This window comes from Leopardus geoffroyi, chromosome E3, assembly GCF_018350155.1.
Source record: "Leopardus geoffroyi isolate Oge1 chromosome E3, O.geoffroyi_Oge1_pat1.0, whole genome shotgun sequence".
Taxonomy (NCBI): domain Eukaryota; kingdom Metazoa; phylum Chordata; class Mammalia; order Carnivora; family Felidae; genus Leopardus; species Leopardus geoffroyi.
In genome coordinates this window covers 25,787,517-26,075,874 of record NC_059340.1, presented here as the reverse complement: position 1 = coordinate 26,075,874, position 288,358 = coordinate 25,787,517, and the positions used below count along the sequence as shown (strand labels likewise).

Genomic DNA, 288,358 nt, shown 5'->3' with positions numbered 1-288,358 from the left:
GCTTTTGTCTTTCTCTCTCTCTCTCTGTCTCTCCTCTGTTTCTTCATCTACTGCCATCGGTGGTAACCACAGCTATCCATTACTGGGGACCTAATATATGTCAGACCCTATGTCACATAATGGACATTGGTTATGTTATTAATCCTCATAACAGCCATATGAACAAGGGATTTATCCCCATTTCATATAAGCAAACTGAAGCACAGAAAATGTACCCAGCATTTTCAACCAAAGTCATGTAGCTGGTATATGGCAGGAAGGTACTGGTAGGATTCAACAGGCAGCTTTGGCCATTGTTCATTCTTGTAGCTCCGGCCAAACTGCCCCTGCTTCTCCTCCCCTCAGCCTGGGGAGAGGAGCAGATAAAACTCTTCTAGGAGAGAGGATCTGGATAGATCTGGCTGGTTCCACCAAATGTAGAGAATCCTGCAGATGGAGGCCTTATCAGACCCTTATATGGATTTACATTGCTGCCAGGAGCTGGGAATCTAATCTCTGATCAAGTCCCTATTGACCAGAGGCAGTTTACTTGACCCAAGGCACAGTGACTTGGGTAGAAGGAACTGCTTATGGCCTTTTTCTCAGGGTGGCAACAGGAGAGAAGTGTCTGGGGAGGCAGATGGTCCTTCAGCCCTGTCCTGACAGGCTCAAAAGTTGCTCAGTTTGGCCAAATCCAAGGATTTGACAACTTGATGTTCCCAGACAATAGAGTGTTAAAGCTGGTCCGGTGTCCCCATTTTGCAGATGGAGAAACTAAAACCCTAAGAGGGGATTCGATTAGCTAAGGAAGTTTGTTATAGGAGATGTCCGGACACAGACTCTACGACTCTTTCTGCCATAAAGGATTGGCCTCTAGCCCCAGACCAGGAGAGAATAGAGAATTAGAAATGCCATCTCACACACTTGGCAACAGAAAGTTTCTCAACTTTTTCTTTTCCACCTGGGCTCATTCTGCCCACCTTCTCAGAGATTTTAAGAAAGGCTGTTCAAAAAAAGAAATCCAGTTTCATTCTGATGTTTTATTAACGGAGACTGCTGGTGTTTCAACAATTTTAATTAGGGCTGAATTTTACTATATTCAAACCGCAGGGAGCCCCACGGAAAGTGAGCCACTGAGGAAACACAAGGATCAAACGAACAGATTAATTAAATATCACCACGTGGGCAGCTTGAGGCAGGCCACTCAGCAGCCCCTCCTTCCCTGGCATGGATGGGGAGCATGGAGGAGGAACACAGGAACTGTGGGTACACACGTGGCTCAGTGACTTGAGGCAGAAGAGTAAGTTTCAGTTTGACACCAGTCACCAGTTCTTTTTCAGCCAAGAATTGGGTTTCCTTTGTTAAAGGTAAAATGTACAAGGAGATCTCCTGGTCTAGTCATTGCTTTCCCAGTGCCCCCACCCCACATCCATACCCCCAAGATACATGACATTGTGGCTGTTTTCTCTAAAGCATTGTTTACTTAGTGTTCACATTCTGCTTACTGTATGCCAGGTGGTGTTCTCAATGCTTTACAGAAGTCAAGCCATGTGATAATCACGGCAACTCTACGAGGTAGGAACTATTTTATCCCCATTTTCGATGAGGAAACTGAGGCAGAAAGGCATGAAGTTATTGCCCAAAATTTCAGGGCTGCTAAGTGTCAGAGCTGGAATCCAACACCAGCCTTCGAGGTCGGAGTCCATGTTTCTAACCACTGCCCTTGTCTATTTCTGCGTATTGGTAGACAGAAGACTTATCCCTTTATGAGCCCAGGGCCATGAGGTCTGGGTGTGAACTATATCCTTAACCTCCAATGGGCCTCTCATCTCATCAGGCCAGCAATTAGCCCTCAGCAGGACCAGAATCTTAACTCCAGATTAACTCCTTAACTCCTGTGTTTGAGAGTCAGTCTCTGGCTCCAGACCACTTGGCTTGGGATCCAAATTCTGCCACTTGCCAACTGTATGACCTGGGGCAAGTCTCCTAACTTCTCTGTGTCTTTGTTTCTTTATATGTAAAATGGGGGCACTAATAATGGTAATAAAGAATAAATGAGGTGATACATGAACATCCTAGAAACAATATCTGGCATGTGGAAAGCACTATCTAAGGGTTCAATTCACTGTGATTGTTATTTTATATGATTACTGTATTCTGCTTCCCACAAAGGCTTCAGATTCTTTGAATTCCTGATGCTGAGGTGGTTTTCTGTTTTCAGCCCTGGGTTTGCCCCTCAGACCTCAAGTTTGAGTTGTTCCTCCAGCTCTGAATTCTGCCTTCTCAACTCCATCTAAATGCCATCTTCCTCCTTTGTGTCACACTTCTGGGGAAGCACCTTGCCTGGTCTTCCAGCCCCTGGTGCTGAACTCCTGGCTCCTCACCCTCAGAACCAGCACTGTCAGGTCCAGTTGTTCATAGATGGGTGGGAACCTTATGCACTCCTAAAAGGGCTCTGTTTTTAATAACCACAAGAGTGGTGATGATAAAAAAAACCCCAAAAAACAAAAGCAAAGCAAACCCTATTTCTAAGACCACTTGCCAATCCATCAACTGATAAAGAAATGTATGATGAGAACTTCTCAATTCCAGGCATTGTAGAGCTATGAAGGACGTAAGACAGCCCCACACTTCAGGATTAGAACAGTATTTTTGAGGGGCGGGTGTGTGTGTGTGTGTAAAATTTCCAGAACATAAAATCTACCATTTTAACTGTTTTGAAGTGCCTAACTCAATGATGCTAAGTTGCAATGTTGTGAAACCACCGTCAATATCCAGTTCCAGAACTTTCATGTCTTCCCAAATGGGAACTCCATACCCATTAGTGGTCACACCTCACTCCTCCTCTCCCTGGCCTCTGGCAACCACTAATCTGCTTCCTCTATCTATGGAGTTTAAAGATATTCTAATCTATTTGTACAAACAAATGAAAAAAATTTGCTAACATAAAAAAGCAATGTGTACCAAATGACACAGCATTGCTTGGTGGTTGATTGTGTGGACTCTGAAGCCAAAGTGCCTGTGTTTAAATCCCAACTTTGCTGCTCATTGCTGTGTGGCTTTGGGCAGACTAATCTACTTCTCTGGGCCTCAGTCTGTATATACATAAAATATAAAATGAGAGTTATAGTAGTGCCTTCCTCACAGACCAGTTATAAGGATTAAGTGTGTTGATGCAGTAAGAATCTGAGAACAGTGTCTGACTGTAGTACGTGCTATAAAGATCTGCCACTGTCATTGTCAGGAATAAGTGCTATGGCTTAACCTTTTTGAAGGCAAGAACCTTGGAATTCATTAGGTACCTAGTAAATATTTGTCAGATGACTGAATTGAAGTTTAGGGAAGAAGGGAGACTCCTGTGGCACACACGGCCTATTTTGGGAATTGTGTTGTCAATGTCAAAAACAGTCCATAGCTTCTTGGCAAACCTTATTAGGAACCACCTGAGTGCTGGGTATTGTGTGACCCATTACAGGAAGAACAGAAAACCAGATCTGTCCCCAACATAAATATGGTGATAATGATTATGACAATAGTCAATCAATTCTTTGTCGAACACTTAACGTGTGCCTGACACTGTGCTAAAAGTCTTATGTGCATCACTTTGATTTTATTTCGGACTCAGTCTGTGGGACAAAACCTACCAGCACAATATAATAATAGCAATGAAAAGCCCACTTTTTTTTTTTTTTAACAGAGCATAATGTCAACAAGTGCAAATGAATCCTGTGATAATTGAGTCCATATGGGAGGTGGGGTTGCTGAAAAGAGTCAGGTGAGGACAACTATGGAATTCAGATGGAACATCTGTATCCCTGATCCAGCAGCCTGTTCATCATCTGGATATTTGCTGCCTGAGCTGTCAGTTGCTTTTGGCTTGCATTTTTCTTTTCTTATCCTTCAAAAGTCACCTTTGACTTTCTTATGTACAGATCTTATCGCACTTGCTACCTCTTCCAGGCACGCATGGAGGGATGGCAAGGAGAATGTTTGCAGATGCCTCAGCAAACCCATTCCCAGAGAGCGAGGGACTCTTGTCTCAGTCTCCGAGGCAGTGCTCAAAGCCAGCTAATTGGATCCAGGAAAGGGTTATAGAGGTAGAAGTCAAGGCGCAATGGCCTGAATCAAACCCCATATTAATTAAAAAGTGTCCAAGTGAATTGAATATTTCATGACCTGAGGGCTGAAGTCAAGGTCTCTTTGGAATAGGAATCAGATGTGAATATGTGGTGGGGGTTGGAAAGAGAGGGGGAGTTGTGGGTGGGGGAGGGGAGAAGGAGGTTGAAGAGGAGGAGAAAGAGAGAAGGGGGGATGAGAATCAATCAAAATAGGAGTTACCCCAAATCAAACCAAGTTCTCACCTTTGTCACTGGATGTTCTTATAGGGCGATGGACTACATGGAGGGTTTTAATGGTGTTATTTGAGCTGATCTTTTTTAAAACTCTGGGAGGGAGTGTGCTCCTGGTCACAGGTAACCCCCTGAGGAGCCCGGAGCCCAGAAGGGTCAGCCCCCACCCAGGCTTTCTGGGGCTAGGATGCAAATCCAGGTCTCCAGCTCCACAGGAAAGGTGGCAGGAAGCCTGCAGATGAAGGATATTTCCCACCGCCTGAGTAATGGGCTCCCAGAATTTCGGGACACATTTCTTCCAGAAAGACATTTTTTCTTAGGTCATTTCTCTATCAGGTACTTAGTTCAGTAGAAAGAACACCAAACTGAGAAGAATGTGGATTCCCATGGGAGACTGGGAGAGTCTTTTGCCCTTCCAAACCCTCCCTCCCCCAGTTTCTTCTCAAGCCTTGGCACTAGTCTTTCTGTCTCTGGCACACTGTTGCACTGTGTGGGGGTCTGTGTCCATCTCTCTTTCAGTGCATCTGCACTGTGTGTCTTTCTTTGCATGCCTTGCTGCCAGCCCTGTGTCCCCCACCGGCCTCTCCTCTCTGTCTGTGTCTCTGCCCCATCTGCTCTGGCCCATCTCTTCAGTTCAGATTCCACTCACCTCTGCCTCCCCTCTGTCCTCTGGTCTCTGCCCACTTCTTGTCTCTTCCCTTCTCTGTCTCTGCTCCTCCTCCATCTATTTGCTCAGTGCACATTTAGGCATCTTTGGCACTTTCTCTGCCCTCCTCCTTCCCCTCACTCTTTCACCTTTCCTCTGTCCTTCCTCTCTCTCGACTCCGTTAGGAATATTTTGTTGGTGGCTTTACTCAATTCCAAGCAATAAGCATCTCTAGACCCCCTACTTCACACCAGCCATTTATCTGGGGCCGCCTGGAGATACAGACCCAACCAGTCCCTGTAGGCAAGTGGCTCTTAGTCAGGTTTTAGCAACTTAATAAAACTTTGATTTAGTACTTAGCCTCAACCTGCAGATGGTTTTGAGTGTGGTCATCTGCAGAGGAATGTCTGGATGACTGAGCCACAAAGTGAGAGGCAGGCAGGAGGCTGGTCCCTCAGTGGGCAGAATGGGTAGGGGCGTGTGACTATGCTAGGGAGGGCAGTGCCAGCAAGGGGCAGCACCTGGTCTTACCCATCTGGGAAGGTGGCCTTTAGCTGTTCAGTGGGTCAGGCCTGGTTCTGCCTTCACCTTCACGGCGTACTCCCATCACCTCTCCATCATCTCCAGGCTCTTTTCAAGGACCGATGTGTTACATAATCAGTGTGATCCAGACCCCGTGATTCTACTTGGTGACTTCTCAAATAAACAGCAAGACTGAGGGAGCCTCACGGCTCTAATTATTTTGCCAGCTCCTTGTTCTGCATATCAATTCCCCTCCTGCACAATTCATTTTCTATACATCTGGCTGGCAGGGAGGACGCCTGGGGAAATTACATGGTTTTGCACACGAGATTTGTTAGAAGTTGGAGGAGAGACTATCTTAATTCACTTGATAATCTCTTATTTATGGGTTTGTTCTTTTCTTAATATTAATGAGACTTACTATCTCCATCTTGCTGTGACAGCTTTATCAACACTTTTGTGGCTGCATTTCCACCCAGGTAATAAAACTGCAATCAGATTGAATTGGCATAAATAACAGGAAAATCCACTGGTTGGGGATGTCTGCAAGCCCAAAAGACTGGGTGTTACAGAAGCTTCATCCTCCGGTCGGTGGTGTGTATATTCGTTGATACTTTGAGATCCAGAGCGCCCTATGTCCAATGCTGATATGGTGGGAATTTATAAAAGTCTTTTAAGCTGTCTGGGTTCAGATTCTCCATGCAGTAGATCCTTCCTTTGGAGCTCGTAGGTGTTGTAGGAGAGACACAAGTTTTGGGATCAGACTCACTTGGTTTCTGTCCTGCCTCTAAGAATTAATAACTATGAATTTTCTGATTAGTAAAAGAAGAAGTTGTAAAATAGCTATACCGTTCATCAAGCACTTGTAAATGCTTTCTATGTAGCATTTCATCTATTTTCCCAATCACTATAACATAGATTTTTCTTTAGGAAGAAACTGAGTCACATACACATACTTATGTGTTCATTTTCAGTCAAGAACCATACTTTTTAAATTTAACTTTATTTTTTATTTTTTAAAATTTACATCCAAATTAGTATATAGTGAAGCAATGATTTCAGTAGATTCCTTAATGCCCCTTACCCATTTAGCCTATCCCCCCTCCCATAACCCCTCCAGTAACCCTCTGTTTGTTCTCCATATTTATGAGTCTCTTCAGTTTCGTTCCCCTCCCTGTTTTTATATTATTTTTGTTTCCCTTCTTTTATGTTCATCTGTTTTGTCTCTTAAAGTCCTCATATGAGTGAAGTCATATGATTTTTGTCTTTCTCTGACTAATTTCACTTAGTATAATACCCTCCAGTTACATCCATGTAGTTGCAAATGGCAAGATTTCATTCTTTTTGATTGCCAAGTAATACCCCACTGTATATATATACACCACATTTTCTTTATCCATTCATCCATCGATGGACATTTGAGCTCTTTCCATACTTTGGCTATTGTTGATAGTGCTGCTATAAACATGGGGGTGCATATATCCCTTCGAAACAGAATACCTGTATCCCGTGGATAAATGTCTAGTAGTGCAATTGCTGGGTCGTAGGGTAGTTCTATGTTTAGTTTTTTGAGGAACCTCCATACCATTTTCCAGAGTGGCTGCACCAGCTTGCATTGCCAGCAACAGTGCAAAAGAGATCCTCTTTCTCTGCATCCTCGCCACCATCTGTGTTGCCTGAGTTGTTAATGTTAGCCATTCTGACACGTGTAAGGTGGTATCTCATTGTGGTTTTGATTTGAATTTCCCTGATGATGAGTGATGTTGAGCATTTTCTCATGTGTTGCTTGGCCATCTGGGTGTCTTCTTTGGAGAAGTGTCTATTCATGTCTTTTGCCCATTTCTTCACTGGATTATTTGTTTTTTTGGGTGTTGAGTTTGATAAGTTCTTTGTAGATTTTGGTTACTAACTGTTTATCTGATATGTCGTTTGCAAATATCTTCTCCTATTCTGTCAGTTGCCTTTGAGTTTTGCTGATTGTTTCCTTCATTGTGCAGAAGCTTTTTATTTTGATGAGGTCCCAGTAGTTCATTTTTGCTTTTGTTTCCCTTGCCTCCGGAGACGTGTTGAGTAAGAAGTTGCTGTGGCCAAGATCAAAGAGGTTTTTGCCTGCTTTCTCCTCAAGGATTTTGATGGCTTCCTGTCTTACATTGAGGTCTTTCACCCACTTTATTTTTGTGTATGGTGTAAGAAAGTGGTCCAGGTTCATTCTTCTGCATGTTGCCATCCAGTTTTCCCAGCACCACTTACTGAAGAGACTCTATTCCATTGGATATTCTTTCCTGGTTTGTCAAAGATTAGTTGCCCATACGTTTGTGGGTCCATTTCTGTGTGTTGATTTTATATCCTGCAACTTTGCTGAATTCATGAATCAATTCTAGCAGTTTTTTGGTGGAACCTTTTGGGTTTTCCATATAGAGTATCATGTCGTCTGCAAAGAGTGAAAGTTTGATTTCCTCCTGGCCAATTTGGATGCCTTTTATTTCTTTGTGTTGTCTGATTCAGAGGCTAAGACTTCCAATACTGTGTTGAATAACAGTGGTGAGAGTGGACATCCCTGTCTTGTTCCTGACCTTAGGGGGAAAGCTCTCAGTTTTTCCTCATTGAGGATGATATTAGCATTGGGTCTCTCGTATATGGCTTTTATCATCTCGAGGTATGCTCCTTATATCCCTACTTTCTTGAGGGTTTTTATCAAGAAAGGATGCTGTATTTTGTCAAATGCTTTCTCTGCATCTATTGAGAGGATCATATGATTCTTGTCCTTTCTTTTATTGATGCGATGAATCAGGTTAATTGTTTTGCGGATATTGAACCAGCCCTGCATCCCAGGTATAAATCCCACTTGGTCATGGTGAATAATTTTTTTAATGTATTGTTGCATCTGGTTGGCTAATATCTTGTTGAGGATTTTTGCATCCATGTTCATCAGGGAAATTGGTCTATAGTTCTCCTTTTTATTGGGGTCTCTGTCTGGTTATGGAATCAGGGTAACGCTGCCTTCATAGAAAGAGTTTAGAAGTTTTCCTTCCATTTCTATTTTTTGGAACAGCTTCAAGAGAATAGGTGTTAACTCTTTCTTAAATGTTTGGTAGAATTCCCCTGGAAAGCCATCTGGCCCTGGACTCCTGTTTTTTGGCAGATTTTTGATTACTAGTTCGATTTCCTTACTGGTTATGGGTCTGTTCAAATTTTCTATTTCTTCCTGTTTCAGTTTTGGTAGTGTATATGTTTCTAGGAATTTGTCCATTTCTTCCAGATTGCCCATTTTATTGGCATATAATTGCTCATAATATTCTCTTATTATTGTTTTTATTTCTTTTTTTTTTTTATTTTTATTTTTTTTTTTTTTTAAATTTTTTTTTTCAACGTTTATTTATTTTTGGGACAGAGAGAGACAGAGCATGAACGGGGGAGGGTCAGAGAGAGGGAGACACAGAATCGGAAGCAGGCTCCAGGCTCTGAGCTGCCAGCACAGAGCCCGACGCGGGGCTCGAACTCACGGACCGCGAGATCGTGACCTGGCCGAAGTCAGACGCCTAACCGACTGCGCCACCCAGGCGCCCCTGTTTTTATTTCTGTTGTGTTGGTTGCCATCTCTCCTCTTTCATTCTTGATTTTACTTATTTGGGTCCTTTCCTTTTTCTTCTTGATCAAACTGGCTAGTGGGTTATCAATTTTGTTAATTCTTTCAAAGAACCAGCTTCTGGTTTCACTGATCTGTTACTGTTTTTTTTGGTTTCGATAGCATTAATTTCTGCTCTAGTCTTTATTATTTCCTGTCTTCTGCTGGTTTTGGGTTTTACTTGCTGTTCTTTTTCCAGCTCCTTAAGGCGTAAGGTTAGGTTGTGTATCTGAGATCCTCTTCCTTCTTTAGGAAGGCCTGGATTGCTATATACTTTCCTCTTATGACCTCTTTTGCTGCGTCCCAGATGTTTTGGGTTGTGGTGCTATCATTTTCATTGGCTTCCATATACTTTTTAACTTCTTCTTTAACTGCTTGGTTAGCCCATTTATTCTTTAGTAGGATGTTCTTTAGTCTCCAAGTATTTGGTAGCTTTCCACATTTTTTTTTTGTGGTTGATTTCGAGTTTCATAGCATTGTGGTCTGAAAATATGCACGGTATGATCTTGATCTTTTTGTACTTACTTAGGGCTGATTTGTGTCCCAGTATATGGTCTATTCTGGAGACTGTTCCACGTGCACTGGAGAAGAATGTATATTCTGCTGCTTTAGGATGAAATGTTCTGAATATATCTGTTAAGTCCATCTGGTCCAAGTGTCATTCAAAGCCACTGTTTCCTTGTTGATTTTTTGGTTAGATGATCCTTCCATTGCTGTGAGAGGGGTGTTGAAGTCTCCTACTCTTATGGTATTACTTTTGATGAGTTTCTTTATGTTTGTGATTAATTGATTTATATATTTGGGTGCCTCCCCATTTGGCACATAAATTTTTACAATTGTTAGGTCTTCTTGGTCTATAAACCCCTTGATATGATATAATGCCCTTATGCATCTCTTTATACTATCTTTATTTTAAAGTCTAGATTGTCGGATATACATGTGGCTACTCCGGCTTTCTTTTGTTGACCATTAGCATGATAGATAGTTCTCCATCCCCTTATTTTCAATCTGTAGGTGTCTTTAGGTCTAAAGTGGGTCTCTTGTAAACAGCATATAGATGGGTCTTGTTTTCTTATCTATTCTGTTGCCCTATGTCTTTTGATTGCAGCATTGAGTCCATTGACATTTAGAGTGAGTACTGAAAGATATGAATTTATTGCCATTATGATGCTTGTAGAGTTGGAGTTTCTGGTGGTGTTCTCTGGTCTTTCTAATCTTTGTTGCTTTTGATATATATATATATATATATATATATATATATATATATATATATATACACACACACACATACACATACATTTTTTTTTCATCTTTTCTCCCCTCAGAGAGTCCCCCTTAAAATTTCTTGCAGGGCTGGTTTAGTGGTCACAAACTCCTTTAGTTTTTGTTTGTCTGGGATACTTTTTATCTCTCCTTCTATTTTGAATGACAGCCTTGCTGGATAAAGAATTCTTGGCTGCATATTTTTCTGATTCAGCACACTGAATATATCCCACCACTCCTTTCTGGTGTGCCAAGTTTCTATGGATAGGTCTGCTGCAAACCTGGTCTGTCTTCCCTTGTAGGTTAGGGACTTTTTTTCCCTTGCTGCTTTCATGATTCTCTCCTTGCCTGAGTATTTTGTGAATTTGACTATGATATGCCTTGTTGATGGTCGGTTTTTGTTGAATCTTATGGGAGTCCTCTGTGCTTCCTGGGTTTTGATGTCTGTGTCTTTCCCCAGGTTAGGAAAGTTTTTTGCTATGATTTGCTCACATAACCCTTCTACCCGTATTTTTCTCTCTTTCTCCTCTGGGACCCCTATGATTCTGATGTTGTTCCTTTTTAATGAGTCACTGATTTCTCTAATTCTTATATCATGCTCTTTTGCCTTAATCTCCCTCTTTTTTTCTGCTTCATTATTCTCTGTAAGTTTGTCCTCTGTGTTGCTGATTCTCTGTTCTGCCTCATCCATCCTTGCCACCGCTGCCTCCATCTGTAATTGCAGCTCAGTTATAGCAGTTTTAATTTCATTCTATTTTTTACTTGTTTTATCTCTGTAGAAAGGGATTCTAATCTATTTTTGACTCCAGCTTGTATTTCTTATTATCGTGATTCTAAATTCTGGTTCAGACTTCTTGCTTGTGTCTGTGTTGGTTAAATCCCTGGCTTTCGTTTCTTCGTGCTCTTTCTTTTGGGGTGAATTCCTTCGTTTTGTCATTTTGAAGGGAGAAAAGGAATTAATGAGGTAGAAAAATTAAAATTAAAAAAAATTAAAATTAAAAAATATTAAAATTAAAAATTAGAAAAACACACACACAAATTGAATAGATGATGCTAGATCCTAGGTGTGTTTTGGTCTGAGTATAGAAAGTGGTTTGACAGATTAGAGAAACAAACAAAAAAAAAAGTGGGGGAAGAGAAAAAAAAGGAAATCATTTGAGAATTTGAAAAAATGAATACACTGAAGTAGACTAAAATACACAAAAGTAGAGAATATAGCAGAAAAATTATAGAAAAATATTTTTAATTAAAATTAAAAAGAAATATGAATTTTTTCATTTTCTGTATTTAAGAAAAAAGAAAAATCAAACAGAAAAAAGATAAAAAAAGAAAAGACCAAAAAAAGAAATCGCTTGAAAATTTGAAAAAGTGAATACACTGTAGTAGACTGAAATAAAATGATGGGAGTAAGAAAGAATTTGAAAAAACTTACATAAAAGCAAAAAAATATACTAATAGAAATTAAATAAAAATATTTTTAAAAGAAATTGAAAGTCAAATGAATTTTTTCTTTTTCTGCATTCAAGAAAAAAGAAATGAAAAAGAAAAAAGAAAAAGAAAGAAAAAAAGGAAATCGAAAATTTGAAAAGGTGAGTACACTGAAGTAGACTAAAATAAAATGATGTAAGTAAAGTAGAATTTGAAAAAAATTACACAAAAGTAAAAAAATATAGTGATAAACATTAAAGACATATTTTTAATAAAAATTGAAAATAAAAATGAGTTTTTTCTGTTTCTGTATTCAAGAAAAAGAAAAGAATTGTAAAAGAGAAAAAGGAAAGGTAGAAAAAAAATTGAATAGATGAACCTGCTAACAGACTGAAGTAGAACTGAAATTGCTTCATTTTCCCCTAGAGGTCAGTCCATGTAGTTCTTTATAGTCCATGAATTAAGCCAGTGGTGAGGTTTGTGTTCTTGAAGAGCGAAGTTGGCGTAGTTGGGCAGGGCTCAGTGTAACAGCTTCACTCTCCCCTAGATGGCGCTGCTAGCCTACTGGGGTGGATTGTTGCGGTGCTCATAGGTGTATATGCAAATGTGCAGGAGTGGTGAAAATGGCGCCACCCAGCTACTCAATCTGTTCTCCCAGATCATCAATCACCTACCGGTCCTTAGTCTTCAGCTCTCGTCCACTCCCCGCTTTTCCACTCTCCGTGACCAGGCCCCAGGCAGTACCGCTCTCCCAAGTTTTGTCTCATATGCGGCTGTTTTCCCCAGCCCCTTACTTCGGAAGGACTGCGGCTTTGACCCGCTCCGCCCTTCTGAGGGAGGGTCTCACCGAGCAATGGCCGAATGTCGGCTGCACCCAGGAACGCCCGCTGGACCCTGCTGTTGCTGGTGTCCCGAGACTGCGGCCAGATGCCAGCCCACCCCAGAGAAAGTTCGCGAGATAGTGTAGCAGCAGCATTTCAGGGACTATGGAAGATCACAACACACATCTGGTACCAGGCTTCACCCTTAAGGACTTTGTTCTAGCACCAGCAAATGTGGCCGTTCCCTGGGGTCTGCTGGGGTCAGGTGGCTTCAACAGTCTCTACCAAATTTCCTTCCAGCAGTGGAACCGCTTTTCCCCGTGTGGCCCAAGAACCTCCCGGACCCCACTCTATTCCTGGGGATTTGCCCTTCCCACCAGAGCACTGCCAGGTATCGAGCTGCAGAGTTACAGCCTTTGCACTCCCCTTATTTACATGGTGTTAATGGAATTTAATCCCTCTCCTTTCTCCCTTTTTAGTTTAGTCCCTGAGCCTGTTTCCAATTTTCCACTTTCTCTCCAGCTGCTTTTGGGGAGGGGTGCTTTTCCCGTATTCTGCCCCCCTCCCCAGTCTCCACCCTCTCTCTGCCCACAAAAGTGGTTCCCCACCTTTTGGGGCTTCTTGCTCCCCAAGTTCAGCTCTTCATCTCACGTACCTGCTAAATTCTGTGGTTCAAGTTGTGCAGATTGTTGTGTTAATCTTCCAATCGGTTTTCTAGGTTTGGAGGATCATTTAGTGTTGGTCTGGCTGTATTTCATGGATGCGAGACACACAAAAAGCTTCCATGCTGTTCTGCCATCTTGGCTCCTCCCCCAAGAACCACACTTTGTTAAAAAAATTTTTGAGAGAGAGAGAGTGCACATGCACATATGTGTAAGACGGAGGGGGCAAAGGGAAGAGGAGAGAGAGAATCTTAAGCAGTCTCCATGCCCAGCATGGAGCCTGACCTGGGGCTTGATCTCATGACTATGAGATCATGACCTGAGCTGAAATCAAGTCAGATGCTCAACCACCTGAGTTATCCAGACACTCCAAGAACATATACGTTTAAAAAAATATTTTGTTTGACAGAGAACAAGTGGAGGAGGGGCACAGGGAGAGAGAGAGAGAGGGAGCAGAGGATTCGAAGTGGGCTCTGCACTGACAGCAGCTGGCCTGATGACGGGCTTGAACTAATGAACCATGAGATCATGACCTGAGCCAAATTTAGATGGTCAACTGACTGAGCCACCCAGGCACCCCAAGAACACATACTTTTTAAATATTTAATGATTATATTTCACAGTTAAAGGTTAAAAACTCAAGCTTGGAAAGGTTATATAACATTTATCCTGAGTCAGATCCCTTGAGGGGAAGCAATCAGGCAGGGCTGCTATGAGGGGCCACACAGTTGGGTACTGCACAGCTCCAGAAAGGACTATTCACTTAGACCAGGGATCAGCAAACTGCAGCCCTTTGGACTAATCTAGCCTGATATCTGTTTTTGTAAATAAACCTTTATTAGAACACAGAATGACATGTTCATTTATTACATATTATCTACAGCTGCTTTCATGCTACATGGGCAAGGTTGAGTAGCTGCAACACAGTATAGCCCACAAAGTCTAAAATATTGGCTCTTTGGCTCTTTACAGAAAAAAAGTTTACTGACCCCTGTTCAAGATGATCGTTTGAACACCCTTGAGTTGTTCAACATGGCAGCCCTGGAGCCAAGATTTGAATATGAGTCTAGTTGAGTTCTGAACAAATAAGTTTTTCCTACTATGCAGTGTAACTATGAGAACTTACGAGATAGGAATCTCTCTTTCACAAATGTTTATACTAGGGAACAAAGACTAGGGACAAGAATGGTCATTGAAGCACTGTTTCCCATCAGGAAGATATAGAAATAATATGCAAATCCATCTATAAGGGATATGGCTAAATACAGGCAGTACATTTATACAATGATAGATCATGCAGACCAGTGTATATTGAAGGCTGTCCATAGCAATTCACACAAGCATACATCTATATAATTGTGTAAGTGCTATACCTACTGTATTTTGTTACTCTAAAATGTCACTTACTTCGGGGCGCCTGGGTGGCTGAATTGGTTAAGCATCTGACTTTGGCTCAGGTCATGATCTCATGGCTCATGAATTTGAGTCCTGTGTCAGGCTCTGTGAGGATAGCTCAGATCCTGGAGCCTACTTCAGATTCTGTGTCTCCCTCTCTGCCCATCCCCCACTTGCACTCAGTCTCTCTCTCTCAAAAATGAATAAACATTAAAAAAATTTTTTAAATAAATAAAATGTCACTTATTTCAAGATGCACCATTATTTTAGTGTGCCACTAAGAAGGAAAGAAATTGACCACTATACAATACCTTTAATTGTAAGATGTGTCCTTATTTCAGAGATTTTTAATTTAGAAAAAAAAAAAAAACAACAACCCTGCATCCTAGAATAGGTGAAATATGATTTCTTTATATATTCATGTAAGTGTATGTGTTTTTATGAAAATGTACAGAAAAAAAGTCTGGTTGGATACACACTAAAGGATATAGAGATTATCTCAAGGGATGTGAGTGAAATAGAGAGGTAAAGGGGATGAAAAGGAACTTTCAGTTTTTAATTTTTATGCCTCTAAATTCTTGAAAAATCTTACAGTGAGTGTGTGTTACTTATGTAATTTTAAAAGTATTTTTTCAACGTTTTTATTTATTTATTTTTTTGGGACAGAGAGAGACAGAACATGAACGGGGGAGGGGCAGAGAGAGAAGGAGACACAGAATCGGAAACAGGCTCCAGGCTCTGAGCCATCAGCCCAGAGCCTGACGCGGGGCTCGAACTCACGGACCGCGAGATCGTGACCTGGCTGAAGTCGGACGCTTAACCGACTGCGCCACCCAGGCGCCCCTAAAAGTATTTTTAATGAAAAAAATTCATTAGAGAATACCTATATGTATACCTATAAACTTGCACAAAATTGGAGGAGAACTGATTTCATTCTCTTCTCTCTGGTCAACCAGCAAGAACTCATTCACTGAAGAGAAATAAAATATCGGGAACATTTTCTGAATGAAAGGTGTATTATAAATTTAAAGTGTCATTGCTACTTATAAAAGGTTTCTGTTTGCAGATAGATATTTGGTCAATTTTTTAATCTTCCATTTTCTATTCTTCTACAGAGACAATTCCTCTTAATTATAGAGTATAATCAACTCTACAAATACTACAATGTGAAGAGGTTTTGGGTTTTCAGCCTCCATGAAGAGCATATTGATTAGAATTTTTCCATGTGCCTTTACTGTGCACAGAAAATTTAGGAAACAAGTGACTTATTAGCCATAACCACAGGAACTACTTTATTAATATCATTTCAAAATGAAAGGAATGTTTATACACAGTCATTTTTTTTTTATATATCTATTCTCCATACTGCTTAAGGAAAATGGGGACAGGCCTGTTTAGAATAACAAATAACCCCCAAATCATCTGCAAAGTGCAAATTTAACTTGGAAATTCCCCACATTACAAACACAATAGGAACATTTATACAAGTTGCAATGTTGTAGTTTTTCCATTTTGAAACACAAACTGGCAATTTGTTATGACATAATGTAAATAAAAAGACTTTTATATACAGAAAAGGCACGTTTATATTAAAGGAAATGGGGTCATAGATTTCAAAGTTGTAAGAGACTTTGGGGGTCACTTAGAGCCCAGCCCACTGCCCTTTACAGGAATCCTATATCACAATCTCCATGGCTGTGGCTCAGCTTTTGTTTGCACACCTTAGGTACTTCAAGGATTTTCTGTTCAGTTGAACAATGAAAGCCTAGTTGCAAAAATAACCATGATAGCAGTAAGGTTTGGGTGTCAGGGGAAGGGGATAGCTAATATAATCTGTAGGGTCCAGGAATACTTCCTAGAAATGGCTGACACTGTTGGTTGCTTTATCAGTTAGAATGGTTTGTAGCTGCATGCAATATAATATTTAAATAATAATGGCTAAGTAAGAAAAATAATAAACTGATATAACTAAAAAAATTCAGAGAGTAGCAATCACAGAACTATTTCAGTGGCTCACGGATGTAGTTAAGGAGCCAGGTTCTTTCCACCATTCTCCTCCATCCTTATCAACTTATTACTTTTTCATACTTAGGCTTATTGCCCCGTGGTTGCAAGATGGCTGCTAAAGCTCTGAGAATCACATCTTCACATCATCAAGTCTAAAGACACGAATCAGAGAGGTAACCATGGAGAGAGGGAGGGAGAGAAAGGGAGAGAGGTATCTTTTCATATCATTATACTTTTATCAAGGAGGACTTGGAAGAAGCCCCTTAGACTTCCCTTTATATACAAATGTCTGGAAGTAGATCACATGGCCCCTAGCTGTAAGGGCTACAACTTTCCACTTTCACTGGAAAGTGAGTATCTTGCTTGTTTAGCCTTTATAGTGGGAGGTGGGCAAGGATGGAGTGCTGAAAATGACTCCTGTGTTTGCTAATTAAGTGACATAGTTACCAGCTGTGCCAACAGCTATTAATTACTCTTTTGATTTATTCACAAATGCAATTTAGGGGAGGATGGGTCGTCTCCAATCCCAGGGGATGATTGGATTAATAAATTCAGTTCCTCATGGTGTTAGATATAGGAATGGGATGGAATTCTGGCCAGTAGGATGGAGTTCTGGCCATGAGATGTGAGAAGTTCTCTCCCAGAAGTCTGAGACAAAACCCAATACATCAAAAATGGAAGATTGGAAAGATAAAAATATCTATCTGAACTCTAGAACTTCCTACCTCTGTACTTTTTGCTATATGTGATATCTTTGGTTTGCTTATAAAAGCAGATCCTAGGGCAAAGGGCTAATATGCCCCTTGTTGGAGGGTGCAGTATCAGAGAACACATGTGAGGGACAGAGAGAGGGAAGGAGGGAAAGAACAAGAGCCTATATGAGAAAGCATTATCAAGTTGGCTGCCACTAAATTTGACTGTCCTCTAAGAACCATGTAAACTGCAGTCCAGGACAGTGCATCTAGGGAGCTGAGGTGGGGGGATACTTTATCCACCAACCCTCATCTTCCATTGATCAAAGGTTTGCCTATGATGTGTTGATTTCCTCAAATTTATGAGTTTTGCATGCCAGGGTACCAGCTTATGTCCCACAGTATCCAAGAGCTTGGCATTAACTGGAAAACCTTGGGAAGATGAGAAATGTGTGGCCCAGGTTCAGGGATGAGTTAAGGTACAGATTGCACCTAATTCTCACAGAATCTCAGTGGTGGATAAGAGTCCTGTGAAATGGTGTCTAATACAGTCCACCCCTTTCATCAGTAAGATTCCCCCTCTTGCCTCCAGTTTTGAAAACACAATGACCTTACTTCTTCCTGGAGAGAAAGTGTACATGTCTGATTAGTCACAGAATCCCCTTCAAGGTGGTAGCCAGCTAAATTCTCTGACAAGACTCAAGGCAAGAGAATTTCTAAAACTATAAAACTATGATTTCTGCTATTGCAGCTGGTTGTGACCTCATAATTCATATACATCATCTTTATCCTCTACTACCATGCTAGATTTCTCTGAACCCTTGCCCTTATTGTGCCATTGTTCCTGAAACTGCCAATTTTCTATTAACATGGGGCATGAAAGCACCAAAAGATGCTCCAGTGAATTCTCCCTGCCCCCATTCTGTAGTTGCACCTCTAGTTCTTCACGTACTCAGAATCAATTAATTTCAATAGCACAGTCACTCATTTCTTTGGCTCTTGGCCCACTGGCATGAGGAATGCAATGCATTGAGAGGATCAGAGTGGCACTTACAAGGTATCAAATTCAATAATAAATATCCTTTTGTTCAAGCCATTTTGAGTTGAATTTTGTTTTCTCCTGGCAGTCTAAAGCATCCTTACTAAACATCAGAGGAAGTGACAGCTAAGGTTAGATCTGAAAGAATAGAAGAAATTAAAATAGGCAAAGATGTTGGGCATGTTTGTTTCAGGCAGATGGAAAAATGTATAAAAATCTGTAGGGGAATCAAAATGTGAAGTGTTTGCAGTGCTTAAAATGGTTCATTATGGCCAGAATCAGGATTATTAAAAAAGTTGCTTGTTCAAGTTTCTTGTATAATGTTGGCAACTTGTAAAGGAGAGATTAGTGCTTTTTCAAACCCATTATTAAAAGAAACCTTGTGTCACTAAAATAATAGCTGAGGTTGCCTTGTCTTTTGAGAATTAAATAACATTGGCTCATATCCTTAACTGCATATCATGCTACTGGATTAGTCTTCCCCAAGGTTTTCCTAAATTTTATGGCTTCTGTTCATATCTCCAGTTCTAATTTCCATTACTTTTGGGTACATTTGTCTTTTTCTTTCTGTGGCTATGCTCTTCTCTTTTTCTGTATAAGCCCAAATATGCAACAAAACTACTTTCCCTTGCCTTTCCAAAATGCCAGTCAACCAAGAGAACTGCATAGAGTCAACATTCACTTGACATTGTTTTGTGGGGGAGGGGAAAGAAAGAGAGGTAATAAAAGGGGTTCAATTATAGCATAGCCAGTGTGGCTTAAGAGTACATCCTACTGTAAGATCCCTCTCCCAGATCTGCCAGAATATGAGGGGACTTATCTTTTGCTAACATCATTCTTCAGGTTTCCTTTCCAGGAGCCACACTGTTATCCATTACCTCCAAAAATCTCCCATCCTTGCTACTGATTTTTCCCAGCAGCTTCCAAATTCCCCCCACATTGTTATAAAGAGACCTTCAGTTTTTCATGGATGTTTTAATACTTCCAGACTCTGAGGATCATCTTTTCACAACCAAAATTGTTCTTCAGGGTGGTTTTACTAAACGATTGCAGCCCTTGCCCCAGTCTCAACTTTTTTTTAAAAAAGTTTATTTATTTATTTTGAGAGACAGAGCATGCATGAGAGCATGTGTGAGGGGCTCATGGAGAGAACCCCAAGCAGGCTCTGCACTTTTAGTTCAGAGCCTGATTCAGGGCTTGAACTCACTAACTGCAAGATTATGACCTGAGCTGAAATCAAGTCAGAGGCTTAACAGACTGAGCCACCCAAGTGTCCCCTGCTCTGAGTCTCAACTCTCTCTCTTTTAAAATGTATTATTTATTTTTGAGAAGGAGACAGAGTGCAAGCAGGGGCGGGGGCAGAGAGAGAGGGAGACACAGAATCTGAAGCAGACTCCAGGCTTCAAGCTGTCAGCACAGAGCCTGATGAGGGGCTTGAACCCACGAACAGTGAGATCATGACCTGAGCTGAAGTCAGGATGCTTAACCGACTGAGCCACCCAGGCACTCTGACTCTCTGTTAATATGAAAATTGTTTGCTCTACACTTCATTGGAGAAAGAAGGAAAACCTGGGAGTGAGAAGTGTTTGAAGGAGGGCACATTTCTTAGAGGGGATGCTAATCCTGAGCTGAGTCACACAGGTGAAATTGCAGTTAATAGAGAAAGAGATGAAGAGAAAACATCTTTTTTTGAGCAGAGATATTGAGGCATGAGAGTGGTGAATATCCATTCCCTTTATCTCACCCTCCTCCCCTTGAAGTATCTTTAGCCTTGTCAAATCATTTGAGCCAGTGGATGAAAGAGGGAACCCTGTGGACCTAATCTGAAAGGCCACCAGTCCAGAGGCCACTAGCACTGTCTTTAATGAGAACACAGGGGAGATTTCCTTCACGGTGTGTGAATGTGGTCACTCTGGGTGGCAATATAGTCAGATGCATTGAATATTCCTTTTAACTTCCAGGCTTGCTACAACATAGAGGTTAAGTGTACAGACTTATGAGATTCAAATCCTGGCTCAACCACTTCTTAGCCATGGGATCTTGGGCCAGTCATTGAACCTCTGTCTCGGTTTCCTTGTCTATAATATTGGGATAATGATAACATAGGGTTGTCTGAAGATTAAATAAATCATGTCTATGTCGACTGCTTAGAACAGGGTCTGGAAGAAACTTAAGCCCTTATTTAATATTAGCTTTTAATGAAAATCCCTAACTTGACTCATTGACAATGCTGGTGGCTTGTGGTATCTCATGTGTGAGCCATGAAAATTAGCTCTCCTTCCACACAGGTTTTCATACTGAGAAATGGATCTGGTGCCATCAGTTAAGTTAATGGACATGGCTTGCCTAACTCAGACCTCTATTGTATATAGTGGGAACAAAATTGGGAAACAGATCATGGATATCAAAAGAAAAATCATCTCATACGTTGCAAAGGAGCGCCCATCTGCTTCATAGAGCAGTTGTCTGCTTGCTGGGGACATATTCTTTAAATTCCCTTTGGTTACTACCATGATGCTTATGGGAGCTTCAACATATACTGATGCCTGTGTCCCACCTCCATGAATTCTGATGAAATTGGTCTAGGTTGTAGCCAGATTCTAATTGTGATTAGATTGTGATTCTAATTGTGGCCAAAGTTGAGAACCACTGTTTTAATTAAAATACCCGCAAGCTGACCACACCCCAAATCAGATTAAATCAGAATCACTGTGGGTGAGGCTTGGGCATATGCATTTTTAAGACCTCTTCTGGTAATTTAATGTGCAGCCAAAGTTGAGAGCCACCACTCTCGAGGCTCATTGATTTGGGTCTGATCTCAAGTACTGCTGAGGATTTGCTCAGCAGTGTCTTGTCAGTTTTATAGCTTGCAGTGACAAATAAATATATCTACCTTACAAAAGAAAACCTTGTTAGTGAAATTTCTGCCAAATCCCTCCCCCCTCTACCCCCCCCCACATACAACTCTGGCTTTGCAAGTCTGACCTTGTATTTATAATATGATTTTTGATAATGTGAAAAATTTTAAGATCACAAACCTGCTGGTAATAGAGGACTGCTATGCTTTGATTTCCAGAATCTACCATTCTTCTGGTAAAATTATCCCAAGAGTTTTCTTTTCTTTTTGTAAATTCAGTTTATTTAATCTAGAAAAAAAACAGCTACGGGTCATCTATTTCTCCCACCCCCTGCCTCTGGCAACCACAAATCTGTTCTCTGTATCTATCTGTGAGCTTGGTTTTCTGTTTGTGAAAAAAAAATTTTTTTTTTTTAGATTTCACATGAAATTTAGATCATATGGTATTTGTCTTTCTCTGTCTGACTTATTTCACTTAGTATAATGACCTTGAGGCCCATCCATGTTGTTTCAAATGGCAAGATTTCATTCCTTTTTATGGCTAAATAATATTCCATTGTATAATATTTCACAATTTCTTTATCCATTCATCCATTAATGGATACTTAGGTTATTTCTATATCTTGGCTATTATGAATAATGCAGCAGTGAACATGAGGGTGCTGATATCTTTTCAAGTTAGTATTGTTGTTTTGTGTGGATAAATACCCAGAAGTAGAATTACTGGATCATATGGTAGTTCTATTTTACATTTTTTTAGGAACCTCTGTACTGTTTTTCACACTGGCTTCACCAATTTACATTCTTATCATTTGTGCCCAAGCATTCTTTTTTATCCACATCCTCACCAACACTTTTTATTTCTAGTCTTTTTGATAATAGTTATTCTGATTGGTATGAGGTGATACCTCATTGTGGTTTTGATTTGCATTTCTCCGATGATTAATGATGTAGAGCATCTTTTCAGGTACCAGTTGGCCATCTGTAGGTCTTATGTCTTCTTTGGAAAAGTGTCTGTTCAGATTTTCTGCCCATTTTTAAATTGGGTTATTTGTATGTGTTTCTTTTTATTGATTTGTATGAATTCTTTATATTTTAGGATATTATCTCCTTACCAGATATATGATTTACAAATATTTTTTTTCTCATTCAGTAGGTTGCCTTTTCATTTTGTTGATGGTTTCTTTCGCTGTGTAGAAGATTTTTAGTTTGGTATAGTCCCACCTGTTTATGATGTCAGGTTGAAAAAATCATCTTCAAGACCTATGTTGAAGAGTTTACCACTCACATTTTCTTCTAGGAGTTTTATGGTTTCAGGTCTTACATTTAAGTCTGTAATCTATTTTGAGTTAATTTTTGTGTATGATTTGAGATAGTTTCATTGTTTTGCATGTGGCTGTCTGACAGAATTTTCTTTTAAGAGCCCTTCTTCCTTAACTCTTAGGTTATGTTTTTGTTCGTTTGTTTTGCTTGGTTCAGCAAAAAGGAGGTTCCGGCTAGCTAAGAAAATTAGCATATCCCATCCCTGTGGGTATAGTGATTGGTTCTGAGGTGAGTATGTGGTCACTTTCTGGCCGATGAGAGTTGAACTTGGATTCAGCTGTTGAGAAAGAGGAGCTTCATATCAGTAGGATGTGAAGGTGAGAAGGTGAGAAGGTAAGGTCCGGACAGGGAAGCTGAGCAGAGTGCTGTTCAGCTTTGTTCTGCTCACTTGGTTAAGTCCCTGGGACAAGAGCCAGATTACTCTCTATTTTTTCTTTTACCTGAGTTAATGAATTCTGTTTCTGTGAAAGCCAGTTTGAACTAGAGTTTTCACTTAATGACCATGAACCATCTATCTGACATAGCAGAACAAAGGAGAGAATTTAAATAACACAGTTTAGCTTTTCAAAGTAATTTCTTCCTACTTCTTCATTTGGTCCTGGCCACAATGCTATGGACTCAGTGTAGCAGGTTGCTAGAGCATCAGCTCCATGGGGACAGGAAGCCAGTGTGCTTTGCTCCCTCTCCCTATCAGCTGGCACAATGCCTTACATGTCAAGCACTCAATAAATAATTGTTGAGAGGATGAGTTGATTCAAAGTTTTCACAATATAGTTTCAACCTTGCTCAGGACTCCCCTTTATCTCAAATGATCCACCCACTAGTCCTTCAACTGACCTGATATTTCTTCACTTTTGATTGAGTTGTCCCTTCCACCTTGAATACTTTGTCTGCTTCCTTTGCCTTTCAGGCTCTCTTAAACTCTTCAGGACCCAGGGTAAATGTGCCTCCTGTGAAGCTTGCTTTGGTTCCCATCAGTTTGATAAAATGGCTTTCTCACTCTAAATTTCTGTGGAAAAGTGAAAAAGACTCAAACAGACTTCAAACAGGTTAGAATCTCCCTTGTGTTACTCCCCAGCTGTATGATCTTAGGCAAGTCATTTAACCTTTATAAGTCTTGGTTTCCTCAGTGCAATGTTGGGATATAAAATCCTGAGGACTTACTTCATAGACCTTTTCTGGAGAACACATGAAATACACAGTGTAGAAATTTTCCTTGGGTTTTGGTGCAGAGAAGACAACCATTCTGAGAGGTACTATTATTGTCCCTGTTTCACAGGTGAGGTATTGTGTTATTAAGTAACTTCTGCCTAAAGTCAAAAGACTGTTCATTCACTGGTTCATTTAGAAGACATCATTTATTGAGCCCCTACTATGTGTCAGGCACTCTGGGTGCTAGGGATATCATGGTAAAAAAAGTCAGATAAAATCCCTATTCTCATATCCATGAGGGAAAGTGGATTTGACATAAGCAGATAATCATATGTGTAATGAATGTTACCAAGGGGAAGTATGGGGTACCATAGAGAGGGAATATCAAGAGTATGGAACTTGGTCAGATGACTTCCTTGACTCATGATGCTTAAATTGAGATGGAAGAAGCATGGGGACTCTTCCCCTGTTACATAAAAGCTAGGGTCAGCCTTTCTGTTCCTGGTCTTGTGGGATCTGACTTGGACAGCCTGGCACCCCTTCTCTGTAGATCCAGACATCTTAGCCGGCCCCATGGGCATGTGGCACCCCCTTGCATCCAAAGTGGGGGCCATCGGAGAAGGACAGTTTTCTTCATGACTCTGGCTTGTCTGTCTCTGGCTCTCCTTATCAGTGCTGCCAGTAATTATATCCATCCCCTTCACCCGCCTGTCCTCTCTGACTAGACTTCTGATGATATTTCATTGTTCTCTGAAATTACTTCCATGAGATTTAAATAAAAATGAGAAATGGCCTCTCACAGCCTTCACATTGGCTCCACATTAGTTGCAGTGTTTCCTTTCCTTCCCCCCACACCACAGTCAACAACGTCTACACAGCCCCTGTTCAAAGAACAGTCTTTTCCAGAAGCTTCTGACAGAGGATGCCTGAGATTAAAGGGTGATAAACAGGCGGCGCACAGACTGTTGGCACACACAGTAGTTTAAAAAATCTGGGAATTTCATATGCAAACCCATATTTCTGGCTTCTCCTGAAAAGTCAGAAGAATTGGCAGCACCATTCCCACATCTCCAAATGGCGATTCTCAGCTGTAGGTGAGTGGTATTGTCTTCTTTGGACCAGGCATGCAAGCTACAGTTCACCTCAGACCGCACTGCTCTCTATTGTCTCTCCAGCCCAGCCTACTTCAGTCATTACCATACTTTCTTTTTTTTTTTTTTTTTTAACGTTTATTTATTTTTGAGACAGAGAGAAACAGAGCATGAATGGGGGAGGGGCAGAGAGAGAGGGAGACACAGAATCGGAAACAGGCTCCAGGCTCTGAGCCATCAGCCCAGAGCCTGACGCGGGGCTCGAACTCACGGACCGCGAGATCGTGACCTGGCTGAAGTCGGACGCTTAACCGACTGCGCCACCCAGGCGCCCCAGTCATTACCATACTTTCTTGGTCTCTGAAGGCACTTGAGTTTGCACTGAATTTTAATTTGGATTTTAAGTGGATCTGGCACACTGTAAATGCTGAATTAAGAGTGGCTATTATTAATAGTAATCATGGTCATAATATTTAAAGAGTAGAGCCCTAGGACTAGATAAAAAAGAAAGATACAGGACGTTTCCTGCATAGCAGTTGGGTAGGAATAGTGATAACTCAACCAAATATTTAAAATGACACCTTTCATCCTTCCTAATCAGAACTGCTATCTTAGAATATGTTGTAGTAAATTGCACAAAATCCTTACCCATAATAGAAACAGAGCATGTTGCAGCTAGGTGATTATTATTATTATTATTTACCATCATCATGTAATTAGACACAATTTCAATAATTGCCCAAATAGAAACTACATGAATAAATATTTCCTAGGAAAACACAAATTAATGAAAAGACAACCCAAGTTTGTGGTGATATATTCAGGGTCCAGAGGGCACTTTTCTCTTTCGCATCAGTTCAGGGTGATATACACAGAGGAGAATCATCAGGGTTATGGAACAGCCAGGCATTTGGGTCACTTTGAGAATGGATTCAGGGCAGTGAATTTTCTCTGGCTTGTCCTCTAGCAAGGTGGCTCAGTCTGTCAGTGAGTGGGAATAATAATTTAGCTGACTTGAATCTGCTTTCTGCTAAATTGGTGAATGCCTTTCTGCCCCAGCTGATTGCTTCCTTCCTTCCTTCCTTCCTTCCTTCCTTCCTTCCTTCCTTCCTTCCTTCATACCTCCCTCCCTCCTTTCTTTCTTTTTTCTTTTCTTTCTTTCTCTCTTCCTTGTTTCCTTCCTTCTTCCCTCCCTCCCTCCTTCCATTTCTCTCCCCCCACCCCGCCTTTTACTTTCTTCAAACTTTCTACAGTCAAGAAGTAGCTGCCACCTGCTGTGGGCACTGTCCTAGGTGCTGGTAACACTGTGGGGCAAACGACAGTCAGGGAGATTGTCTTGGGTAGGAGTTTATAATGTAACATCCTCCTTCCCTTGGCTCTTGGGAAATGAGATTCAGTCTGTCGTTCCATATGTACTTGTTGACCCCCTGTTGTGTGCCAGTCAGAGAACTAGTGCTGAGTAGTCTGTAGTAATCAAGCCAGATATGGCCTTCTGCTCTTGGAGTTCACATCCTAGAGGGAAGGGGAGATTGATGAAACAAATAAACAATCAAAGCAAAAAATAGCAGGTACTGACAAGTGCTATGATGAAAATAAAGCACTATTAGAAGTATCTCAGGAGACACATCACAGAAGTGGCTTGTGGACACTGTAAATAAAGGTTCTGTTCCAGTTTTGTTCCATATCTAAAGAAACTGTACAATCTCTCCTTTCTCAATGGGTTCCATTCTTCTCTCCTTTTTTAAAAAACACATCCTTTTATTTACTTATTTTTCATTTTTGTTAAATTTTTAATTTTAATTGCACTTTGGTTAACAGTGTTATATTAGTTTCAGGTGTACAAAATAGTGATTCAACAATTCTATTCATTACTCAGTGCTCATCATGATAATGTATTCTTTAATCACATCTCTGTTTCACCCATTCCTCCCTAAATCTACCCTCTGGTAACCATCAGTTTATTCTCTATAGTTAAGAGTCTGTTTCTTGGTTTGTCTCTTTTTTTCTCCTTTGTTCATTTGTTTTGTTTCTTAAATTCCACATATGAGTGAATTCCATGTATGGTATTTGCCTTTCTCTGACTTACTTTGCTTAGCATTATACTCTCTAGCTCCACCCATGTTGTTGCAAATGGCAAGATTTCAAGATTTCATTCTTTTTTATGGTTAGATAATATTCTGCCATATATATATGTATATATATAAGGTATACATACATAATATAGCTATATACTGTATTAACTATATATATATATTAGCTATATCTATACCTATATCTATTAGTTATACACTATATATATATATATATATATATATATATCACATCTTCTTTATCCATTCATCTATTAATGGACACTTGGCCTGCTTTCATAATGTGGCTATTGTTAATGCTGCAATAAACAGGGGTGCATATATCTATTTGAATTGGTATTTTTTAAAAAAAAATTTTTTTAACGTTTATTTATTTTTGAGACAGAGAGAGACAGAGCATGAATGGGGGGAGGGTCAGAGAGAGAGGGAGACACAGAATCGGAAGCAGGCTCCAGGCTCCAAGCTGTCAGCACAGAGCCCGACGCGGGGCTCGAACTCGCGAGCCACAAGATCGTGACCTGAGCCGAAGTCGGACACTTAACCGACTGAGCCACCCAGGCGCCCCTTGAATTGGTATTTTTGGGTAGTATTGTTCATGTATCCATTTGAATTGGTGTCTTTGGGTATTATTATTATTACTGGGTCATAGGGTCTTCTATTTCTTTTTGTCTTTGGGTCTGGAATCAGAAAATCTTGTGTGTAGGGGCACCTGTGGTGGCTCAGTCAGTTAAGTGTCTGACTTCACTTCAGGTCATGATCTCACGGTTCATGAGTTCAAGCCCCGCATTGGGCTCTGTGCTTACAGCCTGGAGCCTGGAGCCTGGAGCCTTCAGATTCATTCTCTCTCTCTCTCTCTGCCTCTCCCCTACTTGTGCTCTCTTTCTCTCTCTCTCTCAAAAATAAATAAACATGAAAAAAAAAGAAAAACTTGTGCATAAATCCCAGCTCTACCACTATTATGTGTCCTTGAGCAGTTTGCTAAATGTCTCTGAGCCTTAGTTTCACTATGTGTGAAGTGGGTGCAAGGATAGCACCTGCTCCTCAGGACTGAAGTAACAAATAATGAAATATCATATGTAAAGTACTTAGTGTCCATTACATATTAGGTGCTCAGGAAATATTTAAATAAATGAATGATCTGAAACTTATTTGTGCTTCCAAGATCAACTCAAGACTCACCTCTTCTATAGAGCATTTTGGTTGTCTTCCCCCAACCCCCATCACCAGTACTGCACAGTGCCTTTGCTATTCAGGACCAAGTTGCATATTATTGATTTATCTTACCTGCTAATTGTCTGTCTCACCAAACCTAGCTCCTTAGTCTCTTTTGCAGCCCCCACTCCCATGCACTGAACACCCTACTGAGCCCTTGGTAGGCACTTGATACACGTCTATTGATCGACAACATGCACATGAGTTGATTTTCTTTGTCCTGATACCTAATCATTTTATATCGACCAGGTGGAGGGGAGAATTGTGTGTCACAGTTTTACGATCACATTGGGAACCCCCTCACTTCTTATAATGATGCTGACACTCGTGTGTAAGGCTATTAGGACCATAGTCCTCAGATTTACAAAGACTGAATGCAGCGGATAACAACCACCTTTCTTGTATGAAGGAGAAATAAAGGATAATCGCATGTCTTTCTTCAGCTCCATTTGTGTGTGTGAGGAGCGTTACACTGGCAGTAATTACAGAAAGGAAAGGAAATGGAATAAGTAGCAAAGGAAGAATTAGCTGTACTCAACCTAATTAAAATCCCTTGGAAAGAATTCTTCTCTTTTTTGGAAAGGTGATCTAATATGACCTTGAAGCCATTGTATTAACCACTGTACTTTTCATTTTAGGGGAATAGATGGCAGAAAGATCATTTGGGAAAGGCAACCCTTCACTTGCCTTTCAGAAATTAAATGACCTTGATTTCTGAACCACTTCCTCCCAATGAAATTAAATTGCATTGAACCCTGTCAGTTAACAAGTGGAAGCTAATCAAACCAGAGGAGGAACTCACCCAACTAATTCTGTAGTAGGTGGCAGGGGGGCCTTTGGGGAGGAGACAAAGGAGCAGTGGGAGTGAGGGCCTTGGGCCTTGGGCCTTTGGTCAAAGTTGACTGAAATTTTTCTTTGTTAAAAAAAAAAAAAAGCACACATTGAACAAATGTAGCCTTTCTTTCCAGATGGTTTTATACTATATCATTTACAATATACTATATCATCTTAATGATAGAGAGGTATTTTCCTACAATTTACCATAGTTCATAAAATTTCCAGGCAGATAATCCTCCCAGAGAGAGGCTGATACAGGCATGATATAACCAGCACAATAGCTATCATTTTTGTACTTCTGGTTGTACCAAGCCCTTTGTACATATTTTCTCATTTAATTCTTATAACTATACATACTAGCTGCTATTTTCTCCCCCGTTTTGCAGGTAAGAAAACTGAGGTTCAGGGATGTTAACTAATTTGCTCAAGGTTGCACAGTTTAACTGAATGTCAGGGCTGGGGCTAGAATCTAAGTTTGCCAGATTCTGAAACCACCATGGATCTTACCACCACCCCCGCCCCTATCCCAACTATGCCATGTTTCCTATAGGAGTGTTTTTTCTTAGGCAAGATGTCAGAGGTCCTTTAATCCCATGTGGGAGGTATCTTTGGCACACATTGCTCTTGTTTGGTAATGGTGATATATTCTATAACCTGCATTCAGCAGCTGTTCATGACTATTAATTAGTATAAATTGGCAGGTGTGTGAGAAATGCCTCAGGTAAGGTCAGAACAGACAATGTGACTCCATCCCTCACAGACTGGCAACAACTTATCCATCCAAATACAGAAAATGCAGCTAGCAGCTGAGGTAGCTAAGAAACACAGCAGCATAGTGCAGTCATTATGCATGCAGGTCCTGGGGTCTGATTGCTTGAGTTTAATCCTGGATCCATCCACCAGTTTGTAGTTGTGCAACTTTGGGCAAATTACTTAAATTCTCTGTGATTCTGTTTCTTCATCTTCAGAATGTAGAAAATAACAGTACCTACTTTATAAGGGTATCATTTAAATTAAATGAGACAGTTCTATAATAGCATACAGTAAATGCCTAGTGTATATTAGCTATTAAGACATAACATTTGGTGTCTGGTCATGAGAACACCTGAGCTTCTGGAAGAAGACAGAATTGGCCAGTTCACTGAAGCTGATCACCGAGGGGAACTTGTGTAGGGATGATTTGGGATTGAGCTGACAGGAGGAAAAGGGAACTAGGAGCTAGGAGCCAGGAAGTGGAAGTGTCCGTAGGGCTTGCTACATTCTCAGCAGATGGACACCAGGTAGGTGTCCATGAGAGAATCCCTTGCTAGGAAAGGCCAGGCCAGAGGGAAGGAGAGAATATAACTTTAGAGAATCCGGCATCTTTCCATCATTCCATCCATTCATCCTTCTGTCTTTCTATGCTGCTATCTTTCTATCCTCCCATCCATCCATCCATCCATCTGTCCATCCATCCATCCTTTCATTCTAGAGTCTGCCATCCTTTCTAGACGTCCATCCATCCTTCTGCCTTTCTGTCTTTCTGTTGTTCCATTTGTTCATTCATCCATCCCATCTACCTCCCTTTCTTTTCACCTGCAGTGTAGTATGTGGTCAAAGGGGCAGAATGTGGAGATGAAGAACCTGGGTTCCAATACTGTCATTTATTACTTGCATGACCTTGGACAAATTTCTTAGCCTCTTCAAGTTTCAAATTCCCTATTTGTAAATTGGGACTGTCTTCAAAGGCAAAGGGCAGTGACACAATTATATTTGTGGTTTTGCAAGTTTGGTCTCTGTGTTGTGGGGAAGGATGGACTGAAAGGGGGCAAGACTAACAAGAGGGAGGTCAGTTGGAAGGTCTTGCCAACGACCAAGATGATGTAAACACAGACCAAATAATGATAGCTGTCAATTATTGTGGGCTTAGAGGGTGTCAGAAATGGTGCTCTGGGCTTTGCTTTAATTGTCCATTGAATCCTTCTAATAACTCTAAGATTTAGGAACTATTATTATTTCCATTTGATGGATGTGGAAAATGAGGCTGAGAAAGTTTAAGGAACTCACTAGCATCATACAACTGCTAAGCAGCAGAACTGGGATTTGAACAGAGACCACTTTTCTGTAGCTCTAGGCCACTTCTGTGCGAGGACAGTGGAGGCAAAGATGAAGAAGAGGGGCTACTTCCAAGAGACTCTGCTAATGTCAAAACAGCAAGATGATCTGACCAAGTGATAGTAGGAGGCACTAGTATGCTGATAGCTCTCTGGAAGGAAAAATGCCTTGCTTTATAGTGTTTGCTGGTTTATATGATATAAATACTACCATCATGCCTCATTTGAAGTTACTAATGTGATGCCACTGAGTGTGGAGTTGGAAAGAGACATTGGGGGTTAGAGACAAGAGCCAATAATGCCTCAGGATTTGTCACCTTGTGGCTGAGTACAGGTAGGTGTGGTTAATTCTTACAGGGTGTTTCTCATTTTTCTTGGGTCAGATACAGTTTGCAGGATCCCTGGAAAGCTGGGAAACCATTCCCCAGAAAACTGCTTATTGTCACAAAATTCTCAAAGTATTTAAAGGTTTTAATTGTTATATTAAAGCCCTTATGCTGCATTAAAAAAAAACCCACCAGCAACATCACCCCGTGTCATTTAATAAATCAACAAGAAGCATATACTATTTAGCCGCCATATTTGTGGCTTGGATGAGATCCAGCTGATACAGGCTGGGCTTGACTCCATGGCTCTGTTCCATGTTTTTCTCTCCTTCTCCACTCGGCAACAGCAGGCTAGCCCAGCCATGGTCACATGGCAATAACAGAAACACTAGATGGTAAATGGAAGCATTTAAGGTCTCTTAAGCCCTAGGTTTCAACTGGCACCCTGTCACTTCCACCTCATCCTATTAGCCAAAGTAAGTCACATTTGGACTCAGAGTCAAGGGGTGGGGAAATATACTCTGTCCTTTTAGTGGAGGGAAGTGAAAGTCACATGGCAAAGGGAGGTGTTGGAGACCAATGATTCAGTCTACTACAGGGGCATGTCTCCAGGTGAGCAGAGCAGACTTATGCCCGAAGGCAATGGTGAGACCTCACCATCTCCTCCCCAGGAATGCTTCTAGCCTTTACTCCACCTCTGTATTTCCTTTACCTTGGTGAGGAGAGGATGGGAGAGCTTGGGCCTCCTTCCTTTCCTCCTCTGCTGTTGGGAAGCCTGGTTTTTTCCCACAGTTCAGAGACCTAAGCATTACATCATTCCTCCTTTGCCATTTTGACAAGCAAAGCGACTTTATCCTCACTCAGGGTTTCGAGTGAGCCCTTCAGAAAGGTGCTGTAGATGCAACTTTCCCTAATGCATCTTAAAATTAGTGCTTTTTTTTTTTTAACAAATAGACCTTATTTATACCACACACACAACAACAAAAAAGGAAGATAATTAGGCATACACACTGCAATCAAGCATATTGGGTTCGTTGGAATCATTAAACTTAATTACTTTCACTTGTTATTCCTGGGGGCTGTAATATCAGTATTAGATGCCAATGGAATCTGTACTATGTTTGATATAGCTGAAACAAGGATTCAGTAATTTACTGCCTCTCTCAGAGGTTTTTACCAAAGTGGGAAATATGCTGAGTGCCTCCTCTTGGTTTTCATGGGGCCTGCTGAAAAACACCTTTGCCGAAAGACTGAGATATTGGCTGGCAACCTGTCTTGATGCCCTGGGAGATTCTCTCCTTTAAGATTGCTTCCCATTTCCAGGTGGAATTAACCACAAGTGCTAGCCACATGTATTAAGCCCTTACATTGGGTATTAATCCTCATAATTACTTAATTTTGCAGTAGAGGAAACTGAGGTTCCAAGAGGTTAGTTTTCCAGAGGTCCCACACCTTATAAGAAGCAGGTCCAGGATCTTTGCTAAGGGGGGGAAGTTTTGTGAACCCAGGATCAGTGTTGTCACTTTGTTTGTGGTTCCCCAAATCTTGGTGTTGATTTCCTTCCAAATTCTTGATAAGTCTTATATCAAAGACTTCTTGATAAGTCTTACACATTTTCTCAACCTCAAGTTGTAATAAAGGCCAAGATTCATGAATATTTGCCATGTGCCTGTCACTGTACTAAAGAGTTTTAACTGTACTAAGAGTTTGTCTTGTGCAGACATCCCAATAATCCAATTCTATCGCATGGGATCATAGTATATTGTTATTGTTACTATAACTTTGTATATTGACACATCTATGTGTCAGGCTGATGTCAGTATCAGTCTCAGGAGTGTGTATTCAAATGAGGGTAAGAGCTGCCTACAGTGGTTTCACCAAATAAGGCTTTATTTTTTCACATAATAGCAAATCCGTAGAGGCAGTCCAGGCTGTCATGACTGTCCACAGGGCCATTAGAGTCCCAGACTCCTTCCATTTTTAAGCTCAGTCATCCTTCGAGGTTGGCTTTTCTCTTCATGGTTGTAAAATGGTTACTGCACCCCCCAGGCATTGCATCTACCTTGAGGAGATGAAGGAGGAGAAGGTGAAGAGCTGTAAGCAAAAGCACCCCCCTATATTATTTGTGCAGGGTCATCCTGTCTGAGGTTTACTACTACATTTCCCCAAAAAGCAGTGGGTTATGGGGCCACCCCTCTCTGAAGGGAGCCTGGGAAAAACATTTTATTTTGGTTGTATGTGTGGATGCCACGAACAAAATCGGGTAAAGAAGAGGAGAATGGATGTGGGCAAGAGAGAGCAAACTAACCATGTCTGGCACTACATCCTCAGAGGAAAAGATCAACAGGCTTTGCATATCTAATGCAGGTTGAGGTTTTTCCCCTTGAAAAGCTCCCTTTCATTCTCTATTATTTCCTTTAATCCTTATGCATCCTTTTGAGGAAGTTGGTTCACTTTCATTCCCAGGTGTTGTCAAAAAACATATTCCTGGTCAGTTTTTTCAGTCTCAGAACTGAGGAGCAGCAGGAGGAGGAGGGACCATCTCTGTCTTGGACAGACCTGAGCAGAGCTCACATCTTCCTCTGACTGCCTGTCAATGAACAGGAATGGCAGGCTAGGGAGAGCCTTTAGGATTGGGAAATGGGATGGAGGATGGGTGGAGATTTAATGATGCGATTAGCTAGGCTTGGAGTCGGACCTCTCAGCATGCTCCTAATTAATTGTCAGATGCACCACCTGCCAACCTTCTCTCCTCCGAAGGCTCCCAGAATGCACTGTGAGTACAGGAGGGAGCATAGAGTCTGCTCACGCTTGGGGAATTGGGGAGTTCCCCATTAACTGGGTGTGCAGTCAATTAACATATGAGTCTAGGGACCCTCTGAGCATGCCTCGTAATGATCAATTAGAGTGAGTGATGAGGGCTACTAGGAAGAGGGAGCTGTCTTAGTTTATTGATTATGTGGTGGTGGTGGGGGCTCTTGGTATACAGTGCTAATTTCCAACAGCCATTTCCAGCCCAGATAAATTCTGTGTTCCAAGGAGGTATGGGGTAAGGAAAAAACAGTAGCAACAGAGTAAAGGCTTTTATTTATTTCTTTTGGTTAAGAATTTTTAATTATAAAAATTACGTATACTATTTTTTATGTATAAAAGCATTTCTTGATTGATTACTGTGAATGAGACACTGTGCTTTGCTTCTCTTTCTTACTTACTGCTTATAAGAGCTTATGAGAAAGTTAATACCCCACACTTCAGATGAAGAAAGAGAGGCTCAGAAAGGTAGAGGGGCTTGCTCCAACCATCCATAGGAAGTGGAAGAGCAAGAACGTGAACTCAGTTTTGTCGGACTCCAAAGCTTGTATCTTTAAGCACCAGTCATTCTATTTGCAACTCATGTCATTTTAGGAAAATTGGATCATGCTAACAATTATAAAGAAAGTAACCATCCATAATCCCAACACTGAGGGACAGTCTGTACAAGATATACTAATCTTTTCCTCCTGCTGTCTTCTTAGCCTCCAGCTCGTTTTCATTTCCCTTTCATCTGCCCTAACTCCTTTTCACTATGACAAGTCTGTTTAAACCAGGGGCAAATAGCTGGCTCATGCTGGGCCAGTTATATCTGTCTCTCCCAAATTTAGGATAGAGTCACAGAGACTATTAGCTGGGGGAAAGGTCATGGTGGCTGAAGTGCAAAGGTATGTGGACCCATCATGAAGGATCCTAGTGTGGAGCTGCCTCAGGGGTCTCCGTGATGGATCCTGAGGAAGTCAATGAATGAGCAAGGAGTTGGTCTGCAGGAGGTGAAGGAGGAAGATAGGATGAGAGGCCAATTGGAGAGAGCATGTGGTTCCAATGGAGCGAGGTGAGAAAGTGCCCAAGAGTACAGCTCTTTGAGGCCAGCCTGAACTATCTACAGTTGTGTTTGTAAGACCAACCCTCTTTGTTTATTTTTTTTATTTTAATTTGTTTATTTATATATTCTTTCATTCACTTATCTAAGAGAGAGAGAGAGTGCAAGCAGGGGAGGGCAGAGAGAAAGGAGAGAGAATCCCAAGCAGGCTCCATAATGCCAGTGAGGAGCCTGATGTAGGGCTCAAACTCACAAACTGCAAGATCATGACCTGAGCCAAAGTCAGACACTTAACCAACTGAGCCACCCAGATGCCCAGTCACCCCTCTTTTAATCTAAGGTTCCTTGAGTGAGTTTCTCTTCCTGGTAACCAAATGCTCCCTGACTAAAGTACAACTGTCATTAACATCTTGGAGTATTTCCTTCTATTTCCTTCCTTCCATTCTTGTCTGTAACCTCAGATACAGAGAACAGAGTTACTTATACTTCCCAGTTCATAGCACATAGTCATCATCAGTTTAGGCAATGTCCCTCTTGTTTTACTTATCGTTCCCTACTCTGTTCATCCCCAGTCCCTATTTCCAACCCCCTCCTTCATAGGCACCGACTCTAATGTTTTTGATATATGACCCTAATGCTAGTTTACTTATAAAATATGCAAGGTTGTTTTCTATGTGCATGTGATTTTATTATACTTAAGTGGTGTTATGTGTAAATCTCCATCAGTTTTCTTCTTTTTTTGGTACTTAACACTACATTTTAAAGTTCCAACCCAGTTTACTCCACTATGTATCTTCTCATGGTTTAAATTTCAAATCATCCTTTGTTTATAATTTTATGTCTACTTTTTGTTTTTGTTTTTTGTTTTTTTACTTAGTACTTTTTGTGAGAGAGAGTTTTTTGTTTTTTTGCAAGGCCAGGTACCTAGCTTACTACTACACACATTTCTCCTAAGAGCTCATATTGGAGTATGTCTTCAAAAATACCCAACATGATGAGATAGTCTTCTCCCAAAACCATGCAAGGGGACATTTCTCAAATTTCTTCCAAGTGTCACTGAGGAAGATGATGGAGTGAATTGACGGGATTCTGGGTCTGAGATTAACCCAATTCTTTGCTATCTGGGTGGAGAGCTGGCTAGTTGGTGGGGATTTTAGGAGCTAGATGACATGGTAGACTTTACTAAGTCTCAGTTCTAGCCTCTAGGAGTTCTAGGAAATAAGGCTAGTGGATGTATTAATTAGGACTCTTTTGATGGAAATGACAGAAACTGAATTCAAGTTAGCTTAGGCTAAAAAAAAAAGGGGGGGCATTACTGATTCATGTACCTTGATGATCTATGATAATGGAGGTTTCAAGCCTGGCTGTGCATAGTGCTAAAATGAACTGGAAAGGGAATCCAGGATCAGTGTCTCCCCAGCTCTTGGGTCTGCTTCCTCTGTTAACTTCATTATATATCAACTTCTCCCCAAATGGAGGCAGGAGTGGCTATGGACAGCTTTCAGGCTTACACTACCCAACTTAGCATCCTCAGCCAACAGACAGCCCCTCTTTCCCAACAATTTCAGCAAAAACCCCCAGATGCATTCTGAATGGGCTGGGACACATCACTGTGACCACTTGGCTAGGCCTGCGCCGTATTTGTGGGATTGGCTCTGTCTGAGCATGTGAATGGAAAGAGGGAAAGGGATACCAGGGTTCTGTTAAAAGACGAATAAAGAGAGCACCTGGGTGGCTCATTTGGTTAAGCATCCGACTTCGGCTCAGGTCATGATCTCATGGTTCGTGGGTTCAAGCCCCACGTCGGGCTCTGTGCTGACAGCTCAGAGCTTGGAGCCTGCTTTGGAATCTGTGTCCCCCTCTCTCTCTGCCTCTCATCCACTCCTGCTCTGTCTCCCTTTGTCTCTCAAAAATAAATAAATGTTAAAAAAATTTAAAAGAAGAAAAAGGAGTGAATGGTGGGCAGCAAGCAATGGATATGTATCAGCATGGACGAAGGGCAAAGCAAACAAATCCTTCATGTGTGCATTTAGGGAGTCGGGAAATAGGAACAAGAAGTAGTAGTTTAAAGCAGGGAAACAGAGAAACTTGAAGTACATTAGCTATTATCCAGTGCTGAACCCACATGGGGAGCCTGTTCCCCATCTTAAAGGCCAGGGTCAAAAGGAACCAGAGAATAAGTACAGTCTTCAGATTCAGACAGACCTGGGTTCAAATCCCTCACTTTTGGAGGTTCCTCCTTGAGCTTCATTTCCCATAATTATAAAGTGGAGATTCATATGTAAATACAAGACTGTGGTATAAGGGCAGGGCAGTGTCTGGCCAGTCACAGACTCTCAACTGTTTACCTTTCCAGTCACACCACTTATCACAATATATCCAAACGGTGTGTTTATTTCTTTCTTTCTTTCATTCTGTTGTGAATACCTTAAGAGCAAGAGATGTAGATAATTTATTTCTGTCCTGCCAATACTTAGAACATAGTAGGTGTTCAATAAATATTAGTTAGATAAATGAACTTTGTTTATTTGGAGTCTGGCTCAAGATTAATTAGATGGGTGGCTAGTAATGGGAATGACCCAGAGAGCAGGATTCCTTGAGAAATTCCATTTTAATTCTTATTTTTTAACCTTGACCAGAGCTTCATATCTTTACTTTATATCTAAATCTAAATTCTACACTGAACACACCTAAATGCCAAGCCCCTGGTAGACATTAGCCAGTCCTTGGGGTTTACATAGAGAAAGGTCAGCTAATAGTGAAATTGGGGAGGGTTTTATATGTGAGCAATGGTGTAAGTAGTATTTTATGAGAACCCATAGAGAGACAAGTACTCTTTGTAAATTTAGCATGGCAAGATTTTAATAAATGAGGCCATTGAGATGTGTGGGGCTTTATATATCATGCCCCATATTTATATTCCTGTCAACTTTCTTCGCTTAAGCAATATATTTATTATAGTCCATTTCACCATTTCTCACAAGATAGATACTGTATCATGTCAAACAAAAATAAGTGGGGTGGGCGTGGGCTGAAATAATGAAAAGACTAGTAGAAAAATTTGAAGCAGAAGGCATGAGAGTAGCTTATGCTTTGAAAAACCTTTCTCCTTTTTGCTCAAGCAAGTGGGAAAAAGGTGGGCCTGGGTGTCTTGCTGTGTGGTCCTAAGAAAGTCACCATCTCCCCCCATCTTGTTTGGGTCTTAGTCAATAAGAGGTTGGAGTAATCTTCTGATAAGTTGAGAAAAGCTCTCTCATTCCCCTAAAATGCATTCGTCATTTCAGAACATTCCTAAAGCCTGATTGGTTCAACATGAATGAGGTGATCTTCTTCCAACCCAGTCAACTGTCCAGTCAAATTGTAACCTGGTGCCTCTGACTGCCACCATGTTAACATGGTGGAGATTGGAGGGAGTGGAAAAGTTTCTAGGGTAGGAAGAAGGGGCTTTTGCTAGGAGGGCGATCCTCCAGGTATCACATGTGAAGTGTTTTATCACTGACCTCCTTCACCTCTCACTTTCCCTCTTCTCTTAGCCTTGAAAATGCTTCCTTATCATGATTTCCAAAATATGTTGTGATATGACTCCCATCCACCAATACGTGCCTATCTCTACTTCTCAATTTGCTCTCTTAAATTCTGGACTGATTTTGTTCCTCAGGCCTCTAGGCCTTTGTACATGTTGTTCCCCAGCCAGAAATACCTTTCTCTGAATTTTCACACAGTGATCCTCAAAATAGCTAATGGACTACATAGTTTGGAAAGCTTTCCCTGACCCTTCTTTCCCACCTCAACTCTCTCCACCAAGCTGAGAAGCTGTTAGGTTTTTCCAAATATCTTTCTCATATTCTTCCCACCCCCACCCCACCCCCACCCTCTCTTTCATACAAATACACACATGTATCTTTTGCATTGCAATTATGCTTCTATTTCCCTGTCCCACCTATAAGACTATGAGCTTCTTGAGGTCAGGGACTCTCTCTTATCTCTATCTTTAGCACCTAATCCGGTACACAATACATAGGAGCTCAATAATTTTTATTGAATGAAAGAAAGGAGGCCCTCTAGAGCTGAGCCTTTCACAGATCAGAGGGGAAGGTTTGCAGTTAGAATTCAGAGCTATGCACCTAATGATGCAGGAATTATGGCCCTGTAATATTTAGTGGAAAATTTTCAACAAGAGCTTCTTTGGTTTCTAATGAGGGGAATTATGTTAATGAGCTACCTTGCAATATCTCTGGTAATCATGTTCCAAACTTACCCCACTGGGTCTCATTTAGATCTAAAGGATAACAGAAACACTCTGGTAATGAAGACGATTTCTGGCCTCAATTAGCACGTGCTGCCCTTATTGCACCCCGAGGACCTCCCATCAGCTGAACACAAAGAGCAGACTCAGCAAACCACAGCCTTGGGGCTTTTCCAAGTCCACTGTTACATTTTCCATTGCACAGTTGCTAAGTTTTCCCACTCTCAGGTTCACTATATATTTAGTCCATTGATCATCTTTATAGTACTGTCTGACATTAATGTCAAGTATTGATTCTTTGACTGTCTCAACACGTGTTCATTGAATGATCCCAGCATCTGGGGGGATAGGAATGGGGTCACATGGAGACTTTGGCTTTTAAGGTGTTGGCACATGAATGTTAGCCAGAAATACAAGATGACGGGTAAGGATGTGCAAATTCACTCATTCATTCATTCTGTCTTTATGTCATGTAGGAGGCATCTGTGTTTACCCACTTAGTTTTAGTAGAATGTTCTTGTAGGGCCCTGTCTCCCTCACCACGATTGCTTTATTCAAAGTGGGCATTGGACTTCTCCAGGAATTGATAAAGAGATCCAGTCTCTCTCCAGCTGTGTACATTGTAAGATGTATAATTCAGGAGCTGTCACAATGAGAAAGAGATGACAGGCAAAGAGAGCAGAAATGAAGACAGAGGAAGAGTCTGTCCTAGTTCTCCTTGTTCTGAGGCCCAGAGTGTCCCTGCGTTTCATGAGGTTTGATTGTTAACCATGTTTGAGGGATTATGCGAAGCAATAAATGGCCTAACCTTGTTCAAGGTAGTGATAATGTTATCCTGGTATCCATTCTTCCTTTCTTCTTTAAGACCTCTGATTTCTGGCTGTCTATGTGGGCTGCCCAAAATAAAGACCGTATTTCCCACCTGTCCCCTTACATCTGAGTGATGCTGTGACTAAGCTCTGGCCAGTGGGTGCTAAACAGAAAGCTTGTGTGTAATTTTAGGGTTGGATCCTTGAACAAAAAGGGTGGAGTTTCCCCTACCCATTTTATTTTCCCCCCTTTCTGCTGACAGGAGTGTTGATGTGGCCATAAGCTCCCTTGCATCATAATGATGAGGGCAGTGCCCAAGGGATAATGGAGCAACAAGGGAGCCTGGATCCCTAACATCATAGAGCTGTTGCATCAGCCTGGGAATGCTTACACCAAGACTAATACATGTCAGAAAAAGAAAGCCTTATTTCATTGAGCCCTAGTACTCTGGGTCTCTGGCACAGGACCTGGAATTATATTCTAAACAATATCGTGGGTTGCTATTGCTCACCACTCAGAAGTCCTGAAAATGTCCATTATTTATTGAGCACCTACTACATGCCAGGTTAAGAGGGATACAGTAAAAGAGAAAATTAATCTTGTCCCTGCCTTCCTGATGGTTAAATTTTAGCAAGGGGATATGGATGTCAATTAATTACACAAAAAGTTTTGTAATTATAATTGTGATCAGTACAATGAAGGAAAGGATACTCTGAGAACAAGTACCAGAAGAAGCTAACTCTGGACGTAAAATATTTCATTCAGTGAGAGTTTGTCAAGGAAAGACAACAGATTGAGAGAAGAAACAGCCTATGAAAGTCCCCCAGAAGGGAAGGAGTTCCTTCAAGATTCAAATAAGTTGAGAGAGTAAGATTCAAAGCTTAAAGTTATGACAAGTGATGGAGGGAAGCAAGTGACCCAAAGTGATGTTGCGGGGGGGGGGGGGGGCGGGGGGAGGGAGGAGGCAGGGGCCAGATCCTGCAGGGCCATATAAGTCAATGTTAAAAGAGTTTTTATTTTATCTTAAGAGCAAGGGGGAAGCCATGGAGGACTTTTAGGCAAGATCAAATGTACATTTAAAAAATGGTGACTCCAGATATCAGCCAAGAATGGGCCTCAGGAGGAGCCAAGAGAGGATGTGGAGAACATAGAGGAAGCTACTACAGCAGTCATGTCAAAAAATGATGGTGCTTTCAATTAGGGTGGAGGTGGCTGCAGTGGGGCATCTTTGTAAGCCTCCAGGAATTTCTAAAAGATGTCAAATTCAAGGATGTGTCTTTAACTCTTTTGTAACGGGTGCCATTGGCTGCCGCCCGCCCGCTAGCATCCATTTACCTCTTTCAAGCAGACCTCGGCTTTTTTTTAAGTTTATTTATTTACTGAGAGTGAGAGATCGTGCACGCACATGAGCAGGCAAGGGGCAGAGAGAGGGAGAGAAAGAATCCCAAGTTGGCTCCTTGCTGTCAGCACAGAGCCAGATGCAAGGCTTGGTCTCACCAACTGTGAGATCAGGACCTGAGCTAAAATCAGGAGGGTGGGGAGGGGCTTAACCAACTGAGCCATCCAGGCACCCCCAGACCCCTGCTTTTGATTAGCTTCCCCTGCCTGACCCAGGCATGAGCATCAGGGTTCAGCCCCAGCACAAGGAATGAATCTGACTGGCCCAAGTGTAATCCCAATCCCCAATCAGAGAACGGTTCAGAATGAACATATGACCCTCCAAAGCAGCCAATAGGAAATGACAGTAAATTTGCCAGGGACTTCTAGGAAAAGCTCACAGCTCCTAAAGGAGAGAAACAGGAAGATGTGGCCTCACTTCTTGTTTCAGATATGTATCGTCCAAAAAATAAAGCAGCATCAACCCGAGGACACCAGCCCCTAGGATGACTAAGGGAAGAATTGGGAAGAACCTGGGTCCTTGACAACCACTGAGTGGCTGAATCAACCACTCCTGAAGCCCACTGTCTTTGGAACAACATGTAGGTGAGATGAGACATTTTCCAACCATTGAAGCTAGGTGAAGTCCTGAATTCTGTTACTCACAGCTGAGATCATCATAATTGGTGTTTTCCCAAATACACACCAAGAAAAATATTGAGCACCCCAGGGCTTTCCTTGGCCAAAGACCTGGGTTCTTTCACCCAGACAATAATTTTGCCAGCTCAGCTTGTCTAAAGTGGGCATGAAGTCGGAAAAAGAGAGAGAGAAGATATTTATTGTCAAGCAGAAGAGTTTAGGTTTTGTACTGAAGGCAAAGGGTAGACCCTAAAGAGGTTACGAACAGAGTAAAAGCAGGGCAGTGGTATTTCACAGAGATGAGCTACAGCCTTGCATGGGAGATGCTGGTGGGAACAGCTGGGAGAAAGAAACCTGGACAGAGCTGGTGCCATAATGTGAGTATGAGGTGATGAGGACAGGGGCTGAGATGGTGACTGTAGGAACAGTGAGGAAAGAAAGACATGGATTTGAAAAAATACGCTGGTCTTTTACCCCTCCCCAACAAGAAGCTGTGGGGAGGGAGGACACTGAGCTCCGAATCTCTGTTGGAGTTTCCCTGGATCTTGGAATGCTTGGAGACAGAGCTGGTTTAGAGACTTCTGGTAATTTAGGCAATCTCACATAGTCTATCTCATTAGGACCCTCTTTGTGGAAGTCTCATTTGTTGATTAATTTCATAGCTTTTTATTGAACATTCTTATAGGAAGTACAGATACCTAGTATTGTGTTCACACTGGTTTCCTTACCTATGGCAGACATCACTAATCAATTACCCTCTTCTTTCTCAAGGAGACCAGGCACCACGGATTGATCTGAGTTGGTTGTGTGGTGAGATCTAATCATCTCCTTGACTGCCACATGTCAAACCGTGTGCAAAGCCCTTGTATTAGTTTCCTGTGGCTGCTGTGACAAATTGCCACAAACTAGGTGACTTAAAACCACACAAGTTTATTCTCTCATGGTCCTGGATCTTCCTTTCTGTGCCTCAGTGTGCTCACTTGTTAAATGGAGATTATATTATTTTCTTCACTGGGTTATTGTGTTAAATGGTAGGTGGCCAGTGGATGTTGGTTCTTACTTTTGGTGGTGGCTAGAAGCTATTCAGGGAAGCTAGTCTGATAAAGCACTCCCCAGTTGTCTCTCACTCTGGCAGTTCCAGAGATGAGATGGGTGAGTATTGGCCCCTGCAGGCAGATTCCAGGTCTTTTTGTCCTATACAAAGCTTTCATCATTAAAGCATTCTGCAGATGCACACAGCTCCTGGGATTCTGAGAATTCCACCTCCAGGTTCTAAAAGGTCCTTTGTCCAACTTGGACACTGAGAAGGGCCAGAGAGGTGGTGGAGGCCCCGTATTGTCTGGGGAGGTACTGCGCCTAGGTTCCATTCCTGTTCTCTCACTTTTCCTCCTCTTCTTCTCCCTCCTTCCTCCACCTTTCCTCCTCCTCTTCCCTGTTTCCTTCCCCCTCCTGCTGCTCCTTCTTTCCCCCTTCTGCCTGCCCACCAGGGAGGCAGCTGGCTGTGCTGGAGATTGGCAATTCTCTTAGTATCTGCCTGGCTGAAGCAGCATATTGATGATGGTCTGCAAACGTGAAATAGATGGGAAGTGTTTTGCACGTCAGTGGATAACAGGTGTTATTTCTCCATGGATGGTGGAGGATGGAGGTGGCACTTCTCTTCCGTTGGGATGCAGGGGAAGTAGAGGGAGTTTCCACTTCACCTGTGCCATTGCAGACCTCTGATCACTTGTTGCATACCTACTGTTTGCTTGGCACTTTTACATATGGTCTCTCTCACAGTGGTCTCCACACATGGCCTCCCAGGAAAGAAATGGTTATTCTTAAATTCATAGGTGAGGAACTCAAGGTGCTACAGATATATCAGTGTGGGATTTCAGTATTTGATGTGGAAGCCTTGGTGTTTTCCACCACTCCACCTTTGGGCTTGGGAAGACAAGGTGAGGGAGGTGGCATTTGTCTTTCTCAGCTCATGCCACATGCCATTTCCTTCAGGGGCTGGATCAGGGCTTGGTGAGCTTTTTCTGTAAAAAGCCATAGAGTAAATATTTTAAGTTTTGCAGGCCATATGATCTCTGTTCCAACTATTTAACTCTGCAGTTCTAACATGAAAGTAGCAATGGACAGTAGGTGAACAAATGGGCATGTGTTCTAATAAACTTTGTTTACAAAAACAGGCAGTCAGTGAGCATTCCATAATTAGTCAATCTCTGCAGTAAGTCCCTTGGGTTTGACTCACGCCTTTCCCATTATGAGTTTTGTGACATTATTTAGTCCCCATGCCTCAGTTTCCTCATCTGTAAATGGTAATAATAGTACTTCATAAAAACCATCGTAATTGTAATACTTTACAAAGTTGTGGGGATTAAGTGAGTTGAAGCATGAGCTCTGCCTTTAAGTCAGAAGCCACAGCCAAATGGCATTATCATCATCATCGTCATCATCATCTTCAGCATCACTGAAAGGACTTGAAGCTGTAAAATAGGAATAAGACCTACTTCACAGGGACACTTGGGTGGCTCAGTTGGTTAAGTGTCTGACTCTTGATTTTGGTTTGGGTCATGATCTCACAGTCATGAGATCGAGCCCTGCATTGTGCTTTGCACTAGGCATGGAGTCTGCTTAAAATTCTCCTCTCTCTCTCTCTCTCTCTCTCTCTCTCCCCCTCCCTCCCTTCCCCCCACTCTTCCTTTGCCCCTCCTTGACTTGTGCTTGTGAGCACTTGTGCTCTCTTAAAAAAATGACCTACTTCACAGGGGTTTTACAGGGGTTTTGTGAGAATAAAGTGATAAAATGTATGCAGAGTATATTAAGCTTAGTACATAGTGAGTGCTCAGCAACCCTGAAGGTGACTCCCCAACTCTTACCAACTCTCTTCTCCTGTCTATTTCTGTAAGCCTCTTACTGGTATAAAAAGAAGGGGGGAAAGACCCAGTCTTTGCCCATAGGCTGTTTGACTCTTACCTGGAAAAGACAGAAGTGTGGGAAAGATTGAGAGAAGTTTCAATCAGGAGCAGAAATTCAGTGCTGAAGAGAAGAGACACCACACATTTCAAGCCCAGGAGAGGGGATATCTCAGTGAGCTGCGGGGTCCCCATAGCAGTTGGGCTTATGTTGTTGGAAGGGGACTGCAGTGACTATTTCCTATGGAGACAGTCACCGCCAACTGCCTCTTTGATTGCAACAAAAGGAAAGCCTCATCAGACTGCACCACCCAGCATTAGGAGAACCCATTATTGCTGGTTACTGTAAAGCCACCCCTGGCTTTCCAGCAGATGATATGACCCTGACCTTGAGCATTTCAAGGACTTAGTTAATGTCAGTGTAGTTTAGAAATACTCTGTGCACACCCAGGTTTATGGCTTCCCACTAGCTGGCCTCCTCTCTAGCTTAATGGGAGAAGGTGGGTAGAGAGGGAATTTAATGTCCTCTGTAATTCTGAGTTGCTGGTGTCTGCATGTGAGTCTGAGCCTGAGCCATATGGAGGAGGAAGGAGGCACGCAGAGGCTGAGCTGAGGCTCTAGAGTCAGGAGATTGGAGTTCAAGTCCTGGCTCAGCTGCTTGCTCTCTGGGTGACCTTGGGCACTTTGCCCTATTAGCACATGTGTTTCCACACCTGTAAAACAGGGATCCTACTAGGGCTCAGAGAGAGTGTACATGGAAGCCCTGGCAAAATGCCTGCCTCATATTAAGCTGTTATCATGAGAGGAAGACTGCTAGAACTAAAGATATGGGGACAGATGGACCTGGATTTGAATTCCATTTGACTTTGGGCCTGCCATTTAACACGTCTGAACCTCATATTCTTTTTCTATAAGGAGGGTACAATAATTAAGGATTGGGGTGCCTGGGTGGCAGGCTAAGTGTCTGACTCTTTATCTCAGCTCAGGTCATGATCTCACGGTTTGTGAGTTTGAGCCCCGCGTCCAGCCCTGTGCTGACAGCACAGAGCCTACTTGGGATTCTCTCTCTCTCTCTCTCTCTCTCTCTCTCTCTCTCTGCCCCTCCCCCACTGTATGCATGCTCTTTCTCTCTCTCTCTCTCTCTCTATCAAAATAAACATTAAAAAAACCAATAGTTAAGGATGGAAAAATGTCTAAGGCAATTAGTTCAAAGCCTGGAACATTGTAAGTAAAAGAAAAAGTGATAGTAGTTGTTATTTTTATTATTATTATGAGCCTCAGTGCGGCAGGCCACAGATGTAACCAGAACAAATGGCAGGATGTGGGCAATCTAAAGGAGAGAAAAGTCCCAGCCACTGGTCTGCTCACATGGGTGGACCAGTGAGTGACACAAGAGCAGGAGGTTGGAGCTGTGCTCTGTGCCCCAGACCTCCAGCCTGGCTTTGAGGAGACACAGTGTGGTGGTGTTGTGGTTTAGCACCCAGGCATTTATGTCCCATTGGCCTCACTAAGGCTCGGTTTCTCTTTCCATTGACAAATGATGGCACTGATTTTTTAAAAACATTCCACATATAAGAGAGATCATACAGTATTTGTCTTTCTCTGACTTACTTCATTTAGCATAATTCCTTTGAGGTCCATCCACATTGTGGCAAATAGCAAGATTTCATTCTTTTTTATGGATAAATAATATTCCATTATACATAACTATATATAAGTATATATATAAGTGTCAATGGACACTTAGGTTGTTTCCATATTTTAGATATTATAAATAAAGCTTCAATGAATATAGATACAGAGAACAGATTGGTGTTTGCCAGAGGCAAGGGATGGAGAATTGGGTGAAGGGGGTGTGAATTTATTAAACAGAAAATTAAAAAAATTATTATGCTGATACCTACTTGGTAAGTGCTATTTATAGTTTCTACCGAGTGCCAGGCACTATTACAAATGCTGTAGACATACTGAATCATTTAATTCTTACAACACCCTAAGAGATAGCAAATATAATCCCCATGTATTAGTTTCTGAAGCTGCTATAACAAATCACCACACAGTTGGTGGCTTAAAATAATAGAAACGTATTTTCTTGTGGTTCTGGAGGCCAGAGTCTGAAATCAAGGAGTCCTTCCAGAGGCTACAGGTCAGAATCTCTTCCTTTTCTCTTCCAATTTTGCTAGCTTCTGGTATCCTTTGGCTTGTGGCCAATGTCACTCCAATCTCCGTTTTTTTTGGTCACATTGCCTTCTCTTCTGTGTGTCAGATAGCTCTCTGCCTCTCTCCTATATATTAGGACACCTGTGATAACCTTTAGGGCCCATCAGATAATCCAGGATATTTCCTTATCTCAAGATCCTTAATTATATATGCAAAAACTCTGCCATATGGGGTAATAGTCAAAGTCCCAAGGATGAAGACCTGACATCTTTGGGAGTTACCATTCAGCCCACTGCACCTCATTTTATGGATCACACAGGAATTAAGTGGCAGAGTGACCTGGCTCAAAGTCTCTATCCTTAACCACTGGGCTATGTTGGTTCTTCTAGGCTGCCACTCACAGGTGGTTTTAAGGATAGAATGAAATAGTGCACCAAAGACCCTTAGCATGGTGAAGGTAAGAGGTGGGGAACTCATGGATGGGGTCAGGGTCTGGGAAGAGGCACAGTGACTCCTGCTGTGTGCTATTACCTGGTAATAAAGAAATCAGTGCTTTTGAGGCTTTGTCAGAAAATCCCTGTGGTCAAGTCCAAACCACATCTAAAAGAAGGCTACTGGATGCCATACCCACATGTAGACATCCCTTTCTCTCTTGCACTGTCAGAACAAATGGTTTTTTGCTCATCAGAAAGCTCCAAAGCAGAGAAGTCACAAGACCTGACTCACCCCCTCTCCTGACATCTTGCCCTAATCCCTGCTCTGGTTTCCAAGCTCCTCAGCCTTTGAGAGGAAGTAACTTCAGCCATAGGTGGTAATCCATGTAAATGAGACCGATGTCTTGGCACAGGAAATCTCTCTTGCCCTCTTAATCTGCTTCACCATATGCTCTGTAGGCTTTGTGGCCTGGTGTCCTTAGCAGAGACCAATGTCCTTTTGGACGTGATTCTGTGGCAGTGTCTGTGATGAGTAAGGCTCACTCCTCCCTAAGCAGCCTTGGGCTCCCTGAGGTCACACACAAACCAAAGGCTTTGGGGTCCTTGGCTTCTGGGCCAGATGTTGTCCTCACATTAATGCATAACATTTCAGATGAGGGATTTTCTGTTCCTGCTCACTCCAGTGCTGCTCCTGCAACCTCCCAGGGAGGATGATGTTCTCCAGCCATATAGGAGCAGCCAACTCAGAGCCTGGAACTTGGAGCTCCCGGGGCTGACATTTGGAAATACCTGGACCCATAACAGCTCTTCTGATCTCACTGCCTCCTAGAGGCAATGAGTACAAGTGGGCAGATGGGAGCAGCCCTGAGCTAGCTGGTAAGAGTAGCTCTTCTAGTGAAAGGGCCCAGCTTAGTCCCAGTGAACACCTGTTGCCTAAATACCATTGTATGCCAACAGGTTTCTGCACAATTATGTTTTTCCCCCACTGGCCAATATTCAGTGTGTATCCTCTCTGTTATTTTATAGGGGATTTGTGGGTGTGGGAGCATTTCATCTGCAGAACACATTGTGCTGGACAATTTTGGATGTCTCCTTACAAGCAGCATCAATTCCTGTGTATTACGGTAGAGCTGCCCTGAAGCCAGGACATGCTTTGCATGCCCAGTGCATCATGGGACATGCCAACAGCAATCTGGAACAAGCAGGAGAGCAACCAACAATAATAGTTAAAATGTAAAACCCATGCAACATGAAGTTTCTGTAGTACTACTGATCATGCCATCTGCACTGTTACAGATGTTCATTATTGGACCAATACAATCACCAGCAAATAGCCAATCAGAAAAATATCAATATCATGATGTGAATGGGCACTAAGAATACCAAAACAGACACAGTAGAGCAAAATGATGAGAAGCTAGGTAGGCTTGGGTTCAAATTCTGACTTCTACTTCTTAGATTTATGACCTTGAGTTAGACTCTTTATTCTTTCAATCCTAGTTTCCTAATCTGTAAAGTGGAGATAATTGTTTTCTTACAGAGCTGTTTTGTGGTTTACATGAATTTGTGATTATGAATTCTTCAGTGTAGTCTTGGCAGAAAGTAAGCTCCCAGTAGGTGCCAAGTGCATATAAAGAAGGACCTGCATGGTTCGTCCTTTTGTGCACATCTCACAAGAGCTGAGGGGAGGCTGTGGGACCATAGAGCTGCTCATGAATCAGAGTGGGCATTTTAATCCAGGTAGCTCTTTTGCTATTGCTCTTCTATGTATTCAGATGCCATTGTGTTCCATGATGCAGTGGGTATGTAAAGCATGTCTTGGCTTCAGAATAGCCCCACTCAGTCAATAAGAGTCCAACTTACCAGCCTGGGCACCTAGGTGGCTCAGTGAGTTGTGTGTCTGACTTCAGCTCAGATCATGATCTCACGGTTCACGAGTTCAGGTCCCGTGTCTGGCTGTGTGCTGACAGCTTGGAGCATGGAACCTGCTTCAGGTTCTGTGTCTCCCTCTGTCTCTGCCCCTCCCCCACTCTCAAAAATAAATAAACGTAAGACATATTTTTAAAAAAAGTCCAACTTACCAGGACCCTCATTTAATGGGAGTGGTAGCCTTCAGCTTGTGGAAGGAAGCACCTGTCTTTTCTCCTTCTCTTCTGCATCTTAGACTCTGGCTTCTGACCTGGATGATGATATCAGGGACTCAAAGTTGTGGCTCTGGGCCTGCAGGACACTCATAATCACAATGAGATGAAGTATACGTAATTTAGTGGCATGGGCCTGGGTTCAGACTCACGTGGATTTGAATCCCAGTTCAGCCACCCACTGCCTGGGTGAACTTCATTGAGTCATTGTGTTTCCCAGAACCTCCACCCTGCAGAGAGAAATGGAAGATCAGAGGAATGAGGTACTTGTTTGAGGATATGACAGCAATGAGCCAAGCAGTTTAATTCAACCCCATGATAATCTGATTGTAAAGCCCAGCCTCGTGCTCCCATATCAAACTTTCTGACAGTTTATTAAAACTATTGTTTTAAAATTTAGATTTTTTTATTCAACTGTGGTGAGGCCAACGGATCGGGAGACAACTGCCACTGAAAACACAGTTTGTCACTCAGTTCCCAAGAGGAGGAGGTATGCCATACCATGGGGAAGCACCAGGGCCACATGGGGAAGGACCAGGCTTGGTCAGGTGGCAGGGGAGCAGGAGGAAAGCATGGGCATGAGCCCTTATTGTGGTTTCCATGGGAAGAAACAGGCGAGGCATGACAAGCAGGCTTAGGATTGGCTAGTTTGAATAATTTCATTGGGCTCTGTGGTGTTGGGGCTGTCCTGAGTTGTCTCATACCAGACCATGGGGAGAAAAGGACAGGGGAATCACTGGGAGTTTAAGAAGGTGGTTGGGGAGCAAGGATTTTGGATTGGTTGGTTTGCTTATGAAAGCTGTGCTTGCTTGAAGGCTAGTAGTTTGCTATCTCTAGGAATTAGCTAGCCCTGGGAGGGCAGTCTTCCCAGGTTAACAAGGCCTCAAAATTTCAAAGATCATAAAATACAGAAAATAAAGAACACAATCAATACAACTATCCTTGGTGAACTTTCCAAATGACACAGCCACTCTTATATCCGTGAAGTTTCCAAATGAGTTTGCATGATTTATGCCTATTTGTAATACAACTGAAACTGTGAAGTACAATGAGATGACTTTAGCCACCCAATAATCATCTTCAAAAACAATTGCAGGTACAAAATATATGTAAAAATCCCCAATAGCTTTCCTACAGATAAGTAAAAATCAATAATAAAATAAAATTAGAATAAAATACAGATCACAGTAAAAATGTAATCTAGATATAAACTTAATAAATATTATATATATGCTGTGTTGTATGACATTACAAATCTTTATTGAAGGCTATAAGAGGTAAATAAATGAAATCTGTGTTTTCAGTATTGGAATCATACCAATTTATCCCTAATTATATAAATGTTATGCAATATTAAAATATTAGCAGAATTTTTTTATTACTTGAGAGAATACTCAAATTCATCTGGAGGAATAGGTACATGATAATATTCTAGGATTTTTCTGAAAAACTCTTTGAGAGACTTATATCCTTTGGAGCAGCAATTCCACATCGAGAAATTTTTATGAAAGAGGTAGTATAAGAAGAGCACTCATTTGTCTGTAGAAGGACAGTCACAACATCTTTAAATTATGTTTCAAGTAATAATGAACAAGTGGAAACAGCCTGAGTGTCCAGTGATATTATGCAGCTGTTAAAAAACATGTTAGGCAAACATTGGGGCGCCTGGGTGGCTCAGTTGGTTAAGCGTCCGACTTCGCCTCAGGTCGTGATCTCGCGGTCCATGAGTTCGAGCCCTGTGTCGGGCTCTGTGCTGACAGCTCAGAGCCTGGAGCCTGTTTCAGATTCTGTGTCTCCCTCTCTCTCTGACCCTCCCCCGTTCATGCTCTGTCTCTCCCTGTCTCAAAAATAAATAAAAATTAAAAAAAAAAAAACATGTTAGGCAAACATATGAGACTCTCACATCAGAAAGACTTCCATATTATAATTATAATTAGAACAAAAGGAGCTTGCAAAATGGTATCCATAATACAACCCATTTTAGTAAGAAATAATATAATCCTTTTTTTTGGAAGAAAGATCTAAGATTAGACACTAAATTGTTAATAATCATTATTTCTGGGTGGTGGAGTAAAGGTGACTTTGTTTTCTTCCCTATATTTTTATATGTATCCTGAACTTATTATAAGGGATGTGCAACCATAAGAAACTCTTAAAAACTGAGAATAAGCGAGGGTTGATGCGGGGTGGGAGGGTGGGTGATGGGCATTGAGGAGGGCACCTGTTGGGATGAGCACTGGGTGTTGTATGGAAACCAATTTGACAATAAATTTCATATTAATAAAAAAAAAGGATGTGCATTTTCATAATCAGAAAAATACTATAAATCTGTTAAAAAAGTGATTTCTCAGCTGTTTTTTCTTCTTAACAGGGGCAGTCAGGTGATGGATAGTGGAGAGCATGGAGGATGAAACTGGGTAAAAGGATTCTAGATTTCCTGCCCTTGATTCTGGTTGCCATGGGCTGAAAATCAGGAGAGGAATTCTTTTGCAGAGCATTCATTGCTCTGACCTTCACTGTTAAATGAAATTAGAAGGCCTGTTGAAAAGAGAATATTTTCCCTTCAAGTTTGCTATAAATGCTTAAAGTGGAAAATATGGATTATGTCAAATGTGGTTGAGGAAACCAATGCAGAAGGCCCAGGCTCTGTGCAGACACAGCGTGAGAAGGAGGGTAACTAAGAGGGGAGGTGGTCATCTGAAGGCTCAGCTGACTTGGGGTTACTTCCACAGATCAGTGGTGTTGATGTTGTTGCAGAAATGACAGGCCTTGCTACACAGCTTGAGGCTTCTTATGCTCCATCATTGAGATCCAGGCATTGGGTTCATGAGGGTAGCATATGATTTATTATGTTTGAAATGCAAGCAGAGAAGGAGGATATCCCCACTGGTGTAATTATCTTGAGGGACCTCTAAGAGGGTGATTCCTGCTCATTAAGTGACATTTGCTTTCCTAAGCAAGCCAGTCTTGGCAACTGTCTATCACAGACATATTAACACATAATATAATATATAATAACACATAATAACACAGTAAGTTATACGTATAACACATAATAACACATTAAGACATATTAACATATCCATGGAGTCTCTGCTTCTTCCAGGCCAAGCAGGCACAAAGATACTAAAGAGCTCCCCTTTCCTACCAACCCACCCAGGTATGTTTATAAATTAAGCACCTACCCAGACTTCCAGCTCAGCCTGGTTTCTAGGACTCTGGATACCATTTTCCCCTATAGAAAGCTAAGATTCTGGGATGTTGGAAGCTGAATCAGAAAGAATAGGGAGATTGAATCACTCTACTCATCCATTCATTCATCAAATACTTATTGGGCATAGATAAGGAGCCAGTCATTAGAGCTTCAGCAATGACTGAGGCATGATCCCTGCCCTCAAAGAGTTCACAATCCAGTGCTGAAGATAAACATGTGAACTGGCAATTATAGTGCCACATGCTCAGTCAGTAAAAACAAAGACATAACAAAGTGTCCTAAACATACAGAGATAGAGTATGCTAAATGCGCTTTGGAAAAAGTGGTGTCAGACAAGTCTTCCCAGTAGAAAGAATTGTGATGTGGATCTTGCAGCATGAATAAAGTTCACCGTATTGAAAAGAAAGGCTGCAGATTGGTGGCAAGGACACTCAAAGAATGAGAAGTATATGCAATGCTTTGATACACCAAAATCCGTAACATGTTTTAAACATACCAGAAACCCAATAGATATTTGAATGAATAGCTAGATAGTTGTCTAGAGGGTAGATTTATAGAGTTAAGGCTGGAAAGTAGGCATAGGGTCAAAGTTATGAAGTGATTTGAATATTTTCCTATGAATTGGACTGTTGCTTGTTTCATAGCTTTACCAATTCTTGGGTTGAACAAAACTATACAAGAGAAATCCATGATGTTAAAATAACTGCATTTTCTAGGTCCTCTTTCTGTCCAAATCTTCCAGATCATTCAGCCAAAATTCTTTTCCAAAGATTTCCAAATGGCCTTATCTGGGAGGCTCCAAAATTAGAGGCTGTATCACTTCAGATGAGCTTGGTTATGTGCAGCAGCAAACAGCCCCAAATCCTGGTGCTTAAAATGACAAGGATTTGCTTCTTGTTTATAATACATGTCATTCTTGGTCACCGGGTTCATTTGGGGATGCAGGTAGATGGAGCCTCTACCATCTGGAGGTGGGAAAGACATGATGAATTATGTGCCAGCTCTTGTAACTTCCACCTGGAATTGGCATAGTTCACTTCCACTCAACATTTCATTGGCCACAGCAAGTCATATGTCCTTATGGGGCAGAGAAGAGGACTCCTCTCCTCTGTGCTCAGGAGGGAGAGAACCAAAATATTCGTGACCACTAATCACCAATGAACGCATCAGAAGCAGAAGGGGGTTTCCTACTCATTAGCTGTGTTATTTTAGACAGGTCACTGGACGTTTGTCAGCTGCTTTTTCTTTCTTTTGAGTTCAAAAAAATGTATAGGATTTAACTCTCAAATTCTGATTTATTCCTTTTTTCTCTTCTTATTCTTCTCTCCCTCCCTCTCTAAAGATAAAGATGGGGTGGGACATGACTGGGTACAAAAGGGTCAGGTTCTTTCTTGGAGCACAAGCAGACGTCCCAATGAGCTTGAGAGCAAGGGATGAAACTTAACCTCAGAGTCCATAAAAAATTTACAGAATTGCAAAGCACCAAGCAAAAATATAAAAGAGGTCTTTGCACTCCGGGAAATTATTGAAGCCATAAAGATTCCTGCTCTTGCAGATGAGGCAGTTGGTGAGTGGAGCAGAGCAAATCAATAATGTCATACTTCTCACCCGGATCAAAATACTCAAGGAAATAGCTGCAAAGTAAGAGGGGAACAAACTCTGTCTCGGTCAATCACTGCACTGGGTAATGCCATCGCAGAGCATAACCTAATAGTCTGGCCTGGAATTTCAAAAGCCAAGAAAGCATTTAATCAAAATTTGGAGCCATTGTAGATTCTAAAGGATAATTACTCAGCACTCTGGCAAAAGAGTGTCCTGGAAAAAGGATCTGATAGGGGGCTGTGCATATCTAAATGAATGCTGGTTTCATAACTATAAAGATTCCTCAGGTAATTCAGGGGCAAGAATAATTCCCTTCTGGAGGACTGAGAAATCAGGCATCACAAGGTGATGATTATAAAAGATTATATGTGTATTGCTCACTGCTATATCCTTTGCATTAGCCTGGGGCCAGGCATGTCCATTCATTCATTCATTCATCTGACAAAATTTATTAAACATTTACTATGTGACAGGTACAGTTTTATGAGCTGGGGTACAGCAACGAACTAGACAAAATAGGTGTCTGCTCTCCTGGAGCTTACATTGTAGTGGGGAAGACAGATAATAAACAAGAAACTTAATTTTATCATAGCAGATAGTGGTAAATGCTATGAAGATGATAAAATAGGGTCATGAGCAGAAGGTCTCGGATGCCCTAGGATGCTCAGGACTTTACTGAGAGGAGATATTTAAGCTGAGACTGGTAAGATAGAAAGATCCAGCCAGTACATACAGGAGGGAGAACATTCCAGGCAGAAGAAAACAGCAAGAGCAGAATCCCTGAAATGGGAGCAAACTTGACATATTTGGGGAACTTCAAGGTCAGTGTTCGTAGGCCAATGGTAGGAGCAGAAGGCAGAGGGGGCTAGAGAGTATAGAGTCCTATAGGCAATAAATAAAAACATTTAAATTAAAAAAAAAAGAATCCTACAAGCTATGGTAAGACACATAGTTGTTACTCAATAAGGGTTTGTTGAATGACTGACTAACTAAAGTGACTGAATACAATGATTTCCCCTGGGTAGTATAGATATTTGATGGTTGTGTTGAGACTAGAATTTGAGATGTGGCCTAAGGGTCTTTACATAAAATCACAGTAATCACTGGTGGATTGATAGTATTAGGAAATAGTAGGTTTTGGCATGATAAATACTATATACCTTACATTTATTGAACCTTTATATCCATACGTGCTTGACCTTCCCACATCTCTGTAACTGTTATTATCCATTTTTGATTGATGAGGTGACTGAGGCTCAGACTGTTTGAGCCACTGACCACAGTGATCACCAACAGAGAGTGGTCAGTGGATGGTGATCATTTCATAGCCAGCCTTTATTTTGTTCGTTACTATATCCCCAGCTCCTAGCATAGCACCTGATAAATAGCAACCACTAAGGACATTTTGTTAAATAAACAGTCTGTATCTTAACAGAAATGAAATCATATTCTACAATTAATGGTCTCCCTGTGAACATTATTCATCATCAGTAAAAGTCTGCATTATCATTTCTAATGGCTACATTGCATATCATTGCATCTCCATTTATTTTACCGATCACCTATTATTGATATTTGGTTGTTGCCATATTTTTACTATTGCAAATATTTCTGCCAATAAAAAAATGCGTAATCTGACATCTTTGCACATCTGTCTGATTTTTTCTTTAGACAAACACTCTGAAGTGGAAATACTAGATGAAATAGATGTACATTTTAGAAGGTTTGGAGACACAAACCCAAACTGCCCTTTGGAAAAACTGGGTCCATTTCAGCATGTTCCTTTTGGGATGCTAACTTTTGAGGGTCATGGATAAAGTGCTGTATGTTTCAGAGTACAGAACTCAAAAGTACTCTTGTTATGTGAGTAAAGAGAGAGGGAGAGAGAAAAAATCCCACGTAGGCTGATAGGCAGTTCAGGGAAGCCCCAATAACAGCCTTCAAAGATTTGGAAACCTGAGAGTCTGATTGCAGAAACCAAAGGACATAATGGAAACCAAACTTCATGAAAAGTAATCAGTGTTTAATTTTAATGGTGGAGGCTCTTGGAGGGTAGCCTGGAAGTGCTCAGCCAAGGAGACATTCAAACAGAAGAAGAGTCCTCATGGAGAAGCCATGAGCTGGAACAATTTACCATTGGAATTGTTTCTGTGAATTGACTTTTGAGGGTTTTTTCCCATTTCTTCTTCTTTTTTTTTTTTTTTTCCTCTGGGAGGCATGTGGAATGAGGGTAGTCTTTGAAGATGGGCAGACTTAGCCTCCATTTACTCACTATGTGACCTTGAGTGGTTTCCAAACCTTTTTCAAACTCAGTTTTTGTATCTGTTAATTGGAGATAAAAATAAAATCCCCCTCATAGTATGGTTAGAGACTTCGATGACATTATTTCTGTGTGTGTAATCCAAATGACAAAAACATGAGAGCCATCAGGTTAAGCCCCTTATGTCCCAATGTGTCTCCTCAGGTATTTCTGAGAGGCTCTTAGGAGCCTCAGTTATTTTCAATGACTGAACAGCTTCCCTTAACTGCCTGGCTTTGTTCTGTCTTTAGCCTGCTTCTCCATGGATGGGCCTCTGTTGCCTTCACCAGAAATATTCTAGGCATCTCTATACTGTGCAATCGAGGCCAAACTGGCCTTTAATTCTGAGAGAGGAGACAATTTTCCATCAGAATCCTCATTTCTTGCTTTAGGATTGATCACCCACCAAAGAGGTTTGACTGTGGGAACATTGCTTCATTTCAGGGGAAACCCCATCCCCACCCATAGTGGTGTAATATGTCCCTGCCACACAGATAGAACAATCTCACAACCAATATTTTAGGTTATTTCATATTAAGTAAAGTTGGAAATGAGGTATGGACACCCTAGTCTAGATGAGGCTGTTCTTTTGTCAGAGAATTTTATTTTTAGCCTGTTGTTATAATAGGTTAAAAAATCTTGGGGTCTAGTCTCATTTAGGACCATCTTGTGTGGTACATAATGCTAGTATGTGCTAGTATCCATTATCTTCTTCTTCAATAGAAATGAAACCTCTCATGTCTAACCGAGTCCATGAAATCTGGATTAAAGACTGCAATACCTAGCCTCTTTGCATCTGGGCATAGTCCTTGACTAAGTTCTGGCTAATTGGAAATGTGTAGCTATGTCATCTATAAGTTCATGTCTTTAAAGGGGAAAGGGAATTTCTTTTCTCCCTTCCTCTTAGCTGGATGGAAGGTAGCAATGCATTGTCTTGGACAAGTTGAATGATGGCAACAGCCATAGATGGCAGAGAAAAAAGACATAAGAACCTAGGATTTCTGACATCCTGGAGCCCCCACACCAGTCCGAAACAGTTTACTCCTAGTTGAATGAGAGTGAGATAAAGTATCATTTGACCACTGTAATGTGGGGGTCTCTGTTTTAGCAACCAAACTTACAGCCTAAGTAACATAATTTATCATTGTATAAGATACATGGCCCATAGTAGGTGCTTGCTAAATTGTAGCTAGTTTATTTCTAGAGTTCTCCAGCTGACAGTGGGAACAAAATTGTGGTCACTTCAGGAGTCTTCATACAGGAATAGCCTTTAAAGGAGGTGCCTTAATGGAGATGGAACAATATTAGATTAAGATAGATCTTTATGGAAAAAAATGCAAAAGACATTAATACATTTGGTAAGTCTGTGCGGATGCACGGGACATTTCTTATGATGTAATAGGGATTTAAATGTGAATTTCAGTTCCAGCAAAATGACAGCATCGATTCTCTTGAAGGGGATCAGGGCTGGAAGGGAGGAAATGGGGGAGAGACTCTGGAGGCTGTTTAACTGGAAGGTGACCAGGGTCATTTGTGCTGCACCTAATGTCAGAACTCACAGCTTGCCCTACTGTTGCCCTACTGCCTCCCAGTGATTGTAAGTTATACAGCTGTGAAGCTGCGTTTCTCTTTGGCCTGTTTATCTGAATCAGCAAGGGGTGTGGTGAGAGATGAGGTTATTCTTACAGGTTCACTACCCTTCAGAGAAGGAGAGAGGGAGAGAATTAGAGAAGAGTTTCAGATTTTCATTGGTTTTCCCAAGTAGCCAAGCACATCAAGGTGGCCTTGAACCTTCAGAATGGTTGAGCCACAGCCTTCTGTGCTGGAGGCCTTTCTGTGGGGTCAGAACCCCAGACCTCCAACAGAAGCCTTGCACTCCAGGCAAAGTGCCTTAACTACTACCCAGAATCCACTTTCCCTAGAGAGAAGCACAGGGGTTTTGGATTCAGGAAGCTCTGAGTTTGAATTTAGAAGCCACAACTTCCCTACCAGGTGTGTGAATTTGGGCAAGTAAATTCAGCTCTTTTGAGGCTGGGTTTCTTCATTAGTAATATGGGGTTATTATTTTTTTCATATCATTGTTATAAGTGCTTATTATTAACTCCCAAGTTGGTTTGGAAGAATAGAGTCTCGAGATGAATTGACCAGCTCATTGAAAATAAATATGCAAGCTTACCAAGAATATGAAGTTCAACTACACAGCAAAACCATTATTAATCTTCCCCGCGAGAAATCAGGTGGAAATGGGCACTGGACTTAGCAGAGGGAATGGTTACACTATTGGAGCCCTTACACTATTATTAACTTAATGTTTCACATTAATTATGTTCTTCCTGTCCTCTAGACTTCTGTTTCTTCATCTCTAAAATCCCTGCCATAATCTCTGTTGGTCCAACATAAGCTGAGCATCAATGGCATGACTTGGTCATGGTCCTAGAGAGAATAAGTAAAGGCCAAAGCTGTACCAGAATTCTGGTCTGGAGCTTTTTCCAGTGCTTTTAACGTCTCATAAACACCAACTTAGCAGTCACTCTGTGCTGGGCATGGTGGCAGGTGCTATGGGTACAAAGATGGAAAAACAAGGTCTCAGCCCTCAAAGGGTTTAAAATGTAGCTGGAGAGACACAATCACAATCGAGGTCATTTACCAATGTGCCAGAAATCTCTTTCTTGCTCATCATCACTCCATTTGTGAAGAGAAGGCCTGTGAGCCCAGGACAAGCCTCTGGCAGCTGCACGCACATCCTTGCCTCCTCACTGATTCCTGCACCTGTGCTCTCTCTCTACTTCTGGGCCTTTGCACATGTTGTTCCCCCCACACGAGGCCCTCTTGCTCCTAATCTGCTAGTTTGGATCACTCATGTTTATTGGGCACTGTACCATGTAAGGATCTCTTGAAAACCCAACAAACTCCTTATGAAATAGGGACTACTATTTTTATTTTCATTTTACAGTTGAGTCAAACTGTGGCCCAGGGAAATTTCATTCACTCACTCAAAACACCGAGTTAGGAAGTAGCAGATCTGGGATTTGAACCTGGGCAGTGTGGGTGGCTGTGGTTTCAGCTGCTAAACCATTCAGTAGCTGTTTCCTCTGTGTTTCTGCCAGCCTCTTCTTGGGTAACTCAGATATTCCCAGGCTCCCAAAGCTGAGTGTAACGAAGTCATTACTAACAGTGGTCATACCTCCTGAAAAGGCCTTGGGGTCCCCCACATTCCCTCAAAGTCTCACCCAGGTTTTGCTAGGAGTCCCAAGGGGGTTTTGCGCGAGCTTTCAAATGATTCTTTCAAGCTCTGTTTGCTCCAGGCCTCTTTTCAGTAGCTCCTGCTGGAATCATCTTGACATTAATGTATATGCCAGGGTGGTATCACCCAGCGCTCCTCAAACCTGGAAATCCATAACAGCAGCAATAACTCCAACACATTTAGCAAACAATTTCTATATACTGTCTATAGGCCCTCTCTGTGTATTAACTCGCTTATTCCTCATAGCAAACTTAGGAGGTAGTTATTATTAATATATGCGGTTTACAGATGACAAAACTGAGGTGCAGACAGGTGAAGCAACTTGTCCAAAGACAGTAAGAAAGAAGCAGAGTCAGGATTTGAAACCAGGTCATCCAGCCCAATACTGCAGCATGCCTCACTCGGTAGAGTGGGGTTGGGGGTGCTGCATTCTCACCTTCTTTCCTGAGCAGAAGCCACACTCCATGCTGTGCTGAAATGAGTCAAATGCTGCCTCCCCCTGTATGTGCCCCACTTTGTCCCCTGGCCCTCAAAGCTGTGTTTTCAGGGCCTTTGAGTCTCAGGGACACTCCTTCAGCATCTTTTGCCAGGGTTCAGACCCTGGCCTTGAGGCCAACAGTGTCCTCACTTGTTTCTCCCATTTCCACCCATGTCAGTCAGCTCCTGCATGTGGATCACCTGGAGGCTGCTGGCCTCCCAACACAGTGGACCTGAAAGCCTGCAGTCCCTTCTTCTCAGATAGAACCTCTGTTGCATCAAACAAACAATAGCAACAAGAAGAACTCCTACAAAATTTGCCCACCTGACCGATCATTTTCCAGTGTCCTCTCTCTTTGCAGGGAGGCTGGAGCCCATCAGAGAGAATATTTATTTACCCAAAGCTCTGAGAGCTTCTGCATTCAGTCTGCTTTTTTTTTTTTTTTTTTTAATTTTACCTTTGTCAAATGGGCATTTTACCTTGTTCAATTGGGAACATCAGAGACTGACTTTTGAAGCCCAAATTATATCCTAGGACCAGCTCTGATTTTATGCTACAAAAGATCTCTAAGGAAAGCTGTGGTAAGCATTTCATTTTCTCATGGGGTAGGATGGGGACAGAGGCTAAAGGGGTCCAGTCCTTGAGGCATTCACCTGAATGTCAATTCCCTTACTGGGTGAAGTCTTTGAAACTAAAGCAAAGCAGAGCAAAGCAGAGCAAAGCAGGGGGGTGTGGCAAGGCAGGAGATGAAAGCCTGGAAGCTTTCTGTAAATGCCAGCGCAGCCCAGGCAAGCTTGGGCTCCTGATGATTTTCATCATCATAACAATGAGGTTTAAAAACTGAATGGAGGGGAGCGCCTGGGTTAAGCGTCTGACTTCACCTCAGGTCATGATCTCTCCTTTCATGACTTCAAGCCCTGCATAGGGCTCTGTGCTGACCCCTCAGAGCCTGGAGCCTGCTTTGGACTCTGTGTCTTCCTCTCTGTCTGCCCCTCCCCTGCTCTCTCTCTCTCTCTGTCTCTCTCAGAAATGAATAAAACATTTAAAAAGTAATAAAACCTGAATGGAGGATTTGTCAGGATGAACCTGGCAGGATCTGAGATCTGGGATGGTGGAGACTCAAGTTTCAAGGCCTCTGTGGTTGGCAATGATGACAGGGGGTCCAGGATGCTTTGGCAGGGTCCAAAATTTCATGGGAGGGCATGGGTGGGGAGGTGCAGAGACTCTTCTGCCTGATGATGTTCACTTCACCTTTCACTTTAGGTGGTAAACACTGTATCACTTCTTCCCACATCATTTGCCACAATCAATTTCAACTGTTCCTAGCCCAAGCCTCTGCCAAGAAGAAACTTCTTTAGAATCACTGGGTGAAAAATTAGGCTCAGTTGTTAGTCTGAAGGCTGGCAAATTTCACTGTCTCCCCACAGACAATACATCAAATACAACTGCAAATGGGCTTCAAACACAGGCATAATGAATTGGCCACATACTTAGGACTTGGAGCTGGGCTTGCAGCGCAAACTGAGTTTTACGTGCATTTTTCTTTACCACAGTTGGAGCATTTTCTTACAAGCCTCAGTGGAGATTCCAAAAGTCTTAGGGCATCAAAATCTTCGGGACTTATATTGTTATTGTATGGCCCAGCAAGTCCATTCGTAGGTATCTACCCTAGACATTTGGAAACACGTGTGCCTGAAAGTCATGGCAACATTCTTCATAATAGCCTAAAACAGGAAACCCTACAAACGTCCATCAACTGGAAAATGGGTAAACAAAATGTGGCATATCTCTACCATGGAATGCTACTCAGGAATAAGAAGGAGTGAGCTACTATGCATGCATGGCATGGGTGAACCTAAAAATAATTATGAAACGTTGCAGAAAAAGCCAGACAGAAAAGACTACATAATGTATGATTCCATTTATATGAAATTTCTAGAAAAGGCAAAATTAGAGAGTGCAGAAGCTGATTGGTGGTGGTTTGGGACTAGAGCTATGAGCAGGACTGAGAGCAAATGGGCCAGAAGAGTGAGGGACAGTTCTAAAACTGGGTGGTGGTGATGGTTTCCTCAGTGTGGAAATTTACTGAAATGTACTGACCTGTACACTTGCAGTGGGTACATTTCATGATACGTAAATTATATCTCAATAAACACACATGACAACTAAAAAACAAAATCCTCTGGGCTTCCATCTCTTCTTCCTTTCTTCCTTCCTTTCTTGCTTGTTTCTTCTCTCTCCCTGTCTCTCTCCATTCCTCTCCAAACATTTGCTAATCCTCAGAAATGTTGCTGGCCCTGTTCTGGGCACTGCAGTCATTCATTTGTCCATTCACTCAGCAAGTATTTATGGAGCACCTACTATGTGCCAGGCACTGGTTGGGGGGTTGGGGATACAGTGGGGAATAAAATGAAGTCCTTGTCTTTATGAAGCATCCATTCCACTGGGATGTCCAGAAGTCATGGGTGTTTTGAACAGAGAAGGACCACAGAGGAATGGTATGCAGTCATTCTGGATAGAGATCAGGGCCTCAATGGAGTGAGGGAGTGAGCCCTGTGGCTACCTGCGGGAAGAACAGACTGAGGAATGAGTGGACCTCTAAGGTGGGGATTCACTCTGTGTGCTGGAGTAACAACAAGGAGGTGAGTGTGGCTGGAGAAGGGAGAGCATCATGAAGAGGGAAGGAGGCAGGGGCCAGATGGGGTGGGCCTCTTTTGCCATAGTAAGGACTTTGGGTTTTATTTTAAGAATAAGAAAACTTTATTTTAAGAATAAAAATAAGAATAGAAACTTCAGGATGGTTCAGAGCAGGATACGACCGCATCTGACTTCTATCTTAAAGGGGCTGCTGGGAACAGTACACAGAGGCCATTAGGAGGCTGATGCTTGGGTGGAAGAGGACGGTGGCTTGTGCTCAGCTGGCGGTGTGGCCCGGGTGAGATATGCTCAGAAATGAGATCTATTTTGAAGGTAGGCCTGACAGGATTAGAAACTGAAGAGCTTGGAGGCTAAAAAGAGCTAATAATGTAGCAGGGGAAACAGCTGTAAGGGTAATAGCCATAATGCACATTTACTGAGCATTTACTCTGCTAAATACATCTTTTAATCCTCACTATGGGGTCAATGTTATGATTATCACCATTTTACAAATGGGAATATTGAAACTCCCAGGAGATTAAGCAATCTGCCCAAGGTCAAGCCTCTAGTACGGTGGAGTTGGGCTTTGAACCCAGGCAACACAGCTCAGACCATTTCTTTTTTTTTTTTCTCTTTTCTTTTCTTTTTTTAACATTTATTTATTTTTTGAGAGAGGGAGAAGAGAGAATGAGCAGGGGAGGGGCAGAGAGAGAATGGACAGAGGATCCAAAGCAGGCTCTGGGCTGACATCCCAAAATGGGGCTGGAACTCACAAACTGTGAGATCATGACCTTAGCCAAAGTTGGATGTGTAACCAACTGAACCACCCAGGTGCCCCCAGACCCTACTTTCTTAACCACTCTGCCATACTAACTCTGTGTGCTGAGGGTTAAAGTAGAAGCAAGCATGTCCCAGGTGTGTGGATGCAGGTTTGGATGAAAAAGGCAGAGAGGGCTTCCTGGAGGGGGAGAACTTGGACTACAACTTGAGAAGAGAACAGGAGTTCTCCAGGGGACAAGGCATAGATGCTGTTCCAAGCAGGGGAGGAGCATGTGCAAAGTTACTGGGGCATGATCCAGTTTGGCATGCAACTAAAACAGCCTGTGATTCCACAGGAGCACCTGGGTGGCTCAATCGGTTAAGCACCCAACTCTTGATTTCAGCTCAGGTCATGATCTCACGGTTCATGAGTTTAAGCCCTGTTGGGCTCTATGCTGACAGCACGGGTCCTGCTTGGGATTCTCTCTCTGCATCACCCCCCCCCCCAAAAAAAATAAATACACTTAAAAAATAAAATAAAAAAGACCTATGATTCCACAAGGTTTGAGCATAGGACACAGGGGAAATGAGTTTGGAGAGCGAGGCAGAAGACAGATCCTCAAGGGCATCCTGTGTCTGGCCAAGGAGTTTGGAACTTCTGGGCAGCAGGTGTTTCCCAGGATAGTAGATGCATGGCACAGGTGCTAAGCAGAATTGTTATAGGTGATACACAGGCAAGCACTTTGATTTAAATGGTTGTGGATTTCTTGTCTATCTATATTAGTGTGAATTAGAAACATATATCATTAGCTCATCAAATCTATGCTTTCATAGATAGTGCTTAAGATGTGAGAAAAGTTTTTAGAAGCAGTTGATTGAAAGGAAGATGCCAGGTCATTAATAGAATAATTGGAAGGTTATTCATGCTGTATTGTTCGCAATATCGAAAGATTAGGAACCACCTAATTGCTCATCAGTTGGAGACTGGTTGAAGAATGGGGAAAACAAACACAAAGCAGCCTTAAAAAATGAGGAAGTTTTTACATTATGATATAAAATAAGCTCTAAGGTGTATTGTTAAGTCATAAAAGCAGTTGGAAGAGCATTATGCCCCATATGCTTCATTTTTGTTTAAAAAGGGTATATATGTGTGCCTGTGTGTGTGTGTCTGTTTGCTTATGTATTAGTAGACACACAAGAAACAGATACAGGTTGTCTTAGTTTGCTCAGTCGGCTGTAGCAAAATACCATAGACAGGGTGGCTTAAGCACAGAAATTTATTTCTCACAGTTCTGGAGGCTGGGAATTCTAAGATCAAGGTACAAGCATGGTTACGCTCTGGTGAAGGCTCTCTTCCTGGTTCATAGCTTGTGCCTTCTCACCATGTCCTCACAACCCAGAAGGGGTTAAGGAGCTCTCTGGGGTCTCTTTTATCAGGGCACTAATCCCATTCATGGAGACTCCACCCCCATGACCTAACTGCTTCCCAAAGGGCCCTGCCTTTTAACCATCCATTTGAGGTTAAGGTTCCAAATTGTGAATTTTGATGGAGGTTAAGATTCCAAATTGTGAATTTTGTTGGGGGACACAAACATTCAGACCATAGCAGTGGTGGTTGTGTCTGGGAAGCAAACTTGGGTGGAAGGAGAGGGTGGGAGAGTTTTTACCATGTTCCCTTTTATAATTTTTTTAATTTTGCATTGAACCATACAAGCGCATGCAAAATACAGTTCGGTTACTTAATATCAGTGCATGAAGGTCATATATATGGTGAAGATCATCATGGCAAAACATGCAAGTTGGGTGTCTGAGTCCCATAGGGAGGCAGTGGGGAGTCACAGAAGGACTGAGCAGGTGAGGAGAGTTTCATAATGGGTTTTACTGAGTAATTGGTTGTGTGTAATACTTGGCTTCATTTCTTTTCTTCCACCCCTTTTTACATTTATGTTCTCACTTTATTTTCATAAGAATCTTTTGGGCTGGGCCCCTCTGCAAAAGTAAGCACTGTTCATCAGAATACCTGTGACGCAGGCCTGAGCTACCCCAATTGTGTCCAAATGGTCTGAGCCATGGGCTGCAATGACCCTGAGCACTTCAGTGCCACACCTGGTCCAGCTCCCCCTCTGCCTCTTACTTCCTGGATGAACCCAATCAAGTCATTTCCTTCTGTCTCTTGAGCCTGTTTTTTCTCTGTAGAGTTGAGATGACAATATTACCTCTGTACCAGGGATATCGTGGGAAAGAAAGAAGGTCACACATGCAAAGGGTTTAGCACAGTTCAAGGAAAAGATTAAGGATGCTTAATGCGCTGCCAGCATTAAAGTGCAGAGCCTGCTTGGGACTCTCTCTCTCTCTCTCTCTCTCTCTCTCTCTCTCTCTCTCTCTCTTTTTCTGTCTCTCTCTCTCTGCCTCTCCCCTGCTCACACTTGCTCACTCTCAAAATAAATAAACTTAAAAAAAAAGAGAAACATTCCAACACTTACCATAGGTGCTATGGGGAATGTAAAGGAGCCTTATCCTTGTGGATTTTATAGTTTTGTTACAGAGCTCTAACATCCTCCTGAAAACAAAACATGAAACATGCAAAAAATAATAATAATAATAGGCAACACTGTGTACCATTAGTGGAACATGAAGTTATTTCAGTAACTACACAGCTATCAGATCACAAAGCATTTGCATTTCCCTTCTTGTATCTTCTCTGGTCTTCCTGGGGTCTCAAGGAGAATGTCTTAGTGAGTGCTGATTTGCCTTGAACACGCTTGTAACATTTGCCAGTCTCCCTCTATAACAGAGAGACAATTATACCTTTATACTTTATCCCTTTATCCCTTTTCCTATGGCATATTTATGACATTATTTATTCATGGTTTTTTTATAATGGTATTGGATAAAAGATGAAGTCAGCTCTGCTGTTGATATCATTTGGGTATGGAAAAACATCATGAAGATGGGACCCAAATGACAGAAAGTGTGAGTGAGTAGTGATTCCAGAGGTGCTGGAAGAATGAGATTATGTAAATTCAGAGGATGGTCAGAGTTGCTGGAGTGGGTCAGGAAACATTTCCTGGAGGGAGTTGGGCATGATTTGGGGGTTAAAGGTGCAGAAAGAAAAGAGTTCTAGGGAAGGGAAGCAAGAGACATGGAATGCTTTCCCCAGACCTCCTGGGAATAGGCTTCTCACACTAGTCTCCCCGTCTGAATTCCAGTGTCTCTTCCTCAGTAGAAGTCTTTCATGACCTCACTGCAGACTGGCCCATTACTGCTGGAGCCTGCTCACCACACCGTAAGCTTTTCTAGAGCAGAAACTCTGCCCATTTTTGTTACTGGTGCATCCCTGGTGTCCAGTGGGATGTTTGGCACAAGGTAGGGACTCCAATCATTTATCTAACCAATCAGTCCATTAATTCATTCATTAATCGTTGTGTTTTCCACCAAAAGGCAAGGAAAAGAGAACTGGTCCCCAGGGGGTCCAAGGCTGTTGTCTAAAACTCCCCAATGCAAGTATAAAATGTCTTTGAGGCTTTCCTTTTATCTAAGAAGTGTACAAGCAGGTGGTATTCTGTGGCACCATAGATCTGTTTGCTTTAATCTAACAGTCATGTTTTCAGTTACTCATTGATGAAATAATTTAACTTTTTCCCCTAAAACATGTTCTGGTAAATTGACTTTCCGGGAAAACACGCCATCTTCGTTCTGTGGCTTCAGCCACCCCCACTGCATGCCTTGGTTTGAGAAGCATGTCTTTGGAAGCCTTTTAAATTTCTTAGCACATTTCATAGCTGTGATGCTAGCTCACCCAGGGACAAAGTCAAGGTTGCCTCTGGATTCTTTGGGTCTCTTCTCCCATCCCTCTTTGTTTTCCCAATTTTGCCCACACTTTCTCCTGCTCTTACCCAGTTCTTTCATCTTGTTCCTCTGATGCATGACCTAAAAAGTGTAGGCTTTTAGGGTTGATTCCTCCTATAGCCCAGAGACCCTCAAACTTGAATGTACATCGGAATTACCAGGAGAGGTGGGAGTGGGGTTGTAAAAACAGATCACCCATGTTTCTGATTCAGTAGGTCCCTGGGAGGCCTGAGATTTCGCATTCCTAACAAGTTCCCAGGTGATGCCCATGCTGCTGGTTCAGGGAGTAAATCTGAGGACCATTGTTGTCATCTGGACCCTGTTTGCTTATCCAAAGAACCTGGGGGCTTAGAAGAACCCAGCTATGTAGGCTTCCTTCCAGACCAAATGAATCAGAATCTCTAGAGGGGAGGCTGAGTCACTCCTGTGTTAAAGTTCCCTTGGGGGAGCTCCTGGGTGGCTCAGTCGGTTAAGTGGCTGACTTCATCTCAGGTCATGATCTCATGGTTTGTGAGTTCGAGCCCTGTATCAGGCTCTGAGCTGACATCTCAGAGCCTGGAGCCTGCTTCAGATTCTGCATCTCCCTCTCTCTTTGTCCCTCCCCTACTCATGCTCTCTCTCTCTCTCTCTCTCTCAAAAATAAATAAACATTAAAGTTCCCTTGGAAATTGTAATGCTCTTTGTAAAGCCCAGAGAGGTTGTGATTTGTTCAAGGTCACACAGCACAATGATACAGAGGCAAGACTACAGCCCAGGACTCCTGGCTCTTAGAACAGCATCTTCTCCATACACTATTGTGTACCTGAAATTGCTAGACTCTTTCATATACATTAGCATATCTAACCCTTACTTTACAGATAGGGAACTGAGGCTCAGAGAGGTGAAGTCCCTTGCCTGAGTGGGTGCCAGTACCACCTGCGTTTATGTGCTGCCCTCTCTGAGGAGATTATGGGAAAGGCCTAGGCTCTGAAAGCAGAAACACCTGAACTTGCACTTTGGTTCCATCAATTGGTGGGACTTGGTGACCAGGTGAACTTGGGTAAATATCAACCCTTCTGTAAGCCTTAGCCCCTCTGTAAAATGGGGCTGTCTGTAAAATCTCACCCCACAGAAAGGCAATGCTGTGCTCTTACATGGCCCCATGTCCGTCTCCATCATCTCACACACTGGCTTCCTCACAGCTCCAGTGATGTGTCCTCCTACGGCCCCTCAGAGACCATTCCAGCACCCCCCACCCACCCTGGACCCAGAGATTCTAGAAGAAATTCCCCTCTGTCACTTTGCACATCCAGAGTTCGAAGACAGCTGTTTTAAACTAACATTCACACATCATCTCATTTAATCCCTACAGCTGCACTCCAAGATAGACATCCCCTATCCCCATTTTCAGAGGGAGACACTGATACTTGGGGGTTGTACTGCTAACAAGGGACCAGATCAGGAGCAGAATCCAGGATCGCCTGACTGCACAGACCATACTCCTAACAGGCAAAATGACTACTATGTGCCAGCAAATTTGCTCACTTTCAAAGTAAGAGCACAACTCACTCTTTTGAAAAAATGTATTCATTTCCCAAACCAAAGCAGACAGCAGGAGGCTGGCATCTCCAGCTGCTGTTAGTGAGCAGAACTTGATGCCTTCGCCTCAGTGCCAGCCTTTTCCCCAGCCTCTGTCTCTATCCTTCAGGGCCAGCTCCTGGACACTAACAGCTCCAGTCTGGATGCTGGGGAGCCACTGCCAGGCTTTTAGAGGCTTGGAGTTTCTTGAAATCTCCTGGCTTCAAGGGCCACCTGTGTGGCTGGTGCCGTCCTCCCCTCTCCTGCCCTCCTGGAAAGCCCCAGTCTGTCAACTTCTTGCCTTGCTCTGTAATGCTTCCTCCACCCTTACTCATGTACTACCCTGAGGCCAGACTTTGAGGGAAAGTGGAGGTGACTGGGTGGGGGTTCTCTGCACCATCCAGGTGGGGCTTCTGGTGAAACCCTGTGGCCTTTAGACTTTGGGAAAGGAGTTTATTGTTTTGCAGCTAGAATTTCTTGTTCACCATTATTTTACTTCTCTTTCTCTTCTTCCTTCTCCCTTCCCTTCTCTCTGTCCTCCCTTTCTTCCTCCTTGAACCGAAATCAGTGACACACTGCTCATCCTTGATGGATCCCCTTGAACTTGGACTCCCATCAATGAGTCAGTCATTGGTGGGTTTAGCATTCCACTCAAGGTCTGAGAGCTCCAGAGCCTCTGGCCTGTCTCCTGGTAATATGCTAATACATTATCCTGCCTTGTGGTATTTGCTTTTGTATAAGAAGCTCAAAAAAAGTGGACCCTCTAGTGGCCTGTCAGATCTTCTTAACTGGCCAGTGAGGAGACTTACATTGAGGCAGGAAGGCATTCCATGGGGGTTCTCCAGTCACACCAGAAAGGTGACTCTGCCTCATAAAACTAACAGGAAAAAAAAAGTCACTGCTTTTATTTTTTCTTTAACGTTTATTCATATTTTGAGAGACAGAGCAGAGCATAAGTGGGGGAGGGGAGAGAGAGGGAGACACAGAATCAGAAGCAGGCTCCAGGCTCTTAGCTGTCAGCACAGAGCCCAACACGGGGCTCGAACTCACAGACCATGAGATCATGACCTGAGCTGAAGTCGGACGCTCAAATGACTGAGCCACCCAGGCGCCCCCAAAAGTCACTGCTTTTAGAGCTAAAAGGAACCTCAGAGAAAATCTATTCCCTGGCGGCATTTTCCACGTGTTGAAGGGGAAGCCTAGTAAGAAACTTGAACTCATGCCTTGTGATCCTCTCTGCAGGTCTCTGTGCATGACTGAGGTTAGAAGGTGACACTTGGTTTCTGTACCCTTGAGCCCCAGTGATAGAGGCCAGGAGGTTACTCCAGTTCTCCGGGGAACCTTGTCCTCCCTCCTTGCCCTATATTCAAAGGAGCTAGGAGGTAGGCAGAGTATCGCCTCCTGTCCCCCACTAAGCCCACTCTCCTGTACTAGACTGGGGGCTCTGGGGATCCCTGTCATGACTCCAGGAGGCTCTGGGGAGCGAGAGATGATCCCCCACCCTCCCCCCACCCACACTCCCTCATGTGTTCCCCACTTCAGGGGAGAGAAAGGGAGAGGGAGATGGCAGTGACTGAGAGCTCCATCCAATGCCAAGCATTGATCTGGCTCTGGGCGTTGTCATGGCAACAGCTTTTCCACTTAGGGGGAGATCAGCTCACCACCATGAGGAGACAGGCCACTTTTCCCTCTTCTCAGCCTCCTAGCTCCCTGCCCTCAGCTATCCTAGTCACCTTTCCATCTGCTCTGGACAGTCATCCTGGGCTACCACCAGCCCTCTCCCTACCTTCACACTCCCCCACCCTTCCTTCTCCCCTCTTGTCATTCTCATCTCTCCTCTCCCTGCACTCTGCCCACTAGCTATCACCCCTGCAGTCCTTAGGGCCACCTGTCTCCTGGGCACACATAGAGATGCAGGGAGTGAGAGAGGATGGTGTCTCCCTCTGAGCCTGGATGCTTGAGGCAGCCTCTTCCTTCCAGCAAGCTGCTCTCCCCACTGCTCCCAGCCAGCAACCTTCTCCAGGGGAGCAGGCATGATTACTAAACCACTTTGTCTGCCTGAGAGAATCTGGAGAGAAAGGAGCACAGACTTACTGTCAGACCATCTTGTCCCTGCTCTGCCACTTACTAGCTTTGCATCTTCTGGCAAGAGATTCAGTTTCCTCAGCTAAAAAAGAAAATAACAGTATGGTAACAGTAGCTACCTCAACAGGTGTTTGTGGGGTACAATGAGATGCCAGTAGCAGCTCACATTTGCTGAGCCCTGGCTATGTACCAGGCGCTATGCTAGGTGCCTTGTGTGTGTCACTCAGTCCTCTGAAATAACCATATTTGCTGTCCCTACTTACAAATGAAAAGTTACAGCTTAGAAAGATCATGTAACTCACCAATGGTTACTAGCCTGGGAGTTGTGTGGGCAGTCTTTGATCCCAGTGAGACTGAAACCAGGGCTCTTGGTTCAAATTCTATGCTTTCTTGCACCTAGTATTAGGAATGTGGCAAGCAGATTGCCTGGCACACAGTAGGTGGTTGATATCTATCACACCCTACCCTGGAAGTCCATTAATTACATCATTTGTTATGCACCTAACATGTCCCAGGTGTTAGAAGTACAATGATAAATTACACACAGTCTTTGTCCTTGAAAGACTTAAGAGTCTATAGCAGGAGACAGTTGTGCAAATACCAGTGAAGTGGTATAGGGGTTTGAACCCAGGCTATGGAGCCACTAAGTTTGAGTACAAATATCACCTGCCCAGGGTACCAGCTGAATGATCTTAGGCATGTCATTGCACCTTTCTGGATCCTTGTCTCCTCATCTATACAATGGGGCTTTGAATGGAACCTGCCTTAGAGCAAAAAAGGAAATGTACACATGACCCAGCACAAGGCCCAGGATAGACTAAATCCTCCATAAGAGGACAAAGTCAGTATTTTTATTAGCAGCTCAGTTACACTAGAACCAGGAGGAGGAAGTGGTCAGTACTGTTTGGAGGAATCAGGAAAGGCTACACGAGGATGGGAGACTCTTGCAGAATCTTGGAGGAACCTGTTTGCCAGGCAGTCCAGGAAGAGCAGGTTATCTAAGGCATGAGATTCACCCGGAGCAAAGGCATGAGGCAGTCTGGTGTGTGTGTGTGAGGAAGGACACACAGTGTGACTAGCAATAGCAGCGTTTATGGAGTATTTACTCTGTGCCGGGCATCACTTTAGGTCAGTGGTTCTCCCTCCTGGCTGCACATTTAAAAAAAAAAAAACCTGCAGAGGTTTGTGTTTGATCTGTTTTAATATGAATGCTGAGCCCTATCCCTAGAGATTCTTATTTAATTGGTCTGGGGTGGCTCAGCCATCAGCTCCTTTGGCGATGCAAATATGAATCCAGGATTGCAAAGCTCTGGTCTCTGTGTTTTAGAAGTATTAACTCATTTAATTTCCATGACAACGCTATGAAGTTGGTACAAGGCTCAGGAGAGAGTAAATAAATTTTCAAAAAAGTTGTAAAAGTTGAATCAAGGCAGATCTGACCCCAGTAGTCTCTTAACCACTATGCTGTGGATGGAGAGAAGGGTGTAAAAGGGGAAATCGGAGACAGCAAGATGGAAAGGATGGTGGGTGGGGGTTAATCGGTTTCATTTGGGCAGCTACGCTGGTTGTCAGCTTTGTGTCCCCATCTCCTGTGGCACCAGGCATGGATGTCATTTTCTTACAAATATGTCCTGAATGTGCTTTAGGGATCAGGACATAGGCTGCCTTGTCCTGTCCCTCCCCCAGTCTTCACTAAGATGGACATTCAAGTCTGAACATCTATATGAACCACCACAGAATGGATCTTATTAAAATGCAGATTCTGGGCTGTGTGGGTGGCTCAGTGGGTCAAACATCTGACTCTTGATTTCAGCCCAGGTCATGATCTCATGGTTCCTGAGTTCGAGCCCTGCACTGGGCTCCTCATTGACAGCACAGGGCCTGTTTGCGATATTCTTTCTCTTTCTCTCTCTCTCTCTCTGCCCCTCCCCTGCTCACTCTATCTCTCTCAAATAAGTAAGTAAATAAATAAATATTGGACACAAAGCATTATAAGTTAATGTCTGTCTTCTAGACAAACTGTAAGCTCCAAGAGGGCAAGAAGAGCATCTGTCTTATTCCCAGCTGAATCCTTAGTACTCAGCAGATAAACAAACAAACAAACAAACTTTAAAAAATGATAGAAGTTGGGCTAATCATCATTATCAAGAAAATCTGGGTTCTGTTCTTAGTGAAGAAGAAGAAAATGTCTATTGTGCAGGTAACTAGCAGCCCCTATGATGGTTATCTTGGGCAAATGACTTCCACTCTTGGGCTCCATCTCTGCAAATATAACATGAAGTTGGATTTACTGATCAAAGAGATTCCAAGGTAGTCAGATATCATGACTCTGTACCTAAACTTATTTATCAGTAATGTTCAGGGAAAGAGAAAGAGGCCTGGTCATTCCCCTCATGCAGTACTCCAGGTGTCCTCATTCTTAGGAAATGTCAGAATCTATCTTGTGCCTGTCCCTCCATTCATCTAAACATGTATTACAAGTATTTTGAGTACCTGCCGTCTGCTGAGTAGTGAGGATTCAGCTGGGAATAAGACAGATGCTCTTCTTGCCCCCTTAGAGCTTACAGTTTGTCTAGAAGACAGACATTAACTAATAATGCTTTGTGTCCAATATGTTGTGTTCAAATGTTCAATAAAGTGCTATAATGAAAGTGGATTACTACATGCATGTTATAAAGAAGATGTGGGGTATAGTTTAGATGGAGGAGGCAGAGAAAATCTCCCCAAGAATTTATTTTGAAGCTGAGACCAGAGGGAGAAGGAATCAGTTATGCAAAAAGTCAGAGGAAGTGCATTCCAGACACAGAGAACAGCAAGTTCAGACACAGGCCCTGAGGCAGGAAAGAGCTGGGCTCATTCTAGGAAATGAAAGATGGCCAGGGTATCCAACTGTTATCAGTGAGGAGGAGGCTGACATGGAATGAGAATGGAGTGGTCAGTAGATATCACAGCTTGTAGTACCACATAGGCTCTGGGAAGGATTTTGGATTTTATTCTAAGGACAGGGGGATGTCATTAATGTATTTTAGGCAGAGATGGAGCGAGGCTGACATAATCAAATCTGCATCTTTATAGAACCTCTGGATGCTTTATGAATAAAAGATTTGGAGGGGGGCAGAGTGGAGGTGAAGAGCCCTTTAGGAGTCTCTTGTATCTGTCAACAGGAGTTGAACAGGGCTTGGATGGGGAAGAAAAGTGATCTCACTAAGAGTTATCTGGTACATTCACCCAACCACCCACCCATCCATCCATGCATCAGTCCACTTAGCCATCAATCCATCCATCCGTCCATCCATGCATCTATCCATCCATCCGTTATCCGTCCATCCATGTATCCATCCATGCATTATCTGTCCATCCATCCATCCATCCATCCATCCGTCTGTCTGCCCGTCTGTCCATCCATCCATCCACCCATCTGTCCATCCATTCATCTACTTATCCATCCCATCCATCCATCCATGCACCTATCCATCCATCCATCCATCCATCCATCCACTCACCTACCTGTTCAAGAAACATTTATAAAGTGTCTCTCTAAGTGCCAGGTTCTACACTAGATGTGTTGGGTGAATAAGACGGCTTATTCCCTCCAGGAGTTCACAAGGTAAAAGGATAGAGAGAGACACATAAACAAATCTTACAGCTCAGCACAGGCCATAATAGCAGTGAGTTCCAAGAGGTGTGGAAAGAGACTCTTACCAGTGGTGATCTGTTTGCCTAGTGCCAATGGGAGGTGAAAAGCCACAATGTGAATCACAACCCCCGTTGCCAAGGGTGAGGACTTTTCTGGGCCATAGTAAAATAAACACATTTGAGGGAAACAGCAAGACAAGGGGAAGTTGACAGCCTTGGAATTTGACTTGAGAATAGACAAAAATCCCAGGGGAAGCTAGGAAGTAGACACATCCAGAACAGATTGAGCTTTCCCATGAATTTATCCTACAGGGTCTTTCTGCATGAGTTTGAAGCCTCCTTTTTGATGGCCCATTGGTAATTTATTGGCTGGACTCCAGTGGCTGTCAGTGAGAGCAAGGCTGGCTATCTCTGCTTTAGGCATCAAACAAACCCTTCAAACTAGGATGCCAGGGTTCTGGGAACAGAGAAACCACAGGGTCAAAACCAGATGGGTTCAGATAGGTAGTACAGTATCATGGTCAAGGATGCAGGTTTTGCAACCCAACTGCCTGGATCCAAATTCTATCTCTACTTCCTGCTAGCTGTGTAACCTGGCAAGTTATTTAATGTCTTTGTGACTCAGTTTCCCATCTTGCAGGAGAAAAGAATTGTACCTTCCTGGTGAGGGTTCAAAGACAATATTGCTACAGTGCTTAGATCAGTGCCTACAACATGATAGACACTGTATGTGTATTTGTTAATAAAATCTGCCCTTACTTCTTTTGTTCAGCTCCGTAGACAGACTTTCAGGGTGAGACCATGTGCTCCAGGCTTCCAGGCGACTGGGACCTGGGAATTGCATCCCAGGGGAACCATGGAATGTGCTGATGTCAGGTGTTGTATTGGGTCAGCCAGAAACCTGTACCTTTCTTCCATTAAACCAAAGCTCCTTGGAATGGTTGCCCTAATGACCTTACTTCCTATTCCTAGTACCTTGTTACTTATTTCCAAGACTGTCCTTCTGCCTGCCCCATGTTCCAGTAGGTAGAAAGTATACTGTAGTGCAACAAGCTTAGGTTTGGGAGTCAGACTTATTTCAAACCATTCAGCTGTGTGCAGGTAATTTAACTTCTCTGAGCCCAGTTGGTTTAACTTTAAAGTCATAAATAATGATGAGCTTGAGAAATCCTGGAATAAAGTAGTTGAAGCCCAAGTTCAACTGAGCCATAGTTAGTGGAGCAGACAAACTTGAGGGAATAGAAGCCATGGGGATCAGAAAGGCATACAACAATGGTTGAGTGTGCTTACTGGAACCTGACCTCCTCGGCTCAAATCTTCCAATTTCCTCTTCTTTTATTGCATTTGGGTCTGGAAAACCAGGTGCTCAAAGTCATGGCTCCATAGCTGAGGCATCGCCAGTGTGTTCTCCTTTGACCATTAGTCCTGGACCTCAGAGCATCCTATCAAGCTCTTCTGACAGATGAAGGGTTGTCATCCTCCTTTAGATTTGGTAACTGGGACACTAAGTTGTTAAGAACTTGGACCAAGCAGGTCCAGCTGGTACATTCTGCTACAAAGTCTACCCAATAAAGAGGTCCATTCTTGGAAAAGTGTGAAGTGGATGAATGCTTATATATTGGAGTTCACATCCCTTTGCCAAGTTTTTTTTTTTTTTTAATGCAAGGTATATGTTGCAGAGAGAATATTGTCAGAATTTGGGGATCACTGTGAGCCAAGAGGAGGGATGATAGCCCATTTAAGGTTTATAATTAATAATTTCAACCAATTTCTTTGAAGTTCCAGCCTCTAAGTAACCCTGGGTTCCAATCCCTGCTCTATGACATGTTCCAGCTATGTGATCTTGGATGCATTTCTTAAACTTGTCTATATTTTCCTTGTCTGTAAATGAGCTTGATTAATATTAATACCTTCCTCATAGAGTTGAGGTGAGGAGCTAAACTTGTTTGCCTTTCTCAGAATTCCTAGCCCAATGCCTTGAACTCCGTAGAAACTCAGTTAATGCTGTGTCCTTTGAAACAGCCACATGTACCACCTCCAGACTTATCTGTTGACAGTAGCAGATGATGAACATCTTTCTTTAATTCAGTTACAGATTCTCCTCCTTGCCCCAGGCACATAAGCACAGCATATTAATATGACCCCTAGCTGTTTTTAAGGTTTTGCTTGGCTTGGCTGGGGCTGGGGTTGTGGAGGAGTCCATTCATCAGTGGTTAGGAGAGTCTTCTGCAGACAGACCTGTATGGTGAAACTTTTCCAAATTCAGTTACCAGCTGAGCAGTGAAGGCAGCTGTGTTTAGACAAGTCTTAGTTTGAACATACTCCCTGTCTTCCACTGTCTGTTTGCTTCTCAGTGGCTTCCCCCATGACCTGACTCTTCTTCCCAGAAATAAGTTGTGTAAAATGGCCTTTGGGAATTAGGCAAACCTGAATTTGAATATTGTCCCTGGCATCTACTGTCACATCTCACTGATTCTAAGATGGCTTTGGTTATAAAACACACCATTTTTTATATATCACCAAGCTGCCTCTAAACTATGACATGCCATTTAATTATAAAACATGTTAGTACTTTAGGTATCCTTAAATGTGAAAAAAAATGTGCTTTTTAGAGTCATTTTCCCTTTCTGAGGAACAAGGTGAGGAAAGTACCTCCCATATGCAAGCCCCTTAAGTCATATACAATTTCATCTCATCTTCAAAGTGTGAAAACTAATGCAGGGAAACCTCATTTAAGTAGAGTCAGAGGCTAGAAGAGGGAGCCATACCACTCAATGTCAATTATAGGAAGAATTGTCAATTATAGACTCCAATAGAACAATTCTCAATAGGAAAGAATCATTAATTGCAAACCCCAACAGGAAAAGAAGTCCATCTCCTACCAGAAATTGACGACCCCTATGACTCAGCCAATGAGAAACCATCATCACCCTGAACTCCTGTCCTGCTTTTCTCCAAGGGACTTCCCTTCAAAACAATCCCTCCCAGCCTCCTCCTTCTTCTCCATAAAATAAAGTTTCCTCTCCTTTATTTGTTAGTCTTGTCTGTGGTTTTGTGTAACTTGCATGTCCCAAATTACAATTTTCTGCTATTCCCAAATAAACCCATTTTTGCTGGTAAAATAACTTACTTTTAAGGTTAACAATAGGATCACTGTGGGATAAGTATTATCATCACCATCCCTACTTTACAGAATAAGAAATTGAGGCTCAGAGAAGTTTGGGTTTTCCTAAAGATGTGTAACTCATGACTGACCAAGCTTGGAATGCTCCAACATGTTGCCTTCTCTGGGCTGCTTAGTAGTGAGTTCCTCATCACTGAGGGTAATCAAATATAGGGTGGATGACCACATGTTGGCAAAGTTGGAGAGGAAGTCTAATCAACAGATGACTGGTACAGTCCTCTATGTACTTGTAAAATACATGCACGAATCCCTATTTCACAAAGGGAGAAACAACCTCACAGAGTTTAAGTGACTAATGCAAGTAAATGAACCAGCTGGGACTTGAACCCGGACCTGTCTGGCTCCAGAATCCTTCTTTCACAGAGTCTTTCACAGAGTCTGCTGGGAAGAGTAGAGGAGTTGAAGCAGACAGTAAGTAAGTAGACAATTAAATAGGCAGAATTGTTACAAACATAATTGTAAAAGCTGTGAAGGAAACAAACTGGGTGATACAATGAAGTAGAAATAGGTGGAGAAAAGTCTCTCTCAATGGAGAGTGATCAGGAAAGGACTCTCAGAAGAGACAGAAACATCGAACCTTCACACCATCCTGGTTTGAGGATTAAATCTGGTAATTTATGCAATGTACTCAGCGTATTTGGAATCTAGGAACTGCCCAATAATTGGTAGCTATTATTAAGAAAAGTAAAATATTTCCTCAGAGATCATTGTGGAATCAGAGGGGCAGCATGCTTTGTCTCACCTCCAAAATCTAGATCTTTTCTCTCATGGAATAGGAGGGAAGAAGACAGTTTGGGGAAATGAGAGGCTTGGCAGATGGTCCTTGGCAGCTCAAGGCTACAGCTCCCGCGGGCAGTTGTCTCATTCAGTGCTTGGTGACTCCCCTGCAGAGTGGAGAATGCCAAGGGGCTAAGAGTCATCTCTGCCCACCATCCAGTAGCTGTGTGACCTTGGGCAAGTCACGTCTTCTAAGCATCTATAAAATGAAGGTTTGGGTCTTCAAAATGAAGTTCCCTTCTAGTTCTTTCTAATTCTGAACACCTCCTTCTTTCTTTCTGCAGACGTGTTCCCACAGTGCCCTCTTTTGGCCATTTAGTAGAGAACAGGGACTGTACATCCTCAGGAAGATAGGTGCTCACTATGAGGAGCCTGGGGAAACTTGGCCTGCTAACTACTCCCCTGTGGAAGATTTAGAAGCTTTAGGGGCACATACAGGTCAGTACACCAGGATAAGAGTCAGGAAATCTGACTTCCCACAATCACAGATTTTTGGGAAGCAAAACTTAAAGACTATTTATTGCAACAACAGCAACGTTAGCTAACATTTGTTTAGTGCTAAACATTTACCAGGCATGGACTAGATACTATATGTAAAGTGGTGAGTATAACAGGCACAGGGCCTGCTTGAAAAGAGGCAACATTGCATTGATACCCAAAGGATGAGCTCTTGCCCATCCTTTGGTTGGGCAGAGATTATGACAGCAAAACAGAGCATTGTGCAGAGGCCCTGAAGGAGTATTCAAAGAGCCAAAAGAAGCTGTGTCAATAGTGACTAGATACTGGAGGCTAAAGCATCTTGTAATGTTAAAAACATGTCTGGTCAAAGTACAGCCACCTTGGAAAATTTCTTGACAGTATCTACTAAACCTGAGTATACACACATCACCAGAAATAGGTACCTGTGCTCACTGACAGGCATGTACAAGAAAGCAGGATGCCTCACAATAGCTGAAACAAGCCATATGTCCACCAACAATAGAAAGGATCAATAAATTAGGTCATATTCTTCTAATAGAATAATGTCAGCAGTCAGAATCATCAAACTGTAATTAAACACAACAACATGGGTGAAGTTCACAGAGATAACAGACATAAGCAGTCAGGCTCATGTTGGGCTCTGAATTGAGCATAGAGCCTGCTTGATATCCTCTCTCTCTCTCTCTCTCTCCCTCCCTCCCTCCCTCCCTCTCTCCCTCTCTCCCTCCCTCCCTCTCCCTTCCACCCTGCTCACACACACACACACACACACACACACACACTATCTCTCTCTCAAAAAAAAAAAGAGGGGTGCCTGGGTTGCTCAGTAGGTTAAGCATTAGACTTTGGCTTACATCCTGATCTCATGGTTTGTGACTTTGAGCCCGGCCTCATGCTCTCTGCTGTCAGCACAGAACCTGCTTCAGATTCTCTCTCTCTCTCTCTCTCTCTCTCTCTCTCTCAAAAATAAATAAACATTTAAAAAAGTTTAAAAAAATAAAAGAAGTCAAGCTAAAAAGTTAATATGTGATTCCTCTTTTATAAATATAAATATAAATGTATATATATACATATATATTTATATATAAATAAAACAAAGTTCCTTGGTGCTAGTAGCTGGGATAGTGGTTGCTTTGAAAGGTATTGTAACTGGACGGCACGAAGGAGGCTTTTTAGGAAGTGGGTACTGTTCTATTTCTTTAACTGGGTACTGGTTGTAGGGGGGTGTTCCTTTTGTTAAAATTCATCAAGGCATATACATGAATGCATGATACATATATTATGCTCCAATAAAATATAGTAAAAGCACTATTGTGGCTACAAAGTGACATTACCTTTTTTTTTTTTTTTTTTTTTTTTATCACAGTCACATTGCTGTTACCATCAGCAGGAGCAACACAGCCACAAATATTTTGAGGACAAGGCCCTAAGTGCTACTTTTCCACCTGAGAAATTGCAACCAGAGGGGAACACTTGACAAGGTTACCAGTTCCACTGAGTTCCTGGAGAGCGAAAAAAAGACTGACAAAGGAACTGGCACACCAAGCTTTTCAGAAAAGTGCTTGAGGAACAAGGGAGGGAGAGTTTGCTCCCCAGTCATCTCTTGAGTTCTGAGCTGCCTCCTGCTTGGCAGTTCAGAACCAGAGAGGCACTCTCCTGGGTTCTGAGCAATCCGAGGGTGTTGAGGCTGAGTTTATCAATGGGAATCTGCCTTGAGACAGTCTCAGGCTGGATAAAAGAGGGCCGTGCTGAGGCCAGAAGGTTTGACAGCCACAACCTGTCAATGACAGGGCCATAGACCATTAAGTGTAGTGGAGGGAATGTTACTATCTTAATTTACAGATGGCCCAAGAGAAGTTAAGTGGCATTCTTAAACTCTCACATCAGCAGAAGTCAGACTGAAACAGGAATTTCTTACTTCCTGGTTCAGTGCACTCTGGGTACCAGTTTTCTTGTGGACATTAAAGGGGGTAGGATTAGATCATCTGTAAATCTCCTCTGGGTCTCCTAGTTTCTGTGACTCTTATGAGTTCCTGTTGAGTGTGGAAGGAGCTTGAGGATGTCTCAGGAAAAGTGGTTTTTATATCATTTAGCCTTGCCACAGTTAATTAGTGGCTGCCAACACACACAGACTTAGACACATGCATGCATACATGCACACACACATGTAAATACACATGCATAGATCTTGCTATGATTCTGAGGTAGGTTTTCAGTCATCATTGTAGAACATCACTGGTCATGCAGGGAGGCTGTGTGGCATAAAGAAGAGCATATATTTTAAATTTAAGCAAATCTGAGTTCCAGTCTTGGAGTCTGTCACCTCACTGTGCAGTCTGAGCGAATTATCTAGTGTTCCTTAATCACACCTTCTTTATCTATAAAATGTGAAATTTGAAGTGCTGACTGACCTATATGCACTGAATAGATGACAGGCATTTGCTATTGATATGATATTGAGGAGTGTCTTAAACCCCTATGCCTCAGTTTTTTCTTTTGTGAAGTGGGAACAACATCACCTTTCTCAGAGGATTATTGTGAGGATTAAGTTGGATAAAAAAATGTAAAATGTTTGGTGCACTGGTTTATACATATTAAGTGTTCATAAAGTATTTTTCTATGTGCCAAGGAAGGAGATGGGTTCCTTCCACTTGCTCCGAGGAGTCCTGTTTCTGGCAAACACAAAGATTCTAAGAAATGGTCTCCTTTTGGTCACATCTAGGCAGTAAGAGGACAAATTAAGAGAGGTAAGAAGCACTTTGATACATTACAATGGGAAAAATAGCAGGTGATGACGATAATCATGATAGTGCTGATGTTATCATCTGTGTGATGCTTCATGTGTTGCAAAGTGACTTCACATCCTTTATCTCCTTTATTTCTCTAGCAACCAGCTACTCCCATGGTGAAGTGTGAGGAGTGGGAGTGCTTGCATGGGTATTTTGGGACCCAGAGCCTAAGGGTTCTGCCCTTTAAAACTGTAGCTCTTCTCAGTGAATTTGGAGCTAGGTTTCAGCATTGCAATAAAATATGTACAACCAGACCCGTCCTTTCCTTGTGAACACAAATCACAATACAAAGCATTTTATGGAACGAAACTTAATTCCTCTCTCAGACAGGGAACTCTGTGGACAGATCCTTCCCTCTTCTCTCAGGCCGAGTGGAGTTCTTGTCCCTTCTCCACATCTTGCAGCAGTGTCTGTCTTGGTCTCACACTACTGAGCTTTGGCTGCCTCGAATTTGTATGCCCTGGTTTCCCAAGCAGACCTGAAGCTTCTGGAGAGCAGGGCTGCCCTTCCCTCTTTGAATCCTCCACCTGCTGCTTCTAGGTGCTCCCCTAGGACAGAGATGCCACCTTCCCTGAATGTGAGTCAGGTCCTTTCTCACTGTTTCTGTCATCCTTCTAGTCCAGATCTTCCAGATGCTGGATCCAGAGCCTATTTTCACTGTGCCCCCTGGTTTGGACTTCTTGTCCTGGTGCTCAGCTGGGTAGGACTAGGGGATAGAGGAGAGGAAAGCTAAATGGGAGAGGAGACATGGGTGGAGTCTTGGCCTTGGGGAGTGGGATTCAAGTCCTGTATTTTAAGGGAACATACATATATGTTTATGTATCTGTGAGTGAGTGTGTGTGTAGCATAGGATATGAGTGTCCCTGTGTTTTATTCTATACTAAAGTGTATGTGTCAGCATCTAAATGGCCATGCATAGGTTAGTGTGCATGTTAGTACCTGTGCATCCGTGAATGTCAAAGCCTGTGTATGTGTGAGAGCCTCTGTTAACAAATTATATGTCCACACATGTCACTACACATGTATGTGTTCCCATGTGCCTGTATACAAGTGGGTGCATGTATGTATGGTGGTACATGTATGAAAATGAGTGCCTCTGTGTGTAGGGGGGCTTTGTGTATAAATGGAGGCAGAATACAGTGTCTGTTAAAAGTATATCCTCCAAATTTTGGCTACTTAGGCCTAAGCCCTGAATTCAGCATTGAAAAGCTATAGGTCCTTGAGTGAATAATTGCCTTCTTTAAGTCTTGCCTAACTCATCTCTAAACTAGGGATAATAGTACCTACCTTCAATATCTAATGTGAGGATGGAATGATGAAATGTCCATAATGCACTTAGAATAATGCCTGGTGCATAGGATGTGCTAAAAATATTGACTGTTACTAAGTTATTCATGACAATAAATATGTAAGTGACTGGGCTTGAGGGCCCAGGTGAGAATCTATGTGTGGAAATGTGTCTTTGGGCACCTGAGGTTGATATGTGTATCTGTTAGAATGTGTATGTTGGTATGGGTATATAAGCCCTGTACCTGAGGGTCAGCGGGTATGCATGCTTGAGTGTGACCTGCCTGTGAGTGCCTCTTTGTGTGCTTGTGTTCCACCAAATTGTGAACCTCTAAGGTCAGGGACTGTGTTTCATTCATTATTTTACCTAGGCCCTTGGATCTGGGACATAGCAGTTGCTCAGCAGATTAGTGTTGATCAGATGAATAAAGTAGGCTGGACATTCAGAGATTGTTATTCATTTAGTATACCCATTTGCGGAAAACAAAAAGCTGTTACTAGCTAGATAGATGACAGATATATAGGTAGATATATGGGGGGCAGGTAGAGTAGGAGAGTTTGTGATAGCTAGCTAGCCAGTCAGCTAGATTCATAGACAAATAGACAAATAGCCAGGGTTGACTTTTGTTAAGTAGAATCCCACGTACTTTACACTGGAAGAGTTATTAGAGGTGATATGTCCCAGGAAGTTACAGAACTTTGTCTTTCGTAACCCTGTGGGTTATGATGGAGTTTCTTTGATGGCCCAGAATCAAAGAGGAAGAGGGAATCACAGACAGGAGAGTTAAGCCCCTTACCTAACATCAACAAGAGTCTATTAGCATTTAATGTCTTCCTATTGAATGCTCATGTAGATTTGTATTTAAAGAAAGAGTTCCACTCTAAATGTTAGAGAATCTTGTTCTAGCCCAGCCCTTTTATTCTACAGAAGGAAGAAGATGAGCCTCAGAGAAAGGAAAAGGTTAGGACCTCCTGACCTCTCTTTCAGGTGCATTCTCAGTGCACTTCCTCCCTTGAAATGTAGTACCTATGAATTCTCTGAATTACCGGGAAACAGAAGCAATTCCTCCCAAGAAATTCACCTTTAAAGAAGCCACTATTATAGTAGTAACATCCTTTTGAGATGTCAATCCAGGAAACACTGCCCTGTGTTTGAGACCTGCCCCTTCTTGTCAGCCCCCTTGGCTATGTTTGCGTTAGATAAGACCACTCACCTGGCCTCAGATGTTTGGACCAAGGGAAGCACTCTGACTGAAACAGGGAAATCACATTACCCCTGGTGCAATTTGGATGTAGGGTACCAAGTGCTAGTTGGTCTCTGTGGTCCCTGAATTAGTAAGTGAGGTGAAGCTGCAATGTCCATATTTAATTCAGACATGGTAAATGAACAGGAAAAGCTAGTTTCAGGACAGGGGGGAATAAAGGAGACACCCAAAGATGTAAAGGCTGTGTGGTTTCAGGAAGAATGGCAGATGGAAAGACAAACTTTGGTTTCTGGTGGTTTTTCTCATATAGCCAGGTTGTATCTTCTGTTCTTGGACTTTTTGCTCTTGTATCCTTATAATTGATTCTCCTTTTGCCTGATTTGATTGGATTGGGTTTCTATTTCTTGCAAACACACTACCTCTGAACTTGAGAGCACTTTGGAAAGTCTTCTCCTGGCAGATAAACAGCCTCCACTCCACCCTACCCTGCCCGTGGCTTGGCCCTGATCTGATCATTTTTCCCTGAGGCCAACTTGGAGGGGCCCTGTGTGTAGCTGCAGGAAAGGGAAGCCTTCTCTGTTTGTGGTATCTTTGTGGAGTGTTTTGTGAGAGCCCATTAGAGGTCTCAAGAAAGGGACTTCACTCATCCCCCAGGTACTGCTGCTATATCCCCATGGCAGGGTCGACACCGTGGGGACTGCTAGGACTTCATAAGCACACCACTATTCAGAGCTAGAGTTGTACTCTGGAGTGACAGCATCTCTGCATCCAAACCAAGAAATCCCTCCAGCATTTGGGTCCCAGGGTAGGTTTTTGCTTAGCCCTAGGCACGTCAAAGCATGTCTATGGCCTGGTGGGGGACAGAGGAGCAATGGGACCCAGTCTTCTCTGGGGTAGAGTCTCCAAAAGTGGACCCTTTACAATTATTCCCATGGTGACTGTTGAGATCATGATGGAAATATATCAGAGGACACGGGTGAAAGCAAGGATCAGTCTGTTCAATTCATCAGCAGTAAGAACAAGGGGTACTTGGGAAGGAACTGTGGGGAAGTGCCTTCTTTACAAACCCATCCCCCTCCTCTTCCCCCCAGTGACACAGCCCATCTTCCCTGGAGTTATAGACATGCTACATTTCTAGTAAAGGCTGGAGCCACAGAGGCATGTAGCAAGTCTGGCCTTGAGATCCTGCTAATAAATGAGGAAGTCAGGCCAGGCCAGGCCAACAGAGCCCCCACTGTGAGAAAAAGAGGAATATAAAGGCACAGAGAGTGTTGAACAAGGAAAAACTCTTCTGTCTCCCAAAATCTAGCCTGTCCTGGAGTGTGTGAACACCAAGACTGTCTATGTGATTCAGAGAGAGAACCAGCGTAGCCAAAAGGTAACCGGAAGCCATCGCCAGAGGGAAGAACACGAGCTTTAAGGCCACATGCCCAGCTGAGGTCTCAGAACAGCCCAGCCAGAAGGACAGGCAAGAGAAGCATGGGCCAGGCCACCAGGAACCCTGAAATGGAAGAGAGATGCCTGTTAAGTGTTGGCTTTGGAGCTCAACAGCCAAAGCAAGCTTTCCTCTCTATCCTCTGCCTTACAAGGACAAGACAAAGTATATTAATACCTGTTCTAGGTTATAGCCCCTGGAAAATGGCAAAGGGGTCATATGGTAGAGGCAAAGCTATCAAATCATCACTTTTTCATATTCCTTTGGGCACATTGGAAGGCATTTTACTTCCATCCTCCTTTTCAGGAAGGTGGGACCATGTGATTGAATCTGGCCAGTGGAATATGGGTAAAAATCATATGTGCTGTTTCTAGGCGTGGTCCTTAAAACCTCCTACATGATTTTATATGTTCTCTCATCCACATCCAGGCACCAGAAGCCAAGACTCCAGCAGAGGACTTGCTGGGGATAGTGGAGTTGCCAGAAGTTACTAGAAGGTAAGAGCCTGAGTTCCTAATGATTGCAAAGCACAGAACTGTATCCCCCCAGTGATCTAGTGGGAAATAAACTATTGTGTAAAGGCACAGTAAGTTGAGGATTGTTACAGCAGCTAACATTACTTACTCTAATACTAAAGAAGTAGAAAGACAACAGAGGTTACAAAGCCTCTGAGGCCTGACTATTTAGCTTAGAATCCTAGCTCTACAACTAATTGTGCAGGCCCAGTTTCTGAGTCTCTCCATGCCTGAGTTCATCTGTATGCACAACAGAAATATCACTAGTAGCTGTTACCTCATGGGATTTTTTAAGGTTAAAATGAGTAAATTCATATCAAGCATTTAGAACAGTGCCTGATACATGGTAAACACCGTATAAGTACTGGTTTTGAAAATTAGACCCTAAGATGTGGGAAGGTTGGGGTCATATCTCCTCTGAAAGTTACCATACACTCAGTGTTAATGAAAGGCATGGATCCTAGATGATAGTTGCCTTATACTGGGGGGCCTGGGAGAGGCATGTGTACCCCTTCCCACCACAAGATTATAACCTCTCCCGATCCCACAAATTTCAAAGTAACTTGCTAATGTCCTAGAAGGGAGGGTGGTGAAGAATATCACAATTTTCAGAAATATTAGTGTATGACAACCAGTTTGCAATTATGAAACAGGCTGAAGTTCAATTAATTCTAAAACATCAGAAATGTTTGTGGGAGATCGCAAACAATGAATGCCATAAGTGCCCTCTTGTGGCAGTCTCATACCGCATAAGATTGATCCCTTCCTCTTCCAGAAGGCTCCAGAACCCATTGCCCACCCTAGAAATTAGTCAGTCTGGCAGACTCTACTGGGAAGCCAGGTTGCTCCAGGCACTGTGCTTACCTGAAGTACTGGAAGAAATGAATGAGACTTGAGGTCTGCTCTCAAGCTGCCTTTAGCCTGAGCTCCAACCCCTCTCTCTGATGAGCACTACTTTTCTGAATGTTGTCTGAATATTAGCATTAAGCAAGCTGTCTTGAGCTTATCTGGAAACTTTTAGACTGTTACCTAGCTGGGTAATTAAGGGTAGAAAGAACTTTTTCATGTCTGGGTTCACCAATATAGGTCATTTGTGTGTTGGGGAAGGGCGGGGCAGTAAAATCTTAATAGCATTGCTTTCCCTTTGGCCCAAAATACATTTCTTGGATTGGTCTCCCTGTTGAACTGCAGTTCATCCACAAAAACCCCATTCAGATGTTGCCACCTGCTGAAATTCTTGCCTGACCTTATCTAATGCAGTTAATTTACTCTTCTTTGTTCTCCTTCTGCACTACTTGTTTGTGATTTATTTGCTTATTGACTGTCTCATTTTTGCAGTTGTTGTTCATTCTGCCTATAGGGCTGTTCCTTTATTATTTATAAACCTGGCTTCTTTTTTTATTTGGTTCAAATATCACCTTCTGTGGACATTTTTTTGTCCATTTACCTATTCTGGTATTTATTTTTCCTTCCTGCCTTATTAATAGAACCATTAAACATTGGTTAGGGACACGGCCACCCAGCATGAAGATTACATTTCCCAGCTTCCTTTGCAACCAGGTGTGACTAAGCAGTGGCCAGTGAAATATAAGTGGAAGTATAAGGTGCCAGCTTCCAGGAATGTTCCTTAACACTCAGTGATTTCTTCTATATTCCCTCCATCCTGCTCACTAGATGATGATTGGAGCTCTGGTTGCCATCTTGGACCATGAGGATGAAGAATGTGGAGGGGTGAGCTGAAAAGAACTTGGATTCTTCATGACCTTGTGGTGCCACTCTGCTAGTCCTGGATTGCTTGCATCTAGACTTCATTTACATGTGAGTAAAATAAACAACTATCTTATTTAAGATGCTGTTACCCATGCTGGTAACTTTCTATCATATCACCCTCTTTTCTTAATTATCTCGCTAACTTTTTATTGCCTTTTCCCACACTGTAATATAAGCTCCATGAGGGCAGGCACCTGGTCTGTCCTGGTCATTATTATATCTTCAGCATGTAAAACAACACCTGGCACATGGTAGGCAGGTACCAGGTATTGTGATACATACTTGCTGTTAAACTACTGGCCCCTGTGCTACACTGCGAGCCAGATATGGGACTGATTCATTTCCATGTCCACAGTTGTCAGCACAGGCTAACTCAATGTGCACCGAATTGAAGAGGGGGGAGAGAGGGTTGGGAGGGAGGGCAGGGAGATAGGAGAAAACGATGTACCTGCAGTGCTGGGGGTTCCATTTGTGACACCAAGAGATGGAGCACCTGGGGACAAGAGCAGAGGTGAAGGTTTCCTCAGTCATGTGCCAGGGACTGTGGCACTGTGGCCGTAGCTGCTCCAAGTTCTTCTGGACCTGCTCACCACAGCCATCGACAGCCCACATTGTTGAGACATCTTTTGTTTAGCAGTTCCCTTTCTAAGCACATTTCATGCATTTGAAACTTAATTCTTCCAGCAGAGGGATTGTATCCCCATTCAACAGATGAGAAGACTGAGGCTCAGTTGCCCAAGGCCAAGTTGACCTTGTTGTAGGTAGCAAAGCTGGGATTTGAACTCTAGTCTATCTGATTCCAAAATGAAAGCTCCTAACCTTCCAACTACGCTGTTGTACCACATGAAGCTTTTCAAGTTGAGGCCTCAGCAAAGAGGCAGGACAGTTCAAGGCAGAGCCTTCTTTACAAGATAGCCTCAGTTTATTCACCTGGAGAATGGAAGTGGTAATAGTGGTTACCTCCTTAAGTTGCTGTGAGCATTCCATGTGACAATGCATATAAATGTTTTGCCTGGTGCCTGCCACGTGTGTTATTATTATTACTGTTGTTGTTGTTATTAACATTACTGTGTCCTAATTTTTTTAGGACAAAAAAAAAATTGCTTTCACTCTTCTAGGTTTTTTGACTCCTCCTTTCCAGGGGTAATAAAAACCATAACAGTACTGCTAACCCATGGGTAGGATGGGTGAAAATTTGTGGAGCATTTGAAAAGCTTCCCCTACATCATGCCCCAGAATATTATAACTGGAATTTTACAAACATAGTCATTCACCAGAAAACAAAGTTGGGTTAGGACTTAGACTTCACCCAAAAGGGGCTGAGGTAAGAGGACCTGGCAGGAGGAAAAAGGGAAAGGACACAGCCTTGTCATCAGTCTGAGCTGGGTACAGTTCTAACTCCCGCTGCTCATGAGCTGAATGATTTGGGGTGAGCCACTTAATCTCTCTGAGCTCTGATTTCTCGCCTATAAAATGGATGCAGTCAGGAGGATGAAGTTAGAATATGGATACTGAGAGCTTAGCCTGGTCTCTAGCACACAGGAGGCCCAGCACAAGTGGCAAGTGCTATTATTATTACCAATGACCTTATGTAAAGATAGATTCACTGGTGGGGGGGGGGGGCTGCAGTGAAGAGGCTAAAAAGGCTCTAGGTTGTTATGATGGTGATGCCAGTTATCTGTGGTTAACTGTCAGCACTTGACCAGCTGGCCTTCCCGCCAGAAGTTGGCCACTTACCTTTCCGAGTGATGGGTCCCAAATCTAGAACCTGGGCTGGGTTAATAGCCACTACTTGGCTACGGAGGTGACTTCTTGAGCAAGACTGTGGGATGGAGAAATCTCATTATACCAACATTTAAAGGCACAGTTGCTATCCAGGCTGCCCCTGCAATGGGCATATCTGGCCCAAGGATGGGACCCCACCCACCCTATGGCCCTAACTCTGAGGCTGTGGTTTTCTTAGTCTAGAGAATCCTCACTGTGATGTCACACAAACCCAAGTTTGAATCTCATCTCCACTCCCTTTAGTTTTCTAATTTGGGACTAATGACTTCACCTCCCTACTACTATTAAATATACCTTCCTGGTTGTGAAGATTAAGATGAGTGTGTCTACAACACAGAGACACATAGAAAGCACTCACCAAATGCCAACTACTAGCAGGCACTGCCAAATCGGGGTTAAAAGCATGGACAATGGAGGTACGTCCCAGCTCTGATGCTTTCTAGCTGTGTTGCCCTTGGGCAAAAGACCTGAAGCTCAGGTTCCTCACTGTACAATGAGGTCAATAAAGAATCTATGTGAAGGGCTGTTATGAGAATTAAATTAGACAAGGCATATGAAAGTTTTAGTGTAATTCCTGACAAGGAGTAAGCACTAAAAAAGTCAATTATGAAATCATTCAAAATATGTCTTGTGCCAAGGAAACCTCATCAACAGGCTCCTTCATCTGTTCTGCTTTCCAGGGACACAATAATTGCCTACACATGGGCTTTTTGGAGGCTGAATGTCCATCCATTCATCCTTCTTTCTTTCTTCTCTTCCTTCTCTCTTCCCCTCCCTCACATCCTTCTTTCCATCCATTCATAAATCCAATAAATCCATACGGAGAGCCTACTAGGTATTAGGCCCCCTGTCAAGCTCTGAATAGTTCACTCTAAAGTGATACTCACCGGCTGGCACTGTTCATTAAGGGAATCGCAGAGATGAATCTCACAATGCAGAAAAACTAGGTCATAATTTCCAGCAAACATGAACATCTGAACTGAGAACCGACTTTCTGAGGACACCCCATTCTCCTCCACATGGATGGTGGAATCACGTTGATTTGGACAGCTGGAGGGTGACAGGGTGAGGGTCTACATTCTAGAGCAATTCAGGGGACCTGAGGCCCTTGGCTGTATCTGTAATCTGTATCCAGTATAAAAACATCATCAAAGAGAATTAAAGAGTTCCCTGTTTCCCCCGTCAATCCTGACATAGACTTTTATTCCTCTGGGTTTCCTCCAAGATGTTTATCCATCAGCGCGTGTGGTTTCAGTTCTGCAGGGTACAGTCTCTGAAGTGAGATAGACTGCTTTCAATTCCAGCTAGACCCACTTTCTAACTAAGTGATCATGAGCAAATGACTTAACCTGTCTGGGCCTCACTTTTCCTATCTGTAGAGCAGAGACAATAATCCATACCCCCTGGGGTTGATGTGAGCATTTAGTGACACAGTCCATGTACACTGCTTAGCACATAGCTAAACTCAATAAGTATTAGCTAGTATGGTTTGAGTCATGATATAGGGTATGCATTTTCCCTTTGCTTTTTCCAGGTAACAATTTCTATGATACTTTGTCCCGTAACACTTGTCATTGGTGTTTTCATGTTGATTAGTCAGTGTTAATACCTATGTAATAGTCCATCATTACTTAATAAGTCCCTATTTTTGAATTATGAACCTATATCCAAAGTTATAAAGGATACTGAACTGAAAAATAATTGGCATTTCTTAACCTTGTCCTATTTTGTATTAATGCTTTAGGCTAAAATTTCAGGAGTGATATTGATATTCCTGGGTCAAAGGGGATGGTCATGATCTGTAACACCAAATTATCTTCCAAAAGACGGAAGCTAATTAACACAACTGTCAGGTAGGTTCAAAGTGATCACTTTCCCCCCAAATCTTATTCAGGCCAAAAGATAACCCAGAGTTGCTCATCACCTGTTTCTGATAATGAAATATTTTACAGGGTCATTCTTGTCTTTGGTGGGTGTGGCATAGCAGTTCCTCAACAACAGGTTAAACCAGGAGGTGTCCCCTCTCTCCAAGATGGCACCCACATAGAGCATAGATTCAACAGCCAGCACAACTGCAGCCCCTTCGTAAGGAGATGTGTAGTTCGGGTCTTGGAACAGGGCCATCCTGACAGTGAACTCTCCTGCCCCGTCCACACTGACGTTCAGAGAACTGAGAAAAGGAAAGCCATGAGAGTTTCCGTCAGTGAGAACAAGATAAATCTAGCCCTGCACTTGCTTGAGGCTACGAAGGCAAAGGCACATCTCTGATCCCTAAAGGAACTATTCAATCACCCACTTAAGTTGAGCATTGAGTATCCCCTAGGCACTAAACTTGGTAAGTACATGAGTGTGTCTCCAGGATCTCCACCATTTCTCCCCACCTCACAGATCATTCATATTTCCTTCACTCAGAGAGTAACTGCAAGTTTACACCTCTGTCTTCCCCACTGTACAATGGGACAAGACCTGTGGATTCACCATTTTTAGCAGCAGATTTCCTGTCTCCACCCCACAGTCACCAGTGAAACATCCATTTTAAAATAGAAACGACTTTAATTTTAATTTCTTATGAAACTTGGGGCCCCAACACAATACAGTCTGAAAACCTTGAACTAAAAAATCTCTAGTCCTAATCCTGCTCCTCTGTGAGCCCAGGAGGCAATGAGGGGATAGGAAGGGCACCCTGGAGTTCTGACACCCTCAGAAAGTCCCCCATCAAGTCTAGAAATGCTGAGGAATCCATTCTGCAGGGCACCATTCCGGGCATAGTGAGACAGCAGTGACACAACAGATGAAAGCCTCTTCCCAAATGGACCCCCACCCAAATTGCTATTTGGTTCTCTTTCTAGTGAATTTGATGTGCTTATCCAATCAAAGCTGATCCTGGCTTAGATCCCACATCTGCAGGGAAGCCTTCCTGCTCCCACCATCCCCAACCCACCAAAGCTAGGTCAGGGGCCCTTGCTCCCTGAGCCCTCAGTGCCCTTTGCTTCTCCCACATTGCATTCATGTCACTTGTGAGTAATGATTGATATAATTAGTTGCTTAATTCCTTTCTTCCCCAAGATTAATGAAACCATGGTGTTCTTTTTGTTCCTTAGCATATTTAATTAACATTATTCCATGTTGCTACATTATTTAATGATAATAATCTTTAATAGGCACAAAATATTCTACTTCTGCCTTGTGCGTGCTGAACATTAATCTATGATCAGCAAATATCTGCAGAATGAATGATGGTAAGAGTGAGAACTCCTGAAGGAGGTAGGCGGCATCCTAAGGACATCATAAACTGTGCTTGAAGTGAATATGATCAATGTCAGGGTTATGGGTCAAAGAGTGAGGGTCAGTGCCTTACCTTACAATGGGATGCAGGGCAGTTTGGAGGCTGACTTTCATGTCCAGTGGGTAGGCACACTGGAAATTGATGTTGAGGATGGTGTCTCTGATGATGAAAGCATTGACCAAGGAGAAGGTGTTTTTGTAGATGGCATGGGTTCCATTTCTCTTTGACATAAAAACAAGACCACATATATGCTTATGTGTATGTAGATGTATCTGGAACTCACACCTGCCTGACTGCAAGGTTGATGCTCTCGATCACACTGCCACCCTACCTTCTGATTGCAAGGAAGCACAGGGGCCTCTTGCCCCAGTGGCTATGACACTTTATGGGAAAGGGTGTGAGGATCCCAGATCAAGAACTGGAATAGTAGTTTTTGGCCCATGGGGAGAATCAGCAACCACCATGCTTGCTCCCATGTTGACCCCTCCCACATCACCCCTGATTAGAGTAATCATAATTGTAGCTTACATTTATTGAGCTCAATCAGCAAACATGTTCTAAACTATTCATGTGAACGAACATGTTCACGAATGTGTAATCTCGCCTTCGACCAGAGGCCCAGAGAGGCTAAGTGACTTGACCAAGGTCTTACAACTACTGAGCTGGGCTTCACAGCCCAGCTGCCACCCTCTGGCAGCCGTGGTATAAACACCACTCACCTCCAAGATGTTTCCGCAGGCCCTAGCCTGGGTAGGGCTGGTCACAGACATCCAGTTTCTGTCCTGTCTTTGCATGGTACTGCTGCAGTTCCCGTCACGCAGGTAGGCAATGACCTTGTCCCCAAAACCTAGGCCTCCCAGCAGACACTTGTCCAGTGACACCTTGATCTCCTTGGCCCCACAGTCCAGCTTAGGCTGCAAACTGTGAACATCTGGAAAGTTGAGAAGAGGATTGGTGGAGTGGACAGGGCTCTGGAAGCAATGGGCAGAGCCCACATTCTCTGCCCTTTGGAAAAGCCCCCATATCCACCAGGGAGTAGAGGGTAGACTAGTAGGTACTTGGGACCAAGGTGGGATTCACACCCAGGCTTGTGGCAGATGAGGTTGGCAAGCCCCTGGCCCAAGATTTCTAAGCATTCTATGTGCAGGTGTGGGGAGAGCTTTCATATCTCAGGGATCAGGAATCGGGGTTTCTGGGGATTGGGGTCTTTGGGGAAGCAAGACTATCCTGCCTTTCAGACTAGAATCAAAACTAGACACACACTACTCTGATTGCCTGGCTTTGTGAAGCCAGTACATCTGACAGGTTCACAGCCACTGTATTTCGTTCATTTGTTCATTCACTCATTCATTCCATTCATTCATTCATTCATTCATTCATTCAACATTTATTCAACAAATACTGCTTGAGCATTTACTGTCTGCACCGTTATAGGTACTGGGGACACAGTGTTTGTCAAAACTGACAAAATCCCCACGCTTATTTAGAGAGCTAACATTCTCATAGGGGAGATGGATAGTAAATTAAGAGAAATACCATTTCTATTATATTTATGAATGCATTGATTCAAATACATTTACTAACCACTTTCTCCATGTGGGTGGCACATTCAACACAAAAATAAACATGGACACAGCTCGAGAGGATTCCTTGGTCTTACCTAAGAACCAACATGTCAATAGCTTATTATAATGCAATATGGGGAAAGTACTAACTGAAGTGTGTGCTAGGTGCAGAGGGAGCACACAAGAAGGTATATCTGAGTCTTTCCGTTAAGTCAGGGAAAGATTCACAGAGGGCTGAAACTTAGTAGAGAGTAGGAGCTTTGCAGGTGTATAAGGCAAGTGAGGGCACCACGGCAGAGGTGATGGGAGAGGATGGTGTGTTTACAGACATGCGGAGCTCAGAGGTACAGGAACTTAGAATGGTTGGGGGTGGAGTGCAAGAGATGGAGAAGTAAGCAAAAAAGCCAAATCACAAAGGGGTTATTCCTGGAAGCGAAGGGACTTGCTAAGTAGCCACCATTGAAGACTCGAGGGCAGGCCACCTGCTCACCCAGTCACCTGACAGGACCTGCCAAGGATGCGCTAGGAGTCTCCAGGTACAGGGAGGGCGTCCTTGAAGCCCAACATCTGATTCTGATTCTGTGATGGCCCACATCCCAGGAAACAGCTCTGACCCTCTGGGGGCTCGTCTACCCAATGAGCAGAAAGAGACTTCATGGAGAGCAGGGTTGTTTCCTTCCAGTTTCCTGCCCCTCATCCCTACCCCGCTTCTGCTAGGCACACTCACGCACCACCTGATCCACACTCCAGCCCAGTTTTCCAAACATATGCTTGTGCTTTCCCCTCTGTCTATAACACTTTCTCTTCCACAGAGAAATTGGAAGTGTGCTGGGAGTGTGCTCAGAGGAAGGCATGCTTGTGGCAAGGGCAAGAGTCTAAGGCCCTCATTAGAATCCTAGGAGGGAAGGAAATAATGGGAAGCTCATCCACCCCCATCCAGGGTTTAGGGCTTGTTTATGGCATTTTTTCTCATGGGTCATCTGCCTCTGCTTGCTTACCTCCTGGGACAAGAACCTCATCACCTGACAAGCCTGCCCATTTGGACTGCTCTGATTTAATGTTCACAATTGCCCTGTATGGTGGCTATTTTTACTATTCTCTTATTCCTCTTTTACAGATGATGACATTAAGGCTCAGAAAGTATAGATGCCTTGTCCCAGGCCCCAGAGAGCTACTAAGTCACAAATCCAGGACTAGCAAAAGAGTCTGCCCTTGTTTCTCACATGCAGATATTTGAATACAGGTTCCACACTAGCAGGGTGCTTGTCCGTAGTACCTTTCACTCTGTGGGTCAAGCTGGCCCATGCCAGAGCTGCTTTCTGAGACCATGGTCCGAAGACTGATCTGGCAATTTGTTGCGTCCCTGCTCTCCCATCCTTGCAAATGGCTTTGAGAACTTTCATTCCCTGATCTCAGTTCCATCCCCACTGACTCTGGTCTATACCTTGTCCTGACCCTCTGAGGCTCCCTCCCTGCTGCCTCACTCAACCTCCACCGGTGGCACTGTTCCCACATCCCAGCCCCACCAAGCCACTTACCAGAGCTGTTGAGGTCCTGTCTGCACAAACAGTCCCATGTGCCGTTGAGAAAGCGGCACTCCTCCTCCGGGCGGCAGGCCTTCTCACACTTGGCCTTTGCAGTGGAGGGGTCTAGGGGGTGAGGCACAGAGGAAGAGGATCAGAATGCAGAGCAGGGCCATCTGAGGCTATCAAGGCCAACTTTGTCATTCTACCAGTGCACAGAAGTCACACCCAAGGATGTGCAATATATAGTGGAAGGGTCAAGCCTCAAACTTGGATTTTCTGACCCCCAATCCAGTGAAATGAGAACCCAGAGGCTGCCGTCCTAATGCTTACTGCGTGGCAGACACTGTTCAAGTATTTTCCACACATGAGCTAATTCAATTCTCATGGTAACTGTTTGACTAAGTAGCACAGTGGTTAGGCATATAGATCACAGAACGAGAGTGTTTGGATTCAAATTTCAGCTCTATCATGTTTCTTCTCTGTGACATTGGGAAAGCTGCTTAATGCCCCAGACCTCTCATCTGGTATAGTTATACAGTATCTCTATCTCGTGAGACTGGTGTGAGGATTAAATGAGTTAGTAGTCTAAAGGGCTTTGGGTAGGAGCAGAAACACTATACACTGGCTGTTACTTTTGCCATTATCCATTTTTTCAGATCAGAAAACCCAAGTTCAGAAAGATAAATTGAACTGCCCAAATGGAATCTAAATCTGAGTGAGCCTGAGTTCTTCATATTATGCTACACATATGGTATATCAGGGGTATTTCACCCTCCAATCTGAATTTCTGGCCGTACTTGAAATGTTGGAAGGCTGGCAACCTTGGGTGACATCCCCACTGGGCGGTAACTGGCAGGAGTTGAATCCAGGCTGCTCTGCTTAGTCTCCTGGCCTGCTCCACTCACTCTGCTGAGGCCTGGCAAGTCACCCGGTAGCTGGTGGCCCCGCCCCACAGCTGCCCCCATCTCTCTGCGGCTCACCTGTGCAGTATCTCACATTACACTTGGGGGTGCCCTCCAGCTGGTATACGTGGAACTCGCCCGGACAGGCCTTCACCAGCACCTGGGTCTTCCAGAGACAGCAGTTGCCGCTCCAGTGGGCACAAGCGGTGCGGGTGACAATGCCCTCCCCAAGCGTGGGGTGGGTCCCATTCAGCCACATAGGAGCATCTGTCTGGCAGCGGTATATTGGGACACAGGTCTCTGGCATCCTTACTCCTCCATCTCCCACAAAGCGGTACCAGCCATGCTTGTCCCTGTCACACACCCGGCCTTCTCTCGTGTTCTCTGTGCTTCGGGAGGGTTCGTCCAGGCGGGTGTAATTCTGGCAGGGGTCATAGGAACTACTGTTGGTGAAGTATCTGTCACCTGGAAAGCAACAGTGTGCTTGGGTTTACTGAGCATCCTCAGAGCCCACAGGATTTTTATCCCCCTCACCTCCCCCCAACACACTCTGTTTTCAATATGCTTAAGGACCCTAATGAGGACATGAGGCACACAACCCATTCATTAAACATTAGCCTTCATCACCTTGGAGTCAGAATAATAATAAGGACTTTATATGGTATTTTATAGGCATTAAGAACACTAAGGTCTCCACCCTGCACAGTTCCAAGGGGCATCCTTCACATTGAGCGTGGTGCCCTCCCCCAGGCTCTAGAGTTGTGCAGTGCTCCCCTGTGCAACCATATACTATGGTCCTGTCTATGTATTATAAATGCAATACAGGCTGATTGGAAAAAACTTCAAATGTCATTGAATAAAGTAGTAGTGAAAGTTGTCACAAGTCCATTCCATCCCCAGAAATATCCATAAATTTATTGTATAGTCTTCAGACTCTTTCTATGCATATGTTTAAACTATAGGGTTTTTTTAATGGGTTTAATGCTGGACAGCTTTAAAAAAATTTTTTTTAATGTTTATTTATTTTTCAGAGAGAGACAGAGTGTGAGCAGTGGAGGGGCACAGAGAGAGGGAGACACAGAATCTGAAGCAGGCTCCAGGCTCTGAGCCGTCAGCACCCAGCCCAATGCGAGGCTCGAACCCACAAACTGAGATCATGACCTGAGCTGAAGTTGGATACCTAACCGACTGAGCCACGCAGGTACCCCTTTTTTTTTACACTTACATTTTTATTTAATATATCATAGACATTTTCCCATTATCAGTAGATACAGATCTAACACAAGGTTTTTCAACCTTGGCACTACTGATATTTGAGGATGGATAATTCTGTGTTGGGGCAGGTGGGGGTGGGGGCATCCTGTGCATTATAGGATGTTCAGCAGCTTCCCTGGGCTCTTCTCACTAGCTTTCAGTAGCTCCTTCCTCCTGGAAGTTGTCTCTAGATATTGCTTAAATCACCCCCAATGGAGAACCACTGCTCTAACATGACCCTTTCTGATTTTGCTGATCTGTTTTTAGCAGATTCAGAAACTATGATGTGTGAAGAGGCTGAGAAGTGAAGGGGTGGGCTGGTCATTCTGAGTTTAAATAAGCTCCACACCTGCTGGCTGGATGACCTTGACAGGTGGTTCAACTCCCCTGAGACAAATCTGCAAAACAACACCTGTAGCTAGTGGATCCCAAACTCCCTCCATTCTCATGCCTTGAGTCATGGTGTTTGCCACATCTGTGTCCCCCTGTCCAATTATCTACTTAATATCTTTCTTTCAATGTTTCTCTTTATAAAGTTGTTTCATCCTAAGGAATAATATCTGTGATGCCATAGGTATGTTGTACTAGTTACAGATTTTTTTTTTTAATTTTTTTTTTTAACGTTTATTTATTTTTGAGACAGAGAGAGACAGAGCATGAACGGGGGAGGGTCAGAGAGAGAGGGAGACACAGAATCTGAAACAGGCTCCAGGCTCTGAGCTGTCAGCACAGAGCCCGACGCGGGGCTCGAACTCATGGACCATGAGATCATGACCTGAGCCGAAGTCGGACGCCCAACCGACCAAGCCACCCAGGCGCCCCTAGTTACAGATTTTTAATACACATGAAAAAATATACATAGCCATCAAAAGAATTTTTAAGAGTTTGCCATGCACTACTGTAGTCTTCCTGGAATGTGTCCCCTGTTTTGAGGAAATAAAACCCTAAAGCATTGCTAGAGGATTAAATGAGGTAATAAGTGTAAAATGCCAAACACAGCACCTGAGTCCTAAGAGGAGTTGAGGCTGGTTCTCTCCTCCAGTTCTGATTTACTGAACGGTGTGAGAGCCTGAATTATGGACTAAGAACACACGCAGGATTGCACTCTTGTAATACACGGTAGAGGGAGTTTTTAGAAAAAAAGATTTTCAAGCCTTGCTTATGTATGTGCTTGTTTTAAGGAAATAAGTCACTGCACTTGCTGTTCTTGGATTATTTCCCTCCCACACGATGTGTTTTCCCAAGGGACACCATGAGCTGAGTCTCTCCTCTCCCCTCCCCACAGCCCCCTCCACAGTTGATACAGGCAGAGATTTCACCCTGGTGTTGAGCCTGAGGACATTTCCTACAACCATCTAAGGTGCCCAATCCACAGATCTTTGAATGGACCCCAAGAAATCACTACCTGCAATCCTTTCTTTCTACAGATGAGCAAACATACAGAGGAAGGAGAAGGTACTTGCCAAAGCAAGGGCACAGAGTGACTGGGCGATTCATGTCCCCATGAATCTGCTATCTGAGCTCCACATATCTGGGCATAGGAAGTTATATTAACTGGCTCCATGGTCCTCACAGTGGGGATTTCTGATTTGAGTCTTTGAGAGATTATGGCTGCATTCTGGTTTCTCTCATCTTGTTCCCCTTGACTTCTAGCTGCTGAGTCTTTGCTTTAGACATGTCCCTGTTCTCCTCACTGACCCTGAACTGCCTTCTCTGCACTCCCCCTCTCCCCAGGTTTGGTGGGCCATCTGAGATGCCAGATGAACAGAGAACATACCTTGCTGTTCTGTAGATGCCAGAGTCAGAATGCAGGAGGCCAAGGCCAGCCACAAGACATAAGAGCCCACCATCATTTCCATAAGCTGAGATGTGTAGGTTACTCAGCAACATGCAGACTCTCCATGCAGCTAGGGGGAGGGAAAGACCCAGATACAATCAGGGTGACAGAAGTCATTCCTCTGGGTATAAGGGTTAGAAAGAAATTCACATCAGTTCAGCACCATGGCTTGTATTCAGCCCCTTGCATACCTTAGCTCATTTAAGGCTCTGAACCACCATCCAGGGAAGGTACTATTATTGTTCCCTTTTATGGATGAAGAGGGAGATGGGACTCAGAACATATTTATCACAGAAATATTTACTGAGCTCCTCCTGCATGCAGGCACTGTGCTGGAAATTAAATAGCTTGTTTAAGACCACAGGCCCACGTTCTCAGAAACGGACCTATGACTTCCTTCATGAAGGACTGTGTTGTTTTAAAGCAGGCATGACTTGCAGAAAGGAGGTGGGGGTAATGAGAGTAGGTGGCTTGTCAAAGGGATGAGGTCGGCATCAAGAGAACCAAAGGCAAGCTTAGAGGTGGCCTGTGCTGTAGGACGTCCTAGAATGCCCCAGGTTGGTTCTTGCTCAGGTACAGGTAGAGACTCTGGAAGACTGGATGGAGGAGAAAGTTACAGTGCTGTGAGTATCTACAGACAAAAGTAGCAGCTGCTTTCTTAGTTCTGTGTATCACATGCCGTGCTAAGAGACTCCTGAAGCACCCTATATATGTGTAGGTTTCTGTGAGTGTGGGACCATGTCAGACTGAGCCCCACATAGCTTGCTCCTAGCACAGTGTCTGACACACAAGGGGGCTCACTAAAGGTCTGAGCAGTAAATGAAAAAGTAAATGGGGGGTAGGGAGGGCAGAAACAAAGAGCTATGAAGAGCCTGCCAACATTCAAATTAGCAACATTCCCTTTTCTGGAAAACTTTGCTCGGATGGACAAATTTCTGATGACTTCTTAAAGCCTCTGGAAGACTCAGGTTGAAGCTAGAGATCTGTTTCTGGAAGGGATATCATGAATATGTTAGAGAGCACGCAGGTCTGGCAGTTCTTAGGGATGAGATCCCAAGTAGGGGCCTACGTTCCTGGAGGACAGGCAGGGTGAGGAGGCAGGAGGCATCTGTAGACCTGGAGTAGCCAGCAGGTAGCTGGAATTGTGGTTGAGTTGGACACAGAGTGATATCTGGAATACTTGATAGGGCCAGGATCCAAAGTCCTTGCTGTTTCTGAAAGTTGCTAGAAATAAACAACCCTAGCACATCCAGTGGGTCAGAGATGATAGGGGAGTGCCTACCAAATCAGGAGAAAGCCTGCTGGGTCTTGAAGTAGGACTTACCTTGGGGTAAGAACACAGGGTGGCCCTCGTCTGTCCAGCTCTGGGAAAGCCTACTGTGGACCATCCTTTTATTGTATTTCCCCACCCACGTGGCTATCTGTGATTGGTGCTGAGGTAGGACTGGAGTTAATCTCCCAGGTATACATTGATCTTGTTGGGTGTATGTAGGTAAGATAAGTGATTTACCACAGAAAATAGTGGAAGAAGCGTATGCGCTCCCCAACCCCCCAAATAAACCAATGAAGCTGGTGCCATATTTATTACCAGAAACCAAACACTAATCAAAAGGGAGCTTAATACCCAAAGGGAAGTGAGAGTAACCAAACAGCACTTGTTTGCACAATGGATTTCCAATTGTACCTTGTGTTCTTAGCTAATCACCTTAGAACAACTTCTGCTTCTGTCTGGATGCCATTCCACTCAGGGCCAGTTAGAGCAAGGGAATAAATAAGGAAGTGGGGAATGGGTGTTTCCTATTTTTGGCCCATAGACTTTATACACTTTTAGATACTCAGTGTTGAAGAGTCTGGGAAGGGCCAATTTGGGGATGGTGAATTACGGAATATCAAAGGACAGACAAGGCCCCAAGGCGAAATAAGTGTCAGAATCACCTCTTCTCCAATCCCTTCTGATATGTGGGCTACGCTAGAGATTGGAAGGTATGGAAGGGAGAGGAAGCCATAGATCTTGGACTTTGAAGCATTAGGCTTGGACCCGGCTTTTGTGGCATGGTATTGTGGCATTAATAAGGGAGTCAAGGGGTGCCTGGGTGACTCAGTCAGTTAAGCGTCTGACTTTAGCTCATGTCATTATCTCACAGTCTGTGAGTTTGAGCCCTGCTTCAGCCCTGATGTCTGGAGCCTGCTTCAGATTCTGTGTCTTCCTCTCTCTCTGCCCCTCCCCTGCTCATGCTTTGTCTCTCTCTGTCTCAAAAATAAATAAAAACATTAAAAAAATTTTTTTAAATAAGGGAGTCAAAGCTTTTGCAGAACAAATGGTCACTGCCTCTTCTGTGTTTCTCTGGGACTCTTTAAGGAGCCAAGGCTATTGGGGGCAGGGAGTACAGACATCCTGGCATTGGTAGCATCTTCCAGTAAAACCCCAACCTGGGCAAAGAAAGGTGCTATAAGCCACCTTCTCTACTCCTCTTGCATTTGGAGAAAAATCCCCTAAATATGGAACTTACAACCACCACAAATGCAGAGTTCCAAAATTCATCTGGGCCCACAAAACAGTCATTTACTCCATCCCTCTTCTGACCCCTCCATTCCAATCATAACTGTCTCTCTACCCAGCTCCTGCCAGACCTCTCTCCTTGGGCTGAGGTGCTTGAGGCACTTTCACCTCAGCAGGCTCAAATCTGAACTCATCCATCACTCAGATCTCTCCATTTTCATTGCATTGCCTGTCTTATTTTTTTTAAGTTTGTGTGTTTGTTTAATTTATTTATTTTGAAAGAGAGAGAGAGAGAGAGAGAGAGAGAGAGAGAGAGCAAGCAGGGGGTGGGCAGAGAAAGAGGGAGAGAGAGTATCCCAAGCAGGCTCTATGCTGTCAGCACAGAGCCGGATGCAGGGCTTGAACCCATGAACTTTGAGATCGTGACCTGAGCTGAAACCAAGAATCTGACACTTAACCACCTGGGCCACCCAGGTGCCCCCATTGTCTGTCTTAATCAGTGACACTATTATGCATCTGGTCACCCAAGCTGGAGACCTGCCTGGCTCCTTCCTTTCTCCCTCAGGCTCACATTTCTGGTAATTACCACAACTTGTCATTCACTTTTCAAATATTTCTTGAATCGGTCTTTCCTTCTTCAGCCCCGTTTCACCAACCCTGCTTCAGGCCAACATCATCTGATAAGGGTTATTTTAATAGCTGCCTAGTGGGTCTCCCTGCTTTCTTTCTTGCCTCCTTTGATTCTGTTACCTTCCATGCGGCCAAATGCCATAGTATCACATCTTGGCATTTTCCCCCACTCCTATAACTTCCTGCTTCCTGGGATCTGACAGCTGGCCACAGCTCCTACCTCGTCTACAGTTTCCTCTCCACACATTCTATGCTTCAGCCAATCTGTGGCTCTTTGAGCTCTTATCTACCTCCAGCCCTTTGCATATGCTATTCCCTCTGCCTAGATCATACTGTTCCCATACTGTTCTTACTACATATTTAAGTCCACCTTCACCAGGAAGACTCCTGAACACCACAGGCTTGCCAGTGTTTCTCTTCTCTGCCCCTGTGCCTGTCTGGGATGATTCCAGTTCCATTTAATTATCTGCTAACTTATTTGTCTCCCTTGAAGGCTTTAAGATCTTTGTGGACAGGGATCCTGTCTTTGCAGTTGTAACCAGCACCTTGTAAGTACTTGTTGGGTAAACAAATGGAAAAAAAAATCACAACATGCATGCTTCAGAGCCTCTCCTGCAAATCATGCCTCAAAATTTATGGCTGTTCAACTCTTAGTGAAACCTTGTTGAGAAGACACAAAATCGAGCCTTTGCACTTGCCTGTAATGTTCTTCCTCAGATATCCCCCTAGTTCATTCTCTTGTCTCGGCTTCTGCTTATCAGAGAGACTTTCCCTGACCATCCTATATAAAATAACACCCCCATAGCTCTATTCTCTTTTCCTTGTTTTTTACACCAAAGTGCATGTCACTGGCATTTCATGTAGTTATTGTTTAATTGTATCCCCCTTTTAAACTTAAGCTCTTTACCAGCAAGGACTCTGTTTTGATTACTTGCTATTACTGTGGTGCCTATAAAAGTGCCTAGCATTTAATTTATGCTTAAAGTATCTATTGAATGTTGCAGTTGAATACCTAACTGATTAAAAAAAACCATAAAGTAAGGGCACCCGGGTGACTTAGTTGATTAGGCATCTGACTCTTGATATTGGCTCAGGTAATGGTCTTGTGGTCCTGGGATTGAGCCCTGCATCGGGCTCCACACTATGTGGAACCTGCTTGGGATTCTCTTTCTGCCCCTCCCCTGCTCATGCTATGCCCTCTTGTTCTTTGTCTCTCAAAATAAATAAACAGAAGTCTGCTCCTTCATTGTTAAAAAAAACAAACAACAGCAAAGTAAAGAAAAAGAAAAGAAAGGAAAAGAAAAAAGGAGCAGAGGGACGAAAGGATTAATTCTGATGTGTTTTCTTTTCCCTGGCTCTTGCCTTTGGCATTTTTATTTTTCTTCATGTTTGGTTGTACCTGAGTCAAAGTAAATCTGCACACGATCCAACCAGGCTCCACTAAGCATGGATTGACCACAGACAGGGCCAGGCTCAGCACTGAAGTCCTCCTACATAAAGCCCTTCTGCAAAGGCAGCAGGCCTGGGGATTCAGTGCATGTCTGTGTGCCCGCATGTGAGATCTTTTAGCTCAAGATACAAGTCCCCATAGCCCTGTTTGCTGATACACACGTGTGGTTTTCCCTGAGGTCAGAAGTTTCTAATAAAGCAACAGGGCCTTGGTCTGTCCTGAAAAGCCACAGCTGGACTTCCAGGAAGCAGCTGGTGTCAGGGCAGACATTTCCCATCACATTGGCTTCTACTGGCCCACTTGACACTCAAGTCCAGAGTCCTTGGAATATCTGGGTCTCCTGGGCCCAAGAGCCTCTTTATTTCTGGTTGTGCCTTCAGTGAGACTCCTGGAGCCCCCCACCCCACCAACCCCTGCCTTGTGAAGCCTCCCTGGCCAATGGGGGTAGTGGGTCTTCTCTCCACTGCTGCTGCTGCTGTGGCTGTGTAAACAGGCCTACATCTTCTAGATGGAGAGGGACAAGTGCAGTGAAGGAAGGAAGTCTGTAGGCTGTGTCAGTGCATCACCTCTAAAGATTGTGAGACTCCTGAACACAGGGACTGCATCTATCCTATTCACTGGTCTTTCCCCAGCTCCCATCATGGTACCTGGCACGTACTGGGTGCTCACATAAATGTTTTTGCAAAGCTGAATAGACCCTGTGAGGGCATCATTATTGGTCCCATTATACAGCAGCACTAGCCCCCAGTTATACCTTCCATTTCTACCATGCCTGCCACACTTGTAATCACCTTTTAGGTTCACTCCGTTTCTTGCCAGACTGTAAACTCCAAGAATGGAGGGATTGTGTTTTACTTGCTCACTTCTGTATCCCCAGAAGTGCCTGGCACAGAGGAGATGCTCAGCAAATATTTCTTGAATAAATGGATGGATGGATGGATGGATGGGTGAAGCTCAGTCAGATCATGTATTTTGTCTAAGATTACACAGCAGAACCAGTTAAACCCAGTCTCTCCAACCAGGGTGTGAACTCCATGAGTCCTGGGTTTTTTTACCACATGATCCTTGGCACTATGATCAGTTCCTACATATAGTAGATGCTCAATGAAAAATAATGAATGAATGACTTCAAAGACTGAGCTTTTAAAATTATTATTATTTTGCCACACTTTTTAAGGAGACATGGGACCTTATGTGCAGACACATCACAAGTCCCATTTTGAGAGATGGCAGAATTTAAAGATACAGGCCGTTTTGCAATAGCAAGGATCAAAGGCGGGGCAAGAGGAGCAGGTTGATTGAAGTGTGAGCTCCCTTTTCTGTGGCTGGAGCACTAAACTGCATCACCTACAGCCATCAGGAAGTGAGAGCTGCAGAGCACAGGGTTTCCAGCTGCCTATCACTGAGACATCAGGGTCAAGGAGGCCAACAGAAGCAGAGGCAGCCAGACCTTCAGGAACCCTGCAAAGAAAGCAATTATAGGGCTGCTGCTAACACAGATGTGTTTTTGTGCAAAACTAACATTAGGTGCCTCCTCTAGACTGACCAGTTAGGAAAGGATACCCTCTCTGGGCTGATCAGTTAGAAAAAGGAAACTTCTTTCTCTTGATCTGCTCTGAAATCCAATTAGAGAAAGGTGCCACTCAGAGTAGAAAAATAGAGAAAGGTGCCCTCTCAGGTGGACCAGATTGAAGAAGACGGTCTTTCCTCTGGCATTAGGAAGGGCATTGGTAGCCCCTCAAAAGGACACTGATGTGCAGGGCCCAACCTACTCAAGCATCCTTTGTAACCTTGAGATATTCACAGAGGAGAAGCCTCTTAGGAACACCTTAGATCTCCAGCTCCAAGGTCACTGGTACAGGGTTGGACTAGGTCAGGTAAAACACTAGGTTGGTGTAACAACTCCTTCAGATCTAGATACCAGGAGCCAAGAAGGGCAACAGTTACATTAATTCACTTTTCATCCATATTTTCAGACAAGTCAGTCAAAGGCCATAAAATGCCACCTGTCCCTGGCCTTTGTCATCAGAGAAGCAGAGAAACAGGGTTTCTTGTTTGTCTATTGTGTTCATCCTGGAACTAAGCATTGTCTTTGGCATGTAGTAGCACTGAACATATATTTGTTACCTGCTGAGTGAATCCTGAAAATAGTGTTACAGATAAATCACAAAGCTTCAGGAAGTGCCCAGGATGCAGATCTAGTGTGTGCATGTCTACTAGGTATAAGTTTGTTTAACTGTGTGTGTGTCTGTACCTGCAAATATGCATGCATGCAACTCTAGCTGTCTGTGCATCTGTGTGTACACATATGAATATATGCATGTGACCCGGTGTGTGTGTGTCTGTGTGTGTGCAAACATGTCTGGGTGATGTACATTCTGGGGTGCCTGTCTATGCATGCCTGTGTCTGTGTGCACATGTGCACTAGTGGGGGACAGCATACATATATGTGCATATGTACATCCCCAGGACCAGGCATTTCCACAGGTGCAGTCACCTCTTCAGAGCTCAGGCCAACCAGGCCAGGTGCTCCAGCACATCCTGGGCTTATAGATAAAAGCCCCAGAGGAAGGTTCTCGTGGATGTCCCCTGAAAAGGGGACCTGAACTTACCCAGGCTGCTGGAAGCAGCCCTTGAGACTACGGCCTGGACATCTGTAGATGGAAAGAGAAGGATCAGTGTGAGGAGAAGGCATGCAGTTGGCAAAAATCCTGAGAGAAAGCTCTTCAATTTGCTCTTCTCCTTGCAGCCAGAGTAGTCTTTTTAAAACCCGGGCCTGATCATGTCATTTCCCTGCTTTTGACCTTTCGGGGGTTCCCCACTACTTTCAGGAGAAAGGCCCCAAAACTTAGCAACAACTGTAAGTCCCCACATGGTCTGGACCCCACTACATCAGCTTATCCTATACCAGCATCCTCTTCTTTCCAGTCTGCCCAGCCTTTTCTCAGTTCCTCTAGCAGGCTGGGCTACGTCCCACTACAGGCCCTTTGCCCATGCTGTACCCTCTGTACCCTGAGATTCCCTTCCCCTCACCCCTTTTCCCTGACCCCTCTTAGTTAATCCCTCCTCAGTTGAATAATGTCTGCTCCAGTGGTCTCTAAGTTCCATGTGAACCAGATCTGTGTCTGCTTTTGCTCACCACAGGATCCCCAACCACTAGTATAGGGCCTAGTACACAGGAGGCAGAAGAACAAATTTGTGCAACAGAAAGAACACATGACTTGGAACTGGTAAAAGGAAGGCAGCTTATAGTCCACCTTGCCCCCACAGAATTGACTTGCTCCAGTTCTGAACATAGTAAGATCCACATGTTGACTTCTGTCATTCCTCCTCATCTCCAGAGAATATTCCCCACCAGGAGCATGGGAGGAGGGAGTATCTTTCTTACTTTTCCGTGTGATGGGACCCAGGTTCAGGACATGGGTTTGGTCTATGATGCCCCCACTGCGGAATCTGGTCTCAGAGCAGGTCTGCAGGAAGAGGGCAACAAAGAAACCCTTCCATGAGGGAGACTGAATGTGGTCCTGCCGTGGGGAATGGGCTGCACTCCTCACAAGGGCATCCTCCTGCCTCAGTCTGGGGCTTGAGGATGATCAAAGCAGGGGTTGTCAGGAAATCTGCATACCTGGGCTCATGCCCCACCTCTACCATTTGTTAGGTATATGATCTTAAGCAAGTTACCAAAGTTCTCTGAGTGGCTCATATAAGGAACTAATAAAATTCCTCCCCTTTAGTTACTGCAAAGAATTAAAAAATTAACACAGATAAGGTGCACCTGGTACTTTAAAATGTCAGCTTCTGTTATCAGAACACAAGCCTGCAGATAAGCCAGAGCATTTACCAGCCAGTTGCAATGCACTGATCTCGCCTGATTTCCAACAGCTTAGGTCTCTTACCTGGACACGCCCACCCCGTCTTACTGCTCATTCTATTCCTGGACTAAAAGAGAAACACAGCCAAAATGTTTATTTTCTTTTAGACCTTGTGGCCAGATGTCTTTGGTTATTGGAGATGGGTGAGGGAGAGGTCATGGCAAGCAGCCTGAGGGAGGAAAAGGCAACTCACAGGTTTGCATTTTTCATTAACAGTGTCGCACAGATAGACTTCACAGTGCAGATAGACCAGGTCGTAGTTCCCAGCAAAACGGAACATCTGGACAGAAAATCGGCCCTGAGGGGACTCCCCATTCTCCACCACCTGGATGGTTGAGTCCTTAGTGCGTGGACATCTGGGAGATTTAAGTCATAAAACATGGTTGGTTAAACAAGCACTCTATGGCCAAACTTCCTGCACTTGATCTTAGCCAAAAGGCCGAGAAGCAATTATGGCCAAACTTCTGGGTTCAACTCTCACTCCTCCCCCTATTATTTGCTGTGTGTCCTTGAGCAATTTAATCTCTCTGTGCCCCAGTCTCCCCGTGTATACAGGGAGTACTATTTGTAACCCATTTCATAAGATAGCTGTGAAAATTAAGCCAGTTAACTTTTCAAAGTGCTCACTATAGTATATGACACATAGTAGATGCTACATATATATGATAGTGAAGTAAAACTGTGGTCAGCACAGAGTTGAAACTATGTAATGAAGTCAGCTTGGTTTCCTAGGAAATGACATTCAGGATCCTTAACTACCATTCCTTTGCTATCTTTTATGTAGGTGGTTCTAACTATAACAGTGGGCAACTTCCAAGTCCTGAGGGGCAATGACCAAATGGGAGTGTGTGTGTATGTGTGTGTGCCCATCTGTAAATGTACACAATGGCACCTAAACTCAAAACTGCACATGCAATGACTCATGTATGTGCTGGGCTGGATCAGGACACATGGGCAGACAAATTGGGCATCTTCTCTGCTATTTTACATGATTTGCTCAGAATTGATTTACGAGAGGGGCTGAATGCTGATTGCACAGAGGAAGAACTGAGAAGGGACCTCTTTGCTTTGTGTCCCCTACAATTCAGATCTGATTGCAAAAGTGCACACTCCACTTGGCAAAATAAAGGCCCTGAGGTTAAGGGGACCCACTGCCTGAAAGACCCATGCACACAACCTGAGCAGGGCATCCAGCCCCTCTTACTGTCTCCCCAGCCGGCTCCTCCTTACACATCCTGAGATGTTTGACATCTCTCTCAGACTGGTGGTCCCCAATCCATCTCCCACACATGCCCAGACAGAAAAACAAAGGCACATCCAGCATTTCTTCCTGCTGCTTTTTCAAAACTTTCCAAGCTTTCCACAGTGTACATGTTCAACTGCACATATGCTCATTTCATATATGAGAACATGAATAGTCAGACAGATGAGATGGCTTGTGTCTCTGGACAAAGAAACAGCAAAGCCAAGATGTGAACCCAAGTCTCCATGATGGCCCAATCAAGATCATGCCAACCCTTTCCCAATTTTTTTTTGCCTTACCAAGAAACCACCTTCATGTATGTTTTCCTGTGTTTCCCAACATCTGTATTATTATCTACTTACTATTTTCATCAAATACATGTAAATTTTTATTGGAATACATCAATTTTTTCAGAAGAATCTTCAGATCCTGACCACAAATGGCAAACCAGTATCGCTTGCCATAAGCAAAACATGACCATTTACAGATAAATACAAAGTAAAACAGTGCTATTAAATTTTAGTTAGCTACTGTCACAGCTAAAGGCCCTAAAACAGACTTCTGCTTTCTTTCTGCTGCAAAGGGGATTAGCAAATAACAGAGAAGTGTAAATGTCAGATGAGCACCCAACTGAGACTTTTCCCTTGATGTAATTAGACACATTCTAAGAACTGAATCAGGAATAGGTCACTGTCTTCCTGACTATGCTACTAAAATTGCAAATGCCTCTCCCCTTTTCCTGCTTTGGGTTTTTCCTGTAGCTCCATTACCACTGACATGCTACGGATTTCATCTTGGTTAATTATTGGTCTCCCCCTACCCCTTGGAATATCAGCTGTATGAGGGCATAGAGGTTTGTCTGTTCTATGCACTGTGTTATCCACAGAGCCTGGTACACAGTAAGCTTCCAGAAACATCTGTTCCATTTTGAATGACAGTGTGAATTACTTTCTCACAGTGTGGCCCATGGTTCTCCAATGCCTCTGGAGTAAAAAGCAGCACTTCTGTGTCCTCCCTTTTACAACTGGCCCTTGATTAACTGTCTCCAGTGCACTCCTCCCAGCCAAGTCCTGCTTGCTTGCCTCCTGCCTTGGGTGGGTGCACCTTTCAGTCAGGTTTCTTAACCTTTTCTTGAGTCCTGGACACCTCCAGCCTTCTGGTAAAGCCCATGCATCCCTCCTCAAAAATAATGTTTTAAACACATAAAGTACCTAAGATTATAAAGGAAACCAGTTAAATTGAAGTGTAGTTCTCAAAATATTCAAACATTTGATATATATATTATATATTTACATATCTATTATAACAATTTTTTAACGTTTATTTTTTATTTATTTTTGAGAAACAGAATGTGAGTGGGAGAGGGGCAGAGAGAAAGGGAGACACAGAATCCAAAGCAGGCTCCCGGCTCTGAGCTGTCAGCACAGAGCCCGACGTGGGGCTCAAACTCACAAACTGTGAGATCATGATCTGAGCTAGTCAGGATGCTTAACCGACTGAGCCATCCAGGTGCCCTTTTACATATCTATTATATATAAATACACACTGATAATACATTAAATAATTTCTAGTAGAAACTGTAATATTCTAGTTACTGGAAAGTATTAACATGTACAAATGTCCTGCTAATACTTTCATGATTTGTTGCCTATGTTCATAGTGGATGGTAATGTTAGATTTTCAGCTAGAGATGAACAAATATAAAGATGTACTTTTCCCCAAATCCCATTCCAGAGATTGCCCCGTTCTTCCCTGGAATTCCATCCAGGAGCCTCACCTGTCCTGGATGATGAAGTACCTCAAGGGGTCTGTGGCATTGCCGCTGGGTGTGGCATAGCAGTTGGTCATCAGCAGTGCAAACCGGGACAAGTCACCCCCATCCAGCATGGTGCCCACGTAAAGAAAGGCCTCTGTGGCCAGGGTCACGGAGGAGCCTTGGTAGGGCTGTGTGTAGGCAGGGCTCTGGAAGAGTGCCATCCGCACGGTGAACATGCCTGTCCCACCCACGCTGATGTTTAGGGTGCTACAGGGAGAGAGGGGCTGGTGAGAAAACCAGATCTGAGAACAGCAACACATGGCCCACCCTTTCTGGTCTGCAGTCCTGGGCAGTCCCTGGTAGCTCTCTGCATTTTTATCCAGCAGTAGGACTGGAACCTACCACCACTGCAATGGTTGCAAACTGCAATGAGCAGACATGGGTCACCTGAGGATCTTGTTGAAATGTAGGTTCTGGTTTGGTAGGTTTGGGTCGGGCTTAAGGTTCTACATTTTTAACAAGCTCCCACGTGTTGCTGTTGCTGCTGATCCATAGATCACATGTCTACCTCCCTCACATGGTAGCCCTTGCCTTTAAGAAGTGCAATAAACAAATTCTCAAGGGAGTCACCTACATTTCTTCTTTGGTCTCAACCTGGAACCGTTGAAAGGGAGACTATGAGTCCTACAGGCCTAAGTCAGAGTTATGGTTCTACCTACAGCAGAAGACAGGGGTTTTGTAAATTTGTAAATTTGTAAATTTATTTGTGGTTACAAATAAACCACACTGGAAATAGCTGCACTGATGTAGACTTCACAGGATGAGCCAATAAAGGACATTGTAAGACTGATACCTAGAAACAAGGTGTATGATAAAAGCGCAGTAATGCAGAAGTCCATGTTATAAGTGAGAAGTGGGTTGTTGGCTTGGACTCAGATTTGGAGTAAGGCAAGATTCCCAGCTCAAAGCAGAGACACATCTGCACACAGATGTTTTGCTCCCTGAAGTCTGTCAGGCTGAGACATGGCCACCACGTTGCTTCAGTGAACTGCTTGACCAGATGATGACCCATCCAAAGGCAGACAATGAGCAACCTTCTTCCCCCAAGTAAGCCAGGCACCCTCATCAGTGCCTAGTGCCCTTCGCCAAGTCTGGTTGGCCCAAAGAGCATGTAACCATGGGTGAGATTCATAATTAAGGCCATGGTAGAGTGGGGACTCTGGGCCTGATGGCCTGGGTTTGAATCCCAGCTCTGTCACTTACTAAACTCTACTTTTGGACGAGTTCCTCAACCTTCTCTGAGCCTCAATTTCCACATCTGTATAATGGGAATAATAATAATAGTAATACCTATACCTCTAAAGGTGCTCTAAGATTTCACTGAGATTTCCTGTAGAGCTGTTAGCACAATGCCTGACATTTAGTCAGCTCTTGATAAATGCTTGTTCTAATTACAACTGTAATTTTTCCAACATCAGCATCATTGGCTTGTGAGTCATCCTACTCAGAGATTTTCAGTTTTATTTGGCAACAGGATCCTTTTATTATTTTTTTAAATAATAAAACCACATGTGGCACCCATTATAGGTGGAACGTCTCTGGTTCACCTTGTAGGCATCCCCAAAGGCACTTCCTTAAAGACCCTGAAACCCCAAGAGGCATAATTTTAAATCCCTCTTTAGTCAACTCCTTCTTTTTACAGAGAAGGAAGGAAACAGAGATTCAAATATGGCATATGATTTATATATCATATAAATAGCAGGTCTGGACCAGGAGCCCTCCCTCCTTCCGTCTGGTCCAACCACCCTGCCCCTCTGATAAGCTAGAGGCCCTAATATTTGATTTACATGTGCAAAGCACTATTGTGCTTCTAATAAAGTACTGCTAAGTCCATTTCACTGAAGACCATCACCCAGGGTGGGGCTATCAATTTCCAAAGCCATCTTGTTAGTATGTGACAGAGCCTGGATTTGAATCTGGGCTCCAGTATTCCCAGTTGGGCTGTATTCCATTGGGAATGCTTGCTCCCAGTACCCCCACCCAGCTCCTTATGGCTGGCAGTTGACAGGGAAACTGAGGACCTGGTGGTTAAGGGGTCGTGGGGTGGAGCCAGCCAGGGACACCGGGGACCCTCTCTGGCCACACCTGACCATTGGCTGCAGGGAGGTCTTCAAGCTGACTTTCATGTCCAGGGGGTAGGAGCACGCAAAGTTGATTTTGATGTTGAGGTCACGGATGATGATCTCATCTGCCAGGTAGAGGGTGTTGCTGTACGTGGCATGGGTTTCATTCCTCTGTGTTGGAGGGTGGGAGTGGGAGAAAGGGGCATGAGAATCTGAGTAGGACTCAAAACCAAATGGGTTTCTCTAGCTACCTGTGAGCTGTCCTCCCAGCTGTCATAATCAAAAGTTATAACAACAGCAGCCATCTATGAGCATGCATCACGTGCTAGGTCCTGAGCGAAATGTTCCTCTGGCATCACTGTATTGGCCCCTTCAATGACCCTAAGCTCTACTATCTCCTGCCTCATGATGAGGAGATGGGGCTTCATAGAAACTGACTAACTCTGAGTAACTTGCCCACAAGACGTGGGATCTAAGAGCCTGGGCTCTTCCACTTAGGCCATGTTTCCTCTCTCATACACTAAAAAGACTAAAAACCATGTCCTGACTCATTGTTAATGCTGGAATTTTAAATGCTACATGCAGCAAATGAAAACTTCCTTCTTCCTTTCTTTTGTCTTCTTTCCTTTTCTTTCCGGGGGATGAGGGAGTTGGGGAAGCAGTGTTCACTCAAACATTGACCTCTGGGTCCCTTTTGAGGAAGTTTCTGTAGGTGAAGTCCTGGTTCTCTAGACACCAGTGATGCAGACCTTGCCTCCCAGGATCACCCAAGATAGACAGACCTGCTTCTGAGCCCAGTGCCAATACCTACTGGCTGAGAAGAATTACTTTCCTGTATAGGCCCTTCTGTTCCCATCTGTAAAATGGGGAACTGTCATCAGGATCATTCTCTTTATTTGAAGCTAACATTTATTAAGCACTTACACTGTGCCAGTCACTGTCCTAATCACTTCACATACAATAACTCATTTAATCCTCTTAAAAATCCTATGAAGTAGGTACTATTATCCCATTTTATAGTTGAGGAAACTGAGGCACAGCCAGGCTCATACAACTGGGAAATGATAAAGCTAGGGCTTGAACCAGGCAGTGCTCTCACCCTGTCCCACACTGACCACATACCGTCATCACTGTCCCACAGGGGCCATCCCTGGCTGGGGTCACCACAGATATCCAGTCCCGGTCTCCCCTCTCAATGAAGCCTGAGCACTGGCTGTCACGCAGGTACATGAAAACTTTCTCAAAGCCCAGGCTCTTCAGCTGGCACTTGCTCAGGGACACCTTGATGTCATTGGCCCCACACTCCAGCCTGCGCTCCAGGTGGGAGAGATCTGAAATAGGCAGGGAAGGTGGGATTGGAAGCCAGTGACCACAATTCGGGGTCCACCACATCTCCAGGCCCTGGGCCCAGTTGGTTGGGCTATCCACCACCTGGAGGGCACTCATATTAGCCTCTGTCTGTTCTTGCTGTGGTCTTCCCTATCAGAGGGACTGAGACACAAGATTGGACTCTGAGTATCACTGGGTGGATTCAAGTGGCCATCCATCATCCCCTTGTTAACCCTCTATGTGGATTGTATACAAATGAAAACATTTTTGATCCATTCACCCCCCAGCATTAAATACATTGAATCTCAGTAAGACAAAACAAAACAACACATTAATTATAGTATCTTTCCATCCTTTCTATATCAAAGATATAGTCCTCACTAGTTACTAATGTTTTTAATGCTCTGCACTTACTAATTTCCCTTTCAAAACAACAGAATGCAGATATCAGGCTAAGTGTTTGGGGAACAAAATAACATCTAGCTGGATTTTTTTTTTTTTTTTTACTTTAAAAGTGAAGTATTACACAGCTGCTAGAATTTAATAATTTTCTTTTCTTGTATTCATTTTTACTGTTACCTTCTATCAAAGGTGTTACTTGCCACAGATAGATGCAGTAGTGACCATCAATGTCCCAAGTTTATTTCAAAGAAGAAGGATTCAATCAATTTAAAGAAAAACAAGTTACTAATAAAAATCCCAGTATAAGCTAGTACTTGCATAAAGAAAAATTGTAAAATTGGAACTTGGATGTGACTAAAATCATGACTGAAGTTTGGGAGATACTTTCCTGCTTCAATCATTGTACATATGGGGAATCTGAGGCTCAGAGATGGCCAGAGCCCTGCTATGGGTCTTCCAGGGGTCAGTGGAAGAAACCGCAGGCTGGTCACCAGTCCTGTGTTCTTGGGCTGCAGAACTTTGGCTTAGGTAGTCTTTGGCCAACAGGTAGCAGCTTCCCCTGTCCTGCTGTGGTGTGGGAGCCTCAGAAAGAAGGTGGGGATAAGGAAGTCCCTCAAGCTCTGGGAGCTTTGGGGCCAACTAAAATGAGACCAGGAGCCTAGAGAGCTTCTGCTGGTTTTAATAGATATTCTTTTCACTCAAATTGGATGATATGTATCACACAGGACTATGTCCCTCCCCCAGTTGCTGACATTTCTCAACACCTTGCCTCCTCCCACTGGCCTCACCAGTGATGTTGAAGTCCTGTTTGCACTGGCAGCTCCATGTGCCATCATCCGTTTTGCAGTCCTCGTCTATACTGCACTCCTCACACGTCCCCAACACAGAGCGTGGGTCTGCAGAGTCACGGACACAGACAGTCAGCAGGGATGCTCCCCAGGCTCCTGTGGTGCCCACCCAGGCCTGGAGTGGAGGTGGGGGTGGGGGGAAGACGCCCACTCACCTGTGCAGTAGGCCAGATAGCACTCGGGGGGCGCGCTCAGGTTGTAGACGTAGTAGCCGGCACAGGCCTTCACTTGCACAGGTGCGTCCCACAGGCAGCAGTGGCCCCTCCAGTGGGCGCAGGTCGTGCGGCTCACGATGCCCTCATCACTGGACGGGTGCGTGCCGTTGAGCCACATGGGCGCAGCCGTATTGCAGCTCAGGACCGGCACGCAGGTCTCGGCCAGGCGCACGCCGCCCTGCCCCACAAAGCGGTACCAGCCGCTCAGGCCTGAGTCACAGGCGTAGCCTGCCCCGTACTCAGAGCTGCGCCAGTACTCATCCAGGATGTGGTGCACCTGGCATGGGTCCACACACACAAGCGTGTCGCCCTCAGGCACGCAGTCCAGTCCTGGCCCGCAGGAGCCTGGGGAACACTCACAGTGCCAACCATCACCCCAGTAGCCAGCGGGGCACACGCATGAGTAGTTGCCTTTGTGGTTGACGCAGGTGGCCAGGGCGTGGCAGTGGCTGAGTCCCGGCTCAGCACACTCGTCCACGTCGGTGCAACCCAGCCCAGGCATCAGGCGGAAGCCGTCAGGGCAGGTGCACAAGTAGGAGCCCAGCATGTTCACACAGATGCTGTCCTCGGAGCAGTTGTGTGCCCCAGAAATGGCACATTCATCCAGGTCCACGCACATAAGGCCGTCGCCGGTGAAACCCACCTGGCAGGAGCAGGTTGTGGCAACTCCATCCTCCATGCAGGTGGCATTGCTGTGACATTCAGAGCAGCTTCCTGCGGACAGAAGAGCCCAGCCTCAGAGTAGGGACAGCTGGACCAGTGGTCACCAAGAGAGTCCTCCTATATCCCTTTGGGTACCATGTTCTTTAGACTTGGTCCCTGGAGGACTCCCTCCAAAACAAATAAACAAAACTCCCCTTACGATTGCACTGTGCATTCTTCTGTGTTAAGCATTGCTTTCAAACTGTGTCTTCTTTTAAAATATCCATGTTTCTACATCCAGAGGAATAATACAGAGTTCTTGACACTTTGGTAGGATTTAGGTGACCCTGTCACCCCTTCCCCACTTTTGAACATTTAATGCCTTTTGCTCAGATCTTCCCTGCCTCTTCCCTGAAGACTTCCCCAACTCTCCCTGACAGGGGCAGTCACACTTTGTGTGACATCCTCCATGACAATAAAAGCCATAAAGATAATGAGCTGTTGTTTATTAAGCACTTAAATTGGGATGTGTGCTTTTTACTCATTATCTCATTGAATCTTCCCCAATGGCCCCTAGGGGATTGCTTCTGTGTTTACCCTTATTTTAAAGATGAGCAAACTGAGGTTCAGAGGATTTAAGCCATGTGCTCTGTTGGTAAAAGCCAGGACACAAACCCAGGTGGCAGGACCACAAAGTATATGCTCTTAACCAGGACACTGAAATGGCATTTACTGTGCCCCCGAGTACTCCAGCTCATGGGAGGTGCCCAGCTCCCTTTTCCATGGAGAAGCTGAAAGCTACATGAGGGTGATGTAAGACCCAATGGAAAGACCTCTTAAGAATGCAAGGGGAGGTATTTGGGAGCCACTTAGGTGTTTTAAACCTCCTGTGTGGTTAAGTATGTTCCCGACTTTCCAGTAAAGTGGCAGGGGACCTTAGTGGTATTCTAGACTCTTGCGATCTAAGAACCACAGCATTAGCATCACCTGAGAGCTTGTCAGAAACGCAGAATTTCAGGCCCTACCCAGGACCCACTGAATCAGAGCCTGCATTTTAGCAAAATTTCCATCTGAGTCCTATATACATTAAAGTATCAAAATGTATTTAGAATAAATCAAATTCCAAGCATGACAGGAGAGAGAGCATGACCTCCTCTGCTAATAGTGGCATTGTTCCCTACACACACACACACACACACACACACACACACACACACACTTACTTGCTTCTGAGGTCTCAATGGTGACAGCTGTTATGACCCAAGAGGTTACCACCACTACCATCCGCATCAGGGTCAGAGAAGAAAGCCGCCCCATTCCTTCTGCTCTTCACAGCTACTTCTGATCTGGGGAAGACCTGCCCAAAGACAAGGACAGGTTGACCCCCTGGGTTTTCCTCCCAGTCTGTGATGTCTGGAGTCCTGTGAACAGAGATGGATGGGATAAACGCATGATCTAACTCCCCTCCCCACAGTTGGGAGGAGTGCTTTGGTTGTGCACTGCACAGCTCCAGAAGATGCCATTTATATGAACCACAAAAAGTGTGCAGTGCTGTGGCCCTTGCTTTGGTGGTTTTCTCATCTGTGACCCCACCCTTACTCCCACCCACATGCCATCCTCTGCTCCCCAAGTCTCAGTGCATCTGGAAGAACTGAGTCTCATTTGGAACAGGAAGCAGCAAGATTGGGTAGAATGTTCTGGACTCACCATCATAGGAGGCAGTTTTGGGTTTTAACGGCCAACTGCTGATCCCTGCTGGGAAACTTTCAGCTTGCCCAGATCCATTTATTTATTCAACAAACATTTATTGAGTAGCTACCTTGTGCCAAACAGGGAGCTACACACCAAAGAAAACAATGAACAGGATAGGCAAGATCCCTGACTTCAAGCAACTCACATATCACAAAGAAATAGCTTGAGATAAGAAACTTGAGAGGCGATTAACCCTCACAATGGATTTTAATGTTTCCAGAGCAGTCACTTATTATTTCACTCAATTGGTGAAATAATCCTAGGTGGGTACTACTAATACTACCCTAATTTTTCCAGCAGCAAAGTAGGGTAGCATGGTGGTTAAATGTGCGGGACTTGGAGCCTGTAACAGGGATCCAAATCCCTGTTTTACCAATCACTAACAGTGTGACTTTCGGCAAGGTATTTCATTTCGGGAAGAATTAGTTTTCTCATCTATGAAATATGGGTCATTGCTTCCACAAACTGAGTGCCTGTGATGTGCCAGGCTTAGTCTGAAGTCCCTGTGATCAAAGAACTTGTGCCTTTATGACTAGGATCTGCTATAAAGAAAATATTTTTTGCCATAAATTGGTACAGTTGTTGGGGCGCCTGGGTGGCTCAGTCAGTTAAGCATCTGACTTCAGCTCAGGTCATGATCTCACGATTTATGAGTTTGATCCCCGTGTCAGGCTCTGTGCTGACAGCTTAGAGCCTGGATCCTGCTTCAGATTCTGTGTCTCCTTCTCTCTCTGTCCCTCCCCTGCTCACGCTCTGTCTCTCTCTGTCTCACAAAAATATATTTTAAAAAATGTTAAAAAAAAAGTTAAATTGGTGCAGTTGCTTGTGTATGTGCCTGCACACACACACACACACACACACACACACACACACACACACACTAGAAGTTTTATAAAAAAAATTCTTATCGTTACTGTGTACATTGCTTGTTGACATTGTCTATAGTATTTAGTTAAAAGAAGATTTTGGATATAATCCACAAATTATTTCATGATCCACTAATGGGTTGTGATCTATACTTTGAAAACACTGTGGTGGGTAATAACTGACTGCATATTGTCATGGGTATTAACTAAGATGATATATTCAAAGCAGGACCTAGCACAGAGCCAATGCTATTGTTCACTGCTATATTCCCAGTGCCTGGTACATAGTAGACACTTAACTAACATGCATTGAATGAGTGAAGAAATAGTAGTCATTGTTATTAGAAAAGCACAGAGCACAGCCTCAAAGAGAGGGAGACTGGCCAACCAGAGATAATGAAGCCAATTATCAACAGAGGAAGGACTCACTCTAGGTCTGACCCTAGTGTCCAGTCTCTTGATTTTCTTCCCCCTTCTCCCAAGCAGAATGGGAATTAGAAGACAGCTAGGTGGGAAGAAGTGGCTAGAAGAAGAGAGAGCTGTAGATAGCCTTACCTGAAGCCAGAAAGGTAGAATTAATCTGTTTACAAGTATGTGCCTCCTATATATACATCTACCCCTGGCTGGCAGTCTTTCCTCCAATTATCCTCTGGTTCTGTTTCTTGAGATTGTTTTCTTGAGGGTGGAATATTTTCCCCTTTGGGCACAGTGTTTTCCTTTCCTAGGTTGCCAGGTTGTTGTTCTTTTTCCTAATATGTAGACACCCCAAATGATTGACATTGGGGGTCAAACTTGTGCCTGCAAATACAAGGCCTCTGTTTTTGCACCTTTTGACATAAAGAGATTCCTGAGTTAGAAATTAACTGCAAAAGCAGTGCCAAGGCACTAGGCTTTTTCTTGCTCAATGAGAAGGACAAGGTGGACTCAAGGAGCCAAGCAGAGGCCAGTATCCCAAGCCAGGCTGTCCTGGGAAGAAAAGAGGTGTTTTTGTTTTTGTTTTTGTTTTATTTGAGAGAGGAGGCAAGACAGAGAGTGGATGGTTGGGGAGAGAAAATCCTAAGCAGGTTCCATGCTCAGCAAGAGCCCGACATGGGGCTGGTTCCCACGACCCTGGGTTCATGACCTGAACCAAAATCAAGAGTCAAATGCCCAACCTACTGAGTGACCCAGGAGACCTAAAAAAGGGGTGTTTATTGTCCCCATTAGGACATGTACCTGTGGCCATTTGGGTTCCCTACCCTGGAGAAGGCACCCTTTAGAAGCACACTCCATCCTCACGGGCTCAGCAAGCTCTTCGATGGTCTAGGCATGGCAGGAGAGGAGCTGAAAATACTTGAAGGTCAGAGCCAGAAGATAATTCAGACATCACTGCACCAGACCCACTCTGTGAAACAAAGATTCTGAGTTCCAATGAGGACAGGCCCCTTGGGAGGTGGATAACTTCATGACTGGGTATACTGACTTTTGAGTCAGTTGTTCTGGCTCTTCATCAGCCATTTATAGTGTGCCAGAGGGCTCATTTCTTAATCTTTCTGAGGTCATTTTTATTGTCTGTAAAGGGGAAGTGCCCATCTCCTAGAGTAGTTATGGTGATTAGAGGAGAAGATGTAAGGACAGACATGTAGTAACAATTCTACCCGCGGAAGTCACTGCCAATGCTGCTTTGCTGATGGACAGTCACAGGGGTAGGAAAAGGGAGAGCCCGGGCTCGACTCCATGACTACTGACCCAGGCCCATGTAGATGACAGTTCAGTCTTAAGAGTCAGTCCCACTGAGAAAAATTGAATATGTGTGAACTTGGGCTGAGTAGGAAATGAACAGTGACCCACTGCATGTACTTTTTCAGGATCTTTTTCATCCTGTCTCATTTAGTGGCAGGGTAACCATCAGCACTGTGCACTCATCTCCACAGGATAATTTTGTAGGAGTGAAATTTCTGGGTCAAAGAAGTGGTGCAGTTTTACGAATTTTGATACTTCTTCCCAAACAGCACCCCAGAGAGATTTTTAAAAATTATTTTATGGTCCCACCATAGTACCAACCCTGAACATTGTACACTTTCTTCTATCTTTGTCAAAAAAATAAGTGAGAAATCTCATTATTTACTTTTGCAATTCTTCAATGAAAGGAGAAGTCGTTGTCTCTTCATTTGTTGGTTATTTATTCTTTTCTAAACTGGCAGTTTGTTTGTGTCCTTTCCTTTTTTTTTTTTTTTTTCCTCCTATTGCTTAAGAAGAAAATAATCTTTTTCTCCATTTTGGATTGGGAATATCATTTCTGGTTGGTGCAAATGAGGCCCTGTCTAAACCCACATCCAGGTATCTTTAAGATTATCTAAAAGATTATCTAAAAGATCTAAAAGATATCCAAAAGATTAAAATGGAGGCTCTGGGTGGCTCCTGGAGTTGTCTGGGCAAAGGCCACGGGCGGGACCTTTGTGTTGGAGACTATTCATAAGTCCTATTTTTCTAGTTTCTCTGATGCTTTTACATCTTGGGGCTTTGCTGACCATGGAGGGACTGCCCCTCCCAAGCTAACTAATTCCTACAGATAGCAATGGGCTGGCCTGAGATCTGCTTTTCATATGCAAACCAATCACCCAGAGTCCACCCCCACACCCTCCTTTGCCAGGACCCCTCACTTTCAGGGCCACTATTCCCTTGCCCTAATCACCCCAGTGCCAGAACCAGACAACCAGGGATGATTCCCAGGATTCCCAATTCCCACTTCCCAGGGCCCACTGAAATTTTTTCAAACTAGCCAGTCCTAAACCTGCTTACCCTGCCTCTCCTCTTCCTTCCCAGGGAAACCACAAGAAAGGCTCTTGCTCATCTTCCCCCCTCTCCCTTGACCTCCTGATTGACCTTGTGTGCCCCCTCCTGTTGGGATCTGTGAATATAATAAACTGTGTTTTCAATGGCATCTGTTTTCTCATCTATTGGCCTTGCAATACCTGAATAATAATAAAACCTACATTTTAAAACAATAAGCATCACCTGCACTCAGTGCAGCTGGATCGTCCTGTGGGTTTCTCTAGTTGGATGTTTTTCCACTCTTTCTTCAAAATTCCCACCCTTTCTCAGCCCCACACATTTAATGACATCACAGTGTACTCATGGGAGCCAGTAAGCAATGCCTCCCTTATCTTCTCCGTCTTCCTGTCTCTGGACTCATCTTCCACATCTCCTCTCCTGTCATGATGGAGGCAGCATCCTTCTTCCTGCACTGATAAGCTTTTTTCCTCACCTTCGCTTACTCCTTCCTCCTGTAACTTCCTCTTCTTGGAGTCACTTGAGAGTATTCTCATCTGCTAGTCCCTTCTATAGAAACCTTCCTTTGACCCCACACTCCCTCCAGCCACCATCCTATTTTCCAACCTTTCATAGCCAAACTTCACAAAAGATTTATCTGCACACTTTCCACTCAAATTCACACTGATAGACTTCCTGATCTGCCAGCTCCATTGACTTTGCTCATCAAGATCACCAAACACATCCATGTTGCCAAATTCAATCACTTTTTTTTTTCTTTATCTTGCTTCCGGAAGAGTAGTCAAAAATACTTGTTTTTGAACAAACCTTACTCAATTTATCAGAAGTTCCCATTTTCTTGGAATGCTCTTCTCTCAACTTTTAAGCATGGGTAGGAGACTTGATCTTAATAATCTTGACAGCTGTCACTTACTAAGTGCCTCTCTTGGGCCAGACACTGTACTGAATGCTTTTATGTTTATTGTGTCATACAATAATTGTTACAACACATATTACCAATAAGACTGTAGGTCAGAAAGATTAAGTTGCTTCCCTGAGATTACCCAGCTAGCCTGTGTTAAATCCATACTAAAGTGCATATCTTATTCAGATTTACTTCTGTGATGCATTGCACTCCTTGGGGATAAAAAACATTCCATGCTTAGCAATGAAAGGTAGGTGGTTTTGGGTCCTTTTTTCAGGTAATGAAGCTAAAGTGTGAAGAAATTTGAAAAATTGATTAAACAGAATACAAAGGATTTTTGTGAGAGTGCTGTGTATTGGGAGGGGTTAGAAAATGAGTCAAGGGGGAAGGCCTTTCCAAGAGAGGGTCACCACCAGCCTTACCTATAACTGCTTATCCCAATCTGAGCCCCCACTTCATGAGGCCCCAAATACACGTGGGGGACTTGCAGGTAGCACATCCATTCTCTGGCTGGTGGCCAGTTAGGAACTCTGTTGCATGTGATTTATTCCTAGCAGCCTCCATGAACCCCTCCTTTGACCAGCAGCCACATAGCCTTAAGGCTGAGGCAGGTGAGTTTCACACCATGTCCTGAATACTAACACCTGCTCCTGTTGGGGCAGTCTGGCTCAGGTGAATTCCAGGGCCCCAGGCTGTTCCCTGCTTAGTCTGGATGTGGACATGCCAGGTTTGGGGGTGGGAGAAGGAGGTATAGGAGCTGGTTCAGGAGCCTGAAGAAGTATAAACAGCCTTTCTGTCACATGATAGGTGGCAAGTAGAAAGGCCTAGATGGCTTGCAGAGACTTTGGTTGGTAAAATAATATGCCCCCTTTTTCAAGAGGAGGTCTGTTGCCACTTGGCCAAAATGATTAACACAAATTAGCAGCATGAGTCTGTGGTCAGCAGAATAATGACTTCCCAAGATGTCTGTGTCCTAGTCCCCAGAATCTGTGAATGTTACCTTACATCGCAAAGGGGACTTTGCAGTACCATTAAGTTTAAGACTTTGATATGAGGTTATCTGGGCAGGCCCATGAGCTAAGGGATTCAGGCAGCCACCCAGAAGCTAGAAAAGGCAAGTCAAGGGATTCTTCCAGAGGGGACTAACCCTCATGACACCTTAACTTTGGCTCAGTGAAATTAACTTCTGATTTCTGGCTTCCAGAGCTGTAAGAGAGTAAGTTGGTACTTTTCGAGCCACTAAATTTGTGGTAATTTTTCAGAGCAATAATAGGAAACTAATATAGAATCTAATTTGGGTCTCCAGGCAACACTGTGTCAGCACCTGCCCCTTTTGGGATGACAGTGAAATCATGTATCTCAGAGATAGGGTGCTGGCTGAAATCAAATTTCATTTGATCCATGGATATTTATTACCTGAGCACCTACTGTGTCCAAGCAGCATTCTAGGCGTTAGGAATACAGTGGGGAAGAGAATAGATATATCTGCTCTCCAGGGACTTACCCAACAGTGGGGGAATCAAGCAGTATATTAGTGCACAGCAAAACAAGGTGCTTTCAAATGTTGGTATCTAGGAAGCCCCTTTGAGGTGGTGGCATTTGAACTGAGGTTTGAAGGATAAAAAAGACATCTGCATGAAGATCTATGGGAGTGCATCATGTGTGCATTTAGGCAGAAGGAACAGCCATAAGGAGACAAAGCACTTGGAACTGTTCAAGAATAGACAGGAAGTATGACTGGAGCCTAGAAAATGACAGAGAGAGAGAAGGGAACAGAAGAGATCTGTGGGGCCAGAAATTTCTAGGCCTGGAAGACATGGTGAGCAGACCAATCTTATTCTAAAAGGGATAAAGATGCCATTACAGAGTTAAAACAAGGTAGTGTTGCAAGCTTTCAAGAATATGGCTTTTTAAAAGAATTTCAACAGCTTTATGGAATAGGGGTGAGGGGTGGGCAAGGAACTACAGAATGGCAATAGAAGCACCATTGGAGAGACTTCCTTGGCTGAGAATGGTGGGTGGAGGTGGAGGGAGGTGGGTGGAGTCACATGGAGATAAGTGGCACGTGTCAGTGGACAGAAGTGGATGGAATCAGTGCAAGTGGGTGGAGTCACATGCGTTGGTAGAGTTACTTTTAGGGTAGTAAACAAAGGGGCTTGAGGATTATCCTAGCGCCTTGCTGCTTAAGATAGTGGGTCACTTACTGAAATATAGTAGACTGGGGACATGTTTGGGGCTGGATCTCTTTCTTACTGTGCTAAAATACAGCCTAAACAAATCAGTCCACTTCATTTGTAAGTTTTAGCCAAACTCTGGGGACTCCAACCTAGTGAAGGTGGTGTGTAGAGTGGTTAAATGTAGTCACTGGAGTGAGAGTGCCTGGGATCATATCTCAAGGGCTTTCTGGCTATGTGGTCCTGACTAGTTGCTTAACCTCTCTTTGCCTCAGATCTCTCATCTGTAAAATGGGGATAATGAAAGTAATGTGAGAATTACATGACTGTGGGGCATGTTGTAAACACTCATTAAATGTTTCAGTTATGGCTTCGCTTGCAACCCTGAATTCCAGGCCAAACAGCTTTTCTAAGGCAGCACCAACCACGAAAAAGAACAGGGCCAAAGACTTTCAGGAGTTTTTAATTATCCAGCCTCCACCCACTGCAATGATATATCATTTTTTTTAGAACAGATCCACTTAGAAAATGATGCCAGGACCTGGAAAATGGCTCTTAGCTTTGGAGAAGCTACAGTTCTTCCTTCACTTTTGGTTTCTTCTCTTCTTTTGGAGGTCCCTTTGGCTTAGCCACTTTCTCCTCCTCCTCCTTGGCTGGTTCCTTTTGCCCAGCTGGCTCTTCCAGCATTGTCACATTCTCTATCCCAGGCAACTTCTGGTCACGTAACTCCTTCTTGATAATAGGTACTTCCTTTTCCTCAGCTAATGCCTCCTCTTCTGTCACTTTACTTTGCTCAGTAGACAACAGCTATTCAAGAAAAGAAGGGAGGGAAGAAGTAGGATAAAGAAATAAAGAGGCAAGACATATGTGGTAATTGTGATTATAATTACCAAGTCTTCTTTTTCTGGAAATGCCCAGAGAGAGGCACTTGGAGCATCCTCATAGATGCCAGAGTCCAACTGTGGTTTTGCCCCCTGGAAAGAAAGCCCTTGTGGAACCTCCTTCCTCCACTCTAAGGCCACACGTGTGGCTGCCCCAGCTCTAACTCCAGGGCTGAGCATGTGACCCAGGCCTATCATGAATCCCTATCCAGGACATTTCCTAGGACTACTAAGAAGTAGGTGCCTGCTTGCTTTTTTTTTTTTTTTTTTAATTTTTTTTAATGTTTGTTTATTTTTGAGAGAAAGAGACAGAGCATGAGTGGGAGAGGGGCAGAGAGAGACACAGAACTGGAAGCAGGCTCCAGGCTCTGAGCTTTCAGCACAGAGCCCGACACGGGGCTTGAACTCACGAGCAGTGAGATCATGACCTGAGCTGAAGTCAAGTGCTTAACCGACTGAGCTACCCAGGCACCCCTTTTCTTTCTTTTTTTAAAAAAAATTTTTAATGATTACTTATTTTTGATTGATGGAGAGAGAGAGAGAGAGAGAGAGAGAACAATAACAAGTGGGCAAGGGGCAGAGAGAGACTGAGACCCAGAATCCAAAGCAGGCTCCAGGCTCTGAGCTGTCAGCACAAAGCCTGATGTGGGGCTTGAACTCACAAACCATGAGATCATGACCTTAGCCGAAGTCAGATGCTCAACCAAATGAGCCACCCAGGCACCCCTAGGCACTTGCTTTTTAAGCTGGGAAGATACTAGTTTAGAGCTGTGGGGAAATCTTTGACCCTCCATGGGGAAGTGACTGCTTGGGAATAAGGCCAACAAAGGTAAAACAGAGATGGGGAGACAGAAAATGAGTTTGAGCTTCTGAATCTACCTGATGTTCTAGCAGTTATATGGATTAAGTTCCCATTGTTGCCTAAACGAAAGAATCGTGTTTCTGATATTTGCAAACGAAAGGGTCCTAACTAATAGAGATGGCACCTTCCTGCAGATGGCCTCACTGAGGCAGGAACAGGATTCAGAGAGAATGGGGATTGTCATCTCATTCATTAGGACAATAATACCAGAGAGCTGGATCCTGTCAAGACATCTAGTTACTGACTCAGGAACAGAGGCCAGGGAAGCAACCTTAGGAGACCTCAGAGCCTTTGTCTTTCCCTTCATTTCTAAAGTCTGCCATTTCTACTTCCTTGTAATAAGTGCCCTTGAAATAAAGTCATCCAAAATGGGTAGTTGTTCACAGAGTCGTCAATGATCTCCAGAGTACAAGATTATGGGACTCTTGGCACACCCTCTCCTAGTCCTTTGAGTTCTTGATGTTCTATGTGAGACAGAATAATCCAGGTACTGCTGTTTCACCTTACCCCATCCTCATCCTCAATCCTGGTCTTGATTTGAGTTTCCAGGAAGTCAGAAAAGCCCTTCAGGGTATGTTCTCCCTTATACAATACAGCCTAGGAAGAAAATGGAACAAGGTCAAGACAATATCCTCTTCTTGCAAAATATTCAGGGATTGCTATGTAAGATAAGTCCAGGGTCAAATCCCTAACAACCTGAGTACAGGGAGTAGGTTCTTTAACCTCTCTGAGCCTCCATTACCATGGCTCTAACATAAGAATAATAAAAACTCTTCCATCATAGGGCTATAATGTAGTGCTTCAGAGCACGGACCTCGGAGCATACTGTCAAGGTTCAAACCCTGTTTAACCTCTCTATGACTCAGTTTTTCTATCTGTAATGTGAAGATAACAACAGTACCTACCATATATGTTGTTATAAGAATTTGTTGAATTACTATATGAAAAGCACTTAAAAACAGTACCTGACTCATAGTGAGTACTACATATAGTTGACATTATTATCATAACAAGAAGAATAAGAATAGTTCTTATTTTACAGAGCATCTGATCCATGATCATTGCTCAGTCAACACTAGTTCCCTTTCCTTTTTTAGTCTTTAAGAAGATTATGAAGCTGTTTACTGCCCACTGGTTGTCTAAACTCCCTTTCAGATAACTAAAGACTTAAGATACCTCCACCCTCTCAACTCAGCCTCATTTTGTACCACTCCTCCACATGTATCTTCTGTGCCAGAAGGATGGCATCTCCTTCAGAGTTCTATGGCCACCCTTCTGCCCACATCCTCGTGCATATTATACTTCCTATGTGTAGTTCACATCCCTCTTCTAATCTGATTTAAATCCTCAGCATTCTTCAAAATCTCATGTCTCCATGAAATATTTGCCTTCCAGAATCTGTCCCCTTCTATTCCAATTGCATGTAGAGGTGGGCCTACATCATGACTTCTCTCCCACACTCAGTCATAGTCTTCTTGGGAGCAGGAATGTTGGCTTGCTTTGTTTTGATGGACACCCTTCTCCAGGTGCCAAAGCAGAGCAGCATGGAGAGTATGTTCCATGACATTGATGATGCTTGCTGATTATAATACTGAAGTGTAAAAGACATTAACTGCTTTTCTATCATGTGATCTTCCTTCTTCTCATAGCACCCCACCCTCAATATTCACGTAGAAATTCCCCCCACTTTATTCCATATAGTCTGGGTAGAGCTCAGCCCCAGTACCAGAGGAAACTGGGCCTGACTAATCAAGACACTCACATCAGCCTGACTACACTGACTGGGTAAGGGAAGAGCAGCTAACCCAAGCTGGACCCAATTACAGCAAGTCTTGGGACTTGTGGGGAAGCTAATGGAAAACACTCTTTAACCTGAACATGAGAGGATAATAGGGGCTTGAGCTGAGGATGAAGCTGTTTGGGTAGAAGGCAGAGCTGGAGATAGGGAGAAACTGGTTCTCTGATAATGACATAATGGCATTTCCAGGTATGTGGGTCCCAAGAGCTCCTCACTTGTTGAGAGTCGGTGGGGAAGAGCCTGAAGAAGGGGTACCGGTCCAAGTACATCAGCTGAATGTCATTTGCCATAATGTCAATCTTGGCAATGGTGACTGTTGAGTGGTTTTGATACTTTCTGCCCAACTCCTGCAACACTGGGAAGAGTTCCTTACACTTTTCTGACCAGGGTGCATCTGAAAGAGAAGGGCCATTGCTCAAGTTCACACTAATAAAACTGAAAGTCAATACTACCCCCATAAACACCATCACCATATTTTACTAATGGTTCTGTTGCTTTGCAAATTGCACTCTTTCTTTTAACACCGTATTACATTATTTTACATTTCAATCACAGCACCTGGTCATTATTAAATAAATTAGAAAAAAACTGATATAGTCCCCTTCCACCCAGACACTAACACTTTAAGCATGCTGGAACATTTTCTTCTATTCTTTGTTTCTCCTTTGACATAGCTTTCCACTCCAGTTGAAGAGGAAAAAAAAAAAACAAGAAAAATATTTATGCTAGATGATTCCTCATGTTCTACCAGAAATCGTGTGTGTGTGTGTGTGTGTGTGTGTGTGTATGAATATGAGAGAGAGAGAGAGAGTGAGAGCACAAGAGTTTTCCAACAGAAGTTAAGCTCACAGTCCAAGGTCACCCAGGTAATTAAGCAGAAAGTGGGATTTGAAGTCAGGCTTCTTTGACTTGTGACTATTATAGTACACTGCCTTTTAGTCCCATGGTAGAGAATGTACCTAAGAGGTTGAACAGGAAGTTGTAACAAGTACAATGACCCCTGGAAAGGGGACTTCCTTAGGGACAGTTCCTTTAAGCTTTGAGTCTGGCCCAAGCACCTAGCCCTCTGGAGAGAATCATGGACCAGCTCCAGCATGGAAAGAAACTGAACCTTCCCTGCTCTTTGTGGTCGCATTAAAGTTTCTGGCTCTGTGGGAGGGGTGGCTTTCAGGGCTCTGACACTCTACATTTGGATGATCATCCCTCCATTTACAAACCAAGTGCCTCCATGACCATCTGCTCTCCCTGCAGCTCCCCTGGAGCCCAATGGGCCCTGGGTTGGAACAGGAGGGGGCATAATGGTCACAGTCCCAGGGGGCCAATCTGAGAGGCCTGCTTCCAAGAAAATGAGGCTGCTCTTGCCTTTTACCAGAGCCAAATGAGCATTCTCATAACTCCAGTGTCAGGTAAGTATAGATAGAAAAGCCGCCCACCCTCTCACGTAAAGGGAACAGATCATGGTTATTCAACCACGCAGACCTTAAACACCTCACTCACCCTGTGGATGAGAGTCCATTTCAGTGAAATTTTTAAAGGTCTGCACATTGCATTCCATCCCTCAGGAAGTAATGGCATCAGAGCTTGATTTGAATTTTTTGCCTTGCAATGAATTTACTGTGTGACCTGGGGTAAGGTAATTAATCTTTCTGAGACTAAATTCCCTGATCTGTATCATGGAGAAATCCACTGGACCTTCCTAAGAGGCTTGTTTTGAGGAGGAAAAAAGAGCAGGTGTGTGAACAGCCAACTCATGTCGGGCTCATTGTAAGTTCTCAGTAAACAGTAAATAAGAGAGATGTCTGAAGTAACTTCATTATCACCCTTCTCTGTATCTCAGAGTAGGAGTGAAGTCCCCAGTTTGGACTCTCACATGCAAATCAGAAAGAGTAGAGAAAGGGCAATAGTCCTTAGGCAAGCACTGGAAATAATTACAACAACAATAATAGCAGCAATAATAGCTGTTATTTATCAAGTGCTTGCAATATGTCACACACTGCTAAGCTCTCTTCCTACAGGATTTGAGTCTCCAGTTTGGCCACACCAACTCAGGTAGGTTAAATACAGGCCATTTGATAAGTTACTTAAAGTCAGAACTGCTCTTCTGTACAGCAGTTACCAGCCAAGGCACTGAGGTCAGGCTGCCTAGGCTCCAATCCCTATTCTCAGTACTTAGTCACTGCCTGACTTTGGAAAAGTTTCTTCACCCACCTGAGACTCTGTTTAGTCATATGCAAAGTGAGAGAAATAGTAGTAGCTACTTTCAAAAGTGTGTCGTGAGGATTAAATGAGATAAAGTATAGAATGGCTCAGCAGAAGGCCTGGTATACCATAGCATTGAATCAGTGTTAGCCATCAGCATTATTATTGTTGTAAAAGCCATAGACCTGAATTATATGGACGGTATTCCACATGTTCCAAGAATTAGATTTTCAGGAAGAGTTGCACTGTGGGTGATAGCATCTTAATCCAAACTCTTTGGATGTTAGAAAACCATCCTTCACATAGTGTTTTGATAGATTTTTGAGTTTTGGGGGCCCAAGAATTCAGGAGCAACACTTGAAAAAGTAATGTCTGGGCCACTGCTTTCTATGGCCTCTGCAGAGATACTTACAGAACATCACAAATACATCCCTTTCCTTGTCAAAGACCACCACATTGAAATTCTTCCCAACGAGTTGCTTAACTGGCCCCTGGTCCCAATATTTTGGAATCTCTTCACTGGATTGATGTTTCTAGGAAGCAAATTCGAGAGATCTGACAGTCGCCAGAAAAGGGTTGGCAGTTGGGGCTCCCTGCCCCAATGGGAAACAATGGGAAGTTTTCTCTTGTTCTTAACAAGAGCCTTGGGAAAGAGTTTGAAATGCTCATGTTCAGCCTGAATTGTTCAGGGCCAGTTGAGATCAGAGGGCTAAGGAAGAGGTAGGGCTTCAAGCTGGAATGAATTATAGCCTTCCAAATATGTAATTTGTGACGTTCTCAGATGAGAGTTGGGTTCATGTCTTTAACATCTTAACTAGTTTGTCCTGACCTCCCGCCTAAAGTTTATCTGTTCCCAATTACTTCCTGAATCAAAACCAAGATAATTTACATGACCTGTTAAACCTTTATCACCCTTTGGCTCCCATTAGCCTCACCAAGCTCATTACCATTCTTCTTTGCTTTCTTCAACCATACTGGTCTTCTGTTTAACCAAAGGGCTAGCTTTCTTCCACCTCAGGCCTTTGTTGATGCCATTCCTGTGTCTGGAGGGCCTTCCCCACTCCCCGTTCTTGCTCTTCTTTCTTTATCCAGTTAACTCAGATTTACCCTTCAAAATGATCTCTAGGGAGGGCTTCCCTCACTCTCCCCAAACTAGGTCAGATCCTGCTACTGTAAGTTTTCATAACATTTGATATTTTTCCTTGTATCACTTATTCAAGTTTATCATTTATATCTTATTTTTCTCATTATTTTCTTTTCTGGTTATTTGATTCATGTGTCTCTACTACACTAGACAGAATGTCACAAGGGATTTTTCTGTCTTCATCACTGAGTATGCACAGCCTGATACATCGTAGGACCTCAGTAAATATTCTGTGAGAGAATGGATGAAAGAATGAACCTAGCTCTACTTCTTTTTGAAGGAAGTGGTATAAATCTCACAACATATATTTTTCTCTACAACCATTGCTTCCTGCAGTCTCTTGAATCCACACCCTTCTCTCCATCTGCACTGCTGCTCCCAACCCAGGTAGCCTTCATCTCTCACCTAGATCACTGCAATAGCCCCACAGAGTTCTTTCTGCATCTCCTAATCTTCTCCACACCTTTATTCTACCAGTGGGGTTTTATTTTCACCATGCAAGTTTTCCTTTCTATTGCTCTCAGGACACCAAGTCCTTAATATGCATAGCTGTCTGGCCTTTACCCAGTTTGCCAGCTCCTACAATACTTCCCTTGTCCCGACCCCAGTCTCTGGAAGGGACTTGAAGATTCTTTCTGAGGAAACATAAAGAGGGTGGGGGCTGGACATGGGAGGTGGGAAATGGTGAAAAAGATGGAAATTAGAAATGGGCCAGACCAGGCATGTGACATCTCATACGTCATGTGAAGCATGCTCATCTCTATTGCAAGAGTTTGGTGGATGTATTGGCCCTTGACAAGGAGACAGACACCTCCTGAGGTTCAACTGAAGGGAAGAGAGAGAGAATGGGTAGTGCTGCAGGTAGGTTTGTAGATATGTTGACAGAAAATGAGGGGCCCTTGTCTTAATGATACATGGTCTCATGCTCAGCTGAGACTGGAAGAAGGAAGGGGATATGAGGACAAAGAGACTCAGAGATGAAGAAAATGAACACACTAAGAGAAATTTCTATAGATATGTCAATACATTTCAAAGAGCCCACAGGAGGGTTGTGATTCAGTGAAACCAGCCTGCCTCAGGGTGGTGTTCTGTTTCTCTAGCATTGGCCTGGAAGCAGTAGGGACATGAAGTGGGTTCAACCAGGGTTGTGATTTTGCCTTGTAAATTCTACAGGGTGTAAAGAAGTAGAAGATAGATAAAGAAATAAAGGGATAAAGGAATTAAGGGAATCATCACCAGAGCGATGAACTATGGAATCCAAGTTCATGAAGGCAGTAGAGAGATTGTGACATGGGATCAGGAGACTGGAAGCCATGAGAAGGGTAAGGATTTACAATAATATGGATACTAGAAAAAGGAACTAAAGGGATGGGAAGCTTGAAATCAGGTTTTCAGAGGGGCTGCCATCTCTAAAGTGTGGCCACAAGAGCAGGTGGCTGGAATGGCAAACGGTGACTAGAGAAGAGAGAGACCAGGGTTTTGCATACTGACATTTCTGGAGGTGATGGTAGAGAAGGGATGGAAAGCAAGTCTGCAATGAGCTTAAGTCCTCAGAGAGTGAAAGGGACATGATCAGAGGACCGCAATGGAAGGTAGGAGCAGGTGATCTAAAAGTCCAAATGCGTGGGGTCTGGCATTTTGAAGGTAGGAGGAAATGTCATGGAGGACACCAGCCTCACTACTTGGCCTGTGATGATGATGTGCATAGGAGAAAAGTGTGGGAATGGACAGAAGGTAATGGGAACCCTCAGAGGGAAAGGGACCAAATATTCTGGTTTGCCTGGAAAGTTCCAATTTATTCTGTTTCAGAATACTTTTAAAGATTGCATGCCCCCAACCCCCATTATTCTCAAAAGTGTTTCCATTTGGGAAATAAAAAATATGGTCACCTAATGCAGCAGGGTGGCTGAAGGACTTCACAAGTGCTACATAAACAGCAGGAGATGTTGTGTTATGTATGATCCTTCTGCACTTTCTCCTTCCTTTTATAGCAAAACAGGCTCATTTCTAACTTCCCAGACAAGAGGTCTCTAAAACCTTTAGGGCTAAATCCTGATGGCTTAATACATCCCCACCCCCCTCTCCCCCAAAATCCATCTATCCTTAAATCTTTCACAGGAGAGTCCAAAAGGAGGAAAAGTGTCTCCTTTCATAGGATGTTGGCCCTGGGAGCTCCTGCATTTCAGTTGAGAGTATCTGCAAAGGAAATGCCTTTCAGAATAAAGAATTAATGGTGGACTCATAGTGTCAGGACAAGTCAAAAGTTGAAAAGATTGGAGGTGGAGAGATAACGGTATTTCCCCATTTTGAACCATTAGATTGACCTTTATTCTGCCTCCCTGTTCAGATGACCAAAGTCAGCAAAATTATGAAATTTTGAGGTTCAGGGTAAAGTTTGTCCAACAACAAACTTACCTTGGCACTTCTATTCAGAAAGCTGCGGCCAAATTTCTTGAGATTTTCGTAGGTTATCTCCTCAGAAGGCATTTTGTACCTCGCGTCAGAGCTTAAGTTTAGGATTTGGACACATGGGATATTAACCTCTGTAATCCTGAAGTATTTGAATATATGTCCATTTCTGGGTTCATCTGCATCCACAATGATGAAAAGGATCTGCCAAATCAAATAAAACCTGTGTCCCTCTAGGATTGGAGGCCATGAGAAGGTTAAAGATTAAAACTGGCTAAGGAATCCCTTACTGAGGGAAAGAAACTCCAGAAGCCATGGGAGATCACTAACGGAATGCAAATAGCAGGGTCTATGGAGTGCCTCTAAAGATAGAACAGGGTCCCTTTCCATCAGGCAGGGCAGCTCTGTGCCCCAGGGCACAGGCCGATGTTGTCCGTCTGCCTGGTTTCACCATCCTTGTGCAGGATACCATCCACACAACCACAGGAAGTCAGGAGGTCCTGGACTTTCATCCAGGTCCTTGGGCAAAACCATAACTGACCCTCTCTGTGCTTCTATTTCCTTATCTTGTAGAGATTATAAGAGTACCCACCTTATAGGGTTGTTGAGAGAATTAAACAGGACAATGGCTTAGTTCAATAACTGGGAGGTAGAAAATGCTCATGTCAGCTTTTTTTGTTCTAAATTATTCTTCTGTCAAGGTAATTCATGACTTCATTTACTCATCATTAAACAAATATTAGTGGAGTGCCTACTAGGCAATTTGCTACCTACTGGGGACATAAGATCTGCCCTCATGGAGTTTATGTTCTAATAGAAAAAACAGACAACAAAGGAGTGAATAAATTAATAAATTCATATAGCAATGAGTGCCAGTTAGACAGTAAAAAGGGCACTGTGATAGAGCATGACCATATAGGTGAAGTCAGGTCAGAGCTCAGTGTTAGGTAGGAAGGTCAAGAGGAGTATCTGAGGAGGTGACATCTTAGCAGGGACACATGGGTGATGAGTTAACAAGTCAGGACAACACTGAACCAGGCAGTGGAAATTGTTAATGCAAAAGCCTGGGGTCAGGGAACATAAAGTGTTCTTGAATAGAAAGGAAAGGCCGGTGTGGCTTCAGCATCATGAGGGACAGAGTCACGGGGGACAAGGTTAGAGACATGTCAGAGATGAGATCAGAGCTCTAATAAGGAGGTTGAGTTTTATCTGAGTAAGATAGAGGGCCACTGAAGAATAATAAGCCAGAGAGTGCTACAATAATTTGTGAAAAATGACTCTGGTTGCAGAGAAGCAGTAAGATTGGAAGTGGGAAGGCCACTTAGAGGCCACAGCAAACACTGATACCCTCAGGTCATTCATCTATCAAAATATTAAGGGCCCTGTTATGTGCCTGACACTCTTCCGGGTGCTGGGGAGACTGTGAAAACAGAGCAATGTATTAGAACCATCCTTTGTATACTTTCAACAAATATTGGCTAGATGTGAACAGGATAAGATATGGGGGTATGACCTGTATGAATAGTATTCATCCATTGTCTTTGGCTCTAAAATGGATCACAGTCAATAAATGGCATTCAGGAACCTAGATAGTTGGGGTAAAGGGCATTTAGAACCTTATCTCAGGGGCACCTGGGTGACTCAGTCAACTGGTTAAGCATCTAACTCTTGATTTCAGCTCAGGTTATGAACTCACAGTGAGATGGAACCCCAGGTGGGTCTCTGAGCTGACAGCACAGAGCCTGCTTGGGATTTTCTTTCTCCCTCTCTCTCTCTGCCCCTCCCCTGCTCATGCACTCTACCTGTCTGTCTTTCTCAAAAATAAATAAACATTAAAAAAAAAAAAGAACCTTGTCTAACAATATATGCCAAAATAAACTCCACCCAGATTAAAGAACTAAATTTAAAAAAATAATCTGGAAGAAATATGGCTAAGTACTGACTATCATAACATAAGAGAAATAGAGGGAAGCAATCAGATTGTGATCAACTGAATTACATCAAAAATCTATATTTTAAAATTGAATAAAGCAGGAAAAATATTAACCAGAGATATTTCTGTAATTGGAACAAACTTCCTGGAGAATATGGTGGGATGTAGCACAAACATTAAATATGTTCATGCCCTAGTGGCTTTACTTGTATTTATTTTGGGGTTTAAGCTTTTTAATTGTTTCACTTGAATTTTAGAGTAATTTTCTTGAAAAGGAAAAAAAGCCTGCCATTACCATACTTCTTATAAAAAAATAAAGAGAAAAAAAGAGACTAATTGCCTCCATAGTCCAGGTGGTGGTAACTACATAAATACAGGTATAGGTCTTAAGAAAAACAGATTTGTTTCTAATGTGATGATAGCAATGATTATAGCAGTGTTCACTGTACATTGCTCATTGCTCTACATACGATGCTTCTAATTCTTACACACAGTTCTCCATTTTACATGAGGTGATTGAAACTGAGAGGCTTAGAAACTCAGTGACAAAAATCCCTTGTAAGAGGAAGAAAAGTTGTGTAAAGTTTAAACCTTTCTGCTTCACACCTTCAGGCTGTTCCTATTCCCTAACCTCAGGCAGGGGTGGTCTCTCCTCCTCCTCACCTGCAGGCCAAAAACCACCCACAGTGCAACCACTCACCCTTGCTGGAGCATAGTCCATCAAAAAGCAACCAAACCTCACATTCCCATGGTAGACTTCTCAAAAAGATGAGGGAAGAAGAAGCATAGGTATAGCAAGAAAGGAAGAGACACTGGACAGGAAGAAGGGAGGAGGCTGGTTTAAAATTAAGTAGTAAATAATATGTAGTATCAATATGCAAATAAGGAAGCTGGTATGGAAATGAATATGCAAGTTCTCCCTGGCTTAATTTATAATCAGCCTGGCAGGCAAATAGCATTAGGGTCTACAGGTTCTGGATCCCCAATCAACAAGGGCAATACCACTTTCCACAAACCTTGTTTGTAAATTCCTTCGATGCCAACTTGTAATGCTGCATTATCATACCAAATGACTCGGATCTTTTAGAGGCGAAGAGCAGCATGTGATTCAGGATGTGCAATTCATAAATCAGATCCTTACTCTGAAATTACCAGGGAAATAGGTCATCCAGGCACACAGCTGCCCCAGCTGCCCTTCTCCCAGGGACCTTTTGGCTCACTGACCTCGGTGTTGTATTCAATAACAAAATCTGTAAGGTGCTGCTTTATGACTTGATTGAGGACCTGTTTGTTGGTACTGTCATTAATAAGCTCCTCGCGGTTCACAATTTTTCCCTTGGACAAAAGGAGAAAAACATTAGAGGGCAGTAGCTTCCGTAACATAGACACTTAATAAATATAAATAGCAAAATTTTCCCCTTGGACAAAAGGAGAATACCATCATGACAAGTGTAATCCATAATCTTTACTTCATAAATAGGTATGGCCAGCCTGTGGGTGAAACATGGGTCTGTGGCAGCCGTGAAAATCTCCAATCTACAAAGCAGGGGGTGTAACCAGCTGCTGTGTTTGAAATCCATCCACGTAGTTGTACTGATGCTGAGCAGTATCTTACACACTGCTCCTAACCGATGCACTGTTTCAGGGATACTAAGGCAAACATTTCTGGGAGATGCAGGACTTCTCTGGTAGGCAACTTTGGCCAACTTTCTTAGAACTCCACTGCAATCAAGGACCTTCTTTCCTTCCAAAGGGTCAGACCTACATCCTGGCCTGATGAGTTCTCCCTGCCCCTCCCCCCACATCAGCTCCCTTTGTTCCCCTTCATAGGCATTTTCCCCAATCTTTTGCATATCTAATCCTGTTTGATGACTGCTTCTCAGAAGGACTGCAATTAGCATAGAGAAGGAAATGATTCCCTGTAGCCCTGGATCAAAGTCTGCAGGGGAAGGAGAACAAAGAGGTGGCTCTCTTCGTTGGTTTCTCTCTACTCCATCTCCTTCTCTTTGCGTCCACCAATCCTATGCTCTAGTCCAAATCCCTTCCCTGGACTCCTGCAAAAGCCTTCTAATGGTCTTCCAATTTCTCCCCTTGTTTCCCTCCAGCCCATTCCCTACCTTCAGCCAGAGTGATGCGGTTAAAAAGCACTTATGTCATTGTCTTGCTCAAATACTGCACAGCCCCTGTTGTCCTTTGGACAGAACCAAAACCCTTTTCTGGTCGTAGTAATAGTCTGATAATACTAATCAGACTTATCAAGAGCTCATATTGTACCGGTCACACAGTTCTAAATATGCCATATGCAAGAACTCTTTTAATCCTCATAACATCTCACTGAGCTGTGAATCATTATTTCTTCCATTGTACAGTTGAGGAAATCAAGGTACAGAAAAATGAAGTGACTTGCCCAGGGTTGCTAAGCAGGTGAGAGGTAGAGCCAAGATTCCACCCCAGGCTGTCTGACTCTAGAACTCATGCTCTTAACTATAAAAATAGACCAACTTTGTCCTAACTGAATTTTTCAAATTTGCTCTTTGGCTTTTGATATTGTGATGAGGTTTGTTCTGTGGAACTGTCAATAATTTTTTTATGTGGTCCAAATTTATCAGCATTTCTTTTCATAGATTTTGGGGTTTCTGTCAATGCTTCATAAAAGGGCTTTCCCACTACAAGTTTAGAAGCAAAATCCTCCATGACATCTTCTAGTGTTTCCATGGTTTCATCGTTACATTTTTAAATCAATAAGAAATCAATCTGGAATTTAATTTGGTGGAAGGAGAGAGAATATATAGATTTAGCTTTATTTTTTTTTTCTAAATGGCTACCCAATTCTCTCAACACTAATCATTGAATAACATATTTTCCCTAATGATCTAAAATATCACCTTTATTATATACTAGATTTCCATATGTATTTGGATCTATTTTTAGACTCTATGTTGTCCCATTCAGATACATAAATCAGGTTATTTTATTCTCCGACTTAACACTTTTTAATGACTTCCAAGAGCCCAAGTAAAAATGTAGTGGCTCACAGTCTTAAGCAGATCTGGGTATCACTTCACCCACCTCCTATGTGGCCTTGGGCAAGTAAACTAACCACTCTGAGCCATATCTATAAATAACATGATTACTATAAGGATTTGGCTTTGTGTGGGGAGGGAGTAAGGCATGTTTCAGGAACCAGACTACAGTGTTTAGAGTAACACTGTTCAATAGAACTTTCTGTGATGATGGAAATGCTCTGTATATCTATGCTGTCCAATACAGTAGCCACTATCCACATGTAGCTAGTTTGATTGGGGAACTAGAATGTTAATTTAACTAATTTTAATGTAAACAGTCATATGTGACAAGTAGCTGCCATATTGGGCAGCTCAGATCTAGATCCCAGAGAGGAAGAAGGGGAAGATGTGTAATAGAGGCTAGGCTGTGAAAGGCCATGTAGGTCTTATTGGAGACTTGAGTCTTTATCCCAAGAATAATAGGAAGCCATTAAAAGGCTTTCCAGTGGGAAGGAGGCAGGTGGCCATCAGTTGGAGTTTTGGAAAGATTGTTCTTTACAGTACAAGAGAGATTGTGGTAGACCAGTTGGGTAGATGTTATATTAGGGTATAGGAGATCATGGTCACTTGACTTAGGATAGTAGTAATATAGCTAAATAGATAGATTCAAGGGATATTTTAGACTTAAAATAAATAGGATTGGAGTGATGGACTGGTTGTGAAGGGTGGAGGAGAGGGAGGTTTTAGAATAATGCCTGGGTATTCTGACTTTGCTCATATGGGAGAAATGGTGATACCATTCATTGAGAGGGGAGAAAACACTGTAAGAGGATTTGGAGGGGAGATTGTGTTAGGCTTGGTCATATTGAGACAGTTGGTGATGGATATGAAAGTCTGGAGATAGAGAAGTCTGGGTGGAGATGGAGATTTGTAAGTCATGATTGTATGAACAATATTTGCTGTTGGAGGTTGGGTGGGAGAGGATGGACCAGAAGAAAACACAAGGTAGGGGACTGAGCCTTAATGAATGGCATTTACTGATCAAGAAGAGGAGGAGGAGCTTAAAATAGAAAATGTCTAGAAAGGCCAGAGAAACTCCAGGAGACTGTGTGATCTCACAGCAGCTGCCTAGTCCAATGCCACTTAGTTCACAAGTGGCAGAACTAGAATTTGTGCCCAAAGCCATAGATACATGCGTTGTACACTATTTTGAACTGGAGACACTTCACTAGCAATAGAATCAAAATCTTACCTTTTTGAACACCAGAAGACTGTCAAGGGTGACGTGGAAACGCCCAATGGCATTGCTAATTGATATCACTCCAAACGTTAGCTCTGGGAAGTCTTTGATCACATCATAGAACAACTCTGCTACTTCTTCCTCTAAATCCTGTTTGGGGAAGGATGTTGGGTAAGGCTTTGGTAGAAAGCAAAATACCTGGCTTATTTAAGGTCAAGGTAGAAATGGTGACCAATTTGTCTCCTCACCTTTCCAAGTTCTGGGGTTTTCCTGGGTCCCCTAAATCCCTTTTCATGGATGTTTCATACTCAGAATACTTACATGGCTATGACTAAGCCCAAAATAGACAACTCCACAGAGATTAATGAAGAGAATTGATAAACTTGATTTTTTCCAATTATTTATAATAAGGTTGTTCTAAACACACAGGTTTAGACTTAAACATTTATTCCTTAATCGCTTTCAGAAGAGGCGACTGATCTGGCCACATGGATCACCAAATATGAGAAACTTGGGGCCGAAAAGTGAAATGAGACAGAAAGAGGCACATACTCTTCCTATGTAAAAATATAATGCCAAAGTTCTGACTTCTACTGGGGGAAGGAAAGAATCGTCAGAGTTACAGGACATGAATAGAGACATATGAGAAACTCATTCTGCACAAGGAAAAACAATTTGCAAATTATTTATTATTCAGTGATGTTCTAAATGGGCCTCCAAAAGATCAGTTATACTATCAAAACCAATTTAATAAATGTCAGTCTCCTCTCCTCTCTCTGCATTCCTGTCCACCTTTCTGGTTAGCATCTCCTACCACTTCACCTTCCATTCTTTCCTTCTTCATTTTAACCCTGGAAAAACAGCTTGTTGGAAAAGGAAGAATGGGCATGGAATTAACCCAAGTGGAAGACCTCTCCTCACCCCCCCTTCCCAGACACAGGATCCTTACCAGTTGAAAAGTCACCTCCCACCTCTTGACCCCAGTACCTGGAAGAAGCCAATGATGACCAAGGGCCTGGATTTCACAAAATCTAACACCTGCTGGGTGTTATTGAACAAAAATGCTTTTTGGCTAATTTGTCTTCTCAACCAAACGACCAAGGCAGTAGATTCAACCACTCCTGGAAACAGAGACAGTTAAGTGGATCTCATAGCAGTTTCCTCTTAAACTGGAGCAAGACTTGTTTTTTCCAAGTTTAATGAGCAGAAGCATCTCAGTCTTGGACTCCCACACATTAAAGGCCAAGGTCAGTCCTTCTACTCCTTCCCACCCCAGTACCAAGGCATGAACATTAACAGCAGCAGCTAAACTTCATTGAGCACTTACCAAGGACAAGGCACTCTGCTGAGCAATTTGCATATATTATATCCCCAAAACAACACTACCATATGGGATAGATACTCTTACCCTCCCCATTTTGCAAAAGAGAAAACTGAGGTTTGACTTTCCAATGGCCATTCTACTAGTGCACCTGGGAATCAAACCCAAGAGGAAGCATGCCTTCTCTTCTTTTCTTACCTACCTTCCAAAGTGACAGGAAGATAGATTTATTTAAAAAAAAATAAATGAATGAAATGTAAATAAAAATACCAGCTAGCTTTGTGACTTTGGGAAAATTCCATTATTGCCTATGCCTCCAACTTCTCATTGAGACCTTCTCATGAAGTTCATAGGTCATGACTTCCATTTCTCAGCTATCATATGGGAGGTGCTAAGCACAGCAAAATCTTAGCTTCTAAAATTGGGACACATACACCATGTCTGGGGAGACTTAATAGTGTGTCAAAATGTACATGAAGCTATAGACATATGTTTGCTAGAATCATCAATTCCACATGATGGTAGATAACATAAAATACTATTTTCTATCAAAGATTACTATAGAATAAAATGAAGCATTTAAATTGAGTTTATGAGATAAAGCAGTGTTTGTTTTAAGTAGATTTGGACTACATCTATAGACCCATATTCCTTCACTCAGCATTCATTCCTTCACTCATTCATTCATTTGACAGATATGTGCTGAGTACCTATTATGTTATTGAGTGCTGTGCTTGGTCCTGGGGATATAATGGTGAGCAGAAACAAACACAATCACACTGTTTTGCAGCTCTCGTTCTGTTGACTAGGACAATTGTCAAATAATTACACAAACAAGCATATAATCACACTCAAAGTAGGTATTCAAAAGCAAAGTTCTATGAGCCTGTAGCAAAGATACATGACCTAGACTGTGTATTCAAGTAGGGTTTCCTGGAGGAAATCACTTATGAGCTGAAAACTGAAGGATGCAAATGAGTCAATAAGAAGGCAGCAATAAGAAGGAAATTGGACAAGGAAGGAGAGGGAAAGGCTTCCAGGCAGAGCAAGCAGTCTGTGCAGGACAAATTGCTGCATGCAGCTTGATGAATGCATGTCAGGTGGTAAATCGACTGGAAAGGACTCTATTTTCAGCATCTTTGCTTACATATAAATATATATGTTTATATAAATATAAACAATATAAGTTTAAAAAACTTACAGTGGAGTATATTTGCATACAGAAAGGTGTACAAATTATAATGTATAGTCTTATGAATTTTTTGCAGAATGAACACACCTGTGTACTACCCAGATCAAGAGAGATCATTGCCAGGCTCTCACAAGTCCCCACTGGGCCCCCTCCTAGCCCCTGACACACCCCTACCTAAGGGTAACCACCATTCTAACTTCCAACAGCATGCATTAGTCTGCCTGCTCTTGAACTTCATATAAATGGAATCACAGTGTGTGTTTTGGGGTCTGGCTTTGTTACATTTGTGAGATTCATGGGCTGTTGCACAGGCTGTGTAGCATTGTGTTTTGTGAATATTCTATAATTTATCCATCCTCTGTTGGTAAGCATTTGGGTTGTTTCCAAATTTGGGGCTGTTAATTAATTTTCATGCATGTCTCTGGGGGCACGTTGTATGCACTTCTATTGGGTACATGCCCAGGAGTAGAATTTCTGGTCATAGGGGCTGCTGCATTCAGCTTTAGTAGATACCAATTAGGCCATTTTAAAAGCCACAATGAGTCAGGCCTATAGAAGTTCATAGAAGGACGATGTGCTGGCCTCAAGGGACAGATTGAGATGGGGGAGGCTTCATGCCAGCCTCAGACCACGGCACTCCACCCTGTGGCAGTCCCCCTCTCCTCCTGGATTCAGCCCCAAGGCTGAGTTTCTATTTTCACATTCATGTAGACTATTCTATGTTCTAAGCCATCTTTGAGAAAGAAGCAGGCACAAATTATGGAAATAGTTTCTCTTACAGGCATTTGTCTGAAAAAAAAAAATGTAAGTGCTCTGAAAGGAACTGGTTTCAAAGTCCTGAAAATACCAAAAAAGGTGAACAAAAAGCCCTCCGAGTCCATTTGAATTTCAGGTCATCAGAACCATAGTGCCGATCTCATGTGCCACTGTCTCCTGCTGTCCGTACGGCAGCCATGCCCTCTTCCCCCGACACACTGGGCCTTGGCACCCACCAGTCCCTCCACCTGTGCTGCCTTTTCCTCAGCAATCAGGGCATCTCCTCTGGCTTATTAGTCCTAGATTTGGACTTTTCTTACCACCATCCTCCTCCCCATCATATCATTTTCTATTTTATGATCTATTACATTTTCTTCATTGAGTCTACCTTTTTCTGAAACTACAATTTTTGTCTAGCTTGCTCGCTAGCTCCTGTAACCATCTGGCTCATACTAGGTGCTCAAGAAATAATTACAGAATGGATGAATGAGGTGAATGAATTATAAGGTAAGCTGGCTTAAAGGAATTTGATCTCAGATCATCTTCTCTGGGATGTCTGAGTTCTCTTTGCGCCTCTGGATCCCATGGGACTGAGGTAGCTCTTAACTTGATAAATAGTTTGTTCCTGAGTGTCTGCAGATCAGTCACTGCCCCACTGGCCATGAGTCTCCCCTGACTCTTGACTCTGAGCCAGAGGACATGGTAACAACTGAGGTGTGAATGTTATGTTAATGATTGACTGGGGCTGTCGTTCCACTGCATATTTCGAAGCACAAGCTATGAATGCATCATTAACTGAGGCCCTGAAGCCAATCCGAATTTCCCTCCCTCTAGTGAGGAGGCCATGGCCAAGTCTCCCACCATTAATCCTTGGGAGGCTAGAAGAGAACCAGAACTATAGCTTTGACCCAATAAGGACTAACCCCCACATGGGGAAGTTTTCATAAAAGTTGGGGCAGGAGACTAGCAGAGCTCTGTTGCCCGTCTTAGCTCAGGGAAGCCCTGTCAAGTTGGCAGAACTGACAGTATTCATCCTATTTAGGAAATGAGGAATTGGAAGGCTGGCTCAAATTCTCATAACTAATGTTTGTCCTAAGTCTAGGCCCTGGTTCCCTCCCAGTATCCCACTGCCTCTTTCCCTGGTTGGGGGTAATACTGAAGAAGAAGAGGGATGGGCAAACCTAGTAGAAATATGGGCTGGCTCCTTGTCCCAAGTCTGCCTGCAGTGGGGCAATTGCAATTCTATCCCATTAAAACTCAAAAACTATTCATGAAGAACCTAAGTGTCCCTGGGCACTGCACAAGGGTCAGGAAACTAATGGTTTGATAATAATAAGGACCACATCTGCCATTTACTTTAGAGTACAGCACATTGCACAGCAGGGGTTGGTCAACCGCAGCCCATGGGCCAAATCTGACCTGCCAGTTGCCTTTATAAATAAAGTTTTATTGGAACACAGCCACACCCATTTATTATTGTGGAACTGCTTTTCCACTGCATCAGCAGAGTTAAGTAGTTGTGAAAGAGATTGTCTGGCCCCTCACAGAAAACATTTGTTTTCTGCAGTGCTTATTAGCTGGGGATTGTTGAGAAAGTTGTTGTTCCACTTCTCTAAGCCTCGGATTCCCCAGCCCCTACACTGGGCTGTGACATATGAAAAGGGGGCCAGAACAGTGGTGGAACACAGTAAATGGTTCAGATATGTGTCAGGGCTTGTGCCTTATAAACTTGTTCCATCTAACCAGCAACCCCTGGATGTAGATACTTGCACCATCCCCATTTTACAGATGAGGAAATTAAAATTTGACGAGGAAGTGATTGTTCTTCAGGCATGTAGTAAGGATTTAAAGCCAGCTGGTGTGTGCCAGGAAGTGAGATCAGCTCCTGACCCTGTGTTCTCACCAGACAACTAAGTACAAATACAGTTCTGTGAAGTAAGGGCCTTGAAGGAGGAAGCACAGGTGCTGTGGGAGCCCAGAGGAGGGCAGGCACCCTGACCTGGGCAGTCAAAGGAGACTTCCTGGGGGAGGTGGTGATGCAGCTTCCTGTATGGCAGAGGAGGTCCCAGGCACTGGCTTCTAGCAAAAGGGGTTCCGACAGTCTGGAAGTTGCCACATTGTCACCTTTATTGCCTCAAAAAGAAGTCAGACCTCACCTGGCCTTTAGGAGGTGAGGGCACCCCAGAACCTAAGCCACTCCATAAGCAGATATAGACTTCAACAAAATAACCAGTGTCTCTCATTTCTTCACCACCTTCCCCAAAGCCAACACATCACAAAAGATTCCTGTCTTGGGATCATTGAGTCACCATTGTTGACAGTTGTCACTCAGTATATCCCTAGGAAGCAGCAGTCACCATGTTTCTTCTCTCATTGCTCCTGTCTACTCTCTCCATCTCTTCTCTGCCCTCCCCCTGCCTCTTCATTATCCCATAGGCCAGCTATGAGCCACTACACTGCTGGGTCTTGTTGGGTCTTATTTCTAATCTGCCCTGAGGTAGGTGCTTTTGCTGCACCTTCCCCTGAAAGTCTAGTCTGTGTCTCATTCCTCCTTGTGTCCACTCTGAGAACCGCAAGGTATCCTGCAGCTCCTGGAGGTGATGGCACTCTCTGGGCCCTTTTGGTTTTTGTCAACAAAACTGAAACAGGCTTATTGCAGACCTGCTAAATGTCAGACCCTGCAAAAGACTATCTCAGTTTCCTGACTCAGTCATTCATACATATAAGGGGAGCATTCTCCCAACATAGTACAGGCTGTCTTGGGCACATTGGCATTCATCAGTTTCATTCCATCCATCCATCCATCCATCCATCAATTTTGCACACATTTATGCATTTATATATTTAGCATTAAAAAAATTAGGACCTACCATGTACCACACTGAGACATATAAATCTTCAGGCATCCTTAACACCAATATAGGTCTTAACACATGGTAGTTTCTCAGTAATATCATTGTTTATGTGAATGAACAAGTTAATGAACAAAGTCGATGATGATAGAAACTAAAGTGGTTGGTAGTCACTCTGTCCCAAATCTGTCTTGTTTCATGATCTCCCAGTCTCCCTTTTGATCAACCAGTGCTTCCTTGTCCTGGGACCCTGTCAAAATAATTCTAAAGTAGAAGAATGGGATAGTAGGTAGGTAGTGGAGTTAGGAACTCACTCTCTGGTCTCTGGGAGTTTATGAGCTATGCATCTCACTATCCCACCTCATGGTACTTCTAGAAGCTACCAGCTGAGATACAACTGTGGTGGAGGCAGCTATGGATTCACCAAAACTTATTTTCCTTATGGACACAGATCAGGGCCATATTTCCCAGCCTTTCAGTTGACTGGGACCATGTAATAGAATTTTGGTCAATGGAAAGAGATATGATGTTTGCCACTTCCAAGCTTGGGTCACCAACACTACCATTGGTAACCCTCTGGCTCCTTGCCACAACTATTAGATAGAGAGAAAATGGTGGAGGCCTCAGGGGCCCTAAGGGAGGGCAGAGCCACAAGCTGGAAGGAACCTTGGTCCTTGAAAGACTTGGGGAGCAGAACTCCCCCACCTCCACCCTCTGACTGCCAACTGAGCTCTACATGAGCAAGGAGTAAACTTGTAATTCTTTCACACCACTGAAATGCTGGTGTTTGTGTTTCCACAGCTAACATTGCCTTGATTGACACACAACCACTATTACCTTTGCAACTGATGGGTTCTGACCTGTTGCCCTCAAAAAACAGCTTCAATTCTGGGGCCTCCTTAACGTTAAACTCCGTTTGAAGTTCCTTCTCGACTGTGATGTCCGCTTTGCCAAAGCCGAGCCCATTCTTGCCTTTGCCCATGATCTCCACCACTTTGCCCAGCTCCTCAGCCAGGCTCCTGGATTGCTTGGATGATGGGTTATCTGAAAAAGCCAGTATAAGTCAGAAGTTGCTAGAGCCTCTCTTACTCCCCATCTCTCAGGGAGGAGGCTCGGTTTCACTTACTTAGCTCCCGGGCCTTCCTCATGCTGTGCTGTAATAGGTAAATTTTCAGAAACGTGACAGGATGGGAGACATATTTTGTGAAATTGGTCATTTGGGAGGTGCATCAGGGTTCTGTGTGCTCAACAACACTGGAAGTAATACAACTTTGGGCAATTCATTCCAACTCTGTGAGTCTCACTTCCCTCATGGGTAAAATGAAAAAAATAATTGTGATTACCCCACAGAGTTGTCAGTCAAATAAGAGTTATTTAGCAATCAATTATATGTTGCCTATTAATTTCTAAGAGATTTCCATGGATTGAGCCATCTAATCCTATGGGGTAGGTATGGTTATTATATGAATTTTATAGATGAGGAAACTGATTGGCAGCAAAATGTCCTACTTGCCCAGGGCCACATGGCAGTGAGATATAGCCAGGATTTGGAACCACTAAATCAGCTCTGTAACCAATATTGGCATGTTAAACCCTTAGCACAATGCTTGGCACATGGTAAGGACCTAAAGCATTATTATTACTACCATTATTATTGAGCAGTTTCTATGGTCAGAAATTCTAGGGAAAAGAATGAGGGGACATGCGCACCATCTGGTAGAAAATCCTGGAGTTACAGGCCAAATTGAGCCCCTCCATTTGCCCTATAGCTGCATGTAATATTGCAGGGGACTCTCAAGCAAGCAAGGTCAGGTGTGAGAAAGATGGGGGTGGGGAGAGGTTATGATGCTCCCCTACTCTTTCTGATCCTGTCCTTTGGGGTTAGTGGTGTCAAAGAGACCTCACACTCTCAATTAAGATTCCTTGGCCCCTCATATTGCTGGGCAGTGGGGGTGGGGGTTTAGGAGTAGGGAGCCCTTTTCTGGAAAATGGCCGCAGGAAGCTGGAATGTGATCCTGGCAGAAGAAGGCCTTCCTGGCCTAAATGAGAGGAGACAAAAAGGCACTCACATTTGCCTTCCTTCTTCCTGATAACACTGAGATTGCAGGCCCCTCAGTGCCCTGATGTCTGCAGCAGATGGACTGAGCCAGGGCAGGGGGGTCATTGATTCCCTTTCAAGTCAGAACACATTCCCCTTTTCAGCCCCCACACCTCTCTCCTGTCCATCTGGAGCACTTGGAAAAAGTACAAGTGACCCCACTGCCTGGGCAAATTCCAAGTCCAACAGAGAGGTCTTTTATAAAGCAAAACCCAGAAAGCCTGCTTCAGGACAACTGGAACACGCCCCGCTATCAGTCAGCACACCTGCTCCTGCGATGGAACCCGAAAGTGAATGATGGTTTTCATTAAATTCCCAATCACTGAATAGGAAGTGGGACTTTTCGCCTCTCCACTGCCTGCTCTGTCACCGTCATTGCCTTTGATACCCACTGCCCCCAATCCATCACCACCAGCAGGTCCTGGCCTGTTGCCAGCTGCTCAGGCCCTCAGGCCTCTCCCCTGGCTTCCTTGTGGATTTGGCCCTGCCTGGCTCAGGGTTGCTGATTGACTTCCTGTCCAAATCTGAGTCTCTAAGGGAAGCATCTCAGGGCAAGGGAAACACATGGAATGATTGTCCAAATGATGGAGCTTTTAGAAGTTCCACCCACAGCCCAGTGCTCTTGAGTATCCGGAATGGAAGAAATGAGAGAGGTAGTCTGTAATAGCTGGAATGCTGGGATCTGAAAGCTAGCTGGACAGGATCTAACAATAATAGCCTTGGAGATTCATCCACCCATTCATCTGTCCATTCATCCAGTCATTCACAATTCATTTGTCAGCTTCCTCTTTTTCCATAACTTTATCTTCTAGTTCACCTATTCTCTCCTCTGCCTCTTCAATCCGAGCCGTGGTGATTTCCATTTTGTTTTGCATTTCATTTAAAGCGTTTTTCAGCTCCTCGTGACTGTTCCTTAGTCCCTTGATCTCTGTAGCAAGAGATTCTCTGCTGTCCTCTATACTGTTTTCAAGCCCAGCGATTAATTTTATAACTATTATTCTAAATTCACTTTCTGTTATATTATTTAAATCCTTTTTGATCAGCTCATTAGCTGTTGTTATTTCCTGGAGATTCTTCTGAGGGGAATTCTTCCGCTTGGTCATTTTGGATAGTCCCTGGCGTGGTGAGGACCTGCAGGGCACTTCCCCTGTGCTGTGGTGTATAACTGGAGTTGGTGGGCGGAGTCGCAGTCAGACCTGATGTCTGCCCCCGGCCCACCGCTGGGGCCACAGTCAGACTGGTGTGTGCCTTCTCTTCCCCTCTCCTAGGGGCGGGATTCACTGTGGGGTGGCGTGGCCCGTCTGGGCTACTTGCACACTGCCAGGGTTGTGGTGCTGGGGATCTGGCGTATTAGCTGGGGTGGGTAGGCAAGGTGCACGGGGGCAGGAGGGGCAGGCTTAGCTCGCTTCTCCTTAGGTGATCCACTTCAGGAGGGGCCCTGTGGCAGCGGGAGGGAGTCAGATCTGCTGCCGGCGGTTTGGCTCCTCCGCAGAAGCACAGAGTTGGGTGTTTGCGTGGAGCGAGCAAGTTCCCTGGCAGGAACTGGTTCTCTTTGGGATTTTGGCTGGGGGATGGGCGGGGGACATGGCGCTGGCGAGCGCCTTTGTTCCCCACCAAACTGAGCTCTGTCGTCCGGGGGCTCAGCAGCTCTCCCTCCCTTTGTCCTCCAGCCTTCCCGCTTTCAGAGCAGAGCTGTTAACTTATGACCTCCCAGATGCTAAGTCGCGCTTGCTGTCGGAACACAGTCCGTCAGGCCCCTCCGCTTTTGCCAGCCAGACTCGGGAGCTCTGCTTGGCCGGGAGCCGCCCCTCCGCCCCGGCTCCCTCCTGCCAGTCCGTGGAGCGCGCACCGCCTCGCCGCCCTTCCTACCCTCTTCCGTGGGCCTCTCGTCTGCGCTTGGCTCCGGCGACTCCGTTCTGCTAATCCTCTGGCAGTCTTATGGGTTATTTAGGCAGGTGTAGGTGGAATCTAAGTGATCAGCAGGACGCGCGGTGAGCCCAGCGTCCTCCTACGCCGCCATCTTCCCTCCTCTCCCATTCGCAATTCATTTGGCAAATCCTTTTTAGGATCTGCCATGTGTCAGACACTGTTCTAGGTACTGGGGATTTAATAACCAATAGATAAAAATCCCTGCTCTTGTTAGGGAAGACAGAAAATAAACAAGTAAAGAAATAAAATATATGCTATATTAGATGCTAAGTGCTAAGTGGAAAAAAAAGCGCAGCTGGACGTTGGGAGTGTCAGGGGGATTAAGTTTAAGTAGGGAGGCTAAGGGAGGCCTCACTGAGAAACAACATTTTAATAAAGACTGAAGGAGGTGAGGAAGCAGGCTATGTGGATATCTGGAGAGAGAGAGCTTCCAGGCAGGGGAACCATAAGTGCAAAGGCCCTGAGGTGGGAGTATGTGCAGCATGTTTGAGGAATGACAAGGAGTCTGGCCTGGAGCAGAATGACAGGTGTCAGGGTCAGATAACATAGGACCTTGTTGGCCCCTGAATAACCCCTTCTCTGAGGGTTGTAGAAAGATACTGGAAGGTTTGGGGCAGAGTTAGATATGATCCTACTTATTTTTAACTGGATTGTACTGAATGTTATATGAACATTAGACTGAAGGGGAAAGGGGTGGATCCAGGGAGACCAGTGGGAGGCCTCTGTAATAATCCAGGTGAGAGGTGATAATGACTTGAGCCAGAGTGATGGCAATGGAGGGGGTAAGAACTGGTCAAAGTCTGGAGACATTTTGAAGGAGGTGGTGACTGGAGATAGATGAGAGAAATGGGAGGAGATAATAGATTGGATGTGGAGTGTGAGTGAAGAAAAGAGGTCAAGGATGACTCCACTGATGATGATGATGGTGGTGGTGGCGATGGTGATGGTGATGATGGTGATGATAACAAGGTAACAACAACTACAAGTTATTGAGCACTCACTGTGCCAATCACTTTGCTAAATGTTACATGCTTTATCCTGGTTAATCCTCATAACAACCTCTGAGTTATCTACCATTCCAGGTGAGGAATGTTACAGACAAGAGATAGAAATCCAGAGGTCTTATGGCTGGTACACAGTTAGGCTAAGATTCAGCCCCAAGACTGGATGACTCCCAGATTCATGCTCTAACTGACCATATAGGTTAGCTGATCTGAAAAAGGTTTCTTTTCCTGGAGGGAGGGATGGGATGCATTTTCCATCTCCCCTGCTCTGGGTGGTTTCCATCAGAATAGAGAGTATCTGTAGAGCCAAATCCACTCTTTATGATTTACAGTCCTGTCTTCTGGTTTCTTTTTAAAATTTGCAAATCAGTTTTACCCCTGTGGTTCTGGAACCTTGAATTCCAAGCTTGTAAAGATGAAATCAATGTGTACACTCCTCAGGTCTTGGTGCCTATGTCCTGCCCTGGCCAACTGGAAATGCCAGTTTGGCTGGGGTATGGTAACAATTCAGATGTACATTGTTGCTTGGGCAGAGTGGAGCCCAGTGGGCTGTGGGTGTGTAGGGAGCCCTCTGCTGGGAGGCTGAGACTTCTTGCAAGTACAGCCTTCTTTGGGTCCTAAGCTCTACCTAGAGAGAGTTCATTGTCTGACACATACTACTATATGGCACTCATTGAACTTCATTAGGTTGTTTCATAAAACAGAGACAGTTAGGGTGGTTTATAGCACCTGCAGTTCAGGGAGGTTGTTTTTTTAAATATCTCTGTGCCTGTGTTTCCTCATCTACAGAATGGGGATACTAATAGATCCTATACCTTAAGATGATCCTACACAGTAAGACAAGGTGTTCAAAGCTCTGGCACAAAAGTGCCTGAAAAACATTAAGTATTTTGATGACATAGGTGGGGGAACCCTTGATCTTGCTCTGACTAGGTTCTCTCTGGGAAGGGGGAGTCTTATAGAAATGTCAGGATCCTCAGCAGATCTTCTGGTTCTTGGGGAAAGAGACACAAGGGTGACTAGCACCAAGTTATCCAGTATAAGCCTGGGTCTATTCTGTGGCTCTCACATTGGTTTTAGTGTAAGCAAATGAGACCCAGGGTCATGTTAGAATAGGGAATTGGTCTCTGAATGTCTGTGTGATGTGTAGATGTGTTAATGGCTAATGGACCAAGGATCAATATTTGCCTGGGTCTTTAGTAGATAACCCTGGGTTCCCTTTTTCTGAGAAGCCAGTGTGAATCAGGGGAGGGGCTGGTGGATGGGGAAATGTGAGTGTAGGGACTGGAGATTAGCTCCCAGCACAGGCAACTGGTGTCTGCCTTTCTTTAGATGGTGGTTCTCAATGGGGGACATTTGGCCATATCTGGAGACATTTCTGGTTGTTACAACTAGAGTGCTGTTGGAATCCAGTGGGTAGAGGTGAGGGATACCACTAAACATCCTACAGTGCATCCCCCACCCACCACACACACACAACAAAGAATGATCCAGCCAAAGTGTCAGTAGTGCTGAATATGAGAAACCCTACTTTAGATCAAGCATGGAAAAGTATTCTGAGAATAATCCTCTCCCATTCCATAGGGCCAGTATAGTGTATAGAAGTGCTCACAGATGGTAGGAACTTCAGGATGGTAATCCGTCCCTTTTAGTTCCTCAAGGGTCAGCCAACAAATTCCTCTGACCATCATAATGGCCTTTAAGGCCCTAAAGGACTGTACTTCCTTTCTGATCTGATCTCCCACTTTCTTTAGCACCTCAGCTTTAGCCATCCTGGCACATTCCCACCCAGGGCCTTTACACTTGCTGTTCCCTCTGCCTGAAATGCGCTCCTCCCAGCTATCTGCATGGGTTGCTGCCTTCCTGCCTTCAGTTCCTTGCTGAATTTTCACCTTCCCAGACCACCCTAAATAAACTTCCACTAACTTTTTGCACTTCCTGTTGCTCTTCTGTTTTTCTCCATAACACTTTTAACCATAAGACATACTATATTTTTTACTTATTTGTTTATCTTGGGTCTCCTCTCTTTAGGACCTAAGTGCCACGAAGCAAGGATGTCCGTCTGTTTTGTGCCTAGAAGTCTATCTGGCACATAACAGGTATTTGATAAATATTGAATGAATGAATGAATGAATGAATGAATGAATGAAAAATAAGTAAGTAAGTCGCTAAATAAATATTTCAGTTACAGCACAGTTTTTTAAGATGGATTGTACATTTGGTGTCAGACCTCGTCTAAAATCCAGGCTGTACCACTTATCAATTGTATGACTTTGAACAAATTTTCCAGCCTTTCTAAGAAGTCTTTACCTCATAATGTAAGATGGAGATGATGAGACCAAGTACAGTGCCTGGAATACATATGCTCAATAAATGGCCATTATCATCATCTTCTTCATCTTCATCACCATCCTTTATCCATATTGCCATCTTCATCATCATCATTATCACCGTCTAACCTGTTCCCAGGACTCTTGCCATCTCTGCTTTAGAGGCACTTCCTAAATGACCCTAGACACAGCTCCTGATGAATCTCATTTTGGCCTCTCCCCACTAAAGGTAGCCTACCCTTCTCTCCTTGCCTCATTCATGCAGAACATTATGGCCAAAGGCAAGTTCAGTTCATTCACTCATTTATTCAACATTTCATGCAGGCCTACCATGCACAATGCCAGATGTTACTAATCAAGAGATGAATGAGATTTGGCCCCTGCCCCCCCCCCCCATGGAGCCCACAAGTTTAAAAGCCGTTTCAATACAGTTTGGCAAATGCTATGAAAGGGTGAGTACACAGGATTGTGTTGGCATGGGAGGGCCTGCCAGTCAGTGTAGGTGGGAGTAAGGGTGGACACAGCCTCCTGAGAAGGTGGCTTCATGAACTTAAACCTCACAATCCAGATGAGGTAGTATAAGAAGGACACTGTGGGCACAGGGAATTGTAAATGCAAAGGCCCTGAAGCTTGAGCCAGTGTGGCCTACCTGAGGACCACAAATTATTCAGGGACTAGAGCATAGCTCTCAAATGAAGTGGGGAAGTTGGCCAAGTCTAGACCAAGCAGAGGACACTGTAGCCATGTTAAGGAGTTTGAGGTCTTAGAGAATCACTGAGGGTTTTTAATCAGGAAGTGACCCAGTCAGACTTGGATTTCAGAAAAAAAAAAATACCTCTGGGTGTGCTGTAGGGACAGCACTGGAGGGGGCAGGGAGACCCTTGAGAAGGCTACTGCAGTGTTTTAGGTGGGGAACACAGTGACCTGAACTAAGGCAGTGGCAGGGGGATGCGAAATCTGGGGAGTGCAGAGGGCTTTAGGAGGTGGTATTAACAGGACCTGGTGGGTGATGGGTTGGATGTGAGAAAAGAGAAGAGTCAAGAATGACCCTGAGATTCATGATTTTGACATTGGGTGGATAGTGGTGCTATCAGTTAAGGCAGGGCATGAGGAAAAGCAAGTTGTAGGGAGCAAATCAAAGATGCTGAGGCCTGTTTTGAACACATGTGGCATTTGAGGCGTGTGAGGGACATGCAAGAGCAAGGGTCCTACTGACAATTGACTCTTGAGCCTGGAGTCCTCAGAGAGATGAAGAAGTGAGCAACAACTAAGGATTTGAGACTTACTATATAGTATGTCCCTGGGACAATATTGGAAAAATATTTTGTTGTAAAGAGCCTATTTATTCCTAGAAAAAACTGTTTATCATACTTTCCCCAAGGGATTAGATTTTCCAAAGGTCACTTTAGAAGGCCTGCCAGGTTTTGAAAACTCATTTTGACTTAAACTGAGTATTGGAAGGAGTCAAATATTCAGATGTAATGAGCTTGACTGTCTCTTTTGGATAACAACATCTCTGCTGGTGTTTACTGCTTTGAAATACCTGCTGGTGGGAATGCTTTAAGTTTAAAGTATTCAAATTGGTTGTCATTAAATGTCATTAAGGAATGTAAAATTGATTGACTCTGTCTGTAGCCCCAGGTTCAGTGTCAATCCCTGAATTCTAAGATGTCAGTTAAAGCCTCGAAGAACCATGGACTCCCCCTTCTGCCTGATTAAAACAGAGCAGTCATTTGGGCAGAGATTTGTGTTCTTATGTGGGCAGGACAGTTTCCTTTTCTTTTGTGTCTGCTGCACCAGTTTTGGAAGGGTAAATGTGTGTTGAGATGTGTGTTGTGTCATGCAAAGTGTATGGCTCAACATTGAGAGTCCAGGATCAGAGATTAGGGCCACTGCAAAAAAGGAAAGACAGAGGTCTTCTTCTTGGATGTCTGAGCTGTGCAAACCATTAGCTTACAGTTCTACTTCAGGTGGAATAGAGCTGCAGGGTTCTCAGTTCTTCCCTGAAAGGAACCATAAAACAGATGTGTAAGTGCTGGCCCACATTCTGGGGTGGGTGAGAGATGTGGGGAACCGGCTGGAGGAGTCAATCAACAAAGTGGAAATGTCTGCCCTGCTCGCAGGCTTGTGCAAATAGCCCATACTGGATCTCCCCTACAAGATCTTACTCCATGGGCTCGAAGTAAAACCCAGCATGTACCCTGGCGCCAAGGTTGAAGGAAACCATTAACAGCCTGGGCTAGATGGAGATCAGAGTCTCAGAACTATTTTGATGGAATTTTACACACCAGGAATGCTCCACATTGGATGGAAGCAAAAATGACACAATCACATTTTCCCTTCTGGGAACTATCAAGGTTAAAGGCACAAAAAAGAGTGTTTTTGTTCCACGGTGCTATGAAGTGGCTGCACAAGCCAGCTGAGGAGGCTCTGGGACCCAGGGCAGCTGATGCCGTCACATGCCCGAATTTCCTGATTCAAGTAACATCACTCAGACCGCACCAAATAAGAAGAGACTGGGACCTGCATTTCAGATGGGGTGACACAGACTCAAATGGTACAGGGGTGAGGCAGGGAGTGTGACTGTGTGGCGTTGGCTGGATAGAGATGTGGCGAACTAACAGGCATGTTTTCTGATCCAAAAGGAAAATCTCTACTCAGCTTAAGCCAGTTGTCACATTGCAAGAATGTGGGCCTGTGCCTCCAGATCTTCTATTTCTTTAAGAGCAGATGTAAATTCAATTATAATTGTGAAATCTCTCGATTTTTAAAACATTGTGTGGCCTAGGGGCACCTGGATGGCTCAGTTGGTTGAGGTTCTGACTTCAGCTCAGGTCATGATCTCACAGTTTGTGGGTTTGAGCCCTGTGTCAGGCTCTGTGCTGACAGCTCAGAGCCCAGATCCTGCTTCGGATTTTGTGTCTCCCTCTCTCTTTTTGCCCCAACCCCACTTGTTCCTCTCTCTCAAAAATATATAAACATTTAAAAAAAAATTAAAACACTGTGTGGCCCAAACATAACCCACCTGCTGGCCATCTTGTGTCTATGGGCTGCCTGTTACATCCTTGATTTCAGGATAACAGGAAAGAAGAGGAGCCATAAAGAACAGAGAAGTGCGCCAGAGAGATCAAAGGGAACCAGAAGGGAATGGGCTCATGGGCACCAAGGAGCGAAGGGACTCAGGTTGGGTCTCAGATTGGAGTACTCTAGGTCAAGGAAGGTGAGGACTGGCAAGCGCCTATTGGATTTGGGAATGAGTTGTCCTTGGAAACTTAACCTGAGCCAAACAGTCCATAAAGCCAACCCTACGTAGGAAACAGTTGCTGACATTCCTGCCCAGAAGAGAAAACTATTTCTGGTGGTTCAATGTCTAGAAGATCTTATACCACCCGGCTGCCTCTCAGCCACCCCAGCTTCAGGTTGCATTTGATCAAAAGCTGTTTCAAGGCTTTTAGATAATGTGATTAAGACAGATAATGCCACGTGTTCCCCAAAACCTGTTTCTTTTGCCTCTTCATTTATACTGCTGGAATTTGTTTCCCAGCCTCTCTTGCAGAGCTACGGCCATTGGAATGCAGGCAGAAGTGGTGTTAAACAGTGCTTCTCACCCTGTAATATGAATGTGAATCACCTGAGACTCTGACTCAGTAGGTCTGGAGCAAGGCCTGGTATTTTGCAATTCTAACAAGCTCCTATGTGATGCTGGCATTGCTGGTCCATAGACCACACTTTGAATAACACTGATGTGCACCATTTCCAGGGCTGGCCTGGCCCAGAAGCATGTCCTGTGTCTCTCAATCCATTTCCTGGCTGGAGGCAGAGGATTCAGTGGAGTACCCTAGGCCCTAAGGGATGCTTGGGTCACTAGATGGAAGGACCCTGGACACTTGAATGACTGTATGGAGCAAAGTTTCTCTGCAGACCTGCCTGAGACCAAGATTTAAGAAATCAACCTTTACAAAACTAGATTTGGGGTTTGTTATAGCGGTTAGCTTTCCCGAACACAGTGATCTTTAAAATATCTAATCAAAATCAGAACAATGAAAGAGTTTGGGTACAAAGGTGGGCAATCATTTTTAGAATTCGTTTCATTAAAGGACTTCATTCATCTAGCATTAAAAATTGAGCCACAATGTACAAAGAACTAGTAAGATGTTTGGCACACTTAAATTAGCCTACAACCTTGGATCTTGTGGCAAATACTGTGAATCAGCCATTCCCAAGCTCTTTGCTTCCTGGACCATTGAGGACAGAAACCTAAAATATTCACCATCTCAGACTCCTCATTTGGGAATAGCCATGGCACAGTTCTAGCCAATAAGATATAACAAAAGTCACTGGTGGAGCTTCTGAAAAAGTTTTTTTGTTTTTGTTTTTGTTTTTGTTTTTTTCAAGGAACATACTTGGCTGACATGTATTTTGTCCTTTTGCTATTTGCCTGTCCCTCTTTTTCCCTAGCAAAATGTGCAGTGCAATGCAAGAAGTGCCACAACCATCTTGTGACCACAAGCTACATACAATATATCAGGGGTGATGGAGCAAGAAGATAGGAGGAGGCTGGGTCCTTGATACTGTGAAGCTGCTAGGACAGCCATTGATTGCCTATCCCTGGTCTACATATGAGAATATGAGATAAATCTTGGATTTAAGTCATCATTAGCAGATTTTTTTTTTTTATTCCTTGAAGCTGAACCCAGTCCTAACTGACAGAAAGTTGATCATGTGTTTGGGGCCAAGGGAGGATGAAGACTCATTTACTGAGCATTTTCCATGTGCCAGATCCTTCATAGATATTTAGTCAATCCCTATAATGACTCTACCACTTTCATTATTCCCACTTCACAGATAAAGAAGGTGAGACACAAAGGAGTGTACCTTAGGCCACATATCTAGTTCATGGCAGTGAACTTTACACTCAGGCTTGTCTGGCTCCCAAACTTGTGTACTTTACTCCAAACCTTGATGTCATCTATAGACAAAGTGTGTGGGTGAGTCAAGTTATAAAAAGCAACAACAACAACAGCAACAACAACAACAACAACAAACACTTTAGGATTTACCAGTGCTTGGCATGTGGTCTTTGGTAAATACTGATGTCAGTAACAATAGATTCCAAAGGGTTCACTCCACTGCTCTGGCTAAAGATTGCCCATCACTGGGCATCACTGGGAGGCCAAATAGTGAAGATTTCTCTCACTTCAGGCCAACCTTCAAGTTTCAAGATGCATTTGAATTGGACTGGAGACCCTAGCGCATTCTAGGAAGCAAGGATGCAGGAGTTAAGCCAGAGGAGGCTGCTCAGCTGGTTTGCAGCTTGGAGAACCATTTCTGAGGACAATTCCAAGCTGTCACTTCTCCATGAGACACTCAGTGTATACAGTTCAGACTATTCTAATGGCATGAGTATGGATTCAACTACAAAGTCTCGGAGAGCAGAAACCAAGGCCTCTTTTCTCTGGGGCTCCCATCGGACCCACCCAAGTCCTGGCACTGAGCAGAGCTGAGTAAAAGTAGGATGAATCAGAATGCAATAATAATAGTTGTGCCCAATGGGTGCTCACTAGGCACTCATGACTGCATACTTGAACCCATTTTCATCACCATAGCAACCTGCAAGGGAGACATTATTAGCATGTTTGTGCAGAGGAATCTAATAATGATAAAGAGAATGGCAGCCAAAACATTTCTTAAGCTCTTATTATGCACTAGGCACTGTGAGAAGCACACTAGGAATTATATCCTATTGCTAAATTCCCTATTTCACAGCCAAGTAAAGAGAGGCTCAGAGTGATCCAGGTCACCTGCTCAAGGTCATCTGACCAGTAAGTGGCAGAGTCCTGCGTTTGAGCCTAGGACCGTGAACCTCTAAGCACTGAACTTCATCCCAGGACATGCACTGGTCACACTGGAGAGAAAAGGAAGCCTGTGAGGCATCAGGGTTAGTGGAAGGCAAACTGACAGAAGGCAGAAAGGGCTATGCCACAGTAGCAACCAAGAGGAGGAGAAGAGAATGTAGGGGGAGGGGCTGCATGGAAAGGGGCAGAAACCAAGAAGGGGCAGCACTTGTACCTCACTGCCCAGCTCTGGAACCTGAGTCCTTGCCAGGCTTCAGGGAATCTGGATGCTAGTCAGGCCAGGTACAGACCAGCAGCAGGTCTTTGGGGACTGACACACAGCCAGACATTTCCCAGGAGTGGCTTTGGAGGCAGGAATCTGGAATCCAGTGTTGACATCTACTTTCTGTATCCTCCCAATCCTTGCACGTGGGAAGTGGTGTGGCACAGGGTTTGTAGTCCCCACTTGTGAGCTCTGTGACCTTGGGCAAATCGCTTGGCCTCTCTGAGCTTCTGTTTCCTCAGCTATAAAATAGGGAGACAAATGGTGCCACCATGCTGGGTTGTTGTGAAGATCAACTAACTTAACGTTTTGTGGGGCACTAAGGACAGTGCCCAGCACACAGTTAGTACTGGCTATGTGAAAGCTGTTATGAAAATCCCTCCCAGGGGCACAGCTCTGTGCCCAGTGCCCCAGGGAAAAGAAGAAATGTCCATTGAAATGAAGAACAACAGTCCAAAGAACAAAAGTGGACAGGCAGAGTTCAGATAAAGGTGATGGTCTGCAAATCTTTGCTCAAGAGCTTGCCCATAGCTGCCACCATTTATTGCCCTCTGCTTGTGTTCCAGCCACTTAACATATAATCTCATTTAATCTTTACAACAATCCAGTATGGTCGGGATGCTCCTGCCCTCGTAACAGAGGGGAAAGTTGAATTTCAGAATATAAAGACACTGATGAGTAAAAGTTGGCTTTTTACCTTCAGTGGTACAGAGGAGCAACATACAAATCAAGACTAAATCGAGCGTAGTATTTTGCAAGTTGCTTAACATCCCTGGACCTCAGCATTCTCATCTGGAAATCGGGAATGATAGTATATCCATATTAATTTTAAATATGTTAATAATATGTGTTCTCATCTGTTCAGCAATATGTAAAACTTCTCTGGCTTCCAGGAGCAAAGAGATAGATCTCACACTACCCATCACCCATCACCCAGGAGTGGGGGACACTCACGGAAGAGCACCATGAGGAAGCGGGTCTGGTTCAGCATCTGGGTCAGGCCAGCAGGTGTTAGCACCAGCAGGTTGCCTTCCTCCACAATATGCAAAGGCTGGGATATGTTGATGCTGGCTTCCTTGACGTCCTCCTCTGGGAAGCCCTGGACAGTGGAGCCGCGAGAGGCAGCCAGCAGCAGGGAGATCCATAGCAGCTCCATGGCTATTTTGTAGGGCCACGAGGAGGAACAGGAGCCCTTATCAACACAGATGGCAGGGCACCATGTCATCATTCCCTCCCCGACTCTCCTTCCCCGCCCAGCCAGTTTGTTTATGGAGAACACGGCCCGACCATGGCCCACTGCTCCCTAGCAGTGCCCACACATGGCAGTAGCACTGGAAGAGATGCAAAGTGTTAGCTTAACCTCAGCCCCTACGTAAACTGTGCAGGGATAGTTCAGAGCAGCAGGGCCCTGCTCAGAGCTCCACGAAGCCAAATCACATGCCAGCATTTGAGCCCACTGGCTTCCCAGGCAAAAGGTGAGACTATTGTAGAAGATGAGTCCCACTCCAGAGTCCTGGGATGAGCCTCTGGACCCCAGAAATAAGGGGTAAATTCCCCATCACAGCTTCTGCTTCACACTCCTCCAGCTCCTGCTTGAATGACCCTTATAATGGGAAGCTCGTGACCTCGCTTCTCATTCATGTATCCCATTTGATTTTTGAACAATTTTTCTCAACTGTAAATATTTCTTTTAAAAGTCATGAGGTGCCAGGAATTGAGCCCCTCGTTGGGCTCTGTGCTGACAGCATGGAGTCAGCTTGGAATTCTCTTTCTCCCTCTGCCTCCCTCTCTCTCTCTCTCAAAAGAAATAAATAAACAAACATTTTTTTAAGTCATAATTGTAGGTCACACTTGTAAAAATTCCAAGCAATACAATAAAAACATGTTAAGTAGAAAATAAAAATGTCTCTCATAGTCCCACCTCTGAGAAAGCTACTATTAACAGTTTGGAATGGATCCTTATACATATTGAAAATTCCTATATAAATGCACATTTGAATGTACAATTTTAAACATAAATGGAGTCAGCTATGCATATTGTTCAGTGTTCTGATTTTCTTACTCCATAATGTGAAATATATCCTAGGTACTTTCCTATAAAAGTACATTCCTTTTTTTCTTTTCCTTTCCTTTCTTTTTTTCATTTTCTTTCTTTTCTTCCTTCCTGCCTTTCTCTCTTTCTTCCTTTCTTTCTTTCTTTCTTTCTACATTTTTTAATTGTTAGAATGGTAGAATGGTCTGGATCAGAAGCTTCCTTTCTGTAAGTTCCACTTTCCCTAATTATGTCTTCCTGTCTTCCCTAACAATTTAGAGCATAGAATCACCTCTTCAGATCTTTGTAAGTACTCCTCAAGCATAGAGCTATTTCGCTGTGTAGCGTGGACTACCTGAGTGTCTTGAAGAAGACCGATAGCAGGTAGGAGTGGGTGCCTGGGTGGTTGAGTCAGTTAAACGTCCAGCTCTCGGTTTTGGCTCAGGACATTATATCACGGTTTGTGGGATGGAGCCCTGTGTTGGACTCGGCACTGCCAGCACAGAACCTGCTTGAGATTCTCTGTCTCTGGTCCTCCTCTGCTCACGCTCTCTCTTCTCTCAAAATAAATAAACTTAAAAAAAAGAAAGAAAGAAAGAAAAGGAAATGACCTATAGCAGGTATATTCTACGTCACACCTTCGGATTAAATTTATCAGTATTTTAACTTCTTTGTTGACTGCTGTAGTCCTAGCACCTGGTATTTATGGTAGGAAAATGGACAAGTGGTGAGAATAAATACATGAAAGAATGAATAAATGATTTTTGCCTGGGAAATAGGTTTGTCAGACTATCTGAAGGCTTTTAAAAAATAGATCTAATGTAATTTTTTGGCCTAAAATATAGAGAATGTGACCAACTCTAGCTCTAAATTTTATGAGTAAAAAGGTACTTAACATACTTGTCATGTGCCAGGCACTGTTCCAGTGCCTTCCATGCCATCACATCTCTTATGACACCCTATGAGGTAGGAATAGCATTATTATAATCCTCATTTAATGACTATAAAACAAGGCACAGAAAGGTCACACAGCTCATAGGTCATAGACCCAGGCAATCTAGCTACAGAATCCATGCCCCTAACCACAATGATATACTGTCTCTCTAGTGACCCACTGCAAAATGGATGCAGTGGACAATATTTTGAGACATTAACTGAGGTTCCCCCACCCTGATACCCTGTACCTTCCATCATTCAATCAAGTCCTGCCTTGGAGGGGAGGGCTGAGGCTGCAACAGAGAACAGAGCCAGATTTTTGATTTGGGGTTGCAAAGCAGGCCTTTGAAACTCACAGCAGGGACCAGGCACTTGCAAGTCAGGACTCAAATTGTAAGAATGGGTTTTTTTGGTTTGTTTTTTTTTTTATTTATTTTTTATTTTTTATTTATTTATTTTTTTTTTTAAATTTTTTTTTTCAACGTTTATTTATTTTTGGGACAGCGAGAGACAGAGCATGAACGGGGGAGGGTCAGAGAGAGGGAGACACAGAATCGGAAACAGGCTCCAGGCTCTGAGCCATCAGCCCAGAGCCCGACGCGGGGCTCGAACTCACGGACCGCGAGATCGTGACCTGACTGAAGTCGGACGCTTAACCGACTGCGCCACCCAGGCGCCCCTGTTTTGTTTTTTAAAGAAAGGGGTTCTGAGTACCCTGTGGTTTATGCTCTGAAGCATTTTTTTTTAGGAACTGAAGACAAGAGACCAAATGTTGTAACAAAAGATGCTCCTTTGCTTTTATTGCTCATGAAATTCCAAGGGTTTTGGTCCAGGAACTATGGATGAAGACCAAATAAATATCAGAATGTATCTGGTCATCTGAATGCCCAAATATATATATTTATGTTAAAAAAGAAAAACAAGCCCCAATAGAGTAATTTGCACCCCCCCATAGGAAGCAAGACTTAATTGCAGTTTCAACCTACCCCAGGAATGTGACCTTCTATTTGTAATTTTTTTTCTTTAAAATTTTTATTTGAATTCTAGTCAGTTAACATACAGTGCAGCATTGGTTTGAGAACAGAAATCAGTGATTCATCACTTCCATACAACACCCAGTGCTTGTCATCACAAGTGCCCTCCTTAGTACCTATCCCCCATCTAGCCCATCCCCCACCCACCTCCCTCCATCAACACCCAGTTTGTACTCTATCTTTAAGAGTCTCTCGCGGTTTGTTTCCTTCTCTCTCTTTTTTTCTCCTTCCCACATGTTCATCTGTTTTGTTTCTTAAATTCCACATATGAGTGAGATTATATGGTATTTGTCTTTCTCTGACTGACTTATTTTGCTTAGCATAATACATTCTAGCTCCGTCCAAGTAGTTACAAAAGGCAAGATTTCATTCTTTTTGATGGCTGGGTAATATTCCATTGTATACATAGGAATGTGACCTTTTAAAAGTCAACCTGAAATTTCCTGATCAGCAGTAGTAAGATAATCTGCATGATTAAAAAAAACAAAAACAACAAAAACAACAAAAAAAACATGCTTTTCCCTTCCCAACAAAAGATGCTCTGGCCTGAAACAATCCTTTCATTTGTTGGCTAATAACATGTTGCCCCATTCTCCTGCCTATACAAACCTTCCACTTTGTACAACCCCTGGGAGCATCTCTCTACTTGCTAGATTGGATGCTGCCTGAGTCATGAATTGCTTAATAAAACCAATTAGATCTTCAAATTTCCTAGGCTGAATTTTGTGTAACACTTACAAATCACAGTATCACAGGGACCCTACCCTGTTTCTCCTTTGCAATGAAACCCCAACCCTGACTCTTTGCTGACCATTGCAGCCCCAGTACCCGGTACCCAGGCTAGCCCATAATACTAAGTAACATCATTATGTATTAAGCTAGTATTTGAGCTTTACCTTCACCATCTTGTTAATCCTTACAGCATGTCTATGAGGTAGGTACAGTTATGATGCCCCCTTCACCAAGGTGGAGACTCATACAAAACCACCCAACAGGTAGATGAAGGAGCACGTGGGCTCAGGTACATCTAAGCCCAATGCCTGTGGTGTAAACCAGCGTTCAGCAAACTGACTCCCTGCCTGTTCTTATAAATTCAGTGTTATTGGATCACAGCCACATCCATTCTTTTACTATTGTCTGGCTGCTTTAACTATAATGGCCAAGTTCAGTAGTTGCAACAGAGACTGTATGTGGCCAATGACACCAAAAGCATTTATTATCTGCCTCTCTGCCTGAAAAGTTCTCAAACTTAGCATCTAAATCACCATGCTGCCCATGCCCCTACACTTCACTCACACCTTAGATCTTGGACTCCTCAAATTTGTAAGTCCACTATTAGAGCTTAGCATCTCCATCTGTAGAATGAGTGAGTAGTGCCTGCCTCCCAAGGTAGTTGTGGGCATATGATAAAGAACCTGTGCTCCATTAGCACTTCTTATCCTGAAATTCACATGGAGCTGTTTAAACAGTACTTATGCTAGGCCTCCACCCAGACCAACTAATTCAGAATCACTAGAGTAGTGCCCAGAGAGCTGTATGTTTTAAAAGCTCCCCAAATGATTCTTTTATTTTTAACTTTCTATTTGGAAAATTTTGAATATATGCAAAAGTAGACTGGTTGGTGTGCCTCCAGCATCATTCAACTAGGTTTACTGTCACTACCAATCTTGTTTACATTCTTATCACTTCCTGCCCTGAACTGTTTTGAAGCTAGTCCCATATCTTAACATTATTTCATCCATAAATAATGAATTATGAATTGTTAAAAGGTATTTTTTTGAAATAAAACATAACCACAATACTATTATCCTACTTAACAGAATGAACAATAACTTCTTATCAAATATCCAAACAGTGTGAAAATTAACCCAGTTATCTCATAATTTCAAGTTTGATTGAATTGGGGTCCAAATGAGATCCATGTGTTACCATTGATAGTCACAGATAATTCTGTCTTGCAGTCTGTAGGTTGAGAACCATGCGATTGGGGCATCTGGGTGGCTCAGTTGGTTAAGTGCCTGACTTTGGATCAGGTCATAATCCTGACGTTCGTGGGTTTGAGCCCTGCATCAGGCTCTGTGCTGACAGTATGGAGCCTGGAGCCTACTTTGGATTCTGTGTCTCCCTCTCTTTCTTTGCCCCTCCCCTGCTCACACACTCTCTCTCAAAAATAAACGTTAAAAAAAAAAAGAGAGAGAGAGCCACGCAGTCAAATGAAATCAACCAAAGCGAGTCATTTGGCCTGAGTGGATGGCAGAGCATCGGAGTGCAGGCCAGGCTGATCAGGGCTATGGTGGGCTCCCCCAAAGACCTTTGACAAGAGTATTCCTGCATGTTAATGGCCAGAAGACACATGAAAAGATGCTCAGTATCACTCACTGTCAAGGAAATGCAAATCAAAACCATGATGAGATACCACCTCATACCTGTCAGAATGGTTAGACTCAAAAAGACAGGAAATAACAAGTGTTGGCAAGGATGTGGAGAAAAAGGAATCCTCTTGCACTATTGGTAGGAATGCAAACTGTGTGGCTAGGAATCCTGTGTGGTAGGAATGCAGCCAGTGTGGAAAACAGGGTGGAGGGGCGCCTGGGTGGCGCAGTCGGTTAAGCGTCCGACTTCAGCCAGGTCACGATCTCGCGGTCCGTGAGTTCGAGCCCCGCGTCAGGCTCTGGGCTGATGGCTTGGAGCCTGGAGCCTGTTTCCGATTCTGTGTCTCCCTCTCTCTCTGCCCCTCCCCCGTTCATGCTCTGTCTCTCTCTGTACCAAAAATAAATTAAAAAAAAATAAAAAAACAGGGTGGAGTTTTCTCAAAAAATTAAAACTGAAATTACCATATGATCCAGTAATGCCACTGATGGATATTTACCCAAAGAAAACAAAAACACTAATCTGAAAAAATAAAGTAACGCTATGTTTATTATAGCATTATTTACAATAGCCAAGAGATGAAAACAACCTACATGTACATCCATAGATGAATGGGTAAAGAAGATGTGGTGTATACATATAACAGAATATTATTCAGCCATAAAAAAAGAATGAAATCTTGCCATTTGCAATGGATACACCTAGAGAGTATAATGCTAAATGAAATAAGTAAGACAAAGACAAACACCATATGATTTCATTCATATGTGGAATTTAAGAAACAAAACAAATGAATAAACGAAAAGAGACAAACAAAAAAACAGAATCTTAAATACAGAGAACAAACTGGTGTTTACCAGAGGGGAGGTGGGTGAGTGGATGGGTGAAACAGATGAAGGGGATTAAGGGTACATTTATTGTGATGAGCTCTGAGTAATGCATAGAAATGTTGAATCATATTGCACACCAGACACTAATATAATACTGTAGGTTAATTACATTTCAGTAAGAATAAACAAACATACAAATAACAAAGCTAAGGAATACTTGTAAAAAAAAAAAAAAAAAAAAAGAAACCAGCAAAGAGGTGCCTGGGTGGCTCAGTCCATTAAGTGTCTGACTTTTGATTTCAGCTCAGGTCATGATCTCATGGTTCATGGGATCAAGCCCCCAGTTGGGTTCTGTGCTGCCAGAGGGGAGCCTACTTGGGATTCTCTCTCTCCCTCTTCTCTAATCCTCCCGCCGCTTGTGCTCATGAATGCTCTCTCTCTCTCTCAAAATAAATTAAACATGAAAGCAAACAAACATCTGCTACATGGGATACTGCCTGATTCATTAATCATTGAATAAAGCCAATAAGATCTTTAAAATTTACTCAGTTGAATTTTGTTTAGCAACTGAAGGGAGCAAAAAAGTGAACTGTATACATTTCCAGGAAAAGAGTGGGAGGGGGACAGGTTGTGTGTGTGTGTGTGTGTCTCTCTCTCTCTGTCTCCCTGCCCCGTTTCTCTTTCTCTTCCCCCACCTTCCACCTTCCACCTTCCACCTTCCACACCACACCCTTTACTCTTTCCTGCGACCCTCTCTGACCACAGCTCAGCCTTGATTCATCACAGAGCTCCTCCTCAAACTCTGGACCCCATTGTGACTCAACCCCTGACACTGTACCCTCAACCCCACCCAGACCCCTGCTCCTGTCCGGAACCCCGGTTCTCCCTGCACCCACCACTCTGGCCTGATAATCCTGGTGGCTCCTCTGTGTCCCTCTGGGGAACCCTCAGCCCCAGCCACAGCCAATTCCAAGCCTAGATCCAGCCTCTACCCTCCACCCCCACACAGGGAGGAGTGCCATCATAGAAAACTCTTATGAATAAGAATAAATAAGAATAAGAGTATTTAATGCAGAGGGCCTTTCTACCAGTTACCACTGCTCTGAGCACTAAATGTCCCTGTTCTCCAACACTGAGAGCCTCCTGTCCCAGCCAGCATCGTCTCTGGTCCAGCTGGAGCAGTGGCCTCCTCTCTACTTATATTCTTTTTGCTCTCCTCCCAATCCATTCATCACACAGAATTTAGAGATTTCCTTCTAAAACACAGCTTAGATCACATCACTGTCTTATGGAGAAGCCAGGGGCCTGCCATCACATACAATATGGTGGCGTCTCAGGACTCCATCATCCCGTTTCCTGTGACCTCAGCCCTGTGCTCTCCCTCCTATGTCAGCATGTCAGCCAGGCTGGTTCCTTCCCTCTCCTAAGGCAGACACTGCTTGGGACCTTTGCCTCTGCCTGGAACACCCTTTTCCTGATCTGTAACCTTTTTTGGTCATTCAGGTCCCTAACACCAGCTCCTCTGAGGGGGGTCTTCCCAGGCCACTCTGTCTCCCCACTACCTTTGCCTCCAGCATTCTCGGCCACATCACCCCCATTTGCTTCAAATCCTGTATTATTATTTCTGAGTGTACATGCTTTATTTTTTTATTAAACAAATTTTTTTTTAACATTTATTCGTTTTTGAGAGACAGAGACAGAGCACGAGCAGGGGAGGGACAGACAGAGAGAGAGGGAGACACAGACTCCGAAGCAGGCTCCAGGCTCTGAGCTGTCAGCACAGAGCCCTACATGGGGCTTGAACTCACTAACTGTGAGGTGATGACCTGAGCTGAAGTCGGACGATTAACCCACTGAGCCATCCAGGGGCTCCACAGTTTATATTTCTAAACTTTTTCCTGTAAGTGCCTTTGTTCACAGCTGTTTTCCCACCTCCTAGAACAGTGCCTTGTCCAGATCTGGAACTCAGTGAATGTTTTTTAATGAATGAATGAACAAATTATCTAATTTAATTCTCACACAAACCCCACAGTGTATTTCAATGATTCTCAACCATTGCCGCCCATTAGAATCTCTTGGTAAACCTCAAGAAAATACTGATGTTTGAACCCAAATACACTAGGTGTAATTTCATTGGTCTGTATAGGGTGCGGTGAGTTTCTTTAGGTGATACTAATGTGTAGCCATCTTCGCAGTAAACCACACTTAAATTTTAACCATCCTGGCAGAAGGAATGTCGCCAGGGCAAGGCCCATCCATCAGAATTGCCATTTCATTCAAGCCCATACCTGTAGGAAGTCTGGTTACACGCAGGCCCACTGGGCCGAGCTGGGGCAGCAAACTCCGGGGCACTTGAGGAGGGAAGTCGTGGCCTGAAGAACAGACTCCTGGTTTTCCTTTGTGACAGAGTAGGACCTGGAGGCCGCCAAGTTTCCTAAAGAAATCCAGAGGCAGAAATGAAGACCCTTCCCAGACACACGGGAACCACAGCAGCCTGAGCAGCAGTGTTCCACATTCTGGGGTTCTGGAGGCCAGGGTGGCCCTGGAGAAGAATGGCCATTGTTGGGTAAGAAGGCCCTGCCCTTGCTGAGAGGAGCTTGCCCAAGCACAGGGGTGGGGCTGGAGGTCACAGGGAACACCAGAAACAAAATACATCCCGGCCAAGAGTGGCACAGGGTGGCACAGAAGTGTCTAAACATTGGAATTGGAATCCCAGCTCCGTCCCTGAATAGCTGGGTGGCCTTGAGCATGTCGCTCACCCTTTCTGAGGCTCAGTTTTGTCACGTGTAAAATGGCATAGAACTCACAGGGCTGTTGGAAGGGTTAACGGAGCTGACTGGCCAAAGTGAGCTGCAAGGGACCTGGAGGGCAGAAAGCTGGCCCTTGTCTCCTCTCCTAGCCTCTCTCCCACTCCCTGCTGCAGCCACACTGGCCTTCTTGTCGCTCCTCCAATATGACAGTCACTCTCCCACCTCAGGGTCACTCGTGGTTTCTGATGAGGTTTTGGGGTGATGAGGAGGGTTCATGGGGTTTGGAGCTGACAGCCAGGAAAGAATTCTTGAAGATGTCTTTGGTGCAAAAAGGTGATTGTATTAAAGCCAGGGGACAAAACCCTTGGGCAGAAAGAGCTGCCCAGGACCCTGTGGATAGACTGGTTATATACTTGGGAGTTCATATGCTAAAGAAGACTCCCAGGATACTGGAGGCCTAGCTACTGTCACCCTAAGGTTGTTTTTCCCTCCAGCAAAGCATTAGCATTAAGACAGCAGGGAGTTCCCTGAGAAACTTTTACTCTGCCTGCCTTAAGTATTTGTCAACAGGCTGCAGGTTATAAGGAAATTCAGTTTTATCTGCCATTTCCTTCTGCCTTTGTTTCCCATATCAGTTTCTTCTATAGTCGGCTCTTCACCCAGGTTTACTGTCTTATCTCCTGTAAGTCTGCTCAAACATCACTTTCTCAGCCTGGGCCTTTTCCCCATCACTTTGTTTAAAACCATTAACCTCCCCAATCCTCTTAGGTACTTTCTGTCTCTTTCTAGGCTTTAGTTTTCATCACAGTAGCAATCACCTTTTAAATTCCTTATACTTTACTTTGCCTAGCAGCTAACAGGTGCTTAAAGATGTTTGTTGAATGACTAAATGAAAGGCAGTTATTGTATTATTAGCAGTAGCAGCAGAATTATTGTCAGAGTTTGTAGCCTCCAGTTCTGTGTGACTGGATTCTTATCAAATACTGATGGATAGCAGTGAAATTGACCTCAGGTCCTCTGAAAAGCAGGTCATCTGACCATCCACCTCCCTGAGACTAGAGAATGTATCTTTAGATCTGGCTGCAGATTTGCAGATAAGAGCGGTTGCCTGGGACCCATTAGAGGCCTAGGCACTGAGGAAGTGGAATTTGAAGGTCAAAGAGATGATTTGCTATGGTCATGCTTGGCAGGGAGGAAGAGGAGCTGCCTCCATGGGAAGGGGCAACACCAGCCTGGCCAGGAAACAAGCCAGAGCCTCAGGGAACAAAACACAGTGGAGGATGAACACCCAGTGTGATGCTAACCACTGCAAAGCAAGGCAGCTGACACCTAAGCATCCTCTCCAGGAGGCACTCATAGCCCCTTTTCCATCGAAAGGACTTTGAACCACTTCTAGTGCTAAGGAAGAAAGGTGATCTGAGGTCAGAGAACATCAGAGGTCAATTTGTGCTTGCTGCACATAGCAATGACTGGCAGACAAAAAATGTTCACTAAATGTTAATTCTCATTTACTCTTCATTGACTCAACAAGTATTTATTAAACTCTTACAGTGTGGCAGGGCACTGTTATAAGTCCTGATGAAACGGCTGAACATCTAAAATCCATGTTCTGGTGGAGTTGATATTCTAGTGTGCATGTGTGGGTTGGGGGAGGGAACAGACAGCAAAAGTGAATGAGTGGAAAATATTGAATGGCAGGTAGGTGAAGTGATGGCTGTATTAATTAGCTTAACTGTGGTAACCATTTATGTAATGCATATGCCACATACCTTAAATATATAGAATTTTATCTGTCAATCATTTCGTATTAAAACTGGAAAAAAATGTTTTTTATAAAATACATTGAACGTTAGAAAGTGATAAACACTGGGGCGCCTGGGTGGCTTGGTCAGTTGAGTGGCCAATTTCAGCTCAGGTCATGATCTCATGGTTCACGGGTTTGAGCCCCACATCCAGCTCTGTGCTAACAGCTTTGAACCTGGAGTCTGCTTGGGATTCTGTGCCTCCCTCCTGCCCCTCCCCCATTTGCTCACGCTTGCGAGCTCTCTCTCTCTCTCAGAAATAAATAAACATTAAAAAAAACATTTAAAAAAGAAAGTGATAAACACTAAGAAGGAAAATCAAGCAGAGAAGGAAGGTGGGAAGTGTCAGATGGGAGAAGGTTCCAGTTGGGGTTAGGGCCGTGGCAGAAGGCATGCTGAGCAGGGGCCTGTGTGTGAGTGGTGAGACAGTGAGTGAACCCTGTGAAAGGAAATTCGTGGCAGAGAAGCCAGCGAGCACAAGGAATGAAGCAGGGCTGGAGCCAGCTCGCAGGGGTGTGCCAGAGACAGTTAATAATCAGGAACTTTGCAAGCCGGTTTTTAAAACTTTGGTTGATTGAAATTGGCCATGGTGGGAATATTTAACCACAGATATTGGCAAACACTATGAGACAAGATGTTTTTTGCTCCTGTTCTCAGAGATCCAGTTAACCAGCAGCAGGGAGAACAAAGGGCAGGCAGGCCAGTGTGGCTGGAACAGAGCTAGCAGGGGGCCGGAGGGGAGAGCCAGGAAATCATGTGGGGCCTTGCAGCTGCTGGCAGGACTTTGACTTGGACTTTGAGCCAGACAGGCAGACATAGGAGGTTTCAAAACAAAACAAAACAAAAAAAGCTTTTTTTTTCTTTTTTTTAGATTTAATTTTACATACCATAAAGTTCATTCAAGTATGCCATTGTTACTATTGCTATTATTTTTAGTCATTTACAGATTTGTGCAGCCGTGATCACAGTCTGATATAAAAAATTTCTGTCACCTCAAAGACATCCCTTGTGTCCATTTGCAGTCATTCCCTGTTCACATACCCAGCCCCAGGCAACTACTGATGTACTTTCTTGTCTCTGTGCTTTGGAGGGTTTGGAGCAGAAAAGGAACATGGTTTGACTTATATTATTGTCACTATTGTATTCTTTCTGCCAGAACATAATAAAGTTCCTGTTCTCTTTTCAGATGACGTGGTGAACTGAATTTTCAGGGAAGATGTTCCACCAGAGCTGGAGTTTAATCTCCCAGCCCTGTGAGCTCTGAAAAAAACTTGTTGGTGGAGCCACACTCACAGGCTTCAAGCTTGCTGGCCAGTTGAAGTTACCTTGTCCTCTGCTGGCTTCAGGCTCTGCTCTCTCTTGGCTGCATCTGGGGCCAAACTTCCCTGTGGGAGGCTGAGTCAGCAGATTGCCTTCTCCAGCAGTCCTGGAGGAACCTGAATGTTTATAGGCATTAAAGCCTGTATTCAGCTGAAGCAGAACACCGAAGCCCTTTTGCATTTCTTGGGTTCAAGAGCAAGGTACTACAGAGAGAAATCTTTCAAGGACAGGTATCAGAAGGGGCCTGCCTGAAATGGCCTTGTGCCCTGGGAAAGGAGGCCTGGGGACTGTAATTATCAGCTGTCAAGGGGTGGAGGAATCCAGGTGTGGGAGGCAGAGGAAAAGGCTTGGGGCAGAGTTCAGGAGAGCTGAGGAATGGGGGGAGAGGGTCAGAGGAGGGGAGTCTGAGGCCCCAGGAATGGCGGCCACAACAGAGGCTGGGGCCTGGGCATCTCTGGGAATTGAGACCTGCAAGTCACTTATCTGTCATCTCTAAGCCTCACTTTCTTTATCTGTAAAACAGAGAAAAGAACAGTTAGATTCTAGAGTTGTAAGGATTTAAGGAAATAACATCTACAAAGTGCCTTCCAAATGCTTGCTTGGTACACAGTAAGTCTTCTGTAGATGGCAATTATAATCATTCTTCTTGGTATTGTGATACATTATTATTGTTGGTTATTGTCTTAGTCTGTTTGGCAGCTGTGGTTCAAACAACATTTATTTCTCATGGTTCTGGGGACTGGGAAGTCCAAGATCAAAGTGTAGCAGTCAGATTCCCAGTGTGGTGAGAGCCCCCTTCCTGGTTCACAGACCAGGCAGGTCTGACAAAGCAGGTCTGGCAAAGTGGGTCTGCATTCTCCTCAACAGGCAGAAGGGGCAAGCCAGCTCTCTGGGGTCTCAGGACCTAATCACCTCCCAAAGGCCCCCACCTCCTGCTACCATCACATTGGGGGTTAGAACTTAATAAAAGAATCTGGGGGTGGGAAGCTCAAACTTTTAGTCTCTGGCAGTTACATTACCGTATTCTGTTACTATTATAATGACCAAAAGGAATTTGGTGGAAAGAAACTGCATCTGGGGATGCAGCCTCTAGGCTGCTGCTTCTTAAACTTCTAAGTGCACACACCTCACTCGGGCTCCCTTTAAGTGCAGAGTCTAATTCCACATGTCTAGCGTGCGGTCTGTGGTTCTGCAGTTGTCCCAAGCTCCCAGGAGTGCTGATGCTGCTGTCCCATAGACCGACTTTGAGTAGCAAGACACTGAAAATTGCCCTGTCCAATATGGTAGCCACAGCCACTTGCAGCTGTTGAGCCCTTGAAATGTGGCTTGTCCAAACTGAGGTGTGTTTGTAAGTGTAAAATACATACTGGATTGTGAGGATTTACAATCCTCCACCTCCACCCCCCAAAAAATGTAAATTATCTCTTTAGTAATTTCTTTTTACATTGATTACATGTTGAAATTATAGGACACAGCTGGTGTTGACCAAAAAAAAGAGCAAAGCTAAAAAAAAAAAAGTTTATTTGGTGTCTCAGAATTACAATTCAGAGAACACAGATTAGGGCTGGAACCCAAATAGTGCCCCACCCCCACTCCAGGGAGCAACAGGCAAGGATTTTTAAAGACAAAAGGGAATGCTTCTCATAAGAGACTGTTAAAAACTGAGAACAAACTGAGGGTTGATGGGGGGTGGGAGGGAGGTGAGGGTGGGTGATGGGTATTGAGGAGGGCACCTTTTGGGATGAGCACTGGGTGTTGTATGGAAACCAATTTGACAATAAATTTCATATAATAAAAAAATAAATAAATAAATAAAGGGAATGCTTCTATATATTGCTTACAACGAATTTTGATTGATGTTGGCAGAAGAAAACTGATCTTGACTGAATATAATTGATTGCTAAGGCTAAACAAAGTCTCTTACTGTAACAGGTATTCAGGCTGAGTCCTTGGAATATTTGTGGTTTGGCCCAGTTCAAAAGTTCATGGTTCCACTGGTGAGGTGTGAACGTTAAGGCCCACCTCCTGAATGGCCTCCAGACTCATTTTAAAACCCCTTGACATAATGACCCCACCTTATTTCACCTTTCACATGGATTAAATAAAATATTATTGTAATTCATTTCACCCCTTTCTTTTTATGTTTTTGAATGAAGCTACTAGAAAATTGTGCATTACAGGTGTAGCTCACAATATATTTCTATTGTGCAGTGTTGCTCTAAAGCTTTTCTTGTCTTTGTCAGCTAGTTCAGGGTTTATCTTGGGAAAGTGGGCTTGGGAAGCCTTGGGAAGTAGGTTCTGAGTTACTGACCTCAGACCCCCAGAGGTCCACAGGCGGCGAGAGGTGGAAGACATGGACCTCAGACTCAGAAAAAAATGACCAAAATCACATGGTGGTACTAAGACTGAGTTCCAAGACTCTGTTTACAGGTCAGTGTGCACTGTAGTCACCATCAGGGCTGACCACAGGTTTCTTCTCAAGCTCAGTCTGTCCACAAAGCCCAGAATTCAGCATGATGCTCTATCTCTTCTCTTTGGTTACAGACCAGAGGCAATAACATGATGCCATGGCTAAGAGGACGAGTCCTCAAGGTGCTGAGAAGTGCGCGGGGATTCTGCGGGCCTCATGGGCAACCGCCACCTCTACTTGACCCTCAGGACATTGTGGCCACCTGGGAAGCAATCAGCCTGGGGAGGCAGCCAGTGCCTGAGTACTTCAACTTTGCTCACGATGTACTGGATATGTGGAGCCAGCTAGAAAAGGTGAGGCGCACTGTGTCCTAGTGTCCAGCTTGGGCATCAAAGTCTGCCCTCTGGAACCCCACTGTGACTCAGAGCTACAAGATAGGTGGACATTTTGACCTAGGAGTTTTGCAAGTCCTAAAATTTAAACTGTTTTAGGAACTGATTATCTGGATTTCTTTCTGTGTTTGTGTTCATATGCTTCCTTCTTTATTTTCCCTTCCTTATGTGTCTGTTGTGCCTCTGTCTGCATGTTATAGTTCGCTTTTTATTTATGTTAAAGGTGCTAACTTTGTATTTAGAGCAGGAGAATATAAACTATCTCCAAGCAATTTGTTTATGTTAACTTTAAGAAGAGCTTGTTTAAAGAAAAACAATGAGGGAACTAACACCATTAGTGGATTCACTAAAAGTATACTTTTCGTGGGTATAGTAAAGTATGAAGGTGGTTGCAGTTAGATAGACATGGTTCATCCACTTGAAGTGTGACCTTGGATAAATGCACGAAGCTCTTTGGATTTTTTTCACCCATATTTTTTCATCTTTAGTTTTCGCATGTATCAAATGGGAGTCATACCATCTGCCACCTGGGAAACATATGTAGAAGATGGAGCCGGGGCCTGTTCCTGTCTACAGAGTCTGAGCTCTTTTTCCAACCTGGCATTGTCCTTAGAAGATTTCTCTCAATGATAAATACAAACAGGGTTACATCAGCAAAAATGGTGGAATCAGGATTTGCTATAATTTTATCCTCTATAAAAGCAACAGCAATGAAAAACCTTGGAAAAATTGTCAGAGTCTACTTTTTAAAATTCTGGAGACTTACCAAAGGCTGGAATAGATCAGGGAGTGTTCCTTAAAGAAACACTCATTAAAGAGTCGGATGAATCTCCGTAAGAATTCCCCTGAGATATTACTTCATTATGTAAAAATAATGTATGCCTCGTGACAATTTTGGGAAAATTTTAAAACACATCTGATGAACTCCAACTTTAGGGAAACAAGGACTGCCAGAAAATGTTACCCTCTACGTTATGTATGCACTTAGCAGATTACCTGAAGTCTGACTTTTTAAAGTTGAACTGTACGTTTTTTAAACTTGATTGCCCTTGAAGCAGAAAGTATAATGTTTCAAAAAAATGATAACACATCTCTAATTAATCTAGATACTCAATGTAATCTTTATCAAAATCCCAGGGAACTTCTTTGCTGAAATCTTCTCCAAAAATTGATGTGGAAACGCAAGGGGCCCTTAATAACCTCAGCAGCCTTGAAAAAGAAATACAACTCTGGAGCACTCAAACCTGCTACAGAGTTATAGTAATAACTGTATTTTTTTTTCCTGTGTGAGAAAAAAAAAAAAAAGACAGTGTAACACTGGTATAGGGATAGATCTGGATGGATGGAATAGAATTGAGAGTCCAGAAATAAACCCATAAATCTATGGTCAGTTGATTTTCAGCACAAGTGCCAAGAAAATTCAGTGGGGAAAGAATAATGTTTCCAACTAGTGGTGCTGGCACATATTATGATTCCATCCATATGAAATATCCAAAACAGGCAAATCCATACAGACAGAGTAGATGAGTGGTTGCCAAGGGCTGGGGAGAGGGGAGAATAGGAAGTGACTGCTAATCTGTACAGTGTTTCTTTTTGGGATGATGAAAATGTTCTGGAATTAGATAGTGGCAATGATCACAGCACTTTGGGAATATACTAAAAACCACTGAATTGTGCACTTCAGAATAGTGAAGTTTATGGTATGAGAATTATATCTCAAAAAAAGGGGACACAAAACAGTAGGAATCATATGCTGTCTTTTGCATTAAAAAAAGTGGTATGGAAAACAGAATATACTTAATGTTTACCTAAAGAAACACTGAACAGATATGCAAGAAACTAATAATACTGGTTACTCATTGAGGCAGGTGAAGTGAGGAGCAACATAGATGGGCATAAGGATGGGAGGAAGCCTCTCAATGCATCTTTCCATATTGTTTTGAATTTGAACACTGTTGAACACTGTGTTGAATTTAAACACTATTGCAACAAAATCAAATAAAACAGTAACAAGCAAACAAAAGTCCTCAACAAATGTTTTCCTTTTCTTTTCTGCCTACATTGCCATCTAGGCTGGACACAGGCCCCTGATCCCTGCATTCTGGTGGGTCAATGGCACGGGAGCAGAAGTCAAGTGGAACTTTGAGCAGCTGGGGCAGCAGTCCAGGAGGGCGGCGAATGTGCTGAGGGATACGTGTAGCCTTCAGCCTGGGGACAGGATGATGCTGGTGCTCCCGCGGCTCCCGGAATGGTGGCTGGTCAGCGTGGCATGTATACGGACAGGTCAGTGAGCAGGGCTGAGGCTACCACTTGGAGCCGACACACCTGCCAGAGTTTTGCAGAGTCCACATGGTTTGGGAGATGGAGCAAAGTGAACTTTACGTGGAGTTTTGTTTACTTCCCCTTTGCCTAACAGTCACAAACTTGATTGAGCACGGGGGGCCAGGTAGTAATGTAATTGAGGAAAGCAGGTCGGTGTGTGGCGGTAGGGAGCACTAGTGACTGCCGGATAGCGCAGCTCACATGGCTCATCAAAAGGGGGCAACTGCTTCTCAACTCCAGCCAGATGTTTCCGTGTGTGAATGCGGGCCAGTGTTTCCAGCACTTCTGACTTTGTAATAGAAAACTCTGGATTTTTATGGGGGAAGAAAAACTGTTGAGAATGAAATAAACTTTAGAAAAAATCTGAGTGGAACAAACCAAACATATTTTTTGCTGGTCATGGTTTGGGAGCTGTGAGTGTGTGGAGAGTAATGCAAGTATTCATGAGAGACCTTCCTAGTCAATCTAGATTACTTTCACTCTTAGACTTTATGGCTCTCACCACCACAGCATCTACCAGCTGCCAAGGGAAGAAAGAGAAGGACAAAATAATCAAAGCCATAAGATTAGCCCTTGAGGATTCTTCCTCCCGCTGTTATGAATGGCCAAGGCAATGGACCATTGATCTTCTTGGGGTGATTCTTCCAGCACAGGAGCAGAGGCGGAAATAGAACTCAGAGGGCCTCTGCTGACCCTCTGATGCTCTTATTGAAAGGGCTGGAGTTTTTATGCTGACTTTACAAAAGCAAGACAACTACTTTTGGTGGAGAGCTGGTTTCTCCACCCACTGGGAACTTTCCACCACTTGAAAGGTTGACCATGCCCTCCAACCCTGTCCATAGAACACTGTCTGAAATATGGATGTTTTTACAAATAATGTTTGCAAAACAGAGGGGGATACAAACTCATACCAGAGAATTAGCTTTTCTATACAAACAAGTTTAGTCAACCATTTTGTGAATGGATTGTCAAAAAAAAAAAAAAAAGGCAGGAACTTTACTTCTATTTTTATATACTCTTGCACAAAATATAAAAATCACCATTATAGTACATCCAGCTTGAGGAAAAGAAACAGGCCCACAGGTTTTGGGAGTTCTCCATATTCTGCCATGGCATATAAGGTTTATTTAAATGAGAGCCTAGGTAAAGGAGCCCTTATGCTTTTCTTGAGGACCTACTATGTGCCTGGCAGTGTGTTGGGCACTTTGCATGATCAAAACTTCTTTTGGGGGTATTATTTTCATTATTTTTCCTGTTATCTAAATGTCTCCAGTTCCCCCAATTGTGCAGATTCACCCATTTCTTTGATGTCCAAATAAAATAGTTCAAGACTACATCATACATGACCATGTCAAGTCCAACATCATCTCCAACATTTTAGAGGATCCCCAAGCTGGATGTCCTTATATTCTCACATTGCCATGTTCTCCTGATATGCACTTATTGCTGGTCTTCTAGTCTATGGTGTTAGACTCATTTCTCTTGCTGACATCCCTAGCTGTCCACCATCTGCTTGGGCCCCCAAAACAACACACACAACTCCAGGTGGGACAGACTTCTGGAAATAGCTAAAGCAGAGGGATGAAGTAAAGAGATAACATTCACCTCCCAAAGTGTTCATGCTGGGTTTTAAAACCTGTAAAAGCTTAGGAGATAAAGCAAAGTGTAATGAGAACTTTGGTTTGGCTCCAACACCATTTGGGATTGGCCCCTTCCTCTGTCTACTGTCCTCACTCACTGGCCATGGCAGGATGACCCATTCTTTTAGGATGTCTTTCTTCTCATCTGTGAAATGAGAGTGCTGGGCTCAGTGGGTGTTTACAACCTCCATTCTGAGATACTCAGGTGGCTTTTCAGGTGTCTGATAAAATTTGTCCATGTTTTATGCTTCCACATCCCTTCCCCTTGGGAAGAGATGGACTCAGCTGCATTCAGAAGTGGTTTTGGTTGATGTTATACAAGCTCCCACCTACTGTACCTACCCTCCCACCACCCACCCCAAGAGATCCACTCTCAACACTAGGATTTATTGTAGCCTTTTGTGTGAAGGCATGGCAAACCAAGGAGCTAGGTCATTTCTAAAACAGTATTTGAGATCTTGGACCCTTAGGTTTACCACCTCTTAGACTCACAATCCCAGTTCTACCACATGTTAGCTGTGTGATCTTGGGCAAGTTATTTCATTTAATTAAGGCATAAGAGTCTAAGTCTTAGTTGTTGTTTTTGTTGTTGTTGTTGTTTGAATCTGCAAAATGGGTATAAAAATAGCACCTACTCATCAGGGTTGTGAGAATTAAATGACATAATGCATGTAAATTCTTAGCACATGTAAGTGCTCCATAAACATATTCTGGATTCCATTATTGTCATTATTGTTACCTTTTCCAGTTCAGGCATTCCAACCCTGTCCAGTCCCTTCCTGTTCGTTTCTCTGATGGGACTATCAGGGTCTGGACTTCTTCACAGGGCTCTTCCTCTGCTGCCCAGTCAACATCCCCTCTCTGTGTGGTGCCAGGGGCTGTCATGATTCCGGGTGTCTCTCAGCTGACGGAGAAGGACCTCAAATACAGGCTGCAGGCATCCAGGGCCAAGTCCATTATCACCAGTGACTCCCTGGCTCCGCGGGTCGACGCCATTAGTGCTGACTGCCCCTCCCTTCAGACCAAGCTACTGGTGTCAGACAGCAGTCGGCCAGGCTGGATGAACTTCAGGGAACTCCTCCGGTAAGTTGGGGTTTTCCAGAGAACAGCATAAAGATGAGGCCAAGGTTTTCCCCCTTTAAGTAATAGGGGATGGAGTGTATTGCTGATTGTCCACGAAGAGAGTGAACCAGAAAGGAGCACTCAACTGTGGAGATCACGGGGACCTGAGACCTAATCCCTAATCCCAGTGACCGCCTTAAGATCCTTCAAAGTCACTCACTTTTCAGTACTAGAATTGTCATTAGCTTTTCTGGGTGTCTTTTGCTTCTGTCATGGTGCTAGTGGTTACAGAACTGGTAGCCAGAGTAAACTAGATAACCCATATGATGCACTTAGGACATAGTGGGTGGTCAATTAGTAATATAATAATAGCTGCCATGCATCGAGTGCTTGGTGTATGCTAGGCATTGTGCTCGGTAAGCATTTACCTACATTCATTCATGCACCAAAGATGTAATGAACATCTATTTTGTGTAAGCATTGTGTTTGGTGCTCTTATTTAATACTTGGAAAAAAACCCTATGAAGTACCCTTTAACCCAATTTTACAGGTAAGGAAACTGACACTGGAAAAGTAAAGTGCCTTATGCAGGATGCTAACAAGTAGTTATATGATGGTTGGGACAGAACCAAAAGCCATCTGCCTTTGAGCAACGCCCTGGTGGAAGCCTACCTTGGCATTTGAGATTTTGTCCTGATCAGAGGCAGAAACAAAAAGGGGCCCTGTCAGAGGCCTGTACCATGAAGTCACACATGCACATTCCACAGACCAACTACCACCCATTCACCTGGGTGTTGTTTCACTTTATTTTACTTTTCTTACTAATATCAACATTTGTCTCTTATATCAGTAGCTTTATTTGAAAAAGAACTATGTGCCACATTCACTTAAATGTGTTACAGATTTTTAGGATTATAAGACCCACAAGCATGCATTGCAAGTAATTTATCTTGTATTTTCAAAAATATTATATTTCCAATATGTGACATTTTTTATAATATATTATTACGTTATATTTCATTGCAATGATCATCAGCAGAAACTTGAACAGAAAATACTCAGCACGTGTAGGTAGTAAAGTAAAAAAGATATATTTAGAAGTTTGAGGACATGGTAAATAATCTTTAGACTGTTCTTGCCTATATTAGAATGCAAACTTTCTACTAAAAATTATGGAAAATTCTGTTTATTTTGTTTTACTTATTTATTTGGCCATTTATCTTCGGGTACTGTTTTAAATTCAGATTCCCACATCTGACTTACTTAACCAGATGTACCTGAGCAAAGGCCCTGGGAATCTGTATTGTAAGAGATCTGCCCAGATGACATTGATGAGCTGCCGGGTTGGCCTAGACCAGGAATTCTCAATTTTGGCTGTCATTAGAATTACCCGAGGAGCTTTTAAAAAAACCAAAATATACAAAAAAAAAAAAAAAAAAAAAATCCTAGTGCCCCAGGCCCACCATCAAAGCTTCTATTTTTCTCTAGGGTGGAGCCTGGGCAGTGGGATATCTTTTAAAGACTCACCAGATGCCCCTGTGGTCCAGCCAGGATTGAGAACCAGTGGGTGAGAAGATTTGCCAGATCACAGAACTTTAGGAGTTACCCAGATCTCAAACCCACAAATGTAGGGAATCCTTCAGCCCTAAATTACCTGGAATTGGGGTGAGGGCAAAGCTGTGCCTTAAATGTGCAGAGGCATAGACACAGAAACGTGCTTATCCACCAGAGAGTCCTCATGCCCAGGTGGAGGAGCACAGGCTCTTTTGAGTGAGTTGCTTCACCAGTTTTGAGCCTCAATTTCCTTATTTGCAAAGGGTTATAATGATAGTACGTACCCCATGAGGTCATTGTAGGGCTCAGAGACAATGCCAACTGGAGCTTCCAGCACAGTGCCTCACAGGTAGTATTTAATAAGATGGTAGCCAGTATTGTTGTTGTAAATATTATTGTTATTATGACTATTTTTACTACTTGTAATACCACCTAGGATTTTTATATTTTACAGCGAGGCATCCACAGAACACAACTGTGTGAGGACCAAGAGTCAAGACCCACTGGCCATCTACTTCACAAGTGGCACTACTGGGGCCCCCAAGATGGTTGAGCACTCCCAGGCCAGCTATGGACTGGGTTTTGTGGCCAGTGGAAGGTACCAGGGGACAGCTCATCTGGCAGATCAAGTAACAGAAAGTAGGGAATGAGCCAGAGAAATGTAAGAGGCATAGTGGCAAGAGTGAGGTCAGAGAACTAACATGGGACACCTGGGTGGTTCAGTCAGTTGAGCGTCTGACTCTTGGTTTCGGGTCAGGTCATGATCTCCACAGTTTGTGAGATCGAGTCCCACATTGGGCTCTGAGCTGACAGTGTAGAACCTGCTTGGGATTCTCTCTCTCTCTGCCTCTCCTCTGCTCATTTTCTCTCTCTCTCTCTCTCTCTCTCTCTCTCAAAATAAATAAACTAAAAAAAAAGGAAGAATGAAGTCAGAGAGCTAACAAAGTGTGAACTCAGGTAGAATCAGAAGGCCTTGCCTGGGTTTTACTTTGAGCAAGGTGAGAAGCCATTGGAGATTTTTTGTTTTTAATTGTGGTAAGAGATATATAACATAAAATTTACCATCTTAACCTTTTTAAGTGTAGAATTAGTGTTATTAAGGACGGTCACATTGTTATACAGTCATCCCCACCATCCATCTCTGGAACTTTTCCATTTTGTAAATCTGAAACTCTATGCCCATTTACACATTAATTCCCCATTTCCTCCCTCCTCAACCCTGACACCCACCGTTCTACTTTCTGTCTCTATGAATTTGACTACTCTGGGAATCACCTATAAGTGGAATCATACAGTATTTTTCCCTTCTTGTCTAACTCATTTCACTTAGCAAAATGTCCTCAGGTTTCATCCATGTTGTAGCATGTGTCAGAATTTCCTTTCTTTTTAAGGCTCATTAATGAATATTGCAACGTATGTAACTTATCAGTGTTGTTTATCCAGTCACCCAAGGATGGACACTTGGGTTGCTTCCACTTTTTGGCTGTTATCACTAGTGCTATTAACATGGGTATATAAACATCTATTCAAACCCAAATTCTTTGGGGTGTATATATCCAGAAGTGGAATTGCTGGATCATACAGTGATTCTATGTTTAATTTTCTGAGGAACAGTGGAGTATTTTGAGCAGAGGAGTGATGTGACCTGATTTGCTTTTTTAAAGGATCTGTCAGGCGTTTGGGTTGAGAATAACCTGTAGGGGGCAAAGGATGAAGCAGAGGCCCACTTCAGAAGCCAGTGCATTAAGAGGCAAAGGCGGAGGGAGGCTTCCGCAGGGGAAGTGAGAGGAGGCAAGATTCTGAATGTAGTTTGAACATAGGCCTAATAAGATTTGCTGACAGGTTTGATGTGAAGTGAGGGACAGCGAGAAGAGTCAGGGGTGATGCCTCGTTTTATGGCCTGAACAATTAGAAGCGTTAACTGGCAGTGGGAAGACTATGTTGAGCTGTTTGGTGGGAGGAACACGAGGAGTTCATTTTCAGCGTCCTAAGTTTGAGATGCTTAGTAGACATCTCCATACCCTGAGTTAAGAAAGGAGATATTGGGAGGTATTTGGAGATACATGTGTAGAGTTCGTGGGAAATATTCATGATGGAATTGTCAGCAAGGTGGTACTTAATGCCATGAAATTGGATGAGATCAGCAAAGAGTAAAAGACACTGGGAAGAGAAGAGGCCTGGGCGCTGAATGCCTGAGGCATTTCTGCAATGAAGTGGTAAGCAAGGAGAACTAGGAGAAGGAGACCAAGAAGGAGCAGCCAAGGTTGAGGACCAGGAAGACCGTGTGTCCTAGAATCCAAGTGCAGAACATGACCACTTGTGTATTTTCTATGCTCACAGGCACCGCCTCCCCTTCCTTGGATGTCCTTCCTTCTCTGCCTCCCCTGTGTAGTTCCTGCACATCATTTACATCTCACTCAGCCCTCACCTCCTCTGGGGAACCATTTCTCAGATCCGTCTCCATCCTGTCTCTGGGTTGGGTGCCCATTCTCCAGAATTGCATAATTGCATAATTGTAAAATGGCTCTGTGTTTAACTCTTTGAAGGCTTGCTCTTCAGGGTCTTCCTAGATGTTTAAACGTACTAAACTGTAGGCTCCTCAAAGCAAGACTGATCATTCTTTGCTACACTCTAATGCCAAGTGTAGAATAAGTGCTGAATAAACTTTGGCTGAATCAAGAAGTTTCCTCATCACATTGTACTGAGATTATGTGTTCCTTTACAGATCACTCCCACTAGATTGTGAACTCTTGAAAGCATGGGATCTGTTTAATTCTGTATCCTTCGCCTATGGCATAAATACACAGAATATGCTCCATAAATGCTTGTTGAGAGAAAGAGTGGCTTTAGGGTTCTTGTACCAATTTGATAACTGCAAGTGAGTTATAAGTGAACCTTGGTCAAGGCTCCAAATAAGGTAACATTGATACTGTAATCCTCTTTAAAAGAAGAAGCACTGCTGGAGGTTCTGACTTTCTCTAATTTTTGGCAGGCATTGGGTGGACCTGACCAAATCAGACATCTTCTGGAACACCTCAGACACGGGCTGGGTGAAGGCAGCCTGGACCCTCTTCTCCGCCTGGCCTAATGGATCTTGCATTTTTGTGCATGAACTGCCCCGAGTTGATGCCAAGGTTATTCTGAATGTAAGAAACAAAAATATGGCTTATGTGTTGGGTGTAAATGAAATGAGTGGAGTATAGGCATTGGGGATGCCTGGCTGGCTGAGTCAGTAGAGCATGCAGCTCTTGATCTCAGGGTTGTGAGTTCAAGCACCACATTGAGGGTTGAGATTACTTAAAGAAATAAAGCTTTTTAAAAAAAGGAATACAGGTTTTGAATTTGCAGGAGAAAAGGCATAAGTGACCACAAGGCCTCTTTGGTGCTGATATTAAACAAAATGGCTCCCAGGACCATCCATATCTGACTCCTGCCCACCTGGCTACCTTCAGTTATTGCCTGTCCTATAACTAGATTCCTGGACAAGACCATTTAATATCTCTGAACATTTTCATATTGTATGTTTTCTGCATTGGGTGCCTCTCCCTCCACCAATTTCTTCCTGTGCTCCTGTCAAAACCCTAGTTACTTTTCCAAACCTTGGGGAAAGCCATAGTCTACTCCTCAATTCCATGTGCTACTATCCATGGTGCTTAGTGTGAATATTTCACCCAGCCGGAGTATCCTGATGACTCCTGCCCATTTTCCCCGGGTTTTGTCATAATTATTGACCCCATAATTATTGACATAGGGCACCTTCCTTCTGCCCTCTACATCCTAACCACCATTCCTTAAAACATCTGAGGGGCCATCTGCGGGTGTGTGCTCTTTGCATTGAGGTAAGCTGTGTCACCTGGTGGCTAATAGCATAGACCATGCCATCAGTCAGACCTGACCTCTGATCCTACATCTTCCATTTGCTAGCTGTGTGTCCTTGGGAAAGGTACCTAACTTCCTTCCTTGAGATGAGGAAATTGAACCTCAGTTTCTTCATCTGTAAGAAAGAAAGGGATAATACAGTCCTATGGAGGATGAAACAGTCCTAGGCATGGGGCCTGGCACAGAGTGGGCTGCTAACACATATTGACTATTATTGCCATTACCAAGCTCACCATCATCATTTTTCACTTAGGGCTTGATCAGCCAGTGTGTACCTTGTCCCTCTACTGCCTCTAGCCCTTACCTAGTATATTAGTTATCTATTGTAGTAAGTTACCCCTAAACTTAGCAGCTTAAAACCAACATTTAGTATCTCACAGTTTCTGGTGGTCAGGAGTCTGGGAGCAGTCTAACAGGTGGTTCTGAATCAGGGCCTCTCATGAGGTTGCAGTCAAGCTGTCAGCTAGGTATATCCATGTTCATAGCAGCATTATTCCTAATAGCCCAAAGGTAAAAGCAACCAAGTCCCATTGGCAGATAAATGAGTAAACAAGATGTGATACATGCATACAGTGGAATATTATTCAGCCTTTAAAAAGAAGGAATGACACTTAGGGCACCTGGGTAACTCCATCGGTTGAGCTTCCAACTTCGGCTCAGGTCATGATCTCATGGTTCCTGAGTTGGAGCCCTGCATTAGGCCCTGTGCTGTGTCTCCCTCTCTCTCTGCTCCTCCCCTGCTCATGCTGTCTCTCAAAAATAAATAAATGTTAAAAAAAAAAAAGAAGGAATAACCCGTGCTATATCATGGATGAATCTTGAAGACATTATGTTAAGTGAAATAATAAGCCAGCCACAAAAGGACAAATACTGTATGGTTCACTTATTTGATGTATCTAGGGTAGTTAAAATCATGGAGACAGAAAGTGAAATGGTCAGGAGCTGGAGGAAAGGAGAAATGGGGCAATATTTTGTAATGGGTACAGAGTTTCAGTTTGGGAAGATTTTTAAAGTTCTGGAGATGGATGGTGGTGATGGTTGTACAACAATGTGAATGTATTTAATGCCATTAGACTGTACATTTAAAAATGGTTAAAATGATAAATTTTATGTGATGTGTATTTTACCATAATAAAAGAAAGACGTCTGCCAGGACTGCAATTACCTTAAGGCTTGACTGGGACTAGAGAATCTCTTTAAAAACCCACTCGTGGTTTTTAGAGGACTTCAGTTTGTTACTGGCTATTGGCCAAAGGTTTTAGTTTCTGACTGTATACACTCGAGTATACTCATGACATGGTGGCCTGTTTTCCCCAGAGCAAGTGACTTAAGATAGGAGGATAGAGGGATGGTACCCCAGACAGAAGCTGTAGTATTTGTACAATCTCATCTCGAAAGTGGCATCTGTCACCTGTGCCGAATGCTCTTGGACACACAGACCAAACTTGGTTCAGTGTGGGAAGGCACCCCACAAGAGTAAAATACCAGGAAGTAAAGTCATCTGGAGCCACCTTGGAGGCTGGATGCCATGTGTAGTTTTCAACTTCTCTGCTCTGGTAATGAGAGTATGAAGACCCAGTTCACCTGCTCCATCTGCACAAAGGCCCACCCCAATACCTCTAATTGTTTTTGTTTAGACTCTCTCCAGTTTCCCGATCACCACCCTCTGCTGTGTCCCCACCATCTTCCGGTTGCTTGTACAGGAGGATCTGACCAGGTACAGCCCAACTGTTAGGTGCTTTGGGGACCTAAGTATGTGAATGTACAGTACATATACATACAGTATATGTACACATGCATACCTATGCTGTCATACCACCTCTGTCTGTGTTTCTGTCTCTTTGTCTCTGTCTCATCTCTGTCCCTCTCCTATCTCTCTCCCTGTCTTTCTCTCTCTCTCTCTCTGTGTATATGTATATATATATGTGTATATATATATATGTGTATACATATATATATGTATATATAATATACACACATACATCTGTGATTCTCTATATAGAGAATATATATCTAGAATATTATATATATCTGTGTTTCTCTCATGCACACTTACTCAAGCACATAAGCATCTATATCCTTTGCAGATGCCCCACATAAATGAAATTCTTGCCCCTCCCCCCACCCAGGAATTTGCATCCAGATGGAATTGGATAGATTTAAGACAGTCTGGAATTTTAGCACTTGAGGTGGGCTGTTTCTCCATCGTATACCCATAGGCCATTCCCTCATCAATATGTCTGCTACTTCTGTGAGGTTGGAGGAATTATTGGATACCTGTTAGCCACCTGTGGAATGGGATTTGTGGCCAAGGCCAAGGACTAGCAAGCCCACCACAATCGATGTTCCATGCCTCAGCCCCAGATTAAGCCCATTCAGCCGCCCTCTGAGTGAATGCCTTGAGTATCCCATGGAAGGCAACAAGACACTGTGTGCCTATGGCTCCCATCCTGGGTGAATGCAAAGCGACATCTGCTAGCAGGACAAGTCTAGTTGCTGGGGTATGTGGAGACACATCTGTTGTCCTTACTGACTCTGATCTATGTCTGCCTCTTCTATTCTTTCCCAAGTCGTGGGGAGCACCAAGGGAGCTCTTGCATGTCTCTCCTGGGGAATTCTTTCCTAATGTAAGAATTCATCCCATTCACTGACCCGTTGTGTATACCTCTATATCATGGTTTTAACAGAAAGCAGACTCTGAATGATTTTTTTCAAGAGCAATTTGGTTGAAAGGTACTAGGTAATACTAATTAATACGCAAACCGAGTTTATCCAAAGGGGGAAAAATGGTTGAAAATGTATTTGCAACCACCAGTTGTTCACATTTTGCATAATTTGTTAAATGGAAGGGTAGATTTGCAATGTATTTAATATCTGTAGGAATTTTGGCCCATTCTTGACAATTTTCATATTCCTAGAGGGCTACTTTCTACTGTTTAAATTTGTAATCGATTTATAACCAGGTGGCTGTCCTAAGCAATTTACTGTCTGTTTGTTTTCAACGAAGTTATTTTGGCCAATTGACTGTTATGCCAAAACCTACTATATGAGGTTCTGATTTTTCAGAATCAGACAGGATTGGTTTTTAAAAAATTGCCTGCCTCTGAGGAACATGCCTGCAAAGCCAGAGGATAGGGTAGTTGGAACAGATTATAAAGCCTGCCCTTTACCCTCCAGTGTGTTTAGATGTCTAGACCTGAGCAGCAGTACTGGAGAGTGAGGTGGGGGATGGGGAACTCCTGACATAGGTGACCTTATTTTCCAACTGAGAAAGGTACCAGTTTCAGAGCCTGAGGCATTGTCTGACCGGAGGAGAGGCCCTGAATCCTGACGTGAGAGAGAAATGGAAGAGCCAAGTGGGCCTGGAGCTGCATGAAGGCTATGGCCAGTCTGAAACAGTGAGTGCTGCTGGGGCCTGGGTCCCTGCCACAGGTCACCTCCACCTGGGCTCTTGGCCAGTAGGGGGAGATGGCCAACCCACCGAGCCTCCTGCCTTCCAGACACCTGTCAGGGACTGCCCTGCCCACTGGGAGAAGCTGATAACAAAATCCCATCAGCTTTTCTTCCCTTTTGGTTTAAAGATAATTTGAAGTGATTTCACAATGACACCACAGCCAGCAAACCAACTCTCATGGCCAAGGGTGCTGTTTGTGTCCACTAGGACAGCCTACCTCTGTCTCCGGTCAGCACTCACGATCTTAGACACTATTCCCCACAGCCATCTGGGCAGCAGAGATTTGGTGGTCAACTGAGTCTTTCAGCTTAGTGACACATTTGGTTCTTTACATGTGAGTGCCCAGTAGGCGTTCAGTAAGTGCGTGGTGACTATGGAAAGAAGAGAAGGAAGGAAGAGATGAGGAAGAGACAGAAAGGAAGAGGGGGGAGGAGAGGAGAGAGGGGAGGAAGAGTTAGAAGGCAAAGTGGGAGAAAAGATGGGCACCAGGAAGAAAGCGAAGGGGATAAGCTTCCTCCTTATTGGTACTACTTTCTCTCCAGGTTGTAATCTGTGCCAATTCAAAAGGCATGAAAATCAAATCTGGATCCATGGGGAAAGCATCCCCACCTTACGATGTGCAGGTAGGCAGCCTCCCCTAACTGCTGCTGAAGCTTGGTTCAAAGAGAACACAATGCATGTTCTGGGTTAGCGACAGCAGGCTTAGCTGGGGGGTTGGCCTGGCTGTGCAGATATCCAGACACTGCCCTATGATCTCTCTGCCAGATTGTGGACGATGAAGGCAACATCCTGTCTCCGGGAGAAGAGGGAAATGTTGCTGTCCGAGTCAGGCCTGCCCGGCCCTTCTGTTTCTTCAGTTGCTATTTGGTAAGTGGCAGGGGATGGCCATTTTCACAATGATTTCTGTGTGCCGAGCATTGTGTTCCAAGATTTATAAACACCTGTTTGTTTAACCCTTGTGATAACTGCATGAGGTAAGTTGGTATTATTATTGATAAAGAAGTTGGAAAGATAAAGTGACTTATCCAATGTCAAGCACCTAGTATGTACAGGACATGGATGTGAGCATGGGTATGTCTGAGAGTGTAAATTTAAAACACAGGGGAGACCCCATCATTTCAGTGATGAAAAATTGCAGTTCAGAGAAAGGAAGGGACTTCACAAAAGTCAAACTGCAATTTGTGTCAGAGCCTAATTTTCAGAATTCTTTTTGTCTTGAGTCTTGTGTGCAAGAGGGGTTTACTGGCAGGGCTTGTGCCCAAGAATTCTAGTCTAAGTTTCTGTGATAACCCATTAGTTACCTCTCTCTTGTGCCCACTTTTGTTGGTGTTTATGATGGGCTTTCTTTTTGTGAGACTCCTCTATAAAGCTCTATTGACATGGTTCTCAACCCTGGTTGCACATTAGAAACACCTTGGAAGCTTCAAAACACTACTGATACTCAAGCCCCACTGAATGAGATCAACCTTTCTGAGGATGTGGATCAGCTCCCCTGGTGATTCAGATGTGCAGCCAAAGTTAAGAACCACGGCTTTAGTAGGAACTCTATCTGGCTGTATGCGAAGCTGCTAGTCCGCTACACCGGGAAGAACACATAAAAATCAGTCTATTTGTTTTTAGAGTGGTGTATATGTGTTTTAGTGGCTTCTGTGACTACAAGAGAAATAGTCTTTCATGGCATGGTATTTCATTTAAAGTCACAGAAGCTTACCTACCAGAATAAACCAAAAAAAAAAAAAACAAAAAAACAAAAAACAAAAAAACCAACAAAAAAACCCAAAAAAACCTCCCAACAATAAAACAGTAATATACCAATCAAAGATAATTTAAAAATTTTAATGTATTTCCTTCTAATCATTTTTGTAAGCAATAGCAAATCCTTGACTTTCCTGAATAATTTATACATTCATTATTTATTGAGTGGCTACTTCATGCCGCTAAGTATCCAGCAATGGCAGGGAAGACATGACCCTGGTCCTCACAGCGCTCACGTACAGGACCTTTCTGGGTCTGTGATCAGCCCATTGAGGGAGTCAGGTAATTTGTAAAGTTACTTGCTGCACAAGAATCTTTACTTGTTTCAACTTTTTCTTTGCAGCACCAACTGTTAGTTTTCTTCTTGAGTCCTTTTCAACTAAGGAAAAAAATTAAATCTCAAAGAAAAGTGATCTGTCATGTCAGCTTGGTCAGAAATAAAAGTTTGATATATCCATAGATAGCTAAGTTTTGGCAGATTCTTCTATTTAATTGGCCATGTGTTTTATTCCGGTGCTGATACCATAGAGCTTTATCCAGGAAAACATTCCCCCAAATTTTAATATTTAGTAGAGTAAAGCTCTTTCTTCCTCAGCTTCTTTACACATGTTTTACCTACTCTTAGCTCTCTACTCTCTCATATACATTGTAGAATCAACTTGTCAAATTCCATGGAAAATGTTTGTTAGTATTCTAATGAGTGTCACTACATCTCTAGATCAGTTTGGGAGAGAATTAACATATTTATGAAATTCAGTCTTTCTAGCTTTCCATTTAAATGTATCTTCTTAAATGTTCTAAAGAGTTTTTTCTCTGTATACTTCTTTCAGGTTTTGTATGAAATTTATTTTTAGGTATTGACAGCTTAGCTTTTTTCTTTTTTCTCAGAATGCAGTTTTTAAATTGAGGCATAATTTACATACAATGAAATGTATGTAACCTATGTTACGTGTACAGGTCAATGACTTTTGACAAATGTATGCACTTAGGTAACTACCACCAGAATCAAGATATAGAACATTTTTATCCCCCCGAAAGTTCCCTTGTGCCCCTTTGCAGTCAATCCCCAAGCCATAGGCAATTGCTAAATTATTTGTTGTTGCTATAGAAAAATTTTGCCTATTTTTTTTTTTAATTTTCTTTGTTAATGTTTATTTATTTTTGAGAGAGACAGAGTGAGACCAGGTGAGGGGCAGAGAGAAAGGGAGACACAGAATCAGAAGCAGGCTCCAGGCCCTGAGCTGTCAGCGCAGAGCCCAGTGCGGGGCCAGAACCCACGAATCATGAGATCATGACCTGAGCAGAAGTCAGACACTTAACTGACTGAGCCACCCAGGTGCCTCGCCTTTTTTTTTTAAAGAACTTTATATAAATGGAATCACAGAGTACTCATTTTTGTGTGTCTGGTTTCTGTCACTCAGCATAATGTTTTTGACATGCATCCAGATAGTTGCATACAACAGTAATTAATTTGTTTATTTTTCTTGTTGGGTAGTAGCTTCTTTAAATCTTTAAGAATCAGAGTTTGATTTTTAGTTTTTCATCTTTCCTCTACCCCTTCTTTGTGGCCAAGCAAGCCCTCACTTTCTACCTTTAGTGATTTCTGAGCACAAAGAGTGTGTTCTTTTATGCAAAAAAACAAAAACAAAACAAACAAAACCCAGAGCCAGTGGCCCTGTGGCCACCTTCCTGTGTTCCAACTATGTTTCCTTGGACCCTTCTAAAAATGGTAGCGAGGGGCTGTCCTTAATCATTTCCTGACACTTCCATCTAAAAGAGAGAAAATGCACACATTTCATAGCTCCTTGTCCAGTGTGAAATTCTGGCCAGCTTGGTCTTTGGGAACTTGTGGACTTCCTGTTAGGGGTCCCTGTTCTCCTGCATGGGGCCACTAGGGCCATAGCTGGCTTTAGTGGCTGTGCTGAGATGGCCCTTCATGGACTTCTTTTGTCTTCCAGGACAATCCTGAGAAGACAGAGGCATCAGAACGAGGGGACTTTTACATCACAGGGGACCGAGCCCACAAGGACAAGGATGGCTACTTTTGGTTCATGGGACGAAATGACGATGTGATCAATTCCTCAAGGTCAAGCTGTCTGCTCTTTCCTTCTCTTTTTGAAGCTTGGTGGGGGCGGGTAGGTTACTTAGAAGAATTTGCTTTTCTCTTCCAGCTACCGGATTGGGCCTGTTGAAGTGGAAAGTGCCCTTGCCGAGCACCCAGCTGTCCTGGAGGCTGCTGTGGTCAGCAGTCCAGACCCCATCAGAGGGGAGGTAACTAGTCCATCCAAGAATATTTCCTTCTGGTTGTGTACCTGTTAGCACCCAGCAGAGTAAGATGGAAACTCCCCCGTATCTTCCCCTGACTCCAGATATTACAAAGTCTGAATGTCACCATCAGGCACACATTCCTTTTGGTTAAGCATTACCCTCATGTGTTTAGAGACAGACTGTCTAGAGGGACATGATGAGAAGATACCAACGCTTTGCTGTCAAGTGAACATAGAACTGGGTCCAAAAGAGGTGGGCTGTTGGGCAGGAAATCTTGGTGAACGCAGGCTCTGTCATCCATCCTGGCCAATAAAGAGTACTTTCCCGTTTGCAGGTGAGGATATAGCAAGCATGCCAGACATGACTGCTGAGGAATATCCAACTTGAGGGAAGACACAATAAGTATCCAAAGTGACCTTGATATAGTGGAAGGATGGACCAAGTTTAATAAGCTGACCTTTCTTAGGAGAAATGAAAATTTCTTCCCATGGGTCCCAGCAGAATAGATAGAATGGGAGGATTAAGCCCATAGGCAGACCTATGTGTTTTTCACTGGCTGTAAATGCAACATAATCCTACTTATAGTGTAGTTACCTAATGAAAGTTAGTGCAAAATCGGGCTCTGTTCTCAGAAGCACCAGGGCCACAAGAGTGATTCTCATCTGGGCCCTGGACTACTCACAGCTGCATCATTTTGTTTAAAATACAAAATTTGTAGGGGTGTCTGTGTAGCTCAGTCAGTTAACTGTGCAGCTTTGGCTCAGGTCATGATCTCGCGGTAAGTTCAAGCCCGATGTCAGGCTCTGTACTGACAGCTCAGAGCCTGGAGACTGCCTCAGATTCTGTGTCTCCCTCTCTCTCTCTGCCCCTCCCCCACTCATGGTCTGTCTTTCTGTCCCTCTCAAAAATAAATAAACGTTTAAAAAACATTTTTTTTACTACAGATTTATAGACCTGAAGTCAGTCTTGCTGAATCAGAGCGATTGGGGATGCAGCCCACGGCATCTTCATTTTGACCAGAAGCCCCTATCCAAGTGATCCTGGTGCCCATTAAACTTTCAGGCCACAGGCACCTGGGTGGCTCATTTGGTTAAGCATCTGACTCGTGAATCAGCTCAGGTCACGATCTCACAGTTCATGACAGCGCAGTCTGTTTGGGATTCTCTCTCTCCATCACTCTCTGCCCCTCCCTGCCATCTTAAAATAAATCAGTTAACATGAAAAAAACTTTGAGGCCACTAATTTGAAAAAGGGAGGTGGGAACCCCATGTCTGTGTTGGAGAAATCACAGCTGGAAAAGTACAGCTAGTTTTGTATGCCACAAATTAACTGGGGTTTTGACAAATGGCTGTGTGCACAGTTAATCTGCTTATAGTACTCAGAACAGAGCCTGGCGTGTAGAAGGTACTCAATAAATGTTTGGTAGTTTTAACGGCCAGAGAAATCCCTTCCTAATAACCAGATTTGTTTGAACTTGGAATGGTAGTGAGATGCCCACCTTTGGGAAGTATGCAAGGATGGTGAACCACCACCTAACAGGATGTTGTTGACTGAGCTATATGCTGGGGTGGATAAGCAACCTACTGGCCTTTGAACTCTTCCATTCCTATCAGAAACCATGTTCTGTTGTGCCTGAATTCAGGACTCCTCCTGCATGGCAGGAGGCAGCCTGCAAAGAAAGACTCAGGCAGAAACTACCAAGGTGCAGAATGTCCCTCAGGATGCCTGGCATGGAAGCTGTGCAGCAAAACGTTTGCTGATTGTAAACACTCATATATGCGGGCTCAGAAAGACCCATCTCCCCTTGGGAGAGTGGTCTGCATTTTCCCGAATCCTGCCTATCTGGGGCATTGCCAGTTACCTTTCTAGTCAGGAAGACCTGGAAGGTATGGACCCTAAGGAGTTTGTGAAGCTCTTTACTCCAAAGTATTTCCATTGGAAGAGAAGCCCATTGACTGCTAATGGTGTCATTTCAGGAAAGGAGAGAAGTTTGGGAAACAGGTAGGATCCTGGAATCATTCCATAAAAGCCAATGCTTCCAATAGTTGTTCCTGGAAAGGAGGCAACAGGGCAAAAAAAAAATGATGTCGTCCATTTCGCTGGCTGAATCCTGCTGGCAGGATTTTCGTGCTGGGCTGGCAAGTGTAAGCACTTATTTACAAGGCTAGGTTAAGGAGAAAAGAGTTGTTATACAGGGCCTGATTCTTTCTGGTTTGGGGGGTTTTGTTTTTGGATTTTTTTTTTCTGGCAGGTGGTGAAGGCTTTTATAGTCCTTTCTCCAACTTACTCCTCTCAAGATCCAGAGAAACTAACTCGGGAGCTCCAGGAGCATGTGAAGAGGGTGACTGCTCCATACAAGTACCCCAGGAAGGTAAACATTGGGGGTTCTAGGACATGATGAGCAGGGAAATCACCTGAGCACACACTAGGTGGATTCTCTCTCAGGGTCAGGTGCTGGGGGGATGAAGATACAAATAACTACCTGCTGCTTCAGCCTTTTCTCCCTATTTCCCCATCGGGCCCACCCCAAACTACAGTTTGTTCTGACCCTAAAAAGTGGCATAAACCAGGTTTAGGGGGATGGTGCTGAATTGCTGCTGGCAAGATCATATGCCCCAGGCCCTAGCCATTTTGGTCTTTGCCATTTGGAGCAATCTGTGAATCACGGAGGTTTTCCAATGAAGCAGCGGAGGGTAATGACTCAAGACAGAAGTCTTTCTGGGAAATGATGATTTCAAAATGTTTTTGTTTATGGCCACTAGGTGACCTTTGTTTCAGAACTGCCCAAGACGGTTTCTGGAAAGATCCAAAGGAGTAAATTGAGAAGCCAAGAGTGGGGGGAGACGAGAGGCAGCCCACGAAAGGCCCCATAGGCCTCAGAAGCTTCTAAGAGGAGCTGGTGCGATCACTGGTTAGTCCTTGTTTGGAGCATCATCCCTTCCACCTTACAGTATCAGAGGCTTTCAGTTCCAAATGGGCATCTCCAGAATCATTGGAAGAACCTGGAGGACCCTGGAGGAAGAGAGCAGAAGAACATCACTAACCCAGAGTGCACATCCACCACCAGTCTAGTGGCGGTGTTTGGTGGCTTGACTTCCCCCTCCTCTGTCTGGAGGCATCCTCAGCAGCTGCCCACTGGTCTTCCTTCCAGCCGGCTCTCTGAAGGACAGGTCATCACAGAGTCAGGGCGCCTGTGATCTCATTCACTGCCCGTTGGAGTATAACCACTCGACCCTTTTGATAAAGCCATTTGGTAATCACATCCAGGGTCATAAAAAATTGGTCATATCCTTTAGCTCAGAAATTCTGTTTAGCAGTCATTACAAAAGAAAGGAGTCAGGGGTGCCTGGGCAGCTCAGTTGGTGAAGCGTCCAAATCTTGGTTTCAGCTCAGGTCATGATTTCACGGTTCATGAGATAGAGACCCGCGCTGGGCTCTGTGCTGACAGCTCGGAGCCTGCTTGGGATTCTCTCTGTCTCTCTGTCTCTCTCTCTCTGTGCCCCTCCCCTGCTCATATTCTGTCTCAAAATAAATAAATAAACTTAGGGAGAAAAAAAAGGAAGGAATTCAAAGGACATTTCTGGAGCATTGTGTTAAAACTGTGAAAAAAATTGAAAAATTCAATGTCCAACCAATAAGGCAATGATTAACTCAAGTGTAATAGACTAACTCAATAAATATTGAGGCTTTAAAAAATATGCCTTGGGGAAAACTTGAGCTAAATTAATTTTAAATCAGAATAAAAACAGTATATGTATAGTGGAGAACCAAAACTTTGAAAGGGAAAGGGAAAACTATGGAAAAATGCCTGAAAGGAAATACTTGTGCTAAGAGCAATATTCCTGGGGATTGAAAATAGTGGACGATAGTTCTTTCCTTTCTGTGTGTTTCTTTATTTTCCTGGCTTTCTCAGTGAGTCTGTGTTAACTATTTTAATGAAAAAATTATTTTAAAGAAACAACTCCCCCAAGCCACAATCTGCCTCCACAGACCAACACATCATCCCCCAAGTGCTAATGTATTACATTGTGCCCAGGAAAGACATAAAGACCCAAAGCCATGTCCCAGGCCCAGAAACAGAAAGAGATGGTTCTGGGCAGCTGAGACCAGCCATGTGCAGCAAAGCAGATAAAAGCTCAAAGTGATCTTTAGTGCTGTTTGCCTGACCCCCAGCACCTCCATTCACCCACCAGTCAATATTTATGGAGCACCTGCTCAGTGCTGGGCTCTGGGAATACAAAAAGAAGCAAAATCCAACTCAGTTGATACCTATGTGAGTCTGTTTGGGCTTTCATAACAAGTACCACAGACTGTGTGGCTTTAACAACAGAAATTTATTTCCACAGTTCTGGAGGCTGGAAGTCCAAGTTCAAGGTGTCAGTGGGGTTAATTTAATTCTGAGACTTTTCTCCTTGGTTGTATGGCCATCCTCTCCTATGTCCTCACATGTTCCTCCCTCTTTTGTGTCTATGTTCTAATATCCTCTTCTTATAAGAACACCAGTCAGATTAGGGGCCTGGTGACCCCAGTTTAATCTAATCACCACACTAAAGGCCCCATCTCCAAATACAACTTGAGGTATTGGGGATTAGTACTTTAGCATATGAAATTGGGTGACACAATTCAGCCCATGACTCTAGCCTTACAGTCCAGTGGGGACATTGATGTTATTCATCAAAAGAATAAGGCACATAATGCACAACTGTGATAAATGCCACAAGGGAAAGAGTTTAGTTAAAACATAGATTGACGCTGGGGCGCCTGGGTGGCGCAGTCGGTTAAGCGTCTGACTTCAGCCAGGTCACGATCTCGCGGTTCGTGAGTTCGAGCCCCGCGTCAGGCTCTGGGCTGATGGCTCAGAGCCTGGAGCCTGTTTCCGATTCTGTGTCTCCCTCTCTCTCTGCCCCTCCCCCGTTCATGCTCTGTCTCTCTCTGTCCCAAAAATAAATAAACGTTGAAAAAAAAAATTTTTTTTAAAAAAACATAGATTGACGGGACTGATCAATCTATGGGAGGACTCAGGATATCAGGACAGCCTTCCATAAGGAAGTCCCTGGTGAACTGAGATTGAAAGGTGAAAGGAAACTAAGTAAAAAGATTGGGACCCAGTGTTCTGAATAAAGGATATAGCATGTGCAAAGGCCCTGAGGTGGGAGAGATAGGTTTGTGTTTCTAAGAACAGCTCACACTCAGCACCAGCTATGTCCAGACACAGTTCCAAATGTCTTAACTCTCAACCATCTTGTTGAATAGGTACTGATAACATATCTGCATTTTACAGGTAGAACAAAGAGGTTATGCAATTTGTAGTTCAGGATGGCTTGTTAGGAATTTTGTCTTCAACGAGTGCTAAGAAGCCCCAGAAGGTTTATGGCGTGAAATAATCCTCTTAAAGTTTCACTAGCTCTTAAAAGGAAAAAAAAAAAAAAAACTTGTCAAAAGTGATTTACTTGTTTTTAAGTCTTTGCCTTTATGGCATGGACAAATTCTCTTAATTTAATTTAATTTAATTTAATTTTTTTTTAATTCTCTTAATTTTAAAGGTGGAAATTCAGAGGGCTTTCGTGATTTACCCCAACCCAGCAGGTCTGACTTTGCAACCCCATTAGTGCTCTTAGCAGGGGTTTGGAGTCATGTATAAGACACTGCTGGAATTCCTAATGAGCCCCGCAAATTGTCAGTTCCTTAAAAGCCAGGGACTTGGAACTGGAGTCTTCTCCTCTAAGCCCCTTGGCTGAGCCAGTCTGTTCTCTAGCGGTAATCAGAGCTCCCCACCCAGGGTCCTTTGTCCAGACTTCAGTCAGTATAAGCCAAGGATGATGAAGGGCAGGGATGGAGGCATGGGGAGGCCCACTCACCCTCCCCCAAGAACCCTCCCAAACTGATACCCTTGACCACCCCTCCCCCCTTCAGCCATTTCTCCCACAGTCGCCCCAGCCCAGCTTGTCTCCAAAACGAAAAAGGCAAAACTCAGCTGCAGCTGCACCCTTGGGAGCCAGGCACCAGCACCCCACACTTCCCCACCAGCAGCCCCAGCCTTAGAAGTCATTGTAATCACAACAGCCACAACAAGAACTGCTACCATCCCTCTGTTGACTATTTATTCTGTGCCAGGCATTGTGCTAGATGCTCTGCTAAAGTCCTCTAACTCTGTTATTTCTCACCTTCACTCACTCCCATGTTACCTTCAGAAACGTGGCTGTCTCCACATACCATCTGTGCTGTAAATCAACTCACATTTAAACAAAAGTATCTTCACCCTAAGCAATATATATATGTTAGAGGATGAGCCTGGAGTCCTGTTCATTTTTTTCCTAATGCATTTGTGCATCAAAAAAAAAAAAAAAAAAAAAAAAAGTGAACGTGAACACTGCTCAAGCAAAATCATCTTGCAAGAGCCATCTTGGGGAAAACGGATCCAAGCAGTTTCCCACTCGAATCCTGAGAAGAGAGCATTAAAATCACTATTTAACAAATGGTAAGACTGAAGCTGGGGACATTTTGCACAGCAGCCCCTCCCTGGGTCTCCACCTCTGTCCTTTCTCTGCCAAGACCCCTGCCCACCTTTTCCAGGTTCCCATCTCTTTCTCCTCACACTCTTCACCCTGTTCCTTTTCTTATTATTATTTCTTTTAGTTTTTATTTTAATTCCAGTTCGTTAACATACAGTGTTGTATTAGTTTCAGGGATACAATATTAGTGATTCAACAATTCCATACAGTACCCAGGGCTCATCATGCCAAGTGCACCCCTTAATCCCCATCGCCTATTTCACCCATCTCCCCGCCCCCCTCCCCTCTGGTAACTACCAGTTTGATCACTATAGTGAGAGTCTGTTTCTTGGTTTATTTCTTTCTCTTTTTCCTTTGCTTCTTTGTTTTGTTCCTTAAATTCCACTTCTGAGTGAAATCGTGGTATTTGTCTTTCTCTGACAGACTTATTTCACTTAGAAATACACTCTCTAGCTCCATCCGTGTCATTACAAATGGCAAGATTTCATTATTTTTGATGGCTGAGTAGTTCTTGGTTTTTTAAAAAATTTTTAAATGTTTTATTCAGTTTTAGAGAGAGAGATGGAGACAGAGAGATACAGAGAATGACCAGGGGAAGGGCAGAGAGAGAGAGAGAGAGAGAGAGAGAGAGAGAGAGAGAGAATCTGAAGCAGACTCCAGGTTCCAAGCTGTCAGCACAGAGTCTGATGCAGGGCTGGAACCCACGATTGGTGAAATCATTACCTGAGCTGAAATCAGATACTCAGCCAACTGAGCCACCCAGGCACCCCTAGAGTCGTTCTATTTTTAATTTTTTTAAGGGAACCTCCACATTGTTTTTCAAAGTGGCTGCTCCACTGTGCATTCCCACCAACAGTGCACTAGGGTTCCTTTTTCTCCACATCCTTACTAATACCTGTTGTTTCTTGTGTTGTTGTTTCTAATCATTCTGACAGGTGTGAGGTGATACCTCATTGTGGTTTTGATTCGCATTTCCCTGATGATAAGTATCTTTTCATGTGTCTGTTGGCCAAGTGGATGTCTTCTTTGGAGAAATGTCTGTTCATGTCTTCTGCCCATTTTTAATCAAATTATTTGTTTTTTGAGTGTTGAGTTTGATAAGTTCTTTATATATTTTGAATACAAAAACCCTTTATCTGATAGGTCATTTGCAAATATCTTCTCCCATTCCATAGGTTGCCTTTTAGTTTTTTGATTGTTGCCTTCACTGTGCAGAAGCTTTTTATATTTATTTATTTATTTATTTATTTATTTATTTATTTATTTATTTATAAATGTTTATTTATTTTTGACAGGGAAACATAGCATGAGTGGGGGAGGAGCAGAGAGCTACACACACACAGAATCCAAGGCAGGCTTCAGGCTCTCAGCTGTCAGCACAGAGCCCGACGCAGAGCTTGAACTCATGAATCATGAGATCATGACCTGAGCTGAGGTCGGACGCTTAACTGACTGAGCCACCCAGGCACCCCAGAAGCTATTTATTTTGATGAAGTCCCAATAGTTGATTTTTGCTTTTCTTTCCTTTGCCTCTGGACACATATCTAGAAAAAAGTTGCTGTGGCCAATGTCAAAGAGATTACTGCCTATGTTCTCTTCTAGGCTTTTTATGGTTTCAGGTCTCACATTTAGGTTGTTAATCCATTTTGAATTTATTCTTGTGTATGGTGTAAGAAAGTAGTATCTTTGTTCACTCACTTTGCCTATCCCTGGCCAGAGGGCTCAACTATACTGAGGCTCAGCTTTTAAGTCATTTATTGTGCAAAGCTTTCCCTGAGCCCATGTTAAGGATCTTTTGGGGGGAATCCCAGGACACCCCCTAACCATACGGTGGCAGAAATAATGGAGATAATGAGTGGGCTGGGCTTGATGGTCTATAGTCAGACACTAGATTTGTAGATTTTTTCCTCCTGCTACTGATATCCAGACCCACTATGTCCATCCTCTCTGCCTCACCCAAAAGACTATATGCCCTGGGACAGATTCCTTATCTTTTTATTCCTTCTCACACCTCATTTTCAGGCATTAAGATGTTTAGTCCAATCTAAATCTAAACTTAAATCCAGCTTAGAGCTACGCCTCTTCCCCAGCCCAGCCTTACCCAGGGTGTGTGTGTGGTGTTTTTTTTTCTTACTTCCACAGTCTGTGTTTTTCTTCATAGACCTCATTAATTCACTGTAATGTTTACTGAGTACCCACTGTGTGCTACATACTGTTCTAAGTTCTCAAGGTAAATCATCTCCAAAACAGGCAAAGATCTCTTCCCTCATACACTTTAGATTCTTATGGAAGGAGACAGAGGCAAAAAATTATGAATAAGTAAATTCTATAATATGTTAGAAAGTATTGAGTATTAAGGAAAATGGAGTACTTCATAGAGGGGATGGAAGGCAGAACCATTTTTGAGGTGGATTACCATTTGGAATATGTGGTGAAGGTAAGCTTCCCTGAGAAGGTGAGAAAAGTCTTTGACAAAGATTTGAAGGAGGAGAGGGGGTTATCCCTAGACACATGGGGGAAAGTGGTCTGAGAAGAAACCACAAAGTTTCTTCTGGTCCCGAGGCAGGGTGTGCCAGTGGATCTGAATGGGCAGCGAGTATGTGGTAAGTGGGCAGGACATCAAGCCAGAGAGGATGGAAATGTGGGTGAAGACCATGCAGGAACTTGGATAATGTGGTAAACACTTGGATATTCCTTTTACATGAAATTGGGATTCAGTCGTGGCACTGAGCAGAGGTGTGACGTGATTTGACCTCTGACAACCCTTACCAGTATCTAAAATGAACCTAATCATTTTCCATGCTTTTAGCTATCTCACCTCCAAACTGGGAGAGATCTGTCTTAGTCATCTTTGTGTCCATCTGAGAGAAGCAGTCAGTAAATACTTGTTGACTATTTGGGAAAACCAGATATATCCAGGGAAGGTGGTATTCCATGGCTTATCTAGGGGAACCTGGCTCCAGAACGTCCGGACCACACAGGTCTGGGGTTTCTCCCAGAAAAGGGGAGGATGAATTACTTTCTCTTGAACTTCCTTCCATTTGGGAGGCCCCAATTGCTGTTCCAGGATCACAACCCTCATTCCCCAAATCTGCTGCATCCAGGTGATCAACAGGAAGGAACCATGACTCCCAGACCCTCGGTCCATGCAGGTGTGTGAATTTGAGTCCAAAGACAGTTCTCCAAGTCTCCCATTCTAGTCTTGCTATAATTTACTGTTTGTTGTATGAGAATGCATTTTTTTTTTTTAAGAAAACAATTTACCTATTTACTCTGAAAAAGGAAATGTAGCTGGGGTGAAGGAATACAAGAGCACCTGGCTCTGGGGTCCCAACCAGATCAGGTTTGGCCACTCACCACTGACAAAATTCAAAGGCAAACAGGCAAGTGGTGGTGAACAAGAAAGGAATGCATTTCAGTGAGGTCAACACCGGGAAGACAGCAGACTAGCATCTCAAACACTGTCTCCAAAGTGTTGAATGTATTTCCAGGCTTTTGTAAGGAAAATGTGGCACAAAGGTTGGTGGGTATGGGCAGAGGGCCAGTAACGGTCAGGTGGGTCTTTGCCTTGGTCAGTCCCCCAGGGTCTTGCTAAATCAGGGCAGTTATTCTTGCTTGAGGGAGTAGTTTCATTTCTGGCAGAGGATGCTTTGCCCGCAGGGTCTTTTGTCTGAATTAAAAGGTAAGCTGGAAAGAGTTTAGTCAGTTAGAAAGTACAAACTGTGGTCAAAGTGGAGATGGTTGAAGTCCTTTTTAATAAATAAAACTTTAATTTGAATAAGTTAATAAAAAAGCCCACTGGATCCAATTCAAAGTCAAACTAGCTCCCGTCTCCAGAAGCAACTGAGGTTACCAGTTTCTAGTGGTCCCTACCAGAGGTATTCTAAACATTTTATTGTGGCTGGGTGCTTGATATGCACTATCAAGTTCAGTCCTCACTCGTCTAAATGGTTTTCTAGGACTGTCCCCCATTTTCAAATAAGACTGAGACTCAGGGAAAGAGTAACAACTTCTTCAAGAGCACACAGTGCAGTAGCAGTGGAAGCCAAATTCAAATCCAGGCAGACTTCAGGTCCTTCGTCCTTAATCATGAGCTTCTATAGCTCGTATATAGCTGTACTATATAGTCATGGGTAAAGAGGTTCCTAACACTGGAGCTGAGGAACCAGAGGGTATTTGCACAGGGAAGAGGGGGTAACAGGTGCAGGAGAAAGCACAAATCCAGACTTCAGAAGAGAGATGTATAGGGCAGGGAGAGTATCAGGGACCAGGAGTGGATTTTTCCTTTGTCTTTGTGTTACTGATCTCAAACTATGATATGGGAACCCCTGAGGATACCTGAGACTCTTCCAGAGTAATCCGTGAAATCAAAACTATTTCAAAACAAAACGATAAGACAAATGGGAATCCTTGTGCATCACTGGTGGGTATGTAAAAAGGTACAGCTTCTCTGAAAAACACTATGGCAGCTCCTCAAAAATATTTAAAATAGAATTAGTATTTGGGGCACCCAGGTGGCTCAGTCAGTTAAGCGTCTTGATATCAGCTCAGGTCGTGATTCCCAGTTCGTAAGATCAAGCCCTGCATTGAGCTCTGTGCTGGGCATAGAGCCTACATGAGCTTCTCTTTCTCCCTCTCCCTCTCCCTCTGCCCCTCCCCCAACTTGTGCACTTACTCTATCCCTCTCTAAAAAAATAATAAATAAAATAAAATAAAATAGAATAGAATTACTAGCAATTTCACTGTTGGGTATATACCCCAAAGAATGAAAAAGTAGGGTCTTGCTGAGAAGACTCAGTGACTCCATTAAACATAATAACATTTGTATTATAGGAGTCTCAGAAGAAGAAGAAGAGAGAAAAGGGGGCAGAAAGTTTGTTTGAGGAAATCATAGCTGAAAACTTCCCTGTTCTGGGGACAGAAACAGACATCCAAGTCCAGGAGGTACTAACTCCCATCAAAATAAACAAAAGCAGCCAACGCTGAGACATATTTAATTAAAATTGCAAAATATAGTGATAAAGAAAAATCCTAGAAGCAGCAAGACAAAAGAAGTCCCTAACTTACAAGGGAAGACCCATAAGGCTAGCTGCAGATCTCTCAAAAGAAACTTGGCAAGCCAGAAGGGAGTGGCATGATATGTTCAATGTCTTAATAGGAAATGTCTGCAACCAAGAATTCTCTATACAGCAAGGCTATCATTCAGATTAGAAGGAGAAATAGTTTCCCAGACGAACAAAATCTAAAGGATTTCGTGACCACTAACCCAGCTCTGCAAGAAATATTAAAGGGGATTCTTTGAGCGGAACAGAAAGACCAAAGATGAGAAGACAAGAAAGGAACAGAGAAAATCTCCAGAAGCAAAGACAAAACAACTACTTAAATGGCAATAAACACATATCAATAGATAATTGCTCTGGATGTGAATAGACTAAATGCTCCAACCAAAAGACATAGTGCATCAGAATGGATAAAAAACCAAGACCCATCTATATACTGCTTACGAAAGACTCAATTTGGACCTAATGATACCTGCAGATTGAAAGTGAGGCGATGTAGAAACATTTGTCATTCAAATGGATAACAAAAGAGGGCCAGAGTAGCCATACTTGTATCAGACAGACTAGATTATTTAAAATTTTTTTTTTCAATGTTCGAGACACAGAGAGACAGAGCATGAGTAGGGAAGGGCAGAGAGAGAGGGAGACACAGAATTCGAAGCAGGCTCCAGGCTGTGAGCTGTCAGCACAGAGCCTGACATGGGGCTCAAACCCACACACCGTGAGATCATGACCTGAGCTGAAGTCAGATGCCCAACCGACTGAGCCACCCAGGCGCCCCAAGACAAACTAGATTTTTAAACCAAAGGCTGTAACAAGAGCTAAAGAAGGGCACTTTATCATAATATAGGGGACTCTCCAGTAAGATCTAACAATTGTAAATACTCAGGGTCCTAACGTGAGACACCAAAATATATAAAGCAATTAATAGCAAAGATAAAGGAACTCATTGATAATAATACAATACTAGTAGGGGACTTTAACACCCCACTTATAGCAATGGAAAGATATCTAAGCAGAAGATCAACAAGGAAACAATGACTTTGAGTGACACACTGGACCAGATGGACTTAACAGATATATTCAGAACATTCCATCCTAAAGCAGCAAAATACACATAGGAGATTCTCCAGAATAGATCACATGCTAGGTCACAAATCAGCCCTCAACAGGTTCAAAAAGATTGAGATCATACCATGCATATTTTCCGACCGCACCCTTGTGAAACTAGAAGTCAACCACAGGAAAGAAATTGGAAAGACCACAAATACATGAAGGTTAAACAACATGCTACTAAACAATGAATGGGTCAATCAGGAAATAAAAGAAGAAATAAAATACATGGAAACAAATAAAAATGAAAAGCAGGGTCTTGAAGAGATATTTGTTCGTGATAGGATTATTCACAATAGCCAGAAGGTAGGGTCAGGGGATGAATGGATAAACAGAATATGGTATATCCATATGATAGAATGTTGTTTAGCCTTTTAAAAAGTGAAATTCTGTTGTATGCTCTAACGAGGATGAACCTTTGAAGATAGTGTGTTAAGTGAAATAAGCCAGTCACAGGAGGACAAATGTTGTGTGTTTCCATTTATGTGAGGTTCCTGGAGCAGTCAGATTCATAGAGACAGAAAGTAGAAGCTGGTTGCCACGTGCTGGGATGAGGGAGAACTGGGGAGTTCTTGCATAATGGGGACAGTTTCAGGCTAGAAAGATGAGAAGGTTCTGGAGATGGATGGTGGTGATAGCTGCATAACAATGTAAAGCACTTAATGCCATTGAACTGTACACTTAAATATGGTTAAAATAATACATTTTATGGTATATATATTTGTAATAAAAAAGAAAAAAATACATCAATAGAGAGAGAGGGAAACAAGTAAACAAATCTAAGATAACATTTTCCTTTTTCACTCTCATGCTCTGACAAGGATACAGTGGTTATTTCCAGAGGCTACATGTCAGGTGACTCTGCAACTAAGTGACAGAAACAGATAAAAATCTGTCTTCTGTTAAGGATGGTTTTCAAGAGATTTGCAAAAATGTAAAATGAAGCCTCTTTCTTTCTTTCTTTCTTTCTTTCTTTCTTTCTTTCTTTCTTTCTTTTGTTTTTTACAAAGTATACTTACCTCTGTATTAACACATATCTTATTTGTGGTAAAATATAATGGTTTGTTACTGTTATTATTAAAAGCACACATATTTATAAAATCTCTCAGTTTTAATTTCTAGTATAGTAAATAGAACCCATAGAAATAAAAGCTCATTGAAGTGTATAGGGGGGTTGAGGTCAACAAGTCTACTAAGCATTGATGTGACAATTCCGAGGCGAGGCAGGGGATTTATTCTCTGTGCATGTGTGCCGGCCCACCCTAATAAGCTGGTCTCTTTCTTCAGGCTGGCAAGCGACCTACAGACCCAGCCCTGTGGTGAGTGAGCAGTGATGGGGATGAAATAATGAACTTCAGTGAACTGAGTGAACTCAGCCAGCAGGCAGCCAATGTCCTTTTGGGTGCACGCAGCCAGCAGCATGGGGACCTTGTGGCTGTGGTGCTGCCCCAAGTGCCTGAGAGGTGGCTGGTGCCCCTGGGCTGCATGCGAGGAGGTTGGTAATTGGCCACCTGGTCTGGTCACCCTCTCCCTTGTGAAGGAAGCTGATGGCAGAGAAATTCAACTGCCCCTCCCAAAAGATGTTCCGTCCACATAGCATGCTGTCTCTTCTCATAAGGAAATACCACCCTTTTTCTAATTATTTAAGCAAGCTATGCACCAAGCACTATGCTAGAGGTTGCTAATACAGAGTAAACAAAACATGGCCTGTGCATTCATGGGACTTAAAGATCTTTGGAGAAAGATGGCCATTCAACTATTAATTGCACACATAATTATTTCATCACAATTTTGATAAGTGGCATGAGAATTTTATAAGAACTTAATGAAAAAAAAGTTGGCAAACTATGACCTATAGGCTAAATCTGGTCCACAGATGGTTTTTGTAAATAAAGTTTTATTGGAACATAGCCATGCCCTATTTACATATAGTCTGTAGCTGCTTTTGCACCACAATGGCAGACTTGAGTATTTGGGACAGACAGCATCTGGCCCATAGGGCTGAAAATATTTACTATTTGGCCCTTTGCACAAAAATGTTGTCATTCCCTATTATAAAAGGAGACCTGAACTGACTACTCTGAGAGGGTCACTGAAGTCTCAGTGGAGTGATATTTGGGCTGGAATCTGAAGGATATGTGGGATTCAGCCAGGAGAAGAGACAGAGAGGGATGCCTTGAGCAGAAGGAACAGAACAGACAGGAAAGAAGCTTGCAAATTATGGGAAACACTGAAAAGATGTCTGTGTATTTGGAGACAGCAAGGAGAAACTGGTGGCAAGTGAGCCTGGAAAGATGGGCAGGACCCTGGATGCCATGGGGAGGGTTCTGCATCCTTATCCAGTGAGGAATGGAAAAGCATGGATGGATTGAGTGACATGATCATATTCTGTTTGTAAAAGGTCATGCTGGATGGGCATAGAGATGAGATGAAGGAGGGCAGGAGTGGGTGTGGGAAACCCAGACAGGAGACAAGGCATGATGGTGGCTTCAAGCTTGGATGGGGTGGTTGAGACAGAGACAAGTAAGTGGATTTAAGAGGCAATTAGGAGGAAGTTGAGAACACCCTTTTTTATGTTTATTTATTTTTGTGAGAGAGTGTGAGCAGGGGAGGGGCAGAGAGAGAGGGAGAAACAGAATCCAAAGCAGGTTCCAGGCTCTCAGCTGTCAGCACAGAGCCCAATGCGAGGCTCGAACCTACAAACCATGAGATCATGACCTGAGCCAAGTCAGACACTTAACCAACTGAGCCTCCCAGGCACCCCAAGAACACCCTTTTTGATGAATGACATATAGTAGTGGAAGAAAGCCAGGGAGATGGGGAAGTCACAGACACTCAGGCAGCTGGGTGGATGCTACAGGCTTTCTCTGCAGTGAGGACCATAGGGAGAAACAGGTATTGGGGTGTTGGGATAAGATGACAGGTTCAGTTAGGTAAGTGTTGGGGGTTCTCATGTGATGTTCAAGAAGGGATGAGAAGTTCCCATTAAAAGATAAATAGGTCCTGGGGATGTAACGTACAGCATGGGACTCTAGTTAACGATAATGTCTGGTGTATTTGAAAGTCGCTAAGAGAGTAGATCTTAGAAGTTGTTATCACCAGAAAGAATACTTGTAATTATGTGTGGTGATGGATGTTAACTTGTGTGGTAAGCATTTCGTAATATATCCATATAGCAAATTATTACGTGGGACACCTAAAAATAGTACAGTGTTATATATCAATTATATCTCAATCAAAAATATGTATGGGAAAAAGAAAAGAAGGGATTGGAAGTGAGAAGAAATTGCATTGAAGGGCACAACAGCTGGGATGGAGACAAATTCTAGAATCATCAACCTTTAGAGATGAGAGATGACAAATGGAGAGGTGTAAGAATGAGCCACAGAAACTCCTGCACAACCTTCCCTCGTTCCCACCCTCTCCTTCCTGGCCTCTCTCACATGCAACAGATATTCTCTCAATAAGGAGGAAGATGTAATTGTGGTCAAAACACAGGAGTAATCAGAGGAGGTAGAAACAATTGTAGGAACTTGGGGTCGCATGGAGGCCCTTCCAGGCCATGTGAGGAAGGTGACAGAGTGAGAGATTATGGTCTGAAGGGAAGGAGAACTCAGCGGGGGGGATGTGTCTGCTTTTCTGTGGGCCTGACTCAACATGGCCATTATGGTGGAGACACACTGGACGTGGTTAGCAGGTCTGCAGTGTGGATCCTGAAGTGTTACAAGTGGGAAGAAAGTGAGCCAGGGGTAAAAGCTGTTCATCAAGAGGAATGTGCGAAATCAGCTTTGTAAATGGTGAACTGTAAGTCTAGTTATTCTCTAGAAGAATAAACAGGGGCGCCTGGGTAGTTCAGTCAGTCAAGCATCCAACTTCAGCTCAGGTCACTCACAGCTTGTGAGTTCGAGCCCCGCATTGGGCTTTGTGCTGACAGCTCAGAGCCTGGTGCCTGCTTCAGATTCTGTGTCTCCCTCTCTCTCTGCCCCTCCCCTGCTCACTCTCTGTCTCCCTCTCCTTCCACAATAAAGAAACTTTAGAAGAATAAACAAAATCACGAGAGTCTCATCAAGATAGAAAACAAAAATGAAGAAAAGTAAGAGCACTCTCGCCTGTCAAAATTCAGTGTCCCAGGTTTGGGAGAAGTCACCAGAGTCTAGAGTAGGACCTGTGTTGCAGGACTAGAAAAATTCTAAATGCCTTTCCTTAGTTTAGATCCTATGTGAGAGTCTTTGGATACAGGAAACTCCTGTGGGGCAGTGTATGTGTGTGTTTGGGGGGTGGGGGGGAGGAAGGATTAGACTGTCCATGGTGTGAGATCAGTTTCTCTCCTTAGTCCCAGTACACCTCTTGCAGTTCAACACCACCAAGAAATCTGTGTTACAATCACTCTCTGATCCTCAGTGGCTTGTTACTGATATTCCCCAGTGGCCATCCCTTCCTCACCCCCTCCTCCCCCATTTGCTCCCTACTCGCTGTTTACATCACGTTTCTCTAGGGGAGAAGATAACCCTCACTCCCAGTTCTCTCTAATACTTTTGGCTTCTCCAGGCCTCATCTTCATGCCCGGGACTATCCAAATGAAAGCCAAGGACGTTCTGTGTATGCCGCAGATGTCTAAGGCCAGGGCCATCATGGCTGGCGACAAAGTGGCCCAGGCAGTGGACGCTGTGACCCCTGACTGCCCTTTCCTGAAAACGAAGCTACTGGTATCTGAGAAAAGCTGGAATGGGTGGCTGGATTTCAGGGCACTGCTACGGTGAGTATCTACATGTCTCATCCTGCGTTTTCGCCAAAAGTGGAAACTGAACAAAGCACTTACGAGCAGGTGCTTTATTTGGGAGGTCCAGGGAGCAGAGTGTGAGACTGGGGAGTGTGAAGCAGGGAAGAAGGAAAAGATAATTTAAGAGTTTGTTATTGGGTCACTGCATGAGGTAAGTGGGCTTGATCTGCAGGGACCTCACAGAATGCCTCCCGGGATTGTCCACTCAAGGACTGACAAGCATTGAGCCATCTGACTCCTATTGGTGGAGGGTTGTACTGGGCGGGGCATCATATACCCCACACTTGGGGGCTGCACATGCGTGCATGCAGAGCAGGCTCAGAGTCCCATGCCATGGTGGTAACAGAGAAGTCCTGGGCACAAAAGGGAGTCACCCATGGTCCACACCAAGAGTAGCACCAACTGGATTGAAATCCCCAGAGCTGGTTACTGCAAACCTGGCAGGAATCAGAGGTGAGGCCAAGAGCATATAAGGTAAAATACAAGAGGATGCTGATATACTGAGTGTCTTCTCCCTACCCTCTGTATCTCTATGCAAGGCTTCTAACGCTATGTGTCCTTCCAACAGTGGATGGCAGGATTGGTTGGAAGAATGTGTTTCCCTGTCACATGTTTGGACTCCCTCCACTAGAGACACATCTCTTAGGATGCCCATAGGAAGAACAAAAGCTTTTTCTAATTTCACAAGCATGACATGACAAAAGCTTTTGTTCTCCCTATGGGTTTCCTAACTATCAAAGAAAGAGACAGCATGTGACCAGCTTTGAGAGACTTGAAATCGAGACACTACACGCGATGTCTGAGAGAGGGAAGTCAAGGGAAAATAGAAAAAGCTGTACTGCGAGAACTGATACTAAGTGAGCACATATTGTTTACCTTGTATTGTGCAAGGGCTCCCAACAACAAGCAGGTTAACGTTTATTGAGTTTGTGCTGAGCAAGTTGCTCATTTTCTTTGTTCTTTCTTTGTGTTACAATTAATTTCCTTTTCTCATTAACTCTATGAGAATTATTGATGCCATTTCACAGATACAGAAAATGGAACTCAGAGAAGTTAAATAAATAGTCCAGAGTCCCATAGTTAACAAAGTGCCAAATCTGAGTGGTTTTTGAGTCCAAGCCTGACTGGATCTCTTGATCTTAACCATTCATAAGCTCCCCTTTTGAAGTGGGCTGGCTTGACTTGCCCTTGCCAGCATGGAGGAAAGTGGAAAGAGATGAGTCTCCAGGACCTCTGGTGTCCAGGGCAGAACTGAAAATTGGACAGTTTGTGTCTTTGTCAGAGAAGCGTCTACCACTCATTGCTGTGCTGAGACTGGAAGCCAAGAAGCAGCTGCCATCTACTTCACCAGTGGGACTAGTGGCCTTCCCAAGGTGGCAGAACACTCCCACTCAAGCCTGGGCATCAAGGCCAAGATGGATGCTGGGTAAGAAAAGCCCTTCCTCTCTACAGAGGTACACGATCAGGGCTTGAGACTTTTCGGAGCTCAAATCCATTTCTCTTTGGATGGACTACCACTGGTGTTTTCGAGAAAGACAGTTGGGAAGGGAGGCAAGAGGGAGCATGACTTAGCAAGCTGGATGTCAAGTGACCTTTGGTGGGACATTTTTGTTTCAGATAACTTGGGATCTCCTAACCTCTTCAGTGTTTGGAGCCATGTATCTAACAGGATTAGCACAAGGTATATATATTCCCCCTTTGTGAGGGCTACCAGCAGCTCCAAAAATAGGTTTTTAGCAGTTTAGCAAATCACATAATACAAGAGCATCTTTTCCCCTAAAGGCACCAGCAAAGGTCTTCAGGTTGATTCTCATTGGACCGTTTTAAGTCATGGGCCCATCATTAAATCAATCCCTTAAGCAGGGTGATGGAACACTCTGATTGGCCAGTTCTGGGTCATGTGATCACCTCTGAAGCAAGTGCAGGAAAGATGGAGAAAAGACAGACTTACACCCATGATATGGACTGAGGGAGAGAGGCATAGCTCTCCACAGGAAAACAGGGGTGCTCTTACCAGAAAAGGCAAAAAGTACAGAATCCACTATATACCTGTGTTCACTCTAGGGCAGGGAACTAAAGCATGGCAGTTGACACTGAAGGGGGACCCAGTTTTTGGAAGAGGGCACAAGATAGGAGTTTGCCCCAGGGAAAGAAGAAAAAAAAAAGTATTTTTGAGTCTAGGGTAGAGATGAGAGCAGCTATGTTAAGCCTAAAGCTAATGAAATCTGTATGTAATCCAGAAGCTCACTGATGCTTTGTCACCACAGGCTAATTGTCCTACGTGGATTTTCTGAGAAGTCAACTCTTGGAAGGAGATTAACATGCAAGAGGTTTATTAGGGAGTGCTTTGGGATCAACACTTGAAGAAAGAAAGAGAAAGGAAGGGAAGGGAAATGAAAGGAAGGGAAGGGGCAGGATTGGGCAACAGGCGAAGGTGCGCTGTGATGTAGTCACACTGGGAACCTCAAACACCCCCATGGGGAGTTCTGCAGGTAGGATGACCTTTCAGAGTTTTCTGAGCTGCAGGCAAGGTTGGGAGGGTGCTTTATAGCCTTAAGTAGATCAGGCATGGTTGCAGGCTGCACTGGGATGGGAATATGGCCCTGGGAGAGGAAGCTTTCTTTGGCTGCAGCACTCCCCTAAGAGGTCTGGCAGTGGGGTGGGAGGGTTAAATCATTCTTACGGGGGGGTAGGAGTGGGCAGCACATCAAAGAGCCCACCACAGACTTTCAGCCTCAAATTCATTGTGAGGCAGTCAGTCCTAGCGCAGCCTCTGGAATTAGACAGTTGCATCCAAAATTCATCTCCATCGCCTACTTAACAATCTCACTGTGCCTCAGCTCCCTTATCTGTGAAATGGGGATAATGATGTTACTCCTTCACAGGTTGTTAAGAAGAAGAGCTAATATTTGTAAGACATAAGGCACTTAGAAGACTAGCACATACTAAGCCTAAATAAGTATTTTAAAAGGAAACTAAAAATCCAATCATACCCAATATATTACGAATTTTGAGTTGTAAATGAATATTTTGGAGGATCCAGTGGATCCACAGTCATATTACTCAATAGATGTGTGTTTTTACAAGTCTCTCCTCTAGAATGTTTGGGCAGCATTCTTTCTACCTCTTCCCTCCTTCCAGGGACCAAACACTCCCTGGGTCTCCTGTGAGGCTACTCTCTACCCTCTATCTACACCCCAGGGGCCAACTAGTAAATATTTTAGGAACTCAACTCAGCCCTTGTAGTGCTAATGCCACCAGAGACCATTGGGAATGAATGGGTATAGCTGTGTTTCAATAAAACTTTATTTACAAACACAGGAGGAGGGCTGGATTTTGCCCACAGGCTATAGTTTGCCAATCTCTGCTCCATCCCATTGTGATTTTAACAAACTCCTTCATCCACAAAGTCAGTCTTGCCTCTGGAAATTTCCCACATCAGCTGTTAAGAAGGTAACTTTTTCCATATCAGTATCCCTGTTGTTATTTATTAGACCTAAGGCCATCTGACTCTAAGACCAAAGCCCTGGCAAAGCTGAGCCTTGTAACAGGAAGTCTCTGTGAACGTCTTCATCTCCCCTGTCCTAGGATTCAGGAATGTTAGAGATGGAAGGGTCCTGACATCAAACATGTTTTCCCCTACAGGTAAGAAAAATGAAATTGGAGAGATTTTATAGTTCTGCCAAGGGCACACCAACAAGAAATGGCTGAGCTGGAATTCAAAGTTGGGTTTTGTAACTCTTAAATATCTAGTGTCTCTAGTCCAGGCTAATAACTACAGCTAAGATATTTCTAGTGTTTACTCATGCTAAGAACTTAGCCTGTGTAAATTTAAATTATCCTCACAAGAACCCAACAAAGTTGTCACTATCCTCCAGTTAAGTCAGTGGGGAAATTGTCTCAGAAAAGTCAAGTGACCTGTCCAAAGTCAGGTGGGTTGTAGGGGAGAGACTGCAGCCCAGAGAGTGTGAGGTCAAAGCTCAGGTGTCTGACTGTGTAGTGTTGTGTTTGCTGTGCTGCTCTCCCCTGTTCTAGAGTATGTCAGACACCATGGAGTAGACCTTTATGTCCTGTTCCAGTCATTCTCTTCTTGTCCTTGTCCCAGAACACTTTCTGAAGCTCCTTATTCTCTAGAGGCTGCCCTCACTCACCTACAGCCTCCAGCCTCAGGAGCTTCCCCTGAGCAGTTCTTCTGAAAAATTCAGCCCCACTGGAGTCACAGATGGCCCACACTGGATTGACCTCTCCCAACAGGGGAGTTTGTCTCAGACTTGCCCAAAACTGTCACAGGGAAAATCCAGCAGAAGAAGCTTCGAGAACAGGAGTGGTAGAATTCTGGGCAAGCTGGGGCCCAGTGAGACCTGCAAGGACACCCTTTTGGGCCCTGCCCTTCTTCTATTTACTTCCATTTTCCTTTGGGCCTTCTGCCTTCTTCTGGGTATATGAGAATCCTTATGACAAGACATCCAATATTTGTCTTTCCCTGTCTACTAGCATAAAATCTCATGTTAGATATTGAAAGAATAAAGGGAGGGAATGAAAGAGAGGGAAGGAGAGGGGAACAGAGAAAAAAGAAAAATAAGAGAGAAAAATAAAACAGCAAAAGAAAGCAATTGAGAAAGAAAGGGAGGGAGGGAGGGAAGGTGGGATGGAAGAAAGAGAATTAGAGGGAAAGAAAGAAGGAAGGAAGGGAGGGAGGAAGGGAGGAAGGGAGGTGAGAAGGAAGGGAGGGAGGGAGGAAGGGAGGGAGAAAGGAAATAAAACACTTGATAAACATATAAGAGAGACTGATGAAGAAAAATGATGGAAGACTGGAAAAGGAGAAAGGGAGGAGGGAGGGGGACCGATAATGACTCCCACAGATAGGCAGATAAACAGACAGTGGCAGAGTCCAGCAGAATCCTGGATCTTAGGAAGGAAATGAAAGATCAAGACCCTCCATCTCACCCCTGGACCGGCCTCTATACAGAGAGGCATGTGCACGTGGTTGGGACATTGGAGGCCTCCCCAAGTCACCCCAAACCTCAGGGCAGGCATGATCAGAGGAGGGGAATATCCATTTATTGAGTATTTGCCACATGCCAGACACTGGCCTAGGGATTTTGTCTGTCCTGTGGCATCTACAGACCTCAGAACGTAGGTATGAGGACAGTGTAGGCACCTCCAAAGAAGTGTCCCTTCCCCATGGCTCGTGTTTGTGGGGATATTGAGTGTTCCTAGAATCAAGTAATGAAATCATTTTTTAAAAATTTTTTAATGTTTTTATTTATTTTTGAGACAGAGAGAGAGCATGAGCAGGGGAGGGGCAGAGAGAGAGGGAGACACAGAGCAGGCTCCAGGCTCTGAGCTGTCAGCACAGAGCCTGACATGGGGCTCGAACTCACGGACTGTGAGATCGTGACCTGAGTTGAAGTCAGATGCTTAACCGACTGAGCCACCCAAGTGCCCCCTAAAATCATTTTTAAATCAAGACCATGGGGATTATCTTTGGAGACAATAAAGAAGGGGAGAGGGGCATTGTTGAATGATGAACCACAGACTCAGTTTCTGGGGCCTCTGGGGGGCTTTGTTTTGAACCCGGGGATGGAGTATAAACCTTCGTAGCAGTTTCAAGTGAGTTGGAGAAGCAAGCAAAGGACCTCAGAGAGTCTAGATTCTTCTCCTTAAGAATACTTAGTAATAACAGCAACAGCAGTAGTTAGAATATCACTCGCTTATCAAGTTCTTGCCAAGTGTCAGGCTCTATACCGAGAAAATACAGATACTGATCCCACTTAAAATTCATAGTCACCCTTTGATTCAGGTACTATTTTTGTTGTTGTTCTGAAAGTTTATTTATTTATTTTGGAAGAAACAGAGACAGTGCAAGTGAGGGAGGGGCAGAGAGAGAGAGAGAGAGAGAGAGAGAGAGAATCCCAAGCAGGCTCTGCACTGCCAGTGCAGAGCCTGATGCAGGTCTCAAACCCATGAAGCCGCGAGATCATGACCTGAACTGAAACCAAGAGTCAGACGCTCAACCAACTGAGCCACCCAGACACCCCTGATTCGGGTACTATTATGTTCCTCATTTTACAGAGAAGAAAACAAAGACTTGGAGAGATTAAGTGATAATCCCCAAAGCCACATAGCTGGTAAATGACAGCAGAAGGTTCAAACATACCTACAACACCCGTGCACCCTTTCGTTTCACTTGCCATCTCTTCCAGCCCCTGCCAAAGTACTTCTCTTGCAGTCATCTTAAAATTCCCACTCCAATGTGTACATACTGTGATATCCTGCAATCCACTGAAAGACACCAGAGTTTATGTTTGGGCTAGTAGAGAAACACAATCTGTTAATCAAATAGCACAACTTTGTCTTTCTTAATCTGGATTTATCCAGGTTTAAGGGAATATCATTTAATTGACTGCTTCCAAAAATTTTAAATTTGGCAGATTGTTCATTTTGACCCTTTCATTGCTATCTTTATTGTTTTTTATCATATCCCCTTCCTCACTGCCCAGCCCACAATCTCCTTATCTTCTCAATGCTCAGGAATGATTGATGATGGGAACCCATATCTTTAGGGGAAATGTCTGACCTACCCAAAATCAGCAATCTGCATCTCCTCCCTTCACTCCATCCCCTTCTCTGTATGGCTTGGAAAATGTAGTCATAATATTTAGCCTGTCCTTTTCACAAAGATTGGTTTCCTGGGATTATAATGAAATCACCAAATATCATCTTTTTCAGGATGAGATAAAGATAGATAACCTCATCCTTCCTGTCCTTATCTAGTAAAAGCCTGTATGATACCCCCATAATCCCAGGAATTAAGAAGTAAGGATTGCCAAATCCCAGTGGCCAAGTATTGGATGTGTATAATTTCCCTGGGCAATCAATAGCGCTAGGAGATTCCCAGACTAACCAGTTTGCATATGTGTTGGTGACATAATATGTCCCAAGATTGCTGCCATTATTTGTACTTAGAAGGAGGAACTTAGCCTGGGGAAGGTGCACTCAATATTATTTCAACATCAAGTTCAAGTTTTGAAATGACAGAAGGAGTGGTCATTGTAACACATGATAAAGGGTTTGGACTTCATCTGGAGAATAATCAATTCAGTCAACAATGCAAGTCTAAATGATTACCTTGGTAGGTGAGAGGTGAATGTATTAAAGGTAAGTTTGAGAAACTGTTTTCTTAAATATTTGTTTATTAAGTAATATCTATACCAAATATGGGACTTGAACTCACAACCCCAAAATCAAGAGCTGCACACGCTTCCAACAGAGCCAGCCAGGCACCCCAAATTTGAGAAATTATCAGAAGAATTTCTTCTTGGAACCTGGTGACTTTGTGACTACATAAGGCAAATGGAGTTAAGGGAAAAGAGGCGCTTAAGGATGATGTCTAGGTTTTTGATTACTTGTACTGGGGTAGGTGACTGTAAAATTTTCTGAGAGGAACAGGTTTGAAGGTGGGGACATTGATTTCAGTTGTGGTCATGTTAATATAGGTCATACCGAGGTTGGTATATATTTAGTAATCAATTGAATATTTAAGTTTGAACTCAGGGGAAAGGTTATGATTTTATTTTATTTTATTTTATTTTTCAGTATATGAAATTTATTATCAAAATGGTTTCCATACAACACCCAGTGCTCATCCCAAAAGGTACCCTCCTCCATACCCATCACCCACCCCCCTCTCCCTCCCACCCCCCATCAACCCTCAGTTTGTTCTCAGTTTTTAAGAGTCTCTTATGCTTTGGCTCTCTCCCACTCTAACGTCTTTTTTTTTTTTTCCTTCCCCTCCCCCATGGGTTTCTGTTAAGTTTCTCAGGATCCACATAAGAGTGAAAACATATGGTATCTGTCTTTCTCTGTATGGCTTATTTCACTTAGCATCACACTCTCCAGTTCCATCCACGTTGCTACAAAGGGCCATATTTCGTTCTTTCTCATTGCCCTGTAGTACTCCATTGTGTATATAAACCACAATTTCTTTATCCATTCATCAGTTGATGGACATTTAGGCTCTTTCCATAATTTGGCTATTGTTGAGAGTGCTTCTATAAACATTGGGGTACAAGTGCTCCTATGCATCAGTAGTCCTGTATCCCTTGGGTCAATTCCTAGCAGTGCTATTGCTGGGTCATAGGGTAGGTCTATTTTTAATTTTCTGAGGAACCTCCATACTGTTTTCCAGAGTGGCTGCACCAATTTGCATTCCCACCAACAGTGCAAGAGGGTTCCCGTTTCTCCACATCCTCTCCAGCATCTATAGTCTCCTGATTCGTTCATTTTGGCCACTCTGACTGGCGTGAGGTGATATCTGAGTGTGGTTTTGATTTGTATTTCCCTGATGAGGAGCGACGCTGAACATCTTTTCATGTGCCTGTTGGCCATCCGGATGTCTTCTTTAGAGAAGTGTCTATTCATGTTTTCTGCCCATTTCTTCACTGGGTTATTTGTTTTTCGGGTGTGGAGTTTGGTGAGCTCTTTATAGATTTTAGATACTAGCCCTTTGTCTGATATGTCATTTGCAAATATCTTTTCCCATTCTGCTGGTTGCCTTTTAGTTTTGTTGGTTGTTTCCTTTGCTGTGCAGAAGCTTTTTATCTTCGTAAGATCCCAGTAGTTCATTTTTGCTTTTAATTCCCTTGCCTTTGGGGATGTATCGAGTAAGAAATTGCTACGGCTGAGGTCAGAGAGGTCTTTTCCTGCTTTCTCCTCTAGGGTTTTGATGGTTTCCTGTCTCACATTCAGGTCCTTTATCCATTTTGAGTTTATTTTTGTGAATGGTGTGAGAAAGTGGTCTAGTTTCAACCTGCATGTTGCTGTCCAGTTCTCCCAGCACCATTTGTTAAAGAGACTGTCTTTTTTCCATTGCATGTTCTTTCCTGCTTTGTCAAAGATGAGTTGGCCATACGTTTGTAGGTCTAGTTCTGGGGTTTCTATTCTATTCCATTGGTCTATGTGTCTGTTTTTGTGCCAATACCATGCTGTCTTGATGATGACAGCTTTGTAGTAGAGGCTAAAGTCTGGGATTGTGATGCCTCCTGCTTTGGTCTTCTTCAAAATTACTTTGGCTATTTGGGGCCTTTTGCGGTTCCATATGAATTTTAGGATTGCTTGTTCTAGTTTCGAGAAGAATGCTGGTGCAATTTTGATTGGGATTGCATTGAATGTGTAGATAGCTTTGGGTAGTATTGACATTTTGACAATATTTATTCTTCCAATCCATGAGTAGCGAATGTCTTTCCATTTCTTTATATCTTCTTCAATTACCTTCATAAGCTTTCTATAGTTTTCAGCATACAGATCTTTTACATCTTTGGTTAGATTTATTCCTAGGCATTGTATGCTTCTTGGTGCAATTGTGAATGGGATCAGTTTCTTTATTTGTCTTTCTGTTGCTTCATTGTTAGTGTATAAGAATGCAACTGATTTCTGTACATTGATTTTGTATCCTGCAACTTTGCTGAATTCATGTATCAGTTCTAGCAGACTTTTGGTAGAGTCTATCGGATTTTCCATGTATCATGTCATCTGCAAAAAGTGAAAGCTTGACTTCATCTTTGCCAATTTTGATGCCTTTGATTTCGTTTTGTTGTCTGATTGCTGATGCTAGCACTTCCAACACTATGTTAAACAACAGCGGTGAGAGTGGGCATCCCTGTCGTGTTCCTGATCTCAGGGGGAAAGCTCTCAGTTTTTCCCCATTGAGGATGATGTTAGCTGTGGGCTTTTCATAAATGGCTTTTATGATGTTTAAGTATGTTCCTTCTATCCTGACTTTTTCGAGGGTTTTTATTAAGAAAGCGTGCTGAATTTTGTCAAAGGCCTTTTTCTGCATCAATTGGCAGGATCATATGGTTCTTTTCTTTTATTAATGTGATGTATCACGTTGATTGATTTGCGAATGTTGAACCAGCCCTGCATCCCAGAAATGAATCCCACTTGATCATGGTGAATAATTCTTTTTATGTGCTGTTGAATTCGATTTGCTAGTATCTTATTGAGAATTTTTGCATCCATATTCATCAGGGATATTGGCCTGTAGTTCTCTTTTTTTTTTTTTTTTAATTTTTTTTTTCAACGTTTATTTATTTTTGGGACAGAGAGAGACAGAGCATGAACGGGGGAGGGGCAGAGAGAGAGGGAGACACAGAATCGGAAACAGGCTCCAGGCTCTGAGCCATCAGCCCAGAGCCCGACGCGGGGCTCGAACTCACGGACCGCGAGATCGTGACCTGGCTGAAGTCGGACGCTTAACCGACTGCGCCACCCAGGCGCCCCTGTAGTTCTCTTTTTTTACTGGGTCTCTGTCTGGTTTAGGAATCAAAGTAATGCTGGCTTCATAGAATGAGTCTGGAAGTTTTCCTTCCCTTTCTATTTCTTGGAATAGCTTGAGAAGGATAGGTATTATGTCTGCTTTAAATGTCTGGTAGAACTCTCCTGGGAAGCCATCTGGTCCTGGGCTGTTATTTGTTGGGAGATTTTTGATGACTGATTCAATTTCTTCGCTGGTTATGGGTCTGTTCAAGCTTTCTATTTCCTCCTGATTGAGTTTTGGAAGAGTGAGGGTGTTTAGGAATTTGTCCATTTCTTCCAGGTTGTCCAATTTGTTGGCATATAATTTTTCCTAGTATTCCCTGATAATTGTTTGTATCTCTGAGGGATTGGTTGTAATCATTCCATTTTCATTCATGATTTTATCTATTTGGGTCATCTCCCTTTTCTTTTTGAGAAACCTGGCTAGAGGTTTGTCAATTTTGTTTATTTTTTCAAAAAACCAACTCTTGGTTTCGTTGATCTGCTCTACAGTTTTTTTAGATTCTATATTGTTTATTTCTGCTCTGATCTTTATTATTTCTCTTCTTCTGCTGGGTTTAGGCTGCCTTTGCTGTTCTGCTTCTATTTCCTTTAGGTGTGCTGTTAGATTTTGTATTTGGGATTTTTCTTGTTTCTTGAGATAGGCCTGGATTGCAATGTATTTTCCTCTCAGGACTGCCTTCGCTGCATCCCAAAGCATTTGGATTGTTGTATTTTCATTTTCGTTTGTTTCCATATATTTTTTAATTTCTTCTCTAATTGCCTGGTTGACCCACTCATTCTTTAGTAGGGTGTTCTTTAACCTCCATGCTTTTGGAGGTTTTCCAGACTTTTTCCTGTGGTTGATTTCAAGCTTCATAGCATTGTGGTCTGAAAGTATGCATGGTATAATTTCAATTCTTATATACTTATGAAGGGCTGTTTTGTGACCCAGTATATGATCTATCTTGGAGAATGTCCCATGTGCACTCGAGAAGTATATTCTGTTGCTTTGGGATGCAGAGTTCTAAATATATCTGTCAAGTCCATCTGATCCAATGTATCATTCAGGGCACTTGTTTCTTTATTGACCGTGTGTCTAGATGATCTATCCATTTCTGTAAGTGGAGTGTTAAAGTCCCCTGCAATTACCACATTCTTATCAATAAGGTTGCTTATGTTTATGAGTAATTGTTTTATATATTTGGGGGCTTCCGTATTCGGTGCATAGACATTTATAACTGTTAGCTCTTCCTGATGGATAGACCCTGTAATGATTATATGATGCCCTTCTTCATCTCTTGTTACAGCCTTTAATTTAAAGTCTAGTTTGTCTGATATAAGTATGGCTACTCCAGCTTTTTTTTTTTGGCTTCCAGTAGCATGATAAATAGTTCTCCATCCCCTCACTCTCAATCTGAAGGTGTCCTCAAGTCTAAAATGAGTCTCTTGTAGACAGCAAATAGATGGGTCTTGTTTTTTTATCCATTCTGATACCCTATGTCTTTTGGTTGGTGCATTTAGTCCATTTACATTCAGTGTTATTATAGAAAGATATGGGTTTAGAGTCATTGTGATGTCTGTATGTTTTATGCTTGTAGCGATGTCTCTGGTACTTTGTCTCACAGGATTCCCCTTAGGATCTCTTTTAGGGCTGGTTTAGTGGTGACAAATTCCTTCAGTTTTTGTTTGTTTGGGAAGACCTTTATCTCTCCTTCTATTCTAAATGACAGACTTGCTGGATAAAGGATTCTCAGCTGCATATTTTTTTCTGTTCATCACATTGAAGATCTCCTGCCATTCCTTTCTGGCCTGCCAAGTTTCAGTAGAGAGATTGGTCACGAGTCTTATATGTCTCCCTTTATATGTTAGAGCACATTTATCTCTAGCTGCTTTCAGAATTTTCTCTTTATCCTTGTATTTTGCCAGTTTCACTATGATATGTCGTGCAGAAGATCGATTCAAGTTACATCTAAAGGGAGTTCTCTGTGCCTCTTGGATTTCAATGCCTTTTTCCTTCCCCAGATCCGGGAAGTTCTCAGCTATGATTTCTTCAAGTACACCTTCAGCACCTTTCCCTCTCTTTTCCTCCTCTGGGATACCAATAATGCATATATTATTTCTTTTTAGTGTATCACTTAGTTCTCTAATTTTCCCCTCATACTCCTGGATTTTTTTATCTCTCTTTTCTCAGCTTCCTCTTTTTCCATACTTTTATCTTCTAGTTCACCTATTCTCTCCTCTGCCTCTTCAATCTGAGCCATGGACGTTTCCATTTTATTTTGCATCTTGTTTAAAGCGGTTTTCAGCTCCTCCTGACTGTTCCTTAGTCCCTTGATCTCTGTAGCAAGAGATTCTCTGCTGTCCTCTATACTGTTTTCAAGCCCAGCGATTAATTTTATGACTATTATTCTAAATTCACTTTCTGTTACATCATTTAAATCCTTTTTGATCAGTTTCTTTAGCTGTTGTTATTTCCTGGACATTTTTTTGAGGGGTATTCTTCCGTTTGGTCATTTTGGATAGTCCCTGGAGTGGTGTGGACCTGCAGGGCACTTCCCCTGTGCTGTGATGTATAACTGGAGTTGGTGGGCGAGGCCACGGTCAGACCTGATGTCTGCCCCCAGCCCACCGATGGGGCCACAGTCAGACTGGTGTGTGCCTTCTCTTCCCCTCTCCCAGGGGCGGGATTCACTGTAGGGTGGCGTGGCCTGTCTGGGCTACTTGCACACTGTCAGGCTTGTGGTGCTGGGGATCTGGCGTATTAGCTGGGGTGGGTAGGCAAGGTGCACGGGGGCAGGAGGGGCATGCTTAGCTTGCTTCTCCTTAGGTGATCCACTTCAGGAGAGGCCCTGTGACAGTGGGAGGGAGTCAGACCTGCTGCCGGAGGGGTGGCTCCGCAGAAGCACAGCGTTGGGTGTTTGCCCAGAGCTAGCAAGTTCCCTGGGATTTTGGCTGGGGGATGGGCGAGGGAGATGGCGCTGGCTAGCGCCTTTGTTCCCCGCCAAACTGAGCTCTGTCGTCCCGGGGCTCAGCAGCTCTCCCTCCCTTTGTCCTCCAGCCTTCCCTCTTTCTGAGCAGAGCTGTTAACTTATGACCTCCCAGATGCTAAGTTCCGCTTGCTGTCGGAACACACTCCATCCGGCCTCTCCGCTTTTGCAAGCCAGACTTGGGGCTCTGCTTGGCCGGCGGGCCGCCCCTCTGCCCTGGCTCCCTCCCGCCAATCCGTGGAGCATGCACCGCCTCGCCGCCCTTCCTACCCTCTTCTGTGGGCCTCTCGTCTGCGCTTGGCTCTGGAGACTCCGTTCTGCTAATCCTCTGGCAGTTTTCTGGGTTATTTAGGCAGGTGTAGGTGGAATCTAAGTAATCAGCAGGACACGCGGTGAGCCCAGCGTCCTCCTATGCCACCATCGTCCTAGTAACCGAAAGGTCATGATTTTAAATGTGGTTTAGGAAATTACCCAGACAGAGGAAGAATGAGATGGAAAGTTCATAGGGAATGAGAGGAGCTATTTGCTGAGGATGGGTCCTTGGAGAACAAGAATATCTAAAGAGAAGAAATAGAAAGGGGGCCCTGTGGACAATATTGGCAAAGGAGACTCAGAAAAGACAGGATGTGATAACATAAAGAAGAGAGCAATTGAAGAGTTTCTTGACATCACCCAGAATGGCCATGAGTCAGAACTGAAAAGGACCTATTGCATTTGGTAGCAAGCACATTAGAAAACATGTTTCCAGAAAACAAACAATAAACAAACAAAACCCAAACAGTTTTGGTGAGTGATTAAGTGAGAAAAAATTAGCTTTGGATTATCAGTGACAGATAAAAAAGATGGAAACAGCTAATGTAGTCTACTATATCCAATAAACATTAATTGGAAGGGGAAGGAACAGAAGAAAAGATACAGAATCAAAGAAGCAACTTTTGGAGGAGGGAGGGACTTCAACAAGTGTGGCCAACATTGCTTTTCTCCTGCTGTTATGGGCTGAATTGTGTCCCCCAAATTTTGTATGCTAAAGCCCTAGCCCCCATTACCTCAGAAGGTGACTGTATTTGGAGATAAGACATTGAAAGAGGCAGTTAAGGGGTGCTTGGGGTGCTCAGTCAGTTGAGTGTCTGACTCCTGATTTCAGCTCAGGTCATGATCCCAGGGCCTTGGGATTGAGCTCTGCATCAGGCTCTGTGCTGAGCGTGGAGCCTGCATAAGATTCTCTCTCTCCATCTGCCTCTCTCCCTGGCTCATTGTTCTCTTTCTCTCTCAAATTAAAAAAAAATTAAAGATGCAATTAAGTTAAAAGGAGGGCATTAGAGAGTGCCCTCATGCAACTTGATTGGTGTCTTCAAAAGAAGAGCAGATTAGGGGACATAGAAAGGTACCAGAAGTGCATGCATAGACAGATGACCATGTGAAGAGGTAGCCAGAGGCTGGCCATCTGCAAGCCAAGAGGAATCCAACCCTGCCAGCACCATGATCTTGGACATCCAGCCTCCAGAATTGTGAGAAAATAAATGTCTGTTGTTTAAACCACCCAGTGTGTAGGGTTTTTACAGCAGCCCTAGCGGGCTCATCGACCCACTCAGTGGCCTTCCACACAATCACCTCTACACCACCTTGTTCCTTGCTAAAGGAACCCTGATTTTGTCCAGAACCAGAGTGAGCTCACCCTGTCCATTTCTTTTCAACTAAGTAAACTAGAAGGTCTCAGTTACATGAAAAGATGTCCAACATTGCTCATCATCAGGAAAATGCAAATCAAAACCACAATGAGATACCACCTCACACTGGTCAGCGTTGCTAAAATTAACAACTCAGGAAACAACAGATGCTGGCGAAGATGCGGAGAAAGAGGATCTCTTTTGCACTGTTGGAGAGAATGCAAACTGGTGCAGCCATTCTGGAAAACTGGAGGTTCCTCAAAAAAAAAAAAAAAAAAAAAAAAAAATAGAACTACCCAAGGACCCAGCAATTCTGCTACCAAGAATTTATCCAAAGGATACAAAAATGCTGATTCGAAGGGGCACATACACCCCAATGTTTATAGCAGCACTATCAACAATAGCCAAATTATGGAAAGAGCTCAAATTTTCATCAACTGATGAATAGATAAAGAAGCTGTGGTATACATATACAATGGAATACTGCTTGGTGGTGAAAAAGAATGAAATCTTGCTATTTGCAATAATGTGGATGGAACTGGAAGGTATTATGCTAAGCAAAACAAGTCAGTCAGAGAAAGACATTATATGACTTCACTCATATGTGTAATTTGAGAAATTTAACAGGTGATCCTAGGGGAAGGAAAGGAAAAATAAGATAAAAACAGAGAGGGAGGCAAACCACAGAGACTCTTAAATACAGAGAACAAACTGAGGGTTGATGGGGTGGGGGAAATGGGTGATGGGCATTAAGGAGGGAACTTATTGGGATGAGCACTGGGTGTTATATGTAAGTGATGAATCACTGGGTTCTCCTCCTAAAGCCAAGAATACACTGTATGTCAACTAAACTGAGAATAAAAAAAATAAATAACAAAAAATAAAAGACATAGAAAGATTTTTAAAATTAATTAATTAATTAAAAAAAAGAGAAAGTCTCAGTTTGCTACTTCTCTGTCCTCTACTCTATGGTGGTAGAGTAGATTTATTATTCAGCGAATATTCAGTCTTTACTCACTCCCTACTCCCACACAATGTATTCAGGAAGGAATATGATTCTCTGCTTGATGAGGTTGAGCTTGGTCCTGTGGCTTGCTTTGGCCAATGGAACATTAACAGAAATGACGCAAACAGAAGTTTTAAATGCGCTTACAGGGTTTGGCTTGATTTTGGGGTGCTTCTGCTATCCACTATAAAAAGAGCCACTGGTCTGAGACTAGAGAGAAAGCAGTAAATGTGTGTTAAATAAATGTGTGCCACTGTTTATTATGTAATATTATCGTAGCAATAAATAACTGATCAAACCTTAATTTCTCCCTTTTCTAACAAAAGAGAACAAGACTGGTCTCAAATATTTGGCAGGGAACTGTACTGGAATTGGGGCTTAATAACAGCAACAATTTTTGCTTTCATTGTATTCATTTTTAGTTTCCTGCCTGTGACAAGTAAAATAATTGCTTAATTATAGTACTGGTACAGAGTTTTGTTTGGATTACTCTGGGCTTTTTCTTGTTCATTTAATTTTTTTTTTCAACATTTATTTATTTTGGGGACAGAGAGAGACAGAGCATGAACGGGGGAGGGGCAGAGAGAGAGAGGGAGACACAGAATCGGAAACAGGCTCCAGGCTCTGAGCCATCAGCCCAGAGCCTGACGCGGGGCTCGAACTCACGGACCTCGAGATCGTGGCCTGGCTGAAGTCGGACGCCCAACGACTGCGCCACCCAGGCGCCCCTTGTTCATTTAATTTTTAAAGGGAATTGATGTAAAGAAAAATACTGAATAAATAAGAATAGAGGTAATAGTGCATGGTTATAGTAAACAAGAAGGAAGGAAGAAAGGAGGGAAGGAAGGAAAGAAACAAAGAAGTAAAGAAAGAGAGAAGAAAGGAAGGCAAGGTATGGCTAAGTCTGAGATACAGTAAGAATGGGGCAGGATTGCAGAGAAGAAGAAAAGGACGAGACCAAAACGAAAACCTGAGAGAAAAGGCAAGTAGTGTCACCTACCTACAAGGAAGTAGCTAGCCAAGGATCGGTGGGGAAAAGAGCCAAATTTTTTTTTTTTTCTATTTAAAGAATATATATTTTTAAGTTTTTAAAATTTAAATTCCAGTTAGTTAACATACATTGTAATATTAGTTGCAGGTGTACAATTTAGTGATTCATTATTTAAATATAACATCAGGTTCTCCTCACAAGGGCCCTCCTTAATCCCCATTTATCTATTTCACCCTTCACCCCCTCTCACCAAGTAATGGACTTAAGTATAGAGAAGTAACTGATGGTTACCAGAAAGGAGCCAACCTTTAGAGTTGAAGGCACCAGCGTGACTTGTTCCATTGCTGCAGCAGACCACTCATCGGGAACCGGTTGTACTCTAGTATCACTACACGAGTACAATAGAGATCCGCGGAGATGAGGCCTGTGGAGGCACCTGGCGGGGTTCAGGCAAACCACTAGGAGAGGTGCAGTGTGAGAGGCAGAGTGGGTGCCAAGAGAATAAATGCTGTCTCAGCAATCAGAGGCGCAGTCAGCCTGGGCATGGCAAACCGGCTCTGAGAGTTCGGATCAGAAGTAACCTCTTACTTAATTTTAGTTACCTTCAATTAAACCTGCTGGTGGCCAACAGAGCCAGTCAGCCACAGAAGGAGGGATAGAGGAGAAGGACTGAGCCTGAGCAGGAAGGGGGTGTTTGCTTAGAAAAGCAGGGGTTTAATTTACAGAAACTAAGATCCAGCTTTTTGATGCCCTCATGATTTTTGGTTTTTCTTTTTCAGTCGTTCTTCTCTACACACATGTGGGTAACATTCCATCTCTCGCATGCCTCCAGGGTCTGGTTACTCTGAAAAGAAGAGGATCCTGGGGTAAGAGATACAGAGACCCCTGGGGCTGTGAGCTGGATGCGGAGCCTATCTCACAATTGGTTTGGGAGGTCCAGAAATCCCAGCAAACTGTACAGAGAGGCAAGAGAATGTGGTATCTAAAAGCTGTAATGCAGAATGGGCCCAACAGAGAATGAGGCTGATAGTGTCTCTTGACATATTTTGATGTTATTATCTCTACACGGGGTTTCCGGGACTACTGAGTCAGGGGAAGAGAATATAGAGAACTTCCTAGACCAGACGTGACTAGTGTCTGCTTAGTGTTCATTGTCCAAGACCTGAAATTCAATGGCCTTATTCTGACTGTGAGAGAGGCTTCAAAATGAAAAGAGAAGTGTGCATGGAATCTTTAGAGAATTCCCCTATCTGTACCATCGACCCGTTGTTGCAGATTAGCAAACTAAGGCACATGGGGATAGGAAAGCTGGTTAGTGTCACAGAACTGGTAACTGGTAAAGCAGTACCAAAACCCAGGCTGCCGGGCTCCAGAGTTGGTCTTCTTGACCACAATACCAGTGTTACATTTCCATACAGGAGATCCACTGAGATCCAGAGTGTGTATTGTGGACTTTTCCTCCTGTCCCCACCATCTTCCCAAAAGTGACTCCATCTTCTGCTTGAATATCAAGGTCTCTTATGCTCTGATACTTTGGCTGTTTAATTTTTAATCTATGCCCAGTCAACTGTCCCTGCCTTCTCATCCACCCTTCTCTGTAGAAAAGCCTATCTTGAGCTGAGAATTCATCTTGAGTGAATCAGCCAGGAGGAGGACAACTCACCTTTCAGAAACCAGGCTTGCTTGTCAGCCCTGGCAGGGATATTCTGTGTGTCTCCAGCAATCTTTGTGGTGACTTCAAGCAGAGGTATTTTTGTCCTTGGTTCATTGGAGGGTGGGAGGGTAAAAAAGGGTCTGGGAAAGTTGGGTCAAGGTTCTGGAGATCCTCATCCCCCCACAACACCCCAAAAATGTCTCTAGTAGAAAACTAACAGTGCAAGCCACTTCATGCAGCAATTTGGGCTTATTCAATGCAGCATCAGTATCAATCCAGCATCTACATGCCTCAGCCAAGTGCTGTACAAACTTTACTAGGTGCAGTCCTTTCAAAGATCTCAAGGGACAAATCTGATTAACAACCCCACTCCTCTGTTTTTCAGATGAGAATGTCAAGGGTTAAAGGAAGCAAATGACTTGTCCATCAGCCATTTTGTAAGAGGTTGATCCAGAATTTCAGCTCAGGCCTTGGGATTCCAAAGACCCTGCATTTTGCTAGTACACCAAAGTATTTCTCTCCAAATCCCAAATTAATAAAAACAGCCACCATTGATTATGCCAAGCACTGTGCTACATGCTCATCATAAATTATTCTCTAATCCTAACAAAGGCAACAAAGACAAGACGACCCTAAGAGACAGGTATCCTTATTATCATTCCCATTTTGCACATAAGGAAACAAGGGTAGATAAAGGAGGTCAGTGAAAGTCAAAGAGATGGTAGGTGGCAGACTGGAGACTTAAACTTAGACCTTTCTGCTTCCAGAGCACAGGCTTTGTGCCACTTGGCTGTCACTTAAATGTGAGCATTGGAGGTACAGGGTTGGGACAGAGAGGAGGTTAGCCACAGAGAGCTAGTGAGAGTTCTCCATTTGACTTTATTTATTTATTCACACCGCAGGTCATCATCCCATAAGAACTGGGGTGACTTCAAATACTTTCTTTACCCAACTGATTATCTCCCATGGAGGACTGTGATTGTTTTCTGCCATTTTCTATCTGAACATCTCCTCCTATTTCTAAATCATCCAATTCTTGCCAAGTTCTCCGCCCCAGAGGTGGAAAGTTCTTTTGTGTGTACAGTGTTGGGGACTTTTCTGATCAGAGAGAACTGAATATTCCAAGTTCCCATTTCTACACTAGTCCAGGACCAAGCCCACCTCTTGCCTAGAGAGTACCAGGTAAGACAGGTGAATGAAAGCATCTTTGTGAGGTGTGTGTGTGTGTGTGTGTGTGTGTGTGTGTGTGTGTGTGTACGTAGGACAGGAAAGTATTTGCATAGTTTAAAATATGAAGACCAAATTTCAAGTTCTGACTGTGTCACTTATAGGTTGGCTGACTTTGGGCAAGGCTCTTAACTCTTTTCACATTTAATTTCCTTAATTGCAAAAGGAGAATGGGGGTATCGTGAGAAGGATAAAGGAAATTATACATGTGATAGGCCAAGTGCAGTGGCTGGCATAGAGTGTGATCTGTTTCATGTTAGGCAGATCTGAATGTGATGGGCTGTGAAGGAGGGTACATAGAGAAGTAAGAATGACCCAGAAAGTGAACAAGTGAAAGAAAACTCCACTATGCAGAAGTTAGTTCATATTATATAAAGTGAATGTCTTTCATTTAAAAAAAAAATTTTTTTTTAATTTTTTTTCCAACGTTTATTTATTTTTGGGACAGAGAGAGACAGAGCATGAACAGGGGAGGGGCAGAGAGAGAGGGAGACACAGAATCGGAAACAGGCTCCAGGCTCTGAGCCATAAGCCCAGAGCCTGACGCGGGGCTCGAACTCACTGACCGCGAGATCGTGACCTGGCTGAAGTCGGACGCTCAACCGACTGCGCCACCCAGGCGCCCCTAAAAAATATTTTTAATATCTAATGGGGAGTTGGCTTCCAAATTTGCTGGGAATTAGCACTTCAATATTTATTTAGCCCTTATTGTATATTAGGCACAATGCTGGCAAGATAATGTATACATATTATATCACTAATCCTTGCAGGAAGCCCCAAGGTAGATACTACTAGTGTGCCCTTAATTCCAGAGACATAAAAACAGTGGCCAAGTTTACTGAGCTGGTAGCCAGTGGAACTAAACTTGGCTCTGTAACTCCAGGATCTCCTTTGCCATGCTAAGTGTGTTGCCTCATAAAATAAATAGCTTTTTCAGTCCAAAATCTTGTGAAATCAAAGCTCAGTTCCAGGAACTCTTCAAGCACTGTGTACCTAGGCAAATAATGGTGGGCTTAGCCACCTTTCAAAGCCACAATTCCATAGTGACCTCAAAATATACTTTAAAGCACTTCTTTTTTTTATGGATAGATTTGACCTTTATTCAATTTTTATTTTTTTTAATACGAAATTTATTGTCAAATTGGTTTCCATACAACATCCAGTGCTCATCCTAACAGGTGCCCTCCTCAATGCCCATCACTAACCCTACTCCCCCTCCCACCCCCCATCAACCCTCAGTTTGTTCTCAGTTTTTAAGAGTCTCTTATGGTTTGGCTCCCTCCCTCTCTAACTTTTTTTTCCTTCCCCTCCCCCATGGTCTTCTGTTAAGTTTCTCAGGATCCACATAAGAGTGAAAACATATGGTATCTGTCTTTCTCTGTATGACTTATTCCACTTAGCATAACACTTTCCAGTTCCATCCACGTTGCTACAAAAGGCCATATTTCATTCTGTATCATTGCCACATAATATTCCATTGTGTATATAAACCACAATTTCTTTATCCATTCATCAGTTGATGGACATTTAGGCTCTTTCCATAATTTGGCTATTGTTGAAAGTGCTGCTATAAACATTGGGGTACAAGTGCCCCTATGTGTCAGTACTCCTGTATCCCTTGGGTAAATTCCTAGCAGTGCTATTGTTGGGTCATAGGGTAGATCTATTTTAATTTTTGCAGGAACCTCCACACTGTTTTCCAGAGTGGCTGCACCAGTTTGCATTCCCACCAACAGTGCAAGAGGGTTCCCATTTCTCCACATCCTCTCCAGCATCTATAGTCTGATTTGTTCATTTACTTTAAAGCACTTCAAAAGATTGTTCATTAATTTATTCCTGTTCCTTCTCTTTAGACTCTAATTCCAAAGATTAAGCATGTGAGAGTTTCCCCAGAGACAGTGACAACTAATAATAGCTCCTGATTCCGGAGCACTCATCTGCACTGAGTCCATGCCTCAATGCTTTAGGTGGGATGTCAGCCATTCATCACCACAAGTGTAGGAAACAGGTGCTGCCAGTGTTTCCATATTTTAGACAGAGGTTAAGAAAATTGCCCATTTACCTAGGTGGTGAGTGAAGTGGCTGGAATTTGAAGCTATGATGTTTGACTCCTAAGGGCACACTCTTGGCTACCACAGTCCTCACTGGGCACTGTGTTTGGTCTTCTCATGGAGATTAAATTAGAGTTGCAAACACATTTATAAGATGATGCCAAAGTAATTTCTTTTTATTTGATTAAGAGAGGTGTGTTCATTTGCTGGGACTGCCATAACAAAGTACCATAGACTGTGGGGGCTCCAAACACAAATGTCTTTTCTCATAGTTCTGGAGGTGAGAAGCCTGAGATCAAGCTGTCTGCAGGGTTGGTTTTTCTGAGGCCTCACTCCTTGGGTTTTGGATACCTATTTTCATGTTTGCCTGTCATTTTCCTTGCTGTGTGTGTCTGTGTCCTAATCTCCTCTTCTTTTAATGCCACCAGTCATACTGGATTTGAGTCCATCTACTGGCCTCATTTTAGCTTAATCAGCTCTGAAAAGATTCTGTCTCCAAATATAGTCACATTCTGAGGTACTGGGAGCTTAGGACTTCAACATATGAATTTTAAGGAGATGCAATTTAACCCCTAATAAAGAATGAATTAATTTCCTCCTTATTTCTCTTGCTTTTGTTGTTGTCTTTAGCCACTAACTCAGGGGTCATTTGCACTGACCCTGAGCATTTTAAGGAAGATTCCTGAGGCCATTTATATAACCATGCATAAAAATCGCAGATGAGTCTGGTATTCCCGCTCTGAATCAGTTCACATTTGTGGAGGCAGGTATGTGTTGGACAAAAGAACATGAAAGGCATGTTTCTAGAACCAGCTCTGCTACCACACTTGCCTTGCAACCTTGGGGAAATCCCTGTCCCTTTGGAGATGTTGGCCCAAATGAACGATTTTAAGCTCAAATATGCACAGAGGCTTGACAGGTACAGTAAGTGGAGAAGCAAGCTGGTGTGGGAAAAAAAAGTCATGGTGAAAACCATGTCAAATTGGAGAACATTCCATGTAAATTAAGCATACAATTCTCAGCTTCAGTCAGTTAGTGCCAGTTTGAAATAAAGGCCCAGTATTGCCAGACCTCCTACATTTTCAAGAGAAACCTTCTGGGCTTTTAAATGAAACCTCCCAAGGTTTAAATGTTGACCATTTAAAATTTCCCTCCAGGGACGCTTAGTCAGTTAAACATCTAGATCTTGGTTTCAGCTCAGGTCATGCTCTCACAGCTCATGAGTCCAAGCCCCATGTTGGATTCTGTGCTGACAGTGTAGAGCCTGCTTGGAATTCTCTCTCTCTCTCCCTCTCTCTCTGCCCCTTCGCCACTCAAACTCATTCATTCTCTCCTCTTTCTCTCCCCCCCCTTCAAATTAATAAATAAGTAAACTTTAAAAAAACTTCTAAATTTCCCTACAAAGACCAAGAGCCAACAGGAGTATGTCTAAGGGCCAGGTCTGGCTCAGCTGATATCTTAGGGTCTTTCTAGCCCAAAAGTGCTCTGATAAAACAAAAGATGGTACTGTTGATTGACAGGAGGTAAAAAGAAAGGGGCATACTTTATTTAGTTCATGTGGCCCAAGGGTCCATGCTGACAGGCAAACTCTAAGTGATGAACTTTTCAAGTATCCTATTTTATGCAGACATTCACTCTATTGCATATATAGCAGTGCCTCCCCAACTAGGAATGCAAAGTGGGGCTCTGGGGGCAGCCTCAAAATTGGGGTTAGATTATTATTGGTCTAAAGCACCTTAAAGTAAATTGAGCCAGGTTTTATCCATCTATTCTGTGGTCTGTCATCATGATTGCTGAATACAAGGGGGAGGAGACTTTATTGTTTGCAGACATAAAGTGCTTGGATGGCAAAACTCCTTGTGAAATGGTTTCCTTCAGCCAGCATTCTCATGGAAAGATAGTTCTAGCTTAAGGCAGTTTTTCACAGTCATCAATAATAATAAATGAAGTTTCTGCTTCCATGTGAAGGGTCTTTGTTGGGATCTGGAGTGGCAAAAAGTTTCATTTCATGGGTCAACTCTGATGGGTTGGTGATAGCTGCCTGGAATGATGTCCTGGGAAAGTTCCCTGCCCCCCATCTGGCCAGATATCAGTCCACTAGCACAGATGTTGTGATATTAGCCTCATCATTCCTGAGTATGGTGCTGTATATTTGTCAATATTCTTATAGTCTCAAGTGACAGAAATGCAATCTCAGGCAGGAAAAATTGTTGGCTCACAGAATCCAAGAGAAAATGTTAACAAGAGAGGGGTAGTGATGCAGATGGGTCTTGTGTCGTCCACATTCTGGTGATCTGAAACAAAGCTATTTCTCTCACAAAGCTATTGCCTTCATTTTGTGGAGGAAATTACTATTCCATGGCCAATCTAGTACTATCTCTTCCCAAGGCAGGTGTTGACCTGAGAATTCTGTGTCGGCTTCCTGAGGCCTCTTCCACCATGCAGAGGCTGATGAGGCTCCAAGTCCTCTGGGGCATCCACAAATCCTACCATGGCTTTCACCCTGCCCCTTGGTACCTTTGCTGCCGGTCTTTATCAGGAGCTGGAACCCTGAGATGGAATGACTACGATAGACCTAAGGAATTTAACTTTGCAAGTGATGTCCTGGACTATTGGACTCAATTGGAGCAGGTAAGGAGGCACTCATGATGGGAGGTGAGAACAAGAATGGCCTCATTGACCTTATCATGATCCTAGTAGACTGAGGGGCACAGAACCAGAAATGGCTTCTGCCTCAGCTTAGAAGTGTTGTGGGAAAAGCTTACATTTGGGGGTTCAATTCTCAGCCTAGTCACGTTCTCAATCCTCTGAGCCTCAGTGGTTTTATCTATGAAATGGTGATAATCTCATTTTGGAAACAAGATAGCAGGTGAAAATATCTGGTACACAGTCACATAATTGCGACCAAAGTTTCTAAGGTCGGTAAGTTGACCTTAGTCTGAATTCTTACCTTCAACTAATGAGACTATGAGCCTAATAGGAATTTGTCTCATTACACTTGGTCTTCACTTCAGGCTACACTCAGAGGGAAGGGACAGGTCACCTGACTGTACACATGAGCATCTGACACATGTAGCTAGGTCATGTCATCTGTCATTCTTTGAGGATGGCATGTGTAACTGGATTCCTCCCTATCAACTACCTACTTGAGTAGTGTCTTTAGGGTATGTATAGGGAAAATAGTCCATATGGCCTCTAGAGATTACACATGTCTACAGAAAAACCCACTGTTCAGTTTATCTCTCTCCAAGAGACAGACCAAGAGAGGCGAAGTAGGGACATTAGGAGTTGAGATAGACAGTTCATGATGCTCCAGCTACTAAGTCCCAGCTGGTGATGTCCACAGTGAGAAAACTCACCCAACACTGTCTTTGGACAGAATTTACCTGAGATGGAGTCAGAGAGTTAATATAATTTTTAAATTTCCCATGCACCTGCATTATATGTTAGTATTCAACTAACATGTGGGCTTCTTCCCCACCTCCTTCTTTTTCCTTTTTCTGAATTCCCATAATAATGCCAAGGGAGGGCATAGGCACTTTTTAAAGTGCACTTGGCATTTAATACTATGAGTAGGTGAGCATTTTCATCACCCCCATTTTCTAGATGACGGAACTGAGGTGTCAAGGGTTTAAATAACACACAGAAACCAGCATATGCCTAATAAGGGAAAGAACAGGATTTGGGTCCAGGCTATCTAATTCTGTAATACATTATTTAACCTGGTATCACAATTTGATGATGCCAAACATCTCTTCCCTCAGATTCTAAACTAACTTTCATCACTGCTCTGACCAGTAATCTAGTTAAGAACTTTTGAACCATGAGATGGGCTGGCGAGGGAGGAGGTAGAGAGAGCAAGAAGTGATGCCTTCACTTTCCCCTTGATTTATAGTCCTTATAGGTAGTTAACACATCAACCCATGGAGAGAACCACCAAGTAAATATGACCTCAGGATGCCTCATCTTTGTTGCGTTTTATATCATCCTTGTTGAACCTTGCCCATTTATCCATGTCTCCAAGTTCTCTCCACCCCCAGCGTCCTCATCCCAATAATATTTATTCTGCCAGCACTTCTCATCTGTCTGTTGCCACTTTGCTAATTGCCTTGATCTTGGTCATTGTGTCTCTAGTGATGCATGGGGCCTCTCCCCTAGCTTTCCCTCAACTGAGCCACCCAGTGCCCTGGCAAAGAATTGGTTATAAAACAAAAGAAAGTACCTGGTAAGCCAGACAACCTATGTCCAGAGGTGGGATACAGGCCACCAACTTATAACCCCTGACTCATCTTAGAAATTAAACATTTTGTTACTCTAGACTCCTAACATATTACACACAACTTGATCTGATTCCTAGAGAAGCCTCCCAAATCTGTTCATGAGAGGTTGCATTCTGTCCAAATTCATTCATTCTCTCCCTTTGATACTACATCCATCCATCCATCCATTCTGCTAAAACTTAGTGAGCCCCTAACATGTGCCAATTACTATTCTAGGTAATGGAGATAGGAAAGTAGATAAAATGTGCAGCTCTTCATTTTTCCTCTATAGACAGTGTGATTCCCCACTTCATGTCCTAGGAGAGGTGAATACAGTGTCAGCAACCTTACGTTTTGTTTGTTTTGGTGAAACTCATGACAAACAATTTCTTCCTACCAACTCCTGATGCAATTTTATATTAAACATTGCTTAATACATATAGTCAAATAGATATTATTGTAAACTCTGGATCTGGTGTTCTTTCTTATCCATCAAGAAAGCGGGACACAGGATTAAAAATGCGAGAGTGGCTAATGTCTGGGGGAGGACAAGAGTCCCGAGTAAGGGTCCTCATTCTGTTTTTATTAGGATCAGAAGGCTTACAAACATGGTGATGGGTGTGCACAAAAAGACAATGAAATCATGAACATTAATTCATGGATGTGAGGGAAATGGGATTTTTAAGATATGCGGTGTTAGGGGTTTGGGTTAACACAAAACAGAATCCTGGTGCTGGGCTGAAGGTTGTTTAGAGCAGACATGAGGCACCACCTCTGTTTACCTAAACTGGTCTAGGGGACAAGAAAGACAGAGCATTCTACCTCAGGGTCAACAAGGCACCTTTCTTTTGCTAATTAGCTCCACTTTGGGCAACTTCACCCTCCAGTGGTCTGTAGCACTATTTACCTATTTATCTAATTTGGTCCTTCCTTCCTATGGAAGCAGCTTTCTGCTATAGTACTAAGTTGGGGGGCATTTCCACCCTGAATACCTAATCTTGTTTACCTCATCTGGGATGTTTTCATCCTGAGATTCCCTATTCCTATACCTTTGTTCTATACTGGGTCTTTTGCCCCACTTTACCTAATCTTATTTATCTACTCAAGTTTACCTAAACTTGGGTGTGTACATGCTATAGCTTTCTAATTCTTCATGCCATCAGTGCAGACTCAGAGAATTCCTAAGCTGATTCCTCACAGTTAATCACAAGGCATAAAAAACAACAACAGCTGAATGCCCTTGCCCCACATTGCCTGGCTCTTTGTCCCATAATATTTGCCCAAATAAATTATGTGCTGTCAAACATTCCAAGTTCCTTAACATTTAACAGTCAGATCTGCTGAGATTTCTCTGAGTCAGTTAGTCTGTGTTTAGTGGCTCCTGAATTTAATTCTGTACTTATATGTAAGAAATTAATAACAATCCGAGGACTGGTACAGTTTAAAAGGGTCTTTGTGTTCTTTTTAAACTATTAGACTTTTGTCCCAGCCTCCCATAAAGGAATCCTTCATGATATTCACAAAAAGTGTTTATCTTTTATAATTCTAATACATGTATAGTGTCTTTGGCACTGGAATGTCAGTTCCATGAGCTAGGGGAATTTTTACTGTTATGTTAACTGTTGTATCCCCAGCATGTAGAACATGCTGGTACATTCAACTAGTTGTTGAATGAATTTGAATGCATGCACCCTGAGCAGCAGCACAACCAGCACAAGGTCAGCAATGTTGGTGGCCATAACTTGGTTGTATTTTAGCAATGAACCATTAACTTTCTCGTGGATGTGTTGTAAATATATACATGGGAAGAAGGGAGGCTTTGGCACAGGGTGGCTTCATGTGGAGAAATCCAGAGTACAGAAACCAGAATCAGTCTTTGGCGCTTCTTTTGTAAAGTCATTTCTCATAATACTAAACAAGCATTCCTCTACTGCAGCAGTCGGTAGAGTTGAATGGTTGCTCTCTGTTGAGAGACTCATGGCTCTCCAGTTTACCCCAGAGGAACATGGCAGGCTTCTCTCATTTATTTTACTTGCCTGTCCCCTGTAACCTCTGAGTTTACAACTGCTGGTATAAAAACAAGATTATCCCAACTTATCTAAAAGCATCCGTTTTTCAAGTCAAATTCTTAACACACTAGAATGCATACCAAAACTTTTAGGCATAAAATATGGGGTTTTCAAAGTAAGGAAGCTCTTAGTAATGGATTTAATTTCTTTAATAGATACAAGGTTATTAAGATCTTGATTCTAGGGGCACGTGGGTGACTCAGTCAGTTAAGTGTCTGACTTAAGCTCAGGTCATGGTCTTGCAGTTCATGAGTTTGGACCCCACATCATGCTCTCTGCTGTCAGCACAGAACCTGCTTTAGATCCTCTGTCCTTCTCTCTCTCTCTCTCTGCCCCTCTCCCACTCACATACTCTCTCTCAGAAAATAAACTTTAAAATTAACATTTTGATCAAAGAGGTTTTTGCCTGCTTTCTGCTCGAGGATTTTGATGGCTTCCTGTCTTACATTAAGGTCTTTCATTCATTTTGAGTTTATTTTTTGTGTATGGTGTAAGAAAGTGGTCCAGGTTCATTTATATGCATGTCACTGTCCAGTTTTCCCAGCACCACTTGCTGAAGAGACTGTCCTTATTCCATTGGATACTCTTTCCTGCTTTGTCAAAGATTAGTTGGCCATATGTTTGTGGGTCCTTTTCTGGGTTCTCTATTCTGTTCCATTGATCTGAGTGTCTGTTTTTGTGCCAGTACCATACTATCTTGATGGTTACAGTTTTTAGTATAGCTTGAAGTCTGGGATTGTGATGCCTCTTGCTTTGGTTTTGTTTTTCAAGATTACTTTGACTATTCGGGGTCTTTTCTGGTTCCATACAAATTTGAGGATTATTTGTTCTAGCTCTGTGAAGAATACTGGTGTTATTTTGATAGGGATTGCATTGAATATGTAGATTGCTTTGGGTAGTATTGACATCTTAACAATATTTGTTCTTCCTATCCAGGAGCATGGAATCTTTTTCCATTTTTTTTTTTTTTTTGTGTCTTCTTCACTTTCTTTCATAAGCTTTCTATAGTTTTCAGCATATAGACTTTTTACCTCTTTGGTTAGATTTATTCTGGGGTACCTGGGTGGCTCTGTCCGTTAAGCTCCAACTTTGGCTCAGGTCATGATCTCATAGTTTGTGAGTTCGAGCCCCACATTGGGCTCTGTGCTGACAGCTCAGAGCCTGGAGCCTGCTTTGGATTCTGTGTCTCCTTCTCTCTCTGCCCCTCCCCAACTTGTGCTCTCTCTATGTCTCTCAAAAATTAAATAAGTGTAAAAAAAAATTTTTTTTAAAGATTTATTCCTTGGTATTATATGGTTTTTTGATCTTGGCCACAGCAACTTCTTACTCAGCACATCTCCAGAGGCAAGGGAGACAAAAGCAAAAATGAACTACTGGGACTTCATCAAAATAAAAAGCTTCTGGGGTGCCTGGGTGGCTCAGTTGGTTAAGCGTCCAACTTCAGCTCAGGTCATGATCTCACAGTCCATGAGTTTGAGCCCCGCATCGGGCTGTGTGCTGGCAGCTCAGAGCCTGGAGCCTGCTTCAGATTCTGTCTCTCCCTCTCTCTCTGCCCCTCCCCTGATCATGCTCTGTCTCTCTCTGTCTCAAAAATAAATGAAAACATTAGAAATAAATAAATAAAAATAAAAACCTTCTGCACAGCGAAGGAAACAATCAGTAATACTCAAAGACAACCGACAGAATGGGAGAAGATATTTGCAAATGACATACCAGATAAAGGGTTAGTATCCAAAATCTATAAAGAACTTCTCAAACTCAACACCCAAAAAACAAATAATCCAGTGAAGAAATGGGCAAAAGACATGAATAGACACTTTTCCAAAGAAGACATCCAGATGGCCAACCAACACATGAAAAAATGCTCAACATCACTCATCATCAGGGAAATACAAATCAAAACCACAATGAAATACCACCTTACACCTGTTAGAATGGCTAACATAACAGCTCAGGCAACAACAGATGTTGGCGAGGGTGTGGAGAAAGAGGATCTCTTTTGCATTATTGGTGGGAATGCAAACTGGTGCAGCCACTCTGGAGAACAGTATGAAGGTTCCTCAAAAAACTGAAAATAGAACTACCCTATGACCCAGCTGTTGCACTACTAGGCATTTATCCACAGGATACAGGTGTGCTGTTTCAAAGGGACACATGCAACCCCATGTTTATAGCAGCACTATCAACAATAACCAAAGTATGGAAAGAGCCCAAATGTCCATCAATGGATGAACGGATAAAGAAAATGTGGTATATATATACAATGGAGTATTATTTGGCAATCAAAAAGAATGAAATCTTGCCATTTTCAACTACGTGGATGGAACTGGAAGGTATTATGCTAAGTGAAATTAGTCAGAGAAAGACAAAAATCATATAGTTTCACTCATATGAAGACTTTAAGAGACAAAACAAATGAACATAAGGGAAGGGAAACAAAAGTAATTTAAAAACAGGGAGGGGGACAAAACAGAAGAGACTCATAAATATGGAGAACAAACAGAGGGTTACTGGAGGGGTTGTGGGAGGGGGGATGGGCTAAATGGGTAAGGGGCACTAAGGAATCTACTCCTGAAATCATTGTACTATATGCTAATTTGGATGTAAATTTAAAAAAAAGAAAATAAAAATTTAAAAAAAGATTTTGATTCTATGAGTTTTAGCAAGTTGCTTTTTTAGTAATTTGTTAATTTCATCCAAATTGTCATATTTATTGGCATAAAATTATTCATAATTTTCTCTTGTTGCTATTTTAATGTCTGTAAGAATTGCATTTGTGTGCACTTTTTCATTCCTAATATCGTTACTATGTTATTTTTCTTTTTTTCCCTGGGTAAGTCTTTCTAAGAGTTTATCAATCTGATACATCTTCTCAAAACCAGCTTTGGCTTTACTGATATTCTCAATTGCATATTTATTTTCCATTCCATGGATGCATGCTCTTATCTTTATTATTACCTTCTTCCTACTTTCCTTTGATTTGATTGGCTTTTCCTTTTTCAGCTTCTTGATGCAAATTTATGTTCTTACTTTTTGGCCTGCCTTCTTTTCTGATGTATGTATTTAAAAGTATATATTTTCCAGTAAGCATTCCTTTTAGGTACACCACACAAATTTTGACATGTTCTATTTTATTATCATTCTGTTGGAAATAGTTTGTACTTGTCTTTTTGATCCTTCTCTGACCTCTAGATTATATAGAAGTGTACTAGTTAGTTTCCAGATAGTTGGGGATGGTTTTCTCATTATCTTATTGTTAATGATTCCTAGCTTAATTCCACTGTGGTTAGAAAACATACTCTGTTTTAAACTTTTGAGATTTCTCGAGATTGATAAATGTTCCAAATGCAATGGAAAAGAATTAGAATTATATCATCATTGGATAAAGTGTTCTATCTATGTCAGTTAGGATATAAATTCTATTAGTCTATCATATTCTATCATTAATTTACAGAACTCTTTGAATTTCAACTTAAAATTCATTGGAAATAAGATTGAGGCAAATTTTTTCTATAGGCCATAAACTCTTATATATTTATGTATATGTATGTGTAGATATATATAATTTATTTTGAGAGAGAAAGAGAGTGCATGATCAGGGGAGGAACAGGGAACAGAGAGAGAGAGTGAGAGAGAGAGAGAGGAAGAGAGAATCCTAAGCAGGCTCCAAGCTGTCAATGTAGAGCCCAACATGGGGCTTGATCTCGCAAACTTTTCCAATTTTCCTGCTTCAAAGTATATTTTAGTTAGGTATTAGCAAAGAGTAACTATGTTGATATGTAATTGACATAGAATAAAATGCACACCTTTTTAGTGTAAAGTTTGAGTTTTAGAACATTTCCATCATCTAAGAAGTTTCCTTTTGTTTTCTCTTGGTCCCTATCCCCACTCTGAGCCCCAGGGAACCACTGATCTGCTGCCTTGCAGATTATATTTCTCTTTCCTAGAGTTTCATAGAAATGGAATAATGCAGGATGTGCCCTTTTTTATCTGATTTCTTTTTTTAAGTTTATTTATTTATTTTGAGAAAGAGAGAGTACAAGCAGTGGAGGGGCAGAGAGAGAGAGGGAGGCAGAATCCCAAGCTCCAGGCTGTCTACACAGAGCCAGATTTGGGGCTCAAACTCAAACCATGAAATCATGACCTAAGCCGAAGTCAGTCACTTAACCAACTGAGCCACCCCGGAGCCCCATAAACATTTTATGTTTTGAAACTGTTTCTCAATTTCCTTTGGCTTCAAACTTTATCTCATAAAAATTTAAATTTCAAATCTAAGTTGAGGAGCTGTTTTTCTCTTCTTGAAAACAGTTTTATCTCAATATCACATTATCAGGTTAATCTTTAACACAAAAATCTATAATTATTTAAGCAGTATCTTCTTCAAGTTGCAAAGGTAAGGTCTAAAACACTGAGTTCCGAGCAGCAAATGTTTTCCACCTTGATACACAAGCTTTTCCATCATTTTTCAAACTCCTACAAGAATATTACATACTCTGCTCCCTTTATATAAGCAGTGCATAACTAGTGATTACACTTGCTAATATTTTTCCATCTGTTGGGCAAGAACGTTTTCATAGCACTGCTTTTTTCATAGATCTGAATACTTACATATGCATATACATATATATTAATCTTATCTTTTCTCAAGTGAGATACACTCTTTTGTTCCGATCATATGGGACAAAGGTGGTAGGATCATGTTTGCACATATGTGGAAAAAGATTGCTGGAAGAATATACGCCAGATAATTATCAGTGCTGACCTTCAGAGAGTGAAAATGTGAAGACATATTTGAAGACATTTTTCTATTTATAAGAAATGTTTCTGTTCATAAGATTCTGCATTGCCTGTACTTTTACTCTGGACAGTTTTTGGAAATTAATTTTTAAAAAATGAAATCTTTTGGGGTGCCTGGGTGGCTCAGTCAGTTAAGTGTCCAACTGTGGCTCAGATCATGATCTCACAGTTTGTGAGTTTGAACCCTACATCGGGCTCCCCAGTGACAGTGCAGAGCCTGTTTGGGATTCTCTCTCTCTCTCCCTCTCTCTCTGCCCCTCCCCCATTTGTGCTCTCTCTGTCTCTGTCTCTCTTTCTCTGTCTCTGTCTCTCTCTGTCTCTGTCTCTCTCAAAATAAATAAATTAGCTTAAAAAATGAAATCTTTTTAAAAAACATGCTCATTATAGAAAGTTTGGGGGAAAATAAGAAAGTGTATTTATTTATTTTTTTTAAATTTTTTTTCAACATTTATTTTTTTTTGGGACAGAGAGAGACAGAGCATGAACGGGGGAGGGGCAGAGAGAGAGGGAGACACAGAATCGGAAACAGGCTCCAGGCTCTGAGCCATCAGTCCAGAGCCTGATGCGGGGCTCGAACTCACGGACCGCGAGATCGTGACCTGGCTGAAGTCGGACGCTTAACCGACTGCGCCACCCAGGCGCCCCAAGAAAGTGTATTTAAACAAGAAAATGAAAATTGGCAAAAAATATTAAAACCATGTATGTACATGTATGTCTTGTTCCCCATTGTATCCTTTGGTCTAAGAATAGTCCCTAACAAATAATGAGAATTTAGTAAATATATATTAATTGAACAAATGAAATGAGAACAAACTGAGGGTTGATGGGGGGTGGGAGGGAGAGGAGGGTGGGTGATGCGTATTGAGGAGGGCACCTTTTGGGATGAGCACTGGGTGTTGTATGGAAACCAGTCTGACAATAAATTTCATATATTGAAAAAAAATATATATATATATATATATTAATTGAACAAATGAATGGTTACTACTATATACATTTGGATTGTAATGTAAATATGGTTTTGCTCTTTTTAATTAATATTGTATTGTGAAATTATTATTCCAAAACAATTTCTGCAAGTTGTTTGATGGTTTTATCATAATCTATCATGTGGAAATAGCAATTTTGTAGACAGAATACAGTTGGATTCTTTTTTCATTTTTAATACATTCTGCCAGTTTATGTCTTTAGACTGGGGAGTTTAGTGCACATCCATTTAAAGTTATTGCTGATAAGGAAGAACTTACTATTGCTATATTGTTAATTGTTTTCTTGATGTCATAGCTTTTGGTTCCTCATTTCCTCCCTTACTTCCTTTCTTTGTCTTTAGTTAATTTTTTTGTAATATGCCTTCAGTCCCTTCTCATTTCCTTTTGTATATATACTGTAGATAATTTCTGTGCTTATTATGAGGAGTACATATAACATCCTAAAGTTATAACAATCTATTTTAAACTAGTAACAACTTTATTTGCATACAGAAATTCTAATTTTTTCCAGCTCCCTCTTACCTCCCCATGTTGTTTTATTGATATCACAAATTAGATATTTATATATTCTGTACTCATTAACATAGACTTATAATTATTTTTTATGCTTTTGTCTTTTAAATACTGTGAAAGAATAAAAAATGGAGTTTCAAAGCAAAATTATAATAATACTTGTTTTTATATTTGTCCATGTATTTTATCAAAGAACTTTATGTTTTTGTATTCAGGATACTCTGTAACATCCTTTTATTTCAAATTGGACTCCTTTTAGGCTTTTTTTTTAATTAAAAAATGTTTTAATGTTTTGTTGTTTTTTTTTTAATTTTTTTTCAACGTTTATTTATTTTTGGGACAGAGAGAGACAGAGCATGAACGGGGGAGGGGCAGAGAGAGAGGGAGACACAGAATCGGAAACAGGCTCCAGACTCTGAGCCATCAGCCCAGAGCCCGACGCGGGGCTCGAACTCACGGACCGCGAGATCGTGACCTGGCTGAAGTCGGACGCTTAACCGACTGCGCCACCCAGGCGCCCCTAATGTTTTATTTTTGAGAGAGAGAGAGAGACAGAGTACGAGCAGGGGAGGGGAAAAGTGAGAGGGAGACACAGAATCTGAAGTAGGCTCCAGGCTCTGAGCTGTCAGCACAGAGCCTAACTCAGGGCTCAAACTCATGGACCGTGACATCGTGACCTGAGCCAAAATTGTTTGCTTAACCAGTTGAGCCACCCAGGTGTCCCCTTTTAGTATTTCTTATAGACAAAGTTTGACCATAATGAACTCCCTCAATTTTTGTTTATCTGAGAATGACCTAATTTCTCCCTCATTTTTGAAGGATAGTTTTGCCAAATAGAGAATTTCTTCTTTTTTTAAATTAATTAATAATTTTTAAATTTACATTCAAGTTAGTTAGCAAATAGCGCAACGATTTCAGGAGTAGATTCCTTAATGCCCCTTACACATTTAGCCCATCCCCCCTCCCACAGCCCCTCCAGCAATTTTTTGTTTGTCTCTATATTTAAGAATCTCTTATGTTTTGCCCCCCCCCCCCCGTTTTTATATTATTTTTGCTTCCCTTTCTTTTCTTCATCTGTTTTAAATCTTAAATCATCATATGAGTGAAGTCATATGATATTTGTCTTTCTATGACTGGCTAACTTCACTTAGCATAATACTCTCTAGTTCTATCCATGTAATTGCAAATGGCAAGATTTCATTCTTTTTGATTGCCAAGTAATACTCCATTGTGTGTGTGTGTGTGTGTGTGTGTGTGTGTGTGTGTGTGTGTGTATACCACATCTTCTTTATCCATTCATCCATCAATGGACATTTGGGCTCTTTCCATACTTTGGCTATTGTTGATAGCACTACTGTAAACATTGGGGTGCATGTGCCCTTTCAAAACACCTATATCCCTTGGATAAATACCTAGTAGTGCAATGACTGGGTTGTAGGGTAGTTCTATTTTTAATTTTTTGAGGAACCTCCAGACTGTTTTCCAGAGTGGCTGCACCAGTTTGCATTCCCACCAGCAGTGCAAAAGAGATCCTCTTTCTCCACATCCTCACCAACATCTGTTGTTGCCTGAGTTGTTAATGTTAGCCCTTCTGACAGGTGTAAGGTGGTATCTCATTGTGGTTTTGATTTGTATTTCTCTGATGGTGAGTGATGTTGAGCATTTTTTCATGTGTTGGTTGGCCATCTGGATGTCTTCTTTGGAAAAGTGTCTATTCATGTCTTTTGCCCATTTCTTCACTGGATTATTTGTTTTTTGGGTGTTGAGTTTGAGAAGTTCTTTATAGATTTTGGATACTAACCCTTTATCTGATATGTCATTTGCAAATATCTTCTCCCATTCTGTCAGTTGCCTTTGAGTATTGCTGATTGTTTCCTTCACTGTGCAGAAGATTTTTATTTTCATGAGTTCCCAATAGTTCATTTTTGTTTTGTTTCCCTTGCCTCCGGAGACATGTTGAGTAAGAAGTTGCTGCGACTGAGGTCAAAAAGGTTTTTGCCTGCTTTCTCCTTGAGGATTTTGATGGCTTCCTGTCTTATGTTTGGGTCTTTTATCCATTTTGAGTTTAGTTTTGTGTATGGTGTACAAAAGTGGTCCAGGTTCATTTTTTTGCATATCACTGTCCAGTTTTCCCAGCAACATTTGCTGAAGAGATTGTCTTTTTTCCCTTGGATATACTTTCCTGCTTTGTCAAAGATTAGTTGGCCATATGTTTGTGGGTCCATTTTTGGGTTTTCTATTGCATTCAATTGATCTGAGTGTCTGTTTTTGTGCCAGTACCATACTGTCTTGATGATTACAGATTTGTAATACATTTTCAAGTCTGGGATTGTGATACCTCCAGTTTTGGTTTTCTTTTTCAGGATTGCTTTGGCTATTTGGGGTCTTTCCTGGTTCCATACAAATTTTAGGATTTTTGTCCTAGCTCTCTGAAGAATGCTGGTGTTATTTTCATGGGGATTGCCAAATATAGAAGTTGTTGATTGACACCTTTTTACCCATCACGTCAAATATGTAATCCCACTTATTTGGTGGGTCTTCTGGCCTGCCACTAATAATCTTATTGAGGATTCCTTATGCATGATGAGTCACTTTTTTTTTTTGCTGCTTTCAGGATTCTGTCTTTGGCTTTTTCATTTGATTATGTGTCTCTGTATGGATCTCTCTGGGTTTTCTTGGAATTGTTTGAACCTCTTGTATTTGTACATCCATATAATGAATGAATGAATGAATGAATGAATGAACACTACTATATAAATTTGCATTTAATACAAATAAGGTTTTGCTTTTTTTCAGCCATTCTTTCTTCAAATAAGCTGATGGCTCCTTTTGTCTCTTCTTCTAGGACTCCCATAATGTGTATGTTGGTCTGCTTGTTTGTATACTATGTGCTTTGGGCTCTGTTTACTTTTCTTTATTGTTTTTTTTTTTCTCTTTGCTTCTCTGACTCCATAATTTAAAATGACTTGTGTTCACGTTTACTGACTCTTTCTTCTTCCTGCTTGGATCTGCTGTTGAATCCTTCTCGTAAAGTTTTCAATTCAGTTATTGTATTTTTCAGATCCGCAGTTTCTGTTTGGTTCTCTTTTATAATTTCTAACTCTTTCTTGGTATTCTCATTGTGTTCATATATTGCTTTTCTGATTTGCTTTGGTTCTTTGTCTGTTTTCCTTCAGCACTTTCAGGATAGTTAAGACGATCATTTTAAAGTGTCTGTCTAATAACTGAAACCTGTGTCCCTTTAGGGTAAGTTTCTGGAAATTTGTTTTGTTCCTTTGAATGGGCAACATGACCTTGTGATCTGTTGTTGAAAACTGGACATTTTAAAAAGTAGCCACCTCTGTCTGTCTTTGCAGCCTAACTTCATGCAGAGAAAGCCCTCCAGTAATCTGACCAGTATGAAAACTTAAGGTCTTCTTAGATCTTCAGGTCTTGGGCATGTGTCTTTCCTAGGCCTGTGCATGTGTGTTTTTTTCTCAAATTTCCCAGACATGATACTGCTTTTATATGTTTTAATTGCATTAAAAGTCTCATATCTGCTTCTTCTTGGGGCTCAAATGTTTTATTGTCCTCCTCTGCCTGTAGTCTCCCTCCAAGGTGGCCACAGTTCTACAGTTTCCACTCAGTGTGGCATCTGCCACTGCTTTCACCCACCTCCACTCTGATATTCAAACTATGTCACAATTCCTATCTGAGCTCTGATTCAGATGAGGCAGAAACCAGTCTCTCAGGCAGCCTCCACACAGGGAAGAATACTGAAACAAATTCCAAGGCAGGGGCTGCAAATTGGGTGGCTTCCTCCTGACCATACTGTACAACACAAGAGAGGGGATGGGACAAGGGTAAGCAGCAGAAAACAACCTAGAATTTCTTACCATTTAGAGTAGGGATTTTTTATTGTTTGGGAATTAATTTGCTGCAGATCCTTGACTATTTCTAGAGTTTCTACACAGCTATTGTAGTCTGTTGTTTACTTGACATTTCTGTGAGGAAACAAGGGCTACCTTGGAGCTCCCAGGTCTGCCTTCTTGCTTATTTCACCTCCAGAGGTACGTTAATTTTAAAAATAAATTCCCCCAAATATTCAGGAATTAAATTAGTCTCTTCTTTTGTTGTAATAATGGTAATAATGATAGTAATTTATTTTAATGTTTGTTTTTGAGAGAGAGAGAGACAGAGAGAGAGAGAGAGAGAGAGTACATGTTGGGGAGGAGCAGAGAGAGAGGGAGACAGAGCATCCGAAGCAGCCAGTTGTGCGCTGATAGCAGTGAGCCTAATGCGGGGTTCCAACTCATGAACCATGAGATCATGACCTGAGCTGAAGTCGGGCGCTCAACTGACTGAGCCACCCAAGTGCTCCAATAATGATAATAATTTCATTGAGTACCTACTATGTTCCCAGGCACTATCATATACATTTCACCTCTTTAAATAACTAATTTAAACTTTACTACTTTCTAGGTAGTATTGTACCCATTTCATAGATGATAAAACTGAAGCACACAGGAAGCATACCGTCTATGTGGAACTAAGACACATGGGGAATGCAATTTTAAGGTTTAAATAGGTAACGTGGAACTATCCCTGGTTTTATGTGACTTGAGAGGAGGTAGTTACAGTAGACCAGAAGAAGTTGGCTGGATCATACCCTACCCACTTCTCTTCATTCTATAAATGCTTTAAAATTGGATCTCAGTTCTTGAGCTACATTTTCATGTAGCTAAGGTAGTGGGTTGGCCAAATAAGTGCCCTTTTCCTTTAACATAGGAAATAACACATGATGTATGATCTTGACCAGGAGGGCAAGAGAGGTCCAAACCCAGCCCTGTGGTGGGTGAATAATCAAGGTGATGAAGTGAAGTGGAGTTTCAGAGAGATGACAGACTTATCCCGCCGTGCAGCCAACGTCTTCACCCAGACCTGCGGCCTGCAGCAGGGAGACCGTCTAGCCTTGATCCTGCCTCGAGTGCCCGAGTGGTGGCTGGGGGTCATAGGCTGCATCCGAGCAGGTCAGTGACCCAAAGAGACCCCAACAGACTTTAGGTCTAGCCTGGAGCCAATGGGTCCTGAAATATTAACATTTCCCTGCCCTTTTTTCTTATTCTTCCTAGTCTTTTTCTTTCTCAAACTCCTTCAAATATTCGTTTGCTACTTCTCACTGTCTTCCTCAACTTATACACCCTCAAACACAATGTCATCACTCTCTAATTCATACACAGACACAGACACATAAACACACACACACACACACACACACACACACACACACACTTTCTCTTGCACAGTTTCATTTTTTTTTTAGAAAAAACATCAATTGTTAACATTTTGCTCCCCTCCCACACTGAGACATTTAAGTATCAGTTGCAGACACTGTGGCATCCATAAATACCAGATAAACACCCATAAACACTGGAGCATGCATCTACTATGATCCATGACATTCTCCTCACATAACCACAACAGAGTTATCACACAAGAAGTATAACTTTGATATAATATATATCCGTGGCCAGAATTCTTTAATTGTCCCAACAGTGTATTTTATACCCATTTTTTGTTTGTTTAAATCCAAAATCTGATAGAAGGTCATGCATTGCATTACATTGTAAGGTTTCCTCAATCTCCGTTAATCTAAACTTTTCTGCATGACAACATCTTGGAAATGTCTAAGCCAGTTGTTTTTCAGAAGGTCCCACAAAATTTGTATTTCTGACTCTTTTTTCAAGATTACATTCAGATAAACATTTTTAGTAGGAGTAGTAAAAAGACAACATGCTTATCTCAATGCTTTACATCAGGAGATACATGAAGTCGGTTTGTCCTATCATCGATGATATTATTTACAAACACTTTTGTAAGGCACAATTTCCCTTTGTAATTATTAAGTAATCTGTACTGTAATACTTTTGAGACTGTGTGAATATCCTGTTCCCCAACTGTCTTTCACCCTATTACATGAGAATCCATTGATGATTCTTGATTGAATTTAATATTATTATGGTGGTTTTATATGAGAATTTTCTAATTGTGTTATTCCCTCCACATTTATTCTGTGGAGATTTCCCTTCCCCCTTTTAATTGCATATTTATGTATCTATATAATGTAGAATTGGTGTGGGACTCCAGACTTTTTTTTTAATTGCTTTAAAATGCATGGTCATATATTTCCTCACAAATAAAATCCTACATTAATCCATCAAGGTCATGTGGAATCAAGAATTAACAGCAACAGCAGAGAGAGTACAGAGAAGCCATGTCATCTGTAGAGCTGAGAGATGGCACATGGGAAATCCAAGACAAGAGCTGAGTGCTCTGGGATAGAATAAAAGAAGAATAGAAGCAAAGGAAGGAAAGTCCAAGAATGGGCATAAGACATGCAAAAACTTAGAGTCAGGAGAAGTCTGTGTGAAGAATAGCCATCTTGAAATAGGGAATAGATTTGTAAGAGGAAAAGGTGGAGGGTGGGCAGTGCCTTCACTGTTGGGTGTTCAGAGTATGGTGCTTTCCTGGAGAGAGGGCACAGGTGCTGGTGAAGAGAAGAAAAGCAGAGGGGGAAGTCAGTGTTCTGTGGAACCTGAACAGGTAATAAAATGGAAGGTAGGTAGTAGCAAGATTCAGGATGAGCCATCTGGTGGAGAGATTAGAACCCAGTAGAGGCACACAAAGACCTGAACTAACTGTTGGTGATGGAAGATGGAAGGGAGTGTAGGAAAGTTAAAAGGATAATGTAGTTAAATTTGGGTATGAGGAATGAAGAAAAGAGAGGAGATTCAAGATGACACAAGAGACTGAAAGAGGAGGAAGTGAGAGGAGAAAAATGGAGGCAGGGATACAGCTAAACCTGGTGTCAAAGACACTGTACTACTTACGTCCATAGTCTGTAGTCCCAGTCCTAAAGTAGGATTCACCTGTCTACTGGCTTGATCCACCTAGAGTAGAAGAAGGTTAGGTCAGGCTTTTCAAATTTCAATATACATAGGAATCCCTTGGAGAGTTTCTTAAAGTGCAAATTCTGATTCAGTAGTTTGGGATGGGGCATGAGATTTTTGTGGTGCTGATGGTACTGGTCCATGGACCATACTTTGCACAGCAAGAAGCTAGCAGATTTCTATGCAGATAAGCCAGGCCTGAAACCCAAAAGTTCCTTTTTTCATCCCCAGGAATAATCTTCATACCAGGAACCACCCAGATGAAAGCCAAGGACATTCTCTACCGATTACAAGTGTCTAAAGCCCAGGGCATCATGACCACAGATACCCTTGCCCCAGAGGTGGATTCCCTAGTTTCTGAGTGTCCTGCTCTGAAAACAAAGCTCCTGGTGTCTGACCATAGCCGTCACGGGTGGCTGGGCTTCCGATCGCTGATTAAGTAAGTTTCAGATCTGATGAATGTGTTTTCTAAGGAGGGGCAAGAGAAGACCATTCACTCCGAAGTGCTGGTAGACAAACATTCAGTGGGAGAAGGTCACCTGGACTGATGCCAGAGGACTTCTCTTCCCAGCTGTGCCCCCGATTTGTTTTGTGACCCTGGGCTTGTTCCTTCCCCTCTCTTGGATGCAATTGCTTTATTTGTAAGAGTATTGAACTTCTATGCCTCTGTCACTACAGTCTAAACACTTTAGTGCAAATGAGATGAGTCAGAGGGTTATTGTGTTGAATCTTCCTTGTAGGTAGGGAATCTGAAATATTATTTTTATATAACAAACAAATATATGAAGAGGTTGAATGAACGTATAAGATGAATTTTTAAGGGAAACTTGAGACTGCAAGAAAAATTGAGGCTGTGGCTGGTAGTCAGCTGGGGGAACAAATAATTTCCATCTCTTAGGTGCTGCGTAGCTTTAAGGACACCTCCCAGGGAAAGTTAGGGAAGTGTTGGAAGTAAGAAAGACCCCTTCCACCAACAACTCTGACTCTGTAAACCTTTAGACATTTTTTCTATCACCCGAAAACCATGCTGTGTTTGTTTTCTTAAAGTAACCCCTCTATTTTTAAAGTTCTTTACTTCAGCCTCAAAAAGCAAATATTAGGGTGAAGTCATATCTTACACTGGATTTTAAAGTCAGAGAACTAAAAGAAAATGGCTTAAATAAAGATTATTCTTGGGGTGCCTGGGTGACCCAGACAGTTGAGCATCTAACTCTTGATATCAGTTCAGGTCATGATCCCAGGGTTGTGGTACTGAGCATTGGGCTCTGTGCTGATCGTGAAGCCTGCTTAAGATTCTCTGTTTCTCTGTCTCTCTCTCTCTTTAAAATAAAAAAATTTAAAAAAGGATATTCTTTAGATTCCCTTAAATTGCCAAAAGTCAATATGGTACCATTTCTCAGCAAGAGTTGGTGTTACTGGCAGCCTTGGGATCATTTGCAGTTACTATGATTGAACACCATAGGGAATTGGCATTTATAAGCATAGACCCAAAGGAGAAACTGTCAATTCTGAAGCCCCCAAGAATCAAGGCACACCGGGGGGACTCCAGGCTTACCTACCATCTCAAGTTTACACCAGGACAGATGTGCATTTATGTTTCTTTTACTCTCCTTCATTTTCTTTTCCCTGCCCCTCATAGCCAAGGTTATGGGGTTAAATTCCTATAAAGCTACTTCATATAAAAAAACAAAACAAAACAAAACAAAACAAGCTTACCAGTGTGGTTAAGAGCACAGTCTGTGGATCAGACTGAATTTGAATCCTGGCTGTGCCACATACTGGCCAAATGTCTTCAGGCAAGTAATGTAACCTTTCTGAGCCTCAGTTTCCTCCTCCACAAAATGGGCACAATAAAAGCAGTACTTCTCTTTTAGGGTTGGTCTGAAGATTGAATGAGTTCTTATTTGTAAGTCACTTAGAGCAGTGCCTGAAAGATAGTAAGTGCTATTTCAATGTTTGTTACGTTAAAAATATTCCACTATATTTCCCCCCTTTTGTAAATGAATAAATGTCAGTCTACTTATCCAAGTTACTCACAAATTCCGTTTGATTCCTAATACAAGGAGAACTGGTTTTTCCTCCAGTGTTATAAACCTCCATTTTTCTGACTCCAAGCCCCTTATATTGGATCCCCAGGGATCCCAAAGCAGGAAACGTGACTTCTCCCCTTTTGTACTGAATCCCTTTGCAGATCAGCATCCCCAGATCACACCTGTATTAAGTCAAAGACGCTGGACCCAATGGTCATCTTCTTCACCAGTGGGACAACAGGCCTTCCCAAGATGGCGAAACACAGTCATGGACTTGCCTTGCGATCCTCTTTGCCTTCATGGTAGGAAAGAAGGCATTGACTTAGATGCTGGGCCACAGATCTGGGGTGGTATGTGTATGTGTTCATGTGTGCGTGTGAGCACACGTGTGTTGGGAAAAGAGCTCTAAGTAGAATTGACTCCATCCTGTTTCTTCCCTCTGGGCTCTTTGGTTCAGACTCCTGAGAGTCTTGAGATGTAGACACTTGGAATGCTAACGGTTTGCTGACAGAGGCCTCTGATGAAAGAGGAGGCACATTTAGGTCCTGCCTGAGCACCTTAACAAGAGGTGTGTAGGAAATGTGTGCCCGCATTCAGCAAACCACACAAATGACAAGCCATTGTGTGCCTCTCAATTGACTCAGGGTTTGGTGGTAAAAGACACAATGTTTGAACAATGCCACCTGAAGTGGCAGGTCCTTTCCTCTTCCCAGTTATGAACACATGAAACTTAGAGTTACCCAGTCGTGAGCTCTCAGGAAAAAGAATACCTGGGACCAAGCCACAACATGCCACTCCCCCTGACCTAGAACAAACAGTCATAGAGGCTGAAGCTGTAGCCTTGGGTTAATCCCTTAATCAACGTTTAACTGAGCCTCTTCTCCCATCTGTCCCTACCTCAGATAGTAATATTCACACCAGATCAAGTTCTATATATTTTCTAACTTATTAACCAGACCAGAGGGCAGGCAAGGCTTTTTGTGGACAGTGGCTATCTGTACAGATGCAGCAGTTTGCAATGGTAGCAATTGAGTAGCGAAACCCTGGAGGAATAGGGGTGGAAAGAAGGCAGAGGCTTTCTGTGCAGTCTGAATAACAAGAGCACAGGCACAAAGATATTAAAAGTAGCATTATAGAACTACAGACACTTGAGGATAGCTGGTGCTCAGGGTGTGGGGTAAGAGACATATGGGAGGAGTTGGGAACCAGTGAGCAGGGCTCAGGATCTTGTGGGCCTTGGTGTAGAGTTTAGAGTTTTTTAGGCAGATGATGGAGAGGTATTGGAGTAATGGGATGTATTTTAGCAAGGGAAAGACCTGATCAGATTTGTGTTTTGAAAAGATCACTGTGGCTGCAAGATGAAGGGAAGCAGAAGGGGTTAGGATCTGCTGGGTTTGAGGTGCCTGAGGGACACTGCAGAAGAGATGAGATGTTCAGTGGGTAGTTGGGTCTGAAACTGAGAAGACAGGTCTTCCCAGCTAGTAGTATTCTGTGGGTGAGCCACAATCCTAAGAGGGCTGGGATAAGGGAGGGTGGATTGTTTATTAAAGTTAATAGTAAATAGTAAGTAAAGCTCCTGTTAATAGTAAAGCTCCTCAAAGCCATAGTTTAGTAAATAGTAAACTATTACTAATAGTAAATAGTTAGTAAAGCTCCCATAGCTATGGGAAGATTGTGTTTTCTCAAGGAATTATGCACACAGACATCCCTCAGAAGCACTAAGATAGGATAGAGAAATGAGAAACCTTTCCCACCCCGCTTTCTAATTATTGCCTATTGGATAATTGTTTCCAGTCCTTTGCCAAGATGGGGTATTAATTAGGGGTCTTTCTCTCTCTTTCTTTATTTCTATCTCTCTCTCCCTCTCTCTCTTTCTCCATCATAAATGACAGAAAGCCCAATCTCAAACTTTTAAGCCTAAAAGTGAATAAAGGAATTTATTGGATCATGAGGCAGGGCACTCCTGCCATGTTTGGCACTGAAGCCATGTTTGGCTTCAGACATAACTAGAGTCTTTGGATCAGGTTTTTATCTCTCCTCTGATGTGTTTTGTTGCTCTACTAAGAAAGGCTTATCCCTTGTTATGCCCAAATGGCTGCCAGCATTACCTAGGACTATATAAGTAACAGAGTCAATTCCCAGCCTTAAGGATCATTATAACTAAACCCATTGAAATCACACATGACCAGAAAATAGGATTTGGCATGCTTTAGGGACCTGGGGTGGGAGTGTGTCTGGAGCCCACTCAAACCACATGCACTGAGAATGAGAGGTGGGTCACCCCTGAAAATCAGAGTCCCCAGCCCTTGATCACATTCTCATGATCACCTTGCTGAAGTCACTGTATTTTGGAGTTAGCAGGAAATTTCTACAACTGAAGACATCTGATGTCTTGTGGTGCATTTCGGACCCAGGCTGGATTCTGGCTGTCTTGGGGTGCCTGTTTGAACCATGGACATCAGGGTCTACACTCTTCATCCATCATCTGCCCCAGTTTGACCCCAAGGTCATTCAACAGGTAAGAAGACAAACCTTCCACTATCAACAAACTCCTAGAAGAAACTCATGTTTCAAACTGAAAAGCTGGCCTGCTGACAAATATCTTATTTAGCAAAAAGTCTCATTAGCATAATATAACCCTGGTTCTGGGTTTCTCGAAGTGCAGAACACTGAATTAGTTACTGTATAAGAATAACACTACATGAAACCTTGAAGAAAATACATATTCCAAGCCCTTCCCCAGGCCTATGGATCAGATTTTGTGGGCTTGGAACCCTGAATAAACATTTTAAGAGATTAAACCAACCAGAGAAAGCTCATGTCTCCTGGATCCTGGACCCTGTATCTGCCAGACCAGATAGCTGGTGTGTGTGTGTGTGTGTGTGTGTGTGTGTGTGTGTGTGTGTGTGTTTTGTTGTTGTTATTGCTGTTGCTCAATTTAATGAAGTGTTTAAAAACAGAGCCCCTAGAAAATGACAAATCTGGCTTCTCATGCCACATTTGACATTTATTTGTGGTTTACTTGGTACTGTGAGCCTCAGTTTCCTCATCTGTAAAATGGGAGTTTTAATAATTCCTATGTCACAAAATTGTTGAAATATAAATGAGATGGTACAGGAGAAGTGGGTGAAGTGCTTAGCCCTGAGTTGGCACACAGAGGCACCCGGCATGCAGTGATGGTTGCTGTTCCTGTTAGGTGTATCTCACAGTAATAAGTCACCCATGTGAACCCTCTTGTTGTACTTCCATTCACCTGAAAATGTGTTTTCCATCTCAGAGGTAGACCTGCCCCTCCACCTCTCAAAGTTCAGTCCCCTCCCCACAGCCCCTGCAGATCTTGTTCTTTTCTCTGTCCTTCTGTTAGGAGCCCTTCTCATTAATCTTGCATCCATTAAACCTTTTCTCCTGTATTTTCAACCCCTCACTTCCCCGTCTCCATTAATCTATCATCCATTAACTCTTTTCTCCCGTGTTTTCAACCTCTTCGTCTTCATGAACTGTACTCCCCCTTAGTCCATAAACATATTCAAAGTTCCTCATCCTGAAAAATACCTTCCCTTTACCTGGCTACGCACTGGACCAACCCAGTCTTTCCTCCCTTGGTATCAAATTTCTCCGTAGAACATTCTCCGCTTGCTCCAGCCACATCCTCTTCACCCACCTTACTCCTAAACACTGCAGCCCTACAAGCGTCTGTCCTCACCCTTCTTCTTCCTTCTAAAAAATCTCCTCTACTTCCATTTCACCAGCATGGGCATCCATTCAAGGGGCTTTCAAAACTGAACCTTGGGTCTAGTCTTCTCCCTCCATGCAAATTCCCCCTTGTTTTTCTACCCCAGGTCCATCTGATGATCCCTCCAGCACGTCAGACTACATTTCCCATTTCTCATTCCTCACCTCATGTCAATATCTGCCTCTCCATCATTGTTCACTGTTCACATCCAGCCAGTCCCTGAGGCTTAAAGCTGCACAAAGAACACCCAATCCACCTTTCCCCTCCCCTCCTCCACTAGTACATGGGTGTCTCCAAGGTCTCAGTGTGTTTTAAGCTTGAATTAGTTCAAATTATTAATTACACAAATTTACATACACACATACACACACACACACACACACACACACACACACGAAGACACAAACAGCAGCATTTGAAAGTTTAATTATTTTGATTTATTTTTCACTTGTGGGGTGCCTCGGTGGCCTAGTCAGTTAAGTGTCCTACTCTTGATTTCAGCTCAGGTCTTGATGTCAGAGTTGTGAGTTCAAGCCCCACATTGGGCTCCATGCTGGGAGTGAAACCTACTTAAAAAAATGAGCAGGACATGAGCAGACATTTCTCTAAAGAAGACATCCAGATGGCCAACAGACACATGAAAAGATGCTCACCATCACTCCTTGTCAGGGAAATATAAATCAAAACCACAAGGAGATATAACCCCACACCTGTCAGAATGGCTAAAATCAAAAAGACAACAAACAACAGGTGTTGGTGAGGATGTGGAAAAAAAGCAACCATCATGCACTGTTTGGTAGGAGTGCAAGCTGGTGTAGCCACTGTGGAAAACAGTATGGAGTTCCTCAAAAATTAAAAATAGAACTACCACATGACTCATTAATTGTACTAGTGAGTGTCTACTCAAATAACATGCAAACACTATTTCCAAAGGATATATGCACCCCCATATTTATTGCAGCATTATTTACAATAGCCACATTATGGAAGCAGATCAAGTGTTTATCCATAGATAAATGGATAAGGAAGATGTGGTATATGTATGTGTGTCTATATATATGGTGGAACATTACTCGGCCATAAAAAATAATGAAATCTTGCCATTTTCAACACCTTGGATGGATCTAGAGGGTATAATGCTAAATCAGTAAGAGAAAGACAAATACCATATGATTTTACTCATACAGAATTTAAGAAACAAAAGGAACAAAGAGAAAAAAGAGACCAAAAAACAGACTCTTAATTACATAGAATAAACTGATGGTTACCAGAGGGGAAGTGGGGGGGACGGGTGAAATAGGTGAAGGGGATTAAGAATATATTTCTCGTGATGAGCAATGAGTCATACATAGAATTGTTGAATCAGTATATTGTACATCTGAAACTAATATAACACTGTATGTTAATTATACTGGAAAGAAAGAGAGGGAGACAAGAAAGGAAGGAATGAATGAACAAAGGAAGGGAGGGAGGGAGGAAGGAAGGAAGGAAGGAAGGAAGGAAGGAAGGAAATTGATTGGACTCAGAAAGAGAGGGACTGGCGCCCCTAGGTGGCTCAGTTGGCTGAGTGACTGACTCTTGATGTTGGCTCAGGTCATGATCCCAGGGTTCTGGGATCGAGCTCTGTGTCAAGCTCCACATTGAGCAGAGAAGCTGCTTGAGATTCTCTCTCTCTGTGCCCATTCCTCTTCCCTATGGTTCTGCATGGAAGGTATATATATTCCCATTTTACAAACAAGGGAACAGAGTTGCAGAGGAATTAAGTAACAGGATTGAAGTCAGGCAGGCAGACCCCAAACCCACATTCTCTCCTCTTCAGTGTTCTTGCCCTCCCAGGGTATCTCCACCCTGATCCGAAACTGAAAGACTCCCACTTCTAGCAAAACAATGGTGAATACCAGACATTTTAGACTCTATCTGATCTCCAACTAAGGTCAATCATCCTCAGTTTACTTCCTGCCCTTCACCTGTCTAAATCTAACCTCAGTCTTCCTAAAGTTACTTCTTGTGCCTCTCCTGTCTAAATAAACCATCTTTTGACTATACCTAAGTGTTTCTTCAACCCTGGAGACTTTGCTCCTGTTACTCGTTCTACCTGCAAGAACCTCCTCCATTCCTCTGCCTATAGAGACCATATCCATTTGTTAAATACCGCAACTAAATGCCACCCGTTCCATGAGGTCCCTGGATCACCCAATCAGAAGGAGTATTTCCCTCTGCTAAGTTCTCCTTCCAGTATCTCTTATGACATCTACCAATTTCTGCCTTACCATTTGAGTCCTGTTTTATCTCCTCTATTATTAGTACAAACTCCCAGTTGGAATGTTATCTAACTCTTTTTTCATTCCCCCCAACAGTGCCTGATACATGCTATGCACAAAATTCATGCTCAATATAGGTATATTGAAAGAAGTAACAAATGACTACTGGGCTGTCCTACAGGGGAGATCCGAATTAAAATGTTAATAGCCGATATTTTAAATCCTTACTATAAGAATAAAATTCCTTCTCTCCTCACTTTCTAGACATTGTTCAAATACCCCATCACCCAGTGCTTTGCTGCGCCAGCTGTGTATCGAATGATTCTACAGCAGATTTCTACTAGGTATGGTAGAAGTGGTGGTGGCTGGCTGGTCATAACAATCTTTGGGTAAGAATTTAAGGAATCCAACCTACTGTGATCTGACTTTTTAACTGTGGTTCTTTGAGGGGTGTGCAGGTGTGTGTGTGGTAAGTTAAGTGTTGACTAATTATCATTAGTCACTCTAACTGATTCCTTAAAGCAGGACTAAGAGATCCAAATGAAATGCTAAGTGAGTCTTGCATTATTGTAGGTTTATTATTTTTTGAACATTTTTCTTATGAAAGGACAAACATACAGAAAAATACATAACACATAAACTTATAGATTAATGAATTGTTGAAAACAAAACACCTATGTCACCACTCACATGAGTCACAAAAATAGAATATTGCCCACACCCCAGAGATATCTTCATGACTCCCTATCTCCACTAAAGGAACTCATATCTTGACTTTTGTGGTGTTAATTTCCTTATTTTCCCTTACAGATAACCTCCTAAGGAAATAACCCTAAACAAATTATTATATTTTACTTTCCTTTGAACTTTATGCATGTAATCATACATTATTCTGGAATATCTGGCTTCTTTTTTCAACATTATGTTTTTAAGATGTGTGTATGTTGCTACACGTTGCTGTAGTTAATTTTCATTGCTGTATAATATCCCATTGTATTAAAACATTGCATATTTTTTTCAGTTCTACCATTAATGGACACTCAGGTAGTTTTTATTTTGGGGTTATTGATGATTAGTGCTGCATTTAATTATTGCACATGTACCCTGGTGCATATAAGCATGCATTTCTGTCACATTTTTCTGGAATAAGAATTGCTAGTTCACACTGACGCTACATTCTACAACCCAATTTTTCAAGATATTGAAACCATCTATGCTCCCACTAGCAGGGTAGGAGAATTCCCATTGTTCCATCACATTGGCATCATCTGTTATTGTCAGAGTTTTTCATTTTTGTCAATCTGATGGATGCATAGCTTTCTCTTCCTATAGTTTTCTTTTTGCATTTTCCCATGTTTGTGAGTTAATTTTAGCTGAACGGGAATCTGCTCTTTGAAACATATGGGCGTTTATGAATCTTTTAAAGACTCTGAAATTAAAATGGTTGCTCCAAAAATCAGAGTAACATGTTTTAAATATAGAATTAAAATATTAAGGTGTTTAATGACTACCCTTACAAAGCTGATTCTGAAACACAACTTGATTTTATTCATGAAGCCTCATGCTGGTTGGACTCCGTTTGTGTTTCAAAACTCATAATTAGCAACTTTTTGAAGTGTTCGTCAGATGATTATCTTTGTCCAAATCCAGTAAAATCCAACCATGTCATAACTAGTGACTGCATCACACTCTGCCCATTTTATCTATTTTGAATAAAGCTGAATAATGAAGAAAACACCTCAGTAAACCAGCCCTCCTGTCCATCACCCCTGACTCTAAAGACACCAGGACAGTGTGATGAGGATGGAAAGGTGGACAAGATGTCTGCTGCCTCTCTCATCCCCAAGAGCTGACCTGGTCCAGCCCCAGGCCAGCTGGTAATCAGATCTCAATCGCTTCTCCCATGTCTTTCAAGGAATGCATTATTATTTTATGTCTGTTTTTGTCTCATTTATGGAAAATTTGATGAGGAAAATGAAGAGGATTTATGTCACACAGTGTACCTACTACAAATGTTGACAGCCAGCTTTTCTGCTCTTCCTGAAATTCCTTCTCTCAGGGCTGTTACCTACAACCCTTCTCTCTCTTCCTACACTCATCCTGGTCTTCCTTGATGTCCTGAGCAATTCATTTCCACCCCTTAACTTGCATTTTCTGCTCAGAAGTACAAAAGCCCTTCAGTTCACATGACTCCACTCTTCATAGAAGGCAGTGCAGTTCTGTTATCGTCCTAACAAGCTTTTGGGGAGTCTTATCTTCCACCCATTATGGTTTCTAAAATATCCTTCTTAGCCACAGAGGATGTTAAGACAAGGCCTGAAAAATATGTCTTTGCCATCTTTCTACATCAACTTCCAAATTTGGTCCAAACTTTTGACCAAACCCATTAGCCTCACCACCACCACCCACCCCTTGCCAGAAGAGTTAATATGAACCACCAGGAAATGAGTGACTTTCCCTTGGCTTTGACCTCCAGTAAATTGCCCCAAAGACAAGTAAGAACATGAGGAAGCAGGAGGATAAATGATCCAGATGGCAAGGCTATGAGTGAGCTCTTAACACTCTGGGCCTGGGACAGAGCATCCAAGACATGACCGCAAGTTCTGTTGATACCTTGCCTTTCCCTTAGTCTCAGGTTCCCTGCCCTGGAGCACTGCATTACTGGTGGGGAGGCTCTGCTGCCAGAGGAGCAAGAGGAGTGGAGAAGACGGACAGGCGTTCTGCTCTACGAGGTCTATGGACAGTCAGAAACAGTAGGTAGACAGTCCTTTCTGGGCCAGTCAGGATGTGCTTAGCCATGGAGCCCAGCAGAGGAGCTGAATCATGTGTGTGCAGAGGCCCCACTCTGCTCACAGCATTGCCTGAAGATGATGGGGCTTCAGAGTTTTAGGCTAGTTTGCCCCAAATCAGTTTGCACAAAGATAATTCACAGCTAATCAATGTGTCAAGAGGCCAGTGTGCTGAAAACTATTGGGTGAGGACTTTGAAAGTGGTCTAAGGACATGATGCCACTGTCCCTGTGATCATTAAGCTCTATGGAGCTCATCAAGGGTGGAGGGATGGGAGGTTGTCTCCAGTAACAAGGAGGCCACCATCCACAAGTTCTGCCCACTTCACCATCCCTTCCTAGGGTAACAACCACAACAGCCAGGAGTTGGCCCCAGAAGTTCATTTCTGGGGGGTTAGGTGAACAGCACACAGGTTTGATTGTGGGACACTAGCTGGAGTGGAGGAGGGAGCAGAGACTTTCTGTATATACCAAACGCACGCGCGCACACACACACACACACACACACACACACACACAGTGTGATTCTCAAAGGCGTCGCTGAGCAGCCATGTGGTGGGGCATTCAGAGTATCTTGCATGTTGTAAACCGCAACAACTTTATCAATGATAGTGGGGGCAGGTATCCCTCGTCCTACACATTCTCAAGCCACTTCTATTGCTGGACAGAGCCACTTCCCCAACCTCCTTATTATCCCCAAGGCTGACAGAGGGATGGCTGCCATCTCAGGAGCTGCAGCAAAATGGCTATTTTAGCCTCAATTAATATACTTCACTGACTTTTTTTTTTGGAAAAAAATTCTTTTAAATAATCAGTTAATTGGTCTGCTTCAGGGTGAGATATATTAAGATTTCAAGTTTGTCCTTGTATGGTTCACAGTTTATATTTGGACAAGGTGGAGGGTGGTGGAATGGGAGCTACCTACACCCATGACATCCCTTTACATTAATTATTTGCAACAATAGACAGAATACTCCCTTATACTTGACTGGTGCTGTATTTCTCAATGTACTTTCATACCTACTGCCTCGTCTATGGAACATTTTCCATATGCCTGTACTGTGAGCAATAGCATAGCAAAGGGGAAAGAGCTTCCCCTCCCAGGAACTCAGACACCAGTTCAGATCTCAGCCTTGCCAATCACGGGCTTCAAGACCATAGGCATAGCATTGAACCTTCCAGAGTCTCTGCTTCTCCATCTCCAAAATGGAAATATTATCCAGTCTTTCTAGGTTGTAATAAGGGAGATGAAAGGATGTATATAAAGCTCTGGCTACAGTGTCCAACCGCTTGTACATACTCACCTTGCAGTTACTCTTGTATTTAAGCAGGGGTTGCACTAGAATGCTGGATATAGAAATGAATGGGGCAGTCTCTATTCTCAGGATGCTTGTTATCCACTGAGAGAAACAGACAAGCAAAAATAAGTATGATGCTCTGTTGGCTACAATGGAAGTATGAAGGGAAAATACTACAGAAGAAATCTCCCAACTGACTTTTCTTGGGGGCTGAATAATAGCAGGTAGTAGTTGTTTATTGAACATAACCTGGTGTGCCTGGCACTGGGTGAAGGGTTTTCCGTACACCCAGGTACTCTGGGAGGTAAGTGTTATAATTACCCACCTTTACAGAAGAGAAATCAAAGAGGATTAATTGGCACACAACTGGAGTGAAGATTCATATCCATGAAACAAATCCTAGTCTGACTTAACTTTAGAAAAAAATGATATTTTAGAGTACCATAAAGGAGGAATATGGTGTATCAGGAAGATAAAGGCGGTGGGGCAGTTCTCTAGCAGAAGGGACAACACAAACAATATGAATACTCTCAACACAGCTCTGAATAATTGAGACTAGGTTCCTGTCACTGTTCAACAGCCCCAAGTAAACATTAATGGTTTCATGGCCTTCCTCCAGCAAATGGACACATGTCTGACATATAGTGGGCCCACCACACCTGATATTACATGCCTACAGGTGCTGTGAACATCTGCAGACCAGAGTTGGGTCAATGCCTTGCACCTTACCTTGAATCTGGGCCTTCTAGCTTTCTCATAAGAGCTCTTTGCACAGCATCAAATGACATTGGTGAGCCAGGATGCTGTGTATAGTTCTTGATGCTTTGTAATCAGCCAGGACTCTTTGACCAACCCCATTTTCTTTCTTTTGTAAACAGGGAATAAGTTGTGCCACTTTACGGGGAATGAAGATCAAGCCGGGTTCCATGGGGATAAGTATCCCCCCCTTCGACATCCAGGTTTGGTCCTAAAGACATTGGCCAGGAATAGTTAGGGCTTAGCTGGGATTGGACAATTGTGTGACACCAGGTGACAGAACCAGCTGTTCCCACCCCACTCCCCTGCCCCAGTTGCCGTCCTTCCTCCTCTCCTCCTATTTTCCCTCTGATTTCCTTGGGAGGCTTCGTTTGAGAGCTGCAGTATCCTGGGCAGGAATGCAGCTGAGCCTGGCAGCTGGAGGCCTCACACACAACAGATGGGACCAGAGCACCGGGAGCACCCTGGCATCTCTCTCCATCAGCTGGTGCTTCTAGTTTTTGCTCATCTGTGTCTTCCAGCTTGACGATGCATTTGCAATGCTTGTATATCCATGAAACAAATAGACCCATGACTGGGATTTCACCATTTGCTGAATTCAAACACTTTTGGAAGTTTTAATTTATTTTCTGACAGGGCTTCTCCCCCCATTTATTCTCACTGGTGTCACAGGAATAGTCAGCTAACGTTTGGGTGTGGCAGGTGTGTTGGGGTGGCCCTGCAGGGCGGGATTCACAGGCCTCTTGCTCCAGATCATTGATGAGAAGGGCAACATCCTGCCGCTCAATACTGAAGGCAACATTGGCATCAGGATCAAGCCAACCAAGCCCCTGGGCCTCTTCATGTGCTATGAGGTAAGTGGTAACCCTCGCCTGACCCCTTCCAGGCCCTGAAAATCCCTGCAGGGAGCTGTGTGGGTGCTGAGTGAGTGGGGGTGATTCAGCTCTGCACCCTGAGCCTTCTTCATACCTCCTGTCATTCACTCCAACTCAGTGAAGCCTCTTCTTTAAAAAACTTTTTTCAGTGTTCATTTGAGAGAGAGAGAGAGAGAGAGAGAGAGGTGGAGGGGCAGAGAGAGAGAGAGACACAGAATCCGAAGCAGGCTCCAGGCTCTGAGCTGTCCACACAGAGCCCCATGAAGGGGCTCGAACTCACAAATCGTGAGCTTATGACCTGAGCCAAAGTCAGAAGCTTAGCCAATTGAGCCACCCAGGTGCCCCCAATGAAGCCTCTTCTAATTAATCTCCCGTGTTCCCACATCCCTTCCTGTCCTAAGCCATCTGGCATTTAAGTGCTGATGGGGTAGAAAGAAGTCTGGTTTCAGAAGCAGCATACTTGGGTAACAATGATCTTTTGTGGTTGAGAGTGCAAGCTTTAACTGGGTTCACATCCTACAGTTCCATTTACCAACCACAAATCTGTTAACAATGCTGAGCCTCCAGGGGGCACTTTTGTCTGCACTTCACAGAGAAAGAAACTGCAGATTGGAAGAGTTGTATGTCTTCTGCATGTCAAATAAATGGCCGCTCTAGGATTCAATCCCACATCTTTTTGGTCCCCAGCACCTATATAAGAAATTGAGGGATTACATAAAACTGTGACAGATTCTAAGGATACCTGAAACTCTTAACCAGACAAACCCTAGCCTGGTCAGTAGTGGCCACTAAGAAGAAATTCTCAGCTTCCAAGATTGGCCAGGGGAGGGTGGACAGACCTTGAAATTGACCTCAGACCCATCTCCTTTCTCCACAGTAACAGCCATTCGTATCACTGTTGTCACTCTATGGCCTATGGCAGGGGAAGCGGGGCATGCTTCTTTTGAGATATTATTGCCCAAAAGCAAATATGCAGACCCTAGCCTTTATTCACTGTAGCACAATTTTAAATGTGTATAAAAGAGAAAATTGTAAACACAGAGTAACACGTATATACTTCAGTGGTTCTCAACCCTGCATTTGAGGAGATTTAAAAATATTAATTTTTGGATCCAACCACAGAGATTCTGGTTAAATTAAACTGGGAAAGTCCAGAGCAATGACAGTTTTTTCTTAATTGGAAATTATATATTTCGTTTTACAAAGATCTCCTCAGTCTATGCCCAAACCTGTATATGTATGTCATTTCACATGCTCTCATGACTATATGTTGTCACCCCTCCACTGAGATTTGTTTGCTTTTTTCCTTTCATTTTTTTATTGAGATAAATATATATAATATGAAATTTATCCTTTTCACCATTTTTAAGCACACAATTCAGTGGCATTGAGTAAATTCACAATATTGTGCAATAATTACCACCATGCATCTGCAGAAAATTTCTTTCATCCCAAACAGAAACTCTGTTCTCATTGAACAACTCCCTCTTCCTCATATTCCTAGCGTTGGTAACCTTTAATATACTTTTTGTCTTTAAGAATATGCCTCTTTTAGGGGCACCTGGGAGGATCAGTCAGATAAGCGTCCAACTTCCACTCAGGTCATGATCTCATGGTTTGTGAGTTCGAGCCCCATGTTGGACTCTGTGCTGACGGCTCAGAGCCTGGAGCCTGCTTCAGATTTCTGTGTCTCCGTCTCTCTCTACCCCTCCTCTGCTCCTGCTCTGTCTCTCTCTCTCTCAAAAATAAACAAACATTTAAAAAATGTAAAAAAAATATGCCTATTTTAGGCACCTCAATTAAGTGGAATTGTGCAACATTTGCCCTTTTGTGTCTGGTTTCATTTCACCTAACACATGTTTTCAAGGCTCCCTCATGTTGTAGCATGTACCAAATGTCATTTTTTAAGGCTAAATGATATTCCATTATATGTATGTACTATGTTTTGTATATCCATCAATTTCTTAATAGACATTTGGGTTATTTCCACCTTTTGGCCACTGTGAATAATGCTGCAATGAACATTGGTGTGCAAGTATCTGTTTGAGTTCCTGCTTTCACTTCTTTTGGGTGTATACTCAAAAGTGGAATTCCTGGATCATACGGTAATTCTATATTTACTTTTTGAGGAATTGTCAAAATGTTTTCCACAAGTGGCTATACCATTTTCTATTTCCATCAGCAACGCACAAGTGTTCCAGTTTCTCCATATCCTTGCCGATATTTGTTAAATTTTCAGGTTTGCTGTTGTGTATACAATGGTCATTCTAGGGGCGCCTGGGTGGCTCAGTTGGTTAAGCATCCAACTTCGGCTCAGGTTATGATCTCACGGTTCGTGGGTTTGAGCCCTGCGTCGGGCTCTGAGCTGTCAGCTCAGAGCCTGGAGCCTGCTTCAGATTCTGTGTCTCCCTCTCTCTCTGCTCCTCCCCCACTCAGGTTCTGTTTCTCTGTCTCTCAAAACTAAATAAACATTTAAAAAATAAAAAAAAAAATACAATGGTCATTCTAATGGGTGTGAAGTGGTATAGTATGTCATTGTGCTTTTGATTTGCATTTCCCTAATGACTAATGATGTTGAGCATCTTTCCATATTCATATTCTTTTTTAAACTATTTTTTAAGTTTATTTATTTATTTTTGAGAGAGAGAGAGAGTGCAAGCAGGGGAGGGCAGAGAGAGAGAGAATCCCAAGCAGGCCCTGCACTGTCAGCGTGGAGCCTGATGCTGGGCTTGAACTCACAAGCTGTGAGATCATGATCTGAGCTGAAACCAAGAGTCAGACACTTAACCGACTGAGCCACTCAGGCACCCCTTCATATTCTCATTGATCATTTGTGTATCTTCTCTGGCCAATTGTCTGTTGAAGTCCTTTGCCTATTTTTACAATTGGGGTTTCTGTTGTTGTTGATTTGTAAGAGCTCTTTATTCATTTTGGATATGAATCTCTTATCAGATATATGCTTCCAATATATCACATATATTACTTCCATTCAGTGCGTTGTCCTTTTACTCTCTTGATAGTATCCTTTGATGTAAATTTTTAAAAATTTGATAAGGAACATTTTTATTTTTTTTTTGTTTCATGTGCTTTTGGTGTCATAGTCAATAAATAATTGCCAAAAACAAAGTCATGAAGACTTTCCCCTATGTTTTCTTCTAAGAGTTCCAGAATTTCAGTTCTTCTGTTTAGGTTTTTGACCCATTTTGAGTTAATTTCTGTGTATGGCATATGGTAATTTCATTCATTTGCATGTGGACATCTTAGTTTCTCAGTGCCATTTGTTGAAAAGATTAACTTTCCCACTGAATGGTCTTGGCATTCTTGCCTAAAATCCAGTTGGAAGGGAACCTAAAAAGAGATGTCATTCAATGTTTTTAAAATGTTTTTTTTTTTAGGGGGCACCTGGGTGGCTCAGTCCAACTCTTGATTTTGGCTCATCATGATCTTATGGTTGTAAGATTGAGCCCTGCTTCAGGCTCCACTCTGGGCGAGGAGCCTACTTAGGTTTCTCTCTCTCTCTCTGTCTCTCTGTCTCTCTCTGTCTCTCTCCCTCTGTCCCTGCTCTCTTGTTCACTCTCTCTCCTTCTGCCTCTCTCTCTCTCTCTCTGAAAAAAAAATAAGCTCAAAGTAAAAAAATAAAACTTTTTTTTTTCTGGAACCTCTTAAAATCATTTTATGTTCCACGTGAGGGATGATGCTAACACACTGCTTAGTGGTTGAGTGCAGAGGCTGAAGAGTAAGAATTTTAAATTCAAATACCAGCCCTTCCACTGACCAGCTGAGTGACTTTGAGCAAGTTATTGTGCTTTTCTGAACACTCATTTCTTCTACTAAATGGGCTGTAAAAATCTAGCCCCACATGAAACCTGTACATGCATGTTCAGAACAGTTCTATTCACAACAGCTTCAAACCAGAAACAAGCCAAATGCCCTTCAGTAGGTGGACATCCAAACTGGAGTTCGTCCATAACGTGAAATACCATTTAGCAATAAATAGGATCAAAGTACTGATGAATGCAAGAAACTGGATGAATTTGCAGAAAATTATATGGAATGAAAAAATTAAAAAAAAAAAAAAAGAGCTAGACCCAAAAGGTTGCATACTATTACAGGATTCCATTTATGTAACATTCTTAAAATGACAAAATTATAAAACTGGGGAATAGATTAGCCACTGTCAAGGGGGTTGGGATTTGGAGGGAGGAGGGAGGGAAAGCAGGAGGGAGGTCGGTATGATACAAAAGAGCAATGATCCTTGGGACTGTGGGAGCCTTCTGTGTCTTGACCATGGTGGTGGATGCAGGAACCTGCACATGTGATAAAGTTGCAAAGTACTGAATACACCAGACACACACATAAGTACAAATAAACCACTGGGAAATCTGAGATTGGTGGATTGTAGCAATGTCAATATCCTGGTTGTGATATTGAAGTACAGTTTTGCAAGATGCTACCATGAGGGAAACTGGGTAAATGGTACACAGGATCTCTGTGTTATTTCTTATAACTGCATGCAAGTATACGATTATCTTAAAGTAAACAGTTTAATTTGAAAAATACCAGCCTTATAGGCTTTCTGGGAGGATCGGGTGAGACAGTATTGGGGGAAGGAAATTCTTTTAACAAAAGTTTTTGACACCTCTCATTTTTTCAGACACACTGTGAATGCTAAGTTGAGAACAATAAATAAAAGGGTCCATGCTCTAGTGGAAATTTTATTCTACTAGAGCTCCACCCAAAAATTTGTCCTTAAAATTGGCTCATTATTGTCCACTAATTGGCAAGTAGTGTGCATTGAGTACTTGGAGGTAGTGAAAATAGACTCAGAAAGATTACAAAACTTGTCTCAGTGCCAGGTAGAACAAGGAGCAGAATTTGAACCCAGATCTGAGTACCAGGTTGTGGGTCATCATTGCTAAACTAATTGCCTTCAGGGATGCCTGGGTGGCTCAGTCGATTGGGCATCTGACTTCAGCTCAAGTCAGGATCTCACACTTTGTGAGTTCGAGCCTTGCATCAGGCTCTGTGCTGACAGCTCAGAGCCTGGAGCATGCGTCAGATTCTGTGTGTGTGTGTGTGTGTGTGTGTGTGTGTGTGTGTGTGTGTCTGCCCCTTCCCCTCTCTCTCTCAAAAATAAACAGTAAAAAAAATTTTTTTTAAATTTAAACTAATTGTCTTCAACAAACGGGTGCTGTTATCTTTTCAGGACAACCCAGTAAAGACTGCAGAATTGGAGTGTGGGGACTTTTACAACACTGGGGATAGAGCAACTATGGATGAAGAGGGCTACATATGGTTCCTCGGGAGGAGTGATGACATCATCAATTCCTCTGGGTAGGTATGGCTGATCTGAGCCAGGAAGCATCACTCTCACATGCCTGATGGGATCTAGCTTGTCCATACATTTGTCCATGCATTGGTGATTTGACCCTCAGGCTAATTCTGAACAAAGCTTTGTCTATGAGGTCCTTTTCTGGGGCTATCTGTGTATCTTCCCCAAGCCCTGCATCCAGAAGAATCAATCGAAATGAAGTTCAACAAGGTCTTCAAGAGGAACATAAGACATTATACAACTTAGGGGCACCTGGGTGGCTCAGCTGGTTAAGCACCCAACTTCTGCTTGTGTCATGATCTCGCAGTCTTTGAGTTCAAACCCTATGTCGGACACTGTACTGACAGCTCAGAGTCTGGATCCTGTTTCAGATTCCCTGTCTTCCTCTCTCTCTGTCTCTCCCCCTCTTGCACTTTGTCTGTCTGTCTGTCTGTCTCTCTCTCCCCAAAATAAATAAACATTAAAAAAAGACATTATACAATTTAAAGGATTTGGAAGGAAGACTTTACTTTGACCCCTACTGGTTGAGGAAGCTTATTCTATGCTTGGCTTCTCTGATCAGACACAGCATTTCACAGAAAAACTTAATAGTAAGTAATAGCAATTAACCTCTATGGAGTGCTTCCTGTGTGGAGGCACACTCCGCAGTGCTTTATATTATCCAGCTCTCAATGCTAGAAGGCACATGCAATTATGCCCATTTTGCAGATGAGGAAACTGAGTTACCAGTGAAGAAAGTTTCCTAAAGTTTCAAAGGGAACGGGCTGCAACCCAGATTTGAACTAGTTATCTGGCTCTAAGTCTGTTGTCCCTAACACTTAGGTGATTTAAAAGATTTTTGGCATATTACACTAGAGTAACAAGTCCTCTTGGAGATTTCAGGGAGTGAGTTTGTTTCCTTTTTTAATTTCTAAAACATGCTAATGTAGTGGGGAATAGGATACAGAGTTTACATGAATGTTTAAGGTAAAAGTTGAGGCTGCCAATAGGTTTCATGCCAGGGGAAGCTGCTTGAGCCAAGCCCTGGAACCCAGGGAGGACTAAACCTGGGCCCTCTTCCCAGACCAGAGGCAGTGAGGTGAGAAACCCTGGGGAGCATGTGAGTGTTGTATTGTGTACATGAAGTGCAAGACAGAGGAAGTTCACAGGTATCTGGGCTCCCTGAGACAGTTATCCTACATGGCAAAGGAAGATGTGACTCTGCAAAATATGACACTTGAAGGCCTGGGTCACCCAGCCCTGCCAGCTGCTCAGAAACCAAGAAGGAGTCATTGATCCTCCAGGTACCGAATCGGGCCAGCAGAGGTGGAGAATGCCCTGGCTGAACATCCAGCAGTGGCTGAATCAGCTGTGGTGAGCAGCCCAGACCCGATTCGAAAGGAGGTAAGGAGGAGGACACAGAGGTCATCTTGTCTGTGTGTGGGCACCTGGAAGGCGGGTGCAAGAAAGACATCCCCCAGGCCCTATTTTCCCAGCCTCCCACCTAAGGTGAAGGGAGGGCAGAGAGCATGTGCATGTGCATTTACACTGTGTGGTCACCAGAGGGCACTGGGCCAAAACTGTGACAAAATGGTGCTTGTGAATCCAGCACACTGAGGCATCCAATCTGCTGTTGAATGAGCCCTTGCTCTGTGCCAACTCATTTCCCCCTCGCAACAGCCTAATTCTTTAAGGATTCTGATATCCTTTTTTACAGTAAAGAAACAAGCATAAAGAGATTAAGTAACTTGCCTGATCACAAAGCTCTTAAGTGGTGGAGGTGGAATGGGAATTTGAGTAATCCTTCTCTGGATCATGCATTCATTGATTCAACAGGTGTGTGCTGACTACCTACTATGTACAAGGCCCTGTGCCCTGTAATAGGGACATAAGTAATATAAAACTATCTAATTACCAACATTTATTTCATGCCCACAGATGTCTATCTACAATAATAGTAAAAATGGTGATGATAATGATAGGAATACAAATAATTTAAACTGGCTGCATGTTTTGCATGTAATATCTCAATGAATCTTGACATAAATGCAACGAGGGGTGAAGCTATGCTATCCCCACATCACTGAGAAGGAAATGGAGGCCGAGAGGTTATTTTCTAAGACAAAGAGTAGAAATTGGAAGTATGGAAACTGGTCGTGTTCTTCTGCAAAGGCTCAACTCTCCCCTTGTTTTTCCATTTACTTAATAAACATTTACTTTTTAAACTATATAATTGGTTGCCACTCAGCCTGAGCCTTCACTCTGGTTCTGCACTACAGGTGGTGAAGGCATTTGTTGTCCTGACCCCGGAATTCCTCTCCCATGACCAGGACCAGCTCACCAAGGAGCTGCAGCAGTATGTGAAGTCAGTGACAGCCCCATATAAGTACCCGAGGAAGGTGAGTGAGGGCAGATGGATGGGATGTGCTCCCCTCCAGTGGTTCCTGGGGCTCTGCTGCCCCAAATCCGCTAGGGTGGCCAAGGAGAAGCTTATGTAGCCAACAGAATGAACATTTTCCTATGCAGAAGAAGCAGTTCAACTCAGGGATATGGGGGAACCAACTTAATCAGAGGAAACCTTTGTCCTGTGTCAAAAACATGGCTGGCAGGTCAACGTAAAGAAAAAAATTGAGACAAGTGCCCAGAGACATCAAGGTTATTTGTAATCTTTGAACATTTGGAAAAGAAATTCCAATCAATAACTGCTACACATTTTAAAAACATTATTCGTAGTAAGAAATACATTCTAAATTGCAACCCAGTACATGTATAGATACATAACAAATAAAGGCTAACAAAGTAATATTAATTCTAACATACAATACATTCTGAGAGTTTTTATTCTACTTCATTTGTTTTCAAGGCCATGTGCAACCTATGGAAGTGTTCAGGAATAGAGAAATGATTACATTATTTATGGTATTTAATGTAGTCCTATAATTTAAAAAGACAATGCAGATCTTTTATTTGTAACTTGAAAACATCACAGTATCTTATTAAGAGAAAAAAGCAGGCTGTAAATGAATATACCTAATATCATATTTGTTGGAAAACAACAGTTTGAAAGGATACATATGCCACAAATTAACATTTCCTTCTTTTGTAATAATACGTTGCTGCATTTTCTGACTGTTTACAATCAGGACATAAAGCTATACAGCTAACATTTATTGGCATTCACCATGTGTACCAGGTCCTGGACTCAAAGATTTACATTTTTACTATTTGATTTAATCCTCTTCAAACCTGAGATGCTGTAACCACCCATTTTACGGAGCAGAAACGGAGGCTCAGAGACTCCCAGTAAATTGCCTGAGGTTGGAGTTAATAAAAGGGTGGAGCTGGAACTCAGACCCACGTGTATCTGACAAGAGATCATGCTTTGAATGTTGGGCTGTCCTGCCTCTTAGGAGGAAAACAGAGGATGCATGAAAGTTAGGATGGACTAGAGGTTATTGGGGGTAACAAATAGCCCCAAAATCTTAGAACCTTATAATAAGGGAAGTTTCTTCCTTGCTCATACCACATGTCCACCATGGTCCTCCTGGGACCAGGATAAAAGAGTACCCACCATAGGTAACTACTAGATGCTATAAGAGATGGACAGAGAGGTGACCAGACTCAGTTGTTCCCAAGTGTTGTGTTCAAGGTGGCACACTTCACTCCCACTCACATTTCACTGGTCAGAGCGTGTCACAGGGCTACGTCCAGCTTAGTGGGTCAAAGGACAATGTGACATACTTGGTGGAGCCTAGTGAGGCCACTACATGGTGCCAGCCTGTCTGGGGGACTGTGCAAAGGCAAAGAAGGGAGGTGGGGCAATGGTAGTAAATGATAGCAGGACTAAGTCAGGATGGGTTTGCTTCATCCTCAACCAGGTGGAATTTGTCCCAGAGCTGCCCAAAACCATCACTGGCAAGATTAAGAGAAGTGAACTTCGGAAAAAGGAGTTTGGTCAGATGTAATCAGCAAAACACTCAGAAACCACTCTATAATCTTGACCAAATCCCTGGCTGCCTCAGTTTCCCCGCTATGGAGAGGGTGAGAAGGGGAATGTAGAGCACTATTTTTGCAAGAGCATCAGGAGGGCCCATGTTCTAGCATTTTTGTTCTCTTAAATTAATATGTTATTGTCCTCCCTCCACATCCCTGGGTAAGTGCTCCAAATGTGGTCTGGTAATAAAACATTGACATCAGCATCCGAGGCGACCTTGTGTTGTGCTTTTATTCTGTGAATAAACTGGCACCAAATGCTATCCCTCCATAATTCTCCCCAAGTTCCATCAGAGAAAACTCTGGTGCCAGGGGCCCTGGGTGACTCCTTATGCCCATTCAACAACTAGGACATAGAGGTCAGGGGGACACTCCTGTGGCCCCAGGTGTCCATCTCTGTCTGGCTTGCCCATGCCCTGCTGAGGATGAGGCCAGGGCCAGAGCTAGTGAGGTGGCCGGGGAAGGGGGAAAGGGCCGAGGGCAGCCCAGCGTGGTGATTCCACTTGTTCGCAAGACCATGGCTCCCTGCTCCATCCACCATCCCATGGATCTGCTGCCACTGCCTCTGAATGCTGCGGCTGCTGCTGCTGCTGCTGCTGCTTCCCGACCCCAGCCTGCACCAGCAGGTGAGTGAAGGATTTGCCCTTTGGGGACTCAGGAGTCCTGCAGGACTCCTCCAGCTCTTTTCCGGGGTGCCCAATCCTGCATTCCTTCCATGGGGCCCAGGAGTTCTGTTTCTCCAGCCCTGCCTTGGGGCCCCCACTCACTCACCTTTCCCAGGGCCTAGGTATCCCTCAGCCTCACCAGGGTCTAGGAGCCCTCCCCACACTTTATAACCTCCTCCTGCCATCCGCAGCCCTCCCAGCTGCTGGCCTGGGGTCCTGTGAGCTGCCCTTCACTCCATCCACCCTTGGAGACCAAGATGGCACCCGAAGTGGGGGGCACTGGAGGATGGGAGAAAAATGGGCAGAGGGAGCTGAGCCTGAGGGTGGGGGAAGCACATATTGTCTTTTGCTCACCCACCCCAGGATCGCCCTTGAAGGGTTCCCTCTGCAGCTACTTACTTCTGAGGTGCACAGACACACACACACACAGAGAAAGAAACAGACACCGCAAGCACAGATATGGAACACAGGCATGGAACCACCCACAGCGTCTGGGACTCAGGTATGGGGCTCATGGACAGGCTCACAGACAGACCCAGACTGCAGACATAGCCAGTGTCACCCTGAGTGGAACACACACACACACACACACACACACACACACACAAACACAGATACACACGGAGGGATACACACACACAAAGGGGTACACACACTCCTTCAGGGTCACATGAAATAGCCCCATGAAACAACCTCAACACACACTGGACACACACACACACACACACACACACACATGGAAAACACACACACATACACATACAGGTATGATCAGGAACACCAAAAGGAGCCACAGATTCACACACATGCAACCAATACACACACAGACAGGAAATACAGATACATACAGATACACTCCCTCAGGGATACATGTGACCCAACAACATAATATAGCCACAGACAGAGAATTACACAGCAAACATACCCTCATTCAGAGACACAGACACAGATACACATGCATACACAGAAGACTCTTGGGTAGTCGAAAGGCAGAAAACTCATGTCCACAGTCACTATACCCACAGACACAGAACTCACAGGGGCACAATGCAGATTACACACACACACACACACACACACACACACACACACACCATCCAGGACAGCTCTAGCACTCCAGTGGAGGCCACTACAAGAGGAAGGGGTGCACAGACTCTGCCCATCTAAGTTGTCATTGAATGGGGTGTTTTCATGGATCCAACCCACTGCTGGGCATCTGCCCCATGTCAGTGCCTTATTGAGGGTTGTGCCTAGGCCTAGACTCCAGAGAGTGGCCAGGGTATGGTGGCCACAGGGATAGGGGCACAGGGTAGGGACAGGGTACACTTAGGTGAGAGTGCTTCATGGGGCCAGGTCAAGTGAGGTGAGTCTCCCCAGGACCCTTGGGGTGTGTCAGAGTGGGCTGTGCCCTCTCCCACAACAATAGCACTAATGGCATCATCAGGACTAGTATATGACAGCATTATGGTCACCACACAGATGAATGGCCGTCATCCTGAGGTGGAGGAGCCGGGCTGTGACCTTGCTGCCTGGTTTGGCTCATCTTCTGTACAGGGTGACCTGGAGCAAAGCTGGGTTGTGGTGCCAAGCATCTCCGTGGCCCCTCCTCCCTCTGGAGTCTCCAGGCCCCAGCTTCCCCTCTCCCAACGTCCCCTCCCAGACCCAAGTCAGGAGTGAACTTTTTCTCAGCCTGGGTACAGCCTTCCCTGTGAGGGCTCTGAGCCCAGTTCCCCATCTGTGCAAGGGGTTGGAGATGGTACCGACCACTGGGTCCTGAGAGATGATGTCTGCAAAGGAAAAGGCTTAGCACAGGCCTGAAACTGGAGGGAACTGTGGTTTCCACCTGTGTTACCTTTAACAGCTGTGCAAATATAAGGCACCAGACTGGGAAGGCACATGCCCCATGGAGGTGATGACACTGATATCCACTAGTGCTCAGCACGTGGCTTTCTCTTGTCCTCAGCACAGTTCTGGACACCAGCATGGCCACTCCCATTTTACTGAAGGACACCAGCCCAGGGTCACACAGCTGGTAAGCAGCAGAGTTGGATCTCACTAGGCTCCTGGCCCCACCCCTAGGGACCAAGAAGGACTCCCCAGATGGGAGGCTGACTTTGGCTTTGGGGACACTTCCTCACCTCCATGAATGATCTCACTTGTTCAAGGCCCCCAAACTCTGTTAACTGCTTCTTCTTTCCCTGATCCCTGCTGCAGTTATACTCGGGATGACCCTGGCCGCACTTCATGGAATTCCCTAGGCCCCCTTATAGTCAGGGCCCTCTCTTCACTTTTAGGCCAGTCGGACTCTACCTCTTCTGTAGCTGGTCTCTCCTTGAGACCAGGAGACCAGGACAGCCCAACACTGGGGCTCATTAGACAGGCAGCAGCATCTAAACGAAATTGAACACTATTGGGTTTTTACACCTGTTCTGGTTTGGTTTTGCTTGTTTTCTGTGGTTTCTTTGTATTTAGGTATTTAGCAGTGCCAGAATGGGTCCTGTTACAATACATTTACATAAAAATAAAAGTGAGGGGGTTCAGAGCAATGATTTTCAGCTGCCTTGGGCCTGAATGAGTTGGGGAAACATTGTATCAATCATGTAGGGAACTATTTAGGAAGCTCAGCTCAGGACAGGGCCCAGGAGAGATGATCACAGTGGGTTTGTCTAGTCACCTGGGTCCCTGGCCCCTCCCCACCTGCTTGGCCCTCCCTGCCCAGCACAGCTGGTGCTGCCAACAATCTGGGTGTTGTCCCAGGTCCCTCAGGAGGGAAGCTGATGAACTACTTTTCTTAGAATGCTCTCATTCCTGGAGACCTCAGGAGATCCCATGTGAGTCAGTTGAATTCTCCCCCTGTAAGGTTCATAATGTACAGCCCATGCTAATCGGTCAGAGGGTCACACAGATAAGTGACAGATCTACCACTGTTTGTGGTGTTAAAATGTCTAGGTCAATTAGAGCTGATGTGGGGACCAGACAGTCTTCTCACACCAATATTCCAGGATATTCCAGGCCAGGAGACATTTTTTATTACATTTTTATCATGCTCCTATCATTCAGTTCAAATATAGCTCTTTTTCTTTGGGATTTCTTGATTCATATTCTACTTCTAGAGGAACTTCTCAATTTCTAAATATATGGGAATTTCTAGTTACCTCTTAAATTATTGGTGATTTCTAGCACATTCTATTACCAAAACATGCTTTGTGTGATTTCCTTCCTCTGAAATCATTTCATTCCTTTGAAATTTCCCTTATGGCCATAATAAATAGAGTGAATTTTTGTAACTGTATCCTCTGTGCCTAAAGTGAATGTGTCCTCTACAGTGTTATGTACATGTGGACACATATATGGATATAGCTGTGGGATTCAGATGTTTTGCTATCAAGATCTCTATCTTATGGATGTTCTATCTGCTTTGACTTGCTGAGAAGGGGTTAAATCTTCCTGTCTGCTTGCATATTTGATTGTTCTTGCAGTTCTGTCCTCCTTTGCTTTCTCTGTTGTTCAGCTGTTGCCCATGGGAGATGGGAGTTCAGAAAGGAAGGAGAGAACACTCAGAAGAGGTGACAGGGAGCTGGGCTGGGAGGGCCCAGAAACCAGAAGGTTGGCCAAGTTTCCAGAGAGGAACTGTTGTTGGGATGGCACGTGGTGGTGCACCAGGTGGGAAGCGGTTTTTTAAAAATGAGGTCACATGGGGTGTCCATATTGCTCTACCAGGGGTGAGGGCAGCTGATTGGCCGAGAGAGAGTATAAAGGTTCTGGGTTGCTAAGGCAACACCCAGACAGTCTGGTGAGGCCTTGGAAGAAGAAGGATCTTCCTCTGTTCCACCTGCTCCTGACAGTCCACTTAACCTGCTGTTTGTGTCCTGCTCACCTAGTGATTTACTGACCTGCTGACCCACTAACCTGTCTGAACCCTCCCCCCTCCCCTCTTATACTTGATCTGATCCTGGTCCTGTCCCTGACCCCCTTCTTCTCCTGACACACCCCTTCCTTAACCCCACCCCCTTTTTATACACCTCCCCCCTTTCCCACCCCTCCCCACTCCTCCTTTGCCCACCTACACCCCATCCCCTGTCTCCACCTCCTGCCTGGAACCCTAGAGTCCCCTTAAAGGACCAGGACAGGAAGGTGCAGAGGCTGTTTTTCTGGCTCCTTGTGTTTGGGTGTCCCAGTTACCCAAACACAAATGTGAGTAAACATGGGACATTGGTGGATTCTTCCTTCCTATTGGGTTCTTTCACACTGTGGTTAAACAACAGCTTTTCCATGGGGCTTTTGATAGGACCTTCAGAAGAACTTCATTTCTTCCTGAAGACTGAGGACCACAGGACAGGTTTCTCCACCAGCCTGAAGTGGTTGTGGCTACAGCTGTCCACATCAAGTTCTGGGTCCTGTCTGTGCTGCTTGGTCCAGAAAGAGCAACGTTGACAGGATGTAAACCTGAACATAGTAGATTTATAGTGTCAAGAAGGAAAGATTTGTGAAGATACTAAAAAAGCTATTGAGCTGATTGACTTAAATAGGTGTTTCTATGATGTGTGAATTATTTCATTAAAGTTGTTTTTAAAAATGTCAAGAACTCTTATTTAATAGGAACTATGGGTATTAGACTGTCTCCTGGAAGCCCTGTTAAGACCATGCTTCAAGCTTTGTAAGCTTAGGGTCCATCTTTTAGGTAGTTCATTTTCCTATCAGCACATTGTTCATATTTGTGAAGTTTGGTAGCCCTGGAACAGTGGTAACTGGAGCATTGGTGTTGGTACTAGAGTGTTAAAGAGTGAAATGTCTCTGAGCTCTGTGCTTCCTGGTTTGTTGACTTTTAGCAACTTCTGAATCATCCCTTTGCCTCTGGTCTTGGAGGCTGCCCCCAGGCTGTGTCCAACTGTGTTGATAGGAACCTCATAAGCCCAGCAGAAACTAAGTGGCTGCATCTTGCTTGGACATTTACAATAGGAAAATCACTAGGAGCGATATGATCAGGAAGTGAATGAATTGTTGTCCTTTCTTTAGCTAAGTATGTGCAGAGTGTTGATTTACTCAAAGCAAGAAGGGTTCTGAATGTCCTTAGGATTGTCCCAAATATAATGAAATACCTGGTTCCCAGTGTGACTATTTCACTCTTTCATTGAAAAGCAAAACTTGTACCCCTAGGAGAGTGAGAGAGGCAGACAGACAGACAGGGAACACCATAGACATAAGTAGATTTCTTTAGATTGACATGTACCAGATCCTTAGAGTGGGATCTGGAAAGTCCCATTAGTCAGGAATAACCCTTGCATTGAGGCAGGATCATTCCACATGAATGCTCCCGATCTAAATAGAATCTATTCTCTTTCCTTTGAGACTATGAAGAAAGAAAATTCTTGATCGTCTTTATTAGGATTTTTCCCCTGTACCTAGGCTGCCTCTCAGAGATCAGCTCGTTCCCTACATCATCTCTGAATTCTTCCATAAACTAACTTGTCTTGCATTTCCCACCTCCACCTACTCATGGCCATTGACTGTGAGAACCTAGCGTTACTGGCCCCATTGGATCTAATCTAGTTAAGAAGCAGCTACTGATATCAGCAGCCAGACAGTGGCCAGATGCACCAAGAGTGCCCACGGCTGAAGATGTTTTACCTTCGTGACAAGATGGCCTCTGTCCTTGGTGCATTTGAGCCCCATGACCAACTATTGTGCTGACAGCTACTGCTTTCTTTCAGACAGTGGCTACTCAAAGATAGTGTATATTTCCCACCATTACACATTTTCATGACCTCATCTCTGAGACCTGAATACAAAAATGTTATAGATTTCAGAAGCTACTTTCTAGACAGGTTTATGTGCCAAAATTAAGCTTGGTATGTGAATTAGTATGAATTGCATCACGAGTGTTTTGCTCCTAAAAGACTTCTAAGTCCAATTTTTGTAGAATGATATGTGTTCTGCTCTTTTGGTGACTGTATCCAGGAGTTTTGTAATCTTTTAGAAATGAATTTTCAGAGTTGCTGTCGATTAATTTTGGCACAATACCATGAAATAGAAACATGAATTCTTTCATTGGCTATTTGGAGATGTGTGTTCAAGTAACTTAAAATCCCACAGATATTATCAAATTATACAAGATCACCTGATTATGCAAATCTTTATGTACCTCAGAAATCTGACATTTTGAGCTATGATTCAGAGTCAAGTGAACATTGAAAGAAAACATCAAGAAGTGAACAATAATGTGTAATTTATTTATTTTTTGGAATAATAATCCCATATTATTATGATAACAGCTGCCCATCTCTCTCAGATATATCTGTATCTGTAAACCTCTTTCTATAGAACAACCTCATTTGTATCTCTAGTACATTTTTTGTTTTTCTTTCTCCCATTCTTCCATGAATTTGGGGCATATTTTGGAGATGTTCCAAAGGATTTTATCCACATAATTCATGAATGTACAGTAGAAGTCATTGACTTCTTATCTACTATAAATTTGCATTTTCTTACTTTTTCTGTTTTACATTGGCTTATAAATTCTTACTATTAAAACACAGTTGCAATGTGTTTGTCAGCAAAGTAAAATTTCTAAGTGTTGTCTATTTTTCCTACAGCTTCAGCGTCGTATAATTTGTATATAATAACAACACCTTTTTAAAGAACATAGTTTGTTGATATTGGACATATGTAAGCAGCAATGAGACCATCACCACAGTAAGATAGCAAACACAGTAATCACCCCCAAAAGTTTGTTCCTGCTCCTTTGTAAGCTATCTGTCCTCTTGCTCCTCTATGAGGAGACATTTGAGAGGTGTGCTTATAACTTCCTGGAGGCTGGTAGAGGGTTCATAAAGATGATTCTTTGTGACAGATATATTGTAAATATCTTTAAGAATCCTCATTGTCTCCAATATTATCTCAGCCTGTCCATATTTTGCCTGACCATTTCCCCCTTGGCTCTGATGTGTTTGAAATTCTGTGGAAACATAACATTAATACTGCCTCCATGGGAACTTGTGCTTGTCTAATTTACCTCTGGAGAACTGTTTTCACTGTGAGTATACTCAAGTACCTTATAGATAGAATTGTAGTCATAAGTAAGCAGAAAATATTATAGCCACGGGACCTTTTATATGCACTCAGTATTATAAATTTCCCTCTACTACATTCAATTTTCATTATCATTTAGATTGAAATACTTTACAATTTCTGTAGAAATGTCTTCTTTGACCTATATGGGCTTTTTAAAAAATTCAACTGTAATTAAAATACAGTGTAATACTAGTTTCATGTGTTCAATATGATTCAGTGATTTCATGTACTTGTCAGTTGCTCATCATAGTGTACTCTTGATCTACTTCTCTTTCACCCATTCCCCCATGACTCCTCTCTAATCCATGTGTTTTTGACAAGCTTGTTGTTTAATCTCATTTTTTTGGTCATTCTCCAGCTAATAACTTTGTTCTTGATGTCTAGTTTGAGCCATCTGTGGTCTGAGAACATTGTATGATTTTGTTTACTTTGTTCAGATCTCTCTGTGACATCTCAAGTACCTGCTATAATTTTATAATGTCTTCAGAGAATGACTCTGGTCAAGGAAGCACTTTTTGCACTTTCTGGAAATGTTTGTGGTCATTTATGTTGCTGATTGTGTGTTTTCTCTAGCCATCTCCCACTTCCTTTCTGATTTGAAAACCTTTGTTGGTGGTGATGTGGGAAAAATCATAGGACCTGATTTGATGGCAGTGTCAGTTCAGGAAATAGCTGAATGCATAAGACATTTCTACAGTGTTTCTGGTGAGTCAGAGGCATATTTTAGTCCCAAGATTTTGCCTTTACTTTTGTTTTGTCTGAAACTCTGAAACAGAGTGATCCTGGACTTTATTATGGCTATTGGACTTTACAAAAAATAATTGCAAGTAAATGGAGCATTAGTTATTAATTTAAAATAAGTCTGTCATTTCCATTATTGAAGATTGGTAGTTTTGTATCTGTTTAATAGAATGGAAACATAACTTTTGGTCAAAAATAAGATATCTACCTTAATTCTCTTCCTTAGAAATGGTTGTTGAAATATCACCAAGTAGAAAAGAAATTCTTTCTATAGTTTGTTATAGTTCTAAGTTTTTATTATACTGGGCCATGGCTACATTTTTCTAGAATGTCTCCTGAGGCAGAGGAAATAAAAACAAAATTAAATTATTGGGACTATATGAAAATAAATAGCTCCTGCTCAGCAATGGAAACAAATAACAAAACTGAAAGACAACTTACTAAATGGGAGAAGATATTTGCAAATGACATAACTGATAAAGGGTTAGTACCCAAAATATATGAAGACATTATACAACTCAACAGCCAGAAAACAAATAATACAATTTACAAATGGGCCGAAGTCCTGAATAGGCATTTCCACAAAGAAGATGGCCAACAGACAGATGAACAGATGCTCAACATCATTCATGGTCAGGGAAATGCAAATCAAAACTACAATGTGATATCACTTTATACCTGTCAGAATGGCTAAAATCAAAAGACAAGAAAAAACTAGTGTTGGCAAGGATGTGGAGAAAAAGGAACCCTCATGCACTTTTGGTGGGAATGCAAATTGCTGCAGCCATTTTGAAAAACACTATGGAATTTCCTCAGATAATTGAAAATAGAACTAACCTATGAGGCAGTGATTGCACTACTGGGTATTTACCCAAAGGATACAGAACAAAAAACAGAAAACTACTACTAAAGGATATATGCAGCCCTGTGTTTATTGCAGCATTATTTATAATAGCCAAATTATGGAAGCAGCCCAAGTGTCCATCCATAGATGAATGGATAAAGAAGAGGTGACATCTATATCTATATCTGTATATCTATATCTATATATCTACACACCACAAACACACACACACACACACACGAATATTATTCAGCCATAAAAAGGAATGAAATCTTGCCATTTGCAACAACATGGATTGATAGAGAGGATATAATTCTAAGTGAAAGGTAAATACCATATGATTTCACTCATATGTGGAATTTAAGAAACAAAACAAATGAACAAAGGGGAAAAAAGAGAGATGTACCAAAAAACAGATTCCTAATTTTAGAGAATAAAGTGATGGTTACCAGAGGGGAGGTGGGTGGGGGGATGGGAGAAGTGGGTGATGGGGATTAAAGAGTACACTTTCCATGACGAACCCTGAGTAATGTACAGCATTGTTGAATCACTATACGTGCACCTGAATCGAATGTAACACTGTATATTAACTATACTAGAATTGCAAAACTTAAAAAATAATTTATTTTGCTGAACCACACCTTTATTATAATACCACATTGGATTATGATTTTGACTTTTTGTCACGAGCTATATTTTTGTAAAAAATATTGTTTCTACATCAAATTTAATTTTGTTTATCGCTCATCTAGGTAAAGACTCGAGTATATGAAGGTAACATTTCAGGCTTCTATCTTCCTTGTAATCTTTTCTTTTTAAATCTTTTTAAAAAAAAGATTCAAAAGCCTGATGCGGGGCTTGATCTCACAAACTATGAGATCATGACCTGAACCAAAATCAAGAGTCAGATGCTCAACCAACTGAACCACCCAGGTGCCCTGTAATCTTTTCTTAATACAGCTGTTCAATGTGGTTTCTAATTCAGCTAGAGGTAAAGACATTGATTTATCTGGTCTAGTTAGCCCGTTAACTCTTTACAGTTAGGATGTTTGCATCCTAAGCGACAGCACAGATTGAGTGGCCTCCAGCTGAGACAGGTGACCAGGTAGAAAAAAAAATCAGATAATTAGGGAGAAGTGGATGAGTTTAATTCTGGACAGAAATGTTTAAGAAGCCAGTGACAGGAGTATTTTGGCATGACCTACCTATTGGGGGAAATGTACAGACTAAGGCACTATCTGAGCCTGTCAAGAAGCTCAAGGCTTAGAGAAGAAGTCAGATATTGTCAGGCTGAGTGTGTGTCACTAGAGAGGTTTAAAACATGTGTTATGAGTCCTGGGTGGAGGGAGCCTCTAATGCTAGTGGAGAGTGAGTGAAAGTGAGCAATATGCAAAATGGGGCTAATGGATTGTGTATGGGCTTCATGGACTTTGCTGATTAAGTGACTTGGCACATAGTGGGTCCTCAAATGCTGGTGTTACCATGGGGAATACAACACTGCTGGTATAGAGAAGGGTGACCTCAGGGCAGCAGAGCTCTCACATTATACAGATAGAAGGTAAGTTTGTAGTTTGGGACCGAATAGAATTAAATACCTATCAGAAGACTCTGGAGTCCTGGGCTGTGTTCTAGGTGCCTTCCATGTGCTATCTACGTGTAAGGTGAGTGTTTCCTACATGGTGTTTACCAGTAATGCAGGTGGTAATGTTTGCATCTTTGGCTTTCATCACCTTGTGATTTGGGGAGATGAGGAGTTATCCAGGGTCCTATCCACTACGTAGTAAAGCTGAGATTTTACCCAA

At 43.0% G+C, this 288,358-nt stretch overlaps 5 protein-coding genes and 1 long non-coding RNA gene across 14 annotated transcripts; 2 read left to right on the top strand and 4 right to left on the bottom strand.

Annotated features, from left to right (window-relative positions):
* Positions 1-86,028: 86,028 nt before the first annotated feature.
* On the bottom strand, positions 86,029-102,299 carry GP2 (glycoprotein 2). Its single transcript, XM_045459866.1, has 11 exons — positions 102,251-102,299; positions 100,867-100,996; positions 97,914-98,300; positions 96,946-97,056; positions 94,562-94,773; positions 93,915-94,063; positions 92,481-92,726; positions 91,444-91,606; positions 90,509-90,593; positions 89,220-89,264; positions 86,029-86,552 (listed from the first exon to the last, which is right to left on the bottom strand). Exons 2-11 carry the CDS (start codon positions 100,946-100,948, stop codon positions 86,494-86,496), a joined length of 1,539 nt encoding a protein of 512 aa, XP_045315822.1. The 5' UTR covers positions 100,949-100,996; positions 102,251-102,299; the 3' UTR covers positions 86,029-86,493.
* Positions 86,591-198,546, top strand: LOC123588721 (acyl-coenzyme A synthetase ACSM5, mitochondrial). Of its 5 annotated transcripts, XM_045459859.1 has the most exons (15): positions 86,595-86,983; positions 88,676-88,819; positions 177,093-177,311; positions 179,423-179,633; positions 182,188-182,395; positions 184,383-184,526; positions 186,921-187,074; positions 189,445-189,524; positions 191,082-191,205; positions 191,804-191,884; positions 192,027-192,128; positions 194,975-195,102; positions 195,188-195,287; positions 197,536-197,655; positions 198,047-198,546. In XM_045459859.1, exons 2-15 carry the CDS (start codon positions 88,760-88,762, stop codon positions 198,155-198,157), a joined length of 1,842 nt encoding a protein of 613 aa, XP_045315815.1. In that variant the 5' UTR covers positions 86,595-86,983; positions 88,676-88,759; the 3' UTR covers positions 198,158-198,546. The 5 variants fall into 5 exon arrangements, with proteins under 5 accessions (XP_045315817.1, XP_045315818.1, XP_045315815.1 ...); XM_045459858.1 differs by lacking the exon at positions 86,595-86,983 and having other exon boundaries at positions 87,935-88,819; XM_045459860.1 differs by lacking the exons at positions 86,595-86,983; positions 88,676-88,819 and adding an exon at positions 174,628-174,748.
* Positions 106,643-121,278, bottom strand: UMOD (uromodulin). 3 transcript variants are annotated; one of them, XM_045459855.1, is made up of 11 exons: positions 121,110-121,274; positions 119,160-119,357; positions 117,235-118,008; positions 117,020-117,127; positions 115,623-115,831; positions 114,523-114,671; positions 112,399-112,644; positions 109,572-109,734; positions 108,895-108,976; positions 108,119-108,160; positions 106,643-106,967 (listed from the first exon to the last, which is right to left on the bottom strand). In XM_045459855.1, the coding sequence occupies exons 2-11, from the start codon at positions 119,251-119,253 to the stop codon at positions 106,906-106,908; spliced, it is 1,929 nt and encodes a 642-aa protein (XP_045315811.1). In that variant the 5' UTR covers positions 119,254-119,357; positions 121,110-121,274; the 3' UTR covers positions 106,643-106,905. The 3 variants fall into 3 exon arrangements, with proteins under 3 accessions (XP_045315811.1, XP_045315812.1, XP_045315813.1); XM_045459856.1 differs by lacking the exon at positions 112,399-112,644 and having other exon boundaries at positions 121,110-121,278; XM_045459857.1 differs by lacking the exons at positions 106,643-106,967; positions 108,119-108,160; positions 108,895-108,976; positions 109,572-109,734 and adding an exon at positions 110,992-111,832 and having other exon boundaries at positions 121,110-121,276.
* Positions 126,852-171,207, bottom strand: PDILT (protein disulfide isomerase like, testis expressed). The gene is made up of 12 exons (XM_045459854.1): positions 170,965-171,207; positions 162,429-162,632; positions 148,834-149,040; positions 142,863-142,996; positions 141,888-142,025; positions 138,855-138,965; positions 138,647-138,772; positions 135,704-135,901; positions 132,557-132,677; positions 130,161-130,339; positions 128,655-128,744; positions 126,852-127,211 (listed from the first exon to the last, which is right to left on the bottom strand). The coding sequence occupies exons 2-12, from the start codon at positions 162,628-162,630 to the stop codon at positions 126,975-126,977; spliced, it is 1,743 nt and encodes a 580-aa protein (XP_045315810.1). The 5' UTR covers positions 162,631-162,632; positions 170,965-171,207; the 3' UTR covers positions 126,852-126,974.
* LOC123588724 lies at positions 198,201-230,169 on the bottom strand. Its single transcript, XR_006707995.1, has 3 exons — positions 230,009-230,169; positions 218,910-219,034; positions 198,201-198,296 (listed from the first exon to the last, which is right to left on the bottom strand). It is a non-coding gene; the product is annotated as an uncharacterized LOC123588724 (long non-coding RNA).
* Positions 230,170-231,307: 1,138 nt separating this feature from the next.
* LOC123588722 (acyl-coenzyme A synthetase ACSM1, mitochondrial-like) lies at positions 231,308-277,446 on the top strand. Of its 3 annotated transcripts, none has more exons than XM_045459864.1 (14): positions 231,308-231,449; positions 237,023-237,265; positions 252,060-252,270; positions 254,422-254,629; positions 256,382-256,522; positions 258,579-258,738; positions 262,479-262,558; positions 264,844-264,967; positions 267,179-267,259; positions 267,809-267,910; positions 273,138-273,265; positions 274,547-274,646; positions 275,522-275,641; positions 277,121-277,446. In XM_045459864.1, exons 2-14 carry the CDS (start codon positions 237,074-237,076, stop codon positions 277,205-277,207), a joined length of 1,734 nt encoding a protein of 577 aa, XP_045315820.1. In that variant the 5' UTR covers positions 231,308-231,449; positions 237,023-237,073; the 3' UTR covers positions 277,208-277,446. The 3 variants fall into 3 exon arrangements, with proteins under 3 accessions (XP_045315820.1, XP_045315819.1, XP_045315821.1); XM_045459863.1 differs by lacking the exon at positions 231,308-231,449 and adding an exon at positions 232,409-232,538; XM_045459865.1 differs by lacking the exon at positions 231,308-231,449 and adding an exon at positions 232,409-232,538 and having other exon boundaries at positions 276,436-277,211.
* The last annotated feature ends 10,912 nt before the right edge of the window (positions 277,447-288,358 follow it).

Bases quoted from the DNA above. Each gene is read 5' to 3' on its own strand.
- LOC123588721 (XM_045459859.1), top strand. From the start codon at position 88,760: ATGACCTTGTGGTGCCACTCTGCTAGTCCTGGATTGCTTGCATCTAGA. The intron at 191,206-191,803 runs GTGAGTGCTGCT...CTTTCTCTCCAG, and splicing joins GCTATGGCCAGTCTGAAACA to GTTGTAATCTGTGCCAATTC. The intron at 195,103-195,187 runs GTCAAGCTGTCT...TTTCTCTTCCAG, and splicing joins GATGTGATCAATTCCTCAAG to CTACCGGATTGGGCCTGTTG.
- GP2 (XM_045459866.1), bottom strand. From the start codon at position 100,948: ATGGAAATGATGGTGGGCTCTTATGTCTTGTGGCTGGCCTTGGCCTCC. The intron at 91,607-92,480 runs GTGATGAGCAAC...GTCACCCTCCAG, and splicing joins TATTTCATTATCAGAAACAG to CTGTCCAAATCAACGTGATT. The intron at 89,265-90,508 runs GTAAGTGGCCAA...TCTTGTCCCCAG, and splicing joins GGGACCCATCACTCGGAAAG to GTGCTCCATCTCTTGGTGTC.
- UMOD (XM_045459855.1), bottom strand. From the start codon at position 119,253: ATGGGGCGGCTTTCTTCTCTGACCCTGATGCGGATGGTAGTGGTGGTA. The intron at 115,832-117,019 runs GTGAGGCCAGTG...TGCCTATTTCAG, and splicing joins ACAGGACTTCAACATCACTG to ATCTCTCCCACCTGGAGCGC. The intron at 109,735-112,398 runs GTGAGGCTCCTG...TAAATCTCCCAG, and splicing joins TACTTCATCATCCAGGACAG to ATGTCCACGCACTAAGGACT.
- PDILT (XM_045459854.1), bottom strand. From the start codon at position 162,630: ATGGAGCTGCTATGGATCTCCCTGCTGCTGGCTGCCTCTCGCGGCTCC. The intron at 132,678-135,703 runs GTAAGTTTGTTG...TTTGCTTCCTAG, and splicing joins TTCTGAATAGAAGTGCCAAG to AAACATCAATCCAGTGAAGA. The intron at 127,212-128,654 runs GTAAGGTGAAAC...TTTCTTGAATAG, and splicing joins GGATTGAGGATGAGGATGGG to CTGTTGTCTACTGAGCAAAG.
- LOC123588722 (XM_045459864.1), top strand. From the start codon at position 237,074: ATGCAGAGGCTGATGAGGCTCCAAGTCCTCTGGGGCATCCACAAATCC. The intron at 264,968-267,178 runs GTAGGTAGACAG...TTTTGTAAACAG, and splicing joins TCTATGGACAGTCAGAAACA to GGAATAAGTTGTGCCACTTT. The intron at 273,266-274,546 runs GTAGGTATGGCT...TTGATCCTCCAG, and splicing joins GACATCATCAATTCCTCTGG to GTACCGAATCGGGCCAGCAG.